General features: G+C 42.2%; 15 protein-coding genes and 3 long non-coding RNA genes across 26 annotated transcripts in view; 11 read left to right on the forward strand and 7 right to left on the reverse strand.

Annotated features, from left to right (window-relative positions):
* Positions 1-1,546: 1,546 nt before the first annotated feature.
* snx12 (sorting nexin 12) lies at positions 1,547-7,146 on the reverse strand. 2 transcript variants are annotated; one of them, XM_052046653.1, is made up of 6 exons: positions 6,771-7,146; positions 5,884-5,979; positions 5,685-5,809; positions 4,884-4,974; positions 4,496-4,506; positions 1,547-2,488 (listed from the first exon to the last, which is right to left on the reverse strand). In XM_052046653.1, the coding sequence occupies exons 1-5, from the start codon at positions 6,933-6,935 to the stop codon at positions 4,501-4,503; spliced, it is 483 nt and encodes a 160-aa protein (XP_051902613.1). In that variant the 5' UTR covers positions 6,936-7,146; the 3' UTR covers positions 1,547-2,488; positions 4,496-4,500. The 2 variants fall into 2 exon arrangements, with proteins under 2 accessions (XP_051902613.1, XP_051902612.1); XM_052046652.1 differs by lacking the exons at positions 1,547-2,488; positions 4,496-4,506 and having other exon boundaries at positions 4,510-4,974; positions 6,771-7,145.
* Positions 7,147-8,108: 962 nt separating this feature from the next.
* On the reverse strand, positions 8,109-16,391 carry LOC127588090 (uncharacterized). Its single transcript, XR_007958968.1, has 3 exons — positions 16,266-16,391; positions 14,775-15,796; positions 8,109-8,297 (listed from the first exon to the last, which is right to left on the reverse strand). It is a non-coding gene; the product is annotated as an uncharacterized LOC127588090 (long non-coding RNA).
* LOC127588070 (sodium/hydrogen exchanger 6-like) lies at positions 11,689-23,411 on the forward strand. Its single transcript, XM_052046616.1, has 16 exons — positions 11,689-12,092; positions 12,684-12,883; positions 13,178-13,255; positions 13,563-13,639; positions 13,720-13,832; positions 14,031-14,136; positions 15,650-15,796; positions 16,266-16,366; positions 16,459-16,547; positions 16,656-16,769; positions 17,445-17,556; positions 18,325-18,478; positions 18,578-18,608; positions 18,691-18,779; positions 19,353-19,458; positions 19,720-23,411. The coding sequence occupies exons 1-16, from the start codon at positions 11,813-11,815 to the stop codon at positions 20,020-20,022; spliced, it is 2,100 nt and encodes a 699-aa protein (XP_051902576.1). The 5' UTR covers positions 11,689-11,812; the 3' UTR covers positions 20,023-23,411.
* A 4,779-nt stretch (positions 23,412-28,190) lies between these two features.
* On the forward strand, positions 28,191-31,021 carry LOC127588080 (four and a half LIM domains protein 1-like). The gene is made up of 5 exons (XM_052046640.1): positions 28,191-28,378; positions 28,444-28,618; positions 28,967-29,136; positions 29,199-29,385; positions 29,985-31,021. Exons 1-5 carry the CDS (start codon positions 28,223-28,225, stop codon positions 30,134-30,136), a joined length of 840 nt encoding a protein of 279 aa, XP_051902600.1. The 5' UTR covers positions 28,191-28,222; the 3' UTR covers positions 30,137-31,021.
* Positions 31,022-31,027: 6 nt separating this feature from the next.
* LOC127588065 (adhesion G-protein coupled receptor G2) lies at positions 31,028-40,617 on the forward strand. Of its 2 annotated transcripts, none has more exons than XM_052046608.1 (27): positions 31,028-31,176; positions 31,295-31,380; positions 31,633-31,754; positions 32,056-32,293; positions 32,511-32,798; positions 32,963-33,060; positions 33,165-33,226; positions 33,310-33,361; positions 34,281-34,312; positions 34,381-34,535; positions 34,605-34,694; positions 34,896-35,019; positions 35,807-35,907; positions 35,986-36,190; positions 36,256-36,421; positions 36,559-36,696; positions 37,012-37,137; positions 37,205-37,250; positions 37,345-37,448; positions 37,686-37,807; positions 37,883-38,151; positions 38,416-38,530; positions 38,599-38,677; positions 38,770-38,971; positions 39,090-39,191; positions 39,266-39,430; positions 39,627-40,617. In XM_052046608.1, exons 2-27 carry the CDS (start codon positions 31,302-31,304, stop codon positions 39,788-39,790), a joined length of 3,444 nt encoding a protein of 1,147 aa, XP_051902568.1. In that variant the 5' UTR covers positions 31,028-31,176; positions 31,295-31,301; the 3' UTR covers positions 39,791-40,617. The 2 variants fall into 2 exon arrangements, with proteins under 2 accessions (XP_051902568.1, XP_051902569.1); XM_052046609.1 differs by having other exon boundaries at positions 37,012-37,107.
* Positions 40,618-40,780: 163 nt separating this feature from the next.
* On the reverse strand, positions 40,781-42,529 carry adad2 (adenosine deaminase domain containing 2). The gene is made up of 7 exons (XM_052047672.1): positions 42,361-42,529; positions 42,088-42,238; positions 41,844-42,014; positions 41,542-41,756; positions 41,233-41,464; positions 40,989-41,121; positions 40,781-40,903 (listed from the first exon to the last, which is right to left on the reverse strand). Exons 1-7 carry the CDS (start codon positions 42,527-42,529, stop codon positions 40,793-40,795), a joined length of 1,182 nt encoding a protein of 393 aa, XP_051903632.1. The 3' UTR covers positions 40,781-40,792.
* Positions 42,530-45,272: 2,743 nt separating this feature from the next.
* LOC127588093 (uncharacterized) lies at positions 45,273-64,580 on the forward strand. Its single transcript, XR_007958970.1, has 3 exons — positions 45,273-46,831; positions 49,509-49,630; positions 62,736-64,580. It is a non-coding gene; the product is annotated as an uncharacterized LOC127588093 (long non-coding RNA).
* Positions 64,581-67,228: 2,648 nt separating this feature from the next.
* On the forward strand, positions 67,229-98,314 carry cpeb4b (cytoplasmic polyadenylation element binding protein 4b). 4 transcript variants are annotated; one of them, XM_052046617.1, is made up of 11 exons: positions 67,230-67,818; positions 68,653-69,883; positions 79,864-79,954; positions 83,806-83,856; positions 86,689-86,712; positions 88,255-88,425; positions 89,394-89,483; positions 89,560-89,678; positions 89,777-89,891; positions 95,686-95,867; positions 96,632-98,314. In XM_052046617.1, the coding sequence occupies exons 2-11, from the start codon at positions 68,702-68,704 to the stop codon at positions 96,857-96,859; spliced, it is 2,253 nt and encodes a 750-aa protein (XP_051902577.1). In that variant the 5' UTR covers positions 67,230-67,818; positions 68,653-68,701; the 3' UTR covers positions 96,860-98,314. The 4 variants fall into 4 exon arrangements, with proteins under 4 accessions (XP_051902579.1, XP_051902577.1, XP_051902580.1 ...); XM_052046619.1 differs by lacking the exon at positions 83,806-83,856 and having other exon boundaries at positions 67,229-67,818; XM_052046618.1 differs by lacking the exon at positions 86,689-86,712 and having other exon boundaries at positions 67,231-67,818.
* A 1,264-nt stretch (positions 98,315-99,578) lies between these two features.
* LOC127588094 (uncharacterized) lies at positions 99,579-107,111 on the reverse strand. Its single transcript, XR_007958971.1, has 2 exons — positions 106,668-107,111; positions 99,579-102,432 (listed from the first exon to the last, which is right to left on the reverse strand). It is a non-coding gene; the product is annotated as an uncharacterized LOC127588094 (long non-coding RNA).
* nsg2 (neuronal vesicle trafficking associated 2) lies at positions 102,219-123,313 on the forward strand. Its single transcript, XM_052046648.1, has 5 exons — positions 102,219-102,370; positions 103,153-103,302; positions 109,927-110,037; positions 119,289-119,399; positions 121,103-123,313. Exons 2-5 carry the CDS (start codon positions 103,174-103,176, stop codon positions 121,304-121,306), a joined length of 555 nt encoding a protein of 184 aa, XP_051902608.1. The 5' UTR covers positions 102,219-102,370; positions 103,153-103,173; the 3' UTR covers positions 121,307-123,313.
* Positions 123,314-150,328: 27,015 nt separating this feature from the next.
* msx2b (muscle segment homeobox 2b) lies at positions 150,329-153,943 on the forward strand. Its single transcript, XM_052046624.1, has 2 exons — positions 150,329-150,756; positions 151,570-153,943. Exons 1-2 carry the CDS (start codon positions 150,423-150,425, stop codon positions 152,013-152,015), a joined length of 780 nt encoding a protein of 259 aa, XP_051902584.1. The 5' UTR covers positions 150,329-150,422; the 3' UTR covers positions 152,016-153,943.
* A 56,315-nt stretch (positions 153,944-210,258) lies between these two features.
* On the reverse strand, positions 210,259-213,381 carry drd1b (dopamine receptor D1b). The gene has a single exon (XM_052046621.1). The coding sequence runs from the start codon at positions 212,277-212,279 to the stop codon at positions 210,885-210,887; it is 1,395 nt and encodes a 464-aa protein (XP_051902581.1). The 5' UTR covers positions 212,280-213,381; the 3' UTR covers positions 210,259-210,884.
* Positions 213,382-216,528: 3,147 nt separating this feature from the next.
* On the forward strand, positions 216,529-227,878 carry rad50 (RAD50 homolog, double strand break repair protein). 2 transcript variants are annotated; one of them, XM_052046606.1, is made up of 31 exons: positions 216,529-216,666; positions 217,662-217,799; positions 217,887-217,970; positions 218,112-218,263; positions 218,369-218,554; positions 218,627-218,831; positions 218,910-219,038; positions 219,132-219,297; positions 219,380-219,438; positions 219,659-219,793; positions 219,865-220,071; positions 220,149-220,331; positions 220,418-220,575; positions 220,758-220,933; positions 221,016-221,253; positions 221,537-221,726; positions 221,804-221,930; positions 222,018-222,211; positions 222,324-222,434; positions 222,535-222,627; positions 222,792-222,905; positions 223,010-223,137; positions 223,237-223,338; positions 223,450-223,572; positions 225,295-225,380; positions 225,585-225,727; positions 225,808-225,941; positions 226,019-227,045; positions 227,142-227,192; positions 227,295-227,390; positions 227,480-227,878. In XM_052046606.1, the coding sequence occupies exons 2-28, from the start codon at positions 217,671-217,673 to the stop codon at positions 226,203-226,205; spliced, it is 3,939 nt and encodes a 1,312-aa protein (XP_051902566.1). In that variant the 5' UTR covers positions 216,529-216,666; positions 217,662-217,670; the 3' UTR covers positions 226,206-227,045; positions 227,142-227,192; positions 227,295-227,390; positions 227,480-227,878. The 2 variants fall into 2 exon arrangements, with proteins under 2 accessions (XP_051902566.1, XP_051902565.1); XM_052046605.1 differs by lacking the exon at positions 216,529-216,666 and adding an exon at positions 216,704-216,864.
* Positions 227,879-234,045: 6,167 nt separating this feature from the next.
* Positions 234,046-236,026, reverse strand: LOC127588077 (POU domain, class 4, transcription factor 3-like). The gene is made up of 2 exons (XM_052046625.1): positions 235,653-236,026; positions 234,046-235,413 (listed from the first exon to the last, which is right to left on the reverse strand). Exons 1-2 carry the CDS (start codon positions 235,731-235,733, stop codon positions 234,463-234,465), a joined length of 1,032 nt encoding a protein of 343 aa, XP_051902585.1. The 5' UTR covers positions 235,734-236,026; the 3' UTR covers positions 234,046-234,462.
* Positions 236,027-237,122: 1,096 nt separating this feature from the next.
* rbm27 (RNA binding motif protein 27) lies at positions 237,123-251,023 on the reverse strand. Of its 2 annotated transcripts, XM_052046611.1 has the most exons (21): positions 250,822-251,023; positions 250,148-250,266; positions 249,483-249,610; positions 249,321-249,400; positions 248,729-248,910; positions 248,219-248,521; positions 246,974-247,207; positions 245,603-245,782; positions 244,726-244,872; positions 244,470-244,623; positions 243,707-243,854; positions 243,361-243,549; positions 243,076-243,189; positions 242,465-242,590; positions 242,256-242,330; positions 241,933-242,103; positions 241,653-241,757; positions 239,798-239,995; positions 239,620-239,703; positions 239,421-239,540; positions 237,123-238,880 (listed from the first exon to the last, which is right to left on the reverse strand). In XM_052046611.1, exons 1-21 carry the CDS (start codon positions 250,878-250,880, stop codon positions 238,782-238,784), a joined length of 3,015 nt encoding a protein of 1,004 aa, XP_051902571.1. In that variant the 5' UTR covers positions 250,881-251,023; the 3' UTR covers positions 237,123-238,781. The 2 variants fall into 2 exon arrangements, with proteins under 2 accessions (XP_051902571.1, XP_051902570.1); XM_052046610.1 differs by lacking the exon at positions 245,603-245,782 and having other exon boundaries at positions 250,822-251,007.
* Positions 251,024-251,227: 204 nt separating this feature from the next.
* Positions 251,228-263,365, forward strand: lars1b (leucyl-tRNA synthetase 1b). Its single transcript, XM_052046607.1, has 32 exons — positions 251,228-251,376; positions 251,672-251,793; positions 251,985-252,072; positions 252,151-252,231; positions 252,312-252,449; positions 252,677-252,838; positions 252,904-253,016; positions 253,077-253,140; positions 253,454-253,542; positions 253,646-253,871; positions 254,085-254,172; positions 254,541-254,617; positions 254,750-254,803; positions 254,885-255,025; positions 255,528-255,605; positions 255,725-255,810; positions 255,893-255,958; positions 256,060-256,142; positions 256,516-256,654; positions 256,739-256,951; positions 257,305-257,362; positions 257,503-257,566; positions 259,321-259,504; positions 259,881-259,971; positions 260,087-260,227; positions 260,870-261,010; positions 261,434-261,544; positions 261,632-261,742; positions 261,982-262,086; positions 262,252-262,347; positions 262,432-262,564; positions 262,867-263,365. The coding sequence occupies exons 1-32, from the start codon at positions 251,371-251,373 to the stop codon at positions 263,067-263,069; spliced, it is 3,552 nt and encodes a 1,183-aa protein (XP_051902567.1). The 5' UTR covers positions 251,228-251,370; the 3' UTR covers positions 263,070-263,365.
* Positions 263,366-264,455: 1,090 nt separating this feature from the next.
* On the forward strand, positions 264,456-267,665 carry plac8l1 (PLAC8 like 1). Of its 2 annotated transcripts, none has more exons than XM_052046650.1 (6): positions 264,456-264,846; positions 264,884-264,994; positions 265,316-265,379; positions 265,776-265,984; positions 266,061-266,197; positions 267,189-267,665. In XM_052046650.1, the coding sequence occupies exons 3-6, from the start codon at positions 265,354-265,356 to the stop codon at positions 267,318-267,320; spliced, it is 504 nt and encodes a 167-aa protein (XP_051902610.1). In that variant the 5' UTR covers positions 264,456-264,846; positions 264,884-264,994; positions 265,316-265,353; the 3' UTR covers positions 267,321-267,665. The 2 variants fall into 2 exon arrangements, with proteins under 2 accessions (XP_051902610.1, XP_051902611.1); XM_052046651.1 differs by having other exon boundaries at positions 264,456-264,786; positions 264,907-264,994.
* The window catches only part of LOC127588082 (glutaredoxin domain-containing cysteine-rich protein 2), a 19,927-nt gene continuing 503 nt past the window's right edge, over positions 267,340-286,763 (forward strand). The window contains exons 1-8 of the mRNA XM_052046641.1: positions 267,340-267,422; positions 272,839-272,900; positions 272,993-273,115; positions 281,434-281,495; positions 282,134-282,320; positions 283,096-283,205; positions 284,601-284,813; positions 286,746-286,763. The exon at positions 286,746-286,763 is cut by the window's right edge and continues 503 nt beyond it. Of these exons, the coding sequence (XP_051902601.1) occupies positions 281,439-281,495; positions 282,134-282,320; positions 283,096-283,205; positions 284,601-284,813; positions 286,746-286,763 (585 nt within the window). The 5' untranslated portion in view covers positions 267,340-267,422; positions 272,839-272,900; positions 272,993-273,115; positions 281,434-281,438. The remainder of the gene's footprint in view (positions 267,423-272,838; positions 272,901-272,992; positions 273,116-281,433; positions 281,496-282,133; positions 282,321-283,095; positions 283,206-284,600; positions 284,814-286,745) is intronic.

Raw genomic sequence — 286,763 nt, forward strand, 5'->3', positions numbered from 1 at the left:
GAGATCCGCTCACGTCGGCTGCACCAACCTTCCCTGAGTCGATTTCTACGTTTAAACTTGTCCGGGTATAACTCTGACACCGGTTAATATATGACGGGTTTTGTAAATAATGCGATAAACAGTTCTACGTGTACATAACTAAAGAATTGGTTAATTATATTTACTGATTATAAATAATCAGAAAAAAGTATGAATGACTAAACACATTTTTTCACCGAAAATATTTTACATACATGTGAACCTCATTTCACGACCTGATCCATCCGTTTATTTTAAAAAGCAAATTTGGCCAACCCATCGCAAAAATTGTCATGGCACTGGAAATAATTCATTCACAACGTCCGATGTTTTGAAATGAGAAACATTTGAAAGTCAACCAGCACCACAGAACAAATTGTGCTCCGCTTCGGAGGTTCCACCATATGTATGCTTGTTATTGCTAGATAAAAATATGTTCTCGTGAATGGAGAGGATACACCGAAATCAAAGACAATACAATGCGCGCGCAGTGTAAACAAATAGAACCAAGTCATAGCGCTTACACGGAACCATGAAAAGCCAGACTTGGCTCTCATGTTTGGAATTGCAATAGGCCATAACACAATTGTGTCCAATTATAGTCATGTCAAGATCGACATCACAAGATCACTATTTCTGGGATGACTTTAATCCACCTGCGGCCAGTCAGAATGCCCCCTTTGCCGCCTAATCCCCTACTGCGAGAGAGCAATAACAGGAAAAAGGGCTTTGGGGATTCGTGTGTAGTGAAACAAAAAGGCCCAGTGTTGCATTTGCACATCAACCAAAGCCCGAGCTTGTACTTATTGTGACACTTCCTGCTTGCTACTTGCGGTTGATTCCTTCGGTTGGCCAAAATATGAAAGTGAGATGCATTGTTTTGAGCGTTTGCTAGTTGATAGCCTTGCGCAAAAAAACAAACCAAAAAAATCACTTTCTATGAAATGTTGCGAAGGGTGGCTAAGGAAGAAATGTAATTTTTGGCACGCCTCTGACTGAAAGTATTGCAAGACGAGCTTATTTGCTCATTTCACCGAGTTAAGAACCTATGAAATATGATGCATATAATTACTGTAAAGACAGCAGGTAGGGGTGTCTTGAAAATCAGTCATCTTTCCCATTGAAAGTAATGGACAGGCCAAGCATATTTTTTATTCTCTGCGGAAAACAACTAATATTACCGCTGCGAGATTGGATGTGACCTTTACTTAAGTCTTATCCAGTAGCCAAGGCGCACCCAACAGAAGGAACAGCACACTATTCATTGAATTAAAACATGAAATTGTGATTTCAAAATTGTTTGACTCTTTTTTTTCTTTTCTTTAATGAACTCGCTGCATGTTTTTATACATGCCCAATATCGATAGGTTTATTTTTGGTCTTGAAAACGAGCCACAATTTGGTGTTCGTCTTTTGCCCATTCATTTCACAAGGGAAAGTTGATTTGAGCGTGACAGGCGTCGTGAACTTGTAAGTTGTGGCACGAGCTGCAGTTAAACTTGGCAGAACTCTTAAAGTGACATTCTGGTTGAGATTTCGAGGGTTAAATCCTGTTTATTTGACATAATCTGTGAATGACTAGCCTCGTTTCTGCCAACAAAGTGTGACAGAAGCCAGGAAGAAACGTGCAATTAACATCGGTACAATCACACGTTGCGCATAGATGTTCCTTTTCAGCGGTTCCCATTGAACAAACTAGGTCATCCGCCGGCGTGGGGCCTCTCATCACGCGGCTCCCTTGACACATTTCCAACTCAAAGTGGAGCTTTGTTGCGTTCTCGTACTTATTTTCCCTCTCCTGACTCCTGTCCCAGCGAGCGGCAGGAAATTTAATAGTCAGACCGAAAAATGAGAGCGAAATTCCTCTGTACTCAAGAGTGGAACTGGAATGATAACATCTACAGTATTAATACACTTCACAATCATCTTTATGGAATTGAGGAAAAAAAGAAAATCATAAGCAGAGACAACTTGAGATCCGGTGATTATTCAAAAAAATGAAAATGTGTTTGTGTTCTCAACCCTCACAGTGATCATATTTGCTTGCTTTAATTCAACATTTGCAATAGCTGCAGATGTGACAACTCAGTCGTAGGTTAGCAAATGTGAGCGGTCCCAAGTAAAAGCATGTACAGAATAAACAGAAGTCAGCGTATTTTTTTATGATGCTACATGTTGCTTCACTTTGGGAGAGGCGGGGGGGGGGGCGTCGTCACACACTAGTGACCAAAAGCAAACACAAAGCAAACATAAATATCATCTGATGGACTTTGAGTTGGAAAATAATCATCATTCTAGAGAGAAAAAAAATATAGATTTATTTTTTTTTCACCGACCACTTAAGACACAAAAGAAATGACAGAGAAAACAAATGATTTACACATTGGACCAATGGTGTTGTTTCCTCCACCGGCTTGGAACTGACGAGATGTGGAAAGAAAAGGAGGAGGTGCAGGCGTTTGTTTTGGCACTGGAGAGAAAAACAAACAAACAATAAACTACAAAGTTATACATGAGAAGTCCTTCAGGGTCTGTTGACACTCCAGGTCAAGCGCCCAAGTCCGATTTAAAGAAGGGGTTTAATGTCTTTATTTTTCTGCTTCTCCACAAAAGAAAAGTATTTGCAACTCTGGAGGGGGGGGAGGGGGGGGGGAGATGGAGACACTTAATTACTTTCAAATACAACATTAAGTTTTTATTGAGAACAGTAGCTATCAGATCATCGAAAGTACTGACCATAGGGTAATATTTTTTACCCACATTTGGAAAAGCCCTGATTACCATTTTAAGATATCTGATTTCATTGTTTTTCCGCTAACATCACCATAACTAATTTCTGAATTGTGTCACTTGAGCCTTGCAGTGTAAATCCAGCCTTTAGTTACGCGACTATGCTATTATAGTACATAAACACTTTTCTGCAGTACAAAATGTGCAAGAGCTCCATTTAAATTTAAACGGCCTTTTGGTAGATACAGTACTCTTTAACCGCATTCATTTTACCATTATTTGGGTTTTAGCTAGCTGTGGTGTCGAACTGTACGGCATTATATTACTAGCTGTTTCTAATCTTATTTGACAACCAGATGACCGTGTCAATCACAAAAAATTGTCATCTTTTGATAGTACAATTCAGGGGCTTTCAAGAGCCTTTTAGCAACTTACAAAGAGAGTGGCCAAATCATAGGGCTTGAGTTACGCAATTCTTGTGAAGGATTGCACAAGAGTCTAAGATAACTATTTCCCAGAAGGTGGTGAAATGATTAATCTAAGTGACCAATCCAGAGCAAATGTTGACCACAAATTGTACCCCCGCCCCAATATGCTGATTGTAGCTCACTTCCAAGTAGCTGATGGAAATGTAAATATTAAAACCGCTGTAATTAAAGTTCAATAACCTGTTCATCACTGGTAACCTTGTGTGTTGAGTCTGATCATAAAAAAAAAAAAAAAGTTCATCCATTTTCAAATCCGCTTATTCTCTCAAGAGTTGAGGGCGTACTGGAGCCTATCCCATATGCCTTTGGGCAGTAGGCGGGATACACCCTGAACTGGTTGCCAGCCAATCACAGGGCACACATAGACGAATAACCATTTGCGCGCACATTGATACCTAGGGAGATTTTAAGAGTCCTCCATTAACCTGCCATGCATGTTTTTGGAATGTGGGAGAAAACCGGAGTGCCCAAGGGAAACCCACGCAGGCACGAGGAGAACATGCACACACTCTGCAGGAAGGCCACAGCCGGAATCGAACCCTGTACCTCTGCACTGTGAGGCCCATGTGCTAACCAGTGATTCACTGTGCCGCGCTATCCAAGAAATGAAGCCATCCAAGCCACAACATGCAGTGTTGCCAATCAAGATAACACTAGTATAACGCGTCAATGATGTTAAGACTTAACCTAAATGACAAAAGCCAGAAAAAGTTGTTTTATTGCTGAACTGTCCAGACAGCGAGAATGAAAGCTTTGCTCATTGTAAATATAAAGATGCAGCATGTGTCAGTATTCAGCAAAAAAAAATAAATTAAAAAAACATGTGAAATCACCAGTCAGTTTGATTACAATGCACATATACTCTAAAAAGAATTTAAATAAAAAAGCATGCAGGTTTGACATGCAGCTGGCTATTAGTGCAGTTAATTGACAAACTTGGTTAGGAGAGATTTCTGTTAATGAGTGCTGTAGGTTACTCCTTTCAATACCTAATAGTTCACATAGGTCCAATCAATAGAATTGCAACAAGTGTTGTAATGCTTGCAGAATGCTCTTACATTTGCATTGTTTTATTTTCTTTCAAACTTGTTATAAATTGCAAAAACCAAAGGCGATGGGTGAATGGGGCATATTTACAAAGTATGATTTTTTGTTTTTTTTTTTTGGTAATAGCGCTTCGTAAACTATCGCCTTTAGTCTTTAAAAAGCTCATGCAACTGATAACCTTTGGGTGAGAATTATAAATAAAGAAAACTTACTTCACTCATACCTAAAGAAAAAAAATAAACAGAAAAGAGAACAAAACAGGATCAGAGAAATTGCATGACACACGTCAACATTCATCTACTTTATTCACGTATATTACAATCATAATATTGTGACACTCACGGGGGAAATAGTACATCTAGCTTATTTTGTAATAAAAGCTAGAATTTCACTGTACAATGAAAACTACGGTCAGCTTGTAGTTATAAAACAAAAGTGCACACATGAGATGAGACAACGGTGCACTGTGGAAGAACATGCACAGAAATTGTATGTTTTGATTTTGACAATGAGAGAGAAGTCCATTCTACATCCCAGAGGAGACTAATTAAAGCCCCACCACCCGCCACCCCCCTTCCTCCTGTAAATCTAGTGTCGTACTTTTCCGGGAATGTAGTTCCGGTCAATCTCTGCCTCCTGCAAGAACATGTGCAGACAGCGCTCATTCTGGGCCAAAGGGTGACCTGCAATTCTAGAGAGGAACACACACAGCATGGTAAAATGTAATTTGGGACACTAGTGGATGAATACAACTATATTATTGTTTTAATATGCAATAAACTATTGCAACCTATTATTTGTATTATTTATTTATTATGTGTAACTTTGATTTTAATTTTTATTATTTGATATGGTTATGTATACAGTGGAAACGGTATTCTGGGACCCTGGTCTGATTTTTTAAATTCCCCATAGACATAGTGCTGTAACAAGTTAGTAAGTTCTGCTTTGCAGTGAACACCTTGCACTTTTTATCTTCTTTCTTAAGTGTGACATGGCCCACAAAACCCTGTTCAGGGTAGGAAAGCGGTATTGAAAATGGATGAATGACCCACGAATTTAGAAATACTGTCTTTCAATGCTCTGTCAAATCTGGATGCCCTCTTGCACTACACTGTCTCTCACAGGTCCATCCTGGTACAACACCAGACATCATTTTGTGTGTGACTCAACCACACTAGACCAATAATCATGACACACGTGCCTGTTTTTTTCCACCTCATGGGGAGGATCACTCACATTTAAAAAATCAGTGCGGGTTCAGGATCACGCAAGATGGAGGATGGAACCACAGGTTTTTGGGTAACCTTTTCAGCCAGGGATGCTCGACTTTTAGGCCTTTTTAATTTGAAGGTACAACTGTAGTAAGCATTTCTTCAGAGATCTGGCACATTTATTGACCTGTTTATGAATAGCTCCAAACCCATTCGCCGCTCCTCAATGAATGACTCCTCAAAAAGCCCTTCGTCGCCGCGGAATGGCAACTGTCTCTTCAAGGCTTTACCAGGGAGAGGTGGAACTACAATCTGATAGAAAATGATTAATGATCATTTTAAAAAATCTGCCACAATCTAGAATAGGGCTTGCTAGCATCACTCACCTTGCTGTCTCTCTCCAGTTCATTCTTTAACCACTCAAAGTCACTGTATCGTCTGTTTACATTGGAATCCTTCAGTTTGAAAATGGGAAGGTTGGTCTGCATGAATATGGAGGAGAAAACGGAACAGTCAGTGAACTGCAAATGGGACATGTGACCGAGTAAATATTCAACAATGCAAGGGCAGCAAAATCTGCTTCCTATCCGTCTAACGACGCCAACTTGGTAGCTGTTGAAACTGCTTGGAGGAGGGCGTATAAAAAGTCAACAGGGGCACCGAGAAACACTTAAATAAAATTGTATATCAAATATGTGAATGAATAACTGCAGCTACACTGTATATGTATGAACCAAGTTTTAGTTATACAAGTGTACTCGGTGAAACTCACTGGCTTCAATTGCTGACAGGTGGAAAAACTAAAATTTTTTTAATCATGCTTTGTAAAACTAACAGCATACATTGAATAACTGATCAACGTACATGCATAGATGACATCAGTTATGTAAACTAGTAGTAAAAGTGGACTGGGCTAAATTCAAATTCATATCTCCGCGTAGCACAAAGTGTTAGCTGTTTACGGTTACATAGCCTAGGAGTGTTAACTACAAGAGACGCATTTTCCTGTGGTTCAAATTATATTCAGGCAAACTAATGCTGCTTAAACATTTCCCTCAGCGCTGTGCAGTTTAAGCGTAATTCGAATACACTTTTCATGCAATAACAAAGTCCTCCATCGCAACGGCACACTAGGCCGCGAGCAATCCCCGACACGAGAGTTCCGCTGTAGCACCGATGAGGTACCAATCCAGGCGTCACAGCCATGTTCCTCCCAGACGGTGACGTTAGCACACCGGCTAAAAGCTCTTCGCTCGCCTTATGAAACACCTACCCGCATTCGAACTCCATAAATTGTGTACCGGTGCCGCCCGACTCCAACGATCTGTGGATTGTGAACGTCTATCTCCAGAAAATTGCTGGGTGGACCGTATGCGTCCGTGAGGTCCTGGGGCTTGGAATTGAGCCGGCGAGTGTCAGCAACCGAAGCCTCTGACATTTTGCTGGGCTGCAATTTTTTTTCTCTCACGCTTGAAAGAATGTCAGATTAAAAAGTGGATGCGCCGAAAATGTGCAAATATCACACGGATACATTAATTAATTGCGGTGGCTGACGGGTTCAGCTACGGAACTAGCCGATGAGCGTCTCCTTTAGCCGGGGACAGCCGCCCTGCGCCCCACCCTTCTTGAAACGGGAACATGTGTCGTCTTACTTCTGTGCTGTGTTGGACACCCACACTGGACTCCCCCAATGGAGACAACTTGACTGGGCCGAGACCTCCCGACCTGAACGTTCACAGCAATAGAGTTAAAACACAACTTTGGAAATGACGTCTTTTGCATGTATGCAAGTTGAAATGCAAGATCAGGGAAATCCATAAAAGATTACAAGGGCCACAGTTTCAGAAAACGTTGTATGTTTTTGACATAAATGTTTTACCTTTTTTGTTGTTTTTAGATTAAAGTCGCAATATTATTAGAATCAAGTTGTACATTCCAAGAATAAAGGAGCATGTTTTTGAAAAAAGTTGTATTTCACGATACAACTTGCATACATGCAAAAGACGTCATTTCCAAAGTTGTGTTTTAACTCTATTGCTGTGAACGTTCGGGTCGGGAAGTCTCGGCCGAGTCCATCTTATATTTTCTAGTCTACACAGTATCAGGTCGGGAAGAGCATTTATTTTAAATGAAATTGCAAAAAAAAAAAATACCTGCAAACTGTTAGCAGTAAATCTTCCAATAACTGAAAGATTCAACCTTGTTGAGGATAAACGTATTAGAAAATGGATGGCTAGAATTGAAAGATTCTAAGTGACAGGTTACATTGCCGCTGTATGAATGGCATATGAACCCCCCCTAGCAATGGAACCCCCTGAATATACTGATAAAAATAATTTATCCTTGTGCCAATGTGCCAATCCTTTTTGTGAGAATTATTGTGTATTTTATTGAGAAACTTAAAAATAGAAGTGATACTGTACATGCAAGTTATCCAGTTGTCGTAGTTACTTCAAATCTGTCAATAGCAAAATAAGAGTGGATAGGAAAATTTACTGACAGGTAGAAAGAAGCAAGTGGTGTCTATACGGTCAGTGATTTGACTTCTGTTTTCTCCTGATCTGAACTTCATAATTTGTTTTATACATGTCTTGCTGATCATACTAATCAGGCACTTCCAATACATCATGGTGAAACCCTAACCCAATAAGATGATTAGAAAGAAAAAATAACAACAAAAAACTAAGCTCCGGAATAAAAAGAAGTAGTGAAGACTGGAGGTGGACAATGAACAGGAAGTTTCTTGCTTGTTACGGGGAGTTGTCCGTTTGGTTTGTGCTGAGGGGTACTGGATGTGAAACTTCAGGAGCCTTTGCTGCCAGACTGGTCATTGGGAGACTTGACGGTACTCTCGAACAGGACAGGCCGGCTCGTGGTAGTTTGGCTTGAAGCCTTCTTTAAAACCTTTGGAGATTTGAAGCCACGGCTTCAAGAAAGGAATATTTAGACAATTAACAAAATATTTCCATTGTGTTTATAGTATTCCAAATAATAATAGGTTTGGAATAAAACTGGGAAACTTCTACCTGGTTGCTCCTTTCCTCAATGGAATTTAAGTATGGTTTCGGTACAACCCGAATGAAGATGATTCTGAACCTGTGTGAGAGAGTGAAGGACAGTTTTGTAAATAATATAGACAGTACTTTTTAAATTTTTTATTATTATTTATTTTTTAGCAATCGGACAGTTTCTATGTCTTTGACCAGTTAGATTTCAAATTCGTCCGCACAGGGCCTGATTGGTGGGTCAGAACTAAACGTGTTAGTCAACTTCAACTAGCAACACATGTCAGCAATAATCTACATCAGGGGTGCCCATTATGTCGATCCTGATCTACTGGTAGAGCTAAGACAGGTCCCAAGTAGATCCGAGGAGTGTCGAGGTAAGTGTCAAGGCGTGCGCCGGTAAGGGTAGATCCCGGGAAGTTAGTTGATCGAAAAGTAGATCTTCGGTCCAAAAAGTTTGGGCACCCCTGATCTACATACATTAATATGACAAGATAGTGGCCATATTAGGAAATGGATGAAGGCCTAAGTACCAATTGACGTCGGCCGTCTCACCTCTCATAACGCAGCAACAGCACGACCATTAGGATGAGTATGACGGGAGCCAAAACATACACAGTTATCCACACAACCATGCCTTGGTCACTTTCTGTGACAAGGAGAAAAGAGATGATTTGACTTTTCCCAAAATTGTTCAAGTAGCATTTTTACCTGGGCCTGTGTTTGATCCCCACATCACAGTCTCACTCCAGTCGCTCCAGCCAGAAGCTCCGCATGCCTCATGCAATCTGCTTCTCACCTGAAGCTCATATCGGGAGCGACTGGAGGGTAAGTTGATGCAGTAATTTAGCTTCCCTCGATTGACTGTGTATGTCTGCGGAGCGCACAAAGTATTTCAAATGGAAGGGTGGTGCAGATGACAAAGAAAATATACCAAGCGTGACTCTGTCAACATCAGGTTACTCACATCCCACTTTTTGTAATTGGTCCTGTACCGAACCTCATTTTGCACACACCATGCAATTGTCTGATTCCAATAGAACCACAGATTCCAGTCTGATCCATTCTGAACAGTCAGGTTGGTTGGCGGATTTAACTTCACTGCAGGTGAAACATGATTACATGTGAGTCCAAAATGATTTAATTGCATCTTTTTATCTACCAGTACCTTTAAGATGAAGATTAAGATATCCTTTATTTGTCCCACACTGGGGAAATTTACAGTCTACAGCAGAAACATTGTGGGTAGAAAGAAGGGAATAAAAGTGTTTGGCATTCACAAAATGAATGTTTCAGTTTCAATGTACACCGTTCAATTAAGTGCAATATAAATTTAGATATAGATAAGGTGGCTGTGCTATTTACAATTATAAGGTGGACCAGAAAAAGATTTCAAGTAAATATGCTATTTATTCAAAACAATGTTCGCACCGGTTTGTCAAGTATAATACGTTCATCCCACTTCTTGGCATTATAGACTTGCCGCAAATATGTGGTCGAATTGGAATATACTTACCTTTGCTTTTAAGGTCAGCAGTCTTCAGAAAAGTGTTGTTGCCATGCACCAGTTGCATGTGAAACGATGTGAACCTGTTGGTTTTGTCACCATACGGCTGAATGCAGCCGGTTTTTATGCTGTTATTTGTCAGGTACATCTCACACGCTCTGGCTTCTTCACCCTCAAACCTGTAGAAGAAAAATCCCCACCGTCATACAAAAAGTAACCCCAGCAGTAACAATTTCCAGTTAAAACAAAGCACATATTTATCAAGCACACACTTGATCCAATGAAAGAGGAATTCTTTGGAATTCAAAACCGTTTTAACTCACCAGCTGTTGAAGGTGTAATTGACTGTTACATTGCCGTATCTGTTCCAGGTACATTGAACAAACTCCAAATGCAACACAACACAGTCGATATCTGTCAAGACAAAATACGATAAAACAAATTCACTAAAACCGGGCTTTCCAAATTTCTACATTCAATGAAAAAAATCAGATGACTGATTACATTTAGTTTCACTCGGGCTCTTCCGCAAAGCTATCAGTTTGTGGTTCCGAAAAATGTTCAATGAAGTTTGTAATTTGAACTTCTATGAAGTTCAAATGTGAATTACATTAAAATGAAAATGTCAAATTGTAAATGAAAATGACAATTTCACGTGTTCATCTCCATTAACCGTGAATCAACTTTGACCTTTTAGGCATTTACAAAGAGTACAATCACACGAAATCAAATCACCCTTAATTGAATAGAACGTTGTATGTTCTTACCTGGAGGTTCTTTGGCAAAACCGGCTCCCCATAGACAGAGAAGTAACAGCAATTTATTCAGCATCATGGAGCAGAAGAACGTGGATGATTTCAGTGTTGGTGCTGCTACATGTGAGGGGAATGTGTCACATTTGGTTTTGTATCTTTTTCCTGCGCTTGACTTTAGTGGGTTCTGCTTCCTGTCAGCGGAAACTGTCGAGTTATTCAGTATTTAAATTTGCACGATGTGAAAGATAACACAACGATCATTACTGGACACATTTATGCTGCTCATCAAAACATGATTTGGATTGTAGGGCAAAACAGGTACTTAGCATTCAAGTATTTGAAAAGCTCAAGCCCACATTTGTATGCAGGTCATATTTTGAGTTTGGTTACCAAAGTTCATTTTTTTCTGAGGAAGTGACTACAGAATGGGCACATCAGTTCTGTATCACTTTCCATCATGTGTACGACTGCACCCTTGGCTTTTGTTTCCTGCCAGAGGAAACAACTTTGAAGATATTAACTAACATACACTCAAATGTGCGTGAAGTGGAACTTTACCTGTGAATGTAAAACCCACACAATCTTACATGTTTTAAAAGAAGGTCAGACAAATGATGATGATGATAATGATTATTTGAAAACGGAGTCAACCCCCGCATCCCCCCCCCCCCCCCAAAAATAAAGCATCTCGAAAAGGTTATTTGCATCTCTGATTATAAAAATGTAAAAAAAGACAAATCAACAGTGTTTACATTTGTGGTTATAAATGATAAGTACTTGATAAGTACATTAGAATCAACACCACCATCCAATGGCTTTCAAAGCATGTTTTATATGTTTTATTTATTTATAATTATTGTTCTATGTTCTATCTTTATTAATTTCTTTAATGTATATCATACGTTCGCTCTTATTTTTAATAACCGGAAATTCTTTTGTTTTGACAGCACCTCGGAAATTGAATCCGTTTGTTGTGGTCTGTCACGGGGACTTTGCGCTTTGCCTGATACTACTACTGTTGCTGGCCAGTACAGACGCTCGCGACACAATGGCGTCTACGCAATTAAGCCCCCTTCTTCACGTTGAATCCCTGACGGCGCTGCGGTACCTGCCGTTCGCCTTGCTGTCCTTCGTCCTCGTCGGAAGAGGCGAGGGCAACGCGATGGACAACGTCGCAACCGAGAGGCTGGCTGAGGAAAGCCACCGTCAAGACAGTGCCAACCTTCTCATATTCATCATGCTCCTAACGCTCACCATTCTCACAATATGGCTCTTCAAGCACAGGCGCTTTAGGTTCTTGCACGAAACGGGACTGGCCATGATCTATGGTAAGAACACCAGCCTCCAGCGAACCACCCATTGACGCCCTGGAGCGACCATGCTAAATAGCTAACTGGATGCTAAATGATGGCGTTAGCGGCACTAAGCTAATTTGACAGCTTACAGTACAGTGGTTCCTGGACTGTGATCACTCCATTGAAATGAATGGAAATGCCATCAACCTGTTCCCCCATAACCCTTCACCCCCATGAAAATGCACTCAACAATACTCCTCCTTATTATGCTTTCTAATATCACACATTACTCATGTTAGAGTGAAAAAACACGTCATAAATATGAAACAATTAAATGAAAAATGACAAGTACGGTGGTAACTGAGTGTGCCTTCTGTATATTTTTGCACCGCTGCTCTACCTTGTACAGTGTCCACCATTTCTAACCTGAAAAATGTAAAGATGCAGTAAATATTTGTATGAAACACATTTCTATGCTGTGAATATATAAGATAACTGTAACTTCTCTTAAAAACTGGAATAATTGCCTTAATATGCAAATAGATGGCGGCCAATAATGACTAATAATGGATTTGCAGACAAACTTTGAAAACCACTTGACTCTCAATCTCTCCTCACTGGAAGGCCTTCTGGTGGGCGTGATCCTGCGGTTTGGCGTCCACGTGCCCCCGAGCATGAGCGATGTGGTGCAGGGCTGCGCGGTCAACGCCAGTCCTGCCACCCTGTTGGTGAATGTCAGTGGGCGATTCTACGAGTACACGCTGAAGGGCGAAGTCAGCCGCGGCAAAGGCCACCAAGTGCAGGATGATGAGATGTTGAGAAAGGTAAGGCGAGACCGTGTCGTCATTGTTAATGTTTTTATTTATGTATTTCTATGTTGTTATTGTTTGTGTAATGTATAGATATCGTTCAACGCATTTCCAAAAACATTTTTTCTATTGTTCATAATTTCAAGTTTTGATTGTGGAATTCAGTTAGAAAAAATAAATATCTTGAAGTCATCAGTTACTCTAAGTCAACTACAGAAAATCTGAAGTCGTTTAACCCTTCGTAAGAACTGCAGAAAGATTGTACAAAAGTGGCTCAAACCTCATTTATTATCTGCTACGTTTCTTCAGGTTACTTTTGACCCAGAAGTCTTTTTCAACATTTTACTGCCGCCTATCATCTTCCATGCCGGCTACAGTCTAAAACGGGTAAGGTGATCTAAAGCACAGTTAGTAAAAGTTAACCGTTTTTGAGACCTTACGTGGACAGAAGTGTTGTTGGGACATAATGTATGCTCATTAAACTGAAAAAAATGTTGGGGTTTTTTCTAACATTGCTTTAATTTGTTTTAAGAATTGATTGTGGGTTCGATCAAGTGCTTTTACCGGCCAATAATTGGCCAGGAGCTGTAGCTTTCTCACCAACAATGTTTTTGTACAATTTGTGACTTCACACTGAGTTCTCATACAGTATGTTCTAAATATTGTAATAAATTTTTGTCCTCATCTATGTCAGAGACATTTTTTCCGCAACATTGGCTCCATCCTGACCTATGCTTTCATGGGAACTGTTATATCCTGTTTTATTATTGGGTAAGTGGTCTGTTCACATTCATATGCTGTAACTACTATGAGCCTCCCAATGTCTGATGGCTTGCTGTCCTGGTCCCCAGGCTCATCATGTACGGATTTGTGTCCTTCATGAAAGTAGTGGGCCAGCTCGGGGGAGATTTTTACTTCACCGACTGCCTCTACTTCGGGGCTATCGTATCGGCGACAGACCCAGGTACAACACTGGCAAAAAAAAGTCAATGCGAGACCTTTTGAAGCATGATCCAGCGTCATGATTTTTTAAAGTGATATTTTCCCAATCCCAACGGCTTAGTACTCGGTATCGGTACATTCTCAAAAGTGAATACTCATACTTGTATCGCTCTGGAAAAAAAAGGGGGGACATCAAACCTTCCTACTCTTTTTATTGCAGTGACGGTGCTTGCCATTTTCAATGAGCTGAAGGTAGACGTGGACCTGTATGCTTTACTTTTTGGGGAGAGCGTGCTCAATGATGCCGTGGCCATCGTCCTCTCATCGTAAGTTTTTTTGACACCCCACTGGAAAAAAATCAAAACAAACTCCCATAATCCCAGCACGTATTGGCAAAATTCTCTCCAAATAATAATTTTACTAACACCAGTTCCTGTCATTTCACCGCCGGCCTTCCATCATTCATCCGTCTGTGTCGTTCATCACCTACCCGTACGTATGCATGCAGTGTTGTTCTCCGCTTGGAGAAGCAGAGTCGGCTTGGGGCTCGAATTGTGCGACCCGAGGGCGAGGAGGAATGGCTGAGGAAGAACCAGACAGTCATTCCTCTGTGGGTGGTTGGGCTTTGTGTTTGGTTGTGGTGGCATATTGGGGGTCGACAAAATGAGTCATCGGGTATCTCCTCAAAAAGTGCCGCCAACTTTTTGTGTCCTAGAAAGTACAAGGCCTTTATTTCTGAAGACAGCCTGTATTTGGTAGGAGACAGAATTCTTGCAGCTGTCACAGAAGTCTACATTTGTGTGCTTTTTATTTTCAGTTCCTATCAATAATTTAGTGCAGTTGTAGGCAGAGCTAATTGTTCCCTGCTTAAGTTTCCAGAAGTCACATATTACGGACATGTATTAATAATGTTGTTACGGGGAGTGGTCCGTTTGGTTTGTGCTGAGGGGTACTGGATGTGAACCTTTAGTAGCCTTTGCTGTCAGACTGGTCATTGGGAGACTTGACGGTACTCTCGAACAGGACAGGCCGGCTCGTGGTAGTTTGGCTTGAAGCCTTCTTTAAAACCTTTGGAAATAGCCGAAGTCACATCTATTCAAATGTTTGGTGAATAATTTTTTTAGTTTGTTTTTGCTTTGGGTAAAACAAAAAACAAACAAACGTTTTTTCCTAAAAGCATCACAAATGTTTGCTTAATATTCTTTTTGATTGTTTTGGCTTTGGTTAAAAAAAAATTCCGAAAGACATAATAAATGTGGAAACACGAATCAAATTATGTGGTAGAATTCAGAATATTAGAATACTGTATACCTACTTACTTACTTACTTACTTAATTGTGGTGAGGACACGGAGAGCCGTATTCAATTTGAAAAAAAAAATCTGTATATGCAACAATCAATCACATATTTATTATAACATGTTATGACCATTTGTGTTTTAAATGTTTTCAGACTTTGGATGACGGTTCCCTAAAATTTCATTTGTTTTTAGAATAGCATGGTTGATCCGTGCATGGTAGTTGGTTCCCACTCTTTGAGGAAATATCTCAAATTCAAAACAATCCGCTCTTCCTTTTGGATCACTGTTGGGTCCAAACTCCACTTCATGCAAGTGGTTTGGGATTTCTTTTTTCACAAAACAGGGCTCCTTGGTTTACCATGCTGCCGTCATCAAATGTAAACCCCATGCATGCTTTAAAATGACTCAAATCTGTTTAAATCACCGGTTATCAGATATTCACGGATTCAGGTTGATTTGATGTCGGTCCATCTCCACATCCTCTCGTGGTTCCTGCCTTCCTTAATTCTTTCTAAGGGTGTGTACGTTTATGCTGTCAGCTCCATTGTGGCCTACCAGCCTACGGGGGACAACAGTCACAGCTTTGAGGCCATGGCCATGCTCAAATCCTTTGGCATCTTCCTGGGCGTCTTCAGCGGATCGTTTGCTCTCGGCGTGGCCACCGGTGTGGTGACGGCGTTCATATCCTTCCTGTTGTCTTATTATTACCGCACATCTTTATATTAAATCATTTAATTGTCTGAAGATAATGTACTGTAATCCAAAGTCATTTGGAACACAAGTGTTGGTTTGAACTACAGTACAATCACGGTGTTCTCGTGCTATTTTGTGAGGAATCATCACTTTAATTAAAAAAAAAAAAAAAAAAAAGAACTTTTTTTTTTTTAAACAGGCATCGCTGAAAAATGGCTCCGATGGAAACATTTTTCAGGGTTCCATGCTGTCATGTCAAACCAAGTTTTAATTGATATTGCACAGTTGACCACAGACAGAAAATCCCATCAGGGACTTTTTTTCAAGTCAGATCAGAAGTTGACTTGCCGCTGAGAGCTACCTAATTACAGACGTCTGCATTTCCTGACTTGTCTTGCTTCGATAAAGTGTTGCAAATTATCTTCTGATTGCTGATTTTTCTTTAACTTTCCATCACGTGACCAAGTTTACCAAGCTGAGGGACTTACCCTTGCTGGAGACGGCACTGTTTTTCCTCATGTCCTGGAGCACCTTCCTGTTGGCCGAGGCTTGCGGCTTTACCGGTACCACATTCATATTACATTAGTACATTAGTTGAATCATTTTCAAATTGTGGTCAACTGTCACGTTCTGTTCTGAATGTACCCAAAACCAGGCGTGGTTGCCGTGCTGTTCTGCGGGATCACTCAGGCTCACTACACCTACAATAATCTGTCTCGTGACTCACAGGACCGAACCAAACAGGTAAGCGCCAACTGGGACACGCCATTCAACCAAGAATGCCAACAGACATTCCAAGACGTCAAAGCCAGTTCTGATCATGTGCTTGTTTGACTGCCTGTTACAACACAGTTGTTTGAGCTGCTCAACTTTCTGGCAGAGAACTTCATCTTCTCCTACATGGGCCTGACGCTCTTCTCCTTTCAGTCGCACATCTTCAACCCTTTGTTCATCGTTGGGGCTTTTGTATCCTTCGCTCAGCTCATTGTCAGAGAGGTTTTCAGGGCTTTTTAATTCCGAATGTGCATTTCCATCATCCTAAAAAAAATCCCAGAAAAAGGATTTAAATTATTGTGACATAAGCCAAGTTAGTGATTTGAGCAATGCAGTTGGTTGAATAACATTAATAAATATAATGCAAATAGCATGTCTAAATGTACATTTCAGCTGACACTTATCCGATATGACTGTGTTTACTTTGGCAGAACATATGAAACAAACTGCATGGGCAGTTGACTTAATTGCACGCAAATATCTCCACAAGCATCAAAAGCAATACAAATATTAATTGCCGAGTGTTGTTTCGTTGGCATGATATGAGCCTGCCATTACTCAACTGCCAATCCCGTAATTGGCATTGGCCCGTATCCGATCCATTTAGAAAAGGCCTGCTCTTGATCAAACTAATTCGGTTGGATTGAATTTTTCTGTCGTTACGTTGCCATGACAAACATCCCACTTGCGTCACCTGTCTCGAGGGAATCTGAATTGTATCACTTGACCCATGCAGTGTAAATGTATCCATTTGCATTTATGACGCTAAATCCGTGACAATTTTGTTCCCCGTCATTAATCCCATTCAGCATACCTCCCTCACTGTTCAACCGTGGCGCTTTGCCCTTAAACAGAATTCTACGATAGGTCGCAGTGTTCTTGGGCAGGGCGGCAAACATTTACCCATTGTCCTTCCTGCTCAACCTGGGCCGCAAGAACAAGATCGGCTCAAATTTCCAACACGTCATGATGTTTGCAGGTAGGTTGTAATTCACTGGTTCCCAGCCACTGACCATTTGGTATCGGTCTGCAGACAAATACAGGGGGGGGGGGGGGTTGGGATGATAGCAATTTTATTTTCCTGTTTTCTGCATGACACTACTGACTCGGTTTAATATTTTTACCAGTGAGGAAAAGACAAATGATCAGCCTCTGCCTCTTTTCTCCAGGAGAGGGAAGTGTTGTGTAAACTTTTGTATGACGTGGTGGTCTGAAACTGCATCTCAAGCATGTACTGTGCTCAACTTCGGACTGCTTTTGAGATTGTTTGTTCATTTACACGTTACACGACTTCATATACTTTGGTGTCATGGACCATGTATCAACCCAGTCGCAAAATGACTTGACCTGAATCAAGATTTAAGATCTCCCAAATGTTTATTTTGATATATACTCAGTATTTGTGAGTTTAGTATTGTGAGCGTTTTTACAACAGTTTTCCTGAGGGTTTTAATTTGTTTCGGCATGGCGGTTTGGATCGAATACTATCACAGCCTGTATGTACCGGTGCAGGTCAGTAAATTTGAATATGGCACTGTATAAAGTTCATATCAAGAAACGCTTAGGAAAATAATTTTAAGGGTAAGGCTAAATTCCTTTCCCCTTAGATCGGGAAATGTTGAATCTGTATTATGAGTTGTATTTTTTAAATTGAGCTGCCAAATTAAATGAAATTCAGCGCGATAGTCAAATTTATTGAGTTGTACCTATCCCCACACCTGATCTTTTTTTACACTTCTTCTTGTAGGACTGCGTGGGGCGATGACTTTCGCCCTCTCCATCCGAGATACGGCCACCTACGCCCGCCAGATGATGTTTTCTACCACCTTGCTGATCGTCTTCTTTACCGTGTGGATCTGCGGAGGCGGCACCATGCCAATGTTGTCCTTCATGAGCATTCCGTAAGGGCCGCAGCTGACCGTTCGTCTCCCTATCTGTTATTTAGTTGTTTATAATTTATTCCAAAGTCACCTTCATGTCTTTTTTTTTTTGCCCCTCAGCGTCGGTGTAGACTCTGATCAAGATCACTCGGTAAGTATCACAGGTTGAAATCGGTTGGTTTTCCCTTGTAAAATAAAATAAAAACATCCAACGGAATTTTCTGCTTGTCAAGAGTTCCGGAGTGCTGGATGGCTCACAAAGGAGGAACACCAAGCATGAGAGCGCCTGGCCGTTCAAGATCTGGTACAACTTTGATCACAAGTATCCTTTGATGTGGATGTGCACTGGAATTTTCAATGTTTTTTTTTCTTCAATTCTGATTTAATACCTGAAGTTCAAATTAAATTTACAGTGCTATTTATAGTATTTGTGAGACCCTGAGAGAGCCACATCACACAGAATTGAGACACATGATTTATCAATCAAACAGACTTTATTTGGAAAGCAATTTTCATACATAAAATGCAACATAAAGTTCTTTGCATGGTTAAAATCAAGCTTTTCCCACCACTCATCCACATAGACACACGGACACCCACAGGTATAGAATTGTGTTGTAACGATATCTCAAGTTGTTGTCTGCATCTGGGTCGTCATGTGTCACAGAGCTTTGTCTAGTCAGACGAAAGGATGTTCGCGTCATACTTCCAGATGACACCACCAAGAGCGAGCAAAAGTTAAATAGCAAGGGCTTGAAATTCATCCCTGATGCACACCAAATGTTATTTCATGGAGTCCCATGCTGTGTGCGTCTTAGCTTATCAGAAACGTTCCGTCTGTGCGGTAGAAAAAACACTTGACCCCTGTTCACGGTCCTTGACGGCTTTCGTGTAGCTACCTGAAACCCCTCTTGACGCATAGCGGCCCCCCTCTCACGGCTACTCTGCCCGCCTGTTGCGGACCACTGGCGCGGTGCCTCACCAGCCCGCAAGCATATGAGGTTTGAACTACATTATTTAACACATCGGAAAAAGTGCGTCCTAGAAGATTCTTCAAATGACTGGGAATTTGAACGTGTTATACAGTTAGGCATTTTGGATGAAAAATGCTTGAAATGTTAACATGGGCCAATTGTATATACCACACGTAAGTACCTGTGCACAATACAGGAAATGATCAGGATGCTTGTGATTGGTAGGAAATACATTGTTCAGCTACATGTCATAAGTGAAAAGAATTGTGCTTGTTTTTCACACACTAGAACGAAGGGCCCCTCCACGACGACGACTCCGACTTCATTCTGAACGACGCCAGCGTCAGCTCCATGTACGCCGACGTCACCGTCAGCACGGACGGTTCGGGCTCCAGCGGCATCAAGCGCCATCGCCCGTCCGCCGCCGATGAAGGCCTGGATCACGAATTGGCGCTGACCGAGCACGAGGTGGCCATCCGGGGCACCCGCCTGGTCCTCCCCATGAATGACCCGGCCGATCCCCCGATCACCGTAACCCTGCCCCCTCCGCCCTCCCCACCCCGCTCGGACCCCCGTAGGCACAGACTCTAAGAAAAGGTTTGCACTGGCGAGATGCGGCTTGTTGTCGCCGTCATTGAAAATGCCACTAAGTTGATTTTGTCTCCCACCTTTAAGGGCACTGGCTGTAGTCACATGACCGTAACGTATGTCCTGCAGGCTATTTATAAGGCAATTAACAACTACAAATTATGACTGTCATATAAGACCTGTTTAGGCTGTGGCTATTTCTATGTGATTGTTCAGTATCTTTTGAACATGTTGCTCATTCTGGCCAGGCTTCTTTTACTCATTGAGCCTTGCTTAGACAGTCACTTTTTATTTGACCATGATTTATTTTTCTTTATATTTCTATGGTTTTCAATTGGACTAACTCAGCACTTTCCCCCTCTTTTTTAACAGCTCTCCTGTTTTGCTAGTGTTATTTGATCTTGCTTATGAGCAGTATTCTTATAGTAATTCACCATCTGGCCGAGAAAAGAACACTCTTCTTCTATCCTGCTAAAACGTTTTCTGCACTTCAGCACCCACATTTTAGGTGTTTTATTTTTCTTGCTTCAGACAGAACAACGGTTTTGCTGCTCTTAAGAGAGCATGACTAATCCACTTAGCAATGCAAATGATTTATGGAGAAAAAAACCAGCCTGCATAAATTGTTATGGTCATGTAATTACAGCCGCTGTCCTAACTTTGAACGAGTGGAATGATCATCTGCTTTCACCGTTTCTCGTCGCTTAAAATATTCACGTAGACAGGTCGGCGTCAGGTATGTGAGGAGCTTTACAAGGAGCTCTCCGTGACGGTAGGCTTGCACGTGAAAGCGCCACACGCAAGGTCAGGTACTGTCAACACGCATGGATGACGAGTCAATGGTTAGCGAAGGCTGAGCTACACGAGAAGTGACTACTTCCACACTTCCTGTAAAGATATTTTACCACTGCCCGTGTGGTTCATATATGTAATTTATTTATTTGTTTGTTCTTTCATGGTATTTCTTTATTAGGATTTGTTAATAGAAGTAGGACAGCTCGGTGGTGAGACACACCGTGACCAAGTCATCCTACGTGAGGTACGCTGTACACATGTAGGGAGGTGAGGATGGGGTGGTACTTTTTTTCCCGAAAGTTTCTTAACTGTGTGTCTGTAAAAAAAAAAAAAGATTGTTTCTGTGATGTAGCAAGATGCTTCTCACAGCGAGAGCTTCCCCTATGAACGTCGTTTACAAGGTTGTGACTGAGAGGCTGGGGAGGTCGGGGGGGCCGGGAGGCGGGCATGTCGGCTAATCTGACTAATGCACCACACGAGCTGTGTTTGGGATGAGGGCAGACTCAACTCTTGTGAATTCAAGTGCCTAAATTGTAAAAATGAACTCCTCAGTGTGGGTTTGTACATTTGATTTGTACAATCAGGTTCTGATTGACACTAAATGCGGCATTTGATGTTGACTACTAAAAGTGCAGGTGATTTATTTCCTTTCTAGATGTAACTGGGATGAACAATATGTCATCAGAACTAATAAAATTGTACATCAGTGTAAGGTTTACGCAATTGTCGAGTATACTGTACTTGTATTTGGAGTTTTTAAACGGTGGAACCTCCAAAGTTAAACGCACCTTAAGTAGGAAAATCAAGTTGAACCAAAATATTTTGGAAGTAATCCCTAAGACCGATTACTATTTGTATTGGGCTGTGGCATTTTACAGCGTTATAGAAAGATCACAAACATTTGGAATAGGTGGGGAGATTCCTGTACTCTTCCTTAAACTTGATTCCTTTAACTTTACTTCAGCATAGGTACACCGCATTTCTTACCGTATGTGCTATTGAGCAATGGTAAACGGGTGCTTAATAAGTAAACGAGTGAATGCTTTTTGAGCCTGAAAAAAAAAGCAAGTACAATTTAGAAGTCAAGAGAGATTATTGCGTTGGACTTCGGAGGTTCCACTGTAGCAATACAAAAGGATTTCACTCATTCGTCTGCTTTTTGCACATAGGCATCTCTGTAGTTGGTGGACTGAAACTCATCCTGTCGTCTTTGTGCCGGACAGGCTGGTCAACACCGTAAGAGTGTCTCTTGTCTTTAATAGACCCGGTAACTATTTAATCCCTCCAAAGTGTTTTTGTCCATTTTTTTCCCAAGCAGTATTTAGAATTCAGCTTTTTTACACAATCATCCACTCAATTTGGATCGCGTGTTAGTTACCTGTACCTGTGTAAATGATTGAAAGATACAGATTTAATTTATTTAGTACTTTTGTTATACCGATTACACATGCAACTAAATATATTCCCCCAAAAAATGTCTGATTCTGCTCTTTGTCGAGTTCAAACACTTGGTGAGCACCAAAGGAATGTGTTTATGTCAACATTTTCTTTAAAAAAAAGTGATCTAGTATTCCGACAAGATTTGACTGACTTATTCTTTCATGCACTCCTATTCTATATTTTTGGTCCTCTGTCTGGCAAGATGTAAAAATACCAGAAATAAATGTCAAGCACTGCACATTTTTTCTTCTCATCCTGGGAGTTTTATTTTGATGGAGTGAGGTAATCCATTAAAACAACATGTTTGCTATGTTTTATCTCTCTCTTGTAGCTGAATAAATTAATCAAATAAAAAATGCACGTATCTGTGTGATGCAGCGCAGTTCACGACTTCCACTTTACAGGTTGATAGGATCAACCATGGGAGTTTCCAATTTGTTGCAATGCACCCTCTCAAAACAGTGAGTACACATGGTTTTGTGCTAAAGATCACCCAAATTGCGTTCTATGCACTTGAATTTGTTCTTACCCTGCTAACAAATTTAAAATCTCATCTTGCATACGCACACATCATGATCAGCTTTCAAAAACATGTTCACATAGCTTTTGCCCAAAATGCACAACATTTGGAAGCTCTACTTGTAAAAAAGTAACGATTACTGAAATCGGGATTTGCTTTTGAGACTAAATGTCCTGAATAATTGTGAAATGGACACTTCTGTGCAGTTCATAATCTACTTGCACTCATGAATCTTCACTTTAGCCTACACAACTAAATATAAACGTACAAGTCAAATACTACTTGTTAATAGTTTTTAAAATATCCATATTAGAATGATTTGTTTTAAGATACTACAAATTGTAAAAGTGTCCTCCATAAAATGAATCTGACTTATTTCCCCCGTGTGTGTGTGTGTGTGTGTACACGTACACACACGGACATTGTGCTGTATATTGAAAGTCCTGTTGTAGGAAATTTTATTTTGAAACTCGACACCACAAATCCGGTCTCAGCTTGGTTGGCTGTGTCCAGCAGACGACGCCAGCAGACGTGTTTACGGAGCGGCCGGAGGTGCGACGTTAACACGAAGTCCCCCCCGCGCTCTTCGACACCCGCCTTACGCTCATCCGAGGCCACGCGACTCGACCTGCACCCGGTAAGATACAGGACCGAGAAAAAAAAACATTCTTGTCTAAACTTGTGACTTAACGCGCGATGTGTTATGTCAGAAAAGTCTGCGCTAATTTGCATAGGCGTCTCACAAAACGTACCCGTGTGTGCTTGATCTTTGATGTGTGACATTAGGAATTTATAAAGAGATAAGAGGAAATTGCCACACGTTCATTATATGGGAATGATCTATTGTGCTCTGATCATGACGATGAAACTCATTGTCACACAACTGCATTTTCTTTTATTTTTTATAAGTTAGTCTTATAAAAATCTCAAAACTTCAAAGGGAATTTAAGCCTCAAAAGTTGCATGGGGCGTTGTCTCTAAATTATTCTGCAAGTGTGCTCGTGTGTGTATGTGTGTGTGAGAGAGAGAGACTTTTGGAAGCCTTGCAGTCTGTTTCCAGTTAGCAAGTTTCCTCTTCTCTTCATTCACAGATCGAAGTGTTGAGGCCAAGGAAATGCTCACAAAGGTCAATTAACATTCCTGTCCAGCACTTTATTTTTGCGTACTGGACAAAAGCTAATTTTTGTTGGTAATTGTCAATATCCATATTAACCATGCAAATACAAAATTAAAAAGTAATACTACAAAGGCATCAGAAGTCACTTGAAAGAGATGAGTGAACGAATGCTCCACCGCCTGCGGTCATCATGTCCCTCTTAATAGCATGAACATGAATGGGTTGCAGTGTGGAGAAGCAAGAGTGATACTGTTCACTTTAAGCCCCAAAGGCTGGTGCCTGGTTGAAAGTTTAAAGGACACTACCGTAAATTACATCACAGTCTTGTAAAGCTTCAGCCTTCTTCTCAGGCTTTATGTCAGAGAATGTGAGTGTGTCTCATTTTATGGGACCTTTATTGGAAAGGGTTCACAATGATGACGATGATGAGATAAGGTCAAGCACATTTTCAGCACTTTTAAAGAGCCATTTTCAAGCTGTCCAGAAGAGCCACATAAAAAAACAAAACAAAAAAAAAAACATGTGGAGTTGATTATAGCGCTGTGATTATAGCCACTGTGATTAAAAAAAAAAACTTTTGGCCACCGCGTTTAGGCTGAAGCTACCATATAAAAAGTTCAAGTGCAGAATCAACTAGTGAAATATCGCCTCTGGAGAGAAAACTAGCAGACCTTTGGCAAAGCTATGTTAAACACGCAACATGTCATTCTTTAATTTATGTCCAGTTTTACAATAAAATTCAACTTGGAATGCCAATAAACAGCTCGAAGCAAGCAAGTGGCCAGATTTTTGATGAATTGTTTGCTCTGCTTCTTGTTGTGAAGTTTGCCACTGTGTATCTCAAGATAAATTGCACTGTTACATTCAGACAGCACTTTCAACCTCTCCAAAAATGAAGCATTCTTCAGGTAAATAAAGCCAAGCTTTATCACAGAAAAAAAATGGTTGCCTGGTTGCCTTGGATCACAAGTTGTTTTGCAGCCCTAACCAACATCCCCTCCAAGACTTTCTCTTGAACATGAGAGCGCATCCAGCTTTCTGTTTTAACGCTTAAATCACCCGCTGCTTAAAGAGGACATTTTGGTTTTGTATTTTTTTTTTGTACGTGCGGCTTTTTGTTTGGCACCGTGTAGCTTTTGGAATTGGACACTGAGATTCATGTCGAATAGTTTGTGCTATTTGAAATCCCTCAAGACCGTAGTTTAAGTCACATTCACTCTTGGTCATGTTGTTGTGATGCCTTTCTTTTCCGTTATGGTGCTGCTGAGGCTCTAAACTTGGGGTGGCTGGCACACCCGCACACAGAATGTCACGGATAGTACTGTGAAAGAAAATTGATAATAGACAGCCGATAATCTTTGCTGCTATGTTGCTATTTTTCCTTTCTGCATTATTCCAATTGCTGAAGAATAATATCACATGTAATATAGTAATATACCGTAGGTTGTAATATTTATGAATTAAGGGTTAGGTTGAGTAAAAGGGGGGATTTTCTTCTGAAACATCATAGCAATAATTTTCACCTCAACTGTAAAATCTGTCTTGCCTGAGCTTTTATAGGTCCAACTTCAATGCAAAAAAAATGAAAAGATCTTAGAAACCTGATGTGCTATGCTAGGAAAAAAGTGAAGACATTTTTAAAAATCAGTCTGAATACATTTAGGGACACATGATGCCATCTCTTATTCAAATTTGCTGTTGACCAGTGTAATTGTAAAAACAAAAAACACGTAAAAAATAAAGCCCCACCACGAATGAATAAATAAACGTCGAAGCCCACTATTTGCTATAGGGCTGTCGTCATTTTTAATAACATTATCAAAATTGCATTTGTCTCTCTATGCGAGCGTACGTTTACCATGCCAACGCTCTTGCGATGGAGACTTCCTGTTTCTGGCGTGTTCCAGCACATTCTTGACCGATAAGCTCATGCCAACACAGATGTCGTGCAGACAAATGTGAAAAATCCGTACGGTGTCAGATGCCTCGGGGTGGGTGTGAATTTCATGTTGTTGTACTATAAGAGGACAACTTTCTCCCAAGTCCAACACGTATCCTGTATCAATGTTTACAACCATTCCAACCCCAAGTAGGAAAATACAGTCAAGCACATCATTTTCTTGCCACTTAACACACTTTACCCTTCCTCATATAAGCCAGGACCACACATCGCTGGCACACTCACTTGGAGGTCTTCATTGGCACTTAGCATCACATGAAAATGATACCTATCTGCTCTTAAAAACAAGGTTTATTATGGCAAGAAGTGGAGGGGAAAAAAAGTTGAAACATGTCAGCTTACGTCACCCTAACATGATTTATTTTTCCCTCCGACCTGCGTGGAATTCCCGGCTGGCTTCCTGTTAGTGAATAGTTCCCATCAGATAGGTGTCTTATTGTTATGCTGGTGGCACTCTTGTTATTATTTTAACCAGCGTGGCTCCTTGTGTGGCTACAGCCAGTAATTGCTGTTGGTCTGCGCAGTTTAGTGGGGAAATAAAACAACAGGTTGGCATTCCTGAAGCATGAAGTTTATTTTGTAACCAAATGGGGAAGTCTTAAGAAGTTGTGTGTTGTGATTTATTTCTCAATTTAAATGAGTTCCTGGGTCCCTTAGTAACAGGTCAAATACATTCTTCAGAGAAGAAACACATATAAAGAATGATAGAACACTTAACATTAGGTTTGCAGCTATTGCTTATACTTCAATTTAACAGACTACTTGGACTAATTTCATGGACTACTTTGTAAAAACAACAGACTGATTTAAACAGGGCGATACAATAGGCTCCTACATGTCGACGCTAGATGCTAACCTCCTTGCTCCATTTCATTTGAAGGCGCACTCTCCCCTGCCAAGATGGCTGCCACATCTGTCTATACATTGTTTTAATGGGAAATTCACCCCTGTAAACATGGCCGCCACATTGATGACGGTTAATTTTTTTGCTTTTGTCTGCTCTAGTCAACTGTAAAGTCTTTTTATCTACGTCTAGCGTGTGTCTGCTTGTGCTCACAGTCCTCTGAAATGTTTAGACAGGCATAATTTTAATCCTTTCGCACTAGATAAAGTACGTTAATGACCTGTAATAAATCAACTTGTAGAGTCACTGTTCGAAAAAATGTTGAAACACATTTGTAGCGTTTTCATCAGATTTTTACGACAAGAGGAACACTTCCATGTGAGTCTCTGCTGGCATGTAGCTGACCCCACGGTTTGTGGGTTTTGTTTTCTCTTGGGTGGCTGGTGTTGTCTCTGTGAGTGCAGTTTTTGTGTGTGTGGGTGTGTGTCTGCGTCTGCAGTCCAGATCTGACCACATGTCCCATAGCAGGAATTCTTTCATGCGTTCACCTCTCTATGTAATCATACACTTTATTTACACATGTCATGCACACTCTCAACTGTACTTTCTGATAATTCTTGATCATCGGCCAATGAGAAGGTGAAGTGGGCGACATGTAAATGAAAAATTTTAACATGTCTTGAATTTCCAGCACAGTGTTAGTGCCCTTGTAATGACCTTTTGGAAGCATGCTACATTCAGTTCCACACCCTCTTTTTATCTGTTCAGTGTTGCCAGCTCACCAGGCTCGCCCAACAGCATTCCATTTAATTCTTGATTTACTTGTCCACGACTCAGTGCTGCTCATTATTATTGTTACAAACGTCTGTGTCGTCCTCTAGTGGTGCTTGGTGGCATTACTCAAAATGCCACGTGTCTTAATTCTTGAAGTACATTATCTGACTTTTGCGATTTAGATTGCTCCAAAATCTTCACCATTGCCATCTCACGTAAATGATGGCACACCAGTGTAATCCTTACGTACAGTATTTCCAATCAAATATTATTCTTAATTTGTTTTTGATGGAAAATTAAGTTTTAAAATACTTTTTAGTTTCCAAAAATTAACTCCAGAAAATTACTGTCGCAGATTAATTTTTAATGCAGAAATTTCACACTAAGTCATTTTTATTTAATTTTTGAATATACCTGAAAAGCACCTTTCAACGAATGCCTGAGGCGTGTGATGTCCATTTTGATTTAAGTTTAAAAATTTGAATTATTGGCTTATAATGAGGGCTACATATGCAAAACTTGAAATGTGTTCGTTACTTATTATTATTATTATTTTCATTATTACTCTTATTTAGTACCACTGCTTTGTGTGTAGCTTACAGTGTAAGCGGGTTAAGTTGCCAAACATGGTTCCTGACCCCCCCTTTTTTTTGACATATTAGTTATTTTTCATTCATGTACTTGTAAAGTCAAATGACTGTAAGCCTGATCTGACTGCAATTTTTAAATAATTCTTTGTTTCAGAGACAAAAAATGTCAGCCAGCGTGCATTGTTTCTACTGTCGTGAGGACCTCGGCGGCAGGAGGTTTGTGCGCAACGAGGGTCGACCTGTTTGCGTGCGCTGCCACACCAAGTTCTGCGCCAACAGCTGCACCGAGTGCCACCGACCCATCTCTGTGGAATCCAAGGTGTTAACACGTGCTCACATATAGTATTATTTGGCACCTGGATGTGTGACACTGACTCTCATCAGGAGCTGAGCCACAAGGGCCGCTACTGGCATGAGGACTGCTTCCGATGCGCAAAGTGCTACAAGTCACTGGCCAAGGAGCCGTTCACCGCCAAGGATGAGCGCATCCTCTGTGGCAAGTGCTGCTCCAGAGAAGAGGCTCCACGCTGCCACGCCTGCTATAAACCCATACTTGCCGGTAAGAATCCATACACAAACAGGTGAACATGTGTCATCTTCCCCCATCGAAATTAATTGCAATGCCATGAATCTATTGCAGAAAAAAAGCAACAAAAAATGTTTTGTCATGTGTTTTTAACAAGAAGAATAGCACTCTAGAATGTTGTACTCCACTGAAAAGACATTGCAGAAATGACACAACTGAAACCAAGTTTTGCCACCGTTCCTTGCCTAAGCATGGCGCAAGGTCAGAGTAACTTTTAGTTTAAAATTGTACAGTGTGTGAAGATGGCACCATAAACAGGGACGAGGGGGCATACGTGCACATTGGTTTGTGAATCTATGACCTGCGTGTCCTCATCTCCAGGGACACAGAGTGTGGAGTATAAAGGCGACTCGTTCCACGACGATTGTTTCACCTGCTGCCACTGCAAGCGACCGATGGGGTCGCAGAGCTTCATCGCCAAAGGAAGCGACGTCTACTGCAGCCCCTGCTATGACGACAAATTTGCAAAGATCTGCGTCTCCTGCAAAAAGGTAATTGTGGAAAAACAGTCAGAAGTGGCATTCAAAACTGACCTACCTTAATTCCTTTTCAGCCAATTATGTCCGGAGGAGTCAACTACCAGGGGCAGCCTTGGCACGGTCACTGTTTCGTGTGTAGCTCCTGCTCCAAGCCTCTGGCCGGGTCCAGCTTCACCACCCACCAGGACCAGGTGTTCTGCGTGGACTGCTACAAGAGCACCGTGGCTAAGAAATGCAGCGGCTGCCAAATGGCCATCACAGGTTTCTTTTTTTTTTGCCTCTGTTCATATTTGAGTGTCTTTATTAATAAATCAGTGTTTCCTCACCTTTGCCGAGCAAAGACACTTAGTTGACATTAGGAAAAATCTCATCATAACATCAGCGTGATGAACATTTTGGCTTTTTCATATTAGTTTTTATTTTGTTTAGAATTTTCATATATATTTCATGAGTTATTTGAAATATATATGAAAATTCTTATGTGAAGGCTTATGTGACCCCATATATATTTCATGAGTTATTTGAAATATATATGGACATATAAAGACATGGATTTTTAGTTTTTTTTTCCCCCAAAATGCTTCCTTTTAGTTGAGTTTCTCTTTGTTTTAGTATTAATTTTAGTTTTCAGTTTTTATTGCCATCCCAAGTTAAAGTACACTAGGAAAATTAAACATAAAGCAAAGAATGACATGTTGTGTATTTAGTCAAACACCAGATAACTTTGTCGGACAAATAACAGCGAAATACCGTTATAACATGTAGATGCGCTATGTCCCTCGAGATACGTTGTCACAAGGTTCAACTGTAGGTTGCAAAAGTCTTTTTTTTTTTTGGTAACAATTATCCTCTCTCATCAGGTTTTGGCAAAGGGGTCAATGTGGTGACCTACGATGGAGGCTCCTGGCATGAATACTGCTTCAACTGTAAGCGGTGCTCCCTCAATCTGTCTAACAAGCCCTTTATAGCGAAAGGAAGGGACATCCTGTGCTCCGACTGCGGCGACGACTAGAAAACAGTTCCAACTGCTCCTTTCGCGAGACTGCACTTACACAAAGGTGTTAAAAGATGTCTTCATTTCATTGACGGGCCCCATTGACATAGTAACAACTTTGCAGGGATCAGCAAGCTGGCCGAGAGCGTTTTCGTTGATAGCAGTAAAATTTGACGAATATACGTGTGGAAGTAAACACACATATGAGAAAATATGATGTGCTGTATTCACAAATGCTCTCTCTCTCTCTCTCTCTCTCTCTTTCTCTCAGCCTATCTATATGTGACAACTGTCTACAGCATCTATCCATTAGTGGGAATATTAAATGATATTAACGAACAGAGAACTACATAAGTGATAAATGGTCTGATTGAAATCCATTCATGTTTACCCTAATGGCGAGGCATGAATTCATATTCAATGCTTTTTTTTACCCATTAGTGTTCGTTGTAAGAAAAGGTTGGCTTTTATTGCTATCGTTATGAAATTCTTATGTTTTTTTTTACTGCAGCTGGAAAGTAAACATTAGTAATGCATTCTTCAGAACATGTTTTTGTTTTTTGGTAAATATATATTTTAGATATGACGCTATCTATCGGCTCGCTAGCTCTGTGTAGGCTTCCTCTCGTGCTACGCGATTGAATGATTAAATATAATGTTAAAGCTGTACATTGTGTTCCAGTGACTTGCTTTTTTTTAATCCCATATGCTCATTTGTATTTAATTTGAAAGTGGCATCTTTCACAACTGTTTTAAAAACGTTTATGTGACATACTTAGTTGTATGTATTAAATTGAATAATTACTTTTCATAACTCAGTCATTGATTTCTATGTCTTTTTTTAAAGGAGTTGTCTCGTAATGTTTGAGTGATGTCCAGTATAAAATTTGCATTCAGAATGTGTATAGGTTCCTCTTTATCTCGCTCTCTGCTTCACTGCTGTCCCACCCTGTCATTCGAGTACACACTCACACACACGGAATGATCCACTGGAGTCCCAGTGTTGAAGCAACATAGCTTGCAGTTGTTTGCGTTTGAAGAAGGATACCCCAACCGGGGTAAGTGCCTATTTTGTTACAAAACAATCTGGATTAAATTGAAAATTGAACGTTATCTGTTTGTACTGAAAAACCAATAAGGGTGAGTGTGTGGGGCGGGGGTGTCACCTCTTTCTAGATTCCTGATGACTTTTCAACCTAAAATATTCAACGCGGTGGTCGCGCTGACCTTCCTGAGCATCGCTTCCTCTTCAATGACGATGGGTAGGACACACACATACACACACACACACTGTGCAATAATGCTATACAGCATTAATTTACCACAAAATCTGATCAAATACATGGAAGGTCATCAAGTTGAAGCTAGGTGTAATATCACATGTGTACATAATACATAAGTATGAATGATAAAAAGCGGTATCATGGAGCGATAAAAGTATTGCACTTCCTCCTCGGGTTATTTTCCTCGGATGATGTTATATTGTTTGTTTGGTGTACTTTGTGGTCGGTCAGCGCCTCTGCTCAGCCTGTGGGGCAATGTGGCCGAATTCACCGCTAATTGTACACACTGGACACTGAAGCCTCATGCCTCGACCTTGGACCAGTTTACCATCTGCCTCCACCTCAAGTTCAAGGTTTTTGTCTTTTTTAAACAACAATAAGAATAATAATAATAATACAATAACAAACTTCCAGAGGAGGTATTCTCCACCAGTGTGAGTGAGAATTCAATGATGGTTAAAAAACAGTCCTCCAATGAAATTGTTCTTTTTATGATTTGCTTATTTTTGTGATCCTATACATAGATGTGACGAGTGCTACGTAGGCGTCCTCTGGTGGTACCCAAAAGTATCAAATGCAAACAAAATTTACAATGCCAGTATTAAAAAGCTTGTTGAATTAATGAGGACATTATTGTTTCTGATTAACATCAAGGTTTCAGCGTGCGGGCCATGGACAGCCTTTATGTACCACCATCCAGAGGTTCAGTGTGGCAGTGTAGGCTTGGAGGGCCGTGGGGGCGCTGTGATGGTCCGGTTGTTTGGCAGTAATTGGACAACGGCTGATATTGGCCTTGCGACAAAAGAGTGGCACTCTCTCTGTCTGACCTGGTCGCACACCGACGACAGGCCCCTGCTGTACGTAAACGGAAGCCTGACTGATCTCGAGGCAGGTAAGTACAGTTTTTCACGTCACGAAACCCTGACATTTAAACAGGGGTGTGCAAACTTTATTTATATCCACTGTACATTTGCAAAATGTTCCACAAAAGTTTTTTTTCATATTGTGGAGTGTTGTATGTCTTATTTGAGGACAAAAATGATGGAATCCATTTCAAAAGAAAGAGGTTACTGTTTTATTAATCTTTCTGAAAATGTTGTGTGCTGCAGTTGAGGATAGCCTTACCTCTTCAGCCATCTCCACCTCCTGCTATGAGCTGGCCCCCAACGGGATGCTCACCCTGGGCGCGGCCTCCCCTATGGTGGACAGCGCCATGCGTAGCCTTCCGTCCACTAACTGTTTGGACAGGTTGTCTCTCTTCCGCCTGTGGGGGCGACAACGCAGCAGCCAGGAAGTGAACACGCTCTCCTGCACTGAGGGAGATCTCGTGCACTGGAGCAAGGAGCAGTGGGACAAAGGCTTATGTGACCCCATACGTGATAACACCCTCACCTGTGGTCAGTACCAAGGGCGCTAGCATGCTATCATAACATAAGAGAAATCTATCTGTCCAGCCATGTAACATGTGTCCATCCATCCTGGCACCTGTTTAATGTCTATTCACCTTCGATCTATTTGCCATCATCCATCTAAATGAAACTGATGTTCTTGTTTCCCATAGAGTGGTCCGATTACAAAGTGAGCTTTAATTTCAGCATCATTCGCTTTGACGGGGATAGCACCGAGCTCTCCTTAGCCAGGGACATCGCAAGCCGCTGGGTATTATTATAGACTGGAATACACCCAATGCATTTAGCACATTGCGTTGGTGCAGGTGATTATGAGACTAATGGTGTGAATAAGCACATTTGTATCGATTTCAGCTCCAGGATGTGCTCCCGTACTACTACCAGGCAAACCAAGTGCTCGTGGATGCGGCAACCAGGTGGGAGAACATTCTGACTTTTGAATTCATCTGACCTGTCAACGTCAAGCATTATTTTCACATGTGACTGTTATTTTAATCAGATCCAGTGCCGAAGATAATTACATGCTGACTACATCGAGTAGAGAAAAGTTGGTGAGCCTGAATTTGTGCCACATAGACTTGTATATGGTGTTGTGTATTCATATTTAGTGTACGGTATGTTAGATACTGTATAAGATATAGTGTCTGAGGTAAGTCTAAGTACCTGTAAATATTTACTAATGCTGTAATATATATGAAACTCAAAAGTAGACCTCTCTCATCTGCGTTATGAGTCCCGGCCAGCATGCCAAAACGCATCGTCTCGTTGCCATGTAGATGACCTTGCGGTTCCTGAACAGTGACGAGAGGCAACATCCAGGAGATATGAATGTAAAATAAGGATTAATTTGGGAACAGGCCGACAATAATTTGTCAGCCTTGAGTCTTTCACTGGATCTGTCAATGGGCATCAATTGGCCGAACTGGAGATCAATTTTTTGAGGTGAGCCGACAATGTCGATAACCGGCTCGGACAATGGACACAGTTTCAGGGATCAGAGTCAAGGGGAGATTTATTGAAGGTTCAGCGGCTGTGGAAACATGGCAAGGGCCGGTCGGGCCTGTGGCGAGAGGCTGGAGTGCGCATACAAGGACGAAACACTTTGGCACAAAGGGGGACAAGGACTTTTTAAACACAAGGTAAGGGCCATCAGGTGGAGACAGTCAGGGCGTGGCCAACAATCAGACTGGCACAAGAGGAAGGTCAAGTGACCTTTGCCGGTGTGACAGTCAAGTCTCCGCGTTGGTATCCACTTTGCGATTGAGTGTTGACCTGATGTCGCAACCCATCAAAAATGATTGGCAGCTTACCCATTTCCAATAAAACTGCCCACGTCTTCTGAACTTCGCAAAAAATATCGTAATGTTTGACTACCTTTTCCTGAGCAGCTTAAACAATCACATCCAAAGACATGCTAAATGGGAATCGGCACCTTTTGGGACCTGTTTGAATGTGTCCTTCATCCCTTAGGTGCGCCATGCGTCTTCCAATGCGAACAACAGGTGAGAAATATGACATTAGCCTCAATAGAATGGAATAAATCCTCAATGCTGATGGCTGTGTTTTGCAGTTTTAACGGCACGGCCTACATGAAAGTCAGCCCCAAATTGGACGTGGCAAATGTGCAGCAGAAGATTCACACGGCACTAAACCCCATCTACAATGACCCCGGTGGTCCGGTGAAGGTGCAGGTTTTCTCAAGCGGCACACAGGTCACGCCCATTGGTAGGATATCACATCGAGGTGTTAATTGTTTCCATGACAACAGATCCTAAGTGTCTTCCTCGTCTTTAGACAGTTTACCCGCTGTGACCACGAAGCGTCCTCCTATCATGTCATCAATCCTTACTTCCTCCTTCACGCAAACATCCACCAGCATATCAGGTCAGTGCATCGTGAAGATGCAATATATAATTTGAAGTCAAGCTTTATATACATTTCTCTAAATTAAAATGATAAAGATTTTATACACAATGTTCCGATGTATAAATAAGCCGCATACGTCAGCGAGCAGGTCAAATAATTGAAGAAGGATGCCGTCGCTTGACTTGTGTCTTTTGTTTGATTGATCTGTGATTGTTTCAGGTACCTGTCCGGCGGAGAGTCAGCAGACAAGAAAAGGCCTCTTCGAGTGGCCCGTCACGCCCGCGGGGAAAAACAGCACTCTGCCGTGCCCCAAAAACACTCGGGACTACGCCACCAGACACTGGTCAGAATCACACACATCAGTGGAAAATTAAGTGAGATGTAATGTTTTTTTACTGACAAATATATATATAAATGTCACTATCTCAGTAGGATTTAGTAGTAGCAAATACATAACTTCTGTTCGCGTGAAAAAAAAATATATATTTTGTTAGGATTTTTACTAAATGTCCTGCAGATGTTTTCACAAGCCTAGATTTTTAAAAAATTATTTATTGTCGTAGAAATTTCTACATAATGCAGAGGATTTATAGTAGTATTTCGTTTACAAACGAGATGTCTTCACAAGACTTCAGTGGAATTATTATTATTGTTTTTAATTTAAGAAAGAGAGACCACACTCCAAAGAAAATGTACTTATGGCCATTGTGAAACTAGAGGGCGGCTCATTAAATATTCTTGTGTCAACACGAACGCTTCGACAAATATGCGCCTGTGAGGTCTGAGTACTTCCTCCTGTACATATTTACATGGCCGCTTCTCCTCCGTGCGCGTTGACTCAGTTGGTGCTGTAAAATCATTAATCAGAAGCTGAGGATGTATCTCACACAATGTTCTCAGTTTTGTTTCTGAACAAGGTGATAAAATAGTAGACGTGTCGAGCCTTTTAACTAACAACTCACCTTTGAGACATGGAGACGTCTTTGGATGATTTCTGGGAGGGGGTGGGGTATTTTGTCCAAAATGTCCCGATACTGTCAATAGTTTACAATTAAAAATCTCAACGTTTGGGGAAGTGCAATTGGGAACCCTCAAAGGCACATTTGATTAATATTGACTCGTTTGTTCAGTAAACTGAGCCTCAGCACCCAATGGATGCCACCAAAGCTGCAAGACTGCCATCAAGTGGTGGAAACCATCCTTGATCTGAACCATGTAAAAGTCACCCCAGGTCTGTCACTCCACTAAACTGAATATTGAGTCCTATCATGAAAGAACTAACATGTAAATATATGTATTTTATTTCCAGAGACCGCCTTGGCTGTGGTGAAGATTATTGAAAGTTTACTGAGCAATCGCTCTGAGCTCAACGATCCGGAGATGGGGATGGTGATGGCCAAACTGAAGGCCGTGGTGGATGTCAGGTCGGTGACCGCCGACCTGGGCCAAGCTCTCATCGATACCATCTCGGACATCCTGGAGTCTCACAGCTACCTCTTGCCTTTCATCGGCATGTAAGGACACGCTAAACATTTCAATAATAGGGAAAAAGAAAACCTAATTAGTGCATCACCTCCAGGATCCTGAACATCACCGAGGCAGTGGGAGACTCCATGGTGGGATTCCATGGTTCGTCCACTCTGGTGGCTCCGGCCCTGGCGGTCTCGATTGTTGACGTGGTTCCGGGGCAGTTTGATGGTTTGACTTTTGGAGTGTCTCCTCATGCGGCTGGTGACAAACCTGAGGTTAGTTGAGTCACAGTCACCAGCAACAAAAGCATGACCAGCGTGTTTCAGCCTCCTGTTTTGTCACTCTGTTTGAAATGGTGAAAAACAATGCATGCCTCCTTTAACGACACCGACCCTGTGTCTCTGTGTTCCAGATTATCCTCAACAAGGTCCCCCTAAAAGGCACAGTGGCTTTCATTTCTTTGCCCTCCATCCTGCAGCACAGCTTCCCGCACACCCAGAGCCCACCGAGGGTCCAGTTTCAGTTCTATGGCATTCCGGACCTCTTCATGGTACTCTTTGTTTTGCAAATAATATCAAGAGTATTAGGATTGGATGAAAAAAAGTCTCAACACCCCTGTTTCGATGCTCATTCAGTCCCAGACATTTTCAGAACCTTTTTTACCCTAACTCTAAAATATATATATATATATTTATTAATGAGTACCTGGAATTGAATGTGTTGTGGGGTCTGAAAAGACATATATATGTGTCTGTGAGTGTATTAGTTTTTTTGTGTGGACAATAGTGTCTATGGCTGACGATACAGTTAGAAGCAGTTTATCATTGAAACAAGACACGAATTGAGATGTTTTGTTCACTTCCAGAACAAATCAAAGGATCAGGTCCTCAACAGCTTTGTGGTGTCCGCCAGCATCAGCAACGTCACTTCCTCCATCCAGGACCTCCGAGAGGATGTCCAGGTCACGCTCCTTCATCTCCAACCCAAACAGGTACGAACGCAATTGTCATTATGGCAAATGGGTGAACAAGGGTTTAATTCTCTTTAATATATTTTAGCCCCATATGGACACGCAGTGTGTGTATTGGAACTTCAATAAGAACGGTAAGCAGTCAGGATGTAAAAATGGATTCGCTCACTTTTTGCTGTGACTTTCAATTCTATGTACAATGCATGTCTGTGTGTGTGTGTGTGTCAGATGGAAATGGAGGCTGGGACCCCCGCGGCTGTAGAAAGTACAACAGCAGTGCTGACTTCACCACTTGCCTCTGTGATCATCTCACACATTTTGGAGTTCTTTTGGTAACTCTCATTTCCGTACAGCATATAGCGACTCGTTGAACAGCCAGTCCCCGGACACCATTTACACCTCAGGCAATGAACCTAACATACTCGTTTTAATATAACAGCCTGCCAGAATCTTTTTGTTTTAGGCAGTTTTTATATGAGAGCATTTTTCCTCTAAAAATCTCATATTTACTCATTACTCTTCTATTTTTTTTTAAGTGTAGTTTTTGCAGTGGGTGTTTTTGTGTCCAGGATGTCTCCAGAGTTCCAGTGGATAATGCGAATGAGCAATTGCTGACAGTCATCACCTATGTTGGATGTGGGGTCTCCTCACTGTTTTTGGGCATCACTGTTCTGACTTACACGGCTTTTGGGTGAGACGCCAACATCTATAAACCACAAGGGTTGATTGTCCCCTCCATAATGCCGCCATTTCACCTTTCTTTCAGGAAGCTGTGTCGTGACTACCCATCGAAAATCCTCGTCAACCTCTCTGTGGCCCTTCTGGGCCTGAACTTAGCATTCCTGCTCAACTCGTGGCTCTCCTCGTGGGGCGCCAACGGCCTGTGTGTGGCTGCCGCCGTGACGCTCCACTACTTCCTCCTGGCTTCCTTCACCTGGATGGGACTTGAGGGTGTCAACATGTACTTCGCACTCATCAAGGTCTTCAACATCTACGTGCCGGCATATATATTCAAGTTTTGTGCAGTAGGATGGGGTGAGTCAAAATCTAGGGAAAAACTCTAAACTACAAGAAACTTTCACCATATATTTATGCATATGTGTGTGTGTGTTTGTGTGTATATGTATATGGGTATAATAAAAATGGATTTTATTTATCCAAACCGATTTGTTACATGTTAAAAGGTATCAACCTTTAATTGTATCGCACCCCATGTGTCAAGATCACTAACCACTTTATTTTGTCAATGAGATAATCATAATTTTCATATTTGATTGACAGTATTCATTGTGCTTGCAGGCATTCCTCTGGTGATTTGTGCGCTGGTGCTGATTGTGAAAAGCGACGCTTACGGTGGTCTTCTCTACAGTGGCGCTCGGAGCAGCCTGAAGCCACTTGACAACACTGACAACTTGTACGGTCAATTTTGAGATATGGCTCAATCCATATTTATACTGACTACACTCCTGCTTACGTCTCTAGCTGCTGGTTGCAGGATGACGTGACGTTCTACGTGTCTGTGGTTGCCTATGCCTCGCTGGTGTATCTTTTTAATATTGCCGTGAGTTCAGATTCTGTGCTCAATTTAATCCATTGAACAAACGTTTCATGTAGTGGAATGACACTGACGCAATTATATCCCCAAATTGTCAGGTTTTTGTGGTGGTTTTGATCCAGATTCACCGCATGCGGGCCAACAGTCCCGCTGGGGCCCGCAGTGGACTGATGCGTGATTTTAAGGGGATCGTCACTCTGACTTTGTTACTCGGACTCACCTGGACCGCCGGATTTTTTACCTGGGGGCCGGCCCGCCTAGTAATGTTCTACATTTTCTCTCTACTCAACACCCTTCAAGGTAGACGCACACATACTGTACAGTATTGAATGAAAGATCACGTTCAATGTTCATGTTCTGATGATCAACCACATGTTCTATTTCAGTATTTATGATCTACTGAGTGTTGTTTTTCCAGGACTTTTCATCTTTCTCTTCCACTGCCTCCTGAAGGAAAATGTCCGAAGACAATGGAGGGTCCACCTCTGCCTTGGCAAATTTCGCCTTGAGGATCACTCTGGTACGTACACTCATCTCTTGACAGAATGTGACGGCAGACTTGCTAAAGACACTCATGTTGGTGTTGTTGTGTAGAGTGGAGCCCTACTGCATCCGTCGCCGCCCTCGCCAAGCCGAGCCCTTGTCAACTAAACGCGGGCATGCCATCGGTGCGCTCTGTGGAGTCCAGCTCCACCGTAAGCACGTCGGCCTCCTCGGAATCCAGCCAAAGGGGCTCGTCCTGCAAGAGGCCTGCCCTGGGTCAGTACAAACTAGCATCGACAACGACACATCTCTCTGTTGCCTCTTAAAACATCCAAGCAGGCGTTATTTTTGCTTTTTCTGTCCATCCCCTCCAGAGAGCCTTCACAGTCTCGTTGCTCATTTACAGACGAAAAATCCTTGATCGAGGCCTGTTCCTTTGCTCTTTTTGAGATGTTTCACAATGATCCTCCAGGGCTTTTTGTGAAATCGCTGGTTTTCCCCCGTGCCCAGTCAACCTCTCTGGGGACTCAGCAGAAGCCGCCCTACGAGGGCAGTGACCTTCCAACCTGGCTGGAGGAGCCCACACCAGACATGCGACACTTAGCCCGGCCTCATCGACACCAGACATGGAAATGAGCTGTTCCTCGTCCTCGGTAATTGTATCATGCTCCGCCATTGTTCTTTGTTTCTACTAAGTGCCACAAAGAAGCCTGCAATTATGAACACATGAGCATCAGGACCAGGGAGGAGTCTGTTGCTAAGCAACTGGTGAGAAGACATTGTGCCTTAGAACCATAGAAACACAGCTGTAATGGAAACCTTCAATTTCACATTGAATTGCATACAATTATTTTCTACTGCATTGTACTATATTGATCACAACCTCTTTCATTTGTGTTCAGTGTACAGTTAGATTTTTTCATTATAGTGGTAACCTTGACTTATGAGCTCAGTTGATTCTGTACCCACGCTTGTAACTAAAATCATCATACCATACCAATACCAAAGTCTTTTTAATTAATGTGTTGCTGCACCGCTTGTGTTAAACATCAGTTTTAAAGCTATCAATCACACTCATTTCCCGTTATGCGCTAGCACTAACATAGCAGCCTTTTGTAAGAACCTTAAGTGGTTTGGTCGAATACATGTGTATTTCTATTCAGTTTCAAAGTAAACTTAAACTGCGAGTGGCAATGAACATCAAGTTGCCTGTACTTTCACACTTTCGTGTAAAGTTTTCTGCGCCATCTAGTGGTGGATGGGGTGCCTTAAGGTCACTTGTCAAATTTTTGCTTGCAGGGCAAAGCGAAGCGAATCGGCAGTGACAACTCGAAAAACTCATAGATTGGGGCAATTGTATGTCATACCATTGTATATATTGTTTTTCAGTTTAGATAATCAGTGCAGCGTTGCTGTTCTTGCAAATGTCTGCAGAATAAAGTGCAACATGATCAATTGTAAAATTTCACAATTTTTTAATCGCTGTTGAGGTATTTCTTTCCAACCAAAACCACACTGCCGAACAATGCTGTGCTTTAGCGATCGTGAACTTTAGAACCAAGACAATCTAAACATTTTTTTCCCAAACAGAACTTGAATGCCTAAATTCAGCTAAACTAAAGGTGCAGGAGAAACCATTCAGATGCTAAAGAAGTCCACCAGCTTTTTGGCATTCCAGGGGCCGCCATGATTGCTGAGGAAGTGCTGCTTGACTAGCTCCTTAACGGTCTGGTAGACACCAGCTTCTACCTGATGCACACACACACACACAAGGTCCAAAACACGTATCCATATGAAGGCCTGTTGAGCTCAGCAGACATGCTTTAAAATGCACCTTGACACTGTGGTAGGTGGGCAGAGCCAGCAAATAGCCATATCCGCCTAGCTGAGCCGCTTGACGGAAGTAACTGTAGAGCGCTCTCTTGCACAGCCTACTGGAGAAGCCGGGTCCGCTCATGGACGGGGAACTTTGAAAGAATAAGAAATGAATCAGATGATGTCATCCAAGTTTCTGGCCGACACCAGTGCCATACAAGCAGAGGTTGGTGCTTCAAAAAGTTGAAAAGCTAACATTCTACCTGTGGTCAATGAAGCCTTTGCTGCTGTCTACCACTTCAATGTCTTTGTCTCCGAGGCACCAGTTGATGCTGAGGACGTCATGGTGCGGTGACACCTCGATGGGCGTGGCCTCTTCGCAGCACAGGAAGCTGGTGTCACATTTCTTGTAGAACGGCGGCAGGATGTCCTCCCAGCCGTCGCCCAGACACTTACTGGTGTCTGACAAGTGGTCAACGTAAAGCTTCTGGCCTCCTGCGTCGACACGACAACTTCAAAACTTCATCCCAACTCGACTTTATCATGACAGATCAGCGTGACGACAGTGTTACCGAGCACCATGCTTGCGATGTAAAGCGGCTGGATGAAGTGGCTGAGCAGAGCGCCCTGCACGCCCACGATGGTCCACAGACCCAGCTTATCGCTGCCCGACATGCAGCACACTTTGGCCGCCCAGTGGTTTGAGTTGAGGTGGGCAGCGGGCACCAGTAAACTCTTGGTGTGGTACTGCAGCTTTAGGGCGGTCCAATTGTTGTAGCCGGAGCACCTGAAGATGGCAACAGATTGGGTTGTCATTTACTTAGCAGTATGTCATACTAGGGAATGCTCCCATTTTCTAAACACACATTCGCACCTCGTGTAGAAGTTCTTGTAGGCTCCTTCGGGACATTGATTGGTATAAAGGTGAAGGCTGATCTTCGGTTTGAGCTGAAGCTGCGGCCCGGCCGCGCTGCTCTCGAATATGCACGCCTCCTTGGCTTGAGGGTCAGTGTCGAAGAAGAGCAGAAGCTGCTTGTAGAGGAATCTGAAGACAAAGACGACAATTGCGGTGTCTCGCGCGTGATGAGTGAAGGTGCCTTTTGATGATGCCAGCGCACCTCTGGAGTGCCCGCCGGGCAATGATCATGGCGTGACAGTCGTGTACCGCTGTCCCATTAAAGCAAAGCCAACTGGTGGAGCTGAAGCGGCCGGTTCCCAACGCCACCACCTGGTAGAACTCGCATGCACGGCCCGATGTGTCTGTCACTTCTATGGAAAGAAGCACACAAAAGTACTGCAAAGTTCACTTTTGGATGTCTCTGCTTCAGTTCACCCCCCAAGTTGTTTTTGTTTTGATGGTCTTAAAGGATACTATGTGAAATGAAATGTACCTCTCACAAGGACAAACGCCGCCATGTGGCTCTTGCAGCCCAGTAAATGCGGACTCATCTTCAAGAGGCTGTTGAATTTGTCACTGCTTATTGCCGTCATGTGCTTTTTGTGGAAATCTGTGTTCCAAATTAAAACACAGGAAGTGTGAACACTCACTGACCACAGCATTAGGCACGTCAACACAATGTAGTTTAGAAATTCTGCCTATAGAGATACAATTAGGCTCAGTTCTGACTGACATTTAACAATGTCTGATAAGTGGTATAGTATTACTGCACTGCATCATACTGAAAGTGCCTGTAGTTAGTACTGCTTTTATTTTGTTACGTTTGGCTTAATCGTGTCCACCCATTCCAACAGGCTTGATAGAAATCAGCGGAGCTTTTCATGAGCAAAGGATTTTGTTTTGGATTTTCAGCAGGTGGCCTCGTGCGTCATGAGTTTGAGTAAAGCAATGAGATACTTACGTTAGCCGCGATGTTACTTGTGAAGAAAAGGTAGGGATTTGCTTGAACGTTTTCCATTTCATCAGTGTTAGACTTCAAAATCATACTTCTTAACGAACACGGAAAATGTTCTCTTGTTAAGCGACGTTTGCTATTATGTCCTGTTTTTGTTCACGCTTGGCTTGGCAAAGTCCTGAGATGGGATTGAGACATTTTTCATGAAAAAGGACTTGGATTTTGATATTTTGTGAGACTCGATTGATCCAACAACAGTTGGGACTCTTAGACCAAATGATTTGAAATGGACTTGCTCTCATCAGGAAATCAAAACGTCTCTTAGTATGATGCAGAACTGCAACTGGCCGAGGCCATGAGACCGTTTTGAATAGGTGCTCAATCTGAATCTGGCACATTTGAAGAAGATGGAGATTCTGTTGCAGTTTCAGTGGAGTCCTTGTCAAGGTCAGCACTATTGGCTTAAAAAAATACAGTGTATGGTTATTGATAAAGTAGGCCTAAACATAACGGTCTCAGTGACACATGACACAGCATGACAACTACGGTAAGTCTGAATGTATGCACCTTCTACAACCCCTGAGTCCAAGGACTGGTCCACAGTGATGTCTTCATTCACAAGCAAATCATCAGCATGGGACATGTGGGAGAGACTCAGGAAAGCTGGGTCATCTGGGTTGTGATCCTCAAAGAAATATGTCATAAAAAATGACAGAGAACTTAAAGAAGTGTACATACATTTTTCAATGTACTTCTCTCTATTTACCTCAACTCCAAAAACTAATTCATCAGAATCAAGCACATTGGCGTTTATGGGAGTGGATGTCATCATCATTGAAAGTGCACCATCTTTTTCAGTCACGTCTTCGTCATCTCTGCAAACAAGTAAAAACCTCACGAGGTAATATGCTAATGTTTCCCCGCCATTGATTGTAAATTTCATAGTAAATTGTTGTCTCATTACACGCACTACGATGGGACTTGTCAGCTGTAACTAGTGTAGCAACTTATGTAGCCACTGAGTGCACGGTTCAAATCACAGTACTAATTGTGGCTAAGGATTATCCCGTAAACTTGAAACGTACCCTGCAGCTTCATCAAAATGCACCTGAAGTCGGTTGCAGTTCCACTGAGCTCCTCGTCCCGGAATGCGTGCTTCTTGACTCATCTTGCTGTTGAGAAGGTAAATAATGATCATTTGTTATTTTCTGTGTATTTTCAGCTCAATACCAGTTGCTAACAAAACTATAGAATGTTTGAGGTTCATTTTAATTGTTGTTTTTGCAACTTTACCGGCAGATGTTAAACAGCAATGGCGATATATATGGTATCGGGTCACCCTGTAAACTAATAAAAACTTTGTTTAATTTACCCGGCAGCTTCTCTAATTTTACATCGTTTAAAAAAAACTAACAACTATTGTATTTCTTTTTTTTCAACGCTGCAATACTTTATGGGGAAAATGCGTTGAATGCATACATATATAAATATAAATTAACTCACCACTGAAGAGTTGTCGTGCTATATTCACAATATATGGCGCCAAATTGCAAATAACAAAGAAAAAGAAGACAGGAAGATAATTGTACACCGGGAGTGAATTTCTCCCGGATTGGCTGAGCGTTACCGTGCGTTCTCCAGGGACCAATCAGGCCGTGGCTTACTCAGTGAATGCTATTTACTTAACAGATTTAAACCCTGGTTATTCTTTTTAGCAATTCTGTCCTGTAGTCGTCAACCAACAATAATACAATTAACCCATATTTTGGTTTATTAAGCATAAGTGAGGTTGTTCTCTTTGCAAATGCGGAATCTGATACATCTCTTTCTGAAATAACTTGTTTCCGGTGTACCTAATATTATGTCCGCACAACTCGAGAACTCTGGCGCCCTCTTCTGTACCTTTAACTGTGTTCTTCACAAACAAAATGGCTACGTTCTTGATAATCGTTTTTGAAAGTAACTTTTTGCTTTTTTTTTTTACAGATTCTAGATGGTCTACGAAATATTTCACCGTAAATATTACACAAAGTGCAATCACGGTAAATAAGCCCTCTGTTTTACTATTCATCGATACTATTTTATTGCCATTTGAACCTGTAACATGTTACTTTACATGCATAATCCATGCATGTTCTGTATCAAAATTATATTTATATACAACACTGGGAGCACTCCTCAAACACTTTCGAGTGTATTCTGCGACTGAAGATGATGCATAGTCATGGGCCTTAGTTGACTTGAAGTATAAATTGTCCTTACAGTTAATAAAGGATATACTGTAAGTCTCATTTTATTTGTCAAGAAACAAATAAAAAATAAGATATCAGTGGGAATTTTAGTTTGAAAGGTCTTTATTGTAAGTCACATTTAGACAACCATTCTAATGTTCAGTGTACTTGATATTTTCTTGAAATGTGGGATGCAGGGAATTGGGGATTCACAAGCTGTGACTCAAAACAAGAAGCTGAGAACTGTGAGGCGGACGTGCACAACATGCTACGTCGTTTGCTTGCGAATAAATATCAAATCTCTATCGGCGTACCAATGAATTAAGATCAAATGAAAAGACGGCGCTTGTCATGTTTTATGTATAGATGCAGTAAATAAGCAAATGGATACAGAATGGTTTGGGGAGTTCTATGAATATCAACTTGTGAAGATGAATCCTTCACACCCGAGGACACATGAACAAACACACTGTACATCCTGCATAAGCGCAAAGCCTTATTTTAACTGGTGATATGTTCCCTTGATTATTGTGAAATTCAATACTATTTCTCTTACGCTCACCTCAAGAGAGCCAAATGCGGCCTTGTAGTGTGTGTGTGTGTGTGTGTGTGTGTGTGTGTGTGTGTGTGTGTGCATGTGTGTGTGAAATGACTCCTGCTGAGGCACAATGGGAAACTTCCCCAGTGTCCTCCTCTCCTTCGCCTGTCTCTCGTTTCTATTTCTTTTCTCCCCCTCCCTCCTTTCTGTCTCATGATTTCACACCGACGCAGACGTTTACAGGCTCGCAGATTTCCCACATTTATTTCTTAAATGAGTGAGGGCGCGGGGGACAGCTCCGTTTGTTGTCACGGCTTTTTGTGTTGGAAGCTGTGACGGTGTTTTTATTCAACATATGTTATAAGTGAGAGGCCGAGTGTTGCACACTTGAAAGAAAAATAAACACCCGGCGCTTGACACACATATCACAGTATTAATTGGTGTTACAGGAAAAACGTGGATTTCTGTCAATCTCTCCGTGGTGTTTGGTGAGTTGATGTGTGGATGCTAATGTTTTCTGTTTTATTGCCAAGCATCAGTTTGGCAGTCTTGTTACCCTTTAAGCAACAGATACCTGAACACAAATGCTGCAACAACACAGACAGGCCATGAAACAATACTCACAGGTATATATTCTTTATCCCCCGCAAAGACCGACCAAGGAATACTGTTGTACTGAGAAATTGTGACAGGAGCTAATCCTTCAGTACACTAATTCTCTGATTTTTCTTATATTGCGCTCAGGTGGCCAAGGCTCACCCACCAGAATTTGCAGTTGAGGAAACTGTGACCAAAACTGTATAATTCATTTCATTTGTCTTTAATTGTGTAATTATTTTATGTTTTTACAAAGTTTAATATAGAGTGCTATTTTCCTTCCTTAAAAACATTTTTTGGGGTGGCTTACTGCCATTTCCATTTATTTCAGTGGGGGAAGGCGTTTTGATGTACAGTATTTTTAACGGAAGGCAGCGCCGCATAATGTCCGCAGTCCTCGACTTTTGACTATTTTCCTCTCTGCTAATCTTTTCAGACAGTCGGATGCAGAACACTATGGCCGGCTACCCTATGGATGCAGCTTCATACATCTTTCAAGATGAGAGGGAGGCTCCAGTTTCTCACGCCTCGTGGGATGACGAAGGAGAGAGAGGACATGCGGACGTGCCTAACCCACATACCGAGTCGTGAAGAAAGAATCACCCTTTGTTCACTACTTTCCCCGCCTCTCCTGCGTCGTGAGGTACTCCCCAAATATCTTGCCACTCTGGTCGAATCTCATCAGTATCATAATTATTCACACGCGAGCATCTGCTTCTCCTTCAGTTGACCTCCCTTCATTCCTCTCCTCCTTGTGACGTGATGCATGAAAAGATGGTGGTCAGAACAAAAAGAATGAATCCATTTTTTTTTCAGGCATATTCCACACAGGAAACACTATTCTTTGCTTTATCTACTTGCAAACAGGAATTTGACTGAAATCCTTAATTTGCTACAGAGGAAAAAAATGAATCCATTATTTTTGTTTATTAAATATTATTACAGCCGGCACCCCTCCCGCACATAACCAACTCACTGCAATGGAAAAACTGCGACCCCCGGTGTTCTTTTTCGGAAGTAATTTGCAGTTAACGCTAACACATATCTAATGCTTACCACAAAGCTCTTTTTTCCTCATTAACATCTTTAACAGCATCTGTTCCGTTCACGCCTGTCCTGCAAAATCACCGTCTTCGCCTCCATGTGCGATGAAGCTCATATACCGTCCTCTGACACATGCCAAGTTATAAATAGCATCTTACGAGACGCATTACATGAATGAATCACATCAGTTCATGCAACGGCTGGCTCTCATTAACCTCAGAATAAGAAATGTTCTTTCAAAAAAAAAAATCATTAATGACTCTAAATTGTTCATAAATCCAAATGTGTGTTCCCTGCAAAAATGTTAATGTTAATGCAATGTATATTTTAATGACTGAAAACATCACTCTATAATATTATACTTCTTAAAAACATAATAATAATGATACATTTCATTTAATAGAGTCATAAAGACTTGGTTGTGCTCCATCAACTGGCACGTCCACAGGTGTACCCGTCCTGGCCAGGTGGGGGCAGTATAAGCAGGTGATAGTTGTACAGTATCGTGCAGGGAGGGCTCAGCTCCGATTAGTTGCTCATTGCAGAGGATAAAAACTGTATGACTGTGAGTATGGTTATATTCTCTGTTTACATGTGTCGCTGCATAGTTTGTGTTTAGATGACCTTTGCTTAATGGGAACAGCACGACATAAATACAATTTTGTGTTAGCATGTCAATGGAGTTTCCCATTATTTTTTAGCTTTCAGCTAACGGACTCAAGGTTGAATTATCAGGTTTTAACTAAACGATGTGAATGCTACCTTTTAAAGGTTTGACTTTGGAGGCTCGATTGCATTCAATCTCGTCTAATGGCAAGAGGGGGGCAATAAAAGTATCGCCGTGCATTACAGAATGGTGGAAATCTCTCACGCGTATGCAGAACAAATTTGCGTTGCATGTGAAAAATGGGGGAGGGGGAGCGCCTCGTCGTCATCACCACCGTGGGAGGTGGGGGGGGGGGGGGGGGGATACACAGCGCGCAAATTTGCACTGACAAAGGACGACTACAATATGGGACAAAAAAATGGACTTTTCAAGGGATTCGGCGGAAATGGTTAATTAAATAAACATGAAAAAATTGCATCTTTCATGATTGATGAAAATGGAAAAAAAAGACTCCCATTTACTGAAATAGGAATGTGTCAATGAAACATACATGAATGCGTTTTAGTTTTGGATACACTGTGTGTGTGTGTGTGTGTGTGTGTTCATGCACATTGGGTCTTTCCCCACAGCGGTGCCGTTCCTCTCTGAGGTGCCACTGGTTACCATGGCAGCAACATCCTCCTTTTTTTTCCTCCTCCTGTTTCTCTCCTGCCAGTGTCCTTTCTCTTTCTCTTTTCCTCGCCATCTTCAGACGACCTCATTTTCTCGCGCCGTAGCATGAAGCAGGCAGCGACCTTTTCTTCTTTCGCTCCTTTTTTCGTTACGTGACACATCAACCAGGGTTTCCCTCCTCCGGTGGGAGGACTCATGGCAAGCGGCTCTGAAAATGTCAAACACAGTGACCGAGTGGATTTGTTACAATAATGAGGCACATTCGTCATCCAGTTGAAAACGTTCACTTGCAAGTTACGTGACATGTTGTGTTCCAAATTAGCATGCGTTTTTGTCAAACATTTTAGTTTGTGTTTTTCTGGGAAAGTTCATGTTTATGTTGTTTCTCCTGTTTTTGCTGATATCCACCTGTTTGATATATATTTTTCAATTTAAAAAACTGTTTGGGAGAAAATTTTAAACAAATAAAATACACGCCTGCACCTTTTGCTTCAGTGACAACATGTATCGTAGTATTTAATAATCATGATAACATATTTAGGTCTGGGCTCTGGTTCCCTGCTAAAGCCTCAGTTTGCTTGTTTACCTCAATTTCATTTAAAATGAGAGCTTGGCCTCAAGTGATCTCAGTGGATATTAGTTAAGGTAAAAAATGAATCGATGAAGAACAGAAAAGTGGTGTGGAGGACGTTTTCAAGGTCGACGCTTGTTTTGATTTGGACGTGGATGCTTTGTGTACGTCTTCACAAAGCCAGCAGTACAAACATGACTGTACCGAACGTGTGTGTGTGTGTGTGTGTGTGTGTGTGTGTGTGTGTGTGTGTGTGCGCGCGGCCCAAGATGGTGGAGCCTAGCGAGTAGGTGATCAATAAGGACTGTAAGTGATGACCATAATGGGACCCTGTCTGTCATGGGAAATCGAAAAAGTGATACAGCCTGCGTGAGGGACATCTAGTGCTATATGATCTCACGTGCGTGTGTTTTGCTTCCATTGCAGGCAAGGGCCGCATGTGGAGGGTGTGGACTGTGAGCAGACTCTCCACTCTCTGTGCTGGGTGTACGATAGCGATAATTCAATTGAACTGGCACGGCCTGGCCTGTGGGATTGACTGCTTGTGGGTAAGTGTGTTTGTGTACGCATGTGAGTGTGTAACCGGATCACCTCAGATCTTAATGAATGAGAGATTGAGGTTTGAACCTTTGTGTGTGTGTGTGTCGCTCTATTCCTGACTAAATACAATCAAATGACACATTTTTTTTTGCACGTAAGAGTCCCAATTGCAATGTGCGCCCTGGCAATGTGAAGATAAAAATGGCTGGGATTGGATATTTTCACTGTCACAGCATTCGTATTCAAATATTCTTTATCTACTGGAATATATTGACGCGATTGAAGCGCAAAAAGTGAAGCATAAAAGAACAATCTCCCCTCTCCTCCTCCTCCTCCTCCACTATGTTTCCATTCACTCGTACTCCCCCACTCGGCGTGGCGGGTTGTTGGCAGTCGGCACTTTCCTCTGGGCCAAGTGCAAACAAATGGCTGCTTCCCTCAGCGTGGTGCTGTGAAGCACACACATACACACACACACACACACAACCAGTTTGCTTCGCCTAGTCGTGCACCGCGCACAGTAATACACGCACTGTACCAACAGGGGGGTACCAATGCTAATTTGAGCAGTCAGCCATGCATGCATATGTATGAAGGATTCATGACCACACGCACAGACGGAAGTACTGTAAAATGCACTCCACTAACTCTGTGGCATTATTAGCCTAAACCTGTTTCCATATGAATCCGGACCCATGCTCTTGCCTGCTCTCCCAGAGGAGATCGCGCCGTGGCCTGCTTTCACTCAAACAGGGTTGAATCAGGCTGCATTCAAGCCAACGAGTCCCAGATTGGGCGCTCGTAGTGACAATGTAATGAGCTGAGCGCAATATGTCGCCTTGCCTCCCTGCCTCCCCGTTTTGCATCCTGGAGCGAAGCCCGACCGTGCTCGCTCATGTGTCTCCCTTAAGTCTACAAAGGCTGCTCATCACAAAACTCGCTCACATCTTCACAGGGTTTGATTAATGATCCCTCGCGGTGCGCTGCCATGGAAATATGACACCCATCTCTCTGCACGAGTTGGAGATGTTTGCATGAAAAGGAGCAGAGAGGTCAAATCAGGAGGGGGGCGGGGGGCGGGGGGTTGGCTCCGTAGAAGGTTGGATGAAGGAGCATGCGATGATGAACTGGGGAGTGTGATCATTTGAATATGCAAATATGGCAAGAACAGTATTTGCGTGCCAGTTTTTGTGGTAATGTGGCATCACATTCCTTCAGCGCATTCTTTTACTCGGTCTGGACTTCCTCTTCTCCCCACACTTCAACTTTACCTTCAGAAGGCCTCCGCCCACTTAAGGCTAACGCAAAATGGAAATCGCCATTGACAGGCTAACACTTATTATCGACTATCGGTTCTATGTCTTTAAGCGATGGATATTTGAAAACAAACTGCGGAGCAACGTAAGCTTGCAGCGTGACAATATGTGTTCATACGTCACAATCAAATAACAGTTCAGTGTTTATACAAAAATGATTTGGTATTGAGAGCCGCACCAAATACTTTGACTGCGTAATTACCAGGCAGCCTCCATGATCACTGCTTGCCTGTAACCCATTTTTGGGCTCGATGTTATCAAGACTAAGATTTTAAATGCGATTAGAAACACACCTCGCGGTCTGATGCAATCCGGTAGCAGGCCAAGTTATTCCGCTTGCCCGCAAAATAACTTTTGATAGAGAAGCTATATGGACCGCAATCACTTCTCTCTCTCTCTCCACACTTTTTCATTCATTTATCTTGTGTGTTTTTCCTTGATCGGAGGAGCCTGATTGCTTTCCGGCTAATTCCAGAGACCTGTCAGGCGTACGTATGAGACGAGATTTAAAGACAGAAATCTACTATGGTCGTAGCGCTGATGAAATATCAGTGTAATATCAGCAGAGATACTTGAGGGAGGAAACACACACACACACACACACCAGAATTGGAATAGATATGTGTTGGAGCATTTCTAATCCAATTTTGTCCTGGTCATCTGTCACGCCGCCTTGTTTTTCTTTCCTGGCTTGCAGCACATGTTGCCAGCATATTAGGTTTGGCTGCAGCAGACAGTCGCAACGTCGGGCTTCCTTGTCCCTCATCCGTGGCGCTTTCTCCGCATCCTCTCCAAGCTATTTATGGCGTATGCGCTCACACTCGCAACAGCGCGGCTGAGACGCAGGCTACGATTGAAGAAGGTTGGGAATGGGGTGTGGGACGGGGGGTGCAAGGATTGCATTCAAAGGAAGATGCTACCATTACTGTTGATCACTGTGGACGGGGGTGAGATTTGATCAAATTGAACGATCGCAGGTGGTGCCGAGCCGACAAGGTGAAGAAACGCACATGACATTTTGTTTCAACATTGAATGCTCAACATTCGAAGGGTAACTATATTGTATATAGATGACCATGAATTATGAGAAATCTAATTTTCTTTCTGGACAATTCGATACAAGTTTGCAGGTTTTTCGCAGGAGTCGAGCCGTCGGCAACGAATTTTTTATGATGGTCACTCTCAGTTGTATTCGGTCATGTCGTTCCATGTGCGGCGGGTCTTCAAGTTGGAAGGGTTGGTTTTAGAACCGGTTGTTTTGCATTTTATCAGCCTACCAAAATAATAGCCTCAATCAGATTTTGACAAAGTACATAATTTTTTTTTGTTGCATGAAATATCTCAGAATGCTGAAATTATTGACATTCTCAGTTAAAAAGATCATTGATTTCTACCCCTGAAATAACAATTACCAAAAATAATGTAATCAAAGTTTTAGGGCGGTGAAGGCATGAAAGACTAAAAACAATTGCAAATATATATATGATTATTTTTATTATTAAATCTAAAACTTTTTTTCCCCTGGATCTGGATTCTTTTGTGACTTTTAGAGCACATTGGCCTTAAAATCTTTCAAGTAGGGCTGAGTAATTGATCAAAAGTTCAAATCGCGATGTAGTAGAATGCAATTTTCGTATCACAGAGGCTACAATTTAAAATGAAAGAATTGCTGTCGTTTTTTTTTTAAATCTAGTGAGGATTTAGCGGTTCGGAAAATGGATGGATGGATGGATGTATATTTAGTTCTTTATTTGTATAGAACCCAGATAAGTCCAGTGCTTTTGAATGCCGTATTTTCATACTGTATTATTGTTTCATGAAGTGATCGGACATTTGTTTCCCATTGTTGTTGAAATGGCACGTATGAGTTATTGACTTCTGTTTACGACACAATTGTGGTGTTGTTCCTTAAAATATGAACGTCCGACTGTTTTATAAGTTAGCAAACTCTAACTGAAGAAGATAAACTGTCTTTTAACATTCATTCATGTTTTATTTGCCTTTATTTTAGCTTGAGTGTAGCCTATGCAATCCAAACATATATAATCAATCTGAAACCGGTTGTTATAATAGAGATGAATTAATTGCTCAAAATTTGTTAAAAAATATACATGGGAAGAGGACCAAGAAAAAAAAAGAATTACAATACTGAGAGAGAGAGAAAAAAATTGCAATTAGATTTTTTTTCTCCCACACCACCAAATTGTTCAGGCCTGTTTCCAAGCTACCCCCTTTGAAGTTCAGAAGCCATGCGGAACAGCGTTGACTGTTCATTTTTGTGTGAAGGACTGCTGTATACATCACTGGTGGGATTGAAATCTACATCTAGTGAGGGTCAGACAACATTCCTCTTCATTACCAGTCGGCATGTCTCGTGGCTAGCATGTCATGTTAGCGTCAGCGGTCCAGCCAGCCATGCGTGTGCCTTGGCCTGCGATGCAATGGGAACAGCACTATCAGCACTTTGTCTCCTCTCACTTGTTTGGAGGTTGATGGTGACAATGTGTGTGTGTGTGTGCGCGTGTGTGTGTTTGACTGTGGGCTCAAATGTTAACAAAACACACCCTCCTCCTCCTCCATCTTGGCTTCTCTGCTGCTCTATTGGTGAGTTTGTGTGCAGCCAGCAGTCCTGAAAAGCTTCATCAGCTAAATTACCGGAAGTTAGCTGTCTCTGTCAATTAAGTCCTCACAAGGCCAAATTTGCGCTGTGGAGTTTACTTCCTTTACATCTCACCCATTTTGTCATCTCTCATTTAGCCGATTGGTCTCGTCTCCCTAGGCACGACATCTGTCCCCTGAATCCACATACATATGTGGCTAATTTCATTATCTATACATCACTCTCCATTCGCTATTCGCAGGGCAAGCCTTTAGTGCGTTTCTCTTTAGTCAGTCAACAGAGGTTGGGAGGATGAGGGTGGGGGGGACAAGGGGACTTCCAGGTTCCGAGACGAGCAATCATGCCTGTTTTTGCTTCTTCAAAAAATAAATCACATTACTCTCATCAGCACCATCAGGCATATACATCCTAGCCTCAGCTTCCTCCCCCTAAGCTGTTTATTGTCACTCCCATCTTAAGTCCGTCGAGCCATTGACGTTCAACGATTAGCATTGATATACAGTACTCAGTTTGCGGATCAATGGATATTTGAACACCAATGGTGGAGCAACACGGAGGCATTTAATTTAACAATACTCACAGATATATATTCTTTATCCTCAGCGAAAAGCAACCATTACATTACTACAGCATCCTGGTGTAGTTGAGGTAATAGTCTTCTTTGTGCTGGGTGTGTGTGTGTGTGTGTGTGTGTGTGTGTGTGTGTGTGTGTGTGTGTACATACACTGTATCTATAAATCGATATAGATATTTGCACAATAAGAAGCATTTCGTCACCTGAAAGCACCTCCATCATGTATTTTTACAGACTGTGAATCACACATGAGCTGCTTTCCGAGGGCACTTACTTTATCAAATCAGGCTTACAGATGGCTTTGTTTCCAAGACAACACCATGCTCATTATCAGTCATCATTATTGAGTTAACCCACTCTGCTGGGCGTTTTTTTTTTTTGTGTTAATAATGCGCTGCAAGATGACACTGGCATCACGCCATCAGTCACACGAGTGTCTTGTTTACAGGACAAGGTCCAATTAGTGTGACTCGTGTATTTTAGGAGGCTCATTTCTCATTTACTGACCATGTTGACGCCTTGCATGTGCCACATTTGTTGTGTGTTACACGCTTATCGCTGCGTCCATGCAGATGTGACCCAGCGAGAGAGTGAGTCACATTGATAAGGTCACATGGGCTGTTGCTGCTAGATGTCTGACACACCGGTTTCACAATGCAATCTTTTCACTTTGTGCAAATCTCTGTGCACTAGAGATGTCCCGATATGCACATCGATTTTTCATCACATTACATTTTCATCCCGGCAGATGAGTGTATGTTGTCATTCATCCATCTTGGATGGGCATTGTTTATATTATTGCATGTGTGTGTGCATGCCTTTGTCACTGCCCTCAGCTGCTCTCGTGCATTCCCGATGGAGCAGCATTAACAACAGGGAATCATAAACAGCAGCTGTGCCTGTTTAGGCCAAACAGTACACCACGCCAGCCTGTAGTCTCCAAGCTAACTTGGGAGAAATTCTTCACCCGCACTGAGATATTTTTTCATTTGCATTGGCTTCCCACTGTAGGACCACATGCCACTATCATGTAATTGCCGTTCGATTTGTGATGGGCATTTGACTGCACCGAAATAGGAGAACCACTGTTGTAATGTTCCGAACTCCTGTTTCACTGTATTGAGCAGAGTAATTGCCTGGAGGAATAGTGCCATCGCCTAAGTCTTAGCGGAGGTCAGTTTTGTCTCCCTTAGGCAGCAAACTGAGAGTTGAAAAATAAGTATCTCCAAATCCTCATGTTGACACTATAGTCCCACTAGAAATTAGAGGAAAGCAAATGGAAAATAGAAAGCTAAGTGTCGTTGATAAGATGGTATTAACTCCTATCCTCTCAAACCATACATGCAGCTTTAATGTGTGTTCCTATGGTAACAGTAACCAGAGACGCCGTGTTGGTGTTCAATCACATAGGGAGGTTAGCCATTGTTCTTAGCAATCAGATCATCTATCACACCCACTCGGTGACCCGACATTCCATACACATCCCGCTGGGTGGCCAAACACCAGATCACCCTTGAGAATGACATTGTTAAACTTTACATCTGCAAGACAAATAATTGTTCGTATTTGATGTCACAGAACATGCATCACTTGCATCACTGATTTTTGTGACACACAAGCCTGTATATTCAGTTGCCTCCAATAACGCAATTGATTATTGTCTCAGACCAAATGGCTTTGACTTGTGGGGTGCCCCATGGGTCAATCCCAGGACTCCTATTGTTCTATTTGGACATGTCTCCATGAGGTAAGCAAATTCGTCGTCGGTTCATCGTATCTCAAGGCATTACTGTATTACCCAGTGTCAAACAGCTCCGTGCATAGATTTATTTGCAGTTTTTATCGTTCATGTCATGTTGTTGTATTCTTATAGTTGGTTCTATTCATGTTGATATTTCGTCACAATGAGTGTCAGGATAAAAGGGAATAAGCAGACAGAAGTAGAAGTAATCAGAATAAAAGTAACACTGCTGGGGATTTTCAGGACAGTGTTTCGCAGTACATCCCCTTCTTGTTGTTGCTAACAAACTGGTACTCTGATCACATCTATCCGTATTGCTGCAACATGGTGAGCTTTCCACCTTGAGGCTATTTTTACTTTGAAGCACTGCATTATTTATTCACAAAAACCCAACCCTAGATTACGACTGACCTATTTGTATTTCTTTTCAGTTACCAAAAGTCTTTGTTATCACCTCAATCAGACAACTTCTTTTTCGATCCGTCATCTCTTTTTCCTCATCTCGCCTGTCCTCTTTTCCCCTCCTTGACATCAAGGCACGGTTGGTTGCTATGGTGAGGGTGTGGGTGCAAAAATGGAGGACAGCGATTGTAAAAGTACCGCAGACAACAGAAGGATGTGGGCTAGGTTAAAAAAAAAAAAAAAGGAAAAAAGGGAGCAGCGAACCAACTGAAGATATTGGAGGTTAGTGTTCTGATGACTTATTACCGGACCTCCAATAATCTTGTACACAAAGTGGGCAAGAGCAGAACGGTAGTGTCAAATGTTCTGGTTCCGTCTCTTGATGATTCAACGATGCCATCAAGTTTGTCTCCATGGAGTGTGACACCTCCGATGTAACCTCCACGTCAGCGCTACCGTTGTCATGGTAATCCCATCATTGAGTTTTGCCTTTACAGAACCAGACCCTTCTTTTTTCAGGGGCCATTTCGGCTTTTATTAAGTCCACAGAGGGCCATACCAAACATTACAAAGAAACATATAACGTGTACACAAATGTGGTTGTTTTTCTCAGTACCCGCCCATAAATCGAGAGAGCAATTAAACCAACAAAAAAAAAAGTTTTTCTGCCATTTCTGAAAATGTGTCGGTGAGCAAGAAGCCGTTATGCGACTCCCTGCCATGATCAGCCAGGCTGGGTGAAGCTCCAAATCCACTTTCATATTGCAGGGCAAATTTTTGAGCACTAATATCAACGATTTACTACTTTAGAACCACAGGCACTTTTCAATGCACTTCATTGACGCCCTCCTTCAAATGATCCTGTCTGATTGTTTCTGGTTCGTCTTGGTGCATGTGTGCGTGCATCAATGTGCGCCTGTTTCTGCTGGCTAAATGGCTGCCTCCGACTTGGCAGAGCAGAGCTTAGACCTAGCTGTGCATCACAATGAGGCCTGCTGCAGTGTGAGTCAAAGCATGTCAATGCCGCGGGAGCGTTCACGCCATGGGCTAAGGAGTATTTAAAACGTATGTTTGGCATATTATTTATCAGCTCCGGGGTCATTCCAGGCTGTCTGTAATGAAAAATAATGCATTTTGATCCCGAGTGGTCTGCATGCCCAATGTCATTATGGGTAATTACCAGGCTGGAAAAAAATGGCCATGGTGACTCAGTGTTTGTGAAATGCGGCAGTGAAAGTGTGTGTGTGAGAAGCTGTGTGTGATAAAAACTAGAATATTCCACAGCACTGCGGTTTTTGTGTCGAAATCACATGTGCGCATAGTTGTCTGGAGTAAGATCCAGCCACGAGGTATGTAAATACTTCCTACCTTTTTAAATTAAGATGCATGAACTCCTCTCAGCTCACGGCACTAATATTAATTGTTCTACGCGGAGGATAAATAATATGCTTTAGTTGTTTCTGTTGTTTAAAGGATGAAATCACAGATGCTGTTTAGCATTACCATGAAGGTGGCAAAATGTGTATGGTGTTCTCAGGGGGTTGGGATTAGGTTTATGTTAAATTGGACAGTAAATTTCAACTACAGTGATAATATATATCCTGAGGCCTCTCTTTTTAAGAACTTGTACCCTTATTGTACCTGGTGCAATGCTGCTTGTTGCTGTTGAATGAATTGAGCTGAGTCACTGCCACCAGCTCTCTTACTTCACAAGTCAAAGCAGAACATCGGCAGTGCTTTTCTCAAGCTGCAACTGTATTTATTTAATAATGATATCTGAATAAAATTATTCAATTTTTAACCCCCTTTCAAGAAAGCACACGTGGTTCCTCGCTATCTATTATTTATTTTGGACGTCAAACGACGGCCATGTAAAACAAAATGGAAGCAGGTGGTCTGCCAAAGCGCAACACTGAGCCGAGTCTCCTCCTCAAAGCCACAAAAGGCACATTAACAGCAAACGCCACGTTACATACACCATACACAGATCCCTGTGCAAATAATATCCAAATGGATGAAGATGAGCACAGGATTCAAATGACTATACAATAGAGGTGAAGATGAGGCGGTTGCTGCGTTGAGGTGGCCGCGGTTGACTTGGCAACCAAATCTCTGGGGCTACTGAGCTCGGAACACACTGATCATGTTTTCAATTTTGTCAGAAACTTGTATTTTGTTGCCATGTTCATGCAATTATGTACGACTGTTTCTCAGTGGAAAGAGCAGTCACATCCATTTTTCGGGCAAATTTTCACTTGAAATGCATTTAAAATTTCTGAACCGGATATTGAGATTTCTTATTGTTTTTGCGTTTAACCTGTAGCTACAATATTATATTCATATCTGACATTACAAAATAGAAAGTCATATCGGAGGTTTTTAGAGACATTTGAACATATTTAAAGATGCAGCTCATTGCATGAGCCAACGGCATCCCTGCAATGTATTCGTTTAATTAGGTGAATGATCGAGTGAGCCCATGAACTCAACAGCAAATTAAATTATGGTGGCCACAAAATTATGAGCAAGAAGTGTAAGTAAAACACACACGACTACTATTACACAAGAGGAGTACACAAGCCAGACATAGCATTAATGATAAAACATAATTAGCTCCAACTAAAGCTATTAGAAGGCTCTAAATTTTAGAGCCTTCCCGGTGTGCCGGGAAAGTCTTTCTACTTCCTGTCGATTTTTCAAGCGCTATTAACATGTTGCATTACTACTATCTACTGGAAACGTGAACCATAGCCATACTGAAGTATTTATGGAAACCTAATGCAAATAAATGTCATGAATTTTAACTAAATGATCTTGTTTATTCCCCAGCCTGCCGTAGTCAAACTATACTCATATCTTAACTGGTTACATTGAATTTGTTTTGAAATTGACACATTTATGCTGTTTTTAAAGGAATCAAAGTGAATAGATTTTTTAAATTATATGATTTACAACAGATAAAATCGGTGAAAATACTGAAAAATGAACTTTGCCATGATTCAGTGATTCTGAGTGATTCCACATGAGTCAGCATATTTGAGCCCAAGTTATTACTCATAACTTGGGCGCAAAGGATGATCTTGTATGAGACCTCCATCTTCCTCCTCTTTCTTTCTCCCCCGCCTGATAATAATTTCTCTCCTTGACACCACCCTCCTCCTCCTCCTCCTTTCCATTCATGATCTTTTGCCTCTTTCGTCTGCATTTTGTTGCACATGCATGAGCCAGGGGACCCCGCGATGCAGCAGAACAAATCTGATGGACTCAATATGCATCCTTGGCTAAAATTTTAGGGAAAACTGTCCAGCCGTTTAGCCCCTTGTGCTATCCACCCGAATGGAGATGGTGTTTGTGAGGAACTGTGCGGCAGAAAATAAAGCCATCACACCAATCAGACATCCAGCACGACTCCATCAAATTCTTCATTCGAACACTGTTAGAGCCTAGCTAGCTTGCAGCTGCAGGTGTGTGCCTTTTTGTGTGCTCGTGTGTACGCACAGGCCTCTCTGATATCAGGGGCTGTGTGTGTGTGTGTGTGTGTGTGTGTGTGTGTGTGTGCTTGTAAATGTTTGATGGGTTTTGATCCAACCATCTGTCCACTACCGCTGCATGGCTGAGAGAAAAGAGAGAGATGCACAGAGGTCTGGTTACATGAAAGCCTGCCATTGACTGAAAAAAAGATATATCACATTAGCATGGTCCCATATGAGCGTCATCTTCAACAGATGACTACATATGATTTCTGTGATGATGGAGGCTTTAGCAAACGCAGTAGTCGTGTCTTTAATTACGTGCGACCCGACTTACAAGTTTTCTGAGAAATAAGCCGTCATCTTGCGAGCGTTTATTCAGCTTGCATCACAATCAGCGGCACTTTGACAAACAGTGAAGAATCATTTTTTTTAAAAAACGGGCTTCAAGCTGTTTAATGCCACACCCAGCTGAAGTCCACTGTCAAACTAAACATAAAACAGAGATAATAAGATGATGACCAGATGCAAAACAGCTTGATATGGATTTTTTGGGACTGTATTGATTCGAGGGCCTGGTGACATTTCAATGCATATAGCGTCCGAGCCTCACGCATGATGAATGTCGAACTCGTCACGGCACATACGTGCCACGTGTGTTTACAGTATGCTGAGTGTGTGCAAGAAATACTTGAGTGGGCATTGGGGGCTGTTCCCCAGAGGTGTGGCCCCTTGACGACCCCGCCAAATCCAGTGCGATTTGAACGCAATGCTCCTCTCAGTGCTGTACTTGAATCGATGGCTCTAAATAGCAAAAAGCACAGAATGTGAACTCTTCAAACTGTGGTCAATAAACTCAATGGACCACGGTGTGGCCCACGCGGTACACGTGGGCGTTGGAGGATCAATCCCTGACAAAGACCGAGCCCTCTCTCACTTTTCCTTCCTCGTCGCACACGAGAAAGGTCATTCTGCTCAACAATAACTCTAATGCAGCTCATGAGCTATCATCACCAGCGGCATCAAATAGGATTAACGAAAGCCTCTAGAGAAGTGATGGCAAGCCACACAGTTTGAAACAGCTAACCATTTCACTTTAGAAACGAGTGAAACTTTAGAGAAATATATGTATGTATTTCAAAAGGAAAGCATTTGGTAATTTTTTTTTCTTTTTTGTAGTACACTCATCTGACATCGGTGCAAGCAGCATTGTGAAACAGAACAATGGCCTGCTAGCTTAATGCTAGCAACTAATCATACCATTCACATGCTAACAGTTAGCATCGATTGGGGCGGTTTCAGAACCCTTTGAGCAACGGATATTTGACCACGAACTCGTTAACATATAATATAACAATCCACTCAGGCATCTATTCTTTATCCTGTATAAAAATATGACTAATATTACAGCATGTTACTGAGTCATCTACAATTGTAGTAGAATTACTCTTCTTCCTTTTTGTCTACGTTACATGACTGTATTATAATACTGCACAATGGGTTGAATTGCAGCTTTGAGTCATGACGAACTGTTGAATTCTTTCATGTTCTTTTGAATTAGATCGCTGGACGTCATTTCGACTGATGCGTGTGCACGCACGCACAAATGCGCACGCGCATCAAAACATCGTGGGAGGCGCAGCTGCGTGGTTTGATAAGCGACACGAGCGGCTCCACCTGAAGGTTAATGTGATCTTTTAACACCATTAGCCAAACCGTCGTCGCACACACATACATAACGCATACATATGCAAGATGTGGAGATAAACACACCAATTTGACACACATTTCTTCAGACACACACAAGTGACACTTTAAGGGGGAATTTCTATTATTGATGAGGCCACATGCTCTGTGCATTTATTGGGGTGGTGGGCAGCGACGGTCCTCTTGACTCAGCATTCTTCTGCCTATTGCTCCTTTTTTTTTTTACCCTATGTCAGCATTTTGCACGTGTTCGTGTAGGTGTGCCTGTGTGTGTTTATCAGGAGACACACACGCACAGTGAAAAGACAACAATGGCAAGACAAACACAGACATAGAGGGTAAAATACACAGATGAAATGGGTAGATAGAGTAAGATTTTTATTCACATATTGCTTTGATTTGGAATGTGAATATATGACAGTGTATTAAGGTATTTGATTATTGAAATATTAAACACGGATTATTTAGATTTGGATGTCGAAATTTATATCCTTCATTGTATCTGATGTTGTTTTACAAGGCGGCATCATGGACTGGAAAAAAAAAACACTTCAGGCTTCTGTTGGAAAGCAAAAAATGAAGTCTGAAAAAGCATACTTGAACATCCGAACTTTATTGGTGGTTCATCTGAAGCACTTGACATTGTGTCAGGTATGTGCTGGCTCCAATTTAGCATATGTTTGAACGTGATTAGCAGTGTGCCGTAAGAGAAAAAAATAACATTTTTGTCAATGTGTCTATGCCAGGGGTCTCCAACGTGGTGCCCGCGAGCACCAGGTAGCCCGTGAGGACCACACCAGTAGCCCGCCAGTGCTAGGATTGTGATTTGCTCGTAGAAATTATGATTTAAAAATGCAAACATGGGCAGTATTATAGATTCTATAGCTACCTATTTAGCTATCTAACTAGCTAGCTACAGTATACGTCTAGCTAGCTAATGTTCTAATATTATTAAATTTAATTTGTACAAATGTTATTTCAGACGCGTATCAATTTGGTAGCCCTTCACACAATCAGGACACATGAAGTAGCTCTCACTCTCAAAAAGTTTGGTGACCCCTGGTCTATGCCAACCACATATGACAATTAGGCAGATCCAACATTATATCAGCTGAGTGTTCCTCCAATTTTTTTGTCAGTTTAATTGCACGGTGGAAAAAAAGTTATGAAATGATTTTGTTTTTTTTTTCCGTCATCACAAAACCTGGCATTTGAACATCGGTGTGTAGGCTTTTTCTATGCACTCCACATAGTCATAGATTTATGTCACTTTCTAAATGCAGAAAGACGCTCATCAAAAAGCCAAATGGGACGCTACCAAATTTGGGAATGTTGACGTGGAGCTGCCCATCCAGCTGCTGTGGCTCCTTCCAGTCTGTCAGCCAGCCAGACTCATCAGCCGTGGACAAGTGCCCAGAAGGTAAATGAAACCACTCCTGTGTCTCAGGCACAATACCTCGATTGATTTCACACAGCGTAGTCTTGAATTATAAACACACACACTTCTACCCACATATGCAAATCAAAAGTCTCATCTTACCCGAAATAGTCGAACCGCTACTACTGTACATAAAGAAACATTAGATATATCATTATTCGACGTAAGTCATCAGAAATAATGACTGAATGAGCTAGTAGACTAAACTGGAATCACCATGGCAACAAGAAATTCTCACCTCGCAGAGTGACGCATCTACAGCATGAGATGCCGCTGGAATGTGGCAAAATGACATAGTTGGAGACAATCCTACTTTTTTTTGCATTCCTTGCATACTTTTGACCCAACTTCCACCATCAGACAAAAAAAAAAAAAAGCACTTTATACAGAGTTTTGGGAAAAAATGAAATGCTGTCGGTGCTGTTTTTGAAGCCCAGTTCATATATTCTTTCAGACCCTATAAGGTGAATTCAGAGATTTGTTTCTCAATACATTACACATGTTTGAAGGTACTTGCTGAAAAAATGTGCAAGGACTGGAAATGATGTAGTGGTAAATTGTGGAGGTATACTATTATACTATTATACAGCGCACATGATGAACAAGCACACATCATTTGATAACAGAGACAACGACTTGATTTGTCATGATTTTGAGGCCTCTTTTTAAATACTTGGTGATTTTTTTTTTCACCTTTCAATTTTCTCAGAATTGTTAGTGGTAGTCTTCTCTGTGGTATCAAATTTACAAAACATTTTCACTTTAGAGGGACTTCAAGCATGGAGAGTATTTCTTTCTCATGACCTTTCTAACACACTATCAGACATGCTAACTGACAAATGTATCTGCCATTTTCTCCCCAGCCCAAATCGAAACATTGTATTTGGAAATACTTGTTTAGCGCACACGCATGTACAGTTTGTGCGCACACACACGCACACACACACAGACAGACCCCCAGCTGCTGTGCTCATGTAATTTATTACCCCTCCTGAACCCAGTGGAGTCATGAAATCACCTCTGTCTTTGTGACACACACACACACACACACTGACATAGACATAGACGAGTCTTTCTCAAACAGTGGTGCCGGCCCGCTACACTCGATTCGAGACCTCTTTGGGTTAATTAGAATGGCATCCCAAGGGAGAGAACACCAGGTCGGAGTTGTGCACTGGAAGGATGAATGCGTGTAAAAGGTCCTCTAGTCTGGTAAGAAAATGGAACACAGAAGAGTGCAGTGCTTTGATAGCAATCTTGACTGAACTCAGTGGTTCAGATGATGCCACTTTCTGGAATCTGTTGTCTTAATTCTGAGAGGAAGAATTATTGCATCACTATTGTTATTAGTATTATATTATTATTGTGAAGGAAGAATTGAAGCAGAAAAAAAAAATATGTAACGACAATGAAACAGTCACATTATTAGAAAAAGAATAGGTAGTAATGAAATGACAATAGTCACACTTTTACCTGAACACATCTATTTAAGGATATGAATATAAGGATAAAAGGGCCAAGTTAACAATTGAAACCACCTATGAGGCAGAGTCATATATTTAGTCCCAATATTTTAGCGTATGTCATCGGTCATGGAATGACTCAAAAGTGCTTGCTCGGAACTAACTGTTAAATAAATAAACATTCAGTTATTGTCAACAGCCGTTGAAAACATCAACACTCACCTTTATTCTCTATTATTATACTATATATAATAATAATATATTGTTATTATAATATATATTATTATATATGTTATATAATATATATAATAACAATATATATATATATATATAATATATATAATAATAATAATAACATATAATATCTATTATAACATATAAGGATATATTATTATTTATTATTATTATTATTATACTATTATCTATCTATTGTGGTAATCCACTTCTTCCTTGACAATCACGCCATGTTTTTATGGTTGAATAGATATATTCTATATGTGGAGCATCAAAACCCTATGTGGGGGTCGCACTTTTTCCGTTGCGGCATCTCTGTCGATATGTGAATGTGAGTCACCAACTCTAATTTTTTTTCGACCTGATCGGGTTCAGCCATGTCGTTTGGTGTGCGGTGTGCCAAAGTCTATTAATGGGATGTCATTCAGCTCTCCAACCATGAGCACTACACAGTATTCACACCCCATCGGTTGCTGTCAGGTCAAGAGGTCCAACATGTCAACTTTCCAATCAGAGACTCTGGGAGAACATCGTAACCTGATAAAATGATTACAATTCAAATGTTGTGGTACTTACAGTATACAAAACACGTGCACATTAGGAAGAACGTTTGTCGTCTCGCACACCGGGAGCAATCGTGCCATAATTATGCCTAAGGTAGAGGTGATTAATTTTTTAATGGATTCAATGTTTTATTCATAGCACCTGTCCGATCTTGGAAATGGCAGAGTGAGCGAGGGGCTGCGGTCAAGAAGAGAACACCTTGCGATGTCTGTCATGCACACAAATGCTTTGATAGCTCCCGCTCACCAGCGCCGAATGGGCAATGTGTGTCAGTGTGTTTGGTTTGAGTGAAAGGAGGGGTTGGGTGTTGTTTCCTGACAAAGACCAGTAAGACCAGTTCTGCTGTCCTAGAAATCCACATCCTGTCACGACGATTAGAGGAACACCCTGCCGAATGTTCTCTCACGTTTTGTTTGTATGTGTCTTGAGTTCCAGCTGGAGCGGTGGGCGTTTCCCCTCCCTCATCGTCGCACCTTTCTCGCACCTTATTACGCCATTGCGAAAGGACTGCCATTTCGACCAACTCGACGTCGGTTAATTCGCCTTGCTCAAGCCATTGTCCCCAGGTAAATGTTCTCAACCTTGCATGATTTTGGTTCGGAATTTTCTTGCCAGATTTTTTCCATCGATTCATGTATGTAGTGATTTGGGTTCTTTTATTTACGGTTGGTAGCATACATGTTTTTGGTCCTCTGTCCTTCTGAGACAAGTTATTCTTTTTTTTCTCCCTGTAAATAAATATTTTTGTCAAAACCTTTATCTGAGTCTACATTTATGAGAGCCCGGACATTCTTTTCGGACATTCTGATATGTTCACCATTAAACCCATTAAGAAATGAATCTCCTCAAATTATGACTGTCATCTTGAGTTTAATGTTTCATCTTTTTTTTTTTTTTAATGGTTCAACATTTAGTCATGGCGGCGTTTCATTTGCATCGTTTTGACTTAATTTTCATAATATTTTGACAATGAGCTTGTGATATTTTGCCTTCGTTCCAATAATATGCCATCTTTTTCTCCTGATGTTATGACTTTTGTTTGTTACGTTGTGGCCTTAATTCATTCCTCCATCCTTTTGCTTTTTCATTGCGCTTGAGTCTGAGACACGTGGAGCCGAATGAGCCACTTTCAATGTCTGGTTGAACGGTGTCACAATCAGGCATGTTCAGTCTGTTTTCTTTTTTAATCTAATTACTTTCATCTGGTCATTGGCTGACCCTGCCAATACGCGCTCATCCTTTCTGTACACATTTATCAATGCGGTACACGATGCTTCGCCTAATTTATCACCCTTTCCCAACTGGACCCGAGGTGACTTGATTTATTAGACAGCCATTTGTGGCCGAGGGTCGCCGAGACTGACAAGAGTCAAAGCTTGGTGATGACCTCCAGGTGATAATGACCACAGTGGGGAATGACACGCAAGGTGGGGGAGAAGGGTTAGATAAAAGGATGTAGGAAAATTGTTATAAATTGTGAAAAACACTCCGTAATGTGAACAGATTATCCCATTTCCATTTTTTTTCCGATAGTGATTTTTTTCCCCCCAAATTCAAAATTAATCTCAGAAATTGTGTTCTGAACTTTCATTTTCAGCTGTATGGCATATAAAAACACAAACTGAATGACCACCGAATGACCAGATGCACTGGCAGTAAAACATGCATTTACAGTAAAGTACAGTGACACCTTGAGACATGAATATGAGACATGAATCAGCAAATTTCCACGTTTTTTTTAAAAACGAGGAGTCAGTCGCCTGATGCTAACATACAATGGAGAAACTGGAGCAGCACAATCACAGGAAATTAAAAAAAAGCTCAAGTCTTTTTAGTTGTATTTAATTGCCTTTTGTTGGAAAGCTGGAATGGATTCATGGCATTCCATTCATTTCAAAGGGAAACGGTGCTTTGTCAAGATACGGGTGATTTGTATTCAATTCAACTCATTCCAAAGCCCCACAGTATATTTCAACATAACTGTCTAGTGCCAATATACATCTATTAGTAGAAAACAGGTCATGTTGGGAAAAAAAAAAGATTTCCATCTGATCATTTGTGTCCTCCTCTGGAGCATGACGGCTGTATTGTTCCTGTGTGTGGTTTAGGAGATTAGTAGGCGGAGTCAGGACACGGGTGCCGGCTATGCGGCCAATCAAACGTCGAGGTGTGGCTCTTGTGGGCGCGGTCTCTGTCAAAGAGGCGGGACTAGAAGCGGAAGTGTGCTTCGGTTGATCTCTCACTGTCATTCGGCCACGGTCGGCTTCAGGAGAAGGGGGCAAGCCAAAGCTCACTCGCTCACATCCACAAGGACTCAGGCTGGATAAAAATCGTGAAACCAAGCTTAAAATGAAACCGACCGAATAAGGCTTGCAACACAACGTAACGGAGAGAATTTGACGCGTTGCCAAGGCTGATCGAATCCCCTTCGGATGACACGGTCCACATTCGAGGCAAAGCGGTGTCATTGAGCAGGCAGGACACGTCAAGAGAAGGGAGGAGAGAGAGAGAGAGAGAAAAAAAGCTGACCGACTGCACTGTACGACTCAAGCTATTAAATCGCCTGCGCCGGCCTTAAGACATCCTTTCAAGGACACCAGCCTGCTGTCATCCCGACGGAAGGTTCCCGACAAAGACGTCGCCGAGGTCGGAGTTGGTGATCACAAGGTGAAGAAAAAAGACGTTTTATATTAGCCAGCTAGCGGTTCGTGCTAACAGTTAAAAGCTAGCTGGCTATTGCTAGTAACCGATATTAGCTACTTGGCTAACTAGTTTTTACCGGTTACCTTTTTCCACTTTGTCACTGGCTTTTTTTTTCTCGTCTTAATCGTGACAAAAAAAGAGCACACAAGACGCGTCTTTATGGTGCTATTTCGTGAAACGATTGCGTATTGCTCCTCGCCGATGAAAGCACAGACACTTGACAGCTGTCAAACAAGGTCGTGCGAGTTTTTTAATGTGTGTGTGTGTGTGTGTTTTGTGGAACATATCCCCCTTCCCACGTCGAATAGTCATTAAAACGTCACGTCACGCTGTTTGTGTGTTCTCTTCTTTTTTGGGCCCCACGCCTCGCACAAATTCATGGCGTGTCAGTCGCTTTTTGTGTCAAGTCAAAACGTCTCCGGAATAGCGATTGTTTCCCCCGGCCCTCGTCATATAACAGCACGTATAGCTTACACTCATTTGAGGGGGTGCTGCCGGCGACTCAGCTGTCCGTGGACAAGTTGGGTAACGTCACGCGGTTATAATTAGACCGGTAGACATGCCCATCGTTAACCGTGTTCTTTGCCCACAGCTTTGACTGACGCTAGATTGTCCACTGCTCGAGAATGCTGTCATTGGGGAAATAATTGATTTTCATACATCTAGGAAGTCACTGAATGGATAAAGCAGACGCTGGAGAAGAAAAGATCTATGCTCTTTACATGCGAGTCCCTAAATCTGTTCATGTGTCGTGATTGTTTACTGTGTGACACACCATCCTGTGTGTTCTCTCAACAGGACCAAACGATCACGGGATATTATTTGTGTGTGAGGGGGGAGCAAACAAATGGGGGATTACGGGTTCGGAGTCCTGGTTCAAAACAACACTGGTAACAAATCTGCGTTCCCGGTCCGAATCCACCCGCATCTGCAGCCCTCACACCACCACCAAAATGTGTCGCAGAGCCCCGCTGCATTCATAAACAGCACCACAGCCGCGGGGAATGGCACCACGACGGGCTCCCCCTGGCTCTTCCCTGCCTCTGCCACCCACAGCAGTGTGCAAGACGAAATCCTGGGCGGGCCCGAGAAGCCCAAAGCGCAGCAGCAACAAGAAATGCAAGAAACGCAAGAAAAGCAGCTGTCCCCTGGAAGTCACCAGGAGGGCGGAGGTGGTGGGGGTGGGATTATTTCAGAACTGGAAAAAGGCCGGTCGGAGGACGGCAAGACGGACAGCGGCTCGCCTGAAGGAAGCACCGGGAAAGAGAAGCAGATCCGCCTGGAGTCTCCGGTTTTGACAGGCTTCGATTACCAGGAGACATCCGGTCTGGGCGGCCCGGTCCAGTCCAGTACCACCTCGTCGTCGCTCACCGGCTTCAACAATTGGTCGGCAGCCATCCCGCCGGCGCCGTCAACCATCATCAACGAGGACGTCAGCTTCTTTAACCCGGCATCGGCCAACAACGGCACACTGCTGTTCCAGAACTTCTCCCATCATGTCAGCCCGGGCTTCGGCAGCAACTTTTCCCCTCAGATAGGACCGGCCGCTGCCCTTTCGCAGCACCACCCGGCTCCCCCGCCCCACCCCCACTTCCAGCACCCCCACAACCAACACCAGCAGCACCGGCGCTCGCCCGCCTCCCCGCATCCTCCTCCACCCTTTCCACACAGGAATCCGCCCTTCAACCAGTTGCCACATTTGTCCAACAGCCTGAGCAAGCCCCCGTCCCCCTGGGGCCCGGCCAGCTACCAGAGCCCCTCTCCCTCCCCGGGCTCCTCCACCTCCTGGAGTGCAGGAGGCGGCTACGGGAGTGGCGGCGGTGGCTGGGGAGGATCTCAGGGCCGAGATTATCGCCGAGGTCTCAATGGTGGCATGACTCCGATCAACTCCATCTCGCCACTGAAGAAGACCTTCCTGAACAACCACGTGGCGTCCCAGAAGTACCCTCGCAACAGTCCCGCTGGCTTCAACCCCAAGTCCTGGATGGATGACGGCGTCGGTCGCAGTGATAACATCTTCCCTTTCCAGGTATGTGTGGGGGTCTTCGGCCCGACACATTTTTTTCGTTAGGAATGTAGCTGCACAAGAGGGAATGCTCAGTCCTGACGTATTTACTATTTTTTATTAGATTGTTTTTAAATTCACTGCCTAAATTTTCCATACAAATGTGACATTTTGAGGTTACAAATGGTGGCCAATGAGCTACTTTACGGAATACATCGTCACACGACACAAGGAAGCACACTCGGTTTCTGCCGTATGTAGTAGTTAATCATTTGATTGTTTTATATTCATGGCCTAGAATGTTTTCGACACCAATATTTGCTGTCATTGGGAGAATTGGTGACACTACGAATGGTGCAATAGTTTTCTTGGCGGCGTAGGAATATGTCATTGGGTGTTGAATTGGAATTCCATAAACGAGACCCCCCCTAAACATACTGTACGTTCCATTCATCCGCTTTTCTGGGTGGCGTCACGGGCTGGAAGCTAATCCTCGCCGGCTTAGGGTCAGTTATGTGAACTTCTACCCTACAAATACGTTTTTGCCTTTTAATTCACATTCACATCCAACGTCTTTGCAAAACATAATGAAACTGCAGCCCACCCTTTCCCGTTCATTACTGTCAATGTGATATCGCTACTATTTTTAGTTGTGGGGGGGCTGGCAGGTGGGTACGGATATATATAATATATATATATATATATATATGTTTTATATATATATATGTTTTTTTTTTCCAATGTGCTTGATTTGCTGCATGTCTGTGATGATGACTAATGTGCTTGTGTCACCGCAACGTTGCAGTGTGCCACATATGCGAACCAAGAGGGGTTGATCGGGGTAGGGCGCTAGTATCAAGGATGGAGAGAAATTTGTAAAATAAGATCAGGCTTTAAATAGTAAAAAAACAAAAATATAGCAGTTGATGATTTGCATTTAAGCAAATGGTGTCACTGTGTGTTGGGGAACTCTGCTTTGCGCCACATCACGAGGTCTCAATATCTTACTCACTGAAATGGAGCCGAGCGATTTTCTTTGATTCTTTGTTTATTAATGACCCAGGATGTGTCTGCTGTTACGCTAGCGACAAAATGGCCTCATGACGCGTTCGATGTGATTTGTAATAGCTGGGATCCGAGCGTACCAATAATTGTGTTACCACATTGAGAGAAAGGCCTGACGGTTTTGTCGGGAAAGGGCTGAAGGGAGCATTAAGATAAATTTGTTGTATTGATCCAGCTGGAGATTGATTGCCAGGTCATCACAATGGGGGCGGGGGGGGGGGGTATGACGTTTGCCATCAGCTCAGCTTGACCTCATGACCTCTCTCAGGACTGTATGCAGCCACAGCCCTTTTTGCATTTGTGTGTTCCTTTCCTCCATACATTCAAATAAACTTGCCAGCCCCGTATTTGGATGGATTCAAATCAATATCATTATAAGATGCTCTAATGTGTGCAGTCACTTCCCTTGTTGACTTAGCTGCCAGCAGCCAACACTAATTGGTCTTAAAGACCACCATCTGGTGAAACTCAAATTGTATTTAAATGTAATTATACTAATCATATAGTACAGTAACCCCCGGCCGATTCATGAGTGAACTCGCCTCGGAAATTTTCTGTCAAATATTCCAAACAACCTTTCGCTGAAAATCGTGTCGATTCGTACATCCTGAGGTTCTGCCCAAACTTCCTCCTTTCATGTGCCATGCTAACGAGGGAGGAGCTAGCATTGGCCACCAGCTGATAGCTCACCGGCTTTTCAGCGAACACTGCAGTGTGATGAAAAATTCCTGTAGGGGATCGAGAGGCACCGTGGTAAAACTCTAAAGATGATACAGAGAAAGGTGTGGCTATCTATTGGTTTTGGTGAAAGTTGACAGCTGATCAGATGCTAATGGCTAGCTGCTAAACTTAAGGCACACTAAATTCACAACTATTTAAAAAAATGAGAATGAGCGTATCTATGCATTAGTCAACTATGTAATGAAATGGCTCACAGGAAAGTAGTAAATGCTATATTTTTTTTAGAGGTCATCAAGTGATGTCCTCACACCTTTGACACATTATTTTCTTTTCGAATCGTTGTTTTTAAGGTGGGATCATCGTTTGGGGTTTATGCACATTTTTTTTTTAGATTCACTTTAGGGATTGGTCCTTAACCACTGCAAATTGAGAGGGTTGGTTCCCTGTATGTACAGTGGAAATTCAAAATTGTAACAACTGACTTTGTCTTTTATGAAACTTTTGTGATACTCCAGTAGAAAGGAATCAGTGAAGGTGAAGAGCAAAAGTGTGATGGGATGAATATGACTGAAAGTGGAAATGACTGTGACATCTCAGTTCTGGCTGCTTAGAACAAAATACCGGTAACTAAAAATGACTAAGTCAACATCAGTAGTAAGGGAAAATGTATGTACGGGCGGGGTCTGCTTTCATTCCTATGGCGGTTACGTAACCAGACACTATACATCACATTTAAGTCCATCCCACAATAACACAGGCGTAATATCTTAATTACGATAAATGATTGTATGAAAACCATGTTTTTAAAAAGGGGAAATCTTAATTTGGAAAACGATTATATTCGACCTTTGAGATTCTGCTAGATTTGTTACACACTCCAGCAATGAGGAGTAATGACTCACAGTGTACCTTGGGCCAAACCGTAAGGACATTGTTTTGACATGTCTCAACATGCCCGTGGCCCGTCTTGTTTTTATTGGTGTTTTTTTTTCACATCCAAATTTGTGTCAACTAAAAAGCTTTGTTTTAAACTAAAAAGATTTGAGGGGAAGGGTTTTGGCTCTGGCACGGCATCCATCTTGACGCCATCAACAATCTCCATCAGTCCCCCCGCAGCTCGAGTTGCGGGCTCAGAGCCGCATTATGACCATCTTCCTGCGGTTGAATCAGATCAAGCTAAGTAGTAGCATTGTCCTCCTGGCTTTGTCGCACAGCAAGAACACATGGAGGGTGGCTGGGCAAATAATGACCTTCCTCTGCTTGTGCGCGTTTGCATAAGAACCAGAAATTATACAAGTACTGTATATAACCCACTTATGAAGAACACACGATGCAGAGGTTGTGTCTAAAGGAGAAACCATTTTACCAAGGCGGATTGAAATATGCATATGCATTATTCTGGGCGTTAATGCTGTGGGTCTTGTGTTCCCCACATAAACGAATTAATGAGTGAATTTGCTGTGGTGTGTTGTATAATGATTGGGACAGTATAATCCAGTCATAAGAGTCACAACCAAGTGACTCAATATGCTACAGTGCTATTGGTCATTTTTCACAGAGGAGAAAGAATCTCTACGTGTGAGTAGTGTCATATTGTCTGTCTACAAGTTTTGTTATCTTCAAATCATTACAACACCACAACAGATCCTATTCATTCAAAGTGATGTGGTTGTTATCAAGACACAATGTGGAAGGTCACCCATGAGTCAATTACTTCCTGGCTCCAACGGTCACCAACATGACATTATAGTCATTGTCAAGGTAGGGTTTTTAACGATTTTCCTATCACTTGAAATAAACTGAACCAAAATTGTGAGAGAACAACATCAAACTGCTCGCCATTTAAGAACGCCTGACAGAAATATTTGTCGCAAAGCATTTTCGTGTCCATGCTTAACCATTATGCTTTCAGATACCTACCTAGGTGAGTATTTGATGGTTGAATTTGATTTTTAATTGAACTAGGAAGCCAGATACTTTGCGTTATCCTGTATGAAATACCATTTCCACTTGTATGGTTATTTTCACAACTTCCCCTCAGCCTTTACGGGTACCCTTCTAGGGTGGAATCGGGAAAAAAAAAAAACGTCTAGCTTAACTCCTCCACTTAAAACTCCTTCAACACAAGTAGTCAACTTAATTTGTACCACATTCGAGGGGTGCAACTTTCGATCATCCACTGTATCGAATTGCTGAGGTTTCTGCACCTAACAAGCCAGTTTATTTTGTTTCTTTAAATGTTGCGTTGCAGAGATGAGGCAGCGTTCACATGACTGATGACATCAAGTTGCACAAGGCAGTCGCCGGTTTGCTAACCGCTTTTACCTTTGTCTGTGTACAGTGAAAATTAAGTCACACGACCTGTTCAAATGCCAGGTTTTTGTCATGTAACAATATGAGACAAAGAAAATAATTTCAAAAGATTTTCCACCTATTATATGGCCTCTAACCTTTACAACCAATCCCCAAAAAAACCTTTGTAGCAGCACCTCTTTGAATAGGAGTCTGATCGTTGTGGCAATATTTGCCTCATTCTTGTTGGCAAAAATGTCCCAAAACGTTCAGATTACTCGAACATCCACTACACACATGCGTCTGTAAATCTCCCCTTAGGTGGTCCATGAATTTCAAGTCCGGACTCTGGCAGGGCCATTCCAAAACCTCAATCTTCTGGTGCAGCCCTTTTCTTTGTTGTTCATCTGAAGAAATGCAGCCCGCTAGTCTTCGGCTGCCAGCACAAAAAAAAGTTATATCCTCTGTATGTCTGTATCAGCTAGACAATAAGAGGAAGTGTCGCCACACTGCTTTTCCACTCTCTTGAGATGCTTCAGTTTATGCACCGACACGGCACATCCACCATTTTGTACAAAGATTTCATATGGGTTTGTTTTTGGATTCATTTTTGTTTTTGTTTGGCGAGTCCATATGCTTCGTGGCTGTTCATCCCAAAGTAACAGGAAGAGCTACGCAGGGCACGCCATGTTCCAGCACTCTCGCACAGGCTGCAGTAAGCGGGGAAGCTGCTGTATTAGAGCGGCTTTAGAATTCGGGCTGGGCTGATGGCCAGCCAGCAGCACTCCTGCTAACAGCTAATGCACAGTTTAGCCGGTGCAGAGCTTCTCCCCCGTTCAAAATGTGATTTTATTTTTTGACAAATTGAATGTCTTTCTTTTCTCTCAGCCCCTCCCTCATTTAATTCTCGAGATCAGAGAGGTGTTCCTGTGTCAGGTGTTGTGTATTTGCCGTAAGTCAAGACAGGATGTTGTTTTAAGAGAACCACCTGGACAACTGTTGGTTATAAAGCGCGTTGTTTGTAAAGCGTTGACGTTGGCTATTGTGTATCTCAAGCTCTCATTCATCCCCTGCTGAACTCCCAATTGTGAGAAGGGACTTCCAATCAATATAAGGTTGTTGAGCAATTAGAAAAGACCAAATTAGACAGACTAGCAGTTTTGTTAGATCAGGGGTCAGGGAATCTTTAACGCCAATGAGGAGCCATTTCAATTTTTATAGTCCTCAAAGAGCCATATTAGATTGGTGCAAAAAAATGCTTAAAAAAATAATTTTTAATATGAAAAGTTCCTCTGGTGCTTTAAAATCACATGGTTGTGCCACGGCTCTGTCAGGCTGTAGACTGCATCCATATAAGGAGACGCTTTGCCATTATCTTGATGGAAATGCATTGTGTGCATATTCCTAGAAAAGACACACCCCCACTCTTGGCCGAATGCACAAAAAGAACAAAAAAAAAATCTTTCCTTTAGTCTGAATTCAAAATAGTGTAAAAGTGATAAACATTGAGACTTTATCCGTTGATCATTTAAAAGCTATATATAACTAACTAATAAATATATTACTAACAAATTATACAGTCAATGTTTTAAGTAATATTTTAAGCATTCATGAACAATCATACGTGTAAAATTAAAGTCGCCACAGCCATGGTAATAAAATGAAAAATAAATCCAATGTTTATGCAATCTTAACAAATGTTGCGTCTCAGCGAGCCAGTCACCAGCTATCAAGCAAGCTCATAGCACTCGCGGCTCATATCAGCAGGTGACTCCCTAGCCTGTTCTTCAAAGATCTTACCAATACAAGGCTCTAAACACTCTTGGGTTTCATGTGATGGGTTTAAAAGTTTGTCAAATGTCGCAGCAAGCAAGCTTGGAGTGCTGGCAGCTAATATTAGCATGCGAATCCTGTGCCTGGAGCTTGATGACACTTACAGAAACGTCCCATCCATACATTTTCTAATCCGCTTCTCCTCACAAGGGTCGCGGACATGCTGGAGCCTATCCCAGCTGTCTTCGTGCAGTATAGGCGGGGTACACCCTGAACCGGTTGCCAGGCAATCTCAGGGCACACACAGACAAACAACCATTCGCCCTCACACTCACACCTTGGGACAATTTAGAGTGTTCCATTTACCTGTCATGCATGTTTTTGGGATGTGGGAGGAAACCGGAGTACCCGCAGAAAAGCCACGCAGTCAGGGGTAGAACTTGAAAACGCCACACAGTAAGGCCGGAGCCGGAATCAAACCCTGTCGACCGCCGTCCTGCCCTACATAAACATTGTCTCACCGTGGAGAAATGTGGAGAACATATGATGTTGGGTGTATGTCCCAGCCTGTCAGTCTGTGGCTAGCCAGGACGTTCCTAGCGTTGGTAACTCAAATTAGCAGATGGCTCTTTTTTGCCTGAAACATGACTGACCATTATTATATAAATTAGCCCTATCATTTTGAAATATCATAAATGATTCCCATCTTCCGTTCGGCACTTACTGTCCCTCACTTGACACAGCTAGGCAGTCGGCAGCTAGCTTGCAAATCGTGGTGAGTGCTAGCAACTCGCAGCCCTTGCCTGCGCTTGGAGCATGGTGACATTGCTATTTTTGTGCAACTATTGAGGCGTACTTTTCCTTGAAAATGTCTCTCGCAGCTCATTTGTTTATAACCAGTTGTCAGCCGGCGCTACCGGCAAATATTAGCAGTCATCTCCCATGCCGAGAGCATAATAACCTTTCAGGTTTTTGAGACATGCACTTCACTTTTCAAGTCCAAATTGTCTGACTTTTTAGGCATGTGGTACACCTCCTGTTACCGCTTGAATGAATTGGATGTGATATTTTAATTGAAACTGCATCCAGGAGAAGTGGGTAGCGTGTGTTTAGAAAAAAAAGGATACTCATTAGAGACAGCTTTTCATTCTTTGAACATAACATGTGCATGCAAATTCTCATGCACGTCTCTACACGCACTAATTCTGACTGAGCCATTAAGCTGCAGAAGCCCGAGGTTTCAGTCATTACCCCTGCTCTTTGTCACGTTGGTGCTAACTGAGAGAAATGTTTTTAAACTAATGAGGGGCCTGAGCTGGGCTGCACACAGCACACACTGTTGCGATCATACGGCTTTGTTGCGCCCTTCGCACACCCTTGACAGATACTCCGAGAACCGTGCGTGCACGTGTTTACTGCTGCATAGGCCCTAATTAGGCCACGGCCCCCGTCTTCTTCATGTGTCCGAATTTAGGAAAAAAAGAAGACAATGCAATAACTATGTGGAAGGGAGGGGGTTGTCTTGTGGTCCATCGAAGGTCACCCACAGTCCATTCCATGACATTGGTCAACATTTAATTGATTTACAAAAGTGATTTCCCATTCACTCATCCATTTTCTATGGTGCTTATCCTCATTAGGGTCGGTGGTGGGGGATCAGTCGGAGCCTGCTCCAAATGACTTTAGGCGAGAGGTGGGGCACATGGTGTACTGGTTTGCAGCCAATCCCAAGGCACATTTCGGCATACAGTGCTTTACATTCACCGATGGACAAATTGGTTTTAAATGGCATGTTTTTGGAATGCAGGAGGAAGCTGGAGCACCTGGAGAAAATCCACACAAGCACGGAGTGAACATGCGAGCTTCAAACTGGCAGGCCAGAGCCTTGTCTAATGGCGAACACAATCTTAAAACACACGCCAATGCCGGACAAAGTACTTGGAGTTAGCGCTGTATTTTGTTCACATCGCCGCATACAATGAAGTCATGTCAGCATAATCCTTCGGTAATCCCCAAGCAATGACAGGGTTGTGTTACTCTTACTCTTATTGCCCCTCCAAGTGCACACATGCACATCAATCCCAACATTCAGCGAACCATCGCTTATAGGTCGTTTCTGACAGTTTGGGTATTTGATGTCGCAGCAGGGCTTTGAAATAGTTTGGCTTGCCGCAGCCATATTCACAAGCATCAAACACTCGGCTCACTTCCCCTTCCTGCCCTCCTGGAAAGGCAGGCAGAGAGAAAAGACCTTTCCTTTGCCTTGTATACCCTTTCCATCTCTCCATCATCCCCTTCTTTCATCTGCCACTGCCTTCTCTGCTTCGGTCTTCCTTTCCCTCTCCTGCTGTCGAGGACGTGATTAGGAACACAATAATAAGAGGTGAAATGGACAACTTCCCGGCAATTTACATTGAGACGTCGAGGTCAAAACAATCTCGAACCTGGGAAAATCCTTCACAAGCGTACAATATTTTGCCCAGATACGCCTTTTTAACCCCTTCTCAGCGGCAGGTAACACGAGGGATTAATGTACCCAATGAAACGGAAATGGAACACACGAACATAGGAAAGGGACTGTTGGTTGGTTTGAATTTTTCTGGGTAGTGGAGCTCATTTTCTAGTTTACAGTGCATTTACATCTTGCTCAGAAATGAAACAAACTTGGTTGAACTTCGCTATTTGGATTCTTACACATTACAAATTAAGCCTCATCCAAATGGGTGCTTGTTTCTGATTTTGCCCGATGCTGTCTGGCATTTGCTGATGTTTGTTTTGTGAGATTGCGCACTGTGCGTGTTTTTTAAAAAAAGTGACATTTTCATTACTGCTGTGAAATGGCCCCCATTTTTTTAAACTAGCTGGCATCTCGAGCCATCTAACCAATTTCTCTTTTGCTGCTTAAAAAACAGTGCTTACTGAATTTGGAGAGTACAAAAACAAAGAACATAAAAAAACAAAAACAAGTCGTCCGCCTGCTGACATGCCCTCGTTCATGAGATGAGGTCTGTTTTTGTGACCCCCTCCAACACGTGACCTCGCATAAGAGTGAGGTCACCGTGAGCTTTCCTTCCCAAGGTGATTTTGCTTTGCTGTCGCATTGTTCCGTGTAGAATGTGGCGCCGCCGATGTGTAGCTGGGGTGTGACCGGCACGAATTGAGAACATGCTAACAATGTGCTGGCATTGCAGATTACTTGCAGGTTGGTCAAGTTTATGAAATGGCATCATTGGTAAGATACTGGTGAGATTGTAGTCATGCTTTAACTTTGACTAGAGTGAAATCTCTCAAGGTCAAATGCAAAAGATTTCAAAACCATGCCATTAATAATGCAGTACAGGTGATTTTTTTTTTCCTTTCATGCAAGTAGGTATCGGTGCATTATCAAATAACCCCATTCCTGATAAGATGTGCTAGGGAACCCCCCTAATTTATGAGTTGTGACCAAACAGTCAAATCATCATGACTGAGCAATTTCTCGTCACATCACAGGAAAATCACATTTGCAATGAGCAGAAGGGCCTGTTGGGAGCGGTTGAGAGGTATTTAGCCACAAATGTACTTGAACATATTTGTGTTAAAGTTTAAATTTATCAATGGTGAAGTGCACAAATTCAAATTTTGGGGGGTATGGAGAAGAAAAGACGTGTTTACCAGTCTGATACGTTTAGGTGGAATCAAAAGTGAAGTCTTAAATTTGACCTCATCCTGTACATGACCTGATAAATAATGCAAAAGATTTTTTTGATGCCAAACCTGACAGAAAATGCATGTCGCAAATGTTTGCCTGTTTGATTGCTGGTCATGAATTCAATATTTTAAATTAGTCTCTCATTGGCAGATCACTAAAATATTGCATAAGTCTGGAAAACTCTTTCTTGGAGTTTCTCCATGCATGTTTTGAATGTGTGTGCATATCTTGTGCGAGCGTGCGTACCCAAAGAACAATTCTCACTGTGGTTGGTATGCGACTGTTTTACTTTCCAAAGCTGTCGCCTAACGACTGTCTCTGCTTCTTTTACTGCCAACCTAACACAATACTTTACAACACCACAGGATATATGAAGTAGCACATTTAACCACATACAAAAGGACCAGACTTGTCCGTCCTGTTCATAGTGTCTTTGACGTTCATGACGCCTCCGTACTTGAGTTGAGCCTTCTTTTAAGATGTTCCTTCTTCTCTTGTGCAGGAGCGCACCAGGTCATTTGACAGTTTCAACATGAACACTCTGGAAAGTTCCCTGATCGACATCATGCGGGCTGAGCAGGACAACCTAAAAGGTAAACACGGGGGCTCCCAGTTATGCAAACTGGCCCGACTATAATCCAGTCTTGCATTCATTGTTTGTCACAAACGCAATCATCGCCGATTGTAGTAAATTATTTGTAATCCTCATACTGTACTTTCCTTGTTCCATTTCTGGTTTTATGGTTGTTATTAGAAGTGCAATTGATCAACAATTTCAGCTTCTCGACAGAAAGCAACGGTCAACATGTTATAGTGACAACGGAATCATAATGAATATATTTCCCATTTTCTGCCTTATCCATTTGAAATGAGGTCGCATTTTTGAAAAAGGCATGGGAAGTGATATTAAAATAATCTTTGGTTACAGGCCTCATTACCTCTTTGCCATCACTAATACCTTTCTGCCGTAGTTTCACAAAAACTCAAAGGAATTGAAAAAAAAAATCCCACTTTTTTTTTAAGCGCCATTTTCCATGACGTCACACAAGATCGTGGTTGAAACTGCATGTTTTGTTTACTTCTGAGGCGTATCTTCCCACCCATTTTTTGGGGAGGTTAAACTCCAAATTGTAACGCTTCACGGGTTCCATTGTAGAGTCGTGTTGATTCAGTGTTGCTTCCACATGCTCTGTCTTTGAAATGAAAGTGAGGGTCAACACCCTGCGCAGCTCATCGAAAATGGGCAAAAATTAAATTCTAACTGACTTATGTTGTTGTATTACTAGAGAACAGCCAATGACAATTATTGACTGAATGTTGTTATGCAACACAGCAGAAATAGGTCACTGGATGTGGCCCTGCATCCAGCGCGCCTTGTTTCATTTTGGAAATGACTTTAATTTTCTAGGACTCGGACACAGCCAGCATTGACTTTGAGCCAGATGCATCATGTAACAAGTTCAGGGTATTGATACTTAGTTCTCAAGGCATTTGGAGTGCAGTTGAAAGGCTTTGTGTGGCGCATGGAGGTTTTATTAATGCTAGATAGGCCATGAAAGTATCCTCAAAAATACTGCACATTCAGGTTTTTTCACCACTCCTTGATCGAATGCCCGTTACTTCTCGAGTAAATTCGTTGGCAGAAATCTCCATCGCGGTCTACAGCATCCCAGGTTATCTGTTCAATAGTAGCAACAACGATGTTCTCCAATAGCCCAATGTCATGTGCAGCCCTAGTTTCACTTTAACAATTCTGAAATGAGCTCCACAAGACATGACACCTTTTATTTATTTGAGCCTCATACCTGTTGTGCTCAGCTAGCTCCAGCTGTGCTCTAATGTTGCGCTGTCAAAGTTAAAGTAAATCTTGCCTAAATGATGTGAGAAGAGCTCACATTCGTCCGCATCGGTCCAAACGCTTTAAAGCTCATAAAGCACTGTACAGAATTTGGACATCCAACCGCCATGATGCCCAACGTCAGTATAATCACAAGAGCTTGTTTAGCTTCTGCTAGCCCACATTTGCATTTTACTTTTCATTAAAAGGTAGTGCTTTATTTGTGTTAATGAGTTGTTTATTTTATACGAAGCCAATAAAGGCTTGGTTGACGACAGTACGACGTTTCAAAGTTACGAATGGCGCACAATCAATTAGTCAACCACAGCAACGTTAGACTATCACATCCTTGGCATAGCTTTTTTCATACTAATACGACTTTTTAAAATCACTTTTTTCCAAACTTGTAGCTGCCTGGTAATGCCGAACGCTGGGTCCTCCCTTTTGCCAGACCCATTTTTCAGTGCAAGAGGGGAGTTTGATATCCTGTAGTCCCTCCGTGGTTGTTTGTATTGTGATGGATATTTATTGGAAATGCAGTCGGACAGAACCAGGTTTGAGAGGAAACGTTGAGAAAAGAGAGAACACCGGAGAAAATAACAGAATAAAAGGATTTATGAGAACTGTAACTTGATATAACATTATCTTTACTACTGATTCAAGATTTAGGATGGCGATTAGTCTTAATTATGGGACAGATTATTTCAAACAATTGCCCCCCATGACAAATTTTAAGTCGCCCAATCCTGAGGCCAACCGGCTTCAAGGTACCACTCTTCAAACCGTGAAAGTACCACTTGGTGTTTTAAATCTGCACGATTAGGAATATAGCAGAAGCTTGTTTACTCTCATTTTTACCGCCTTAGTTATCTTCAGGCATCCTCCCTACATTTCTCTACGACAGTGCCTCTTTTCTTTCTCTGCCGCTTTCACATGATGCATCACGCCAGATCCAGCCTCACGGCCTCGTCCCGCACACAGTGGCTCAGTCTGGTGTGCTTTTTCCGCACTGACATCCAATATTTTATGTCGTGTGTACAGAGTTTAGCACTTACAAAGTCTAATAAAGCGACTGAACGCTTTCTCCAAAGTAGTGACTCCGGTTTGCTGTGTCATGCGCTCTCCCCCCTTGCTCCAGAGACCCCGATGAGCAAACAAAATGCAAAAATGTACGCGTCATGTTTTCGCACACATTCGAACCATAACTGTGTGCAAAGTTTGAGAAATCAAAGCGGACGGCCCGGGGAGAGACAAAATGTCGACTGTCGACGTGGCTTTGAATGGCTTCCAGCATTGTCTTGACTGACAGAAAGGATCCCTCTGTTCTGCCGCCCCACTACGCATTCACGCAGATGTACAGCAAACATGTTTGTGTGTGCTTGTGCATGCATGTCTTATAACGGCACTCGTGGAAGGTTCACGCTGCGGGCGCACCCCACCCCGTCGACGCGAGTGCAGGATTTTTCTCATGAAAGATTAACATGCAATCAGCTGTGCTTTCATGTTGTTGTATAGGACCGCAGTTTTACTACACAGAGTACACCATAGTTCAGCTTGATGAGGTTCAAGCGGAAAAAAAAATAAAATCTTAGTTTCAGCGGCATCCCCTTAAACCGAGGGCGGTCCGTCCTGATTTTGGAAATCTAGGTCTCGTTTGATGCGCAGCATGCCTCCAATGCTGCCGGGTGCCATAACCACACTGTGGGCGAGGGACCTGCGGACTTGCATGTGACAGAGGCGTTGGAATGCACCAATCACAGGGTAGTCGCTTGCCCGTTCAACAATGGTTGTACTATTTCAGCTTTTTCATCTCATTATCGCCCCCCCTCCCCCCACCACTGCAGAAAAGCGGGGCTTGTATAACTTTGAAGCTTGTTTGGCATCACAACATGCGCATTTCGAGTTGTGTTGTTTATGGGCCTGGCAAACGGGGACAGAGTCTGACAGGACGCCCCCGCGGAGCCGAGAGCTTTAGACAGGGCAATGGAGGTCGACGAGAGAGAGGACAGCGATGGGCTGGTGGCTCACAGATGTAAGCTCTAATGAGATTGATGGGGAGGCAACTGTCAGTGCGCTCGTAGACGCCGAATGAACTCTCCGAATACAGCCATGTTCAAGTCGACAACTTCAGAACCAATTGGGCTCTTTTACTGGAAAGATGTCCTCCGTTCTATGCTGAAGTGCAGTGGAACCTCCAAATTGGAACACAATGGTCTTTAATGTCTTAAGTTTTTTTAATACTTTTCCCAATAGGAAATGATGTAAAACAAATCGATTAGTTCCGAAGCTCAAATTGTTGCCCCAACATGACAGGCCATGTTCTAAGTACATTTTCTAGCATTAACTGTAAAAGGTTTAAAGGTACCCGCTGTATTATGAAACTAAATAAACATTGAATGTTAACAGGAAGGTATTTGCACTCAAGTTATTCGGCTGTTTTGATAGGCTTTGTCGCAGTGAATAAGCAGTGTGAGGCATAAATCAAATTCCTGCATCACAAGAATTTGCTTTGCACTCGGCATCATTAATTGGTTTCCTCAATGCCGTATTCAGCGCCAGTAGGGGCTCATGATTTTAAATGTGACCGTTGTGTGTCTCCCTGTGCAGGTCGTCTGGGGTTCCCCCATCCTGGCGGGGACAACCCACTGCCCCTCAATGGTACGTATGTCGATCTACTCAGGTTTTGGCTTTCGTGGGCCTGTCGGCATTTGAAATGAGGGGTTCCGATACTCAAGCGCGATTCCAAACGTCACTCATAGAAGCTCTCACTTTGCAGCACAGCTTGCCACGCAGTTCTAAAAACACCTCAGATAAACTGAGCGAAAGCACCGAACCCTCAAATTCCTCATCACAAGAAACATTGTGGTTCATTTTTTTTTCTTACATATTTTCGTAAATTTCGTATGACCCTCAGAGAATGACATCAAAACTGACATGACCCCTGCCAGGATGATATTCGTCACTTAAGCTGCGTCGAAAAACCCGAAATGCGGCACTTTGCTCATTTTGCGTTGTTGTATAAATAAAGCAAGTCATTATATTTGTCATGCAGCAGTTGAATATTTCCACGCTGTACTTTAAACATCATGCGCATTTTTGCATTCTGGTCTCGGGCCGGGATGTAAACCGGCAATACCAGTCGTGTGCTCACGATCCTCTGCTCACGTGGGTGGATCACATGGTCTGGAGCTGTCATGGAGCCCTGAGACAGATGGTGCCAGCAGATAGGCAGGCCTCTCAAGGCTGCGCACATCCCTCCCCTCACTCTTATTTCCCCCAGCTTTTTTTTTTTTTTTGCTTTGCATCTTTCCAATCAATTTTTCCTCTCTCGCACACGCTCATCTTTTTATAGAACTCTGATTCGCTTCAATATGCCTCCTTCTTTTGCACTCTGTCTGTCTTTCTCTTTCCTCCCGCCTCCCTCCCTCTTTGACCTTCCCCCAGAGTTAATGTCCATCTGGGTTGGAAAGTTCACTGTGGGAGCTTGGAGATTAGTGCTCGTGTGTATTCTGGCCTCTTCATCCTCTCTCGGTTGCGACTAGTTTTCGATGGCTCGGTGCTGCAATCTCTGCGGCGTGTACTGCGTCGCAATACGTTTCAGAGCAGCTTTAGAGGACGCCATTGTGCTTTCAAAACGTGTGTGATAAGCGCCGTTGGGCCATCCAAGCTCTGTGGACGCAAGGGTCACGTATCGAGCATCGACTTGATAACCAACATGTTGCAGCGGAACCCACAACCCATCATTCAGTTTCTCAATCGATGGCATAATATATAGTATGTCGACACTTTTTTTTACTGATAGTGTCCACAAAGTTCAACTAAAATGTTCTCGAAAAGCTTTCATCATCTGTTCCCTGAAAAACCTATTTGTGTGGTTTTGTGCTCTTTCTGTAACCTCTGAAGATGCCACAAGGTGGTGGAAAATTCCTGGCTCACAGGAAACAAGTAATTGGCGTTAATGACATATTGATGAAGTGAAACGGCTCAGGAGCCCAACAACCCTACTGTATACCATTATCAGTTTTGGACCATTACTGTTAAGATGACAGTAGGTGTCCATTTTTTCTCACGTCCTTACCCAAGCACTCCTCCGTGTCTCTTGTCAAGTGTGTATAAATGCACTTAGTATTGGCTATTGATTTTTAAAGTTAAATGTGATACGAAATTGTGTTGGAATCATAGCTTTGGTATAGCCGCATTTAAACTGGCAATTCGAACAATTTTTGGGGCGGTGCTTTACTTTACCTCACAAGTCACATAATGGCTCAAACTGTCATCATACACCAAATCTAGTGAGACTTCAAGCAAAGTAAGTGGGAAATATTTTTTTAGTTTTATTTAAACTTTTGGGGGGGCAGAAATTTAAATCTAACTGGAGAAATGCTACTCAGTTCACAGTATTGTGCTATAAACACCTTTCTGTTTGTCAGGTGTCTTCAAAGGGTGAAGTTTATTTTTGCTTGCCCTACAGTGGTTAGCCTCACTTTTACACTTGCCATTAAGTGATGTGAGACTGTTACTTATAGCATGCTGGAGTAAATATTTGATATACCTGACATATGTTAGTGTAGTTATGTGGAAACGACAAACAAACCGAGCAACCACTTAGCCAACTAGCATATTGGAGTTGATGTGTTCCACTTTGGAGGTTCCACTGTGCAATCATAAATTCATTGTCATAATTCTCAATGAATGATGAACAGAATGTTTATCATAATTGGTACATTTTTAATTTTCTTTTTGTTTTCCATCACCTGGAAGTGGGATCCATCTAGTGTTTGTATCGACACGAATGGTCGGTTCACTTTGCTGCCTTTTTGTGCAGTCAGCGTGGTTTCACTTCTCCCTTAGTGATGGTGCGAGTATGAATTAGTGTCTGTCTGTGTCCCGAACTTAGCTGGGATAAACTCCAGCAACCCATTACCCTGAACATAAGTGATGTAGAAAGAGATGCTTGTCATATCACAGCATAAGACCGGTGGAAATTGCATAGAATGAAGGTTGAGATTTTTACATACATAATCACGCCCAGTGGCAATTTGCATCATTTTTGGAATGTGACCATAAATAAAAAACGCACACAAGCACAGGGAGAAAATGTAAAACCCACAGAGACTCGAATCTCGGACCTCTCGACTGTAAAGCAAGACACGCTAACCATTCATGTTCATATTTCAACAATAGCAAGTAGAATGTAATTCTGTTCTTAGCCGGTTTATGCAGTTGAATGAGATGAGACAACTCCTATTTAATCAAAATCGTCAGTGTATCCATATTCAGTGGTGGCAAAATGATTTCAAATGCCCTTTTATTTGTGTGCGTCGAGCCGCACACACAAACACCGATCGTGCTGCTTTAGTTCCGTAGCTAACGCATAAATGAAAATGGTGGGTAACATCCTTTCTGCTATCACACAACCACCCGGCATGCTTACTGATACAATGTATGTCCGTCCTCTATAATCACCCTTTTCTTTGATTTCACATGCAGCCAGGAGTTATAGCAGGAGACGAGGTAACAACATAATCACGGACCTATCCGCATAAAGTCCACGCTGTCCATCTCACTGTTGCTTTGTGACGTGATGCCATTTTGTTCTGCTTCTATTGGCTTTTGGCTCAGCGCTCATATCAATTTCCAGTGATCCGTCATCTGCATGACTCTCCCAAGTGTTAAACGTGTGTCGTTTACAAGCTTATGTTTGCAATCTTACGTTGGACTGCTGAACACATTTATACGCACGCATGTTATGCAAGAATATTGCCGCTTGTTAGCATTTAGCTGAAATTTAATGAGGCACAGAAAAAAGACTGGAGTCCAGGCACATGGTTCGACACACACGCACACACACACACACAAATACACACTACAATGCAGTGCAGTGCATCCTGCAAGCTGTAGCTGAGCTAACTCCCTGGCATAAATCTTTATAAAGCAGCTCAGGGCAGGTTGTATTGGAGCAGGCATAGGCAAGGGAGGGCTTAACCCCTCCAACACACCACACGCGTACTCACGCAATCCTCTGTCAAGCTATGTCGAGCGTAAGGCAACTTGTGTGCATGCCTGGTCAGTTGTCCCCAACTATGGAGAAAAAAAACGTGTTTTCTTATTTTTCACAACGTTGCAGTAATCCCTCCACCTGTATTGCAGATTTTTCCAGTTATAAATTTGTTGTGATTATATATAGTTTCTATGTCTTTCAAAACATTTCACTGATTACAGCGTAAGAGGATTAGGTTGTTAAAAAAAATTAACTTGTTATTTGTATTGATGGGCTCAACGGTTAACTTTTATCATGACACGATGGCGATTATAGTTAAAAATTTAATCATCACCAATTGCATTTTTGGGTTTTAATAACACCGAATAATCATATTCGGTAGCCAGCGAATACTGAGACAGTGTAACGCGGGCTAATTGAACATTTAATGTTGACCAAAAAATTTATAAAACATCCAACGAGCTTTTCTCTCACTCATTAACCTTCATCCTATAGACATGCACACGTTTGCAAATTCTCTTGCAACAGGTATGCAAATGTAACTGGATGAACACTATTGGGGGCGGGGCCTGTGGAACTCAAGACACCCCTGTAAAGTGAGTGAGCCAGCTTGCATTTGGTGGTGCACAGTGCAAGACAAAAAAAAATATCCATGACTGAAATCGAGGGAACCTAAAAATCTGATCATTTCTATACATTTTTATGCTACATTTTTTTTGTGTTTTCAAATATACTTACAATGTCTTTTAGTGGTGCCCCGATCGATGGGACGACGATTGTGATCGGCCAGTGTGTTTAAAAAATGTACCGGTATTTAAATGTTTACGTGTGTGGGTGGGGCATTTTTTTTTTTTGGTGGTTGCTCTATTTTGTGGATTGTCATTCTTGGGTCTGGAATGCGACTGCCGTCATGAACGTGTAGACTCTAATTTCAAAGCTGCTGGCAGATGGTGGTGTTCATATTAAAGACACAGTTGTAAGGATGCCAGATTAAAAAGCATTGTTGCCGACCTCTTTCCTCAACCAACCTTTCTCTCTCCCCTCTTTTCTTCTAGGCCATTCCTCCCTCTTTCCCATGGAGGATGGCTTCCCTGATGACGAGCGTGGCGATCAGGGTCTGGCAGGCCTGGGCTCTCCACACTGCTTTCCTCACCAGAATGGCGAACGCGTAGAGCGCTACTCACGCAAGGTCTTTGTGGGAGGATTGCCCCCAGATATAGATGAAGGTACACTCGCAGCTGCCGCATTGTATTTCAGGGCCATCCGAGACGTTCGTGAAGTGCCAACGTGGTGATTTTACAAGAAGCAGTGGAAAAAAGTTTCTGTTATGAGCGGAGAACTATGGACATGGGTTTGTTTGTTTGGATTAAAAAAATAAATAATGTTACTACTATTAAATACTAATACATAATAAAATATGAGCAAGAATTAAAAAGTAAATATAAAATAATAGTTTAACTAAAATTGTACAAGTGTGACTTAAGGCATGAATATTTCAACCACTTTGGCTCGATTACATTTTTTTAAAATAAAAAGGACACTATTTTCTTATTATTTTATTGACACCGTGAAATGCGGGCTAATTTATTTCTTGATTTTATCCTTGTAACAAGACTGCTTTTTAAGTAAAAAAAATTGACAAATTATTTTTTGAGTAGTAATAATAAGTGTGCTTTGTACGTAAAACATGAATGTGTTTGTCCAGGTTGCAAAATAACCTTTAAAAAAATATGTGTGTATATATATATATATATATATATATATATATATATATATATATATATATATATATATATATATACTGTATAGTCACACTTTTTTCTTGTCAAATGATTACGTTCTAAAAATGTTGCTTTTTTTCTCTTTCAATAATTTTGGGGTGAAAATTATGATTATATCCATAATTTCATTTTTTTTCTTGTACGCAGCATTTAATTTTGTGAAATCTTCTCATATGGCTTTCTTTCCTGTAAAATACCAATTTAGCTTAGATATTGTGACTTTTTTCTTTCAACAACTAAAATAACTTATTTTCTTATTTTTGTATGTTATGGTGTTGTTGCTATTTGATCTTTTCAATCTGATGCAGTTTTTTTTGTAATATATATATATATTTTTAATAAAGCACATGAATAAACATCCTAATTTTTAAAAATAAAACAAGTCCATTCTCACTTGTCATATTTTCTTCTAGATGAGATAACTGCCAGTTTCCGGCGTTTTGGACACCTGTTTGTCGACTGGCCTCATAAAGCCGAGAGCAAGTCTTACTTCCCTCCTAAAGGTATGATGAAGTAACAGCAGTGGTCGGGCACACCACCGGGACCGGTGTGACTTCATGCGGTTCTTACTTGGCACAGGTTACGCCTTCCTGCTCTTCCAGGATGAGAGCTCTGTGCAGGCTTTGATCGACGCCTGCATCGAGGAGGACGGCAAGCTGTACCTGTGCGTCTCCAGTCCCACCATCAAAGACAAGCCGGTCAGTGGGCATAGCCTGCAAACATCCGCCGGCTTTGCTCATGGTGTTTCAAACTTTGTCAAAAGTTGATGAGACTTTGTTGAATTTGCTGGCGTCAGGTCCAGATCCGCCCGTGGAACTTGAACGACAGTGATTTTGTAATGGACGGATCCCAGCCTTTGGACCCAAGGAAAACAATTTTTGTTGGCGGTGTTCCTCGCCCGCTTCGTGCAGGTAGGCTATTGGTCAGGCAGTTTTCTGTCAGGTAAAACAAACAATGGCACTACAGGTATTGCTTATTTGTCTAATAAAGTGTGAAAGCTAATCAGAACATTGTTTCACCAACTGGCCGATACGTAGCTCTTCTTGCTGTGTCGGGTGGCTTGCCATGTAGGCCTAAGTACATATTACACTACTTTTTTTTTTAACCCCCCCCCCCCCCCCCCAACTGCTCAATTCATAATCACCATCGTGACGTGTCGTAGGTGCATGCAAATAACTCCTCACCTCTTGCCTTCTCGAATGCACCATGAAGACCAAGGTCCGGCCCCCCACCCCGCTGCTAGGCATTGAAGTCGCGTTTGCAGAGGGAAAAATTGTTGCTGTTTTCATCCTGGGTCAAACCGCACTCCCTGCCGATTGCGTTTCTTATCCACCGTTCACGTGTTTCTCTATCCTTCGGAAAGCCGAAGACATTTTTGCCACTCCCTTCAGCATTCGTGCAACCAACTGCAACATGATGAATGGACCATTGTTGAAGTACTGAAGCCCGCGGAGAGCGACTGAACACGGAAGAGCCCACGACTGCATGCCACCGCAGCCACCAAATTATTTTGTCTTCTGTGACGTGAAATTGCAACCACACAATTGTATTTAGTGGTTATTAAGCATTGTAAAGAGGTTCCAGAGGTGTCAAGAAAAACGTTCAAATCTTTGGTCTCTGACCTTTTGAGGGCATTTCCATCCATTTCAATGCAAAGGTTAGGAATCACAGCCATGGTCAAATAACCAGTTAAACTCGTATCTCAAGGAACCACCTTATTCCGTGAAAGTACTCCCCTGGAAAATGTAATCCTATTTATAACATGGCCACATTTGCTGATGGTGAGGTGTAAATTTGATCCGGTTGGCATGAAAAAGGTCCACAACGTTAGATGTCAGATACCCTTTTGAATTGCCAATGTGGAAGCTCAGGAATCAAAGTAGCAGAAGATACCCGTGATTTCAATTTTGAGCACCGCTTCCGATAGTGTTGCAATGCAAACACAAGGCGCGGATGATGTGCAGATGCATCTGCAATCTGTCCTGCTTTCCCGTTTTAGCTCCCAACCAGTTTTCGTCGCGCTGTTCACGTTTAACTCGGCTTTGATCAGTACGATCTCGGCGCTTTATCCCTGCTCATGTGTTCCGACATTTGCTTAATTGCTTCGCTGCCAGTCTTTGAAATGTCAGCTGTAAGCAAATGCTCGCTGGTGTTCTGACACGTGATAGGCTTGTGTTGGGGCGCAGCGCTCACACCCGGTGTGCTACAGTTGCTGAAATCATCAGCTTTCACCTTCACACTTGGCCTGTGCTCTCTGGGTCACCCTTTGGAATATGAACTTGTGGGATTTAATATTTTAATCCTGATTAGGTGTGCAAGTGTGTGTGTTTGTTTGTGTGTGTTAGATTCCAGTGCTGTATTTGCGTTAATGCCAGCGATCAAACGGCTATGGACTGTTGGCATTTCTATTGTAGAGTGTAAAGTCTTTCTTTTGTTTTTCCAAAATCCACTTTTTAATTTCCTTTAAATTATGTGATTAATCCCAAAATCGGATGAACGAAGGTCTCAAAATGTCATGTTCTCCGGTCTTGACAAGAAAAAAAAAGATCAGCATTTCTTTTTGTTGAGCATTTTACTGCACTTTGAAAGCGGCAATGAAAGTATAAATGTTTCATACTGAACAGAATGTTGGTTTATTCGAGGATATCAATTATATGATTTGGATTATCAATCCAAGGAAAGTAGAGGTTTCACTTTTGATAGATATGGCCATAAGAAGGTCTCAAGTTCTGAATTTTGGCTTCCTTAAAGGTCCGGTGTGAAGTCACCTTACCCAACCAGCTTTGGGGGAATATTTAGAGCAGTGGTTCTTAACCTGGGTTCGATGGAACCCTAGGGGTTCGGTGAATTGGTCTCAGAGGTTCGACAGAGCTTCTGCCATGGAGGTTGAGGCACACCGAATTCAACATGTCAATTAGTTATGACACCCCCGCTTGGCCATCACTGGCTGGTTCATTTTGTACACAATTTAAAAAAACGTATACTTAGGTCTTGAAATTTTGTTTACTTTTTTTCTGTTTTTAAAAAATGCATTTTTTATGTCTCAAATTTGTAAAAAAATATATATCGTAATTTTATTTTTCACGAATGAAGGGTTCGGTGATTATGCAGATGAACTGGGTGGAGGTTAAGAACCACTGATCTATAATATGCGTTTTTCACCCCAAAACACAACCATGTATAGTAAGATGTTTTTGGCCGAAAAAAACGACCATGTATCGAAAGGCGTTTTTAACCCCCAAAAAACGACTATGTATATATAGTAAGCTGTTTTTAGCCCGCAAAAAGCGACCATGTATAGTAAGGCGTTTTTAGCCAGAAAAAATGGCCATGGATAGTAAGGCATTTTTAGCCGAAAAAAACAACCATGTATTGGAAGCCGTTTTTTTAGCCGTTTTTTTAGCCGAAAAAAAACGACCATGTATAGTAAGGCGTTTTTAGCAGAAATAAACCACCATGTATAGTAAGGCGTTTTTAGCCGAAAAAAACGACCATATATAGTAAGGCATTTTTAGCCGAAAAAACCCCCGACCATGTATACTAGGGCATTTTTAGCCGAAAAAAAACGACCACGTATAATAATATATATATACATGGTCGTTTTTTCTGTTAAAAACGCCTTACTATACATGGTTGGTTTTTTTGGCTAAAAATGCCTTACTATAGATGGTCGTTTTTTTCGGCTAAAAACGCCCTACTATACATGGTCATTTTTTCTGCTAAAAATGCCTTACTATACATGGTCGCTTTTTTCTGTTAAAAACGCCTTACTATACATGGTCGTTTTTTCGGCTAACAGAAAAAACGACCATGTATATATATATTATTATACGTGGTCGTTTTTTTTCGGCTAAAAATGCCCTAGTATACATGGTCGGGGTTTTTTTCGGCTAAAAATGCCTTACTATATATGGTCGTTTTTTTCGGCTAAAAACGCCTTACTATACATGGTGGTTTATTTCTGCTAAAAACGCCTTACTATACATGGTCGTTTTTTTTCGGCTAAAAATGCCTTATTCTATACATGGTCGTTTTTTTTCAGCAAAAAACGCCTTACTATACATGGTCGTGTTTTCGGCTAAAAACGCCTTACTATACATGGTCGTTTTTTTCCGGCTAAAAATGCCTTACTATACATGATAGTTTTTTTCGGCTAAAAACTTCTTACTATATACATGGTCGTTTTTTTTCGGCTTAAAACGCCTTACTATATACATGGTCGTTTTTTTCGGCTAAAAACGCCTTACTATTTGGTCGTTTTTTTTCGGCTAAAAACGCCTTACTATACATGGTCGTTTTTTTCGGCTAAAAATGCCTTACTATATATGGTCGTTTTTTTCGGATAAAAACGCCTTACTATTTGGTCGTTTTTTTTCGGCTAAAAATGCCTTAGTATACATGGTCGTTTTGTTCGGCTAAAAACTCCTTCCTATATACATGGTCGTTTTTTTCGGCAAAAATTTTCTGCTAAAAATGCCTTACTAAATTACATGGTTGTTTTTTTCAGCAAAAAACGCCTAACTATACTTGGTCGTTTTTTTCGGCTTAAAACGCCTTACTATATATACATGGTCGTTTTTTGTGCTAAAAATGCCTTACTATACATGGTCGTTTTTTTTCAGCAAAAAACGCCTTACTATACATGGTCATGTTTTCGGCTAAAACGCCTTACTATACATGGTCGTTTTTTTCGGCTAAAAATGCCTTACATGGTCGTTTTTTTCGGCTAAAAATGCCTTACTACATGGTAGGTTTTTTTCGGCTAAAAATACCTTACTATATATGGTCGTTTTTTTTCGGCTAAAAACGCCTTACTATTTGGTCATTTTTTTTCGGCTAAAAATGCCTTACTATACATGGTCGTTTTTTTCGGCTAAAAATGCCTTACTATACATGGTCGTTTTTTTCGGCTAAAAATGCCTTACTATATATGGTCGTTAAAACACCTTACTATACATGGTTGTTTTTTTCGGCTAAAAATGCCTTACTACATGGTAGGTTTTTTTCGGCTAAAAATGCCTTACTATATATGGTCGTTTTTTTCGGCTAAAAATGCCTTACTATATATGGTTGGTTTTTTTCGGCTAAAAACGCCTTACTATTTGGTCGGGTTTTTTTCGGCTAAAAATGCCTTACTATACATGGTCGTTTTTTTCGGCTAAAAATGCCTTACTATACATGGTCGTTTTTTTCGGCTAAAAATGCCTTACTATATATGGTCGTTAAAACACCTTACTATACATGGTTGTTTTTTTTCGGCTAAAAATGCCTTACTACATGGTAGGTTTTTTTCGGCTAAAAATGCCTTACTGTACATGGTTGTTTTTTTCGGCTAAAAATGCCTTACTATTTGGTCGTTTTTTTTCGGCTAAAAACTCCTTATTATATACATGGTCGTTTTTTTGGCAAAATTTTTCTGCTAAAAACGCCTTACTATACATGGTCGTTTTTTTCAGCAAAAAAACGCCTTACTACACATGGTCGTTTTTTTCGGCTAAAAATGCCTTACTACATGGTAGGTTTTTTTCGGCTAAAAATGCCTTACTATACATGGTCGTTTTTTTCGGCTATAAATGCCTTACTATACATGGTCGGTTTTTTTCGGCTAAAAACGCCTTACTATACATGGTCGTTTTTACTATACGTGGTCAGTTTTTTTCGGCTAAAAATGCCTTACTATACATGGTTGTTTTTTTCCCAGCAAAAAACGCCTTACTATACATGGTCGTTTTTTTCGGCAAAAATCTTCTGCTAAAAACGCCTTAAAAAACATGGTTGTTTTTTTCAGCAAAAAACACCTTACTATAGATGGTCGTTTTTTTCGGCAAAAAAGGCCTTACTATACATGGTCGTTTTTTCCAGTTAAAATGCATTACTATACATGGTCGGTTTTTTTCTGCTAAAAATGCTTTACTATACGTGGTCGTTTTTTTTCGGCAAAAATCTTCTGCTAAAAACGCCTTAAAAAACATGGTTGTTTTTTTCAGCAAAAAACACCTTACTATAGATGGTCGTTTTTTTCGGCTAAAAACACCTAACTATACATGGTCATTTTTGTCGGCTAAAAATGCCTTACTATAGATGGTTGTTTTTATCGCCTGAAAAATGTGCTGAAATTTAGCCAAATTTGATGACAAAGTGATGACAAAAAAGCCTTACGATACATGTATCGTAAGGCGTTTTTGGCCCAAAAAAACGACCATGTATAGTAAGGCGTTTCTAACCCACAAATGACCCTGTATTGTCAGGTGCTGCAATGATACAACTGCGTTCTCGCCAAGCGAATGAATTATATGCTGATGTCAATGAGCATTCTTTGTAAAATGATGTCACATTTCCGGGTTTGTGGCTCAGAAAGATATCACTTGGGAAAAACTATCGCTTTGTCGATTTTATGAAATACAATTATGTATTTCATGTTTTTTTGTATTACTTGTGACATCCAATGTTTCATTTTGGATTTTCAAATATTACTTCACAGTTTTTAAATGCATTTCACCACTATCCTTTTATCTGATAATATTGTGTACCTATCTTCAGGTTCACATGTAACATACGCATGCAATCATTTTGAAGATTGTCAAAACGTTCATTTGTTTTATTTCCGGTATTACAATTCAAAAACTGAAACTTGTATAACAAACTGAAAAGAACATTCTATCGAGAGACAATGTTGATTTGTTGCGTTGGGTCTTTTGTTCGCAGTGGAACTGGCCATGATCATGGACCGCCTGTACGGCGGCGTCTGCTACGCCGGCATCGACACGGATCCCGAGCTGAAGTACCCGAAAGGAGCTGGGCGGGTCGCCTTCTCTAATCAGCAGAGTTACATTGCTGCTATCAGTGCTCGCTTTGTGCAGCTGCAGCATGGAGAAATCGATAAACGGGTTTGTGGAAAGAAATGTGACCTCGTCTCACATCTTTTCCTAATTTGTTGTGTACCAACTTGAGTCTTACTCGTAAGCGTTATTTAGCGGCAAGTGAAGAAATAGGTGATACAAAATGACTTAGCCAGTGAGAACTCTGGGGCTTTTTAATTCAACGCAAAGCCATGACTTTGTCTGAATGGCAGCAGGTAGTTAGTTACACGGATTAACAGTCTGCCATTTAGTGATATGATTTTCACATTTTTATATAATCGTTACAATGTGTTAGCTCTCCTAAGTACCACCATCATGGCCAGCATTAAAATACAATATGTTCATCAAGAAATGAGACAAAAATTAATTTAATATTGTAAGCCACTGCACCATTATGCACTGTTTGAACATTAATACTACGCTTAGAGGGGGAGAAGGAATCTACTTCAATAAGTCTTTGAAAAAAATAAAACCAGTTGTTTAAGATTACATGCAAATGTAGAAGTTCAAAAGCAGATTGAACTGAACTACACTTAGGCAGTGATTCTTCTTCATACCACAAGGGGGAGCACACATACCATTCGTGGTACTTGTACTACAATTTGAAAACTACTTAACTAGTGGAGGATGTTTTTGTTTGGCCCGTCACCAAGCCATTCACATCCTGCAGAGGATAGTTGAACAAAGATGCATTAGGTTTTGTCAATGAATCTTCTTTTTGTTCTCATTTAATATTTTACTCCCTAGGAGCCGCAGCACATTTTTTAATGCCTTTCCCTCCTCCGCCGCAGGTGGAAGTAAAGCCATACGTGCTGGACGACCAGCTGTGCGACGAGTGCCAGGGGACTCGCTGCGGCGGCAAGTTTGCGCCGTTCTTCTGCGCCAACGTCACTTGCCTGCAGTACTACTGCGAGTACTGCTGGGCGGCCATCCACTCACGCGCCGGCCGTGAGTTCCACAAGCCGCTGGTGAAGGAGGGCGGTGACCGGCCGCGTCACATCTCGTTCCGCTGGAACTGAGCGGTGGCAGGGAGCAGGATGGCAAAGGTAGTGCAAGAGTCGCAAAATCATTTAATGAATAAATGCACTTTTCTGTTGCTGGTTCCTTTTTGCTCAACAACTTTTTTTTAGTTTTTTTTTTTTTTTAGTTCATATTTATATTTTCACGAGAGAAAACAGGATTTATATCAACTATGTCCAGCAAGGAAAAAAGAAGTGTAATGTTGTTTGTTTTATTTTTTTGAAATGAAATGATTGTTCCAAAAAAAAAAGAGAAAAGAAAAAAAGAATATATAGGAAAGTTGAAGTGTGCTCTGGTACTCTGCTCTTCAATCGGCATGCTTTCCTTCATGTATTATTATTTTTTTATTATTATAAGAGCCCCCCCCCAACAAACTCTTTGATTTGACATTTGAGATTATTTTGTAGCAGAGCTCGTTTTAGATTTTTCCAAGACGCCAATGCGAGGCTTATGAGCAAATGTTGAATTGAAGAAAAAAAAAAAGGTGTTGCTGAAGAAGAGTGCACTTATTTCATGTTCTAGAATATACCAGTATACCCTTAGTTGATAACCAAAGCTGTTATAATAGCTAGCGGCACAGGATAGAGAAGCCCTGAAAGCCAAACACAGTCTCTCTCTCTCTCTCTCTCTCTTTCTCTCAGAAAAAAAAAGATCTCGACACATAATTTCGATCTCCATCATGACATGCAAAAACTAATACCTCAAACTCAGCTGCTAATGTGCCGGATGCAGTTTAAAAAAAAAAAAAGAAGAGAACAGCAAGTCATGAACACCTGCCCGTGTTGTTCTGTTTTTCCGGGCGGAGCTACGATGTTACTCGCACACTTTTTGTACTCGCTAGCTTCGTCGTCACCTTTTTATTTTTGTAACGGAAACCTACGCGGTCGTGCGCAGAGTGCATTATGGGAATGTATGGCAATGTGTGGCTCCGGGGCCCCCTCTCCTCATCAGTTTTAGACCCAAAACCTGACAATACCGGTCACATCTGAGGGGAAAAAAAAGCAATCAGCCTTTTTTCCCTGTTTGTATGGGGCTGCCACCAAATTAAGAACAAACAGAAACAAAAAAAAAATCACAGAGCTCTATTTTACATCGGAGCTGTTCAAATATGGCCTCCATATTCCCTCCCCCTATCGAGCAAAGCTAACCCGACTCAGCATCTATGTGTTTTAGAAGCATAACTGAAGACAGTCTACTACAATACTCACACGTGAGGAGCCCCCCCCGGCCCCCTTCCTAAATCCAGCAGGTTGGGGAACCAAAGATGTCCGTGCATTAGCGCGTCGCACTGTAACTCATTTCCTGCGTAGAAGCCCCCGCCCCCGAAGGATTGCAGAGAACCAAAGATTGGCCTTAATGAATATAAAATGAAAATAAAAATGTTAGCAGTGCAGTAAAACTCCCATTGGTATTAACGGCGACCATATATAGACTTCCTTTGAGGCCCCCTTCCCCCCACCCCCCCTCAAAAAAATAAAAACAACATAAATGTGCACATTCACGCAGTGGAAGTGAGTTTTTGACAAAATCCTCCCATTTTAGTAGAGGAGGAGTGCAGAGAAAACTTGATTTTGCTTGTGAGTGAGGATCCTCATATGGCTTTTTGCACCCGGGATATTTTCAAACACTTTGTGAAGAATTTGCTGTTCAAAATGAGATGATGAGAAAATTATTTTATACATGGCCTGCTGATTTTTTGGAACAGTGTTTTCTAGCCTAAATTATTTTGTCATGCACATATAAGCATTTATTATGCACTACTTTTCTAAATATCTTTTTTTTCCCTTCTTTTTATTTCCGGCAGTCATTTTAGGCACATTTTTCACAACTATGGGGAACTCCTTTTTGCAATACCTCAATTTTTTCACATTGTGAAAGGTAGCTTTTGTACTTTTGTTACTGAGAGATCTGCATATATGGAAATGTTCATTTTAAAGAAGAGGAGGAAAAAAAACATGAGCGGAGTGATTTCAAGAAATATATTATTTTCAATTATGCTTTTTATACATTTCAGTGCTGACGACTCTTTCCAACTATACGTGCGACGACGCATTTGCCGAGGAGAGACCAAAGTGTATCCGCTCTTTTGGTCTTCTTAGCTTTTCCTACACTTGATGTTTCCACTCAGTGATTCTAATAGCATGGCGAGAAATCATTTAAAAAGACAAAAAAATAAAAAAAAGTTGTGCTCTTAAAACTCGTTAAAAATTACCTTTCCCCTCCATATTCACCTTATTTCCTCAAATAGTGGCCGCTCCTCTTCCTCTGCTGAGCCCATTTGAACTCTGTTGATAACTAAAACCGCAGGACCTACACTAAGGCATGTAAGCGGTCTCTGATGTGGCTCATAAAAAAACTGTGGGGATGCTAGTGATTAAAAAAAGCCTCCCAGGAAATAGATGCCACCCCAATTTTAAGTTGCGCAATCAAACCCCTCCTCCAAGAAATCTTAATCTAAAAACTGCAGTCAAAGGCCTCTCTTCATTTGAGGCCCCCCACCCCGCTCAAATAAACAAAAAAAAATCCTCCTCATTATTTTGTGCCTCCCAAATGGAATCTCCCACCCAATGAACACTTCTTAAGAAGAGTTGAGTAAATATAAGATCTCTTGGCCACTATTTGAGGAAATCTGGTGAACGAGGAGGAATGCAAAAAGATGAGGTTGGACACTTAATGCTCAATCTCGTATCACAAGAATGGATGTTTGGTGTTTAGATATTTTAATATTTGAAGAAAAAAACAACTATAAATAGATATATATACATAGTATCTATATTCTTGAACTTGCCAACTAGCACCTATCGTAATCCTTAGCATGCATGATGACAAAAAAAAAAGTGCGGAAATGAGGTGAATTAGCTCGAAAATAACTGTTGTGGTGTGCACCAAATGTTTCTGGACGATGATGTAACGGCGAACCCCGACCTCAACCCCTCCCCTGACCATCCCTTCTGTCCTCCCTCTCTCACATATTGGCAGACCTCAGCGGGGATGCGCGTAACTCAAAAGCGAATAAGCGAGCGTGGACGTTTCAGACTCGAGCAACCTAGAACACTGTCGAAAAAAATGCGGATTAAAAAAAAAAAACATGAAGACTTGACCTACGCGGAGGAAGGGGAGCTTAAAGACTTGAATGTGGTGAAAAAGAAAAGAATTTTAAAAAAACAACAACAATGTTGCAAGTTAACTTTCAAGTTGTTATGTGCAATACTTCTTTTGAACCTTTTTCCAGACGAAAGACTCTTTGCAATGTAATTCTTTCAAATGCCATTTTTAATTATTGCAGACATTTAATTAAAGATGTTAATATGTTTTTTCACAGTCATTTTCTACTGTTTAATGTAATCCTTTTCATGCTGGTGTTTGTAAGAAAAAAAAGAGAGAAATGAAATCCAACTATTTGTACTAATATAAATAATTGAAGTTATTTTTAAAACATTAAAAAAAGGTTTTTGTGCTCATTTGCTTATTTTTTTGGTTTATTTTAAGCTACTGTGATTGATTGCATTGTAATTACTAGGTCAACAATGTATTTAGCTGTTTATTGGTATATTTTTAATTGGAATGTATAATTGATTTTTATAATTTTAATCAGATTTTTGTTATATTTTTGAGGTGAAGCTTTTAATATGTTAAAGTGTCTAGTTTTTACTAATTGCTATATTGTGCTCCACAATATATGGTTCACATTTTCTGAAGGAAAATAAATATTTAAATATTTGTCTGTTAATGTTACTTAATGGCAAGATTTCAATAGTTTTTAACTGTGTATGGGAAGGTTTGTTGTATTTATTAATAGCTGTTTTTTTTACTTCAAATATCACCTTAATTTTTATTGTCATTTCACTTGATAAGTTCCTATTTTTGTATTTTCCTTTCTAATGATTAAGTTATGTAATACGGATATGTCCATATTTCTAGGAGTTGGTCTGTAGAAGTGCTAGTGAAACGAAAAAGAAAAATCTGTTATTTAATTGTTTGCGGCCAACTATTTATATAACAGTATGCATAATTTTTCAATATTTGTAATGTGAAATGTTGAATGAAATAAATCTTAACTGTGATGAATAAATCTGTGTGGGAAGGGCATTTTGTTCATTAGCCCCACTATTATGACAGCGACACAATATGCAGAAGGGATCGCACAACGGCACACTTTTAAACATGGCTAAAAACATGTCATTAGTTATTAAAAGTATACATTATCTGTAATATCTCCCCTGTAATTTTTGGGGTCACTGCTTCGAACCATCACTGCCGCCTGGGCAGCCGCCAACAAGGACAACAAATGAGCGTCTTATCACCTTATATCACAAGATTTAAAAAAAGAAATTGAAAGTAATAATTGACCGCAAATAACGTTTTTAAACTGTGGCATTCTATTTAGAAACAAATTTACAGCAGGACGTGTCTCAAAGTTGCATTGTAACATTTTGAACACCAGGTGGAAGAAGAGAACCAAAGATGAACTGCATTTTGGCTTCAAAGGCTACACCTACTCACTTTCGGTCGAGTTTGTGGTTTGGTGACCTCCCAAAGTCACAAAAGTAAAGGTTTCACTTAAATTTATGGAAAGTTCGAAGAATGAACATTTTTTCTCATGTGCAAACTATAAAACATAATAACACTTTTGTCCTGGAGCCCCCCAGAAAGTTTTAATATTTCTTAATTTTAGAATATTACCATCGTACAAATTACAAAACACACTATTGCACAACTAACCATTTGTTGACGCGACATTCAGAAACTATAGTATTGGAAAGATCGAATAATTATTGTCTGCAGGTCATCCAGGAGAAAACGTATCGATGCTTTGCATAAGATGCCTTCAAGGACTCATGGAAAATTAGAACGTCACTTGATTTATTGATTATCACCGATGTACAAAGATGCTAAGCTGAAAGTGTGTAAATTTCACGCTTCACTCGTGAACTTCAGGAACCTCTGGAACGTCGTTTGACTGCAAATGAGTATCACCATGTAAGAACTGTAGAAAATGTATCATACAGTAGTTCTATTTTGCTTGTGGCGCCTTCAGGAACACCTGTAAAGTTGTAACAGTCGTTGACTTCAAATTACACCCCATGTGCGAACGAGAACATCGTATTATCGTATCAACCCTTAGCTTGTGGTCCTGGACGCTGGGATATTTTCTGACCGTAACCCATCAGCCCCCCCGACCCAACACCGTACTAACCGTTTTTTAAAAACCTCTACCAGATACTCACTGAAGTTAAAATTTACTAGAAGTCTATGAATGCATCATTAATTCAGCTCCCAACGGGGGGCCAAAAAATAAAAAAAGAATCACCGTCTGATGCTGCAGAGCAGAGCAGATGAGGATTCGGGATTAGGGGGTTGGGCTGTCTGCTGGTTGGAAGAAGCGCGCCTCCAGAAATCCAGTTGGTGCGTTGCGGTGCAGCATCGTTGCATCTCTCCCGCAGCAGCAGCAGCAGCAGGAGCACCAGCACCACCACCTTCTGTCATCCTCATCCAGACGCCGCAACGGTGTAAGTACATCTTATCTGTCTGCATCAATGATGTGGACATCTCGTCTGCAGGTTTGCTGTTCCTACGCTTTGCAGAGAGACACGCAATCTGTTAGTATGTTTGTTTCGAACACGTTTGCAAAGCGTACAAACATTTGCGCTTCTTTAAAAAAAAAAGTGTCTTCATTTTTTCCATTTGTATCTTCATGTAATACGTGATTTATATTTCGTATTATATTGTATATTTTATTATATACTATATATATATATACAAACATACTGTAAGAGTGTAGGAATTACTGGTGATGGGTTGCAAATTATATTAAAATATATACATAAAAATAAGATATTACATAACATTTTATTGTAATAAAACATTGTTTTATGTATTTATCAGATTTGCTGGACATTTATGATTCATTTTGATTTATTTGTTGTTGATATATTTAACAGTTGTATATTATTATTATTATAATTATAACATGTGATAGATGATTTTTGTTTCCAAGTTTTATACATTCATCTTTTACGTTTTTTTTAATTTAGCATACAAAGTTTATGAGCAATTGTTTCTTTATAAGATTAATAAATGAATACCTTTTATTTCTGTTGTTTATCATTGCTTAACAAATGTGATGGCATCTTGTATGTTTGTAATCGCTTTATTAAATTTCACTTATTATTATTATTATTTGTATTAACTTTCATAACTTGAAAAAAATTGCGATAATTAACCTTAAAAAAAAAAAAAGAAATACAAATGTCCCCAACATAGCTCCAATATGCTTTACTTCTACCTTCAGGGGAACAAGAGGATCTGCAAGATGGTGAAACTCGGGAGTCATCTTCAGGACAAAGGAGCCAAAGCGGCCAGTGTGGAGGACGGCTTCCAAAACGTACCCCTCATCACTCCTCTGGATGTGGGCAGCTTGCAGAGCCAAGCCCCCGACAAGGTGAGTGCCCCTCCCACCCCCACCCCCCAACCCCCTCCACCCTTCCCCCCTCCGTGGCATTTGCTTTACCCCAACAGAATGTGTATCTGTCATTTGTGCTGTGTTTCTTTTCCCATCTATCATTAGGAAGCAGACGAGGTCATTTGTCATCTCCGCATCCCAAAGTAGTCCACACCCTGCTGCTTATTAATCTCGTTACCATGGTGATGATTCACAGTGCCCGTTTGCAACATTCTAGAGTGACCGCACGTCAGAGTCCACTAGTCGTCATTAAAACCGTGTCGAACGGCGGCTTTAATACGCTAATAAATCTCCACAATGTACCCCAATTCATCTGAAAAATTGCTTATGAGTGTAGTCGGCGCTGCTGTTTTGGTTAGCATCCGAGTTCCAGAAAACTAAGTGAAATAATCACACGTATTATCAGAATTTTTTTTTCTTGATGAGAAAATAAAGGCATCCATTTGAAGGAGGCGCACGTCTTCCTTGAGTGGATGGCAGCTAATTAATTTTTGATTCGAATAAGGGCGATTGGAGTCATTGAGAAGTACAGTACAGTACTTTGAAACCGTCACCGTGTATGTGTGTCTTCCTGACGTGTTAATTAAAGCGTCTTTTTGAGGGAGGTGTTTCTTCGGTGCGCGCACCCAGCAAGCAATCAGAATAAAAATAATGAATGATAATAATAATAATAATAACTGAAGAGAGGTTTTCCGTTCCTTCAAGACAGCGGTTTGAAATCTTTGTGTGTGTGTGTGTGTGTGTGTGTGTGTGTGTGTGTGTGTATCTGACGAGCAATATCTGTCAGCAGCCACTTGTTTGTTCTATGTGACATGACATTTAAAGAGATGCCAGTCACTATCCACCGACAAGCTCGCACTGGGTTTGCTGCATTGCACACACAGGCACACGCACACACACACACACACGCGCACACACACACAATCTATTGTGTGTATATCATTGCCAGGCCAAGTAAGGCTGAACCCCAGGGATGTACCGTTGATTACTGTTGGTCTTGTTTGAGGAAGGTGGTAAGAGATAAGAGCAGCGTCTTTCTTCTGCGTCTCCGCTGGCTGGCAGTCACCATAGATTTTGTCATCTGTTCTCTCCCCCGACTGAAAACATGTTTTTTTTTCTTTTTTGGTTGGGCCTGCATAAGCCGCTTAAATTGGCCCGTATGAGGCAGCGTCGTTAATCGCACGCGGCAAAGTCTACTCCGCATCTTTGTGTTTGTTGAGAAGGTCTCAGGAGGAAGGCACATGGGTTCATGCGCAGTTCTGTACGTAATTGGAAATAAGATGTTCATTTGAGTGCAAAAAGCAGCTGTTTACTTATATATAGGTGAGGTCAAAACATGAGGACCTCCATGTCTCACTTTGACAGGACAATGCCAGTCAGAACGCTGCTTTTCCAGTAGGGAAAAAAAAAGAGGTGTTTAATTGAGGTGAAGTGTGGTATCCGAGTCCACCATTTGAGGGCATGCAGTGTTTTTATCTTGACAAATCAATGGAGTTCATTTAATCACAGTATTTTTTTTTTTGCCATCGGGGCAAGGAGAAGGCTTTTAATTGGAGTAAGGTATTTCGGCATCCATTGGAGCTGCCACCGAGTAACTAAAACTTACCTAAAGAAATACAAGCCCAGCCTTGTGTGATGAAAAAAAAAAAACATCAAGGACGAAAGGAGCTGAACTCTCTCACAGTCACAAAGGAAGCAGAGTTCATGAATTGAGGCCCTCCAGTATTTTGGGCCGTCAAGTGCCGTCAGAAGAACACCGTTTTTCCAGAGAAGGAGAAGATGAGCTGGTCAGTTCACATAAGGCATTTTATTTCGGCAAATCTTAGATCAGGTGCCTCAGTTGAAGACCTCCCAGGGTTATCTCTTGCCACTTTGATTCAATGAGTCTAATCAGCATGACATTGTGTTCCCATAGCAAAGGGCAAGGGGGGTGCTTTTAATCAAGGTGAGGCAATTCATTTTAGCATCTCTTAGAGTGGTGGCCGCTATCATTTAAATGCAATGTTTTGTCTTACCGATTCTCTCCTCTTTCATCTGCTTCAAACGACAGAGCGTATGAGAGAAAAGTGGTTCAGATTGCACGACTGTCTGTGTTTTTTTTTAATGTTATGTGTGGTTTATTACTATTATAAAAATGTTTTTATGTGATTCTTTTACTTTATGTTAACTGTTTTGTAAAGCGCTTTGTTACAGCCGCAGCTGTTGTGAAAGCGCTACGTAAATCAGGATGTAATGTATTGACTTGTCAAGGGCCACTGTGACTCAGTGAGGGAAAGAAGGACATTGTGTTATTATGTTTCAAAGAGGACGTGGGGAGGTTTTCCTGGACCAGAGGCCGCAACAAGCTATCCAGTTAGTCAGAAAGTGGAATAGCCCACAATAGTGTCCATACAGCTTATTGCCTGCAGTGCTTTGATCTGATCTTGGGACCTGTTGTGTGTTCCTTTCAAGCTAACGGCAGCTTTAGTTGCTCATGTGAGCTGACCAGTACATTTTATCTGCAGTAGACTAGTGAAAAGCTCTTTCCGGCCCGCATGGAGTCTCCGTGGATACACTGGACTGCGGGGTTTGTGCTTACGCACCCATATACGCGCATGCACACACACACGCACTTTTGTGTAATATGGCTTTGGCCTACATGAGCTGGGGCAGACGAGTATTAGATGGGATTCAGTCCATGCAGAGATGCTGGAATCGGGATTGAATCGGCAGGTCAGTTTATAAAAACAAGTAGGAGGAGGAGGAGGAGGAGGAGAAGGCGGATGGAGAGAGAGTGCAGGCCGATTCCTGCAGCATTTGACAACAAAAAGATGCTTCAAACACTTACGAAACACCTTCAATAAAAAAAAGTGGATTTTCAAAATCATTCTGCCCCACAATCTGTAGTTTCAGGCAATATCTGAGCTCAGGCTGCACATTCTACGTGTGTAGAAATGGGTTTACACCACCGACGTCTATTGAATTCAAATACGTGCTTTGAGTTAAGTGACCTGGCCACGCTCGCCCCAAGAGACAGCGGCCTCATAACGCAATGAGATTCTCTTCTAAAGTTGCTCCGCTCGCACAGATCTGCTGATCTACTCAACTTTTTGCCATTTTTCAGCTTATTGTTTGATTCCAGCACCCGTGACAAGCCTTTTCATTTCCCGGGCAGTCACCGCTTTTGCCTCGAAGCGGTTTCCAGCAAAATATTTCAAGGCAAGAACTAAATAAATTGCAAGTGCACTGAAAATGTCAGCAACATTAAAACAATTGAGGTTCAGTTAAAGTGCGTTTGCTTTAAGGGCTTGTTTCCTATTTCAGAGATAATGTTCAATGTTGTTTTCAGGTAAACATTGACATACCTTTGATTAGTTCCCTGTTTCAGTCAATGTTGCAGCAAAGCACCTGACAACACGATGAATCTTTTTTTCTTCGATCACTACAACATTTTTTAAAAAACGTATGCAAGATGCCTTTCAAACTTTAAGGCTTCCCCCATCATCACCAGTCACTCTTTGAGGAGAGAACATGAAACTCCATCTATAGTGGCAGGGGATGTAAAGAATACATTGTGTTTTTAAAAAAGATTGGCCCGCGTATTTCAAATGATGCCGTCAAAAAGCAACTGGTGTCAGTTACAGTTATGCGAAATGTCAACACGTTACTGGCATAGAAGCCACTAATTGGCTTTCTGGCTGTTTAAATTCTTGCAACACACTCCGCAGAGCTTCTGTATGAAAGCCCCGCTGATGTGGAAGCACTTAATAACTTACGGAAAAGTCACAGTCCACCTTTATGGTGCTAGCAGGTACGTGCTAACAGCTACACAACATACCAACACTAATTCCACCGTCAAGATTATGAACTTGTAATTCTCATTGTTTCCATTCTTAAAACACACAGATTAGTTTTTCCTAAACCCTCCATTTAGGAACCTTGCTGCTAGATCCAAGCAGCTTTTTGCTAACAGCTAACCCAAGTTAGCAAATTAGCAGCTACACACTTGGAACTCTTTGGATACAAGTTGTAAACTGACTACATTGCAGCAAAGTGTCATTTAGGGTTTTTTTGTGCCGTCCCATGAAAATACATAATTAAATATTCACAAAAATGTGATTGATGCACTCTGAAACTATTTTTCATCTTGACCAATTACACCACCACTTTGGGATTTTCCTCAAAATGGACTCTGAAAAACGAGGTCAGTAACTGTTTCCATGAAGCGCTTTTGTCGAGGGCCACGGAACGTGTCGACAACGCATCTGATTGCGCCCCCAAGTCCCCCCCCCCCCCCCCCCCCCCCGCCCGTTGAAGCAGGATGCTAGTCTCAACCTTAAATAATGTCACCATTTTGCTTTGGTGCTCTCATTTCCCACCGCTCGCTCAAGGGCCTAAAGGTTCGCGACACTTTTTGTTGCCTCATTATTCTACTCCCCCAACCCCCCCTCTTCCTCCGTCTCCTCTAATGAAGTGCTCATTAATCAATGTTGCTGCGCCTTTAGCCAGCAGCCCGCTCTCGGAGAACGAAGTGCACCCCTGCTCCCAAAATGGAGCCTAATTTTTCAATGCACGTTTCTTGTGACAGTATAAACAATAAAGGGAAAACCACAAGTTTGGTTAAAACAGATTTTTCTTATGCTCTTCTGCTTAAATACATTTATATTTCATGACTGTAGCGTTTACTCTTGTACAACCTAAAAATACTTGAATCTGCGTTTAACTAGACTACTCGTCACATAACAACCCCTGACTTCAGCTAACACGCTAACCTATGCTAACACGTGGGCCATTTAACTTTTGAAAAGGAAACATTTAGGATCAGAAGTCAAATTAACTTTGCCGTGTAGCAAAGCCATTAGCATGTAGCTTTGCAACAGCACAAAGGGTGGACTCAGGCTCATCCGTCGAGAATCTCGACAGTTTTTTTATTAATAATGGTCACATTCAATTTAATAACATGATCATTCATTATTGTAGGTCCAATAGGTTGCTGTGTAAGATTGACATAAAGCTATGGGAGTCTTTTGATTGTTACTGCTGTGTGCTTGAAAGCCAATCGATATCAGAGAAGAGCAGCAATAAAATATCCGTACTGCCGTTCAATTCGGGGGGAACAAAAAGGCAGCTATGTCCACTTTCCTGCCTCACAACTCCATTATTGGCCAGATCACTAAATTACGCTTTCCCCAATTTCCTGTTTTAACACTTAACTTTTTCATGGGCGCTTCCTTTTCTTCCCATTGAGCCACCGGAATAGAACACTGTGCTTTCCTCTCGGGTCAGCGGTCTTGAAATCTGGCCACATGACCTTATTAGCCTGCAGTGGTGAGTAACTGCTCTCCTCGAGAATGATTCCCACTTTGGAGAATACTGTGAGACAAGGATAGAATTCTTGCGGAGGCCCAACTGTAAGTGTTTCTTTTTTTTTCAATGTTAAAATGTGCAAAATTGTCACCGATTTTGACAAGCGCACTGATCCTGATAAATATTGAAGCATGTTAGGGTTTCAGAACATGATCCACCAAAATTCCCTAGATTATTCCCTAGATAATTCTCTAGAACCCATTCTGGCAGCCATTTTTCTGTGAACCAGACATTTTCTTTTGAATTTCAATGCTTAGACCAGCATCACATCCCTTCGAGACGAAATCTCAATATTGAAAGGACATTTGTCGACGTTTCTATAAGTCGAGTTTGATGCTTGATCAGATTCAGTACGCCACAATGACCTCCGTTTCACCCTTCTCCTTCTATTCTCTATAAACGCATCTTTCATCGCTCCTCACTTTCCATTTTCAAAATGACGCGTGTGTGTGCGCGCGCTTGTGTGTGTGTGTGTGTGTGGGCTACCTCGGAATCTGTCCTTGAATTCTCGATGAGAGTCATTCCGGTTCCTGTGCTTCGTTGAGGCTCAGCTTCACCTGTTTGGGCTGTTCATCAACATTCAACGCATTACACACCTCACTTGATCATGCCACACGCGCACACACACACACCCGCGCGCGATTTACATGAGCTAACGCTAATGTGTTTCTCCCCTACGTAATGCGAGTTTTAGAGCCCGTTATTGAATGCATCTCCAGTAGGGAAATTGGAAGCGCCAATAAGCTTGAATGAATAGACAGACAACGAGCATGATAGAAATAGCAATAAACCCCCGTCCACATCCTTGGAATTTCAACCTCTCCGCAGTAAATAATCCGTATTCTTCCACAGAGGCAGATTTATTACCTTTGTGTTGAATGAAAATAAAACGTTTTGCCAAAGCCATCCTGAACCCAATTTTTCATCTGGGAAGCACAATGCTAACTCATGTAGCTCCTCCACCCTAACTCAGACCCTAAAAAACGATTCCTGAAATCGTACCCACCCTAAACCCGAAGCATAAACTGCAACCCGACGCTAAAAAACAAGCCATTGATTAAACCCCCTCGGCCCAAGCCAGCGGTGAATTCCAATCATCTCCAAATCCTAACACAGATTTTCTTACTTGTGCACATTTGTGTTTTCTGGCATTTTCTCTCTCAAAATGTGACTTCCAATTTTATTTTCCCACCTGCCTATCACACAGATTCCTCACACTCAGTTATAAATAAAGTGTGACTGTGACTCTCGCCGCAGGTTGTGGTGAAAACTCGCACCGAATACCAGACGGAGAAAAAGCGGCTGAAGGTTCCCAAAGTGGAGGAGTTCACCATCAGCTTTACCGACGGCGTGTCTGAAAGACTCAAGGTAAGAGGAGTGTGCAATTGTTTTTAATCGTAGGAATAATGAGGATGATTTCTCTAATTACAAGGATTGATGAGCCTCATGAGATAAAAGACGAGTCGTGAAAATGCTGTGTAAAGAAAACAACAACAACAAAACATTTATGATCTAATGAATATGCGATAAGACAAAGGCATCATCACACACTTGCTCGCACCTTGGTGGCCGAGTCGAGCGAAGAGGAGTGCCGCCGAGGGTGCCGATCATACAATGAAGCGATTCAAAGCGATCGAGTCGCCCGCCCGGCAGCCTGCTCTCGCGTCGTCGTTAGGGGAGACCGAAGAGAAGTGGCGTTGTCAGGGCAGCAAAGAAAAGCTGTCGTCGTGGCAACTCGCCATGAGAGCGGGCGAGAGGAGGCGATTTGAAGTGTGTGTATTGCGCAAAACTTGAAAAAAAAAATCTAATTCCATTTACTGTACTTTAAATTAAATTAAATTAAATAAGATAATAATGCGGGCGGCCCGGTAGTCCAGTGGTTAGCACGTCGGCTTCACAGTGCAGAGGTACCGGGTTCGATTCCAGCTCCGGCCTCCCTGTGTGGAGTTTGCATGTTCTCCCCGGGCCTGCGTGGGTTTTCTCCGGGTGCTCCGGTTTCCTCCCACATTCCAAAAACATGCGTGGCAGGCTGATTGAACACTCTAAATTGTCCCGAGGTGTGAGTGTGAGCGTGAATGGTTGTTCGTCTCTGTGTGCCCTGCGATTGGTTGGCAACCGATTCAGGGTGTCCCCCGCCTACTGCCCGAAGACAGCTGGGATGGGCTCCAGCACCCCCCGCGACCCTAGTGAGGATCAAGCGGCTCGGAAGATGAATGAATGAATGAAAAGATAATAATGCTTTTTGGAAACCCTAACCCTCATTTAAAATCTTACTTTGAAAACATAGATAGCTGTAATTTAAAATTCAAACTTTGAAACCCGAACCTCTAGTTTCCAATCCTAAATTGAAAACCTAACCCTAGTTTAAGATCTTGATGTGAAACCCACACCCTAGTTTGAAACACCAACAGTAGTTTGAAGTATTTCTTCTTTTCGTGTTTTTTTTTTTTAAAGCATATTTCTTTTGACCTCATTCAATCGCAGCTATTTTCACTGGAGCAACCCCCTCCATTCCAGCGTTTTACTGGATTTTGACTGATCTCGCAAGGCCCACAGAATATTTGGTTCTAATACATTATAAACATGGAGCCTACCAAAATAATGTTTGGACTCTCTTCTTTTATCTTTTTTCCATTATTCAGCAATCGGCATTACAAAATGGCTACTTTTCATGAAAATGGCGATTCCTGGGCAAAAAAACGGAGAAAAAGAGCATTTTTGTAAAAGCATGCATTTCAAACACGTGAGGCACCACTGCCACCGACTGGTTGCTTTTTTACATGATTTACAATGCAAACGGCTTATTCTCATTCACGGATTGCATCAAACCCTCCACCTCACTATGACGCAAAAAAAAAAAGACTTGGTAGGCGGGGCCTAATTTTAAAAAGACGTACAAGTACGTCTTGTGGAATGAAAGAGTTATTTAAAATATATACACTGTATATATATATATATTTTCCATTTCTGTTTGTTAATCAGCCAATTTGTGTTACCTATTTAACCTTTGTTGTGATTCACTATTGACGAAATAATTTGGAGAAATTGACAGAGCGACACATGCGCGCTCAAATGTGATCGGACAAACGTCGTCTAACATCCTCACACCCGTACTGGAAGAGACGTAACTAAGAGAAATACTCAGATATGAAATTAGAAAATTCCCTTTTTCTTATATCAAGGTTATTGTTTACCCCGCACGTGACCTCACTGGAGATTGAGACGTTCTGTCTTCATGGGAACAACGCCGGAAAACTGCCATCCGCGTATAAACATAGCCGGCGGCGGTTATCAGACTTTACCAGAAACCTTGCAGTCGGCTTACGAGGACGCGCGCTGCCTTCAGCTTTTGTTAGGCACAAACGCAACCCAGTGGCTCTGATTCTGTGTGATGTCGCTTTGCTTTTGGGGAGGCTCAAGCGAACCGCCGGCTTGGCTTCCGCCGACGAGTCGATTCTGCGCACGGGCGGGGGTGCTTACACATCTCTCCTCTCCTCAAAGCTTTGCGGTTTGTGTTGATGGATGGAGAAGCTCAGAGCTCTCTAATCCGCCCTCGCTCGCCCGTCTCCCGCTTCTTCCCACCTTCCGTCCTCATCTCCCGCTCCTTTTCCCGCCTCCGTTTTTGTCTCCTTCCTACCTCTTGATCTCCGCGCAAGCCACCGTTGGAACACCGCAACCCACGCAACCGTGACGCCGTCCCAAATAAGACCAATGTACGAGAAACACGTACATTGAAACACGTTCAAGAGCAGGAAATACTTTTGGAAAGTGGCCTCAAGGGAAACCAGCCAGTAGGGTTCAAGTGTCATTCCCTCTCAAGTCCCCCACCCACACCCCGCAACGCCATCGCCTGCTTTGAACTCACCCCTGTCCCTCCGGTGTCTTTCCAATTAGCCCGACTCGACAAGATGAGCAACATGGTGCTACAAGGACAACGGCTTCTTCCTTGTATGTTCGGAAAAAAACCCAAAAAATCCAAATTCTAATGAGAGCATGTCTTAGAAGCAGCTTGCCGAAGATTATATGCCTGAAAATCATGTTTAAGTGTGTTTAGTAGCTATCCGAAGAGGATCTTGAATGACTTTGGATTGCGGCCATTGGCATACGGCATCGTCTTAATCGACCGATGAAGCGGTCTTAAAATGATAAGTCGGCACTGAACTCTGGAATGCGTGCAAAGAAGTGACACGTCCTACCGGGCTTCTTCGTTCACATTCATGTGGAAGGAGCTAACGCGAGGTGAGAAGTTCAGCCGACACCTTCGGGTGGGCATATTTGAAAGTTCACCGGAAGTCATCTCAACGAGTGCCGACCTGAATGCGCAATCCACGCGGCAGTTTCAAGGCTCACCGGCGCACACGCTTCTTCTCCTTCCAACATTTTTACCCTCATCCCCCTTTTCTTTCCGTCCTTTCTTGTCCTCTCTGCGGTGTTATGCCGAGCCAGCATTCTGTAGCCAGCTCCGACTGGCACGTCATCACACACGCGCGTCATATTGTTGAAAAACTGGCTGCTGATAAAGTGAAGCGGCCAGATGTGATGGCAAGATACGCCAAGCTTGGCGCGGCGCTCACAAACACGTCCGTGCGCAACTTTCAATCTACAGCGTTTGATATATCAACCGGATTTTGTTTTCACGATAAGCTATTACCGTATTTTCCGGACTATAAGTCGCATTTTTCTTCATAGTTTGGTCGGGGGTGCGACTTATACTCTCGAGCGACTTGTGTGAAATTATTAACACATGATTATGTCATTTCACATGTTATTTTTACATTAAACCACAAGAGGGCGCTCTCGGCCCGTGTTGATAAATCGACGATGAGTCTGACGTAAGCGACGTAGAAGACTCCCGAGTTGGGGAAGTTGTTTAAACGTGACACCGAGTATGAAGATTTCATTGGACTTAGTGACTTGGAGTCAAACTGATAGTTTGGTAAACTTGTGAGCATGTTCTTTTTGCTAGCGTTATTTGAATAACTCTTAATATGATACGTCTTTACTGACATTACCAGGCATGTCAGTCATGTAACGTTAGTATACCATTAATTTTAAATTGCCGTTCAAGATGACATGTATGCTTTTGGTGTTGGATTTTATCAAATAAATTTCCCCCAAAAATGCGACTTATGCTCCAGTGCGACTTATATATGTATTTTCCTTCTTAATTATGCATTTTTTGGCTGGCACGATTTATAATCGGGAGCGACATATAATCCGAAAAATACGGGTATTGACAATATGTATATGTTTTTTTTTTCCGTAGCACCTGACGTTTTCACAGATGTTCGGATCATGCAATGAAATTCTTGATGTCGAGTACATGATCAGTGTTGAAGGGTATAATAAGGCTCTGCGAAATATCCGGCGAACAAAGCGACAATATCTTGATACGTCTCAGCAGGTCTGACGGTCAGGAAATAAGCTAGCTGTGGATGACAATAGCGGTTAGCCTCGCAAGCTCATTATCGTCGACTACAAAAAAATTTTAGTCTTTAAACCCTTTAGTCTTTCAAGTAGATGCGTTTCCCTTCACAGGAAGACATCATTTAGTAAAAGGACTCCAAAGTTAGAGAGTGGTTGCTAAAAAAAACTTTCTCAAGGACTACGCTGATAAAGATTTGAGTTGTTCAGTATCATAAAGGTCAAGGTTACTCTTCCTTAGGAAAGGCCATCGGAAAGTGATTCTGATTGTCGTGGAATGTCAAGTAAATGAGTCAATTCGGGTCATAAACTGTTCAGCAGAGATTTTGAAAATGTAGCGGCTAACTCGTTGCGGCAACAAGTGGCTAAACTTAAATCGTCTCTTTTGTCAGTGACGGATGACAAGTGTTGTCTGGAAGGCGGCAGTGTTGTGGGATTTATTGAAGAACGCTTGATCATTCATTTGAATTGATAGAGGAATCAATGAGCCGAATCGTCAGGCAACCAAATTACTTGGCAATGTTTTTTTTTCTTTTTTAAAGAACCGATTTTTGACTCCCATCCCAGTCAATGAATATAAGTTTTGGGAATTTGGAGTGCTTTGAAAAGAGGACGTTAGCGTGTTGTTCTGACCGTTCAATGCGGTGTGCGGTCAAAGCCAATTCCCCAACGGCCGTCGTAACCAACCAAAGTCACTTGTCACAGCCAAGACATCCCGAGTGTCAACTGCCAACAGGACGAGACGGAGCGATAGCTCCTCAGGGTTGGCCAGACAGATAAATCACGAGCCTGCGGCTGTGTGCTGAGCATAATGTGAGATGATTAATATGCCCAGATGGCTTCCGCCGTGCGCCGCGTCGTTCGCATTAAGCAGCAACGTCAAAGGAGGCGCCAGCTGACGTTCAATATCGGCACATCGCGGCGTAGGCGCTCAATCGGCGCTTGAGCGGAGAAGTACATGAAGGCGTCCTTCAGTCGACATTGACCTTCCTTTGCACGGGGACATAAAACGCTTGGCTCACTTGCCAAAAACAAAGAGTTTCATCTATAGCCAGGAAGCAGAATTATCTCCGTGCAGCCTTTTGGACATTGACACATGCCAGAGGTCGGTAAAGTAGTCAAAAGTTGTACTCAAGTAAGAGTGGTGAAAAAAGCGCAGGTGAAAAAAGGGTGGTTTGCACCGTTGTGGGCGTGAACACAGCCAAGCTCATTCAGCGCCAATCAAAGCGATCCAAGCAACTATTTTTTCAGATTACATCTGCATCCTGCCTCACACACTTTTATATGAGAATGTGGCGCGCATTTTGAAACCCTTAATTTTTGTTGTTGTTGCCAAACATAAAACAATATTACATCATTACATCGCATCACATGTCATTTTTATTCATTGTGCTTATTTTTCCACATTTCTTACCTGATCTTCAATATCATTCGGCGTGCCACCCGACGCCCACCTTCCATGCGATTTGAGTTTCGGCTTAGTCTGCATGGAGCTAATGCAGTCAAGAATCATCCTGGGATGCATTAGCACAATTAGCATCTGTCTGGCGTTAAAGTAAGCACAGGCTGTCCCGGGCGCTGCCAAGCAGCTGGATTATAAAGCCACTCAAGGGGCCACTTTTCAGCCTTTAATGTCACATCGCATCTTTAATGACTCCAAACAAGCGGGACAATCTACACACCCACAAACACACGCACACACACATTAAGGGGACATGTTGACTACCAACCAGTGGTGGTAAATAAGAAAGTGGATTTTTCAGGTGCTTTGCTTGAACAGTTACATTTCCTCCCTACATTTTGGAAACAGTAGATTTTATGGAAATACATCCTCGAAAGCCCCTTTTGTCTCCACAAAGACGCGCAAATTTCTCACGGAAACAGCAACGATTTATATTGCACGATGTAGGAGAAGTCAAATTCACAGATCATGTAATTGTGAAAACAAAGTGTGACTTAAGAGTCAGAAAAATGCGGTTACTTTTGCCAACTCTGCTCGTGACAGCAGACTGGTGCATCTGCTCTTGAAAATATATGAAACAAGTTGCACTTTGAGCGACCTTTACATGTAATGATGGTGTCTGCAGTGAAAGCGCACAAACACACACACACAGCATGAGCAAAAAGGTCACCCAACAACATTTGCCGTAAAGCCCCGAGGCAGCTTGTTTGAAATGCACACACCTTAGGTGACTCGAGATGAGAGGACGAGTCACCTCTCAGCTTACGTTCTCAGCCTATCAGCTCGCGTGGTTTAGTTGCCGCACTACTGTCGCCAAGTCAACCTCGTCCTCAGGGGACCTCACTCATGTAGGCACGCGCGCATCTCATTGTCCACTTCCAAGAGCAAAGCTAAAGTAAATTGCTTCTGGGAAAGTAAAACAACAACAACGCTCGTGATGAGTCCGATTAAAATTGGAGAGGAAAATCAACTAGGGAAAAAAAAAAACCAAAACACTTACAATACAACAGTAATGGCCTTGTATTTTTGCTTCTGGCTAGAAACAGCATGTCAATTTTGGGATGGCAGGGTTGGTTCTCTTCAGCTTGAATCTCAAACTGTACCTCATTAGGTACAACACTGAAAGAGTGCCTTAAATAGTCTACTTTTTCAAAATTGAAAATGCGTAGGGTAATTCCACAATGTATGCGTTACTGTGGTTGTTTGCAGGTGGAGAACGGAGCTGTATCATTCCGACGTAACGATATATAGGGGGCTTCATTAATCGTCTCATAACTTAGAATATTTTACTAACATCACTTGTGTTACGAATTTATTCTTAAAAAAGACAAATCTAGATTTTGCACAATATTTTTAAATAAGATAACATAAGATATCCTTTATTTGTCCCACACTGGGGAAATTTACACAACATTTATGAACAGAATTCCAATATTTTCTCAGTTGACGATATTTTCACGTTACAACTTCATTCCCCTTTATTAGGATGGACTGGAGAGTACCATCTTGTGTCTGCGCGTTGTTTTTATCATTATTTCTCTCCCTTACGCTTTCCCTCCCACTAATATGTGTGCGGGGGGAGTGGTGGGATGGTGGTGGTGATGTGGGCGGGGGGGTATGAGTTAGACCCCCTACGCAGCCTGTCAGTTCCAAGGAGAGAGAGAGCTTCAGCCTGACAGACAGCAGAGCACAGAGGAGGGATGGAAAGCAATTAAAGGGAAGAGGGTTCATATGATTAGGAACACCTACAACACAAAAGCCAATCCAAAGTGATTCATGCTCCATTTTGATCGTCGCACATATATTCGCAAATGCGTTGCATCATAACAGAGCAGCGTTGACTATTTAGGGAACATTTTGCTCCATAAGAAGGGGCAAAATAGGAAATTACCATGTAAAATAAAACAAAATACTCCAGTAAATACCACAAATAAAAGCACACGCGCACGCCCACCCCACAAAAAAAAACTTTTAAAAAAAGAGATGTTTGAGGATCCACTGTTTGTATGCCAAAACAACATTCTTGTGATATATTTGTGCCTGTAGCTGTGTTTTGATATTTCTCCTCTCCATCACATAAAGAATACGAGTGAAGAATGAGCTCCCTTTATAATGTCACGCTTGTTTTTTTTTTAAAGCAGCACATTTCTCCCCATCACCACCCACCCGGCAGGCACATCGAGTGTCACGCACCCGGCGCTCCTTATTGCCGCTGTCGACTGTGGTTAGGGTTCTTGGTCCCATACCCCTTCGTTATCAGGAGCGACAGGAAGATGGCCGCCTCGGGAGCGATAGTGCTGCATGCTGGGAAGCGCTAATGACACAAAAGCAAGGAAACTCATGGAAACGATGGCGGCGGGAGATGCGGTGAAAGGGGATAATGACTCATCACAATTATTATGAACCCATGCGTCTCTATGGGCGACCATGTAAATTCGTTTTTGTGCCATGCGCCGAATGTCATCTATTGATTGCACAGCTAAAGTTTTAAGTGCTATTTTTTTACGCGATTCGATTAACATGGTAAACAAGTGTAAAGATAAGTTCACCACTGCGTGATTAAAAGTTAATACGATAAAGACCGGTGGAATAAATGGAAACAAGGCTTTCAAACCCGTGACCTTTGTACTGTGAGGCAGGTGTGCTAAGCAGTCGCCCAACGTGCCACCATTCAGCACAATTTTTGTTCATTTGTAATACAGTACAGTTTCAACATTTAATGAGCTACTGTTCATATTGGTTGTCACACCTAATAAATGTTCGTGTGTAGTGTGTGTGTGTGTGTGTGTGTGTGTGTGTGTGTGTGTGTATGTGTGTATAGGCGGCACCTGAGCAGAGGCCTTTCAATGCAAACTGAGCTAAAGGCTCCCAAAATTTGCTGACGTTCCATGAATAAATGCTGGAGTTAAACTCTAGCTCGGATTGCGTGCGTACGTCAGGCAGAATAACGCTGATGGACTCCGAGCATCACTCGCGTGCCTAATTGTTTTGACATGTTTGCCGGAGCCGACGGAGCGGATCGGCCAATCGGAACGTCCCAAAAAAACGAAGCGTGGGAGGCAGGAAATTACAATTGAATGGAAGGGCAATTTTTGTTTATTTATTTCCAAGACAGATGTGCGCACACAACACACACACACACGCGCACACACATGCGCACACACACACACCTGTCAGAAGTTGGCAGCCACTGTTTTTTTAAACGTAGATATCCTTGCACACCTCATTTGCATAATTCAAATTAAATGCTATTTCACAGGTGTCCAATCAAGTGTCAAGTTGAAGGCAAATCCTTTTTTATGTTAATCTTCTCTATTAACAGCATGTATAGGCTGCCAGACAAATGAATAATGCACAATGTAAAAAAAAAAAAAAAGATAATAATGCACACTGATGCATTTATTTGCATTAATATGCCGATTTACACTTTTCTATATACTCTATTATTATACCGAACGTCCAGCAGAAAATGGTAAATAACTTCAGCAATACATTCAAATTGGACTGCCATGCACCAGAAATGAGGGGATCGTATTTAGGGGGGGGGGGGGGGGAATCTCTTTTAATATTCCCCCAAAAATACACGCTGAATGTTGTAATAAAGTATTTTTGAAAGCGCAAATATCATCATCATGTAACAATGCAATCAGTTGAAGTAACATAAGTTGAAATAAGACACAAAGACAAAATGAAAGACACTGACTGTTCTGAGTGGTGTTTGCGCCCCTTGCAGGTCACCATCCTGATCATCCTGGCCTTGGCCTTCCTGGCCTGCATCGTGTTCCTGGTGGTTTACAAAGCCTTCACCTATGACCACGCCTGTCCAGATGGATTCCTATATAAGGTAGAACAAATCCTTCTCAAGAAAAAGAGTATCCCTAATTTTTACCCAAACCATTTTACTGCATACAAGTATCAAGTGCAACTTTATTGTTAAATGTGCTGTATACAGCACAGATGATTTCCTCCCTCTTAAACAGACAACAGACATCAAGAGGAGCCGCTGCGGGTGCCCGCGCCGCCATATAATGCATGCATCCCGATAATATAAAGTCTCTGTGTACCCCTGCCCTCTTGTGCTAACCTAGCTAGCTGTGGGAATCTCATGCTAACAGACCTAGCTCGGGTAATTCATATCTGTGCTTTGTAAACAAGCTTAAACTCATGCTAACTACCTTGAATGAGCCTGTGCTAGCATCTCCATCTTGAGTAAATTCATATTCAGTCAACGAGATTGAATCAACTCATAAAAATGTGATAAGTGTCAAAGTCGTGTTGTCTTGGTCATGTCTAACTCAGCAACAGTATGGTTCAACTCAATAGCTAACTTGGATCCATTTACAATTCTGTTCGGAGCTCCTGTTGACATGCGATTATGATGCAATGCTAAATCTGCATCCGGAATGTTTACGGCAACACCACTTGCACAAACTTCGTTTTTCCAACATGACCTCTGCTATTTGCAAGCACTCCCATTTTGATGCTCCAAAACATGATTCATCACGCCGTTCATGGTTCCAACCTTTCCTTAAATAACTTGGCGATAGAAGTTAGAGATTATGCCCCTAAAGAAAATTGCTGAGCATTAGCATTCTCCTCTGCTTCGCACTTGTTATTCCCCAAATTGTGTTGTGCACAGTCTTTGTGTCACCTTGACCGTCAAAGCCTCGGAAAGGTGGAATTTAAAATCTATTTCAAAGCTTCTCCGGAGACTCTCGAGTGCACGTTGCTCTGCTATCATTATCTGAACAAAACAAGTATTCACCCACTCAGAAGATACACAACGCTCAAATGTTTCGCCAACGTAGCTTTGCATAATAATAATAAGCACATTATCGTGAAAAATTTAAATCATGCAACATAAATGACCAACTTCATTCTATATTCAAAAATGCAGATTTTATGACAATATCGCAATCGAATAAAATGTGGCTTTCCCATTCAACATTGTGCATTGTAGTGCGTGATAGTGATGAGATAATGAAACGCTGGATTATTTTATGTATGCAAGCCGTGAAAGTTTTTGCGTCAGTCAATACGTATGTTGTCCACATGCATAAATCATGTCAACTTTTTGTGAGATGTTATTCACAGTTTTGAGGTCAAAGTTGTTTAGTCACGTCGGTATAGTGGATAGAAATGGAGGAAAAACACGACCAGATTAGATGTTGTCGTGACTGATTTAGTTAAATACTAAAAGACAAAGTACTGTACTGTAAAACATTCTGCCCGTCATACATAGCTTTATTTTTGTAATCGTCCGATTAATCGGTTATGGAAAATTTCTTTTTGCCAAATATCGGAATTAGCATCATCCTTACCAAAAAAAATCCATAACAGGGCTCTATTGTATATCCTGTAAAAGAAAGAATGTTTGTGATGAAGTGATTTCACCTTTGACAACAAGACTAATGCATAGTTGAAGAAAACTGCATGCAAACCCGTTCACTGTAGTGACTGATGCCACATTTCCACTGTAATGGGAGTTCCCGATAAACCAAGCACGATATGTTTTGACCCTAAGCAGCCATTTTGTGTTGTTTTCAGCACAAGCGCTGCATCCCGGCCTCGCTGGAGGCCTACTACGCCGCACAGGACGCCAACTCCAGGGGGCGCTTCTACACGGTGATCAGCCACTACAGCATGGCCAAGCAGACCACCTCGCACTCTGTCTCCCCCTGGCTGCCCGGCGGGGCCGGGGGGCAGCCGCACGACACCAAGCCCCCGCATGGCGGCGCCGACGTCCACTGAGCCGGCTGAATCCCGCTTGGCGGACACGCGCCATGTCTACATCCGAGTGTATCACACGCCAGTAGGGCCTTTAGAGTGCATGCGGACATCACGGTTACAAGTCACATTTGGATTTGTCTGTTCACTCTTACTAGAGGCATTTTTTTTATCATTGTTGTGTTATAACACCAACACCATCCCGCTAATTTATTATTTCTTGAGTTTCATTCCATTTATTGTTTACAGTGGTGTGTGGATAGTTTTATGCGGTTTAATCACCTAATTCGCAATCTGCTATCTCCTCTAGTACTGCATACTATTTGTACAATATACAGTATATATATACAGTATACACACACACAAACACACACACACACACACAGTATTGATGGGTCAAAAGTAAAAAGGCTTCAAGCTGTTTAATGCGACTTACAGTTTAAATTTACTGTCACACTAAAATGTAAAACAGACAAGCACACTTTTCTGCCTAGCCTAATGCTAACAAACAATGCAAAACACCATTAACATGCTAACGGTTAGCAGTGAGCGCTGTTGTTTCAGAAGCAGCGCGGATTTGAATACAAACAGTCGAGCAACACTTTAAGGCATAATATAACAATACTGATAGGTATATATTCTTTCTCTTCTACAAAAAATAAGATTACAGCATCTTACTGAGGAGTAGAAGTCGTCTATATTCTTTGTCATATACTGTACATACAAATCAGTACATCAAGGCACCACTATGTGCCCCTTTACTTTCATCATTTTTTCCCCTCATTACATTACATCTACAGTGTTATTCCTGGCAATGTTGCCTACTTATTGTTTCATCCTTCCTTCCTTTGCCGAAACTTCAGCCTTCTTTCCTCTTAGACCCCTTTTTTATTCATTCATCCTTTTTTCACGTCTGCCTTCCTTTCGTCACACTTGTTTTTTTTTTTATTCATGCATCCTTGCTTCTTTCCTTCACCTAAACCAGCCTTCCTTAATAACCTAATTCCTCAGATCCTTGAAATATTTTCCTATCTTCTACTGCTTAAAACCTTTTTTTAACTTCCTTCCATCACTGTCCAATCCTGTGTTTCAATCCACTTTCTTTGTTATTGACACCGATTATTTGCCAGGGCCAAGAAGGTAAAAAAAATAAATTCACAAAGGGTCTAGCTAATTTCTGCCAAGCGTGTATATACATTGATGAGCCATGCCCTTGACTGCCTCTGCTGCGAACCTCAGGCATGAACCCCCGCAAACCCACCCACTTCCCCCAGGCCCCAAAAAGTGTGGACAAAGTGTGCTCTCTGATGTTGTTTAATTTATTCAATCTAAAAGACGACATTGAGGAGTTTTTAATCTTCTCAACATCTTTCATTTCTGCATCGAAATTGAAACGGTCACTATATGGACCCGAAAGTGTACATAAAAATGCATTTGGGTTTTTTGTATTACAATCATCGCCAATGTTTGCAGTAGTTTAAGTCGTGTCATTACTTTGGATATTGCAGTAGCTGCCAGTCAAAAGCCATTCATAGGAAAATAGAGATGTTTATTTGAGCGAGGCATTTAGACAAATTCTGTGTGTTGCTTTTACCGGACAATGAAAAAGGGAGGTGTTTATTTGTCTCAATTAGATACTGGAAACTGGCAGACGGGTGATAGTTAAGGAAAGTGTATGTGGAAATACAGTACACACACGGTGAGCAGTTCATGCAAAAAAATAAAAAGGAAAAAAATAACTAAATAAAAAGAATTTTTAAAAAGGGAATGAGAAAAATGCAGGCTGTGATTATTGCCCAAATTTGTGAATTCCCCATGTGTTCATTTTTAGAGTTACTCTGATGGCAGCTTTTCATTTTTCAGCATCTGCTCTGTCGTGGAGTGCTTTCTATGAGCTGTTGTGATGTTGTTAGTCGATAGCGTACTGTAGCCATACCTGTAATGACATCGTGTGCATCCCTGCCCTCGTCCTCTTCCTCCTCCCTCGGTTCAAAACGATCCCAATAAAACGACGCAGTGACCCGTGACAAACGCGTCTTTGTCATTTCTCTGTCGCAACAGGAGTGGGCTCACCCAATATTTTTGACCATGCCCTAACCTGAAAGGTTAGTCTGTGATTCCCAACCACTATGGCATGAGATGAACTGGTCTCAAGATTTACGACAAGTAATGCGACTTTGTTCATCTGCTTATGACAGTGACGTATAGTGAGCAGAAAGTACATTTAACTCGTGCAATCACCTGTTACCGTTCGGGCAACCTAACAGTGCAATGGGCCTCGAAGTACCACTTAGTTTGTTAGTTGTCATCAACTAAAATTAATTTTATGCAATGTAAAATCATTTTAGATCACTTAAACTAATGCCTTAGCTCACTAAAGGTTGGGAAAATCATGCTAGCTGGATCACCTGCATGCTTTACTGCTGTGTGTGTTTGGCCTAATTTTTCGACCGCCATTTAAGAGTGAAGAACGAGTTGGTTGTGCTCATCAAAAATTCAAAATACGGTTCAATTATTTAAAACAAGCCGTCTGGGTTAAGGGTTGCGGAGTCTGCTCACAGCAAAGAGCGCAACACAATCTTCTGCACTGAATATGAATCAACGTTGAGGATCTTAATCCTTTCGAGGACAGCGGTTACTACAGTGGAAATCTTATGTTCTCAGGTGACAGGTTATCATTATTGGTGCATGAAAGGGTTAAAGTGATTTTTAGGAGAGAACAATTTTTTTTTTCTTTTGCTCATTCAAGCCAGTGAACACACACACACACACGCATGCACACAAGCTTTGTATTAGTTTGGATTGAGCGTTGGCTGGAGAAAGTGGGCCGTGAGGATAATCCCAGCATGGTCAGATGTTGGTCATATTTTAAGGAGAGGATGCCAAGAAAGGTCGTGTATGCGTGCGAGATTAGGAGGGGGGTGGGGGGCGATAGCAGTGAAGGTCAATTTCAAATAAGTGAGAAAAAAAAAACCTACAGAAACGGCATACATCCGCTATCGTGCTGTCCAGGCATTGCAGCCCAGTATCGCATCAGAATAAAGTCTTTCATATGATGAGAATAAAGTGAAACTGAAAAGAAGCAAGAGATAATATCACAAGTGAAAAAGAAGAAATAATGTCATGCGTATAAAGAGACAATTTTACAAAAACAAAATACTTCAAAAAAATGAAGCCAGAATATTAGAAAAAAGGTGCAACTTCGGAATAATTTTTTAAAAGAAAAAAAAATACTCAGTAAAAAATAAAGCTTCAATATTGTAAAAGAAAAATAAATTTCATGAGGAAAATATAGAGCTTGACAAAAAAAGTTTTTTTCACAATAAAAAAAAATCAAAGTACGATATACACAGAATAAAGTCTTCATATTACAAAAAAATAAGGTCAGACTATCAATTTCATTACTAGAGTCTTTCATCTGGCAAGAGGAAAAACGACACTTAAAGTTGAATGAACAATTTTACGGGAATCTACCGGTAGTTGCACGGCATTCCTGTCCCAAACAACAATGCCGCAATCTATCACGATGACAACTTTATGCTTGTAATAATACAACCTTTTGAAGTGTTATGTGATCGCTTGATTCTCTGTCATTTCCTTGCTCAAACCAAAGCTTTTTTTCCTTCCAAATTCCTTCCACGTGTGGACTTGGGTGTAGCCACAGTGTTCCTGATGCATTATCAGTGCACTTGTACCCCCCTACCGCACCCCCACCCCGTGTGCTCCTCGTGTTTAAAGAGGACCGTGAGCTTTTGGGGAAAATGTAATTGCTTTGCTCATAAGAAAATACTTATCTGCCTTCCATGGCCGCGTGAACCAGTGAGAGGAATAGAAGACGAATCGCTTTGGAGGCCCAACTGCATTCACTTTACTTTGCTCGGTTAAAAATGGACACTACATCTATGAACCATTGAGAACTTGGGTGGGCCTCCATTTTTGGGCATTTTGCACACTACTGATTTAAATCTCCATGGCTCCGGTCAAAAATCAGGTCGATTTATATCTGTTTGCTTGCTATGGCCACGATGACTTGTTTTTACGGTCATTGTGGTTTTCCTCTGACATGGGAATTTTGCCAAGTGCAATTTTGAGCCAATTGAAAATGTTTGAAGGAGGACTGGCTGACTGTGTCAAGTGAATTACAATAATCCAGAGAGCGTTAATGGTTTACATTAGCGCAAAATAAATAAATAAAAATATTTGAATGTGTGAGAGGGTTTCATAGTGTGTGAGAGGGTTTCACTAGTGTGGGTGACTCAGTTATGTGTTTGAGCGCATTTCAGTTGGAACAGGGTTTTACAAAAGTAGAAAAAAAAGTTTAGTTCTCGTGAGAGCATTTCGGGAGTGTATGAGAGCACAAGTGTTTCACCCGTACATCAGTTGTGTATAACAGTATTCCAATCGTGCATGAGAGTGGTTTACTAGTTTATGTGAATTAAAAACAATGAGTTGGGGGAAAAAGAACATTTTAGTAGTTAGTATTAAAGTGCTTTGCGTTTTGAGCCTCAACATATTTTGTGTAAAGTATTTCATTTGCATGTATAAGAACCTTTCAGTAGCATGTGTGGGCCTTTCACTAGTGCATGAAAAAGAGAATTTGTGTGTGAGAGCATTCGGTACGGAGTATCTGAGTATGAGAGAAAGTTTCGCTCGTGTGCGTCAGGAAAAAAAAAACATTTGGGTGTACGCGAGCGTTACAGACAGTTTTGCGAGTGAATGTGAGCGGAAAAGAGTCAGCAAAATAGCATGTGTGAGAGCATTTCACTATTGTAAGTGAGGGGGAAAAATATCTATGTATGAGAGCGACTTGCTATACTCTCGGTAAGTGAAAACCAAATCAGTTGTGTATTAGAGAGCGTTTTACGAGTGAATCCAAATGGGAAGAAGACAAAAAAAACTTTTGGCATGAGAGCATTTCAGGAGTATACATGAGAGTTAATCCTGAATGATGCCCCTGACCGCCTCTCATCCAGTTGATCTGCTTGTACCCTATTGGAAGTAATCCAAAGGGAAAGCAGGTTTGACCTTGGGCGGAGCGGCGCACTTGACACATGATAGAAATCGGCAATTGCAGTCGTAGTACGGATGAAACGTGCCTAATTATGGAAATGCACACTGTAATTAGGCTGATGCGATTAGGAGCTACAGGCTTTTACACTCTCTCGAACAGGAGCCCTGTCAGCTCTTACCCAATAATGATCACACTGTTTCCCGGATAACTGTCTGACACAGTCACTCCAAAAGTGAGTGAGCACCGTTATCTCCGGAGAGGCGCAATGTTTGATTGAGTGCTTGCGCTTTAGCTGTACCTAATAAAGTGGCTTGCCAACACCCTGAGAGGACTGATTCATTTGAGACCTTTACACAAATGATAAATCATGTCAAATAATATAGGACCTGTGAGCACAGTAAAAAAAAAAAAAAATCAGTATTTTTGAGAAAAATAACCAAATGCGGTAATATATTTGGCATTAAAGTGGCACAGTATGCTACTGGTTAGCACGTCTGCCTCACAGTGCAGAGGTGCAGAGTTCGTTTCCGCCTCCAGCCTTCCCTTGTGGAGTTTGCATGTTCTGCCCGTGCGTGCGTCGGTTTTCTCCGGGTACTTCGATTTCCTCCCCATTTTCCCAAAACATGCATAGCAGGTGAATAGAACACTCTAAATTGACCTTGGGTGTGAATGTGAGTGCGGATGGTTGTTCGCCTCTGTGTGCCCTGTTATTGGCAACCAGTTCAGGGTGTCCCCTGCCTACTCCCCGAAGACGGCTGGGATAGGCTCCAGCACCCCCCGCGCCTCTTGTGAGGATCAAGCGGTTCGGAAAATGGATGGATGGACGCACACACACAGACAGACACACACACGGTATGTACTGGTCCATCACGTTTAACTATATTCCTGTGAGAGATGATTGCTGTACTCTGCTTTGGTTCATTAGTTGAAGAAATGACCTCTATTTGTACATGGTCACAATCCCCCTTCTGAAGATGACATGCGCTCAAGTGCACGCATGCATGATCCACTTTTGCTGTTGCCGCATGTTCGATACCTCCTGCCATACAAAGTCATTGTGAATCCTCTGACGCTCCAAAATCACAGCGGCTTCCTCTTGTTCAGCAAACTACTTTGATTAAATAATAAGATAATAAGATATCCTTTATTTGTCCCACACTTGGGGAAAAAAAATAACAAAAAATGTTGCAAAACTAAAAGCTATTTTTTGGATTATGCGCATTTGGCTCAATAGTAATATTTGAACACACAAAACCTCATATAGAAGGGGGATGTGCCCCGTTTTGGTTTAAAGTGGTCATTTTGGGCCATTTTGTGAATGAAGTTTTTGGGACAGAACATAAGGCCCCACAAAAGTAATTAATTGGGAAGGTGCTAAGTCATAGTTATTTTATGAGTGCCATTTCAAAAATTGCATTGCCTTCTACTGCACTGCGATGTTAATTTCAATTCAATCGATTGCTTCAGCCCGACACACAAGCCCCGTTTTAAAAGCATACGACGCTTCATTATGTCGGCGTCGAGGAGGATGGGAGATATCGATGTCTCTTGACAGCATCAGTTTGGGGTTATTTGTGCTTTTAGTGTCTTGCATTTTAGCTCGACATTCATGTTTATTATTTGGCTCCGTGAAATTGATATGACAGAGCGGTGAATGATGGGAGGCGAGCGCTGTGACTAATAACTAATGGACGTGAAATTGCTTTTTTCTGTTTCTCGTACTAAATGAGGAATGCTAAATGTAGTTTGAAGAAAGACAAAACAATTTGAGGCCCACTGAGGAAACGGTGGAATGTTGTGGTTATGAAAGTGAGGACAAAAAAAAAAAAAGAAGCGGTGTACGGATTATTAAAGCTCCGGTTTGGAGGTCCAAAGTGAGGATGGATCCATAAAATGCTTATTCCACCTCCAAGTAAGCCTTGTCCAGCGGATTTTATTGGATTTCACAGCCCAGCGGAAGTGTGGAGAAAACATCACATCATGAAATTCGCATCAGCCTTTTGGAGCTGTCTGCTTTCGCGTTTGGCTGATTCCCACATCAAACTATTTCCGATTGCCTGAAGATGAATCGAAAGATTAGTTCTTATATGGGCAGCAACGGTGGGGAGTGGTTAGTATTTGTGCATCACAGTTGCGGAATCTCTGGTTCTAAAAAACTAATTTTACTAAGACATCTGGGAACTGCTCCAAATTGTGGAAAAACAAAACAGACTTTCTTGAATTGTATTCAGATGGCCACTACTGGAGGAAATATAAACAATGATGCCTCACTCAAAACATTTATATCGCAAATGATCTTTTTGCCATAAAGTGAAAGGAAAGGCTATTCATCCATTGTGGCTTTCTATTCCAAAAACAACAAAAAACGTTTGTAATGTTTTTTTTAATGAGGAAAATAGAATGCCATAATCTAAAAAATTGCTAGTATTTGTCAAATAGCATCGACGAAATGGCTATTGTACTACTCTATCTTGGCCGTCTGAGGCCCACTGTAAGACAGCCAAACTGATCTACTGTTCAATGAGATGTAACAACTCCTCACACCTCGTCAGTGCGGCACTAGTCGCTCTTTTCAGCGAATAAAGAATACATGACTGAAATAGCCTCCGCCTCACCAGTGATCCTAATGAAGAATGCTGTAGAAAATGGCTAGCTGGACGAATGACAGCATTGGTCAAACAACAAAGCTAGCAAAGCCCGTGTAGGTGGTGCAGTGCGATAGTCAACAGCGCCAATTAAAAGAGTCCTCACATCCAAATGCGTCGACAGCAACGTGCCCAACTTTGAGAACATGATTGCACTTTACGCTGGCCTTAAAACCTCTCAATCCTCCAATAATGAGAAGAGTGTGTGCACTCGGAGCATGCAGTCGCTGACACAAATCTTCCAAGTGATACATGGCTTATGAGTCTGCGTGACTAATAGAAATAGAAGGATAATCCCTCGCACTGCTTGCGTTTGCAACCCAAAGGGGGAAAAAAAAGAGAGCGAGACGAAGAAAAAGGAAGAAGGCGCGGAACGTGATTGCTGTGAAACTCAATTCCGGGCGGCGGCTTCGTATTGCCATTGCCATGGCAACAAGGAGGCAAATGGCAGTCATTTTCAAACTGATGAGAAATGTTCCTCGCAAAGGAGATGAGGAGCTAATCAGAGAATACTGACAACGCTCCAGGGGGGAGGACCAGAGGAAAACTACTCCATTGTCTCATTAAACTGGAGTCATGCAAACACCCTTATTTGATTTCACTTCAGTCTAAGAGGAGAATAGCACTATTTTCAAGTACAGTACAACCGAATGTGACAGTGTCCTCAAGCAGGGGCTTTCCAGTTGGGCGGGTCCTCCTTGAACAGGAAATGGACCATGTTTGGATGTTCCACATGGACCCTGGATCCCTCACTGTGAGGAAGTTAGTACCATCAATCATTTCTATCAGCGAAACTGACATATTAACACATGCCTTTGCTCAGTGCTAACCATGAAAAACGCCATAGGCAGGCTAACAAACTAGATTTATGTGGTGCTTGTATAAAACTTGAAGCTGTGGATGTTTGAACACAAACTGTGCAGCAGCACATGTAGACAGTGAATATAACAAAACTAATATTTGTTATCTAAAAAAAGGGGGACTGCTTATTGGGCAGATTACTGTGTAATGCATGGTAGCTGTGAAATTCTTCTATGGTTGTGTCTGACCATATCATGTTCTTTTGTGGCCAAGTGCCACACATTGAAAAGAGCCGCAATTATTCATGGTGCACACACCGTTCCATTCAATATATTCCATATACACACACTGTTACTATGTCAGACAACTGTCTATTGTTGTTGTTTATCAGTACAATATCAAAGCGAATTTAGCCAATCATAAGACATTACAAAAAGTCTTTTCAGAAGCTGGAACAGACTAATAATAGTAAAAAAAAAAAAAAGACAGATCATAACAAACTCCTGACATTAAAGCCTCTTCATCAAATAAATCTGTAATTCAAAAATCAAATCAACTTAATGAGGACGAGTGATGTCAAAATGGATGGTTATGAAATTATTTCGTTATGTTGTTCACTGAAACTGAACGAAAATGAGCACATAAGCGGTGTGGAAGCTATTTGAGAGCGGGCGCTCAACGTTTGCACAATGACAACACATCAGCCAGCTACAAATGTCAGCGGGGAAGTGGCACTCAATTAACCGGTCCTGACAAACAAGCCAGGATGACCTGCAAACGACGGCGGTAAACAGGATGCATTAAGTTTACAAACCCAGGTCGAAATGTCAGGTTTTTGTGACGAATATTTGTTAAAAAAAATCAAGATAAACCAAAGAACAGTTCCAAAACGGAATGCTTTGAGTGACACAAGTCAAAGCATGGTCCTCTTAAGACTTTAGCGGAACTACACCACCACCTGGTGGCCAATGTTAGTATATTAGTATTACTCAGAAACAACGCATTGCTCAGTTGAAAAAAAATGTTTTTGGTATGCTGAACATGTGATCATTTTGAAACGTAAACACTTGCAGTCACGTATAGAAATAGACTGTTGAATGTTTCTATTAGTGAGTTTCTTCCTTCGTTAAATCACTGGAGTTGATCAATTACTCACGGGCCTTCACGGAGATATCTGTTGCATTCACCACATCGATAAACTAAAATATCTCTTACTTAATAGATCACCAGAGACGAATACAGCCTTTGTGTTTCAGTTCACCGTTTTAAATTGGCCCAGAATTGTAATATTATGCAAGCTTTTCTAGGAAGTGTGTATGCATAACAGTTCAGCGTGAATAATGTTCCGGGAAATTATTATTTGATTTTGAGGTGCTGATAAGACTGCTGCGGGTCATGTTGCAATGTCATCAAACTGAGAAATGAATGAACACAAAACTTCCTTGAAGCACAAACAAGAGACACTAGACGCCATTGAAAAGAAACGAAACAAAAAAAACTTTTATAACATTAATTGGTCTGGGAGGAATATTCGAAGACACGGTGCAACAACACAGGTAAATAGACTATAGGATAATACAGACATAGATTCTACTTTATTGTGGTTCAAAAGCAACTAAAATGACTGCAAATCACGGAGTCACTCCAAGTAGTTGAGTGAAAGTGTTATTTGACTGTGTTCATCGCTAGATTATACTGCCCCCTGGTGACCAAGTCACGCACACAGCAGAAAGATCCGCAATGAATTCATCACTTCACACAAATACTTCACCCGAGTGAACTCAAAATATTATAATGTTGCTCTTCTAAATATTGGCTCTCTGGCACCGGCATTTTAAACACAGAAATAAAAGATTCCACAACTAATTGCCCCTTGTACTAATTGTACTCCTTGTACCAACTTAAAGAGTGAGTGTGGAAGCTTCAGGTGGATATATTTTTGCGGCTCAATCATGTTATGTGTAGGTGTAAGAACAATGCTCGACAAAGTGGCATCCATTTTTCCACGTTGTAGTCATGATATTTGATTGACATTTGGCAGTTGAGCGGGGCATGTTTTCAGCACCTTCAGCAGACAGACCAACAGCGTTTGAGAGACCGGTTTGATTATTCTTCCTGATTTCGATGCCTCATTTGACATACATGTTTTTTTTTCTTTTCAAACATTCAAATTTGGCAAGGTTAACAACACTACTTTATGACGTGTCAAATTGACAAGACATGTTCATTTTCATTTTCCAGAGACATCATCATAAGTGAGTCTCAAGAGACAAAGACACCAAACAGGCTCCTTGGTGGGCCATCTTTTTTTATGAGTGAATGTGTCATAAGGTTAACAGATCAGGTTACATCCTTTCGTGACAGTTGCCAAAACCCACAATGACTTTTTTTCACTCCACATTATATCCAAAACCAGTTTCAGAGACATCTTATCGGCCGTCATCAACTATCCAGAGCAGTGTGCTCTCTTGCTGTCAGTACAGTCATGTCATTGACACACACGATCTATCCTATCCTGCTGTCTTAATTATTATTTCCGCACTGACACTGCCAGCTAGTCTACATAAAGCCAACAAACAACCCAAGTGTCAAATCAAAAGACTCGTTTTAATTTGCGCTGCGGTCATGAGGGGAATTTTGGAGGCAGAGGCGCCACAAATATCTCACAATGGCCTCTTAATGCGACACATGCATCCCTTTTGTCTCATTTGGGGGATGGAATTACCGTCAGGCTCATGCTTTTTTTTTTTCAATGTCCAAAAGCCTAAATTAAGACTCACTGCAAAAGTCTCAACAATTGTGTATCTTCTATACACCCACATGTCAATTAGTTTCATTACATTTTTCTAACTACTAACTAACAGTACAGTACCACTGTAATACTAAAACCATATGTTTTCAAAAACCAAGACATGATTCTTCTTTGTTATTATTTTTCTTGCTATTTCCAGATCTGCTCAAGGCCTTTAGTGTGTGTATGTGTGTGGAAAGTTTCCCTGCACTTCAAGACCTAAAGTTTTTTTTTTGTCTCTTTTTTTGTGACCAACCTAGTTTGATCGAAACTGCTCAAAAATTGATTGGCACAACATAACCTAAAAGTGTTTTATTGATAGTCCCTCACACACCCAAGAAAACACTGTTTTTCTTTTTTTTTTGCCATCTCAAAAATTAAGCCCTAGCCCAGCAACAGTCAAAGTTGACAAAATTTGGCCGGTGACAATATTTTGATATTTTGCCATGTCATGGCTTTAAGGTTTCTTTTTAAGCATCTTGATAAATATGAACTTTTGCATGGCTGTATTGTTGAAAATACCAAAAATGCCCGTTGTCGTGGCACTCTAGGATCTAAAACTTTTTTTTTTGCAACTTGAATCATGTTAAATGTAGCTAAATTGCGTTTAAAAACTATTTAGGCTTTAAAAAAAAATAATGACAAATCTCTGGACAAATAATTTTTTGACATCTCCATAACCTTGTTTTGTGTGTGCAATATCTGGCAGTCTGGAATCTAAGAGGTTTTTTTTTTTTTTTTAGTAGCTGGGAAAAAAATGCAGATTTGTCATTTGTCTTGATTTGTCGAAAAATACCCCCCTGGAAAACATTTTGTCCTTTCCGGGGCACCCGGTGTATGCAATAAAAGTTTCCCGGCACTCCTTTAACACACACACACACACATATATTTATACTTGTAATTAGCTACCATGCCTTTGGCGTTAACACTTGAGTTTGACATATGACCCCCCTGAAACTGCTGCTATCAATTTGATGTGAAATATGAAGTGTTGCGACAGAAGAAAGCCGCGCCGTAGGCTTTGAAGCGCAATCCTCGCTTCCCCTCTGAGGTTCCTTGCATGAAATGGGATCGCCTTAATAAATTACTCATTTATTGAAGGCAACACCAACACACAGACACACACGAGGTCGAAGCCCATCAGGGGTGAATTGTGACACCTTTGAATAATGTCCTGTGTGTGTGAAAGTGTATCGCGCAAAGAGATTTGTAAAATGAGCCACGTGGCTCCTGGTTTTGTGCCCATACCCACAAATCATCACTAAATGCCTGCAAAGTGAATTGAACTTTAATTGGTGACAACACCTCATTATGCTACTTAATTAGACCTCTCGTGCTACTAAGTTATGTAATTAACGCATGTGGAGAGCTGGGAGTCGCCGGCATTTATCAAAAATACTTCATGACGCCAAATAAAACGGCAGAATGGTGAAAGTCAAGCTGCTTGGATGCCGCGTTTATTGCAGTGGAAGCTTGTGATGCGAGCGGTAAGTGTTTGAAGACCAAATCTCAAAAGCTGTTTATTGCCACTCGCGATTAAAGTTTGTCAAAGTAAACATAAAACAAAGAGAATTCCACATTGCCCATTTAAGACAAGCATACGACTTTGCCTTAAAGTCAGCTAGCTTAACGCTAACATCATCGTGAAACGCCATAGTGGGGGCTAACAAATTTCCGTAAGACAGAACATACACCAGCAACACGCATAATAAAAAACCATTACATGATGCAAGCAACCTTTCATGCCATTTGGCAAGTTCGCCAACGTCCACACACGCACGCACGCGCCCTGTTCTACCGCGGCATTCCTGCTGATGCCAACAAAACACCGCAGCAGCATGAGGTGGTCAGTGTCATTCTTGGATCTCATGCGCAAACAGGACAGTAAGTGTCTTTTCAGCTGCCCCCGTGAGAGCTTGTTAAAGCGAGCAGGGGCGAAGATGAGAGGGTGAGCCAAAGTGAGCTGAAGGCCAGAGGAACATCCCCTTTCCAATTACGCCGCATTAACTCTGACCTTGTTTAAAGGGAAACATTCCCCCGTGTCACCAGAGTGTCTGCAGGAGGTGGAGAGGCCGCCTCGACGCCATTATTGAGTCGGTCTCCTCAATTACAGCCTGTCACGGCCGTCGTCTCCGAGCTTTTGTGCGCGATGACTATTTTCTTTTCTATTGCTGCTGTTAAAAATGCAGTAAGAGTGATCACACAGCCCCAAGCAGGTGAGGCAAAAATAGTACACTTTTATCTGAACTTACTAAGAAGGAATACAAAGTGCGGTCATACTGAAGCATTAAACTATTTATTCTGCAAAATGGAGCTATTAAAAAGAAGAGGGACAAATGAAAATAAAAGAAACATTTTAAAAAGCAGTTGTAGGGCTGGTTAGTCTTGTATGATGGGAAAGTTTAAATGTTTCTTAAAATATTGCCTTTAAAAAGCTTTTATGATTTGCCGCTGGAATGTATCAGATTAATGACACCTCAAAGGGAATAACTTTTTTTTCTTTAAAAGTCAGAATGAATTTCATCCCATTTTGGGTTCCCGTGTACAATATTCGCATGGAGGAAATGGAAAGTTTCTTTCTTGTTGTTGACTAACGACCAGATGAATACTTTTGTTGCTCAATGTATGACTTCCTGGAGGCTGATCTAAAACTTGTCTCGTGTCTCAAAGCGTGTGCCAATTATTATTTATAGCAATGTAATATTTCTAGTACCTCCAAACTGTGAGGCGATCTGGCATATCAGCACATTAAAAAAAAAAGGCCTAGCCCAGGGGAAGTCAACAGACTTGAAGATCTTCTCAAACACTATTTAATTATGCACCATTTAAGGTAATTAGACCTCAAGTGCTGCTCCTGCACATTTGTATGAATAAGCAATTCAATGTGTGTTTATCGCAACGAAAAGTCGGTTTTAAGAGTGATGTCTCATCCCGAGTCAACACAATATTCATTGTTTTAATGTGTTTCCTCTCTAGGGAATCCAAACATCTCCACCTAACAACATCGAACCCCCATTAAACCGCAGGGAATACGTTCGATTTATCTGCAGTAGAAAATGTAAAAATCTTCAACGTACAAATATTTTTATATCATTTTACCCGTCCCACGTGCTTTAAACACATAAGAAACACATGACAGTATTCCTGCGCATACGATCGCTTGCACAATTCTTCAAACAACAAGGCAAGCGCGCTTGCTTCCAGCTGTTTGCCATTTCGAGTTGAAATGTAAACATAAAACAAATTAAACTACACATTGTGTATTTAACCAAAAAAAAAAGAGGAGAAACGAGTCGGCTATCTCGATGGTAACCCGCAATGCAAAAGACCGTAGAAGGGCCAACAAAATTAGCATCAATGCTCATCTTTAAACATTAGATATTCACACATGTAGACGTACGAGAAAAACGCAGACGGGCATATATTCTTTATCCCCTTTAAAAATAACAAATATGTATTACTGCAGCATACCGAGTCACGTTGCTGTATAATTTCTTTGTCATGTTTGGAACACACTGCCCCTTGGTGGCCAAGGTGAGCATACATATGCACACGCGCCCGTGAACATACACTGCGATATAGCAAAAGATCCAGTCCATGAAATGTAATACAGTGTGAAAACCCAGTACAGCGATTGTGTGTTTCGAATCATGACTGGTATGTAATAACCCGAACCACAAAAACACAGTGAGAGTGTAATGTCATAATTTTTTTTTCCTTTTCTTTGCGGGTGCCACGCATAGGTCAGCATATTCCCGAAAACCTTAAATCACCTGAGTGGTGTAATTAGCGCTCTCTGGGACATCTCGCAACCCTCTAATGCCCAGGGGGCTCCACAGAGGCGCCGCTTGTTGCGAAAGAATTCCCAAAGAGGGAGTCAGTTGGTGAGAAGGCCGGGAGGAAACAGAGAGGAGGGCGGAGGCAGGCAGGCAGGCAGTTGGGCTGCCCCGTGGCAATTTGGAGGTTAATCTTCCATGCTGACAAAGCAATACTGCTGAGTGAGCCAGCGTAAAAGACCAGTGGGGAGAGACGCTTCACTGAAGTTGACACACAGTTCAACCTTGGTGCAGACTAAAAAAAATAATTGCAGGGCAGAAATCATAATTTCATGAGGGGGGGGCGAAAAAAAATTGCCTACAGCCTCATAAAATTATTATTATACCCCCCCATCTCATAATACTACAAATGTGACATGATGTACACTGGTGCCTTGAGAATGCTATCATTAAATAGCATCTGTGTTACATTGCTATAACCCTTTAAGCCGGGGATTGAACACTAATAATGCAGTAATACAAGTAGACAGACAAACGTACAGTGCAATTATGTCTGGACTGTATTTTTCGAGAAGCTTACGTTCGTATTCCCACTTTATTCTCATCAAATTGCAACTGGATCGAAACACCACTGCGGATCTTTCTGTTGTAACAATGCAAGTTTATTCTGCGACAAGTGCGGTATTAAAACTATACGACTATTCCCGAGACACTTTTTGAAAACTTTTTCTCACAATTGTAAATACTGAAAAAGTAGACATTCTGTAGATTTCCTGCAATAATAATCATCTCAAACTATCATTTGGCTGTAACAAACCTTTTGAGGGGATTAAAAAATGTGACCAGCCAGCAGCATGATCCTGACAACAACCAAATAATTTATGTCAGGTGGCCTACAGTCAGCATGAAGGCTACATGCGGCAATTATGTTCTCCAACTGATAAAGAGCAAGGGAAGTGGCGCTCTTTTGGTAAGCCAGTAAGGACATTTTAACAAACTCTTGTGATTTATGAGCTGAATATATCATCATGATCATAATGTGCGTGTCTGGGTGAGGATGACGAACACACAAATATGCTCGATGAAAAATAACGTGAAGATTACGCACATTGTACAGACATTTAACTGGAAATGGGAGCAAAATATTAGGAAGAGCACTCAGCGTGATGCAGCGCATGCTCGTTGAAGTGGGCTCTAACACGTTTCACTCTGACCAACCAATCAGCGGACGGAAAATTTGAAATCGGATTGGTGAAAGAAAGTGAAACGGCCAATACTGTTCAAGTTACCGCCACCAGCAGTACTGGGGAAAAATAGTTTTTTAAATTTTTTTTTGTGGGGAGCTTGTCAAATGAACAAGAGCCAATGATAGATAAAGGTGTTCCCCAGGGATTGGTACTAAATCCACCTTCATTTCTACTTTTAAATGCCCTCTTCATAAGTAGTTGAGTTTAGTTTGAGAGGTACCAATTTAGCAATGTAATACGACTAGCAGCATTGCGTTGTTTTATATTCATGACCTAGAATGTGTTTTTCATACAAATATGTACTGGAATTATGACTTTAACCACAATGTTAGCATTGGTTAGTGAGCAATAACGGTGTGTCTAAAAATGATCACCAATCAGACGAATGTAATTCGACATCCACCAAGCTTTCTGAGCAGAGGCGTGATTGCATTGCATGTGTTGCCAATTTGTGTTGCACGTCCCACCATAAATGTGTCATCTTCCACTCGCGGCTTCTTTGAAGAACTTTGGCTACGTCAACTACGAGATTCCAAACAGACTTCGATCCATCCGTCTTGTGCGACTCCAAAGACAGTGAATGCCACCCATGCAAACAAATGATTGACAAAGTTATTTTGCAATTGTTATGCAACAGAAACACAGACACTAACTAATTAGCCCTCAATTTTAAGAGGAGACCACCCAAAAAGTGTCAATATTTACGGTGGTGTTGAGGCAGTGGGAACTTGGATGTGTTTCCTGATGAAATATTTGCTCGGTTATTTTTAGGCGTTTTTTTTCCTGGCATGCAAAAAATTGCTTGAAGCTTATTGGCACAAAATTCAGGCACGTGCGCATTTGTCCTTTTCTTTTTGTCCTCTGCTTTTTCAGTTCCTGCACTTTGTAAGATGACTAACATATGACGAAATTGACACTTTTTCTTGTCGAGTTGTATCCAATTTCTTCCCCAAAAATCAATGCCACATTATAATATTGTTTGTAAATGTGTATTTTTTCCCCTTAATTTCAGATTTGAGTCATAAAATAAGATTATATAAATGAAAGTTTTTTATGGTTTTTTTTTTTTAATGCTGACAACTACAACTGTATTCTTAGCCACTTGATAATGACCCCTCGATCACAAGGGGAGGACAGCCGTAAAAGCTTGAATATTTCGGGTATTGTTTGTGTCAGTGGACATTTTTTCCTGCTTTTATTGTGCATTGTTAATCCATTTTTAAAAAATAAAGACACAGTTTTGTGAAATTGTGACTCAATTACACTGGATCTCATGACAGAAACTTTTTCCTCATGTTTTGTCATCAGAAATTCAGCATTTTATTTTGAAATGTTGCAACAAAAACTTGAGACACACGGAAATTTACTTAACATTTTTTTTTCCATCTTATCTGTCAAGATTTTTTTTTCCTCATACTGACAAAATAGCCACTTGTAACACTGTATTTTGATGCTGACAGTATAGCAAATAAATAGCCCTTGATTTCAAGAGGGCACTGCCCCTCAAAGCGGCCATGTCAATGAGTTTTCCTTGTGGAACTTGAACCCAATTATTTTTAGGAGGGGTTCTGTTTCCCGGCATGCACCGGTGCCGCAAAATTCAGGCGCGGGCGCATTCCTCTATTCATTTTCCTGCCGTCCTAGGCTTTTTCATGGTACGCAACACTACCTCGACTACGATTTGACAGGGCTCCCTGTCGTTTGTGAAGGTAATTACCTGTAGACATGGCACACAACAAAGCAATCAGGGAGGGACTCCGTCTAGACTTGCCGTCTCGCTCCTTCTTTTCTGCATCCCCGCGTTTTATTGTCTGACCTGTTGTTTGACCTGACAAAGAGTCAACTTTTCGCTTGAAAGGCACCAGATGACACCAATTGTCCTCCGGCTTGTGAATTAAGCCCATTGTCGCCCGTTTGACCTTTTTTTTGAAACATCATTCAGAAAGACAAGTCGATTGGGAAGTGATGAAGTACAAATATTTTGTGGCTGGCAAAAAGGAGAGCTTATCGAAGGTGACAACTAGCCAAACTCACAAACACAAACAAGAACTCTCACAAGGAGCTGCTTGCTGTCAGCCACTACTCACACCCAATCCGGACATCACTCACTAGGTCACGCCCCTCAAAGGCACACACAGCACACTACAGGTGATCGAGTTGTACAGCAATAACATTTACATTTAGGACATGCAATAACATTGTTAGTACGGTAAATAAAATAGAACGTGAAAATTGCGTAACAAAAATGAGTCACAGTTAACATTTTAAGAACAAGAAAAAGAAAACTTTTATTTGTCTCACAATGGAGAAATTCCCAATTTACAGCAGCTAAGTTATGAGAGGAAGAAAGTAGAAGAAGAAAAAGTAAAGGAGTTGCTGTAACGGCAGCCACTCTTGCGGCGCCATCTTTAAGTCAAAATAACATAAAATGTATTTTTACACATTTTTCAAGTCAATACGGAATTTGCGAGAAAAATATCTGCTTTTGCACTCATAACATGTATTCTATGTTCACCGTGACCGCACATCATCTTTTCTTTTAGTGTAAGTAGAAGAAGGAGAAGACCTTGTTCATTTCGCTCCGTGATATTGTATCATCACTTAGCGCATATCAGCCAATCTGAAAGGTTTTTAAAAAAAATCCAGTGTCGGAGACGTAGCTCCAAGCGGCGACAAACAAGTGAAGAGACAGCTAGTCTGACCCGCTGTAATGGCCCCGCTTTGAAGTGGTCAAGATCGTGCTTGTAATCAGTTTAATTGATTATAACAAGGCACTGGTGAGAAGGGGGTGGGGAGTGGCGTGTGGGGGGGGGGGGGTTGCTGTAGGGTCCTTTTTAGGGAACCGCTAGTGCTTGAGAAGAGTAGTAATTCAACATAATGTTATAGCCATTACTGCAAAAGACAAATGTCAGTCGTGTTTGAGGTGAGCCGGCAGATGCAGAAACGTCAAGGGAAGTCAACAGTCTTTCAATGGGGGGTGGGGGGGGGGGTCCTGTGAGATATTTTATTGATCAACAAGCACGCACACCGTTTCTTGGCTATATTTATCGTAAGTGGCGATGTTACGGCAAAACATGGCGACAAAGCAGATTTGGGGTCTTCATTTGAAAAAGTTCGGGACACAGTTGTTTGTTTTTTTTTTAGAGATTTAACAAAATAACGTACTTCAGCGAGGTTCAAATGCGACCGTTTATCTTTCTGCCCGAATTAGCGTTCATTGAATGCAGTCGTTTCTTTGCTCCAGATGTCAGGAAGCAAACTAGCTTCTTGGTCCTTTACCCTTGAAGAGTGAAAGTCAATTTACCACAACGAACGAGCGAGTGAAGGACGCCTTTGTTGTGGTTCACATGATGGTGTGACAAGAATTTTTTTTTAATGCAAGTAAATTCGAAACGTACAAGTCTCTCTCACACACACACACACACACCATTTCACCAGTCAAGTCATCATGCGAGCACATACTGTACGTTTCGAGAGGCGTTTACCATTTTGGACTTTGACCGAGCTCTTCTTGGAAGCACGTTTTGCAATACAAACAAAGCGTTTGTCAAAGGAGGCAGGCCACTTCTGGTTGTACGAGGTGAGCTTGCCAATCCTTCACCAATATTTATGAGGACTATTAACCTTCTCTCTCCCTCTTCCTGCACAAATAAATTAAACTGGCATCTCGGTAATTGCCAAACCACCAATCAGTCTGTTACCAGGCCGCTGTTGTTGCACTTCAAAGTGCCCATGCAAAAAGGGTGTGACCTCAACAGAGGAACGGGTCACCGCAAAAAAGACCCTAGCTGGCCCCCTTTTTTTTTTTTTCCCCCCCCAGACAACAAAGATCACCGGGATTGTGTGTTCGCACCAGAGGCGGCTCTCTAACCTGTGACCTGTGTCTTTCCCCTCAATAAAGCCGACCGGAGCCTTGACTCATGTCACCGCTTTTACGCGCCGATATTAACCTTTATGCGGCGTGTGTCTTCGTGGCATCCAATCAGGCAAGTGTGTGCCTTTTCCTTGGATCTCTAAACCGTAATGGCAAGACAAACCTTAATGAGGAAAACACAACATGTGTGGATAAGTTAATCTAGTGGAGGGATTTTTCACAACAATTGTAATCACTCGAAAAGAGTCGATTCTGATATTTTCGGAAAAAAAAAATAACTTTTGACCACAATTAATCCGTATTCTCTAGTGCTTGCTATCAGGGAGCTGGTGCCTAGCCCAGAGGGGAAAAAATGCAGATGCTGGCCAAGAGCTACTCCTGAATATGAGATTTCAGTTTTAGAAATATGGAAATTGGCGTTTTGAATGTTTGTACACAAATAGTTGGGTCTGATGAGTGCCTGCCTACCCTTCAAGCGTCAAACAAACAGTCATTAGTGGCAACTGAGGGATTCAGTAACTTGTTCAAGTGAACTTTGTTATGGTCACTAGGATTCAGGATCAAATTGGATGGATTCTTCATCTGCTTTTGTTTTTGTTTTCCATGAAAAAAAAACACCACCTGGGAACTGTTTTAATATTGTGGAAAAAAAATTGTGGTACCTCTACTTACGAAATGAATTGCTTCTGGAAGAAATTTCTTATCGAGAACATTTTGTAAATTGAGATGCGTTTTCCATGTAAATGCCCTAATCCGTTCCAAACCCCCTCAAAATCCAGACAGGAATGTTTTCCAAAGCATAAAAATGCATCAAAAGAGTTAACAATTTTTTTGTAGGCCCCCCTCCATTCTTATTATATTCGTAATGGTGTGCCATCCAAATGATGCGGGAAATGAAGTATAAATAGCTGGGAAAGTGGTGGATTTTTTCATTAATCAGTCGCTGGAAATCTTCCCAGTGTTCACCCTCGCATCATCACATGCAATCACATGTGAAGCACGCACATTCACACACAAGCTCATAAAAACAATTATAGCGTTTCAAAAGCCCTCATAACGACTCTGTGATTTGCACTGCGGCATTATCATTAATCCGACCTGTCATGACTTATTAACGCATGGTGTTTCAAATGCAACAGGCATGCTTATGAAGCTTCGCACTCGCTTGGGAGTTTGATTTATAAAGCCTATGACTGATTCAGAGATAAAAGCTTGGTGATGCACTGCTGCTTTCAATCCTCTTGTTGTTTGTGTGGAAGATGTTACATTGGATCTCAAAGCCTGTTCAACTCGTCAAAAAAAACCCCAAGTCTTATTCAATCTATTTTTATGGTGTTTTTTTCCCCCACAAGATGACAATTTTATTTGTATAAGCTTCTGAATTCATACTCACAAAATGACTGACTTGAGTTTCCTCAAATTTCACATTTCAGAAATGCAAAACGTTGTCAAGATTAGGATTGAATCAAAGATTAAAACTGCATTCTCGGTACTGTTTTCTTGTCTTCAGTCGAAAAAATATTCTTGGAAGATTAACCCTTTGTTGTTGTTGGATTTTTTGTTTTTTTTTGCCATTCCAAACACTTGGGTAATATTCCACTAGCCACAACTGTAATAGACCACACCGACAGAAACGCGTCATCTGGAACTGCATCAAAACTGCAGCAATGCTCGAATATGATTGACAGGTTACTCCTCTGCCACTGCTGCAACCACACTAACAAATTTATTGTTAGCGCCTCATTTCCGGTGTCAATCAAAGCAAGCAATTGTCAAGCTAGCCGGAGAGAGAACCAGCGCTTTCGAACATTTTTGGTATCTTTGTAAATCAACAACAGTCCACACACACACACACACATTGTCCTCTAATGGAAGTCTCTCTGCTAATGAACGGTCCTGTGAGTGCGTCAGCTCTTGAAAGGATTGCTTGATGACAATGTCATGGTGACAAAAGGTCAAGTTTGTGTGGTTATTGCATTTCTTCGCGGTGAAATATGTCAGCCATAAATGACGAGGAGACCACAATTTTGCATCTTGCTTTTATCGACGGTGACTTAACCACCCCAAAAAAATCAAAATAAAAATAAGCGCAGAGACCCGCCCATAAGCGGCTGACTAGATCTTGTAACGCAGGCCTGGGAGCTGAGCCAAACAGATTGTGTCTCCTCCTCTTGTTATTAGCAAAGTGGGCTTCAATCTTTCACGTTGCAGGAGGCCCCTGAATAGATTTGTCTGTAGTTTTTTTTGAACAGCTAATTGGCCATGGCGCCGTTGTCGCTTCCAAGGTAGTTATTTGTGTGCATTAGGAGAATAAGGCTTGGGTGGGGGGGGGGGGGGGGGGGCGGGCGAAAGTACAATTATAGTGACAGCGCATTCAAGGTCAGTTTGTTGCAAGGGCCACTGTTTGGACGACTTCCATTATCTTCTTTGTTTGATAATGAAAATTGACTGAAAATCACTCACGGAGTTCCTCAGGGGTCAGTGCTTGGTCCAAAACTATTCATCTTATATATAAATGATATACGAGTACCGACCGCATGGTTGAACTTAAAAATTGACTGCACATCCTGTTTTATGATATGTGTTGATATGTCACTTTAACTGAATCACTTTTTTTTTCTTTTTTTTCCTATTTTTATTTCCTGATTACAATTGAGTTGTATGTCTGGTTTAAAACAAAAATTAATTTCCCACCTCTGAGTTACAGTATGGGACCCTGCGATCACATTGCTTGCTGATTACAAGTCTCTTGGGTGGCCATCCGCTGTCCAAGGTTTTTTTTGTTGCTTTTTTTGCACCACCGACCGCCTTCACGTAAGGACATATGCTATACACACAAAAAGTTAAGCATAGTTGACTTTCTGGTGGACTTTACGGAAAATGTAAACAGTTGACGCGATAGTGACATCAAACCATAAAAGTAGGACATTTAATTCGAAGGACGCACTGGTGATTTCCTCATCTGAAACAATTCATTGAAACAAAACTGAACAACAACAATGGTGGGTACACCACCACAACAAAAAACGTCAACATCTCAATAGCTCGTCGTGTGCCCTTGAGCATCAATTACAGCTCGACGACGACGTCTCATGCAGTTCACAAGTCGCCTCATTGTCTGCTGAGGCATGCCATCCCACTCTTCTTGAAGGGCAGCCCTCAGGTCATTGGGGTTCTGTTGTACAGAGTTTCACGCCTCTACACGGCGACTCAACTGATGCGGCAGGTTTTTTTTTTTTTTCCAATAGGATTCAGGGCTGGAGAAAGTCCAGGCCATTCCATTTGAGGTACCTGTACATCTGTTGCGACCTTAATGAGCTGGAGCATTGTCATCCATGAAGATGAAATGAGGACCGTGTCGTACCATCCACAAAGTGTAAGGCAGTTCTGTACTCACTGGATACACCTGCGCACCACCAAAAACTCGTCTGGTGACAACAGTGGCTGATGCATAGCACTCTCCTTGACGTCTGCGACGTCGTTGGTGGCCGTAATTTCTGCTCAACGTGAATCGACTTTCATCAGAGAACAGCACTGAGGCCCACTGGTTGTCCATACAAGACTGACTGTGCCTGGTGGTGTGGTTAGGCAGGTACCCTTGCAGTTCATCTAGCACGCAGACCAGGCTGATGTAAACGGTTTGGAATGGTCTGAGACTTGGGTGCCCGTCGCCTCCCGTAAACGTGCCTAGAGTTGATTCCGGTTTCTCCGGGCAACATAGAAATAGCCATCCTGCGACACGTTCATACACGGTTTCTGGATTCATTCACCGAACATGTATAACCTCCATTTGTCATGTGGTGGCAGTCACATGTCTAATATACAGCAAAAAATGAAAATGAGTTTGTTTTTGCAATAGTCACAACAACAAAGGCTAAAAAAAAAAGTCTGCATCAAATGAAATGAGTTGGGAACAAAATGTGAAAATGTTAGAAATGGGTCGGATGAGCAATTACAACCATTACCATTAAGCGGACCACCATGACTGTCATCAACATCATAATGGGGCAAGCAACCCACAGCTAAAGCATGAGGCACAACAATAATTACAGAAGGCAACCTCTGGATTGCTTTTGCATGCTGAGATGCTGACAACTAAATATTTACCAAGCACAACAAGAAAGGCGGCGCTTAGTAAAGTGCTCTGAGGCCGGCCGGGCCATGAGATCATCGTCACATGAATGTTTTTCTGGCCATAGTTTAGTGTTTTATCTTCTTGCATTTGTCGAGTTGGTACATGGGATTGAAAGTAATAATATGCATCAGGTCACGTTCATAAGCCATGACCGCCACACTGACACGCATTTTAGCCTGTTCTCGTCTTACTGAAAAGTCTGTTTAACGATGACAAGCGAGCGGCGTTGAGTCGGAAACACATCACAGTGATGTTTTACTGCCATTTTTTGAGTGAATTGGACACTATTTTCTGTTGTCCAAACGATGGGTCCTATCTGCAGGCACCACTGTTGTGTTTGACACCAACGAACGTCCTAATGGAAATGTAAATAGTGTGCAAGCGCGGCACAGGCTGCCGATTATCCTGACCGAACATTCCACCACTTCAAAGCTGCCGCTGTAATTACAGTACAAAGCTCCGAGGTGTGCCCGACTCACACAGAAGCTTCCCAGGCATCTCCGTCCCGCTCAAACACACAAACATGTTCAGACAAATTGCTTTTGCTATTATCGCGGCTTAAGTGACATTATGGAGGAAAGGAAGTGGGATGTGCGGGTAATTTTTTTGACATCCTGGACGTTCCCTATCATTTGATCATTTCATGTTCAATCGCTTTATCACTTGTTTTTGCTTGGGTGTCCTTTAACATGGAATTTGTCTAAAACCAAGTCAATAAAAACATTCTCTTGCTATTCTGATGCCGTTAGATTTTGGTGTTAGACTATTAGATAATAAAATTGGCTTCCAAGTGTAAAATTTATTTTGGTATTTCGTACAAAGCGGTGTAATGATTTGTTTGCTCCTGAAGTTAATGATTTGGTTCCTCTTTTGTTTCATACAAAAAAAAAAAAAAAAGATTTCTACGCAAGGACAGAAATCATTTCTGTTCTTTGTAACCTGCTTGTTTTTTGTTTTTTTTTTTTACATTTGCGCAATATAATAGAAGACTATTTAAAATCACCTTATGATGGTTTTGTTCACTACAATACGATTTTTCATAGTTACTGTAAAGTGATCGCATTGATCGAACGCTTTTGGTCAAATCTTTACCTTGGCTGGAAGTTTCCCCGAAAGGTAAGTTTTGATTCATCGAGATAAGTAGAGCACCACCAAAAAAAATAATAATAATTAAAAAAAAAACAACAACATCAAACACATCTTCTCATCTCACTCATTCACTCCCAAAGACGTTTTTCAACGTCTTTTCAGACTTGGTCTAGAATTGGCTGATACTGAATGAGTTTTAATAGCAAATTTCTGCTGCTGTATATTTAGGAAAATGCCTGTGCTCTTGGGGACATACAATATATCTAGTAACACCACTAAAAGACATCCAAGTGCCAATGTTGAAAAAAAAAATGTAATTAGATGAACACAAACCGAGGTGGAGAAACACACCACTGACACTCAGCCAAGAACATGTTACGTGAATCATGAATGACAAGGTGCCTGTGGGGCGTTCAGGCACAAGCAAAGAGAAGCAGAGCAGTTGAAGGACGGGTGGGTGGGGTGGGGTGGGGTGGGGGGAAGGCAACAGTTTCTCCCCTGAGGAGTTGATCTTTTCATCTGGCCGCTCACTGGCGCCTTCACAAACCCGATTGTCTGTGAAATCACCCCACTTTTAAGAACGCAGTCTGCCGCCGCTGCCCAACACGGACGAGTCAATGAAAACAAGGCTACAATTGGAGAATTCTCACACTGATGCTCATCGGAACTCGTGATACAGCTCGGAAGTAAAATGTGGTAAACGTGTTACAATTTGGAGTCTTCTCAAAACCTCAAGTGTGACGCAGTCTCAAAGCTGGGAGGGATGATAACTCAGTCTGCATTTAAAGCGCTTTCATAAGCGTTATTTAGCCAAGCTACATATCGTGAGCATAATAACATGAGTGATTTTTGAATGTTTGCTTAAAACCACAAAAAAAGCCAACAAAAAAAACAAAACAAAACAAAAACAACGAACAGGAGTCCAGTTGGCTTATTTCAGTCTTTGAGGATTACCATTACCAGGTCTGCAAAAATTGAATTGAAGCAATTGGACTCTCTGCGTTTGTTGAATTTGTTGCGGGTTTTTTTACTCAAATTACGCATTTAGATTAGGTGTCACCGACATGGTGCTATCACATGACTAGTCGCAGAGACTGGTCTAAAAATAACTCACGAGTCAAATGCATGCAACTTTTTTTGTGCGTGTTGCGGCCCTTCGCAATCACACTTGCGCCGTTTTCGATTTGGAAAGACAACATTTTATTTTTAAAATATAATAAGCTGAGTATTGAAGCGCATGACCAAACATAGCATTTACCACCAAATAATGTCAGCAAATTTGTTCTTGTGGAAGTGTGTATGCCCAGAGTGAAGTAACATTTATCAGTACCCAAGAAGCCGCTCTCAGTTTTAAAAAGGTTGCTGAGCTTTTAATTAGACAAATAGCATGAAGAAAACAATTTTCAGTAAGATAAGAAACCCTTTATTGGTCTCACAATAGAGAAATTCCCAATTCACAGCAGCAAAGTTCTGAAAGGAAGAAGTAGAAGAATAAAATATAGGAGCTGCTGGAAAGGCAGCCATTCGGACGGGGGCGCGTCAAAGTCTCAAAAACAACCTACTGCTATGCCCTTTGGGGCCAGGGAGTAAAGTCAGGATCTGAAATTGAGGCGGCCAAAAGCAACTCCTTGCAAGTGTTCTCATTTTCTTTGTCTGTGTTTAACTGTGTCCCCTTCAATCAATGGCTGAAAGTCCCATCGGAAACGGCTCTCTTTGTTTTACCCCACTTCACTTGAGTGGCGATGTATTTGAAGTTGCCTTGTGCCTGACATCTTGCATCGTGTCGCAAAACAACAAAATGAGAAAGCTCACAATGTGAACAAAATCAACAAAAACAATCAAGGTAGCACTGCACTTGAAACTTTCAATATATGGTTTGATAAACCTGGATTGAATTAATCCATGCTCCATTTCATAAGTGCAACCGGGACATTTGTTTTAAAGTTGGAAAAAAATGGAAGGTTATTTTGTATTCATTATTATTCTGCAAGAGGACTGATTGTTCCGAACAGAATTGCCCTGTGTGTGAAAAAAAACAAACAAAAAAAACACTATCCTGCAGCACACACAATATTACACAAACAACTATGGCCCGTGGGAATGAAACACAGTTTTAGTAAAACATCCTTTCATGCTAAAAAAAAAAAAAAAAAAAAAAAGTCATTTCCCAAATCATCAAATAAATTAACTGTGGAAATAAGTGTGGAGTTCTCGTTGTCAGGAATTGCTTATCTGACAACCTAAAATTGCCACAATGAGTTTCTTCATAAGAGTCACAAGGAGACGCTTCAAATTTAACAGTTCTGAATCATAGGACATAACGGATGAATGGTCCAGCCACAGAGAGGCATGTGAACGTCTCTTCTGGTTTGTGTCCAGCCGAGCCAGGGCACTAAGTTTGAGCGTGGCACATCCGTGGGTGCAATGCTCCAGAATTAGCTGCGTGAGGCCTGTGTTTACACATGCGGTGTCATGAGGTTAGAGTTTGAGTTAATCCATCACTGGATGAGAACAAGATTGTGATAGATCTAAAATACCCTTTGAACTCATTGTGAACATAAGAGGATACTATGAAGATGCAATACGTTAGAACTGTATTGCTGACACACCAGAAAAAATAATTATGTTCAGTATCACATTACATGTTACATTATAAAACGTTTTCATGTGATAAAGTGCACTTTTTTATGCGACAAGTTGTCATGTCAGGTGATAAGTTATTATATTGCACCGTGATAATTTATAGTTCTGTATTAAAACAAATACAGCTCTTCAGGTTACTGGCAGAGCACAATGTCGGTCCTGTATGCGTCTCCTTTTTTTGTGTCTTAGAAATCAAAGTTGCCAGCTACGTAACTATCATGCTCTAAAAAAAATAAGGCAATGTTTTAAATTTAAATAGATGACATGCCAACATGGGAGGAGGGCTCGATAGCCTGTCCACCACGCAGTGCAGAAGTACCGGGTTCGATTCCGGCTAACACGGGAGGAGGGCTCGATAGCCTGTCCGCCACACAGTGCAGAAGTACCGGGTTCGATTCCGGCTCCAGCCTTCCTGTGTGGACTTCGCATATTATTCCCGGGTTTCCTCCCAGATTCCAAAAACATGCATGGCAGGTTAATGGAACACTCTAAATTGACCCTCGGTGTGGTTGTGAGCGCAAATGGTTATTCGTCTGTTATGTGCCCTACTATTGGCTCGCAACTAGTTCAGGGTGTACCCCGCCTTTCATAGTGCTCCAGATTTGACAATCCGGCCTTGGTCGTGGACTAAATTTGGGAGAGGCCTCCTGCTTTCGTTGTGTAAAATGTGTGCCTTGGTGCCTTAAAGGTAAACACTGCTCTGTCTGCATAATTCACTGCAGAGGTCCTATGATGCTTTCATGCCATCCTCGAGTTTCAAAAGTCATATATATATAATATATATATATATATATATATATATATATATATATGTAATTGATATCTACTCAATTTTAAATGGTGTCGCTACATTTTGCTTGCTGTACTTCCCCTGTTAATGATCAAAACATCGTGATTATAATTCGGTTGTTGAATTTACATCGGCTCATTAAAAAAAAAAAAGTCCGCCTTTGCCGAGCAAACTGCGAAGGCAGCGCCGCTCAACATCCTGGTGAAACGCGATTGGTCAGAGCCAGGCGTGGGCGTGACGTCACGGGTGAACATACAAACGCCTACACGCGACTTGACTTGACAGCATCAACACAACGCGGAGCTCATCGGAGCCAGACCGACTTGTTCAGGGGGACAATGGAGACGACTACCCAGGAGAGCGCGAAGGATTTGGGCTGCAGTTCGTCCGAAGAGGAGACGAAAAGCTCCTCTTCGCCTCCGGGAGCGCCGCGTCATCGCCATCCGTTCAGCGTGGAGGCGATCATGTCCGGGAGGACGACGTGGGCGAGCCGCGTGGGGGAGCCCGGTCGGTGCGAGGTGGAGGCCGGATCACCGCCCGCGGGATTTGGTTCCGTTTACAAGTGCGGGGATGCGGCCGCACAGGCCCGGAAGAGCTCCCCGGCAGCGCCCATGTCGCCGGTCAAGTCCGAAGCATCGGAGGCGGAAGACTGGCTGCTCTCCTCTCAGCCTCGTGAGTTTTACACATTTTTCATTGCTCCACATTTTCCATGACAACATTCCCAAATGAACGCAGACAGCCCAACCGTGACATCAATTTGAAGTTGAATATTGGATCTTGATGTTATATTATTGTGAAATTTCCATCAGACGCCACTCGGATTTTATATATCGACTTCCTCTTTTCATATTTTTGTATTTTGTATATTTAAACTATTTCAAACTAATCATACCCCAGTCAAGAAATCTTGGAGTCCATTTTCGACAATCCCCAAATTTCTACTTTCTCCACAATTCTACATTTCAGTAAAAATAAAAAAAAACATCTTCAAGTCTCTCACTGCATTCTTGTCAATTAATTCTACAGCATTTTAGTTAAGCGTCAGTGCTTCAGAATTCACATGCACATTTTAATGCAAATTATATTGTCTAGTTTGTTATTTTTATATTTCTTATTACATGTTTAGTCATGTCGTGTGACAGTTTGTGGTGGAATGAGTGAGATTTGAGGAAACTTTGACAATGCAAACAGAACTTTGTACCGGAGTAGGCTCAGGCCTAATTAGTCTCAAATGCATATTTCTGATCATTTTTGGTTAAGGTTTGACAGACCATCTGATGTACCAACTTGACCTATTGTCTTTACACGGTCAGGATTTTGGAGCGGATCACCTATCAGTGAGTTAAAACGATCCAATCAGAAGATGGACCAATTTATTCAAACAAGTTATTTGCTGTATAGTCGAGCCCCGTTATTCGCAGGGGATTTTTATTTTTGCAATTTTGATTGTTGAGGCTCAGCTGACCCATCGGTTCCCTCGTCCAGGTCACATCAGTCCCGCCTGCCAGTTGAGGAAGCACAAGACCAACCGCAAGCCGCGCACGCCCTTCACCACGTCTCAGCTTCTGGCTCTGGAGCGAAAGTTCCGGCAGAAGCAGTACCTGTCCATCGCAGAGCGGGCCGAGTTCTCATCCTCCCTCACCCTAACGGAGACCCAGGTGAAGATTTGGTTTCAGAACCGCCGGGCCAAAGCCAAAAGGCTCCAGGAGGCCGAGTTGGAAAAACTCAAGATGGTCACCACGGCCAAATCGACGACGACGGTGGCGGCGGCGGCGCTGGTTCAGCCTGGCCTCCGGTTGCCAATGACGCTGGGCACCATGTCTCTATACGGACAGTCCTTCTCTGCGTATCACCAGAGAGCCATGATGCCCTTTTCGCCATTAGGACTGTATGCCGCTCCCCTGGGCTACAGCATGTACCACTTGTCATAGGAATGGAATCATCACTGACTTTATGGAGGACGCATTGATGATACTGGACTGACTTAACATGTTTATAGCCGCACAAGGAGATCTTTTATTCTCCCCATGGTGAGGATTGTAAAATGGTTTAGATGAGCTGCCTGCTCACATGATGTCCCGATTAACAGCTCATGTTTACTACACGCTTGCACTGGACTCTCAATTGATCGCCAAATGTGCCTTGTGTTCACAAGGGCCTTAAGTCGTACAGAGAACCGCATTTATTGCGGGGGATATGTTACAGACCCACCCGCAATAGGTGAAAATCCATGATATAGATATACAGTATAAAGTCGTAACACTTCTTGGTTTCAAGCACATTCAATTTATGAAAAACACCTTCAAATGTTTTCCTTAGCACTTGTTGCTTGCACAGTTATCTAAAGAGGCAGAGGGCGATTGCTTCAAGCTCCCTCCCAGTTGAAGTTTACAGTAAAATTGCCACAAAATATATGACAGAAAACACTCTGTTCCCATTCAAATGAATGCAAATGCCATTATTCCGTTCCACCCCCAAAGAAACCCAATCAAACCAAAAACAGCACTCTGTATTATACTTTTGAAAACAGTAATGACACTTAAATTACATTTTCTCTTTCAATGCTGCTCACTCTGGTATCTACTCGGGATGTAACGATAACGATGACATTAAAATTACCACAATATCGTCATCAGGTTACAATATTGAAAGCAACACATCCCTGTCCAAAAAAAAATCTTACTTTTCCCCCCCGCTTCAGCCAAACACAGCATTGTAAACTACATAGACCATGATACTATGCACCGCGGAGCCAAAAGGAACACACCACAATAAAATGACGGACGAAAACCATTTCTCTCTCACTGAGATTATTATGTACAAAAGCACAATGGTTTTTTTGTTTTTTTACAACAGAGAGTTTTTAATACAGTATTTTGATATCCCCAAAATATTCCTCACACACCCCTTGTCTCCACATAGATGCTAATCGTTATCTTATATGCCTATAGCATTCCCCATTGTATGTTAGCATTAAGCTAGCTTAGGCTATGTGGTTATTTTGAATACACAACGCGTATAAATTTCTCTATTTTATGTTTTCTTAGGCAGTCATCTTCAGCTGAGAATGGCAATAAACAGCAGGAAAAGAAATTGTCCAATCAACGGCTCGTATTTTGAAAAACCTGCAAGTCGTATCACCACTGTGTATTCAAACACCAAAGTGTTTAACAAAACCACATACATTTTAAATACCAAAAGTCTGCTAGCTTCATGCTAACATAAGGAGAACGGAATAAATGGGTGTATGGAAATGAGCATAGATGATATGAACCTTCAAGCAACAACTACTTTAACACACGCACACACACAGGTACCACACGCATGCAAATAACATTCCCCAAAGGCCAAGATTTAATGTCTCTCTTCTTCTTGCTCTTAAATATGCTGCATCTCTCCCAGTAGACCTCAGTGCTGTGACAAAATGCGCTATGTAGCCTGTGTATCGAAATGATTGCTTAAAATTCTACGATAAAGTGTGGATGCAAACAATGAACGCCACGCGACAAAGCGGGGCAACACTGTAGCGCCCAAAAGATTCAGCTTCAACACCAAATATCGGTAAATGTTAATAGACCCGTTTTAATAATTTTTTTATTTGCCTTTTATTGTGGCTTTAACCGCCTCAGCAATACAAGATGGTGGCCTTAAACCTATTTATTCTCTCTGGAACTGTGGGGATTGTACAGGTGACTTTTTATATATTTATGATTATTAGCGAGAACGTGGTATGAGCGATATATTTGTATGGTTAATGAACGACCCTTTAAAAGGGTCCACATTATACTGTGCGGTTTCGACTGCATGTATTTTGTTGAAATCAAATAAAGCCTTACATTATGTTTGTTTTTAAAAAAAAGTGTTTGTCTTACATGGTCAGACTTGTTCCCGCATTCAAGTTTTATGCGAGTACACATTTGGTTTACGATGGAGTTACGTTTCTATGGCGGCGACGCAAGTGGAATTTGTCTACAAGTCAGAACAGGTTGCAGACGATCGCTAACAGTAGTGAAGTCATAATTACAGTAATTATTTATTGGATGAAAAACGTGTGACTATAACCTCTTGTTGATCGATGCAGTAATTTCACAGAAAGTTCATACTTCTAGTTCAACTTTGTTTTTGGGTAATCGCAAAGCTCAAATGGAATATGTACAGTACTTTTTAATGTCCGTATGCCGATTAGTTAATATTGCATGCTCACCCATCAAGTATAAACTTGAAGGATCAAGTCAGACTTTTGTTGTCCGCCTACAGAATTGTGTTAATATGTGAGGAAGGGGCTATTTAACACACACATCGAGTTTCTTCAGCAATTGGCAGTTTGGCTGGCCAAAGTTCCACGTAAGAGCTGCCATGTTAGCACAAATTAGAGAGTAGTGTCATTAGCGTCTGATTAGCATTAGCATTTTTTTCAGTCTGGTTTGCATACAAATTCAGTTTACATTGCTGCTGCAGGACAGATGTAAACCGGGGGACCCCATGTCAATCAATATGTATAAAACTCATTCTCATATGAGTCACTTGTTTCCCCGTCTCGTTAAAAAATAACCAACGACTGTGGTTATACTGGGACACGAGGATAAAGATGTGCGTCTGTTTTTCGTTTCTTCCGTATGACTTTGATGCAGCAACAAGGAAATGGTTTACGATCAGCAGCAGCAGCACATTTATGAGGTTTCCCGCTGTTAAACTGGGGAAGGCATCATTTTCTGTAGTGGGGTCCAATGTCAAAGGGCAAAGCATTCACCACGAGGTTATCGATTTGTCGGGTCTGTTTGCGCCATTGATGGGTCCTCTGGCAGTAATAAGCACAGCATGTGGCTGTTAAGTGTTTCAACACAACAGTGTGGATGCCTACTACCTCCCTCTTGTGGCCTTAAAAATTACAAGGTCTATCCATCAGAGAACATGAAGGAGATCTTAAAAAGGATCCTATCCAATTAGATCTGGCGATTAGGTTTTAATTAGCCCAAAAACAGATGGTGCCGCTCTTGTGTCACATGCAATTACGCTCATAAGCAGCATGTGTCACTTTATAGCCAAATGCCAACTGAGACAATCAAATCAGAAGTAGTCTGCAGTAAGTTCTGATGAAACTGCAAATACACAGCAAGGCCAAAGACAGGCACACAAACACACAACTAATATGTAAATTGATCACACATGGCAAGGATGTGTTGTGAAACGTTTTTAGTGTGTGGCGTATAAGAAATGACCAACCTGGCTCCACTTCAAACAAGAAGTAGTAATAAACTGAAAAAAAAAATATATAGTACATAGATGAAGCTAGGCTGTTGTTAGCATTCCTCTGTAATAATAATAACAATAAATATAATCATGGGCATCACAGTGGCACATTTGTCCTCTATGTCTGACCCCCAACAACACAAGTCACTTCCTAATTGTCTGTCCTTATGTTTCATGTCCCAAACATGGAGTTCGTTCCTCAGTCGACCTCGGTCTTGATGACGCACCCAAGGATTTCTGATTGCCAGTATTGAACAGCATTTTTAACATTTACTTCCGTCGACAGTCGCCAATAGTAATACAGTAGCAGCAGAATCCTCACTCATAACAAACAACACCACCGAATAAGTGCTCAAGATATTTGTGAGACATCTTATAATTGGGCCTTTGCTGATTATATTAAGTGGAAGGGTGAGAAAATGCTTTAAAAAATGGCCTGACTGTGTGTGCGTTACCCACTTTACTCAAAAGTGGAGCTCGGAAGAAAATGTCAGATTCAGAATAATCTTTATTGGCTATTAAAAAAAAAGGCTGAATGAGGTAGTGATCCAGATGCGACTGGTCAGAGGATTTTGCCTGCGAGCGAGGGAGCAAAAGGACTTTTTTTTTTTTAATGGGAATGTTGAAGCTACAGGTTTCAGCCAGCAGGTGTCACTATAACGACAGAGTTGATCGGCCTGAAAACCCAGGCAACTGGAAATAAGTGCAAAAAACAGGCTTCTTATTTTGCTGATCTTAAAATAGCTCTTAAAAAAGGGGTCAGCCTGACATTTTACTTGCGGGACAGTGGTTGAGTAAAATAAAATTTTGTGTGTGTATGTGCATTATATATACAGTATATATATGACCATATCATTAAAAAAAATGCCTCATCACAAATATGGAGCCGACATGAGAATGCCAAACACACGCACACACGCACACGCGCACACACCCCATTTCATTCTGCCACCTGCCCCTCTGTCCCACTCACAATGTTGATGCACTTAATACAATACAATACATGCTTATTTATATAGCGCTTTCACAACAGCGGCAGCTATAACAAAGCGCTTAACAAAACAGTTTAATGCCAATGAGGCGCTATTTAAAACTCAGCCTTAACGCATGCATCTCCCAAGATGTGAAGATGAGTGGGAGTGGATTTCACCTTCAACAGCCTTCACGCCATCATTAGTTTTTAAAGCAGCCATGTGTCCAAGCCATATGATGTGTGAGAACATAGCTGCAAGGGCTACGAGCTTGAAATAGATTCACATGTTGGATGTCATGTGAATTTTCCTGTAGTTTCATTACGGAGAAAAAAGATGCTAACGGGAGGTACAGGTGTCGTATGTTTGGGCACCTTTTAAGCGGGGCGGGAGAAAAGATTTCATTCTGCCAACACACACAGGAGGAAAAAGTGTGATGATAGCCATAGAACAGGGAATGGAACTTACTCCATAGTAGCAGTAGCATTGTGTCAAAAGCGGTACATTCCGTGGTCTCAGTCTTGCATCTTTTTGAGGGACAACCATGTTGGGAATGCAGCATGAACAAATTGGGTTGCATTGGACCTTGGAGGTTTCACTGGATTTGCTACCATTGGAGGCCATTTGGGCCAATACCCCCAAAACCCTTTGTTTATCTTTTCTCCCTTTCTAAAAAGTCATTTACCCATGCTGTGAGTGTTTTTATGGACGTGTGAGACTAAAAGGGCGAGTATGAAAACACTCTGGCCACAGATAACTCCTTGCCTGGATTTACACTATCTCGCCTGCGGTTCATGTAAGACAAGTGGGGCTTTTTTTTTTTTTTTTTGCTCCTGAGTGGCCCTGCTTGGATACGAGCTAATCATTTAGAAACACATCTCCTCAGATGTGAATCATTTTCCTAATACATTCTGGATACAACCGGATATGAAACAACCAATGTGTCTGCAATGTAAACAAATGGTAAATTAAAAATAAATAAATAAAAACTGCAGTGGACAATCAAAACTGCATTACAGCAAAACCACAGACCATAAATTCAAAATTTGGCACATTAGACCAGCCTTGCAACCAGCCAAGGTGGATGACCTCATCAGACCACCCCCTCTTTAACCCACTGTGTGCTTCACATCTGCAAAAAACTATCGACGCCATTTAAATGCAAAATGTTTAATCCGTTTTGCAATCTTAACAAATAATCAGGCGTGCATTGATTTTATTTTGTCAAAGCAGACAAGCTGACTTGGGTGGCTTGAGTACATTTTGGGTGATTAAAAAAAAAAATCGACATACAGAGTATCGTTATTCGCACATAGATGTAATTATTTTAACATATTTAATTCCTCTAAAATTTCACACACACACCCAGACTTTTTAATTTCACGTTTTTAGAAGCACACTATGCCTCCATTGCCAGCAAGAAAAAGAACAAACACCATCCACCTGAAATGCAAAATGCGGGGCAGGTGTAAATGAAATGCTGTGGATTTGGAAACCACATTCCTGAAAGACTTACGAACTTCTTACTTCACCGGCAATGCATTTTGTATTTTTTTGCTACTCTCTGTACATCACACTTTTCCCCTTCTTTTTTATTTTCATTGTAAAAAAAGCAATGCCGCCCGGCCAAGCTGTGCCTGTGACGATATAATAGCACGATGTGTACCAGTTTTCAAAAGTGAAATCCCATCGGGTGAGCCAGAGCGCGTGTTTAAGCGGAGATGCTACAGGCGGCGCGCAGTTGTTCATTGTCAAACATCACCCGCAGTCCAACAGGCGGCAGCTGGGAATTCCGACCTGCGGGCGATAACGTAGCAATGATTGTGCCAAGTTATCAAAAGCGCCGGTGGGAAGCGCATAAATAAATTCGGCATGTGCGGCTGTGGCATACTCAAATCCAACAAGGCTATACCTTCCTGACTGCAATCTGCATTATATTCCATAAATCGGTGGCATCCGAAAATTCCTACGCTGCTGAGTAAGTCAGCCATCCAGTTTGTTTGTAGACACGAGCCAAGAGGTGGTTTGTGATATTTGCCGGAGAAATTGCTGCAACACAACAAAAACTCATGAAAGACCAAAAAGGTCAAACTAACAATATGAGGCAATTATGAAGAGGTTGAGTCATAGCCAGAAGGTGCAGGCAGACTGTCGGTGAAGAAGTTGTTCAAATGAATAAAAACGACTATGAAGCATAACATGAATAACACGCTTCTAAAAAAATCTCTCCATTGGTTCAGCTTAGAGTAAAAATGCAATCTGAGATCAACTTACATCGGCAAAAAGCCGACATTGAATCAGGTAAGAGTCATTTAAAAAATGGATTCGATATAATAGATGCCATTCAATTATAGAGAGCAACTGTGTAAAATTGCATGGTAAACCTAAAAACAAAAAAAGTTAAAAAATAAATATATTTTCTAGTCTCTTGAGATAAGAGTGGCCATATTTTTGAGATACAAGCCATCATTTGGTCGTTTGTATGTTTTTTCTATTTGTGAGCACAATTTTGACATATTGTGGCAGACTCAACTCACGTCATACTAAGTATGCTTGGGAAGTAGTGACCAATTCATCCAAAAAAAAAAAAAAAGGAGGCTTCAAGCTGTTATGTTCCACTGGCAGTAAATTGCAACTTGCAAACTAAACATAAAACCAATCTAATTGCACGTTTATTGAAAACAGCTTTGTCCCAGAATGGCCCCTGTTGGCTTAATGCTAACATAAAATGGTTGGAACAGATTAAAATGGTGATACCAAACATGCATATGCGAACGCATACTGTATCGCCAATTTGGCAATTTCCATAAACTAAAGATGAGTGATATCAAAATGCCCCTTGCATTCCTTTACTTGTCAGCATACGGCCCTTGGAGAAATAAGTTTGCCACCCCTGTCGTAGATAGACAGCTTCAGCAAATCAACATTTAAAGATACACTGTGATATTTCACATTTTTCATCTTTCAGTGACAAACGGCTGGATGTCTCTGCCCGGTCGCGTTTCATCGCCCGAACAGTAAAGAGCGCTGAGATGAGCTGCATGTTGAAACAGAATGGACAAGTCTAACAAGGCAGAAATATAGCAGCTTTTATGATGTAATCAAATAGTTTGTGCTACACAAGAGTTCAGGCTCATCGTAAAGTCCATCGGCCCATACTTTAAAAAAAAAATGAACAAAACTGAATTAATGGCCACCTTTGTGAGACTTTACAGCACTCCAAATAAATGTCTGGCAGGGCTGGAATGCTGCTATTAAATCACTTCTTGTTGTTGCCGAATCATAGAAGAAAAAGTTGCGGGATTATTGTTAAGCATTTCACCGCATTCAGGTGTTGTCTGCCTGGATGAATGGAGGATGTGCTGGCTCAAGGTTACGTGCATTCATCACGACCGCAAGTGAGGGAAGAACAGATAAGTCGCTATCAGAGATTTGATCATTCAACTACAGAAAATAGCCACAGAGGCTATTAAGGACACAAGACTCTGTTGGATCTCTTTATCCTTTTTCTTGTGGTTTGTCGTTCATAATTAGCATCGCCAAATATCTCCCAAATCAGGATGCTATATCGCACTTAAAGTTTGTCATTCATCCGTCATGGGAGTTTTTTTAACTCATTCACTCCCAAAGACGGTATTAAACGTCTTTTCAGACTTGGTCCAGAATTGGCTGGTACTGAATGAGTTAAGCGAACCAAAATATGAGTAATGTTTCTCAGTGTGATAAAGTACTTTGCAGCTCAAAAAAAACACTTTTTTTTTTAATTCAAAATTATTTTTCAAAAATAATACCCATGTAAATTAAGTCACAATTATGGAAAGAGTCTTATTCACCTGGTAGCATTCTGATAATATTCTTGGAATTTTGCAACATTTTTTGGGGGGGTGGGGGGAACATCTTGTAATATTCAATTAGACTGCCACCTTGAGAAGAGTTTCCTTTGTTCAGTGACCCGGCTCTTAATCTAAACACTTGCATCACATTTTATTTGTTCAATCTAACTTCTTCTGGAATGTGTTTTTCAATGAGGAAAATAGCACTCGATGACATACTTGCAGTAATAACAATTAAATAGAACGGGGCATCATGATTGTGGCTCCTTCTGGTGAGTGTGGAGAAAAAAAAAACATTTCACAACTGCTTTACTGGGTTGCAGTAATCATTCTTTGCAGATGATAAAGAATATGCCTGACTCTCGTTTTATGGTCTGCCTAAATGCATTACTGCGCCGTTTGCCCAAATATCCATCGCTTAAAACGTTACAAGGTGAAAAGATATGACATTTGAGTGCTCATGGAGATACAGGAAGTAGAGCAAAGGGCCACGGCCTGTCAGTCAGTCAGTCACGCTGGACACCGAGAGTCATGCGTCACTTCGAGTCAGCGGAATCTCACGCTACGCAACATGTCCCGAGGGTGGCACCGTCACTCCCGCAAAAGCCCGTCAGGGGGGGGCTTTTTTTTTTCATAAGCACCGCAATGGCAATTTGCAGCGTGTGACCTTTCAAAGAGGCAATGGAACATGACAAGAGATGTTAACATCTGAGAAGGGGCCCACGGGTGTTGCAAGATATACGGCCCAAACACTTGCGCGCGTGTGCGCGCCCCCTGCTCTCTCCTTGACTGCACCGTGAGGCCTGACGTGAAAACACATGATGGCGGTTTGAACTGCCAGTTACGTTTGGGGCATATGCTTAGAGAACACATGGGTTGGATTTTCCAATTGGAGAGATTGAGGGGAATGTGTTGACTTCAGCTGTTTGTAATTGACTGCATATGAAGTTCCTCTCTCATGTTCTGTAAGGGCTCGATGGACAAACCTCTTGACTTCCGAGGCATTCCGTCCTTTAATCCGGCCCGTCGTGCATATTCAATTTCAAGAGTCCTTTGGTATTTGCTGCATGAATTAAATATGTCAGTTCAAAGTATTTACGCGTTTGTATTCGGGCTGCGCGACATATTGAAAAACTATCGTCATCATGACTGCACACGCAATATAGGTATCGCAAAGATCTGACATTTGCGCTTTTATCTGACGTTGACCAATCAGATGCCAGCTGCCCAAAAGGGAGAACAGTGTCTCACGGCATCAATAACACTAAAGACATCTTTTATTTGTTTTTTTAAAGCCTGACTATTTTGCCGCATGATAAAAATTCATTTCTTTCATTTGACAAATGTCATTTCTTTAGCTTCATGTTAAATATCACCGTCACAATAACAGATCTCACAATATTCAACATCCATATCTCATCACATTTTTCCAATATCATTCATCCCTAATGTATGCATTTTATTTTCAATTCATTGTTTTCCTGTCAATCATATTTTTTGGGGGGGGGGGGTTCATTCTCTTATCCAGCCCATTAAGCATATCGAGACGTTGTAATATTTGCTAAAATTAGGAGTACATAATACACTTTAAAAAAAATTACGAATCTACAAATGCAAAAATAAATGAATAAAAAAATGTGACTCTTTTGTTGTTGGTTTTTGTAATGCAACCACAGAGGGTACAAGTGATGACGTACGACTGATTAATTTCTAAATGTCAAACAACAAGTTAATTAAAACATCAGCTGCAAAGTTCAAGTTTATCGACGGGAGATTTCAGTGATTTGTGGACGGGGACTAAAGCATTATGTACTTTATATATTGGACCTCCTTTGGCAAATGTATTGATTGTTGTTGTTTTTCTGTGTTGTCTATTGGTGAGTAGCATTATTGATAGAGCTAATAAAGAACTCATTTAACAGCTATGCAAACTTCCAATTTGACTGTTTAGTTACAGTCTGTCTTGTGTGTGTGAGCGTATGTAACCACGAGCTTAAGTACCAGTCCTCCTCAATTTAGAATGTCAGTAGAGCGGTAAGGTCTCCGGGGAATAACAGTCTTCACGCTTTCGCTCCTTACACAGCGGCCGACACGCTTCTATTCCAGGAAGTTTCCGAAAAACCGAGAGGAGGAACACGGCCGTGACACTCGCTGACACTTTCTGCCTCTTGCACTAGACTGCGGTTTATTTTTTGCAAGGGGGGGGGGGGGGGGTGAGGGGCAGCAGGGTTTGCCCGTGGGTGTGTTGAGTTGCGCAGAGAGGATGTCGGAGGTTGATGGCGAGGGAAGAGACAGGGGCCCAAAATACACCCAATGGACACTTCATTAAGTACATCTCCAATGAAAGACAATTCCGACCTGCTGGAGAAGCGATGATGTCAACCTTTTTCATTCACACTGCACATTTGTCAGCAGTTTAAATTGAATTCTTACTGTCTAGCAAGCGGCATACTGTACGTAGGTCCAACTCATTTACATGGAGGCGTTACAAATGTAATGTCATTTAAACACTTCTGCAAACCAAGTGTGTACCAGCCAAAAACTATAAACGGTCTCCGAGATGAATGAAAGTGTGGAGTTTGACAGCAAGTTGTAAATTTCCCAAATAAAGGCCTTCCGTCAGTAAAACATCTGCAATGCGCTTCAGGGCTTCTTCACAAAATGCTTGCCGGGATCAGATTTTGGCACTGAGGCAGATGCTGATTTTAACTAAAAGAACTTGCATTGAAATGATATTTAAGTCACCTAGACTTTCAAAACAACTCCAGTGGCACACCAAGTGCAAAAACAGAGTGAAAACAAATAACACGATAATGACGCCAAGTCTCATGCTCAGTCAAAAGCCAGAATTGGAGTTTAGCTCCAGTAAGGAGGAACACAGCAGCATTTTGGAACAACTGGAGATGCTTGAAGGAGGACTACACGTCTCCAAAATAAAGTACATTCCAGTCATCCATCTGAGATGGAACAAAGGCATGGATTACTGTTTAGAAATGCCGTTACTTTTGCCAACTGCCTAGGATTAAAAATAAATAAATAAAAAGCTGAATTCAAGCACAGCAACAATTTGCCGCTCCAATGTAAAAATCACTGTCCAATTTAAAAGCCAAATTTGAGACTGTCGGCTTTAGATAAGAGCCCCAAACAACCACTTTCTCTTATTAATGTCTTTTTTTTTCCACTCTGGCTGCAGTGGCCAACTCCTCATTTACGGTACAAAAAGGAACGGATGTGCTGTTTTAGCTTCCGTGTGATTTTGTTCCCTTGGTGATGTGACTTCAAGCCCCCTGAGAGAATTTTTCCGAGCATCTGGTTGACTAGCTTGACCACTTTTTCCATTCGTTTTGTCTTTTTATTGTGATTTACAAAGATTTGCGTTGTTTCTGCTACATCTAACTCTCCTTACTATATCGTTACAAAATCCACAAAGGATTGATTAAGACAGAACTTGATGTTGAACGACGAGTTAAATGAGCATGACGGTGACAAACTTGTCAGTTGAAAAGAAGAATTATCTCATGAATAAGCCCAAGTGTGAACCAGATGCCAACCTCGAAATCATTTGCATATTATACTCTCCCTCTCTCTCACACACAGACATCGACTAAATGCCAAATGCTACACTCCGACTATATAAATCCCATTCTAACTGCCAATTCAAAGTCACTTCTACAAGCTCAAACTACCCTTTCAATTTAAATGTGTGAGACCACAACACGGAGGTTGTCACAGTGCAGCCATTTCCTGCCCCGACAATGGCTTTCTAACAAGGCACTCGAAACACATGCTGCCACCCAACTTGTAACGCGGCCTCTCCCCGCGCTCTCCCTCTGTGGCTTTCAGATTAGACTTCAGCTAATGAAGTAGCGGCGGCGGCGTAGCGGCATTGAATGAGCTTTTTATCTCTGTTCATTGTAGCAGGCTCCATGGCCGAGCTGGTGACACATCTGAGGTCAGCGGCGAGGCTGAGATACCGCTATTCTACCCAGGGCAAACGAGGAATACAAATGAGGAATTCCGGGAGTTGGCCAAGCGGTGCAAATGGGAAGAATGCCTTGCAATAATTAAATAGGGAGACCATTTATTTCAGAGGATTTCACATGCAAGTCAGGTTGTCAATGAATTCTGGGAGATGCACTCACCAGGAAACAAAGTCTTCAACGGTCCAAAAATATATATATTCCCATCGCAAATTCCACAAAGTATGCACAGACATTGCATACACCAAAATAAATTACAAAAAAGCTAATGCTACCGCTAACACTAAAATGAGTCAAAATGATGGCAAATGAGTGATTGGTAAACCGAATAAACTTTAGATTCTACGGACATATGATATAGAAATGAATAAATTTCCTTACATTTTTCCTCTGAAAGCTGAAGGCTAAAATTGCAACATGAGGCAAAAAGATAAACCAAGAGTGATTCGTCAACGCAATCTGATTTAGAAACACTCAACTTGACTGATTTAAGTCATAATGTATCTTTCGACAACAGTTTTTACATAGCTAGCATAGCTAGCGCTAATTCTAAACGAAAGAGGCAGAATACTCAAAGAGTAACTGTGCGATGAAATATGTGATAGAAAGACTGGCTTTTGTAGAAACAGTAAAGTTCAATCGGTAATCGGCCTCATTATGTTTTGTCTTCTACCGTTGATGTAGGTGTAAGACTAACTTTTAAAACATTTAAGACTGGAGTGGCGCAGCTTGAGTGTTGTGCTCACGGCTAACATTACCCAACACAGACTTATTCACAACCACGTCACACGAAACTACGTGAATCCGTACAGACCAAAATACATGACAATATACACATTTTTGGATCATTTTAGTATGTTGCAAAGTTATTACAAGCACTGCAAACCAGCTTCGAAATGAAGATGCTAGTGCTAATAACATCGTAACCTGAGGCAAAAAGCAAGATTGTTGATGGCATTTGTTTTTGCAAACTCTGGATTGAGTGATATGCGAATAACTCTTACAGCTGATGTCGGAACACCATCGGCTCAGTCGCAGCATTTTCGGGTCACTTTATCAAATGTCTACTTCTGCTATGAATATGGATGAAAAAAAAATTGTATTCTACAGGTGTTGCCTTCACAGCGCCAGTTGATATTTTACAGCCAAATGGCTTCTCTCCCAAAAAATTAACTATCCCCATCTTTACAGCATTGTATTTTAATTCGCTCCAAATGCCAGCCCATTCTGTTTGACCTAGCCCAATGCTTGTCATTATGCACTTTCGCCGTCCCCATGCTGGCCGCGTTCCTGCATTCATTTGGCGAAGCACTGCAGCTGCCAGCCGCATTGGGTACTTGATTTAGTCAGGGCAGCCTTTTATGTGAGCCTTTATGGTTATTCCTCTTATTAGTTAGCATAAGTTTAGTTGGGAGTTTACGCTGTAATTTTTTGTTGTCGTTTTGTCAGCAGGATGTAGCCAAAAAGTAGGATTCCCACCAAGTAAGATTGCTTTACATTGTGGTGTAGATTTAGCGGAAATTGTGCAGACTCCTTTATGTATTTTTATTTTATTTTTTCATTTTTGTCAACCTTCAGAGGGCATTTCACATTGTCCTTAAATTTCTTTGTGAATAATGCATGAATAATGCATGAGCCTTAATGAAAACACTCAGGCATATACACGAGGAGGCGAGCTGTGAAAGTGTTCAATCTGCTCCTGATGTCCACTGTAGTTCATCAAGAATACTATTCTAAATGGAGATTCATGTTGAGTGACTGTAGTGATCACTTATGTCATGGAAAATAATGCATGCAGGAATCTGAATTTATTTCCAGTCTTTGTTATTTCTGGGCGCCACTGGATTAGAAAGTCACAATCTGTTCCTGTCTTCTCCCAGAAAACAAAAACACATGTGTAATTTAATGAGGGGAAGAATGGGACTCCATAATATTGTGCTTCATAAAAAAAAATAATAATAATGATTTTTTTAAAAACAACAGTTTTCATCACACTGTATCCATTGAACGGCCATGGCACTGCTTTCTGGTGTGCCTGCTTTGGCCACCTGGGGGCAGCATAAGATAGAGACAGATATGCTGTTCAACGAGACCGCTCAACTCATCAGTACTGCACTAATAGTGTGTCTTCACGGAGGATAAACAATATATAACAGTACCGGTATATTGTGTGTTGCTTCAAGGGTTATACCACAACAATAGCATTAAGCTAGTGGACGCAATGCTGTGGTTTTACATTTTATTTGTTATATATTTCGTTTTGAGCATAAACTGGGAATTACAATAAACATCATGGAGCCTCTTTGTGGAACATTTGCCAAAATGCATCTTATTGTGAGTTGGGTTCAACTACCACCATCTCAAGTCTGTACTCTAAAGTCTAAGCTTAAAAAAGTTCGGCTGTTGAGTCATTTGTATCTCAAGGCACCGCTGTATATTTTCAGAAAAGGCAGGTTTAAGTGGCCAGGGGAAAAGCCCGCCATAATTTTTGGCTCCACAAGTCGTGCATAATTTAGCATATAAGCTTCTTTGTATTCGCGTAGATGTGCTTCCTCAGCTTACTTGCCACCTATGGTCCAATGCCGCATTGCTTCTTGTTGTCAGCTGATATTGCATTCAACAAGCCCTCTTCACGCTGGCAATTTGCTCTAATTGCTCTCCCTCTTCAAACAAACATAAATGTCATCAACTTTCATATCCTGCCGTGACTCCAAATGCGATGAGTCATTTATATCCAAGCAGTCGTGCGGGGATAATAGAAAAATCACAACAATGTGTCAGTCGTTGAGAATAAATGAATCTGCCGGTGATTTAGATGAAGTCACTTTTCGGAAACAGCTTGTGCCCGGGTGTGCTTTCGAACGGGGCACAGAACACGTTGACTGTCATTAATGACATTAATAGAAATGAGATGAACAAACTCAAGTGTCAACAGATGTCAGCGACAAATACTTGAGACGGCCGCCGGCGAGGTTTGGAGACGAACAAGGAGAGCGCAATGCATCAGAAAATGCTGTCAGCAGACGAGCTTTTGATGGCGGCGGTGTTACACTGTGGGCACGTTGTGTCCCGTCGGCACAGAGGTGCCCTACACTTTATGGATGGTACAGTGACAAGCCCAGAGTATCTGAATATCATTATTAATGTAGTGATTGTGGCCATACAGGAACAACATGGGCCTAATTTCATCTTCACCGATGACGCAGTTCCGGCACATCGAGGTCGCCTCTATATACATCTACCTTTATAGCTATTGAGTGGAAATGCGATATATAATGAAAGAATAAGACAGTGTAAGGAAATGAGTGATGTGAACAGCTTCTGAGAGACGATACGCTAAGGAGCCAACCGGAGGAAGGTTTAATGAAATGGCCACTTGGCTCCATTGTGGATGCAGCAATCAGCAAAAAACACCGGTAGAGGTCACAAACAATTTGATCAAAGAGAATCGTGCTGGAGCGTCTCATCTCATTGAAGAGCAAGATGCGACAAAACGATTTACTCCGGGAGTCCTTTGAGGGCCTCGCCAATCTAACATCACGGTTGCACAATCAGAGAGGCTTGTGCAACGTTAAATCGACTTCCAGGATAAAAATTTCACTCAAGGCAAGAGTACCCTCTGGAATTGTTTTCGTTTGTAATGTGGGCAGAGTAATATTGCATTTTTTACAACGCGCAGTCAAAAACATCTCTCTCCAGATTGCAGCTTCGGCATAAGGCAAGGCGGCTTTATTTTATAGCGCATTTCATACACCAGGTAACTCAATGTGCTTCACATAATTAAAAACACAAAATTGAAAAGCATTCAGAAACAAAAGAGCCAAAGGCATTTAAATGTAAAGTAATAAAAGTATCTTTCTAAAATTATATCTTATCCAGTGCAGGGCTACTGGGAGCCGGATTTCATCTCTGCCAACTTCAACTCAAAACCACATTCAAGACCACTGATGCCAACACACTGAAGAAGAAACTCAATTTCTGTCACTTTGTTTTAATGAACCAAGTCTCGACATACGTTAATCCACAACAGCATTGGGCCGACAACTGAAAGGGATACAGAATGTGTGTACACGGAGTCTGATGCCAGCTTGCTAAATTGTCCATGAAACCATGTATTATTCTTTAAACGTATTGCATAGTTTACATCGACAGATGAATTTTACAAGGTTGAGAGAAACAAACAAGTCCTAAGTCATGGAAAGGAACGATTACACAGACGTGGTGGGTGTGATGAGTAAGTCTATTCAAACCTGTCAAAAGGTAACATACAGGGATGGCTCTGGTACAATTGATCTTAAGTTGTACGTAAAATGTAATTCAAAAATAATTAGGCATAATGTCACTGTAAAAAAATGTTTTTAGCGCTCTGAGGGGGGAAAAAAATGTGACATTCAGGGTTTTCAATGCCAATATGCAATTATTTATAGACTGGGACCCTGGAACAGAACCCAAAAGGTACTTAGAGTAACTGGCTGGCACAGAAAGGGAGCACATGGGCTAAATATACAAGGACTGTCAGTGCCGGGTAAGTGGGTACAGTGTTCCAGACCGCTGTTGACACATCACGCAGTTGGTGACAGCCCGATTCCCGATTGAAAAAATCTCCTCATTATCCATTCTGGAAAAAAAAATATGACTTGTTGTTCATAGGAGTGATGATTAAAAAGATGAGATATTCATAAAACCTTCAGAATACACTGCTATTCAGTGACTTCTGAGAAGCAAGACTTTACGCGAATGCAGCATTGCGTCCAAAAACACAAAAACCAAAATAAAAAAAAAAAAGCGCTTTTTCTTGTTATTATTCCACTCTTGTTTTCGAGTGAGCCCAAAAGGATTGACATTTCTCCGCAGACTGCAACACCAAGAACAAAAAGCCAAGCTTACCTCAGGACAGGCAAGTAATAACTTCCCGACTCCCCCATCTGAAAACTTTTCCAGCAAAAAGTTAAAATTGGCAACAAACCAAAAGGCAATAATGCGCCACTGATGCCAAGTCACTGCCTCAGAGCACTTACTGAGGGTCCAATCAAATTACGGATATCATCTTGATCCTGCTCACCGTGGCGCATATTTATTTGCAAGGCATCCTGCAACCACATGTTGTGATACATTAATCAACGTTGGAGCGCAATGTTAATTTCTCCCAACGCCATGAGACGTTTGCGACCATTTTCTCTGCGTTCACAAACACTTGTGAATTTATTTTTAAATGTGTTTTTAGATGCACGTAGTCCCACGACGATTTTGAGATGTCAACATCACCGTAAAAATGCTGTTGTTCAACGACCGTTAAAGAGGAGTTTGCAGTGTTAAAACTGCTAGCAAGATCTGAATGTAGCCTCACATCACAAGTCGACCACGCCACTTGAGTCTCTGACCAAAGTGTGTGACTGGTGCGCCACATTTATAGGGGATGTGAGGACCCATGTTCAAAGGCGGCTCCAATCACTCCCACAGCGGCACAGACGCCCTTCTCTTAGATCCGCCCGCCTCATCTGCAAATTTACCAATACTGGTTCTGAACGGCCTCTGTGCAGTTATGTCACACGCCTGTCAAGGAGAAATTTTGCTAATTTCGCGTCGCCATGTTGTTGGCACTGTCTGTTAGGCCTTCTGTCTCTGATTGGTTGGTTTTGGTCGGATGCAGTGGTTTGTTAAAAAAGCTACAAAAACATTCGAGAGTTGATTTTTTTTCCCTTCACAAATCATGTTACTCATGTCTTCTGTCAGGTCATACTACTGGGATCATGTAAGCTGGGATCTTCTGTAGCTGATGTCTGGTATGACGGCATCTATTGACAGCGGTTCAGGCTCCAGAGTTTGGTGCGAGTTTCGACAACAACAACAACAAAAAAAACGTAGGCAAATTCCAAATTCAATACAATATTCCACATTAGCTTGTTTCGAGTACAGGCCAATGTTATTACGTTTCATTATTTCCTTCAAAGAATACAAAGCACCTACAAGAACCAAATAGCTCATGTTGGCATTCAGCATCCAAAACTGCCCCCCCCCCCTCTGTGTTGTTGTTGAAACAATAACATTGGTTTTCATGGAGACCTCCAGGATTAAGGCAAATAAAAAAAACACGACTCGACATTAACCGCCCTTCCACTCTGTGCACTTGCACTCATAAAGTCGGATGGCAAGATGACAAGCATCAAGCAGCCTTGTCTATGAAACAGAACAGACAAATGCCCTCAGTGGTATTGGCACAGTTTGCTGAACAAACAAACACTTTATCACAGATGTCTCAAATGCTCCATTTTTGTCTGCAGCATGATATTTGTCTTTTCTCTGACTGAGCTTGTTTTCCCTCCACTTTGCATCCATTTAGTTACCGGCAGAGGTGCCACTAACAAATTAACGTCTCGCATTAAAAGTGCTGGTAAGCTTGACCTCAGACAACACTACATGTTCATTTATTTACATTTCCCCCCCATACATAGATTGTGGTATTCATTTATCTGATATGAAAGGAGGAGGGAAAAAAAATGTCCCGTGGAAATAAAACGGGCTGAAGTTTGTGTTCCGTTTTCATTGGGTAAAATGGGACACTCTGTTCCCTTTTCCGAAAGTTTATAATTATGTTTTAAGAAAAAGTGGGGGAAATTAGGTCATGCATGGAAGACGTAGCGCTGCGCTCAAAAGGCATCGGACTCAGCTGAAACTTGCGCGCGGTGTGTTTACTTTGTCTACGTCGGAAGGGTAAACGTTCGATGCGGCGCTAGCCCACGCCGACGAGAAACTTAATCACAGGCATGCAACTCATCAAAGTATGCGCTGATTTGATTAAAAATTGAACATGTAATATTCAAATCATCCTCAAGCTACACCAACACACAGAAGATGCGGGAGAATTCGAAATCACCCGTCGAAAACGAGGATGAACTGCTGAGTCCGACAACATGAACTCTGCTCTGGCGCTCCCTTATGTATGAAGATGAAACCCAGACAGCCGCATCCTCCGAGCGTGAGTGATGCGGGAGCAGCAAAGAGGCTCCGTGTCAGCTTTATTGGGCTAAATACAGTACTTCCACGGCCGGAGGAGAGTGAACAAACGCACACAAGCCGCCTCATTCGTGTTTGGGCCGGCAGATGTTTCCCCTCCCGTGGGAGTTTTCCGCTGCTCATTCATCCTGCTGCACCTTGCAGACAAGAGCGCCGGCTTCCAAATTTAGTCCCAGTGTCTCTGGATAATTGACTGCTTGTTCTTTCACATAAGCAGGGTGGTTCTCCAATGTTGGTCTGCGATTAATACACGATTGCCATCGAGTTGCTCGGCTGGTATTACAGTGCTGAAGAGAAGGGTGATTTAAAAGGGGCCGGCGTTCCTGTGTGAAGTTTGCATGTTCTTCCTCTGCCTGCGTGGGTTTTCTCCGGGTACTCCGGTTTCCTCCCACATTCCAAAAACATGCATGGCAGTTTAATGGTGTACTTTAAAAATGGTCCTTAGGTGTGAGTGTGACGGCAAACGGTTGTTCGTCTATGTGTGTCCTGAGATTGTCTGGTAACCGGTTGAGGGTGTACCCCGCCTATACTGCACCAAGACAGCTGGGATAGGCACCAGCACGCCCCGCGACCCTTGTGAGGATAAAGTGGATTAGAAAATGGATGGATGGATCGTTTCTGAATACTGTTCAACCACTTCGAGCAAGTGGGGATGAGGAGAAATGCAGTCGTAATGTTCTAGGTAGAGAGACTAAATCTTCTCCAATCCTCTCGTTTCCTCGTATACAATGTATGACTTGGTTATGTGACAATTCAACCTTGGCAGAGGCATGCGCTCAACAGACTGTTCATCCTTTAGCGCAGCAACATATAGGGGTCCAATCGTGTCGGGCCGACACAATGCAGCAATTCATTCCACTTGATCACAGAGGTGAGCGTGACTGTTTGACAGCCATTGAGGCAAGGCTGTCTCTCGAGCACGGGGTTTATGGCACGACAATGACAGGCGGTACTCCGGACTGTCAAAGCCCCCTGTGGTCAGGGCACCTGTTATTATAGATATGTTCAGACGTGACGACCCGCCACTCTGAGAGCATCGGATCCAAGCGGGCTTCCTAGTGTTTAATCAATGTATCAAGAGAGTAGGTTGTGTGTGTGTGTGTGTGTGTGTTTTATCCCCTTTTATACTGTGATCTCTTCAAAAGTTAGTTGCATCAAAGTGATTTTTTTACAGTCGTAACTTCAAATGCAGCATTCAATGGTGCGAGGAAGTAGGAAATTTCCCCCATGGAATTTAAAAAAGTCCAAACTCAAAGCATTCCCAGCTGAATGTAAAAAAAAAAGAAAAAAAAAAAACATCACCGGCAACTGTGATAAGCTTGTATTTCATTTGTTTGTTCGGAAACAATTTGACTGTTGACAGTCAGTCCTGTAGTAGACCAAAGGGCTCGGTGCCCGCTGGACCCCGGGAATAGACAACTGCAGGGCACAGATAAAGGCTGTCAAGCCACTCAAGTGAGCTGCAGATGGTCCAGTAAAAGGCAGTTAGCCAGAGCAGAGAGCTCCTTTAGCAAGAAGACAGATTGGTCCAGTCTTGTGGGATTTCATTTCAAGCAGTTATTTATTTATTTATTTATTTGCTTTCGCCGAGTCAAGCTGGGGGGGGGGGGGGGGGGGGGATGTTACCCAGTACCCAACTCATAATCCTCTCAACCACAGTCCAAACACATTGAAACACACGCAGCTAAAAATAACAAGCATTGCGAAACTTGAGGGGGAGGAGCTGGCTGGGTGGCCATTTGCCATTTTTAGACCGGGTAGAAACAAAAAGGGCCACTTTGTAACCTGTCGCTTTATATGAACTCAACTGTCACTTTGACCACCTATGAGGCAGAAAATCAAAAGAATCCCATCGCAAGGCGGCAACGATGAAATAAATGGGACCAGACTGCATTCCGCAAATCCTCCTGGCGACCCTGAAGTAAAATGTTTTCCATAATGCCAAGCGGTGCGATGAGTTGGCACCTTTGGTGATCATTTCTTATCAGAGATGAGGACAGGTAATCAAATGCAGGACAGAACATGCAGTTACGCCACATCAGCTGAAAAACGAGAACTTATCCATCATGTACGGAAGTCAACCGAGTGGTGGGCGCAGGGGCAAAACCGAATTATTTGTAAAGGAGGATTGCCGGCATTTAAGAAGTTGAACTCAAGTTTGAAAAAGGTCGGGACAAAAACCGGCGTAATTTAAACAGGAGCCGAGTGGAAGGAAAAAACATTGAGTGCTATAAATCAATAAATTGCCTCGCATTCATGCAGGAGCAGAAAACGGCAGGCTGTCCTCATAATTTACGTCCGCCGGCACAACAGCGTCACCTTGACAAAAGGTAAAGTTACGATTCATTTAAAGCGGGCTGAAAATATGTCGACAATCGGGGTGACTGAGCATTTCCTGCTCCCTCCGACTAAAATCATCAAAGACCCCCCTGCCCCGCCCCAACCCACCCCCCATTCGCAGATGTCTCAAAAATCCAGAAATAGACCAGCCATGCATGAAAATTTCATCGTGCTTTCGAAGAAAGCGACATCATGTTCAATGTACCGAGATACCGTTCCACTGGCAATGCTTTTAGAAGGCATCGTAGCTGACAATAGCACAATCTTTGGAGTTAAAATTTCCCTGTGGGGAAGAATCCAAGCTTTTCCACACAATTTCAGTTTACTTTCATTTATGCAGGCAGTCATTGCGAATAAACTAAACTAAAGGCCTATCAGATGACAATTCATCCCACCTCTTTTTTTTCCCGTCGTGCATTAATCCCTTGGAGGACCGGATGAAAATGAGGAGGATTGCATTCTCTCTTCTAGCGAAAATAGAAATGACTCTCAGTCCCTCCAAATCCCAAAATCGGGAGTAAATAAATCTGCATGCTGGTCTATCATGCATATGACCCCCCCCCCCCAACCCCCCCACCAAAAGAAATCACTTCTACACAGAGCCACAAAGCAAGCTACACTTGAACAACTGCTTTCAGACCCTTTGTATCTGAAATTCAACCCACGGTTGAGATTCATGGACCCAACCCCTCGCTGCCGTCCCAACGAGGTTTCGCGTTATACGAGCCATTTCTTCCATTATTTTCCCGCGTTTCCAATTTTGACAGTGACAAATGTCTCTCAGTTCCACCTTGGCAGCATTCCCATGTAGAGACACCTCGACACTTTTTTTTTTTTTTTTACAAAACAATAAATTACAAGATGAATCTTTGCTCGCAGTGTTTCAGGCAGCGCTATCAGGATAGGTGGGTGTATCTTGAAAGGGCATAAATTACTCCAGTCTATTACTCACTGAATGTCCTTTGTGCCGCAAGGACCCTTTATGCTAATCAGTGTAAACAAAGTTTCATTTGGTTGGATGCCCCTTCAGTGTTTAATTGCACGAGATAATTGCTTTTCTTTTGGTCATTAATAACAGATCCACTATCACAAAACATTGTGAAGTTGGTTTATTCTACACTGATTAGAGAACACCGATTGACATACTTGCACCCCTGGTAATGGAGATTTGCTTCATTTTGATAGTGTAGCGCACGATGTATTCCTACCGTTGTCTGCAATCTTTTGTGCACCAGTTCCAGAGATGACCAAAATGTATAATTAAGGTCTGTCAGAGCATTTATAAAATATTGTTCTCCAAAATCATCCTCTTGAGCTGTATGTCATGTGTTTTTTTTTAAAGTAAGCTACTTGAAGTCATTTGTTTTGCAAAAGGGTTTTAAAATATATACTTTTCATTTTGTGAAGCACATTGAGTTACCATATGAATGAAATGCACTTGTTAAATAAAGCTGTCTTGCCTTTCTTTGCCTCGCATGGATACAGTGGAACTCCTAAGATTGAACAGAAATCTGTATTTGTGGGCGTGTAGGGTTTTTTTTCTCTCTATTCTGTAATGGAGCATATCCTAATTGTCACTTGAAAGCAAAATATCAGAATTGAGTCACTTGAACCATGTATTTTAACCCAAAAAGAAATGTGAATACTCTAATTGTCCTTGTAGAGACAGCAGAAGCAGCAGGAAGAAGCAGAAGTGTCTGAATGATGCCATCATCCATCCACATGAATAGTTTGGCATGAATGTCAGCAGTATATGACCTTGAGTGCCACTAATATGAAAAAAAATGGAACTGTCAAATTCCTACATTTCCAATCTAGAGTGGATTTTCATGCGATCTCTACCCACCTGTCACAAATATTGTGACTCATGGAACTCAAATGTGCCTGCAAGAGTACGTGCGCTGAATGAATAATGAAGCAAAACATGAAATGCCTGGCAACAATTTACACAAGCAGCTGTGCGGGGCAGCCGCTGATCTTAGCCCATCGGTGTGGAGACTTGCGGCGCGCTGACCTTTTTGTTCAAACAATGAACAAATATGTCGTCAGCTGCGTCTGGTCGCACACTGGCTAGCAGCGTCTATACGTGTGAGCTAATGAAGCAATTCCCGTCAGTGAAAGGTCATCGCAGGTGTTTCTGCCAAGTGTGAGAATCACATGGCATTACGTAGTATCTTGTATGACCTCACCGTTGGACGCAAGACGATGTGCGAAGGAATTAACCCAGTTCATCGTGAAATGTCACGGACAGCAATCACCTCACCACGTTTACATGACAGTGAACCCCGAGACATTGTGGGGGATATATTCAAGATCACACCTGTGATCGTTGAAAATGTTCTAAGAGGAGACGGTACTTCATTTTAAATTACACTGTAAATGCCCCTTAAATAGCTTTTTTTAAATCTCTCATCAAGTACAAACATCATACCACAAATCTGCACATTGGTTCATCGGAGCATGCTGGCTTCAGTGTACTCAGTTTGATGGCTCACATCTAAATGGTGCAAGATTTGTTAGGGAATTCTGCAGGGCTCCATCTTAGGCCCCATACTGTTCTGTATTTAATAAAAATGAAGGTCATAGTGTGGTTGAGGTCAATTGTCATATGGATGCACATCATTTGGTCGTTTATTGAGCTGCACCCTCCAACTCATAAGCTCTAGCTAACTTCACGTTTTTTTTTTTCTGATCAGTTTTCACAGTGTTGACTAAAGAGTGATGCTACAGATTCTTAATATACTGGGTAAGAAATCAGAAAAATATTTGGTATTATTAGAATCTTGGCGTTTGGCTTGCTGATTATTTCTCCATTAAAACCTCATGGCCTTTAAAAAGAAAAGAAAGAAAGAAAACAAATCTGAGACTCCCCCCGCACACCCTCCCATGACCTTTTTTATTTGGGCTTGATTATGATGACCTTTTGTATAAAAAAATGCACCTTCCAAATGTCTTTTTTTTGCACTCTCCATAATACAGCACACTTTGCTGTAGCTCACATAGTGAAACCTTAACTCAGCGGCGTCTATAATAAAGGTTGGCTGGCCGTAACTCGCCATGCGACGTTTGGTATCTTTTCATCTTCAAGGATATCCCTGGTATGTTCCCAGCTTACAACTGATCTTTCATTGTACACAGATCTGTTAGCAATTTTTGTCTCAAATCTCAAGAGGTAATGATTTGAGTTGAAAGACTGAACATGAGGAATGCTCCACTTTCTTGCTATAGCCTTCAAAAAGACAGACCTTTAAGAAGCTTCCCTGCGTTTAAAACCCTCATTAGCTCATTTTTAACGGATTTTCTTGGAACGTGCCCTACAGAGTTATGTTATTTACCAGGTTTGTCATGTCTTTATGTTCCTATGATTTTATGCCTGTCTAAAAAATGTTTCTGCTATCTCAGCCAGGTCTCTTTGCTAAAAAGAGTTATTTGAGGTCAAAGTGCTCAACAAATGTCAAATAAAAATGTAATATATATATATAATTTGAACACCAAAAAAATGTAAGCATAAAATATTGATAAAAATGCTGTACATATCGTCGTCTCTTAATTTACTCCATGACTAAGCTTGTAACTTAGCTTCTTCCCATTTCAAATTAAACTTCTCCATTACAAATATCAATGCCATTACTGCTATCCACGCGCCTAACCAAAATAGCAGCACTTACTGAAGCATGTAAACAATCTGTGAGGGTAAATTAAAGTCTGTGCGCATGTATTTAATGAATTCCCTGCACATGACCTTACATATTTAACAATGATTAGCATTCCAGTCAATTCCAACACAATGCCATGTGCCTCCATTTTTATTGTGTTGTATTGTATTTAATGCATTCACTTCCACCTAATCTGTCTCGCTTCTTCATAGTTTTCCCTTTTATATAGTCAACCCCACTTATCAGTTTGAGATATGAGAATTCACCTTTTTGTAGATGCTTTTGGAAATGCCCATTATTTGTTGAAAACCTTATTTTTCATGGATTTTGTGCTCAGACAAAACAGCCAGCCGGCTCCTAGGCCATTGAGAGAGCTCATCGGAATGTGACGGAGGCCATGAAAATCTGTGGTTACCTTCGGTGGTCTTTTGTGAAAAGGAGATCTACCTCCCCAAAAAAAAGAAAGGAGGATAAGAGGGAAAAGATTGGCACACCACAATCTTGGCATTCCATTAGGTGTTTTTGAGAACGGCAAAAGTATTTTCAACCAAGATAACACTGCGGTCCACTTCAAACCTGTGACAAAGGCTGGTACACCCCGAAGACCAGAAATGCCATACTCAGCCAAGCAATCTGGCCAAAGTTTCCAAATGTGAACTTTTTGTCCTGCTGTGATGCCGACGGCCGATCGGCGTCGAGAATGTGCTTACTATGTCACATGCAGCAGTAGCAGGAGCACAACTCAAACACACACACAGCGTGTTGCAATGAAAACAATGTAGGACAATATCATTGTGGTCTGTAGGACCAAGAAATATACAACACGGCCAGCTTCTGAAACCGAGCCAAAATGGAAAAGGCGTAGAGAATGACAACAGTGGAAGTTGGCATATCTGATGAGTGCATTGACTTGTTTACAGCTGTTGAACCGTCAGCCAAAGCTCATTTATAACCAAAAAGAGGACGTGTGTCGTACAAAATGGATGGATGAAATTGTGCAGCTGTCCAAGACTAGAAGTGCAAAAAAATGCCCAGTTCAAGCTACCATACAAGTGCAAGCCCTTTGATAAGGGTGTGAAAGGGCAATGTACCGTAAGTGTATTGCTGCATGGTGGATAAAATAAAATAATAATACGGTTTTGTGAATGGGATGCTTTTTTTCCCCCACACTTTTTCCTTCCCCCTTCCTGTCGATGTCTCCTCACGTTTCGGAGTGCAACACACGTCTTTGCAGACGGTATGATGCAGAATTTACTTGCAGCACTCTGTGACTCCCCAGAGGCTCTTTCATAATGTACATATTACTTTGAGGTCGCTAGGTTGCTGGGTTGAAGATGATGTGAAGTGATGGTGTTATTTTTAAAGCCCTTTTTTTTTTAAACCTATGACGCATGGTGCAACGATTGGGCGGGGGTGACAAATGCTCAATTGTTTTGCACTTGTTTGGAGATAGTATTTTGGGAGAGAGAAAATATTCATTCATTCATTATTGTTTTTTTTTTAATCTGCGTGTCACAAAGTCAATCTTAAAATCTGTGATGACTATTTTCTCACGGTGTAACTGTCCTTTATTGTTGATGCAATGACCAAAAATTGTATTTTAGGGTTGGAAGAACAAGAAAAATAAGATTAAATGGTGCCTAATATTTTTATGAGAGCATCAATAATTCTAACAATAATTTAGTAGGTCCCACATGTCAAATCTATCAAGGATGTGAGAAGTCTGCCCTTTCTTGTGCTGTCTCAGTGGGAAGGGCATTTGGAAAATAAGATCTTTTATTTGCCCCGCAGCACTGACCCCTCACACGGAAGACGGCTTTATTGGACATCAATAGCAGACGGTTAAACTGTTGAATTCGGCGCTTCAGAAATAGTATCTGTGTGCACATGGCTACCGGTTGATTGGGAAATACCTTTTGATTTTATTTCACCATCGCTGCAGGGCTCAAGATTACCACTAAATAGTAAACAGTTGAGATCATTTTATGAAATCTAATAAAAGGCTTTGACAAAAAGAAGCCTTGTAGGAATAATTAAAGCAAAAAAAAAAAAAAAGGATGCGTTACAAATATATAGAGGCATATCATTAAATCAGAATAGCTAATTTATTTCAGTAGTTATATTAAAAATGACAGATTGAATTTATTTTATTCTTTCAGTATAATTTTAATTATACCCTGGGGGGGAAAAAAGTTGGATTTACTCAATTTTTTCTGATCAAATGGTTGCATGAAAGAAAAATCTTCTGGATCTGATTTTTGTAGACTATCATGTACTGAACATTTTTTTCAGTTTTGCGTTCAACATCTCAAACGATTGGAATATTAATGAACCCAGATGTGTAAATGAGCTGTAACTTTGGAGGTATTTATCAATGTGTATTGTGAATATACATCGGTTTGGCTTGTGAATTGAACAATTGAGATAAATCAACTTTCATTCCATTAAAATTTATTCAGATACACCTGCATATGCCTGTATTTATATTATGTTGCAGTTTTTGGTGTATTTTGCTTCGTCTAGCTAAAAAGTTTTTTTTTCTCCGCCCCCATTATGAATTGCCTTAGTCACCCCTCTAAAGCATGCCGCTTGTGCAATAAATTAAGTTAGACACTGTAATGGAAACAGCTAATCTCGTTTACAGGAGACAAATTATATCAGCAGTAATAATGAGGTTATGTGATATTAGCTATCAACATTACACAGTGAACAAAGTGCTGACTCTAAATCAAGAGATCATTTGCAGAAAGAGGATGACACATCGAGCTCCCATTCATTACGGGGATATGTTTGATGCCCAGCATAAAAGAAACCTCGCCCCCCTCTGCTTTCATGAAAATCATTAAATACTCATCAGCATTTTTTGAATAATTTTTAGGGATTTAAAAATCTATGCATTCCGCCCCTCAATGCAGATCAATGGAAATCAGCGTTCCTGAAAAATAATGGTACATTTTTACACCAAACCAGAGGAAAGCAGCCCAGCAGGAAGAGAAATAGACATGCAACGGCCTCCAGAGATGTTTGATAAAAATATGAGTGCAGTGTCACAACGATGAAGATGGAGAGTGGAATAACGGGATTGCACCAATTCCCCAGATCAATTCCACGTCCACACATCATCGGTCACAGCAATTATGCATTCCATTATGAGAGATGGGATGTTGACAGAGAAGACCTCGGGACCCAGTTCGTTGCAAAAGTGTCCCACTTGTCTCAGAGGGGGCATACGAAATCCTTTTCCAATATTGGTGGGAGAAAGGAAACAGAGAACTATTGAAGGGGAAGGAATGAAATTAACTCGAAAAATGTGAGCTTTTGCAAAAGCCGAGTGCTGTACGTAATAAATGAAAATGGACCCCTTCGAAATTGTATTTTTTTGGGGTCACAGTGGGAATCTTGGTGTGTGTATATGTAAGATTTCCCAACGCTCCCCGATCACAAGTATCCAATATGGCTGGTATCAGCCCATTACTAATACCTGGTATTGGTAACCCTCCATCCCTAATAATAATAGTAATTAAATTTAAAAGCCAATATTTCTGCCACTGTGAGGACAGAAGTCGGGTGTGCTGCACACCCAAACCATGTGACCCAACAATTGCTTTCAAAATTTGGCTGACCGATGTGCTGCAACGGAAAAACTAAGACTGGATCTGACTTTAGAGGGAAATTATGTTTCACACTAACTGGACTGCGTTTTTTGGGAACCACAAACGAGAATGGCCACTGCATACAAATGAAACGAAAAATACAAATGAAAGGAAACGGGCGAGAAAGAGAGAGCGTGGATATTTGATATAGTCGCGCATTTTGGTAACAAATACTCGCTCAAATATATCGCTTTTTAAGCTAAAGGCAAAACTGAAAATATATTGAAGTACCATTGCAAAACACACGACATATGACACAGTGTATCGGTACAGTTTGGTGGTGGATGGCTGATCTCGCTTTGTGCCCAGAAAGGTTATTTTTTGCTATGAAAGATCATGTCTTGAAACATGACAACATCTTCCATCTCCGATTCAAACTTTAAATGGCAATCACCCACAACTCATGAAAATGAGGCTCAGCACACTTACAAAACAGTCCATTCGCACCGGGTCGCGTCTCTCGGTGTGCAGCAGCCTCGAGGCTAACGACTTCCTGTCATTGCAAGTGAGGCAGGGCAAAAGAGCAACCTCTTGATGATGGCGTAAGCGATATGGCCCAGACTGTTAATGGACTAAAACAGATTGCCTCTTTCTCAAACTAAAACTGTCACCGTGCGCTGCGAGGAAAACACTGCGACTGAAAGGCGAATCGAGTTGAGAAAAGCAGGATAAATTAGGTGCCCCACGTAGAGCGAATGTCTTTCGTTCAAATCTACAGTAGCCAATTTTACACACCAGCGATTTTTAGTGGCGGTAGCGAGATGAAACAAACTGGACTTAAAGTTGGGTACGGGCAAAAAGAAAAGTGCCACATTAAAGCTATCAAGAGAGTCCCTGTTTGCAGGAACCACAGTTAGAAAAGTGTCAAAACAAAATGTTCCCCGAGCCATTGTTAAGACTTTAGCTTTGTTTTAAGGGACCCCATCGCCTCATTTGGTCCAATTACAGAAGCCTGGTGGAGGCTACACAGTGTCAGAATATGCCCCTTGGGAGGTCTTGTGAAGACAGTGAATATGAAGCACATTTTTACCTTGTTGATGTATCAAGCGATTGTTATCGGCTCAGTGACCAACATAGAACAACAAAGTCATCGGTGCTGCCCGAAGACACAATTGGAGTCACTTCAGGGTAAATGAGGAAGACCATTGCAGTCAGCCAACTGTGTTCATGCTGCTGTATTTGTCTAACGGGGAGGTCTACTCTATTCTTTGATTTTTACATTATGCACAACTCTCATTTATTGTACAATCATTTAATTGTAACAGATTTTGATGCATCGGGAAACATTTATGTCTGAATTTTGGGCGGGCTTGGAACGGATTAGGGCATTTACATGGAAAACGTGTCTCTACTTACATTTTCTTGTTAAGAAATGTTCCCCCAGAATTAATTTATTTCGTAAGTAGAGGTACCACCGTACAACACCGCTTAAACAGTTTGTCAATTAGTTATGTGATGCTCGCTGCAGCGGTGACTCACGCCATTGCTGTGTAAAAATTAATTAGTTGTTGTATGTAGACGATGCCTCGCCTACGCTTACTGCCTCCCAGTCGGTTTATCACGCATCCCGTCAAAAGAAAAAAAAAAAGTTTCAGAAGTAATCTGTCTCTTCGAATGCGCCTGCTCTGACATTTGACTCTCTTGAATAATTAATGGTGGCGATACCGCGCTCTGGCTAATTCTGTTTGTTTGCCTGATCGCCTAGCATCTTGTGGAACCATATTGTGCTGGGATTATAAAATGGCACTGTGGTGTGTAATATTCTCTCAAGGATGCGCATGTGCAATTGCACACTGCTCTCACCCTCTCGGCACACAGCAAATGTATATAGCGCATTAAAAAAAACTGAGCTGAGTATTGGCATTTTGCATTTCAATATTCGCCTCTTACAAAGAAATTGAAAAGTTTATTGGAAAACTTGATTGATGGGGCGGGAAGAATATTTTTTTAAAGTGTACATTTTAGACTGTCACGTATCAGCGTATGTCTCGAATTACTGAAAATGCCCACGAGGTTAATTTGACCTCAAGTCTTGGGTCTTACATGCTTTCTCGACAGTAATATTAAGGTTGACCGGTGTGATACCGTTTTGGCCTCTGTGTGCGTGGCTGATAGGAGGCACCATGATCCGAGGAATCGCTCAGGGAGTTTGTATCGGTGCTCAGACGCATGGAAAATTAGAGGGAATATTGATGCCGGGTAACTTTCAAACATGATGAATATAAATAGCTCATGAATAACGTTTTGTTGTTTTGTCATCACATGTGGCGCACACATTGAAGAATAAGCCAATACATTCCAGTCTGGCAGTGATAAAAGGGACTGTGTGAAGCTTCAATTTTCAAATGAACTTTAGGAGCGCCAGAAATCCAACCTGCAATGCCTTGCTGGCCCTGACAGTTCACCACTCACCCAAAGCTAGCTGAGAAATACTCAAATACGCAAATGAGCATGACAGAAATTGGATGCATGGCCGGTTGCTTTCTTGCACAGCCTATGGCTGTTTTCTTGCTAAATGATAGCATTTCCTGAAATCGTAATCTATGGCTCTTGTGCATTCCTCAGCTGGAGGAAGATGAAGACATTTCACCCTTTAACTGGAAATTTGACAGACAAGTGAAACATCTGCGGCCTCGTGTTGCAGCCGCATCCGTCCGTGCTACCGCACCATAAATTAGCTCAATTAGCTCACTGATAACATTGCATGAGCCAAAAATGCAGCTAGCAACTAGATGTAAAGCCTGCAAAATATGCATTTCACATTAAGGTGGGGAAGGGAAAGGAGGGGGAGGAGTGGATGGAATTGGGCTGCAGTGTGAACAATAAATGTTGTTTTATATGAAACACCGAACATTGATAACAGTCAATATAAAATACTCTACTGTTCATTTAAATCCCATTACCCTATCCATCCATTGGTTTTTTTTTCAAGAAAGTCAAGGCAAAAATTGCACTTGCACTTTTCCTTTGCTTCCCCCGTTTCTACAGTATGCAAGAGAGCTGTGTAAAACAAACAAATATGTCTTGCTGACTCCATTATTCTTCCCCTGTCATTGATGTAAGATCTGTACAGACAGCAACTCACACAAACACACACGCACTCCCACGCACGTGGCTGTCAGTGAGCTTGTGGCACATAGCGCCGGCGGACACGCATCCTGGCACCAAAGGTCACACTCGCAACATGCTCAGGCAAAAAAAAAAAAAAAAAAAGATATATGCTGCTGATTGACCTACATTTGCGCTCACGACAATGACCGTATAACTGCCAACGGTTGTCAACACGATTATGCTAAATCCCAATGACAAAATGAGTCATAACAGTGCGGCATAATGTTCTTCGGTGGTCTTTCTTACCTGACAGAATGAGACAATCAGAACAGGAACTGTGTCACCCTCCGCCGCGTGCACGGCGGCTCAGCGCCGCGATGTCGCAACCTCTCGGCATGCGTGGCGGTGACCCGTCAGCGGGCTCTGGGATTGAAATGCCATTTGTCATTAAAATAACTTTTCCACAAGCTATTGCTTTCAAACTTTTGGAATATTAATATGATGTTGAAGGAGCAGCACTGTGAACCGGTGGCTAGCGTATCTGTGGAAATTCTGAGGATTGGGGGTCCCATTGTCTCTGGCCTTCCTTTATGAAGTTATATTTACTCCAAACAATGTATCTTTGTTCATCTATCCATCTATGGCAGGCACATATCGGGACTTGCGGAAGAACACTAGGCTCTTCTCAATCTCGGGGCCTGGCCATTTTGCCTCTTGCTGTCAACTGAAAATTACATCACAGATGCTCAGGTAACGACCAGTCATGGCTCAACTTGCAAAAGTCACAAACTCAGAAAACAGGTGAACCTGGCAAAATGTCATCATCTGAGGATTTTGGTGGTGTTGGAGGCAATAGATAGACCCAAAAGGTATTCTCAAACAAAGGATTCGTTTTCAACAAAACAAAAAGGCAATCAAAGCATCTAGATGATTCTGAACACTCAAGCCACGTAAAGTCCATTAAAATAAAGAAACAAGCAAACTCACCACAAATGAAAACAAGACATTACTCCCAGAACATAGCTTGCCAAGAAGCCAGACAAACAAAAAAAAAACAGGAAATGAATGCAAACCATACCTGGACAACACATGACTGGCCGGAGGGAGCTGATTGGTCGACACAGGTGACAGAGTTGATGAGAACAGGTGTGAACAAGAAGGAAGACAGGCTATGGAACACATCAAAACAAGTCATAGCATGAAACACAACTAAATATTATCTTACCTCTAATGTGTGACATGCTTCTCCAGAAAAACAACTACAGAATTTAATCAAAGAATCAAATGAGAGTTTCCATTGCATTATCATGTCAGACAAGAAGGATGACCATCAGATGCATTTAATTGCCTACTTAAAGTTGGGATTTTCAGTACTTTTCAGTTAAGTCGTAAATAATAAGCGTGTGCGTTTGATGTTGAATATGTGTTTTTCGTGACTTCCCCACCCTGTCTCACAGCTTGTTTCAATTTTATCAGTATTAGGAGCCTTGATGAGGTTGATTTGTTTTGACCGAGCATGGCTAACCACTAACAGAACTCATTCTTTCGCTCACACAAACGTGCTCGCACAAACGAACAAATCAACTCTCATGTCACATAGTCGACACCGGTGGCGACCATAATAAAAGCAGATGCGTGTTTCCTAAGCCTCGCTGGCTGGCACGTCACTATGACAACACGATATGTTCAGTGGGACTTGCAACACATGTTGACAGACAAAAACAATTGTCACAGAGGCAGGGCTGGACTGGCACAAACAAATCAGCCCTCACATTTTGAAACACTCATAACACAAACAGGACCAAATGTTGAGCAAGGTTCTGTAGATGTGCGCATTTTATTTCTTGAAACAATGACTGTGGATAGCATGTTAAACGATGACTTCTCCGCCATGTTGCCTGCTCGCCGTAGTGTTTGTGTCTTTGGCTACAATATAGCTCTGCCATTGATTTTGGATTAATGGGCTGCTCCCTCTAAATTGTGAGCTGGAGGTGCCGAAACAAATTAATGGCATTTTATAATTGTAATCATAATTACATCCAGCGTTAATGCATAGTCGGGAATCCATGGCACTGTTCAACTAGAAAGAAAAAAGTCATGTGACAAATAACACAACTGTCAGAGGCGTTCCCCAGAGACTGAGTTTGGAGTCCGCGATGCTCACTTGTGTTTTGCAGGACCCGAGTGACACGTGACACGGAGCACTAACGTGTGCTGACAGCAAATCAATTGTTGATGGTGTTTCTTAGCTTTTAGGGGCGAACTATTTATATCCGACTGCGCCGTCACTCTTCAAAGCAAATCAGATATTTCCATGAGACAAAGCAGCTGTGCTTCCCCCGGCACGCTGTGTGGACGAGACTGTCTGTCATCACACCAACAAATTGGTGCCGGATCGAGAAATCTTTTTCCTTGGATGGATACTTTCAGTCATTGGCTCAAAACTCTACTTTCATAACTCCTGTGCGGTGCATGGCAAATTTCTGTGCTGATTTGCGTTAGGTCCAAGCAGTTTGTAGATAAGCACAGGTTGGCGGATCTGCAAGATGGAGGGCTGCACTGCGGTGGGGGTGTTCACAGCCGACTGAAGTCATAGCCAAGAGTCTATCGCAGATGAATTGAGTGTTTTGAGACCGTCACCCACTACTCCACCCGTTGTGTGTCCACCCCCCTTACAGTTGGGCTGTATACAGTGATTGATGCCTGCTGTTGACATATTTATATCTGACATAAATCTTGTTAGAGCAAATGCTTACCCTGTGCATTTGTTCCACGGTGTGGATGCGCTGTGTAGGGAAATAGAGCCTTCTGCTATCTGATGGAAGAGCATTTTTGTTCTGCCTGTCACTTTAGGTCGCTGCCATAGAAAGTGTTTATAATTTTCCAACCGAGTGCCATTGATGATCAGTCATGACGTCTTGTTTGTGTCGTGGCAACCTTGAAATCCTTGTATTAAAACAAAGTAAGGGAGATCAGTAAGCCATTAGCGAATGGGGGTGGGGGTGGGGGGGGGGGAATCCACGTGTGGAGGACATTTCTGGTCGTGAATGGAGATTATAAAACATTTTCATTGGTTTTAGAAGTGCACGGAAAACACAGTATGAGCACTTTTGAAATTGCTCTAAGAAAAGCGGGGGAAAAAAGTTAACTCCCGCAAAATGAACAAAGGCTTAAAATTTAGTAGAAGTCAGCAATGGGGTATTTTTATATTACGGCACAAATAACATTTCACCTCGCAGTGACTTGCATGAAAATCCAGGTGAGCAGCAAAAGCTGACTTGCCACAATTCTTTAAATTATGTGCATGTTGGTGGATGTGTCAGGCCCGCAGTTTGTCGGGAGCGATATGATAATGTTATTTTGATGCATTTGCTCAGAGCTTCGTCATCCATCGCTCTCACAAACAAACACTTCTCTACTTTTTCCTTTGTGCGAGGTGCTGTCTGGCCTCCATTATTTACATCGCTTTTTTGTTTTGTTTTCCTCCACTCGCTGTTCATGTGGCAGCCGTCACCCGGTGAACAAATGATACTTTGGAATTAGCAGGTGAACACAGAAATAAATCTCGCTTGCTGACAGGGCTGCTTGTGAGGAATGGCGTTTACAAGCTATAAATGGGCAACAAGCAAGCCGCTCAGCAATACAGGTGGATGAATAAATAATGGATGATGTGACATCATCCAAGCAGCTTTTCCACTCCAAGAGATCGACAGCTGCCAAATTCCCGTTGGACTAGAGGAACATTTTGTCACTTAGCCAATAATTATGTACACAAACACCCATTTTGAATATCAGTGTTGATGTATGCTGATTAGCTTTCACATTAGTACACTTGCAGCACCGGTAGTTTTTATTCATCATTCATCAAAATTGGTCAAGGGTACAATGTAAAAGAATACACTGCCAGGCCTGGTCATCACCTTCTTCCCCCCAGGGCTGTGTACTAAGTCCCCTGCTTTTCACCCCCTAAATTCATAACTGCCCCCCGCCTCCTCATCCACCACAACAGCATTATAAAATTTGCAGACGATAGCACTGCGACGGGTCTCATCTCTTGAGAGTGTAGGGGTCGGAGTGAAACAGCATACTTCGATGAGGTGGAGCAACTCTCAGTGAACAAAGCAACTTGAACCCCCCCCCCCCCCCAAAAAATGGGGATTATTGTGGAGTGTATAAAAGACAGACATTCAAGCCACTGCTCTTCTGTGGGGACGCTGTGGAGAGGGTATTTCAAGTTGGCTTCTTGGGTGTACAGACAACCTGACCTGGAGCACAAACACAACAACCGTTGTTGTTGAGGGTCCTCAGGAGTAACAATCTGCTCCAAAAACTGCTGGCTGCCTTTTATCGTTGCTCCATCGAGAGCAACCTGACATGTGTGTTTGGTTTGCAAGCGGTACAATAGCAGACAGGAAGGCTTTCAAAATACAAAAATATATATATACCTGTATATATCATATAGTATACCCCTCCCATCCCGGACTATTTGAACTTCTACCATCAAGCAGACGTTACCGAATTCTGAAATCAAGAAGAAACAGATTCAGAAAAAACTTTCTTGGCAAATAGCATCTCTGTATTAAACTCGGGATACATTAGGTAACTTGTGGGTTTTATGGATACACTGGGTGGTTTATGAATGTATATAGTGAGGGTATTTTATTTTTTGTTTTGGCATTTCCGATGTTATTATGCTGTGAATTTTATTTATTATGCGCTTCAATTTTGTTGTTTTATTACAATGACAATAGAGACAATGATGGATTCATTAATAGATGGCATTATACGAACAAGGAGAAGATCGTGGGGGAGTCATTATTTTTTATAGCATATGTGGCAGTTATGACTAAGCACCCCAAACTCCGCCTAGCAACAAATTGCAATGCAAACATTGCTCAGGAAGAAGAATCACAGCTATAATGTTTTGTATGTGGCTTTGGTATTTCATTTCAAATAGAATTAATCAATGTTTGATCATGCTCATTGTGTTCTTTGATGAATCTGTCTCATTTCCTGCTTATGCTGCCCTTCTGTCAGAGGCATCGTGCAATCATCCTAGTAAGATTGTGATTGAGCCAATAAAGATTGAGCCTATATGATTACCTTCTCTCAAGTAATGATATATCATGATAAAGAGGGAAAAAATCACATTTCAATTGATTTATGTTGCTCTTCCTAATTGTGATCTGAAAAAGAAATCTGTTACCCATGACCTGGGGGGTTATGATTATTATTTTTAAGCACAATTACATGCTGGATTATATTTATAAGGCCTGCAGTGACTCACTGATGTCACCTGTCATTATTTACAAGGAATTTCCAAAGGAATTTCGATTGGTTGAGAGTGTCGCAGGCGCCATTAAATGGGGTCAGTAGTAACGAGACTCTTGATGCTGCTGTGCTGAAGCTGACGCTCTGTGACAAGATCTGTGTTACGTAAGGTCGGGAAAGACACCCAAAAACAACCGAGGCATCTCTGAAAGATTTGTGTGTGGAACATAAATATGTTGCCTTGGTTTAGTCTTATTTTAGGATTTTTTTTGGAGAAAACATTAAGAAATATATTTGATGTATTAAAAAAATGGCACAAGAGATGAATAAAACTGCTGCCTTAACTCCCATGTGTTTTAATGTAATAAGCATATCGGTGGCACATTTTCATCAAATACTGCAACCCCAAGGGCCAATTCTTATAGCACACGTCACACCCCATATTTCGTACCTCACTGAAATGAGCTGTTTGGAGGCACAGCCGTTGACTGCCTCATCATGTATACTGCCAGGGCAATGGCGAGTAAGGCTTTTGTTACCATGAAGACTGATGATGGACAACGAACAAAGCCCAGAGTGAGAGAGACAATAAAAGTAATTTCTCTTACTACACTTTTCAATTCGGCGTACAGAATATGCACATTCTTTTCACAAAACTCCACGTACAAATAGAGATAGTATTGTGGATGTGCACTCTGACACACATCTGTATGTTAAAACGCCAAAAAGATAAGAAACATCAGTATATGCCAATCAATCGGTTTCTCAGCATGTACAGTAATTGCTGTAACCTCGTGTACATTGTGCTTTTGACCTTGCACTATCCTTATGCCAGGATGCGATTCCAAAAATAACTGGTGCCAAACATTGATTACCGCTAGCACACAGCGCGGCACAATGGCGAGCAGAAAGACATATTGGCAGCGCAGTTAACACTTACCTTCCTGTCTCGCGTTCATCGTATCACTCTCTCTGGTCATACGCTTTTCATTATACCCGACCACAGAAGAATATCGGCTGATCAGCTGTTGGATTTTTTTCTCTCCATCATGCCACAAGCAATTAAACCTGTGAATGTGAACAAAAGACATTAGTGGATCCGATGAGTAATTTACCAACAATCGGTTGACTTTTAATCAGGAGTAAGAGAAACATTTGTTCCAGCTTGACCCTTGAACAGATCGTTTCTACTTGTGATAAATTGTTTCTTTAATTCTGGGGGAGTAAATGTGAACCACCATCCTGCTATACAAACCTCAGTGGTCTCACTTGATAATCCTATTAAAAATTGAAGTGAAATATTGTTCCGTTGTGGACTAAAATATTGCATAACATCAATGGGATCAAGATAACAAACACAAAAAACATGTCCAAAAAAACGTTTGACATCCCTGTTGTCGTTCTTGTTACGGGGCTGCTCATAAAGGTACATAAAAATAAACAGCAGGATTTGCGTTTGGTGTTGTAGCATTTTATTTGACAGAGCCCCGGCAACCAAAGCCCATCCCGCCCGACAGTGAATGGTTGCCGGTCTGCAAAAGGTATGTATGGACTTGTATGAACCAGTACATGGCTGAAAAAGGTTTAGGAATCACTGATATAGATCAGAAGTGTTAGCTTGGTTTGGTGTTGAAATAACAAGTCCCGTTTTGTGTCATGTGGCATGATGAGGAGATGACACGTATGTCATCTTTGTTTTTCCTTTTTAACAAATGGCCCTACTGCCAGTTTTAAAAATCAAACGTAAACCTTGAGTACAAAAGTTTGCCCACCCTTGACGTAGTGTGATAAATGAGACCGTACAAATAAATATCATCTGCTTTTAACTTGATTTATTGTTGACTCTTTTTTTTGGACCAAAAAAAAAGAGTGTCTGTTCTCATCCTCAGAATATTTAATCTACTGATGGCAATCATTCCAAGGTCCCCTCCAATGTTCATACTGGCATCCCCTTTAATTTTAGGAAGGCAGGCTAAGGATTTAATGGAAAGTGACTATCTAGCTAGCATTTTTTTTCCCCAGAGGGCACGTCAAAGCGAGGGGTGGCTCATGTCGTGCTAGCCAATCGGTCTGTAAGTCAGGAACGTCACATTTAATTCCACATCTGGGTGAGAGACTTCACAAGCACTGGGATGGGCCAGGCTACTTAAATCGAGGCTCCGCGACTCGCTAGCTGGCGCCGCAGTTAATGCGAAAGGCAACACCCGTAATGTCATGCTAGCACTACCCGCAGAAATGTCTGTGATTCTAATACTTTTAATTATTTTTCCGCCTCGCTAAACTACAAATCCTGATTGTCTGACTTAAATTCCACAAACAAAACAAAACAAACAAACAAACAAAAAACATTCAACAACCGGTAGCTGTTTGCTCAACCAAACGTTAGTGCCGCGAAAGAAAAAGCAAAAGATGGAAATTATTCCATCACAATCTCTCTCGCTCTGCTTCCTCCACCCGACTCCTTCATCCAATCAAAATCTGCACCAGTGTTAGATTGTGAATAGACAGTCAGCGGGATTGGAACAATAAAATGGCATCAAATTTGTGTTTCAACTGTTTTAGCAGGATCCACTAATAGTTTTGACAAATTAGGACTAAACACAGCTAAAAAAAAAAATCTAAAAAAAAAACCAGTAGCATCTGTTACATCACATCAGCGGTAAATCGCTATGCCCATCTATGATTACAAATTCTTGTTGTCACCAAAGACATAAATAAAATAAAATAAATACACACATAACAACATCATCCCAGGCAGATAGATGCTATTTAACACCATGGGAGTCGTTTAACTGTAATGATGCGAATCTCAACAAAGGCAGAATGGAGAGACATTGTTTGGATGGGAAAAGGCTCAGAAGATTTCATGGAAATGGGGAATGGGGGGGACAGATGTGGAACAATTTTCTCTCATTGTTCCCTGTCCTTATGTTCAACATTTTTAAAAAACAATTCCTCCGTGTCTAAATAAATGCTTTTGTCCAAATATCCCAATCATTATACAGTTACCAAACTAATTATTTGTCATTATAATTATAATGCACAGCAGTTGAGAGAGAGAAATTTGGTGTGGAAGGCAGTTATGTAAATTAGCCTCACTCTTGTGTAATAGTCAAGCAGAAGTGGAGACCAGGCTAGCACAAAGACATCTTTTTAGATAAGGAATGTGCAGAAAACAAAATTCTTGGTTGTTTAATTTAAACACTTGATTGGTGGCTAAGCACTGCAGAGACATGACTACTTATACACAAGCCATTAAAAAGTCATTTTTGTGTAAAATGTCTCTTTTAGCCTAAACGTGATGCGCATTTCAGATGCTTTATATTCACTTTCACTTGGCTGCAGGGACCCATTTAAACACTGACTCATATGTTGACAAGAATGGACCCCAAAGCGTTTATTGTAATTACGAAGAGCAAATTTCAAAAATTTGCTTTGCAGACTATTCCGGGCTGTTCTACTTTATCTTTAGTTGGCTCTGAGGATTGTTGTGTGCAGCTAAAAAAAAACTAACAAAAAAAACAGGGATCTGTCTTGTATGTTTTGTCGTTGTGTGCTTTCAAGTAGAATACCGTACTTTGGAATTTTACAAGTTGTTGTGGTAAAAGTAAATAAATGTAAACTTAGGGTAACAAATGGCAAGACACAGGAAGTAATATCACACTGTAACGTCCATCCCTCCATTTTATAATAAGGAGGGGTACACACTCCCTTTTAAAAACTCAATTTGTGCTAAAGATGAACATCAAAGAATATAGGAACGGAAAATGAAAACTTATTTTGAAACAGTCTCCCACTGGGACATACGAGGAGAGGGACAACCTGCATCTTGCAAGTTTCACATCATGTAAGACCAAAGAGTTGAGGTCACTCTGTGACTGTTCAGTGGTGGTTCAGTCACCACTGAACAGCAACATGCTCCCTCTTTTCTCCCTTTCAAAGTCCTTCTGGGGGAGATTTGGAGGAGGGAGACCTGTGGATGAAGAGGAGAGTGAGGCAAATGCAGGCGATCATTACCAGTAGAAATGCTTGAAATGACATTCAGTAAAACTTTGAAAAGGTTGTTAAATAAAGCACAACGGTTGTGTCATTTTAAGCAAGACATTTGTATGAATAGATACACCACCAAACCTCTAATGTTCCATCATGCACTTTATGACCAGAAGATCTCACTAATATATCTGATCAACCCCTGCCTGTACAGTGGCACTGGCGGTGCGCTATTTAATGGCCCTCGTCAAGCCGTCCTCCTTACATCCCCCTGCGCAATCTCCTGCCGTTCCGAGGCATCGGTCTTGGAGACAAGCGAGCGGTTAGCTTCATGCATTATACTAATTGGCCATGTGTTCATGTACCGCCTGTGTCGACTTGTGTACAGAAACAAGCCATGGAGGCTCATTAGAGTGGATAAAGTACCCAAAGGGCCTGCGCAGGCTAATGTATGTATTTTATTTAAAAGCACGTGTACACTGTAGATTAAAATAGTCTCATCCTAACTACAGCACTCTGACTCATTATCCAAGGCGCTCTGTGGTTCTCTTAATCATTCTGAAGATGTTTTCTCGCTTAGCGTATGTTAATTCAGTCACCCGGTGTCAGACTTTACCTCTTTAAGCCAGCAGGATCTGCGTGTATTAAAATAAGAACATACATTAGATCACTGCTCTAAAGAAGCGCAAGTTAAGCTTCTGAGAAAGCTTTTCTCGGGATGGTGCTCCCTATATTTTCGTCATTAACATAACAATGTGGCAATTGTTACTTGGAGCTATCGTTGACAGCCAGAAGAGCGTTCGCACTCGCGCTCACTCCACTGGGTGTCTTATGCACCCAAATTCAAATGCCGTATGCACACCTTGGAAAACAGTCAGCAAAAGTCCATTATTTTGAGATTTTGTTGGAGGGTGAAGTAACGCTACAGTGCATCTACGGGAATGGATGTGGGTCAATGCATTGCCCTCCAAAGGAGGACTATATGGGCATAGGTTTCCTTCTGCGTGTGTCCATGTGAAGCAGAACAAGTGGAGCCCATTCATCATCCCCATACCTTGTTCAGATAATGAATATAACCCTGACTACACCCCTGGGAAATGCTGCAAGGGGGTAGAGGGTGCACCTCTAATATTCGTAAAATTCTCAGAGGCCACACATGGAGCTAGCACAAAGAGTGTCTCAGCCAGTCGCACCAAAGAAGCAATACAGCGGTAATGTTAGTTCAAGAAGAAGTCAAGCCAAAATGTTTCTATACAGCAGTATGCCCGATGCACCTCCACTAGTTTGTGCAATATGAGCAGCAAAATCCACTTGTTTTTAGCCATCTCATGGACGCGGCCATTTTGCCGACATGACAAGAGGTAACGACAAATCCCGTTTTCTGAAGCTGAGCTCGGTACGGGTGTCATGCTCAAGGACACCGTAGCTGTGTAGCCAGAGATCGATGAATCTATGGCCCTCAAACCGATTGACACTTGATTGTCACTTTGGGAACTGTGTAATAATGGTGGACGTCATCATGCATGTCGGGACAACCAACTGATAGACGGAGGTGTTGAATGTATGTTAAAACCACCGCAAGCTGAAAAAGTGCAGTCCCTTAGCTGCCCTGGGATATTGTTTGGGCCAGGAGTCTTGAGTGGGTTAATCCCGTGCAGGGATCGCCTCACATCAGCCGAAATAAATGTGAGGAACATCTCATCTGTCGTAGCAGTGCTTCTATAGCTGTCAGAGGTGAGATAAACATCAAAGAGGTTTTTTTAGTTCAGTGGGTAGTGCTTGTCCCTTGTCGCGGTGCGCACCTCTGGTAGTGAAATTTATGATGCACTTGATGGTCCTCCACGTTCCTCAAGGATCACTGGTGGTGAAATGACAGTTGGTTGTTTGAGCATATGTGTTCACGACGGCTGCAGTAAACTAGCGCCTGGCTCTTCTGAGAACAGCCGCATCGCTTCACATGGATCCGGCATCCCTTGGTTTCTGAAGAGATTTTACTCCTGGATCCAGTTAGGGGTTCTGATTGGGGTGGGCGACAGTCTTGATGTTGGTGACACCCGATGTACACTCGGAGGAAACCTGAAGAAAGATGATCCATATTCTTTCAGGTTCCCCTCTCCCTCTTTCAGACGCAGCTTTGGATAAACAGTGAGCTTGAGTAGTATCCAATCTCGTGCCATTCTAGCCCCTGACACTTCCAAAGTCTACTACACCGCCTTTCAGCGACATTCAAGTGGACCAACGTTGACATGACGCTCACAAATGAGCAAAATAATCCGTGAAGCTGCATTCACCGACAGTCGGAATTTCTAAATGAAAAGGGTTAGCAATCAAACGACTTTTTGGCTTTGCATGATTTTTTCTCATCCAAAGGCGCACAAGGAATATAATGAGACGGGCAGAGCAAAATCACTTCTAGTGTATCTTATCTAACCCACACAATGTTGTTTCAGTTGACTTTCCCAACGGCTGAGGATGAACAGCTTTCTGTGTGGGCAAAATTTCACACGGCATCGGGGCAAAGCCGCGCACAATGAAAATGAAATGAGTGATCCCTTTTTTGTGTTTTTCACAAACACGGTCTCTTGCCTCTCATCTGACAATTGGGTAGTGCCACGTGGCCTTATCTTGGGAGTCAGAATGCTGCGCAGTTAGTTGAACCGCGAATGAAGGAATCACAAATCCAACCCAACCTTGGTGTTCCTATTCTTTCCATGACCCAATTCTTCCTCTGAGCTCCAACTCCCAGTAAGTACATCCACGGCATAATGAGGGAGGGTCCCATCCATACCGTTTTGTTGAAAGTGAAACATGACAAATTGATACCATGCAAGGCCTGCTATAAATACCCTTTGATGAAAATGCAACCCCCCTCCCACCCCCAAACCACTTCGGATTCATTCCGCTTGGCCTCATTGGAAAGCCCCAAGTTACTCCCATCTGCTGTCTGTGCCACAGACCAGTAGCAGGCCAGCTAAAAAGCTGTCCAGTTTCATGCATACTGAATAGGTCTGGGAAATATGTTGACAGTGGAGGAATCTCACAATGGACGTTTGGAAAATGGATACATTGGCGTCGCAGACGTCCATCATTTTCCACACAGAACACGGGTTGCTTTTTCGTGCTTCTGGTTGAAAAGCCACATATGAATTGCATATCTGACATAAATATTTCAATTGAAACAAACAGATGGGAAGATGCGTTCATGACATTGTAAAAATATGACGATAGATGATCTATACACCAAAATGAATACAACCAACCCCCCATCCCCCACCCATCTAAATCAGAACTATCAGTAAAATTCTAGAATATTAAATATTGTTGAACGATGAAACGTTACAATTAAGGAGATACGTTCCAAATGAAATAACGACTCACGATCTAGCAAGGGAACACTGTGGAAGCATTGAGGGCATGATCGCATGTGTGTTGCTGTTTTATTCATCAATTGGACAAATTCACTCAAAGACCCAAAGCTACCTTCCCTTCAACGCAATTCAAAAAAGGCAAAAACATCCGATGGGCCGCTTAGTGAGATTGTCATCCCATTAGCTGATGTTGCACGTCAACAGTAACCACAGCACCTTCAAGATGTCAGCGCTGATCATTTTGAATATTATCATAGCTCAAAAGTGCGGTAAAGCACATTCGCCTGCCAAAAGCAATTTCCCTGGATGTGTTTCTCTTTCGCTCAGTCCCTGTTCCCCCTGCCCCCGCCTCCCATTTATCTTTCTTCTCACAGATAGGTGGAAGCTCAGTCAATCTTGACGAATGTATGTCTTACATTCAGGCCCCTTGAATGATTCTCTCCAAACTTAAAAGTTCATCACAACGGTTCCTCCAATGCCCTTTAATTTCATTGAGTGGTATGTAGGGCCTAGAGTTTCTCCTCCAGCATGCTATTTTTTGTTGTTGTCTATTTTCACTCCATTCTTAAAGTGGTGATAAGCTTATTTTCAATTTGCCCCCTTATGTCACTGCAGTGCACACTTGAAATAAATTAGCATCCATGCGAATCCATAACTCTTAAGATCTTTAATGCTGTTGATCGCAATCGAGTGGTATTCCTCAAATAAACAAGTTGGTCACAAAACAGAATACAAACCATGCTCGCGGTACAACCAAAATGATAAATGATGTATGTTTTTTGGAAAAAATCACAAATGTTGCTATGTCGCATAGTGAGAGGGAGGCCTTGTGAAGGTGACGCTGGCCATGCCCGCCTTCCTACTGGCATTTGTATGACCGCCAGTTGAAATTTACCATGAAACTAAACAGAAAACAAGGAGAATTACGTCTTGTCTGTTAAAAATAACCATATAGCTTAGCCTTCCAGTCGCTAACTTAATGCTAAATAGCATCTATGTCGGGGTTCTGTGACCTTTTATCACAGTCGTATATATTTTGTCCTCTGACCAGAATGACAAATAGTAGTGCCGTACCGAGGAGCTTAAAAGAGTGAGACTAATCAATGAACATCTGGCACAAGTGAGCAGCTGAACGGCCATTCACTTGATGCAGTGTAACAAATTTTATATTCTACTTCACTGACATTACTGTATGCTTTTTATGAATGAAATGCATAAAAAAAATAATACTCGTTCATAGCATACTGACCTTAACATCTAACTGTGGTATGTCAGGACCGTTGTAAAAACATGCACCCTCTCTGAACAAGAGATCTCAGTAAATGTATTTCTTTGCAGTGGATTTCTCCAGGGCCACCTTAATTAATTGCGACTGTGTAGCCGATATGTTTGCTCAAATAGTCCCGAATGGTCATGCGGTTTAATGCATCACAAAGTCCTAATAATGTCATTTTAAACACCATTGCCAAAGTCACTCTTTTAATATTATCATGAAGTATTTGAGTATGTATTCCGGTAATGGATTAGTAGGTCATGTTAGACAGACTCAATGAAAATAAAACAAACTTCCAGACTTGCAGGGTCACATTGGAACTGAAGGAGGGCTGAAAGACAGTAGTGCAGACGATAGGACACATTCCATTACAACAGGAAGATTGAGGGAGTCTGAGAACATGTCTTAGCGGCAGTGGGATTTCCCACTGGGCCACCGAAGGGATCTTGCAGTTCCCACAACAGTCTGATCTGATGGGAACTCACAATGACCTAAGGACACCAAATGATTACAAAAAAATAATAAGAATAATAAATAAAGTCGATGTTCACAGACAGGTCAATTAAAGACAAATACCCAAGGTCCAAGGAAACATAACCAGATGTGTGACCAATCAGAACCATGTCCATGTTGTGACTGAGTAAATCCTTTTGAGAAAAAAAAAAAACAATTAAAAATCCAATTTTAATTTCAGGCTGGATTTTGAACACTAATCAGCCGGCAAATTCATTTTGCCAGAAAATTAAAGTGGTGGGAATTTCAAAGGTCTTTTCTTTCTTTGCCAGTGCCACTAAGAAAAGGATAGAGATTAATCATGGGAATGTTCAGCGTATTAAGTCGCTTGAATGCCCCTCATATTTTGGCTACAAGTTTACCCGAAGTAACTAAGCCAGTACTACCAACGTTAGGTGTACCTAATATTTTCGGTGGGTCTCATATTCTGGCTGTTCTGACTTTTCTGGCAAATGTTACACACTATTTAATACTGGGGGTGTGCCTAATATTTTGGACCTTGGTTTATAGTGAATATAAAAAGTCTACACACCCTTGTTTGAAAGACAGGTTTTTGTGAGATGAAAATTTAATATGGTGTACAGACTGTACAATTTTTGGGGGGGGGAGATGAAGTCAAAATCAACAAGTGAGGTTGCATAAGTGTGCACACCCCATAACTGGAGATGTGGCTGCGTTCAGAATTAACCAATCGCATGAAAGATTATGATAGTCAAAAGGCAACTTCCAAACCCCTCAGATTAATACATGTAAGATGTTCTAGTAGGCTTTTGCTGACATAATTTGGTGAGTGAGAAAGGAGGGTGCTTTTTAGTAGAGGCCTTAAGGTTTTGTGCTAACAAAGACTGGGAGAGCAGACTAGACACCGGACTGCGAGTCAGTCACAGGCCACGTACCAGACAAACGTTGAAAGAGACTGGATTGTCCTTCAGTGTGTGCATGATTGATTATTTGTCTATATGAGGCTTATGATTGGCCAGTGACCAGTCCGGGGTGTGTCCTAAGGTCGGCTCAGATACGTCCCAGCCTCCCGCACTGCCCTAAAAAGGCCAAATGCAAAATACATGGATGGAGGCTATGATATCTGTTTTCGCCCATTCAAATCATCAACGGTTTGACTTCGGAACCCGCAATTAAATTGATTGATGTCCCCAGAGGTAGACGCGCATATAAATGAACAGGCACAAAATAGATCTGTTCCCTTACTGCAATCCATCTTCATTTTTTTATGGCCGCTCAGCAGGATTAATGGAGGACTCGCGGCCACGCACCACTCTTGTCTTTATTTAAGGAAGCGTCTCATTGGATTGCTAACATCCTAATTGAGTTGGAGAAAAGCAAAAGCGTGTGTAGCAGCATCATTTTTTCTCTCTGTGTGTCAAACTCCGATCGTGAGGGTGACACAAAAATAAATTCTTAGGGAACGTACGACTTTGCTTGTTAGCGGACACAATGTCACCTGAGTAAGACGTGTCTCGGGATTCACCTTCAACAAATTTTAGTCAACAACTCAAGTAAAGGAAGATTTCATCATTTCGAGCCTCACTCGGCAATATTGAAAATATGTCAAAACAAAAAATATGGTTGACAACAAGCGTGTCCGAAAACGAATGTAACAATGGACAATTGAAGAATAACCACTGTGCCACAATCTGTGTTTGAAAAAGGCATTTCATGATCAAAATATCCCGATATGGTAAACTGAGCTGGGCATTGACAATGGTATATCGCCGCCATCATATTTGTTCCCAACAGGAAATGACTATCACTGAGGGACGTCTCATTCCCAAACTCTTTTTATCCCTCTTTGAACGTGAAATAGCTCATGTCTGTGAGAAATGATCAACGTTGTATTGCAATACCAAGCTGAATTCTTTCTTCTTTTTTTTCCATTTTCAATCATGTAAATTGGCCCAACATGTAAACTCTTTGCTTTTAATTCATATATTAATGGAACATCACAGCAATATACGAAATGACAGCAAAATATCAAACATCATAATATAGTCAGAGATAACACTACAAATAAACAAATTCTAATAATGATCACTTTTGATTGCGACGTATTAATTTAACAAGATGGTTGTTGTTGTTTTAGGACCGTGATTGGCAGTGATTGCCCGGCGAGAGTTTTTAAATGAAAATTTGCAACAGCAGTCACTGTGCAGATGAGAAACGCAGTCGACAATTCATCACAAGCAAAGCCATTTGTTTAATTTGCTCGTTTTGCGCGTCCAGGCTTACCCGTTTACAAGAGAAAGAGCGAGAGAGAAGGAGGGCTGTGCAGTGCGTATGTGAATAACAGACTATTTTGCATGGGTTGGCGCAAGGGATGGCTTAGCAAATTAGTTGTTGGCAGAAATTTGCAATTGTCAAACATTTATTAAGCGGCAGTGCACAGTACCTGTGGTCCGTGATGCTGAATCTGGAGCTGGGCCTTGCAGGAGAGCTTCAATCAACTCTGCCAGGGCCACAAATGCAATCCAAAGAAGCTTGGCATCCGCGTTTCATCCATAGAAAACCTTGAGAGGCCATGAGAAAATAGTTAAAATAACATTGTTTTATTTTATTCATTTTTTTCCTGGCCAACTTGAAATATGCAGTTCATTCCTGTTTCTTTTCAAACTTGAAAAAAATATTTGGACTGCCAGTTTTTTTTTTTTTTTTTTTAAATGGTCCCTGCTGGATAATCTTCTGTCACAGTTCATAAACAGTGGAAATTAAATTATGTTGACTGGACTACACACACACACATACGCTTTCATCTTTCATCACTTCAGGCTTATCACTCTAATAGTTAAAATGACGACAACCTGTTTGCTCTACATAACTCCACGGGGGCTAAATCCCTTGCTTTATCTCTGTGCGCTGCCATTGATCGGGCTCGTCAAAGAAATCCATTCGATGAGTGACAGTGGATAAGGAATCTGCTGAAGCAAAAAGCGGGACCATGAATATTTTATCTGATGGTGTACCTTCAGAAAATAGAAAGTCAATTGGTGAATTAAATGAAATGTAAACAAGGGCAATATCGAACTCTCGTTACACTCCAGCGGCTTTTATCGACATGACCTGCAGGTTTATTGTTTAATTCCAGTTCAATCCATTTTTTTTTTTTGTTCGCCAAGTTATAAAACCGCCCTTTAATTTAATTTCGCAAATAAACTAAATTACCTCAGATACACACAGAATGTCTTTTTAAATACAGTCAACGGCTCTCGCATTAGATTTCATTAGATTACATGTGCAGGTGTCACTAATGAGATTCCTTTTAATTAAATGGGGGCATTTTTGTACGCGATGCTTAAAACTTCTTCACAGCGGCTTCCAAGTAGGGATCGGTTTTGGTGACTTCGCCGTGAGTGGTCGCATTTCATTAACATTCCCAGTTCCCTCGTCGCCGCATCGCTGCCAGGCTCTTCCGGTGTGCGCGCATGTGTGTCAGACCCGCTCTGCAATCAAGATGAATGAGCACAAAGAGGAGAGTAAATGCTCCATGAGGGTGTGGGAACGGAGGCGAGACGGGTGATCGACGGGTATGGAAAAGTGACGGATGTCAGGGTGGACAGATGAAATGGGCGGGTTGCCAGAGTTCTCCAATAAGGCACACAGGCTCATAAGGAATCCTGACAGATGTAGCGGAGGATGGGAAAGATCAAGAGACATACGTCGGCCATTCTCATATGGTCTCTGTACCGTCCACTGCTCCATTTATTTATTACCCTACACATATACTAATGTTTTTTTTCATAACGTCTGAACAGATTTTGAAGATGTGAAAGGGACTATGACAAGGAAAACAACATGTTCTACTTCAGCACGCTGCTGTCAACATGGTCATTTTTTCAGGAATAAATAACTTGGGTTGTCTTTAACACCTTTTAATCTCTTTTACCCATGTTTGCTTTTTTGTTCATCTAAATGTGTTTTTGTAAATCATGTATGCTTGTCTTTAAGTGCACATTTTTATCCTGTGTTTTCAGCTCTTTTAAAGTGTTTGAGAAAAAGCGCTTTCAAAAAAATGTATTATTATTATTATTATTTAAGCATGCGGTATTAAAATTGGATTCCTTGTTTCCGGTCATTTCGGGCTAATCGATCAGCTTCCAGAATGTTTGCTCTACAAGAATGTAGCATTAGCAAACATTTCCCAGTTAATGTGATAAGCACACCAAGCAGTCCAAAGCTAATAAACTACTTTCCCACTAGTAAAAAGTCTTTGGGAAGATACTCGGGGGGGTAAAAAGTATACATAGCTAGGCCATAGCCTTTGCAAAGAATATAAATAGCATGTTGCTTGGAGACAATTAATCATGAAGCAAAAGAAAAACTAAAATTGTGCTGGAGCAGCAAGGTGAAGAACACGCTTGTGTGCACTTACTGCTTACACAAGCAAGGCTTGACTAACAGTATTGTTTAGTGCCACTTTTGTGTCAGTGACAGTTGTTAGCAACAGACGCTGGATTCCAAAAACGGGCTGTGTTGTGACACCTCGAAGGGAGTGCTTCTCAAACTGGGGTATGAAAAGTGCTTCACTACAAAATTGGTGAATTTAGTCAACTTCCGACTCCCGTTGCGAGATGACGGCAGCGCACTTCACAGCATACATCCGCCATCAATTCATATTGGTTTCCTTGCAGAGGAAGGGTAGTTAGAGTGATGGTAGTTTGGTAAAGGGGGAAGATCATAAATGTAAATTATGCAATCAGCTGGTAATGTGCACAAATGTCAGCTGGCCAGCTTGACCTCGCAGACGAACAATTATTGTGGGCAAATCAATACGTGATACATGATCAACCAGATAATGCAGTTGAGTGTGCCCGATTAAGATGGCGCGTCCTGATTATTATTGATGAACTAGGACACATAATTCCATTTGTGGTTGCTATCGTTGTTTTTTTTTTTACTCCTCCCGCGCTCTTTAAACACATTTAAACGTATTAAAAGACAAGGCAATATTTTTGAACCCAAAGTATCGAATTTTATTTATTTATTTATTTATTTTTGCTGAAGGATTGTTTTTAATAAGGTGCTTATTGCTACTCATGCCCTCAGTGCGTGCTGTAGAAGACGACCACTCACGCCCTTTAACCATGGATGCGGCTTGATCGCCATTTTGTCTTTTTAATGTCGGATGAAAGAGCAATCTAAAATAATCTATTTATGATAATAATATAGTGTGTCGTCTGCTCGGGACTCCGGAATAAAGTCTGTTTGAACTGAGCCAAAGAGCTGAGTGGGTGCTGGTGTGGTTACATAAGCACATTACAGCATGCACGCAGACACACACAAGAACAAGCATAACGTTTTGTGTTTCTGTGTGCGTGTATGTGTGTGTGCGTGTGTGTTCTTCTGCCTGCAGTCTATCATTAACCTTGACTGTATTTCCAATCTGACCTCCCTGTCCAGTATTGCCTAAATATCCATGTATGGGATTTGGCAGTCTGTCCGTACAGCTGCAACCAGAAGTTGAAATAGAATCATCATCGGCAACAATGTCATCAATTTGGGGCTTTTATTTTATTTCATTTTTTAACTGTTTGCGGAGCGGAATGATATGAATCTGTTTTGTTAATGCCTTTTCTGATTGATTATAATTGCACACAAAATCTGATTTGACACTTGGTCACTTCTTTTCCCTATTCACTGTCAAGATAAACTGGTTTTAAAACGACTGCCCGGTTATACCCTAACCCTTGAAGGGCAGTTACCGTCTTCATTAGTTCTATTCTCAAGATCCTGTCAACTCACCGGATTGCAACCGATATCGGAGAACGCTCTTCTTTATTTATTCAACCATTGTTTATCCAGACAGGGCAATTGAGAGCCAGTTCTTATTTGCACTGCTGACCAAGCCAAGAGGCAGCAGACAACAATGTAACTTGTAATCTGTGGTCCTGATCATTGTATCACATTTTTAATGCTGTACAAACAGTCCAACAATGTGGTACCGGCACATGGAAAGGATTAATGACAAAGTACAACGTCGCCAGAGCCGCAAAATGCATCGCAATGCATTTCTTCCTTCCCTCTGTAGATCACTTATCCACAGAACAGGGAACGCGAGCCTGTGCCACATTTAAAGTAACAAATGAGGGTGGACTTAGTGGAGTGGTGGAGCGGTGTGGCGGTACGAGGATGCGTCTCCTGTCAAGTGGCTGTCAGGTAATGTACATGCAGAGGCAAGGCAGCCAGGATTACACGCTCAGGGAATTGGAACTCGGGGGGCGGGTGGGAGGAAAAAATATGTCACAGTCCCAAATCAATCCACATCGATCCACCACAGAGACGTGATCTTCCGATAGCGACACAGTGTCAAAGGTGCAACGCAGACTAGGACACACACACACACACATTCTATAGCTCCTGTCCTCATTATGATCACAGGACATTTGGAGCCTATCGCATGCCATCTTTGAAGAGAATATCCAACTTGAAATACGGAAGAAAAAAAAACAGAAAACAAACAAAAACAAAAAAATCACGACTAAAATGAAATCAAAATGATCTGCATGTATTTACATTTGCAATTTAATGTCTTCAATGAACCTAGCATGGAGTTTTTTCGACTATGTGAAGAAACAACACACAAACTCCACACAGGAAGGCTGGAACCGAGATTCGAACTCAGCTCAGAACTGCGAGGCAGACATGCTCACCACTGCTGCACACACGGCACAAAATAACACAATTCACAGAGCATGGATGCAAGAAAAAAAAAAGCCATACATATTTATTGTTTTACACATAGGGTACATCGTCTACATAGATATCTTTGTACAAAGCGTAAACTAAATACAGAAATAAATCTGAGGAGTATAATCTTTGACATCACTTTCATGAAAGAACACCAGAAACGGGTAAATAAATATATAAATAGTCAGCGGCCAACCTGCATCTTGCGTACAAACAACGGAGAAGAAGACAAACAGCATGTTTGCTACACACACACACAAAGCTTTTCTTTTAAGATTCGATAGCACTTGTGTTTGTCACCCAAAAAAAAAGTATTTTTTTCCTTTATTAACATCATGGTATAATACATCATAATCCTCATATCCCTCATGTGTAAATACTGCCATTGAAGCTTTTAGTGTGTGTGTGTGTGGTTTTTTTAATGACCTGACAACGAAATTCTACCGGTTCACCTTTTAGCCCCTGAATCACAGGAGTGAGTACTGTATAAGGTTCAGAAGGAAAGCTTAAGAGGGGCGGTCGGCCGTTTTGCTTAAGTCGTCAAATGTCAACTCTGATTGGGAGACATTGTTCTGTCACTGACTCCTAAGTGGCGGACATGAGGGCTGATGAAAAAGAACATGTTACTCGAGGGGGGCCGCGGCCCGACGTCAGCCGTCTTCTGAATCAAAGCGGTGACGTGAGCGCCGATGACTCACTCTGTTAGCAAGGTGAGGCCTCGAGGGGGCATTAACACGGAGCCAAAATACATCAGAGATGGCCTCGGCAGCTCCAGATGCATTTATGGAAATGCATACATAAAAAAAAAATAAAAATAAAAAATTGAAAGCGTGCAGCGTTACCCAAAACAGGAATGTTGGAAATGCCTGATGAAACGTGAGACATAATGCCACTCAAAGTCATGGTTCGTATTTATAATCTTAGGGCAAATTGATGCACTCTGACTTCATTGAAAAAAAATGATTTGCTGCAGTCAAGACAATTGGGACGTCAAATGGGGGGAAAAAGTGCAATAAAATGCAACTTCTGTTCCGACTTATCCTGACTTCATCTAATGCCATGCAACAATTTAACACAGATGTCCCAAAAGATGTAATGTGTTCCAGAAAACTGGGAAATGAGAAATTCCTAAAACTGGCAAGTACCGGTAGTAACTTTAAGTCAGAGATCCTCTGTGTGAGGTATAGAAAATGCATTTCACAGAGTTCAAGTGGTCTGCCATTCTGCAACAGCGGGACAATTACATACCAAAAAAAAAAACATTGTGGAACAACTGGGGAGTCTGACATTTGTGACTTTTAGAATACTGCAGGACATGGGGAACAAAATGCCACTTCAATTCAAAGATTCTCTTTGTGAAGTATTTGAATAGACCTGACTTACAGTACTCAGCCATTGACCAACAATGACAAGGGTCTAGTGTGTGACCTTTGACCACTACATTGCAGGTTTGCATTTTGAAATCTATGACTTAGTTTGTTTGCAACCTCCCGCAACACTGATGAAAGGGAGGTAAAAGACTTAAGCTGCAAAACTGAGAAGGGAAAGTCCAATACAATGCCATTAAGGTTACAAAAAAAAAAAGATCCAATGCTCAACTCGTTGACAGGTTCAATTTCGACTTTGTGTTCCGATACGCCCAGATTTCTGAAAGGTAATATCAAGATGCCCGCCAACGTCTTCACATTAGGCTGCAGTGATTTAGAGCATCAAGAGTTCCACCCGAAACATGCGCGAGGCTTGATTCAGTGCGGTGACTCCGAGTACATCAGGGAAACAGTAGGCCCTGTCTGTTTAATATTAAATTCAATCGTGTTAACATCTGGAATGCTCATCGGGGCGACAGAGGCAGCCATGAGAAAAGCGAGCGAGTGAGTGCGAATTGGAAGGAGGAGGAGGGAATGTTCTCCGAGGCACTATTCCTCATGGATCCTCGTCCATCTTGACACACTAACTGCACGCGTCTCTAGTTACTGGTCTGCTATGGGGGGGATGCATCAAATCGCCCCTTCCAAAAAACCCACCAAGATACATGAAGTAGTGGCACTTGAAAGATAATTAGGGCTGTTTGAAATTGAAATGAGCTGACAGCAAATGCCCGCTAATCCATGTTTCAGCAAACAGAGCAGCGTGAGAGGAGGACAAGGCAGCGAGGACAATGAGCTGCTTGTGTGCCACATATTGAGCTACAAGTTCCCCACGTTGCCTGTACGGACAGCATTGGATTTTCCAGCACGGGAAAATCAAACGCCGCATTCAAGAACAATTGCTTTCTATCGGATCGTCTTTCTCTTCCCCTGATGTGAGCAACAGTTTCAATGAACGGTGTCAGACTATCATTCGCTCCAACAGTCTATCTTTACCAACTCCAGCCCAGCATATGATTTTGAGCAGAGTATGCATTTGTATTTGCACTTGACTGCAAACTCACAGAATGTCATTTGATCAAACCTAACTTTGGTTTGGCTTTAATGCACAGCTTTCACCTTGTTTTTCTACATTTGTTTACATGCCCCTCAATTCACCTTTAACGGTCAAAGATGTGATTTTGGTAAGAAGCCGGTGCCATCTATTAGTACCACATTCTTCCCCTAGAGGTGCTAGTGAGTCACAAACTAATCAGCATCCATTTCAACCATGTTTGTGTCAAAGTAAAAAAAAAAGTCAATTAGTAAAAGCAATTAAAAAGAAAATAATAATAAGGCTGTGCAGTGCTAGCCAAAGCAACAGGTGGCGCTTTAAACGCAAACCAGCAAGAAATTTCAACCAATCAGAGCCACTGCAATACATAACACCGACATACGTAGGGGGAAAGCTTAGAAAAGAAATAATGCTTTTGTGTATGGTTAGTTTTGCTGCATTAAAAAAAAATAATAACATCAATTTACAGACTGTCTATCCAAGACAAATTGACAGGTGGCTTCATACAAAGTAATATTACCGTAATCACAAATCAGTTATTCCAGAATATGACATTTGAATGTGATTTAAACAAAGCAGAAAAACAATCATTACAATTCTACTGTAAAGTTTTTTTTGGAGGGGTGGGGATATCGATTTTCATAAAAAATTCTGACTTGGCTAGTTCCTGTCCAAGATGTACATACATGAGGCTGCCTTGGTTTACGGTGGAACCAACCTATGGTGTGTTGAGGCTACGTACGGCATGCAACGGCGTAAGAATCTCTGTATTGTATCAGTTGTTTTAGCCATTTTCACTTGGTAATCAAAATCCCCCAAATCTGCAAGTTAAATATAAATTTGAGAGGGTTTTTTTTTTTTGTTTTTTTTTTAAACAAAAAACATAAAAACAAAACAAAAGCAGGCTTGATTTTTCTGTTTCATTTTAGGCTGAATAAAAACATACGACACGCAAAAACAGGTCACATACCTGAATTTGATTTTTGAAGTTTGGTCCGAACCATTAGTCAAGCTATGTTAGCTTATTAGCTAATACAGTGAGACCAAACCACAACCACTATCCATCAATTGGTCAATGAGCCATAGGTTATGAAGGACAAATGTGTTTAAGCATGACAGTATTCAGCTCTGTGCATTACTGTATGTCCCACGCCAAAGGCTAACAAGCTAGTGTACTGTATCTTCACGAATGCTAGTTACCAAACTTTCAGTTTAGGTCATGTAAACCCGACAGAGTATTACAAATCTATAATTCAGTCTATTCTGTTTTTGATTTGAGCCTAAAATTAGAGCAAAATTACATCGGTGATAAACTATTGCACATTTACGACTTAGGTACAAATTCAGGTTACGTCGATGCCGTAGGAGCAGCTTTCTTTCAAAAACTAAAAACCTGCAGTACAATACAGAGAATGTGGTTCAGGGTTCACAAATTTACCGATTCACAAAACTTTAGGGAAACCTACCCTTTATGACTGATTTATGCTCAGGCTAAAATAAAAAAAAAAATCTGGTGACATTTTGGTGCAGACACTGAGGCGCTTAGTTCAGTTCAGTTTTTTTTTTTTTTTTTTTTACTGCCATCTTCTGCTATCTGTGGCCCATTACGGTACAATATAAACCTTTTTAGAGGGTGTCAATTGCAGATTTTGGCTATTTGCGGCAGGGTTCAGTGTCTATCCGTTGTGAATCATGGGGTTTCACCGTCTTCTTAAAATTCTGTTGCATTCGGCATGAGCACTTCATAGAACCTAATAAGTCATTATTTATCCAGGACAACCACATCAGGTCACACAGTACTACAAAAGACAGATTACAGTGTGCTCACAAAAGAAGAGCTGTTATTTTGCCCCTGTTGTATTGAATTAAGAAGCCAAAGTCAATTATCGATTGAACATTGCATGAGAAGTAATGACAAATGACCCGCACTGACTGGTCAGTCACCACGCTGTGCTTCCAGGATGGCTGCCGGAACCCAGCATGCCACCCGGCGCAAGTAATTAAAGAAATCGGTTATTTACACCTTTTGTGAAAGTCAGTCAACTTCCCTTCCAATGAGGTTGAGTGCACTTTAACTTCCTCCTCCTCCATCCAAGTGCAGGTTTATGGTTCTTTTTTTGTTTGTTTGAATCTACAGATTTACATTCGAGGACTGGTGGGGATTTTTTTTTTTGGCTAAAAATAGAACAACTTTAAATGCCAGAAGGGGAGGTAATAAAACAGAAAGCCTTCATGGTAGCCATTCTGCTTGGTGGCTATTGAAAAGCACATCGGACGACCCCACTCAGAGATACGAAGAAATCCCAACCCAAAGCGGGGTAAACACATGCCGATCGATAATGTCTAATTTGAGCATTTTGACTCCATTCCGATCTAAATCAGCAAAGACTGGATTGTCTTAATTGATTATCCTGAGCAGTTATCCTTTAACGTGGGGTGAGTTTGCGATAATTTTCAATCCCTCATAATCCGTGTCATCAATTCGAAATGGGAAAACCAATGCTTTCACCTTTGTGTGGTCAACATTAAATTGGGCTGAGTTGCCGTCTCAATGATTGTGATTGGACGGAAATGAATGTCACCAAAGTCACTCACCACAAAAATGAGATGTTTGAGACTGAACTATAGACACCAGGTAAACTAAACAGTTAGCCTAGCTTCTTTTACAACTGCCGTTTCTTCTTATATATTTTCTAGCTGTCTGGATGCCACAGAAAAAAGTCGATATGTGTGTACCCCGTTTTAGATAACTACTTATTGGTGTACAGTGAACCCCTGTTGGTCCCAGTGGAAATGGATTTAATCCCCCCCAAAACTGCCCTAAAAAAACCTTGGCAATTGCAGAGAGATGACCACAATGCACTACTTGAAACGCTTCAACATAGGTCCTTGACACTAAAACGCCACAAGATGGTGCCCAAGTTATATTAAAAAAAATAAATAAAAACACAAATAAGCGAGTTTCCCAAGAACTGCAGACAGGATAGGTTCGACAAAAAAATAATAATAACAATAATAATAAAATGTGTACAGGGGGTGGGGGGGGTTCACTGTAAATGTTTTTTGAGAGACTTTAGAATGGCTTGGAAAAAAACTAAAACTAAAACAAAAAAAAAAACATTCTGCTGTCCATTTTGAACTCCTGCATCAGGGTAAACGCACCCTAATCTTTTGGGTGCCTGCAAAGGTTGACTCTCAAGAAAACTGCCATGTTTATACTGCAATTAAAATTATAATCCGATATCAACTGCATTAAACAAACCGTTTTGCTAACGGTTTCTACATCTTCCACGCTATACTGTTAAAAGTCAGTCTGTACTGTACAGGGTGCACATGTATGCACCCGAAGTATGCGATGACATGCCAGAATTTTGCAGTGTGTTTAACCAGGATAAAGTGCCTTTGAACATTCAAAACGTTTAGTTTTTCCCTTGTTGGATCAGTGTCGACAGGCCGACGGTCCCGCAGGATGTAACACACTCACTAGGTCGCTGTCAGGCAAGATGTCCGTACAGAGTGTTCAGCAGGACATGGCGTTGTGCTGTCCGTTCTGCGTTATGGGGTTGATCTTTTCCAGCGTGATCTCCGTGTCGCTGTCTAAATTCCCCGAGATGGCCGGGCACAGTTTGTCCAAGGCATTGTTCACGACACCTACCTCCATCTCGTCCATGACACCTCCATCCAGCTTGTGCAACTCCTCCTCCTGACACAGGATGCTGTGGGGCATCACGCAGCCCACCGAGTGGTTGCCTTCCTTTGGAATGTGGCTTTTGGGTTGGTACTGGCAACTGGCATTGGGAAGGGGTGCTCCGGCGTTGTTGTTGATGCTGAGGATCTCGATGGTGTTGCTTCCAGGGCAGAGGCGGTGGCAGCCCAGCAGAATGGAGAAGGCCTTGCGGAAGTCAGCGTTGAAGGCGTAGATGATGGGGTTGAGCGAGGAGTTGGCCCAGCCGAACCACACAAACACGTCAAAGGTGGTCGGGCTGATGCAGTGGAAGTCGTTGGCGTCCTCGGGCAGGTTGGCCTCACAGAAGGGGACCATGCAGTTGAGGATGAAGAAGGGCAACCAGCAGCACACAAACACTCCCATGATGACCGAGAGCGTCTTTAACACTTTGGTTTCTCGCTTGAACGACATCTTGAACGAACTCTCGCTCTCCGGGTTGGACGTGTTCCCCATGCTGCTGTGGCGGTTTTTGGCACTCTCAGCGGCCCTCTCCAGTGCGGATATTCTCCGGATCTGTTTTTGGGCGATGCGATAGATGCGGGTGTAGGTGACAATCATGATTGCCACGGGGATGTAGAAACTGATGAGCGACGAGGAGATGGCGTAAGACCGGTTAAGGCTGGAGTCACAGTTGTCGGCAGGCAGCTCGCCCGGGTAGGTTACGTTGAGCTCGGAGTAGCCGCTCGTCTGAGCTTTGTGCCAGTTCAGCTGAACGGGGATGAAAGAGATGAGAACGGACAGCGTCCATGCCACGCTGATCATCAGGCATGCCACTCTGGGGGTCATTTTGCGTTCGTAGCGGAATGGACTCGAGATGGCCCAGTAGCGGTCCACGCTGATCACGCAAAGATTCAAGATGGAGGCGGTGGAGCACATGATGTCGAACGCCACCCATACATTGCAGAACGCTCCGAAGGGCCAGAAACCTACGATCTCCGTCGCGGCCTTCCAAGGCATCACCAGGATGGCCACCAGGAGGTCGGAGATGGCCAGGGAGATGACGAAGAAGTTCGTGACCTTGGAGCGTAGGTGGCGGAATTTGGTGACGGCCACGCACACCAGCGTGTTGCCCAGCAATGTGGTGAAGATAAGGAGGGATAGGAAGCATCCCGTCAGAACCCGTTTGGACGAGTCGCGTTCAGGCAGCGGCTGTCTGCCGTCTCGAACCATCGAGAAATTGTGATCCATTGTTTACGCAAGATCGTATCTGGGGTGGGTGGGATTTTAGGGATCGGGGTAGTGGGGCGGGGGCGTAAACCGTCACCCCATCACATCCCCCAACCGCTGCAGCTGTACCGCTCCACGGAAGGGTCTCAGGACTGAAAGGTCGGCCATCTCCGCGCCGCTTCTCCAGTCACCTGGGTCACCCGTAGGCACCTGGTCAGAACCGCCATCCTTGGCTTTCGGAGGTCAGAATCTCGCCAACTATCCCACATCAGCAGTCGCCAAATATTCTGTGCATATTATTCGATTCGATTTCTGCTCTGCTCATCTGGTGCATTCAAGGACCACAGAAAAAAGACTGATGTTACTCTACCGTCGACCTCCTGGGAAAGTTTCCCGACCACGTTTGCTGCCGAGCTGCGTTGAGTGCTGGCTGTCAGGTCCAGTCATTCGCTTTATATAGCACCTCGTCAATAACGGCTATCGACGGCTTTCGCTGTGCGTTTATCTGATTTGTTTAATGGGTACTCCAGGCGTTTCCACTTGACTATATCAGCTACCTGGATCGAAACCCACCGCTGCTGTCGGTTATATTTCTTCAATGTCTTTCAATGCAGATTGGTAAAAGCCTATCGTGCTTCCATGAGGTGGGCTGGTTAAAAAAAAAAGTTATGTACTCAAATAAATAAAAATAGGTCGAAAGTATCATTCTCAAAGTGTCAGGATCACATAATCCACCGTCAAGGTCACTTCCCAATATGGCAGATTTGCCTTTTAAATTTTCCTCGCTGTGCAATCCGTGGGTGGTTGGAAAATCCGTTTTTAAAAAAGTCCATCAAATTTAAAAAATAGTTGAGAACACCCGCTGCATCCTGGCTTGCATTCTTGAGCGTGCGTCTCGTACCCACGCGTGCCAACGCCTCCGTGAGAAGTCACTCCTTGCGACGCTACTCTTGATTCCTACTTACTAATTTGTTTTTGTTGTTTTGTATTTGGAGGGAAATTATCCTCATGCCGCCTTGACCCTCGCGTGGAGCAGAAAGAGTGTAATCAAACAGTGGGGGCTCGCCGAGAGGCGCGCGCATCTCGCTCTCTCCCTCTTTCTCCCTCTCTCTCTGCACATGCCGCACAATTCAACCATCCAGGAGGGTGAGGAGAAGGAAGGGGGCGTTAAGGGGGGGAAAAAAAGCACTACAACTACACGACATTAAATTCAATACAGAGCTTAGCCACCTCAAGTTTACTCATATGAAACTTGCGTGGGAAAAAAAAGACTGTCTATTCACTCTTATTAATGGCTTAAAGATACTTTTATGAAATAAAACAAACTCATATGGGGTGAATGACCTTTAAGAGTCCGCATAACAAAAATGCAATTTTATTGCTAAATAGGTAATAAAGGGAGTGGAGATGCTGCAAAAGAAGCCATCCCCGTGGCCTGACATGAACTTGGAAAAGAAGTGGCTCAATGGCGCCACCGAGTGGTCATAAGAAATAAGGAGGTCGAGAAATATTGGCCATCTTTTGAGTCCTAGTCTACGGCCTGCACCTTTAAAGGGGACATATTATGCATTTTGATCATTTAAAATCACTATTTTTATAATACCCTAAGGATGAACCATTGTAGTATAGTCAGATTAACAAAGAAGCAAGTAAATCATGCTTTTTGGACCAATTATGTGAAGTTGGGCAATCACTGGTGGCGCAATTCCCCAATACTGCCCTATACTGTGTGTATGTGGTGACTGAACACAACGCCAAGCTAACACACCACACATCCTCTGCATCTCCACAAGGCCACCGAACACTTAAGCGCCACATTTTGAAAAGCAACATTGTCAACGATCACTTGAGCAGCTCCGTTTCCCTTACACAAAGCTGCCACTGGCTACTTGAAACAACTCCCCTATATTTCACATTTACCGTGTGCGTACATATGAGAGACACAGAGAGAGAGAGAGAGAGAGAGAGTGAACATCAATGTGTATAGTATTTTAAAAACCCAAAGTCTCCCTTTCCAGGCCTTTGCATGTATGCGTCAATGACGTGTCATGACTAGGCACGTGTCGTGAGAAGCGTGCGTGTGTGCGTTTGTGTGTGTGTGTGCGTGCATGTGTGTTGTGAGAGAGCATAATGCATGTAGACAAGCCAAGTGTAAGAGGCCTGGCAGACACAACGCCCACATTTCCCTGCAGCTCTGAGCCAGGCTATGCGTGCAGCCGCCCAAGTTCAAACCAAGACCATGTTAGACACAAACACGCGCACACACACACGCACAGTCGCACACAAGCCGACACACACACAAGCAGCCATGCAGGCTAATTTATGTCTGCTCCAAAAAGCAAACAAAATAGAATAGGAATAGAAGAGAATAGAGATTTGTCTCGGATATGTCTTTTTTGTTATTTCATTCACTCCATGTTGACCTTTTAACAACGAATTTGATGCGACAATTAACTTCTGGCACTAATCAATCAAATCTGTTTGTGAAATTGCGGCTTTTCATATTGACCCTTGAAGCACATTCTCGGGGTACAAATTTATATTGATGGTAGGGATGCTTCCTTTCATTTCGGAAGACTTTTTTTTAAGGTGCCCTTCCATGTCGTCTAATTTATTTCCACTTATTATGCAGAACATACTGTACGTCACAATGAGTTTGTGAATTGTTTGTTTGACATGTATGCCATTTGTGGATTGGATGTAATGGCTTCTCGGATTTGAATTTGGTGCCATTTTGATGGAGTATTGTGCCTCATTAGTGAAATACGTGTGGATATTTGGGGGGCTTTTAGAGGATATCGGTTCCTCTTTAGATGTATTTGTTTTAGAATTGCATGGCAGGTCGGATCAAATGTTCTTTTTACTTTTAATTAAATATTTGTTAGGCACATTTGGAACAAAAAGTCAAGAGGGATACTTTTTACGCCAAGGAATCATTGGTACTTTTTGGTTGCTTCATTTCTTTTCCATTTGGTCTTGTGAAGACTGTAGTTCAGACTCTTCATTCTGCAGCTGCCAAGAAATTGAGCTGTTAAAGTGGCAGCTGAGATAATACAACACACAAAGAGGTTCCCAAAAATGGAACTGAAAGCATTCACCAAAACCTCTTAAGTGGTATTTTTTGCACTGGACTGCTATGGGAACGGAGTGCCTCTAATCACCTAGAGCCCTGACGGGCAAAAAAGAAGGCCTTGGTACTTATTTTTTAAATATACCCTACACCGTATCGGTTTTGTTATCAATGGGTCTTTGTGCTTATGAAAATCACATGGGATCACACGAGAGGGTAAAACAATAGATTATCGGAGCCAAGCACAGTGTGACCGGTTTTCTATCTTTGTGTGTCTCGTCTGTCCCAGATGAAAAATCTTTTCAGATTTGAAAAATCAGTCCGGGTGTGTACCAGGTTTGAACTCATACACAATTATGACCCGTCTCTCTCAGGGTTTAGGTCACTAGACCAGCATTCTCCAGTCGTGACGAAGGCATGGATTACTGTTTCACAGTGCCTTTGAGAAAGGAGAGGCATTAGATAGTCAGTATAAGTACGGCAACACACACCGTACACCTCTACGGGAACAAGATGCCATGACATTTTCAAGTCAGGACATGATGAAACTAGAAAGCGGGCCATGAGCTGGGCAGATTTTGGCTCAATGAGTCAGTGGTATGATCACACAGACAGACTGAGTCAGTGGACTGTGATTGTGTCTGTGTGTGTTTATGTTGCATACAGTAATGTTGAACACAACAAGGGGGTGGGGGGGCACAGTGGTGACGCTGCCAGGTTTGTAGGAGGAGTAACACCTGTAGGTGGTCAATACGAGGACCCCGGCATAGAGGAAAAGAGTAATAGAGAAAAAAAATAACAGTGAATATATATTTGTAGCTGACCTTATGGATAATTTTGGATCAATTATGCCACTTGACTTTTTTAATCATAATTTTTGCAGTGTTCTTATAAAAACAAAATACAGAAAAATATTGTGTGCAATTTGGCCTCCCTTAGCTCAACAAATTAAAAACACACTTTCACATCGCGACCCTTGAGAGGATAAAGCGGATCAGATAATAGATGGATAGATTTCTACTCGCAAAAAAGGAAATAAAGGGATAAATGGTTTTGTTTTGGCTCTCATATACCCCACTTAAGTTGTTTGCCTTCTACGCCATCTAGTGGTAATTATTAGTAGGACCACCAATCAAATGTGCATTCACCAACATGCACTCAGGCAGACAACTTTATGAGCTCTGCGCAGCCAGTATGAAATGACGAGGATGCCAAAGTATACTGTAGTTCACGACTGATTAAACGAAGGAAAAAGAACACGCACAGCCCCAAATGAGACGTGTTTCCGCGTTCACATGACAAAACGTCACTGACACGGCTTCACTTTGCCCATCACAAGTGAGTAGTGTATGTGTGTAAAATAACTATACAGTATAGCATTGTTTCTTCATGATACCAGCAGTGAGGTACTGCACTCTCCGTTGTACGTTTCATACCCGGAAGACGAATGAATGTTACGTGATGACGTCATAATACAGTGTAGCGCGAACGCTTGGAGTATGAACTGTTCAACCCGAAGGCTAGTTCCAAAATAAGGTGTTTTACGTTTTCGTGGAACAATGCGACTTTAGACAAATAGTGACCATTTTCATTATTTCGTATCATGCATTGACGGTTGTTGTTGATTGTTATTGTACGTACGTTAATATTGTTAGTAACAGTAGCTTACCGTGTCGTTTCGCTTCGTGAGTGAAGTTAGCCCGACATAAAAGTAGTTCATACTCAAATAAACAAGTATTGGGTCCCCAAAACATCTACGAAGCCATCCGAAATACTTGTTTTCTGTTGTTACCTAGCTTTACCTCCAACTAAAAATTACGGTTCGTTGTAATGTTTTAAACCCAGCTGCCCTTCGTGCAGCCCAAAATCATGTGATCTTTTCCTCAATATGACCCCAAAGACAATAAAATGGTGAAAACGATGTGTATTATACAATTCTTTAGAGTTGCTATGTGTTTATAGCATCCTCAAAAAAAGATCAGGGCTTTCGGGTGAAATTTCTGGACGAACCTACCTAAAATTCACAATAAACGTTACAGATAAACTTAATTTGACCTTTAATCCATGAATCTGTGTCCCGGCATTATCCCAATGTGGAGAAATCAATGACATTTATGTAGAATCGAATCTAACTAATCAGATCCTGCCTGCGTGTATTACTGTGAGATTGAATCTTTTTTACACTGTTGTCACCATATTTGTTAGGTTCCCCATTTTATGTCCTAAATCACTGTTGCTCAGGAAAGTTAGACAAATGTAAAACTTTAAAAGAAATATGTGCCCTCCAAGACGCTCAAAACAAGACTATTTTGACTTTTTTTCGTCTCTTCCAGAAAGCAATCATGTCCAAAATAGACAAGATGAGCATCCTGGGGGTGCGAAGCTTTGGAATTGAGGACAAAGACAAGCAAATAATCTCGTTCTTCACTCCCCTTACTGTTCTGGTTGGTCCCAATGGAGCAGGCAAAACGGTACAAGGACTCCCATCGAACCCGTGATAAACCAGGAAGACGCACTGAAGTCAAAATGGATTGAATATTTTTTGTTCTGTTTTTCAGACCATTATTGAGTGCCTCAAGTATGCTACAGCAGGGGAACTCCCCCCAGGTTCTAAAGGAGGTGCTTTTGTCCATGATCCAAAGGTGAATCATTGTACCTTTAGATTGTTGTAAAGTGTGTTGGTGTATACCTGGGTCATTGGAAGATGAATGCTGTTGCATGCGGCAGGTTCCCCACTCCCACACCAAATTCTCATAAGAGCTTTCATCAACGTGTGATTCTAGGATGCCCATGAGACAGACGTGCGAGCACAGATTCGACTTCTGTTCTCTGATGTCAATGGAGACAAAGTCACCATCCAACGTTCCATGTCCTGCACCCAGAAGGCAAAGAATTATTCCTTTAAAAGCCTAGAGCAGGTTATTAGTCGGATAAAGTAAGTCAGCCTTTTTAAAGCTCCTGGCTTTTTTTTATAGTACTTTGAAGGGTGGCCGAAACAAAACACAATCGATGCTCATATTGTCTTCATCTGTTCATCCAGGGACGGTGAAAGCGTGAGCTTGTCATCCAAATGCGGCGAGCTGGATCGCGAGATGATTTCCGCACTCGGCGTATCCAAGCCCGTGTTGAATCACGTCATATTCTGCCATCAAGAGGATTCCAACTGGCCACTCAGTGAGGGCAAGGCCCTCAAAGAAAAGTTTGATTCCATCTTCGCTGCAACCAAGTAAAAGTCCATTCATTTCATTACTCTTCTCACTGCCAGTAGATGTGATCTGACATTCTTATCACATTCAAGGTATATCAAAGCTCTGGATACGATGCGTCAGTTGCGTCTCAAGCAGAGCAACACTGTGAGAGAGTGCCAGGTGGAGTTACGCTTTTTGAAGCAGAACAAGGAGAAGGCCCAGCAGATTAGAGACATTGTCGCTAGCAAGGAGGCTCAGCTGATAGCCTCCAAGGACAGCATCCAGCTGCTTGAAAGCCAAATTGAGCCACTGGAAGTATGTACTGTTTCACAGTTTGAAATCAAAGACATAGAATGACATATAAATAAGTGATGTTTTTGTTTTTTGTGTCAGAATCGGCTGGCAGACATCGACTTGAAATTGGGCAAGGTGATGAAGCTAGACAACGATATTAAGGCTTTGGACAGCCGGAGGAAACAGATGGAGGAGGACAACAAAGAGCTCGAGGAAACAATGGAACAGGTGGAAGATACAGATGGTTCACATAATCATAAAATATACACTTACCTGACACTTCATTGAGCAATTGAGCCTCTCGTCTTTGTTTGCTTGCAGGTGTTCCAGGGTTCAACTGAGCAGCTGCAAGAGGTTTACCAGAACCACCAGAGAACAGTGAAGGAGAAGAACCGCAGGCTGACAGACTGCCAAAAAGAGCTGGAGCGAGCCGACAGGGAGTGTCAGAGACTCAACAGGGAAAAGTCAGATCTCCTGGTGGAACAAGGTACATATCCGCTTCAATACATGACCATATTAATTTGAATGCACCAAAGAACAAAAAAATCAATGTCCTCTGGTCTTCCCAGGACGTGTCCAGCTAGAGGCTGACGGCCACACACAAAACATCAAGACCCGTGACACTCAGGTGAGAGCGAAACAATCCTGCCTACCGTGACCACGCTCAGTCGAACACATCGAACCAATTTGAAAGGAAAAGCATATTTAGTTGTTTCACCAAAGTACCACTTAAAATGGCTGGTTGGGTTTGGGACATTGGCAAGGCTGCCTGATCTCTAAATCGAACTATTGAAAATACCCGGTCCTTGAGAGAGTCGAGAGGTTTGACTTACAATTCGCTGTTGCAGGTTCGGTTATTGTCGTCCCAACTGGAGGTGGAAGGCTACGACCGGCCGCCCTTTACAGGGGTTCAACTCGAGAGCTTTCATCGTCATGTCGCTCAGAGACTTGAGCAAGAAAGAGAGACAGTCGCTCAGGTTATGGTAAGAAACGAGTCACATCACTCAGGCCAGTTGATCGAGTATCACACGCCACCTCTTTTTGCCTAAACCAGGCGGACCTGCAGGAAAGGGAACATCAGAAACAACAGTCAATTGATGAGATCAGGGATAAGAAGACAGGTCTGGAGAGAACAGTGGAGCTCAAAGAAGACCTGCTGGGAACGAAGCAGATTGAGCTCCGGAATGTCCGCACTGAGCTGCAGAGGCTGGAAGGTTCGTCCGGCAGAATGCAAGAGCTGGAAAACGAGCTGGCAACAGCGGTGAGTTTGTCGATGTTTCCACGGTTGGCATTTAAAAAAAATAAAAAATCTGTAACCAACATTCATGCTGATTTCAGGAGCGTGAGCTTCAGAGCACCCTCCAGACGTCCAACGTGGAAGAGCTAAAAGTGGAGGTTGTGCAGCTCCAGAGAGAAAAGGCAGAGCTTGACCGCACACAGAGGCAACTGGACCAAGAGATGGGAGTGCTGAACTTGCACACGACTGCGCGCACACAGATGGACATGTTGACGAAGGACAAGGTGGCATTTGTCATCCATGTGTGGGCTCTTCCTCGTCCATGTCTGTTGTTTCCCTTCATAGCAATTCCTTTGTTTCGGTCTTGCAGAAAGAGAAAGAGGAGCAGGTACGCAAGATCAAGTCGCGTCACGGTGATGATCTGGTGTCACTGCTGGGCCACTTCCCCAACAAAAGAGAGCTGGAGGACTGGCTTTACTCTAAGTCAAAGGAAATAAACGGCACAAGGGACAAACTGGCCAAGCTCAAGTATGTTCTAATGATAGGATTATTTATATTGTACATGAAAACATTGTTTAAAATTTTGAAAAGCTTGAATGTCTACCAGCATTGCAGTTCCACTTTGCATGTTCCACTAAGATATACATTTTTGCCTTGTTACTGAACCTTACTTTGTCATGACGAGGCTGTCGTAATTTCACAACTCGCAGCAAAGACCTGGCTTCCAGCGAGCAGAATAAGAGCCACATTGCTGCCGAGCTACGTAAAAAGGAGCAGCAGTTGACAAATGATGAAGAGAAATTTTTCAACGTGTGCGGCAGTCAAGATCTGGAGCAGGACCTGAACAAAGTGCAGGAGGACCTGGAAAAAATGTCCAAACAAAGAGGTTGACATGTGCGCCAATAGTCTCATTCATGCAGAGAAATCACAGAGTTAGATGAGTTGTATAATTTGTTGCTCTCTTCTAGCCATGCTCGCTGGAGCCACTGCCGTCTACACTCAGTTCATCAGCCAACTGACTGAGGAGAGAGAGCCCTGCTGCCCCGTCTGCCAGCGGACGTTCCCGTCGGAGCCCGACCTACAGGAGGTCATCAGCGACATGCAGTCCAAACTGCGTTTGGTTCCAGATAAGCTGAAAAACACCGAGCAGGACTTGAAAAAGAAGGAGAGGAGGAGAGATGAGATGATGACCCTAAGACCAGTCAGGTAGAAGATCTCAACTCTGATACAGGGCGTCCTCAGTTTCTGGTGGGGTTCAGTTCTTCTGCTGGTGACATAACATTACACCACATATTTGTATGGAAAAAAATGTCAGAAATAAATATGAAACAACTTCACGAGAAATAGTAAGTGTGGAGGTAACCGGGCAGGTCTGCTGCATGGCGACCAATTTTTATGCCATGTTGCACATGTAAAGTTTTTTAAGAAGATAAATTGACATGCTGTAGGTTTGGCAAAATCATGTACAAATGTGTACCCGTCCCCACAGGGAGTCCATCGTGCAGTTACAGGAGAAGGAGTTGCCTGAGCTGAGGAATCGACTGCAGAGTGTGAACAGGGATATCGAAAGGCTGAAAAGTGATGCGGAGGAGCAGGAGACTGTGCTTGCCATGTTGATGTCAGAGGAGGAAACTGCCAAGGCCTGTCAGCAGGACATCGCTCTTATGGACCGATTCCTGGTACTACTCTCCTGTTTGCCTCTCGGATCACGTCAAGAGACTTCGTGGTGTCAATTGGTAATTGTTTTTCTTTGTAGATGGATCTCAAGGAAGTGGAGAGGAAAATAGCTCAGAATGCAGCCAAACTCCAGGGAGTAGACTTGACCAGAAGCGTCCAGCAAGTCAGTCAGGAGAAGCAGGAGACTCAGCTCAAGTTAGACACCAGTAAGATGTCACATGGTTAGCAAGATGGAATCACGGAAAGTGTCATTAAATACTTGCGCCGTGCTTCTCGACATTTTCCCCGCGCAGCATCCAGCAAGATGGAGCTGAAACGGAAGCTGATCCAAGACCAGCAGGATCAGATTCAGATGCTGAAGAGTTGTGTGAACGAGACCAAAGCGGAGAAACTCCAGCTGAGCAGCGACATGCAGAAGCAGCAGCAGCTGGAGGAGCAGTGTGTCGATTTCACCACTGAGATTCAAACCTTAACCAGGGACATCCAGGTACTTTGATTGTCATCTTGCCGCAATTGTCCTGTCTTTTCGTTTTGTGACCGAATGCCAGGCTTTGCAGAAAAAAACAAGCAAATAAATGCTGCCTTCTTGCCACAACCAGGAAGCAAAGGAGCAGCTGTCTCCGTTGCAGTCCACCTTGAATAAGATGCAGCAAGAGAAACAGGAGTTGACGGAACGTAAAAGGCAGAAGCAGGAGCAAGGACAGGAGAAGGTGGACACGTGTTAACTCACAAGTCAAACCCGGCCGGGTGTTATTCTGTCTTTGTCCAGTAATGTTAACCTACCGGTACTTCACGCTTTCTCAACGGCAGATTAATGTGATCAAAGAGAAAGTAAAGACCATCTCCATCTTGGAGAAAGACATCAACCAGTATCTTGAAGAGGGCAAACATAAATACAAGGAGGTAAGTTGTTTATTGTTGCCACACCGACCCTCAAATACTTCGTTGAGTGATCCATCAGTTAAATCTAGCATCCGGCAGCAAAGTGCCAGTTGGCCCATAAAACTTTTAAGATTCTCAAACATCTTTCTATTAAGAGTAAGCAAACCTCCTAAGTCTTGTTGCAGCAAAAAGAGGCTGCGCTTCAAGCAGCTAGCACCTTGCTCCATGAGGCTGAACGACACAAGGAGAAGATCAGCAAAGAGATAGGAAACATCCGTCAGGATATTGACACGCAAAAGGTAAAGTCATTGTCCCTTCTGCCATCGAGTGGAAGCCCGTTTAATTGTTCTGCTTCTACGTTGCTTGGACTGTTAGGTGATTCGATTATTTTCTCATGCGGCAGGTTCAGGAGCGCTGGTTACAGGACAACCTGACTCTAAGAAAGCGTGTTGAGGAGCTTAAAGAGGTTGTGGCTAAGCGGGAGGCCCTTTGCAAAGACATAGGCAACATGCAAGTGATGCAGCTACGCCAGTAAGGCCCCTCGTCTGTGCTTCGCCAAGTATTTCCGTGAATAAGTTGCCGTCAGTTCATTTCGCGGTTCTCACTCCACCTCATTTTGCGCTCGTGCAGAGAACGGCGTGAAGCCGAGCGCAAGGTGGAGGACCTAAAGAAGAACCGCAGCATTGCGCTGGGTCGCCAGAAAGGCTTCGAGGAGGAGTTGCTGCATCACAAGTGAGCTACGTTAGGGTACCGAGCTAGCTGGTCTCTTGTCAACGCCTGGACTGTCAGTCCCTCGCGTTTGCTTCACAAAAACCTTGATATCTCTGGATGGCTCATTTTTAGAAAAGAGCTGCGAGAAGACCAATACAACAAAGCAGACGAACTCTACAAAAACAAGATGATCGTAATGCGCACGACAGAGCTGGTCATCAAAGACTTGGATCTCTACTACAAAGCCCTCGATCAGTGAGTGTGCCGCTTGATATCCAATTCCTCCTATGCAAACGGTTTGTCAAACTACAACACTTCCACTCACTTCCACAGAGTTCCTTGGCATAAAGATGCAGCAAAATGGCGACAAAGCACGCCTTTTGCCAAAATAAAGCTCCCTAATTCACTTCTTGGCACCCATATGGCACAAACGTAAATTTTGTTGTTTTGATCTGAGCACAAAAACCAGGAAATATGTGAATGGTTGCCAAGATTGCTTGTAATTGTACTTCTGGCAATGTCTTCTAGCATCTGACTGAGCTTTTAAACAATAAAATTCAGCACCTATCTGTAGCGTGAACCAAAATAATCATGCTGGGCACAGGCGGCCAATAAATCTGTAAAAAAAAAAAACTAGAAGAAAGTAGATTATGGAAGCGTCAGATGGAATTTATGGGGCATTGTGTCACTGTCGGGCAGTCATAATGGCACAATGTGGGAGTGTTATTTCCCTCACGTCTGCACCGGTTGAGTCAGCTCTCTCATCAGCACTATCAAGATCAAAAGCGGGTCGGCCATGGCCACATTCCAAAGGATGGGGGATGTATGGCCCAGTTATTGTCACAGTGGCCAAAAAAATGGACTCGGCCTTCAACAGCGAATCATGGCAAAAGTACGTTCTATCGACCGCGATGTGGCATACAGGCTTTGGTTTAGACATTAAAAAAAAAAACACCTGAAATCCTGACTCCACCGCACTTTTTTTTTCTCGATTGGAGTTACGCGCAACTAGTTCTCAAAAATATCCAGCCAATTTTTGGACACATTGTCCTCATGAATTATTTTCTTTATATGTGTTCAGAAGCTTCAAAAATAACTGGCAATAATTTGCTGTGCAGAATCAAAAACCCTTGTCAGCAAATCAGACGGATTGATAAGACCGACTTTTCCGATTTCGTCATGATGCGCCTCTTTGATTGCCATACATGGGCGTCGGAAGACGGCGGTCGATTTCCGCTTGGTATTTTGACATGACAGTCGTTCATCAGTTGTCGATGTCATTGACCAAACGTTTCCCGTAACACAGGAAGAAAACATCCAGTCAGCTTCAGTTTTATCGCCTTTATCAACCTACTTGTTTACCGTTTATCATCAATCAGTAAGACACAGATTAAAAATATGTTGTGACCCACAATCCAAACTGGAAAAAAAAACCGCGATATCACGTTTTGTGGTTGGGCTGCCTCCCACAAGATTATTTTACGTGTAATAGACAACTGTTGAGCAAATAAAGCGCCGTTTGGCCATGCTATTAACTTAAGGCTTAACTGTATGTTTTTATGAACTGCTAAAAGTATCCAAATGTCAGGCTTCAACATTTAAATCGCCTTGAGTTAATTCTAGTGATAATAATAATAATAAATTTTATTTATAAACGCCTTTCAAGACACCCAAGGACACTTTACAATAACAAAAAACACAAAACAATACGGTAAACTAGTGCTATCTACGAACTGTGGACTGGCATTTGGTTTCTATTTAGTTGACAATATTTTGAAAGTACAGGTATTAGAAAGTAGTTTTGTGTGCATGTGCAGCACAAACCAATAAAACAAAATACAGCATTAATTCAATATAAATCTCTTTTTTTCTGAGGTAGTTAGAAATTAAAAAGTATTTCATGATTGATTTGATTTTTTTATCTCCCCCCCCCCCCCCCCCCCCCACAATAAGCACATCTGTCTTTGTTCCTTTCAGAACCATCATGAAGTTCCACAGTATGAAGATGGATGAAATCAACAAAATCATCAGAGACCTTTGGCGCAGCACCTACCGAGGACAAGGTTACACTTGCGCCTCTTTCACACAAAGATTTCCACATCGTCGCTTTACCAAAAAAAGAAAAAGAAAAACAAGTGCGAAGCCGGATTGGGTTCAGTCATTGACTGTAGTTTTTAAATAGTTGTCAATTCAGGGGCCCGACCAACTGGTGTGAAAGATTCACTCTGAGCCATCAACATCATCTCATCCTCATTTCCTCTTTCCAGACATCGAGTACGTGGAAATCCGCTCAGACGTGGATGAGAACTCGTCTGCCGGAGTGAGACGTAGGATTTACAACTATCGAGTCGTTATGGTAAAAGGAGACACCGTTTTGGATATGAGGGGACGCTGCAGTGCTGGCCAGAAGGTACCTACTTGACTTTTTTTTTCTCACTAATTTTGTGCATGTTGTGTGTTGTAAGTTTGAACCTGTGTGTGTACGCACAGGTGTTGGCCTCTCTTATTATCCGTCTTGCCTTGGCGGAGACCTTCTGTCTGAATTGCGGGATCCTGGCACTGGATGAGCCCACCACCAACCTGGACAGAGAAAACATTGAATCACTGGCACACGCCCTTGTTGAGTGAGTGCACACACACACACACACAAACCTGCAAGACAGCAACTCACATCTCGTTTCCTCGTCTCTGATTGGGACAGGATCATTAAGAGTCGTTCCCGCCAGCGCAACTTCCAACTGCTGATCATCACGCACGACGAGGACTTTGTGGAGCTGCTGGGCCGCTCCAGTTACATCGAACACTTCTATCGCATCCGCAAGAACCAGGACCAGAACTCTGAAATCACCAAGTGCAGCATCAGCTCCCTCTCCTCCTATCTGCACTGATTATGCCGTCACAGTCGTACAGTAACTCCCTTTTGGTTTCATCAATACCTGTTGGATATTCCATTCATGTTTGTTCACCACAGAAGAAATCCCCTGAATCTACACAAAAAAACGTTCTTTGAATAAAAATTTAATTTTTCTGTGCTTTTGGTTTGGTTCATTTTTTGGGGTGTCTGAATTAACCAAAACAGAGACATAAGACTTAAGAATGTGTCTGGAGATCGTTGAAAACTGCATTTTGATTTTGCCAAATGAATGATATAATTTTATGGTAAACTATTCAAATGGCTTTAAAAAGCTGCGTTGTTGTCAAAACCAGCTCACAAAAAAATGACGAGTGCTATACAAAAACGTCATTCCCCTTCAACTTTAAATGTTGCTAGAACTAATTGATTGCAAATCTAATAGTGGGACGAGATGTAAAAATGGCCACTAATATTTTGACCTAATATGGCACTCAAATTCAAAGAAACGCATCTCATTTTGTTGGAAACATAATCAAGCAAATCTTATTTCCTGTGTACTGCAAGAGTCACTTTTTTTAAGGAGGGGGGTTGGGGGGGGGGACACACCATCAAAGGGGTGGGGTAAGATGAGTATAAGTCCCGTGCTCGCGATTGAGGTGTCAGAATGAGCTCGTAGCTGCCAATTGAAGCGATTTCTCGATTCAAGCTCATTCCTACAACAAAAATGATGATGATGATGACAGTGGCGCTCCTGATGATGTCCTCCGCAGCCTTGCTGGGCCATCCAGCTCCAACCAAGCCCACCCGTGAAAGAGTTGAGGATAAACTCAAACCTATCATCGACCTGTTTGATCGCAACATATCATTACCCATGGTAAGTGAAACGGTTTCAGTCCTCAATAACTTAAAAAAAACATACACATATAGTGCAAATACATTAAAATTCTACTTTTTTTCCCCGCCCCCAAAGGGAGACTTTCAGAATTTGAGACATCTGGCACAAGGAAACAAAAAATGTGAGGTGAGGATGAGATCATTTTCGTCAATATTTTTGGATGTGAAGGCACACAGATACACATATTTTTTTTTCATGCACATTGATCATTTTGATTTGTCCCAACAGGCCAAGTTCTTCTGCAAAGTTCACGAGCTGATGGACAAGTCTCAAGCGACCAAGGAGATTGCCAGACATTTGAAGGTGTACAATAATCTGAAAGAAGTAAGGAGAACCTTTCGTCTGTTGTTTTTTTTTTTTTTTTTAGGGGTGGGGGGCGCGAGCATCACTCTGACCATTATCTTGTGTTGCAGTTCAAATGCAAAGAAGTGCGCCAGCATGTGCAAGCGACGGGCAACAAATACCCAATGTCTTTTCTCATGGAAGATCTAATCGGATGCATCCGATACAAAATCACAAAAGGCCCAGCGAGCATCACCGCACCCCCCACCAATGCAACCCAGCCATCTGAATAGATGCAAAGGTCACCTTGAAAATGTTTACATGAATGATGTTTTCCTCAGGTTTAAATGTGTTCCCCTTGGTTTATAAAACAGCTACTGTACTTCATCAACTTGAACAGCGTTGAATCGCTGCAACCCCCAATCTCTTGGATCTCATCTATTTATTTTATACTGTGTATTTAAAGGGCACATTTAATGTATTCCTATCAAATAAAAGAGAAAATTAAATCTTATTGCCCAGTCATGAAATGTGTTTGTATTTTTTTTTTGGGGGGGGGGAGTTTGGGTTTTTTTCCACCTACACAGACAATTGTGACAAGGATATCATTAATGAGAGAACAACAAAAGGGACACAGATTGGGTTCTTTGCTACATTTTCTTGTCTTAATTTGGTGAGTCACCGCCAGGATATCCCACTTCCTGTAGGGAAGGTAGCAAGTAGCAGCCGTAGATGGCCGCCAGGGGGAGTACAATGTCTTTGTCGCGTGGGTAATTCCTTTCTGCACTGTGGTCTATGCAGTCACATTAGTCCGTGTGGAATAAAAAATGCTCCGACTTCTTTTATATTGTTGTAATTGGGCTATTCAAGTGGTTTAAGTAATAATTTCAACCATACACAGCCGTTAATATCTAAATCACCGACAAGAGGCAACAAAAGTGAATAAACACCGAAGTGAAAATGTACCCATTGGACCGATGTTGGCCATTTTCCTTACTTAATGTCATATGATTATTTGGTGTTTCAATGTCTCAGGTGTGAATGGGGAGCAGATGTCGGGGTTTTTTTAAAGTGAGGTTTGGACTCACTCTCAACGCCAAAGCACCCTAAAATGTTACTAATCACAGGGTGTAACTGTAATTTGGTTTTGAATATTAGATATCAGCAGGTTTTCTTCTTTTGTCTTCTTTAATCGTGTCTAATAATCTCAACTGGAAATCTCCACTCTACCATCATATCAAGCACCAAACTCTCCAACAGTTTCAATTCTACCTATCATTCCTTTTTTATATAGACTAGCTAATTTGTTTATTAGCTACTTTGAATCCGAAGCTGTAATCAAATATGAATCAACTCCAGTTAAGTATTCAGCCCACAAAGAAGTCTTAAAGAAACTGTTGTCTTGGGCTGGTGCACTCAAGCACTCGGGCCAGTCCCAGAAATACACGAGGGTAGATGCACAGTTCTCTGGGACGAACACGTTTCAGCACTCTTCTCCCTGCTGCAGCCGTCACTGGGTGATGTGATGCAATGTGAGCGCTATATGGGCAGGAGGAGGGGTGCACAGGACGCTTCTTGTTGCTGGTCACATACATGTGCCAAATTCAGGGTGTGCGCGTGCACACTATTGAATCGTGATGCTCATTATTGCTGTAGTTAAAAAGAAATTCCCTCCTTTGATTTTTTTTTTTAAATTGAAATGATGAAAGAATCGCCAAACTTTTCAAATCAATCAACTACTCACGTTAATGTTCTTGGGTCTTTTCCTGGAAATGACTTATTTCTACCAATTGATTGGTTATGATGATCTTGGCATTTGGGGATCTAGCGCCACCTGTTGCTGTGGCATGCATTTGACGGCTTGCTCATATGTTTTAGTCGGATTTACCTCTTTTTTTTTAAAGCACATTTGTTGGTGACAATAGATATCTTTGTGTTGGATGGTATCAGACAAATATATATCATATATATATATATTAGACAAAAGTGCCTTCAGTCAGCGCTTGTTTCAACCTCTCAGTGCCATAACTGTGTCAACACGCACATTGGGCGTTAAGACATTTTTATGTTTCTTGATGTTTTGTTTTTAACCTTCTTTCTCTCTTTTTGTGTGCAGTCAGCTGCTTTTGGTCCAGTAGCCTCAGGCCTGACTTGAGGGCCCGGGCCGCAGGGATCAGACGGCGAGGTTGGCAGGGGGGTGGTGGTGGTGCCGCAACCGCCACGGGCCGTCCTCTAGGGCCCTCAGCTCTGCGTTTCATGTGAGTCTTCAAAGAAAGGGAGGAGGGGAGGCGATTTGTGCCATTGTTGTGTTCTCCGCCATCTTGTAACACTTCTGACTTCCTTGTTTCCATGCTTTTCTCTTTGAGACTCAACCACGTCTTCGAACGAATATCCTTCAAGAAGCATGATTACTACGAATACGGAAGGCATTACTATCATCATCCATCGAAGATTTTTGTAAATTTAGTTTTTCTGGACTTTGTTTGGAACATGACTGGAAGTTTTTTTTTTTTTTTAACTTTAATAAAACTTTGTTTCCTTCTCATAGATTAAATGTCATCGTTGAAAAAGCAGACAGCCTTTTAATTGCTATTGATTATCATTATTGTCATGTTATTATTTATTGGAACCTGATTGTTCTGTTAAAACAATTTTCGGACATTGGTTGCATCCTCGGTTAAACAGATCATTCAATCACAATGGGGTTCAGTTTTTGGTGATTTCTGAAAAAAATGACTGTCATTAAAAAAAAATGCTATCATAAAACACACACACACACACACACACACACACCTCAGATTCTGCTGCAATTGATTCCCTAATGATAAGCACGAAAGAAAATGGATGGCTGGACTGCATCCCAAATTTTTTCCTAAATTAAGTTTGAAGGAGATGTCAACAAATGTTCCACTGGTGGATCTTCCAAGTGTTTTTGATTATGTCAGCCTCCATCCCCGTTTGCACGCAACACACGGGGGCCTCCTTGTCTTGTGGTTGAGGGTCCCACGGGGACTCCCCGTTGTCACACTGGTTCAGCATCATCTTTGTTTTAGACTGCCGGGACGTGCACGTACCTTGACGCCATTATAAGTTTGGACAAGAGATGACGGAATGTCGAACTTGTCCTGCTTGGATTTCGGCTGTATACTTAATTTCCTTTTCCTCCTCTTTACTTTCCACATGCTTTTTTTAAGATTAAATAACTGCGCTCACTTACTGTTCAGTCCATCACCTGATTTAATGTATTAAAAAAAGAGAAAGAAATCACACCAATGTGAATTATTTCTGGCTGGCTAAATGTATTCCTCAAGGCACTTTGATAATGGAGAGCACTTTAAATTATGAATGGAGTGGATCGTAGTGTTCTGCAGGCCTGCAGGATGAATTAAGCAAGAGCGCCTCTAATATCGCCTTTCCTCCCCTCGTCCTTTGTATGCGGGATTCCACAATCTTCCAAGATTTGCATTGTGGGAATTCCTTGCACATTGTGTTTATGTAACATAATAGCATTGACAACACAACATTTCATTGGATTTTTTTAAGATGACTGAGCTAGATTTTTTTTCTCTCAGATGGAAAAAAAATGAATGTCAACATATTTAGCGATTAGCCTCCAATAAATCAATAATATTGTTCCAATTAAAACCACATGCGGGGATTCCTTGATATCCGAGAGGCCCCTTTTAAGTTTTTCAAGGTATGGGCTGTCGTTCAGATGTTTTTAGAATTTATTTTTACTTTTTTTGACCAGATCAAAATCCAGACAAACAAGGGCTGTCTGGTGTCATTGAATTCAACTGACTTGACATCAAGCCGTTTGTTTGGCAGCTTGTGGGGAAAAAACGTTTTTTTAAAAAAGTTGTTTATTGACACTCTCAGTTGAAGTATGCCATCAAACTAAACATAAAACATGTGCATGTGTATTTAAAGAACCCACTTAGTTGTGCTTTCACTATCTTAACGCAAACACAATGGGAAAGCCATAGTCTGGCTACCAAAAAGCATCTATGTCACAGTTTTGTATTCCCTTTATGCAATAGATAATTGAACACAATTGAACACGTGCAGACAGATAATATAGCAATACTCAAAGGTATCTATTCTTTATCCTCTTTGAAGAATGTGTCATATTACACTGGTAACATGATGTCCCCGCCCTTAAAAAATAATCAGGAACAATGAAAAAAAGCTAACGTATGGAAATAGATGTGAGATAAATATAGAATTTATCAAACCGCTTGTTCGTGCTTGAATTTCAGTTAATTTTCAGGGTTTCTTTTGTCGTTGTTTTTTTTTTTTTGCATTTTAATTATTCCACTTATTTATTTATTATTAATCACGTGGCGCAATTTTTTTGTCAACGTAAAAAAAAAAAATGTCAGCGTGAAAAATTACAATTTTATTCTCTCACTGGCCGCAGCGTAAAACACACTGGCGCCGAAGAATAGCATCGAGGCCGAATATTAGAAACACCCGTCAGTGTGCTGCAAGTTCGGACGATGGAGCCAATCAAATGCTTCGTTTTATTTCTCGATGCTGTCGATCCGTTAGGCTCTCGCTATAGAAAAGCACAAAAGTCGCAGACAGATGGACATCATCTCCATTTAGAAGACATCCATCATCCAATCCTCAAGTTCCCTGCGAGTGTGTGTTGACAGCGAGTTGTCATGATGGTGATAGGAGATGACTAATAGAGTAGCGAGGTAGCCGTCTTCCTCATTCTCATTTGGTGCTACTGGCTATGAATGAATTATTGATTTTGGGACACCCCCCCCCCCCCCACACACACACACACACCTCATCCATACACGCCACTCTCCCCTCTTGCATTCCCTTACCCTTCGCCGCCCCTAAATCGTCAGCCATTTTGTGTGCAGTAATTTGAATAAGCTTATCGTAAAGTCATCCAACGGCCTTTGAACACTACGTAAGTAAATTGGGTGAATGAATGAATCTTTATTATTGTGCGTAAAGATAATTTTGGGTCATTTTGCCCACCCAACTGACCAATAGCAACTTTCTTCCCGATTCGGTCAACATGCCCCTCCCTCTGCGATATTTGCTTGAAGTTGCAGCCCCCCCAAAAAAGCAAAACAAAAACATTTCAACGCAAGCTTGTTGCATGACAACGTGCCGTGTAAATAATTTAAGTACCCCTCCGTCGCCACATGACACACGCACACGCGTTCCAAGTCTTCAGCTCTACTTACCAGGACGGTCGCTTCTCGTATCAAGCAGCCCATCCATTATTCACACGACGCAGACCCTGTTTAACCTCCTGTTGATGTGCCCCCCACTAAATATATAAATCTATAAATGGATGGGTTTTGAACACACCCGATTCGCATTTGATTAGGGATAGTTGCAAAAGGAATGAATTCATAATCTTTTTTCGTGCTCACACGACTGCAAATACGCTTCATCCATTGTTTGAAAGTACACGAATCAAATGTTTCATCCTTGTGGATACATTAAAAAAAAACGGAAAATTATACCTTTAAGTTAGACGAGTATGCATATTAAATTCTTCGAGGGAGAGTAATGAAACAATTTGTGTGCCTTCCCTAAATCGGCAATCACACAGCTGTTCAGGTTTTTTTTTAAATTACAACCAATAGTCCCTGTTTGAAATAAGTCACACAATTACCGACTTTTAGAAAATAACCAGTCATTTATTCCATTTAAAAAGTGAAAGTTGAAGGTGCAGCAATTCTTTTAATAACGTGCTGTCTTGTGTGTGCGTGTGTGTGTACGTGTGTGTGAGCGTGTCTGTGTGTGTGTCTGTATGTGTGTCTGTGTGTAAGTGTGTGTGTGTGTGCGTGCGCATATGCTCGCCAGCCACAATTTTAGGCGCACATTCCAAATCCACCGACGATATTATAATCAACCTACGCCCCCCCCCACACACCCCGCCCACAAAGGAAAGAAAAATCAATTGAAGTATAATATGAATAAAATGGAGCATTGTTTTTGCATTGCGCAGGTGCAACCTAATAGATTGACTGACGAGCGTTCTGGAGCTCTGCTGGCTTTTAGAAATGCATTAACTCTTATTGCAATGCTCCAAAAACGATCCTAAAATATAGAATGTTCATAATTCAGCACAGATAATCCACACAGAAATCATTCCTTTGGGTTGTGGAGGTGGCGGGATCACTTTCAGGAACATTTTTGCACATTTGATGCTTTGAAATGATGTCAAACAGCACACACTCAGTACTCAACATTGAAACAATCCATTTTGTAACATTTCTAAAGTGACGTAAATATCCCTGATTGTGACTTAAAGTGTCCGGTGTATTTATCTTATACAGTACAGTTTGTGTGTTCACCAAGTTCACTTATAATGCTTCAAAAACAGGGGATCCGCGAGCCTTGGTTTGGGGGGGTCTGGAAAATAATTTGCAATAAGTTGTTATGAAGCCGTGGAATTTTTTTTAAGGGCATGCCTGTGCTCGTGAGGATTGGGCGGTGAGTAATGATAAATAATTTAAAAGCTCCGTAATGATTTTTAAGATATAATACGCCCGGTTCTTCGGGTGATAGGAACTGGCCAAACCACAAGTGTCCAACTTAAGGCCACCTTCCTTTTTGTGGCCTGCTTAATGCAAAGAAAGTGGGCCTACTCAACGTTTCTTGCAAAATATGTTACATCCAGCTTGCAATTTTCCTGTTTTTTTTTTTACAGCTATTACACGTCTCATTTTAATTCAACACAAAGATAATACGTTGATTTTTAGGTAGGCTAATGGAAATCAGACAAAGAACATTTTAAATTCAACAAGGTCTCAAAACGATTAATCAATGATCAATTGATTAATTTGAGAATTGACTCATTGTTGATTAATATATTGATTGTTGCACCTATAGTTAAAAAGTCTAAAAAATATATCATTTCAATAGCACACATGTAAATGACATACAATTATGAGGTGTTGGATTTCCCTTGGACCCTAAAACTTTAAGGACCCCCCCAGAAAAAGTGCAATAAAATGAAGAAAAATGGAGGAGATAATCCCAAATATCAGAAGTGACGAGCCGCCGTGTTGAATTAATCCAATGATGTTTTCATTATGAACCAATGGAAAAAAAGCAGCTGACGACGCCTTTGAAGTCAGTGCACGGCAGAGTACTTCATGCGCTTCTGCTTCTGCCTCTGGTTGCAGAACCATACGCGCACCACGTTCTTTTTCAGGTCCAACTTCTCGGCGATGGCGGCGATCTTCTCCGACGACGGCCTGGGCTGGATGGCGAAGTAGGCCTCAAGGGAGCGCTTCTCCGGGGCGGCGATGGACGTTCGCCTCCGCCGCCTGGCGTCCTCCGCACCGCCGCCACCCCCTCCCGCCAGCAACTCCGGCGCAGCGGCGCTCCTGTCCCGGTGCGCCGCCTCCGCCTCCTCCAGCCAGGCGTGCAGCACGGGCTTGAGAGCGATCATGTTGTTGTGCGACAAGGTGAGCGACTCGAACCTGCAGATGGTGCTCTGGCTCAGGGAGCCAACGCCGGGGATCTTGAGGTCGGCCAGGGCCGAGCCCACGTCCGCTTGAGTCACGCCGAGTTTGATGCGCCTCTGCTTGAAACGCTCGGCGAAGGCTTCCAGTTCGCGCGGGTCCGACTCCACGTCGCTGTGCGCCGGGACGGCCGGGTGCGCGTGGCCCATGGCCGCCATGGCCTGGTGGAGCTGCCCCATGGTCTGGAGGTGGTGGTGGTGGTGGTGATGGTGGTGATGAGGGTGCTGGTGGTGGTGCGTCACACCCTGCTCGGGAGCGCCCATCCCGGTCACCCCCAGGCTACTGGAGAGGTGCTCCAGTAGGTCCCCGGCCTCCAGGCTCGGTCCCAGCTGGTGGCTCTGGAAGTTGTGGTGATGGTGCGAGGCGATGATGGACGAGACAGTGGAGGAAGAGGATGAGGAGGAGGCGGCGGTGCAGGAGGGCACACCGCTCATGGTATGGAAGCTGGCGTCTCTCCTTGCCTGGGAGATGAGGATGCTGTCAGCCGCCGCCTGCAGAGTCTCCGCCCGAGCCAGCAGGCTCTCCTCCATGCCGCCCCCCAATATATTGGCCTGGAGCTGCGAGCAGGAGCGCGCATGGTGGGGGAGTCAGTGGGGAATTGTGTCAGAGAGGAGGGTCATAAAAATTAATATGGAAGCGAGGAGGAGGGAGGAGAGTGTATCGGATGGAACAAAGTCATGTCAAATCACATTTACACATTTCTCCCTTTGTGATTACTCCTTCCCATCCCGTCTTCCTGCTTTCATTGCCCCCCCCCCCCCCGACCTCCATACCCCTTCCCCAGGTGTCAACCTACCTGAGACCCCTCTGCGCGCACACTGCGCATGCCCTCGTGAAGGCCGAAGTGCTGCTTACCGTCCACGGTCATCATCAACATCTTTTTTGTCTTCTTTCTGCCCTCGTCCTCCTTGCTCTCCGCAGGTTGTCCCACTCTGGACTGAGCGCGTCTGTATTGCCCGCCGCGACACCTCCCTCTCACCCCCCCCCCCCCCCCCGTCGTCTTCTTTCACCTCCCTCCTTTTGCACTTTTCTCAGCTACAGTTCCAACAGGTGAGCCTCTGCGCATGCGCGAGATAATTCAACATTGCTCTGTAGCCGCACACTGGATGATGGTTAAGAAAGTAGCGTTGGCAAAAACAGCAGACCAGTATGGAGGGTGTCAAAAGTCTACACACCCCTCATCAAGTGGCAGGATTTTATGATGTAAAAAAAAAAAAGCGATGAAGAGAAAAAATAAAAATCCGTCATTAACAAAAAAAAGTATAATGGGTCTGCGCACTCTTTCATAACAATCACATTCAAACTCTTGCTTTGTCATAGTTAGCAGACATCATTTAAAGTGCCTCTGATCAACCTTGATAAATGCAGTGCAGTAAATATTTAAGTACAATTCAGTCGTATTTAACTAAAGTACAAGCCACTGTAAGTATGCTTCAGGAGGTATTTGGTCGGAAAATGTTGAGAATCGCTGAACGGGATTATACAAGTTCCAAACGAGCCGCAAAGGATGATGCCTCCGTGCTTCCATCTGATCCTGCTGCTCACGTCTGATTCTTTCAACTTGTCAATAATGCAATAAGCAGCATGGCGGGCAGGCCGGCATCCATTACCTCGCTAGGGTTAATATTCATTACACCGGTGTCGACAAGAGGCGGGCACCCGCATTTAATAGGGGTTCCGGATAGTATAACTGCCCTGGTTTTGTGATTGTGAAAATTGGTGCATAAAATGGCTGGATAGATAACGTGTGTATCTAATGAATGCAAGACTACAATCTAGTAGTGCTTATCCTCGAGTACTCTACCGAGACTGCATGTCACCACACACACATAAGCTGTCAACTTGCATTTTTCTTTGAATAAAGCATGAAATCCCTTTTCTCACCCTCACTATCTAACCCATATATAGTCACCGGGGGTCATTTATTATTGACTGGTTATTGTTTGGGAGCTGTCATTGTGTGTGGGCCGCTGATGTTGAAGATGGCGTGTTGTGTCGGTAAGATGACGCGGTCTGTTTTTTTTTAGGTTGACATCTTTTACTGTCTGAGCCTCACTTCTGATCAAATTTATCCATTTCAGTTATTTCTATCCTGCGACACTTTTCAGGTCTGGGACAAACAAACTTTTACCCATTGATAGACTACGGTGCAGTCTGGACTCCTGTATGACTGTGGGTGACCTCACCGTATATGCCCTTCACTTTCAGAAAAATAAAAATCCACCCAAAAAAATCTGAGGTGCAAAATGACAAGACAACACAGCAGTTTTAAGATGAAATTTCCTGGAATGCTTTTGCTCCCCTTCTCCCCTCAAACTTGCCAATATATATATATTTTTTCATCTTTAAGTTTTTTTTCTGTTTTGTTCTTTTTTTTTTTGCCCAAGATCAAATTGTATTTTTTCTTTTCTCCTTTAATTTTCTTTTGTTTTTTTTCCCCCGCAAGCAGCCCATTCCTTTGTCTTTATTGGCAAAAGCAAACATGCTCGTGAATTAGAAATTCATCTTTTTACAAACAAAATTACATGAAGAAAATACATCATTATCATCATCCACATTCTCCAAATATAAACAGTAACAAATCCAAAACTATTATCCGATAAACACTTTTTTTTTTACACTACGGTGTATGAGACACGAGTACAAAAAAAAAAGTGGAATAGAGAGCAAATTCTCTGAATATACAATAACCAAGTTACTTTGTCCTCATTAAAATCAATAGGGAACCTATTCGGGATGTGTGAGAAAGAGAAAGGTAATCAAGGTGCGAGGATGACTCCAAAGGACACAGTGAGTGTATTTACATGCAGGAAGTTCAATAAATATCATTTTGGTTTTAGTATTTCATGACTGAAAAATAGAAATGCAATCAATACCCCACATGAGAGTGCGTGTAATCGATGTGAATTACAATTGAATTTTGAGACAAAAAGGAGAAAACTTGAAATAATCCTCCAAGCCGACAGATGTAATGAAATGGGACTCCATTGGTGTTTTTCCTGATTTAAAATATCAGAAAAATGACCCCCCGCCCCCACAAAAAAAGGGGAAAAAAATTCAACATTTTACTTTTTTTTAAGCAAATGTACAAAATTTACACCCCCCCCAAAAAACGATTCACAAATATTGTAAAATAAAAAAGAATCCGCCGAGTGGCCGACGGGTGTAAGGCAAAGAAAGAAATTCTCTCTTACTCACTTTCTTGTTCTCTGCTAAAATCAAGGGTTTCATTTTTTTACATTCAAAAATCTGTCTATGGATATTTATGAATGATAAAGTTTTCTGTTTGAGAAGCAGAGGTTGGAAATAAAATAATTCTTTAAGGTAAACGATTACACGGCGATCCTATTACCGGTAGTTTTCAGGGACGTACTAAATTTATAAAATGGAGATCTACTTTATGAGCATTTGTGGCTTACATTTTCCTTTTTTAAATTTCCAAATCAAATTTTTGCTGCGCTGTCGGGGCAATGTGTGGAAGGGTTTGGGGGAAGCTGTGACAGACTTGAGCCATCAAAATGAAGAAGCAGGGAAGAGTCGGAGGAATAAATTAAATGTGGTCTTTGAACTGAGACCAACTTGTCCCCCACACCCCCCAAAACAAACAAAAACAAAACCTTAAATACAGCTGTGTATAAAAATAGCTTTTCACAGTAGACGCAAATGTTGTGCATTAACGACAGTTAAAGTACGCACACTTAAACTCTCTCTAAGAACCGAACCTTCGGCTTTCTCAGCAAAAGTGAGATTGTTTTTGTTGAATGGAGGGAACCCTCCAAAAAAAAAGCAAACATTATACTTCCGTTAGTCTTAAAATGACTTGAAAATACTGGGGGTGGGGGGGGGGGGTGGGGAAGAGAAGAAGAGTCCTTAGGGGTTAACCGCGCTGGCCATTTCTGCCGCGGTCATTTGGAGTTGGAGGCCTTCATCGTCTCCAAGATCTGCTTTCGTACTTATCGTCTTCGTCGTCGTCCTCTTCCTCTTCTTCCTCCTCGCCAGGCCGATAAGAGCGACCGTCTTTCTGCTAATAAAAGCATACCAAAGCATATTAGTACTTTCTTTGAGATGTGTATGTTTTTTTCCCATATTAGTAACACTGGGAATCTATTTTTGCCAATCAATATAAATTCTTTCAGATGAAACAACTTGAAAGTCAACCGGCATCCCAGCACAAATTGTGTTCATCTCGGCGTGAAGTGACATTCCTTGAAGGAATGTCATGTGACACAATGGAGTGCACCCTAAGGTCACAAGAGCGAACGCGAGTGTGGCCTCAAAAGCTCTGTGCAGCAGCGTCCGCGGAGGATTCCTCCCGACAGCCGGGTCGCTTCCCTCAAGAAGTCAAGGACGCTTTTTAGCTGCGAGGGGAGACTCGGACTCAATTTCCACTGAGAGCTTCGTTGAGTTTAAAAATTAAGGAGCGCTGCAGAGAGCCAAACCTGCCTTGTACAACTGAAACGTCCCAAAGTTGCACGTCTGTAAATGTCGCGTCAAACTTGTTTAACAGAACAGCGTGTTCGGATGACTAAAGCCTGATTAAAAGAAAGTTGGAGTCAGGTGGTACCGCGTTGTCGTCGTCTTTGGACTCCTCCTCCTCAGGTTCTGTGGTGATGGAGGGCGTCTTGGGCTTGTACCAGGAAATCTGCAACACACGACCTTTGAACTTGGCTCCCTGGTTGGCTGCCTAGACAACGCGAGTAGAAAAAAAAAGTTTTAGTTCAAGGGTTCAAAAAACCATAGCTAGAGAGACGAACGCCACTTACATTCTCGGCTTCACTCCGAGTCTTAAAGGTCATGATGACACTTGTGGCATCCTGGTCACGGAGATCTTCCAGGTCACCGAATTTCTGATAATGCGCAAAAAAAAAAAAAAAAAAAAAAAAACAGCTTTCCACATGCAACCATCAGCATTAAAATACAACGCTTGCATTGCGTTCTCACCACAAAGTGTGACGTGAGCTCCTCCTTCTCCTCCTGGGTGACCCCCACAATAGTCAGAGCCCTGGGCCGGTGGTCCACCACCATACGGTTTACGGAACCGCTGCGGCCCCTTGCGCGTATAGCGCCTGCTTCCAGCAGCATCTTCCCCCGGCCGCGGCCTCGGCACGTCGGGGATCGCAGGATGCCCAGTTGTGTTGCCTGGAAGGAGAGCGCGACAAAAGACTTAAGAGGATTCAGGTGCGATGACGCTGCGATCATGTCAAAGCCAAGAGGGAAGCAGAACCGTGTGATTTTTGTTGAATACAGATTAGTGTTAACGTTTCTGATTAACGGAATATAAATCTTTTTTTTTGAAGGACTCCTGGATTTTTCTAAAATGGGTGCTTCAAAACAAAATGGCAGACAACATGGCTTTGAAAGACCAAAATTCATGTCATGAAGTTGAAACAGCCTTCCAAGGACAGATTATTTATTTTTATTTTTTTCAGTTCTCACAAGCCATGTTTGGCCTTGTGGTTATTACAGTGGTCCCACTACATACGAAATTAATTGGTTCTGGAATAAATGTATTTACTAGAAAAGTTTGTAAAGTGAGACATTTTCCATGTAAATGCACTAATCCGTTCCAGGAAATTCGGAGCTGTGAGTCGCAGCCCATACTGTATTTTTACCTTTCGTATCTTGAAATTCATTTCGTAACAAGAGGCAATATTTTTTCTGTTTGTCGGTGGTGGTACCACTGTACTTTTGTTAAATTACAGGTTACATGCTACAAAGCTGATGCGTTACCAATGCTTGTTATAAATGTGTTCAATTGTATTGTATTTTTTTCTTTTAACTTTTGCCCTTGTTAAACCCCGGACTTAAATAGCACTTATGACTTGGGTTCTCGAGATTTTCTCCTCACTTTTCAATTACCGGTAGACGTTCCATCTCACATCTCTTAAGTTTACTTACTCACCTCTCAAAAACCTTTCCTTCCATTTGGTCCTCCACTCATTCGCCACTCTGACTGCTCGCGCCCGTGATTTTTGTACCCGCCGGCTTAAACTTTAATGAGACGGCCTCCATCGGTGCGAGAGAGCGTTGAGTGTCAGATTGGGCTTCGTTAGCATTTAGCTCTTCCTCTGGGGTTGCTAAAGTGGCTGCGCTTTTAATGTGTACAGGGAGGATAGGCTAGGCTTGGTCGGTGGTGGTGGTGTTGTTGGGGGGGGGGGTTATGCATTTTTTAACCACTAGCTAATTTGGAACCCTCAGGGAAGGAAGGTTGGGGTGGGGGGTTTGGGGGGGGGGGGGATACATGCTTGGCAGGTTGCTACTCTCAAAAACTGTACCTATTCTGCGAATGTTGTGACACAGTAGGCCTTGTCTTGCGTTGCGTTTCAGTGGGAGGGCACATGTGGAGCTCGTGCTTATGGCCCTTTCAAACGACACCTATTTTTATTTTACGCTTGCGCCGTCAAGCTCCCAGAAAAATTCTGTGTCTTGTACCGGGTGAGATGTCACACTACAAGTGCATCAGCGACCCCACCCCGCCCAATCGTCGCAGACTTCCGTCAAGATTCAGTGTATCGTCGCAGTTGTTAAATCATGTCGATGAAAGAATTAGGTGCATGTGCTTGCGTTTTGTTCTCCACTCAGAAAAATACTTAAAATAAGCTACAAGACACTACGTTTATCTGCGGTATGTCTGTCGGCTTTAAAGTCCTTTTCCCAACCAGGGACTCTTATTGCAAAACCTCCCACCATAGATCTTGTACTCATCCTTGTTTAGGGACTGTTATAATATATATTGGTACCGCAGATCCCTTCCTTAAAAGATCCTGGTACTGACCAAAGTGCTATAATGTTTTACCTCTTTCTGGAGCTGGCCCAGTTTTCTCTTGAGGTCTGTCGTGTCTTCTCCAGAGCTCATCTTCTTGTGGAAGTCCAACTCGGCATCCAGCAGCTCCTTCTGGGCCTGCAAAGTGAGAAATGAACCAAAATACACAGTGATGAAAAAGTGGCTTGAACTTGAAGCTCTGCTGTGTTAGCATATATCTGGTTCCTACGTCAAGGACTTTTTTGGAGTGCTTAAACAACACAGGATTCCAACTGAGAACATTTTAACACTTCGCGGGGTCCCCCAAACTCACGTCGGTCTTGGTCTTGGGCTGGTTGTGATTGGCTTTCGAAACCTGGGAGGAAGGATTCATTTCATTCTGGAGCTGGCCAATCTTTTCAGTCAGTTCCTTCAGTGTTTTCATAATGTTGGCTCGTTCCTCCGGTTTCGTCCCCCGGTTCTTCTCCAGACGGCTAATCAGCGCCTGATAAGAAACGGAAGTGCCGTGTGGTGAGAGACTGACACGGTCAGCGGCGCCCATCAATGTAATCTCCTAATTAGTCGAGTTATTGTGGAACTTTGGCAAAGTAAACAGACAAAGCATCTTCTGTGTAGGCTTGCGCATGTCATTTTCACCTTCTGACATTCAATCTGCGTCTTTAACATTTCCTGCTTCTTCTTCCGCAAGTCATGTTGTAGTTTTAACGCCTCCTGAGTGGAAGCAAACAGCACAATGCAAGGCGTTAAACTGGGAGGTACAGCAGATTCCAGCATTTTACACAGACGCGGATACAAACGCCGTCACGTCACCCTCGTGATGCGTACTAAAAAATTGAACAACGTGCCTGTTTCTTCTTCAGGGCTTCCTGTGCTTCCAGTGCTTTCGCCGTTTTCCCAAGGCACTTGGAAGACAACTTGAGCGGGGTGGAAGCATAGGGACCCTTCCGGGTGTTTGTCAGCACCGGCGCCACCTAAGTGGCGCGCACAGCGAAAGGGGAAAGCAACACATTTCGGTCATCACATGGAGCCGGGAGACGTGACGCAAACAAGACTTTTACTTTTCAGCACTGCTTGCATCAAGCTTTCCTGAATACACACTAATGATTATTATTCAGTTACACGTTTTCTAATCGACCCTAACCCTCAAGAACATCTCGTGCTGAACCTTATTTCTAAGTACTTCAACTTCACTAAGCTTATGGAGGAAGGGTGGAGAACATTTTTGCTATCCGGAGCTTTTTCAGTCCTCCAAGGGCCATACAGTACTGTTAACTCATTCACTCCCAAAGACGTTTTTAAACGTCTTTTCAGGCTTGGTCCAGAATTGGCTGGTACTGAATGAGTTAAAGGGATTTTTAAGAAGTTCTGTGTAAAAACGCGGTCATTTTAGCTGCATTCTACGGGAATGAAACACAAGCAGGCGTCAAAGCACACATGCACAGAGATGAAGACTCACATGGGCAGCTTCTGCGTTGGGGTTCAGGTTGTCAGGTGTGCTCGTGGTGCCGACTCCTACTGGCGAACGATGCTTGTTCAGCACGTAAGCAGCGGGATTGTGCTGCTTGATCCCCTGCAAAACATACAAGTCGTGTGTTTGTCAAGAGGACCATGAAAAAATAAATAAATACAATACTAGCCACAAATTAAATCGCAATATTGAGGGAGGTAAAAGATGGAATGAGGTGATTTTTAAAACGCATTCAGACCGGACTCTGTATTTAATTCCATCACAAGGCCTTACCTGCGGGCCGACCTGGCTGCCTGTGCCCTGTTCCAGCTGGTGACTCCCTAGCATGCTGGACTTGCGATGCCAGCGCATGTTGATGAAGCGGTTATTGAGAACCGCCTCGGCGCAGTACATGGCCCGACAGGCTTCTTCGTTGGATGTGAACTGGATCAACGCCACCTCTGGGTCGCCACCAAACACGACCTGGATGGATAGAATATTTTGAGTGTTATTTTTTGGGGGGGGGGGTGGGGGGGGGGCTTGGGCGAGGTCTGCTCTCCATTTCAGGTGTTTCCATGATTTTATTTTAAATGCATTTCCAAAATCTCATGACTGTTATTCCTCCCGATTACGATGTTACCTGGATGTTCACGATGGTCCCGAACTTGCTGAAGTGTTCATTGAGCTTGGTGATGGTGTTGAGCTCGGGTGGGATATTGCGCACCTCCAGTTTGGTGTTCACGTGGAAGTTCCTCTTTGGGAAATTGCCTTTGTTGTTGAAGTTTGGCCTGAAAACAAGAGCGGTACAAGATGATGCAACAGATATTGCCGAGTTCTTAGTTAAATGTGTGCATTGTGGATAGGGAGATATTTATCTTTTGGGTAGAAGTCAGTTTTCCCCCCCCCAAATAGTTTTTCAATACAGCAATCAATGTGAGATTGATGTTTAGACTTTTAGCTTTAATTTATTTCACAAACATATGGCAGTTACCATGAAGTATTAGCAATGGTTATGTGTAGTATCTCTATTTTTAGTGGCTCAAAGGGGTGTGGCCAAAGAGACAATTTTCAATAAAATCTTATGACCAAGTCTTGAAACTAATTCTTTAAGCAAGAACACAAAAAAACTGATGAATTCGAAATGGTAGAGCATGCTTTTCAGTGATTGAGGAAAAAAGTGACGGCAGCAGGATGTGCAAACAAGCAGCAAATGAAGACCTGACAAAGGCGAGTGGATGTTGTGAATTTACACTGTGTAATATCTGTACTGTACAAAGGCAAAAATAATTACAACTCTACTCCTTGTCAACTTGGACACAAATGGATTTTGCAACATTACAACTAAGCTGAAATTTAAAGAAGAATGAAAGATGGACGTTTGCGCGAAACCCTTCAACTCTTACTTTTGCATCCATGGTTTTTTAGCTGTGGGTCCATCAGCTAACATACAGCCCATGGGTCTCTTCCTGTTGTGCTGCTCCGAGTTGAAACAGGACATGTTACTCCCTGGTGCGCTGGCGGGAGTGGCGGGCTCCGTTTGGATCACTATATTGGCAGCTGAGGTAGCAAAAATAAAAAAAATCAAAATTTTCTCAATCTGGCACTTCTTATCGTAAAGGATGAATGACGGTGAGAACTGAGAATGTTACTACTCGGTACCTCTGGAGCCTTGTCCCTCATTAGATGTGAGTCCGATGAGATTGGGGCGCTGCGTCTGTATTCGGGGAATGAATTGGCGATACTGGTTGCGACCGGCTCCAGTCAGCCCTGGCGATTCCGGGTTGTAGCCCTCCGGATCGAAGTTATCTGAGAGCACAAAAAAAGATGCTTTGAAATACCTAAGAGAGAATCGGGTGCAAGTAAACAGTTATCCAGCCATCCAGAACTCCATACATGGAGGTCGTTGCAGAGATTCAAACCTAGAACGACGATGCAAATGTGATCATACATTTATGTGATGATTATCCTAGAAATGAAACTCGACAAAATGAAGATGACGCTGACAACCAAATATGTCATCACCGTCCAATGAAAAGATTGCAGAATTTTGCAATTTAAAAAAAATATATATATATATAAATATTACATATGAAAAAAAACCCTCTTGCAGACACTCGCTTTTCATTGGACAGGAACAACGTGCATGCAGGATGAAAAATAGAAGACAAACAGTTCATTCAAATGAGTTTTGCATTAGCTTTGTTTTTTTTGGCAGTCAAATTGTATTTGGTTTTGAAGATTAAAAATGAACTTAATGTCATGTTACAAGCAAGGCATTGCATTAAATCCGTTTTACTTATTTATGAAAAAGAGGCAGGAGGGACAACATAATTTACTGAACCCCAAAACTATTTACAAAAATTATGTTGCACTGCCACTTTCAGGTCAACAGGCGACACTGCAGCCTAATGACAACAACAACAAAAACAAAAATCCTAATCCAAAATTGCAAGTGAACATCAACGGCTAGTTAAATGGAGTGGGCAAAATGAGCGATGAATGGTGAATTCCCATGACAAGCCTCCAATCTGCTTACATTCAGACTGGACATATCGGGGACGGAGCGACACCGATGAAGAGGAGGGAGGAGGCGGAAAAGGCAGAGGAAGAGGAGGCGGCAGCCTCACGCTGGGCGGCCCGACAGGAGGCGACGACGTGATCGTCGACTGGTGATTGGGGGTTTCCATTCCACTGGTTGGGATCAGTGGAGGGGGTCCTGATGGAGACACAAGCCCAAGCTGATGTCTCGTAACAGCGAGTCCTTCACTCATCAGGGGTCAGCCTTTAATTCATCTACCGATTGCTCACTTTTCATTGACATACAGCACAACACGGCAATACAGGAAAAAGCTCATTGTTCTGCTATTGTTGTGCACAATGAATGCATTTACTGAGTGCTATGTCCTATTCATTACAGAACACTTTTGAAAAAATATGTACTGTGTTGTAGAAATGACTACTAAACAAAGTGCTACGAAGCCAAATATACCGTGCGCGTATATACACATTTTTGTCATTGACATTTAAGTTGTAATTGCACCGTATACCACGCGCATTATAATTGGATGGTTTGCTTAATAGAAATACCGTATTTCCATTTGTGGCAAATTTAAACAAATGCAAATGTACAATTATTAAAAAACAGTGGTGTCCAACTCAGGTCCTGGAGGCCCGATGTCCTGCATATTTTCCAAGTCTCCCTGTTGCAACACACCTGATTCAAATGATCATCAGCAAGCTCTGCGCAAGCCTGACATTGAACCTGTTCATTTGAATGAGGTGTGTTGCAACAGGGAGACTTGGAAAATATGCAGGACAGCGGCCGTCAAGGACCTGAGTTTGACACGTATGAAAAAAATAAAAATAAATAAAAACAACAACATGAAGAGAGAGCCGTTTCCTTGTCTCAAATGGGTGACGTACCTGGGGACGAGTGGGGCAGGGCACTTGCTATTAGGATGACCAGAATTAGAAGAAATATCGTAAGAAGCATCAACATCAAGGGTGACCAACATGGTGGCCCCCGAAACCAAGTAGCCCCCCAGGACTACTTGGGTAGCCTATAGGCCTTTTCGAAAAGTAGCTCACCAGTGACGTGACATTGTGATCTCCAAGGAATGTTGAAGTGATCTTTTATTTATTTTTTTTAAGTGTCGCAAAATGATATTTATCAGTTTCCTAATCATTGTAATAAATCATTACTACGATCGGTTCTTGCCAAAAGTAAATAGCATTATGTGTTATTAATAGCAATAATAATTAAGGCCACAGGTATTGGATGCTTTTGTCGCTGAAGTTGGTCGCCCTTCGCATTGATCAGGACACAGAAAGCAGCTCTTGGCTTAAAAAATAAAAATAAAAAAGCAGTGCACCATCCTCAAGATACATCAGATAGATTGATACTCACCAGTCAACGAGAAGACGCCATGTGGCGGCTGGCCGTAGGGCGGCATCGGCGGCGGTGGTATCCTGAGTGAAGGGGGCGGCTCGTTGATTGGCGGCGGCATTGGCAGGCCGCCGGGGGGTATCACGGGAGGCGGCGGGAAAGGGATGATGTTTGGAAGATTGACGTCATCCACGATGAGAGGGTCGTTGCCATGGTCAAACGGGCACAGGTCGCCGCGGACGCAAAATCCTTTTTCTGCATGGGGGAGAGAAGATAATGTCAGACAGAAAATTCTTGGTTGACATCAATCTACAATAATCTGAGTGAACTTTGCAAAAGTGAACTTTTGCATATTGATGCTGTCAAGGAACTATGTGAGTTGAAGAGTTCCATTTAGACAAAAAATGCACTTTGCTCCCATATAGGGTTAAGGAACTAAGTTGAGGTTAGTTGAGGAGTTTCAATTGCAGAGAAATCGTGCTTTGACAACATCTTGTGGCACCCAGACAAAACTAAACAGTTTTTTTTTGTGGTGGTGTCAATGACTTTGTGTTATTCATGGCAAGGCTCAGTCCATACCCAGACCACGCCGCAAAAAGCAGAGGTTCACTGTGCTTCTGTACTAATTTCTAAACAAGATTTGCCTTCGTGGTGGTTGAGTTGAGAAACGTCAAAGATTTATGGTTCTGGGAGGCTAACCCAGACAGTATTTACTGTACAGTTTCACTGAGGGATCTGATCCCTTGTGGTTGAATACTTGGACAGTAATGGCAGGAGCGGCCTTCAGGGGCACTGGATATTTTAACACTGCTTACCTCTGGAGAGGTGTGTTTGAGCCTTCCCCCGCTGGGGACGATAGCCTGAGTGATCAACATTAGCGGTCATTAGCCATGAAAACAGGATCATGAATAATCCCTTTGGGCAAACTACAATTGTGTTATTTATACAAATGCATTTATCGAATGACAAAGAGTAGTACGGTACAAATATCTTTATCATTTGTTTCATTACAATATAATATTAGAACAAATATCTGCTCTGCAATCAGTCGTGTTACTATTTTATTAAATATAATAAGATGATTTTTTTATTTTGGGGGGGGGGGCGATATTAGATGTCACAACACACACCACTTGTAAAGCAGACATGGCATCCGTAGAGCAAACAACAAATGAGGACAGATTTATTTGCACACATAATAGCTTTCAGTTTCAAGGCATTGCTAATATTAACTCAAAACTACGAGAGGAGTAATTGTGTAGTTACCATCGTAATCCCGGCACCGCTGCTTGCGTGACGGGTTCTTATTGCTGAACGGCTTGCCAACGCCATCTTGCCTCGCTTTGCCATAGTAGCCGGACCAGCTGTCTGTGGTGCCGTCGGGGATGTGCGCATGCGTTGCCACGGGAATACCGCCGTGTCCCGGGCCGCCGGCAGTGGACGAGAAAGGGTGCAGGGGAGTGGGCAAGAGTGGCGATGTGAGCTGGGGAGCCTGCTGGGGCCTGCCCGGGGCAGACGAGTTGTAGCCGTCCGCGTCCTTCCTCTCCACCTCAAACTTTGACTTGAAGTCTGTCAGAAAGACAAAAAAAGTAACACAACAGAACACAGACAATCTTCCTGCCACATCTAACAAACCAACCTTGACGATAGTCGGCTACATTTGGGGCTGTGTGGCTAAATCCCGTGTGAGGTACATGCAAAGCGGTCCACATTTTATCCCACCGATTCATAAACAGCCTCTTCCTCTGCTGAGCTGTGCTTGTTGTCGTTTCTCACCTCGTCCTCTGCTCTTCCCCCGGCTGCCACTCCTGCTCCGGCTGCGGCTGTTGCTCCTCCCGCGGGAGCTCCCCCGGCGCCGCTCATGCCGCTCCCGCTCACGGTGCGAATCGCCACTGCCTTTGCCGTGACGATCAAAGTCCCGCCTCTTGCGCTCTTCCCGCCTCCTGTCATCGCGACTCCTGTGTGGTCGGAAATGGAGATACGCCTTTAAATTCAGCCGTCTTACAAGTGCAGCTTGTAAGATCGAGCTGATTGTAAGTCAGCTCGATCTGACTTACAATCATGCATGCAAATATAGTTTCGACATACAGGGTCATCTCAAGCTATAAACTGTAAATCATCAAAATTATTCAACATAAATCACTAAATATTTCAGTGCGCAGTGAATATACAGCATGTAAGTTTCACTGATAGAATTTAATTTGTGACATAAAATTAGGTTTTCCATGATACTGAGATGAACAATTTGGGTCACATAACAACAAAATAAAGGCAGTTCAATCAGCATTTGGATTGCCAAGGTTAGAGTAGCACAACTATTGTTGTTTATGTAGTTTAGTTACGCAGAGAACTGAAGGCAAATTCAAACCTGGATTCGTTGAAGTCGGAGCGGTTCCTCAGGGGACTTCTCCTGCGCCGGTTTTCTCTCTCCTCCTCTGGAGTCTCAATCTTACGATAACAAAAAAAAAAAAGCAATTATCTCTCTCTGTATGTTCAGAAAATGGAAACGAAGCAACTGATTCCTTCTTACCTCCACTGCATCCGATTTCGCTGGAGGAAGGTTCACCACTTCTTTTGGAGCTTCCTTGGCAACAGAGTTCCCCTGGTAATTCTTGCTTGTCAGAGATTCAAAAAGTTTATCCACAAAGCCTACAGTCTCTGGAATAACACAATAAATAAAAGATTAGGTTAAGTCATCATTATTTGTCATAGGGCATCTTATGAGCATGCCCATTCTCAATTAACAAAGTTATTGTCAGTGGAAATTCAACCTATCCAAAACACTATAAACAGCTATTAAAACTCAAGTTTAAAACATTCGGCATGATTCACAAGCTGGTGGTTATTGTGCGAAACAACAGTTGGTTAAAAGTGAATATTTCCCCATGAGTAATAGATAAACGAATAATTTCCAAATAGTTCAGCCGTGACACAACCGCAACCTTTGATATGGGAGGATACTCAATGTCTCGTAACCATTTTAACAATGGGCTCCTTCAGAGGACTAAATCATTCCAAATGTGGCCACGTATGAATTGAGTTTTTCCAGGAGGATTCCAGGCACGTTCAATAGTGGCTTGAACGTGCGTCTCACAGTTGTGGCGTTTGAGATTGTGTTTCTGACTTAATGTGACAAGCACACATTTTGTTGATAAAAGAAGTGAGTGTGGCTCCAGCAGTTTTAGAAAGTAATACCTTTTTGTAGGAAGACGTCAAGCTGATCGGCACACAGCGCTTTGAGCTCCTTCTCCGGTTTATCCTTCTTCACCAGTGCCACAACGTAATTGGCTAACGCAGAGGGGTCAGCATCACATCTGCAATTCATGAAATAGATCAACTTTCAAGCCTTAGTTTAAATTGCTTCAATGCACTTGGATACTTATAATGAAACAAGTTTTTAAAATTCCCTGTCGGATTGAGTTAGTTTGTCAGAAAGCTGTTCAAATTATGTAATCAATTAGCTACAGAGTACAATACTTTAAACAATCCATTTCACGATGGTAACTATGGTAACACACTTGACAAGCGTCCACTCTTAGACATGTTTACACATTGCATCTATATGAATGCAAGTGAGCTTCTACAATTGCAAACAGAAAGGTGCATGTTGTGCTGCAGTTTGGAGTTGTGTTACAGAGTAAAGTTATTTTCTAAGGAGACAATTAAGTTATAGAATGTAATTGTCCAACCATTACGAGGAACGCAGTGAACATGTTATTTCACAGGAAACTGAAAGTCAATCAGTTACTGAATAGCAAGCGATCGGCCACGGTGGTGAGGTTCCAACAATTCCCCCCCTCATTGATGCTAACACAGTAGCTGGCTACGTAGCGTGCGAGCGAAATGACAATTTCAATTCAATCACTCACATTGGCTCCAGAAGTTTTGCCAGCCACGACTTGAGAGCGTCCACATTCTCTATAATCATCGTGAGGAAGACGATAACACGGTCTAAAAAATGAAACGGAGCCCCGGAACGCCTGCTTTCATCGCCTATAAATTTGTAAGCTTCGGGGCCTTCGCTCTCCACTGGCAGGTCGCACCGCAGCGGTTTACGGCACGTAAACTCTCTTGAAGTGTCGTAAAGACTAATCCGTACACTGCACGCTGACGTTATTTTTATCTAAATCGTGTCTTTGCCTAACCATATATATCTAAAATATAATCACAAGCATAGAATTTGCGCATGAAAAAACACAGTTTTTTGTAGATAAAGTTGACCAAAATATCAACGTTGTCGGATAGCAAGCGGAATGTATGTGACATCTCCGTGGACTTCGTCTCCCATAGGTCCTTGCGAGTGGCTTGGTGTCATCAGCCGGGTCGAGGTGGCGTGGGTTTCCTTTGCCTTTCCTTCTTGTGTATCACTTGAGTTAATTTTTTATGAAGCAACGGAGTAACGTATTGGTTGTGCCAAAATGACGGTAAGTGTATTCTTTTCTGAGTAGTTTTCCCCCAAATTATTGGCATTATACAGCCATCGTGGGCATTTTGCACTGCAACTGCTTTGACATGCTGTAGCTTGTAGCAACAGCAAGACAGCTAGCAAACGGCTCGACAGTAAAAGTACTGTAACTACAGAAACCTAAACTAAAAATAGTTCTAAAGCTTGATTTCCCTGTGAAGAGTTGTAGTCCCACCGTTGACGTTTTGAGACACGCATTTGAAGTTCTAGCTGTCACTGCTTTTATGTACGTCTTGGTTCCCATGTCTTTCCAGGAGCGTAAGGGAACTGCAAAGTTGGACTTTTTGAGAAAGATTGAGCTCGAAATCCAGGCTAAATGGGAGAACGACAAAACCTTTGAGAGTGATGCAGCGACAACAATTGGGGAAAGTGCACAGTAAGAGACGCACATGGTTACATAACGTTGTTTGCGTTTGGCTTTAGGGGATTTTTCCCCTCGCATTCGATATGGGCAATTGACAAATTGACAGATGATGCGCACTGTCACTTGGGAATATTGATGCACTGATGCGATGCTATGACTCCCACTTTTACTTGCATATTTTAATCAGTCACTCTGTTTCACAGCAAAAACAAGTATTTTGTCACCTTTCCCTACCCTTACATGAATGGGAGGTTGCATCTTGGTCACACATTCAGCTTGTCAAAGTGTGAGGTAAATGCACTTTATTTAGGAAGGGAAAGAAGACCAGAACATGGAAATGCATCCCGTGTTTTATGGTGTGTTTTGTAGTTTGCAGTTGGCTACCAGTCCTTGAAAGGGAAGAAATGCCTTTTCCCATTTGGTCTCCACTGCACAGGCATGCCGATCAAAGTGAGTTCCTGAAGATTGCCTCATGCATGCAGTGTGTAAATAACACTGCAAAAAAAATTAAACTCTTCTTTTTCACAAAGGCCTGTGCAGACAAGCTCAAGCGGGAGATGGAACTGTTCGGAAATCCGCCACAGTTTCCGGATGAGGAGGAAAAGGAGAAAGAAAAGCCAAATACTTCTGATGAAATCATCATCAAGGACAAAGCCAAGGGAAAGAAGGTCTGAATTTGAGATGCCTTTAAATTTGTATTTTTATGGCTTCCAATAGTCCCAATAAATAAGCCTTTGGGTGAAGGCGTCATCCATTTAAAGACAATTAAACGCCTGCCTCAAATAGATGTCTCCTTTTCTGGTGGCAGTTTCACAATAAACATATTTGTTTTATCATAAAGGCTGAATTTGTGATATTCTGTGGTTTCAGTTTTGTCATTGTGTTTCCCTTTTAGAGTAAAGCAGTGGCCAAATCCGGGTCCGCCACCTTCCAGTGGAACATCATGAGGTCTCTTGGCCTAACAGACCACGACATTACCAAGTTTGCCAATGCCGAACACTGGCTGGAATATTTCCCACCTTTGGCAGTGAAAGATCTCAAAATGATGGGCGTCAAGGTACAAATGATTTTTTTTCCCCACACAAATTGAATGGTTATTTAATATGCCCTTTGGTCTCCCAGGTGGACTGGCGACGCTCGTTCATCACTACAGACGTGAACCCTTTTTACGACTCTTTTGTCCGCTGGCAGTTTATCACCCTGAAGGAGAGAAAAAAGATTAATTTTGGGAAAAGGTGAGCTGTAAAGAATCAACGTTTGTTGAATGTCAGTTCATATTATGATTGTTTTTGCAGGTATACCATCTACTCCCCCAAGGATGGACAACCATGTATGGACCATGACAGGCAGACAGGAGAGGTACGCTCACCTGCTGCTATGAAAAACAAGATATGATCGTATTTAATCACTACTACAGGTATCCAGGATTATCAAAAGGTGCCTGACATTCTAGATTATATGATTGTAACATGTTTTCATGAAGTATGTTTAATAATAAAATGAGCGAGCTTAGCATTTTCTTAGGTTCTAGTAAGGTATGAAATTTTGCCTGAAAGGTTCTCGGGTGTATGACCCGAGCCTGTTTATTAAACGAGACTGTTATTAATACCGGTAATCTGTTGTACTCTATTGCTCCTACATTTTTTTAAATTTCTGTTCACCTCACTTGTAGGGAGTAGGACCTCAGGAGTACACACTCATCAAGATGAAAGTTGTGGAGCCGTACACGGCCAAATTCAAGTCCAAGGTTTTTTACAGCAGGTAACTAACTTCACTGCTATGAATTTGTATAAGTCATGTGAATCTGAGGGAAAGGAAGTGCTTTTAAAAATGAAGTACAGCATTGATGCCGTCCTACCTGCAGCGCCATAAAAGGCAAGAACATCTACCTGGTGGCTGCAACCCTGAGGCCGGAGACCATGTTCGGTCAAACCAACTGCTGGGTGAGACCCGATATGAACTACGTGGCCTTTGAGACCACCAGTGGGGACATCTTCATCTGTACCAGGAGGTCTGCCAGGAACATGTCCTTCCAGGGCTTCACCAAGGAGAATGGTGTAGTACCTGTCGTCATGGAAATGCTGGGACAGGTGGGCATATTTTTAATTGGAGGTGTGTTTCAAGGCTTGGTCAACATTATCACCTGGTGACCACCGTTTTGTCTGACAAAATGGTGACAAAATGTCAGTCTTCTTACCAAAGTAGCTGGCAATACTAAACAAAGCAATAGCGGTGCCCTTTAAAACCATTGCCTTTCTCCTGCACTTCATACAACCGTGATCACTAAACATTTGTGCTCACAGGATATCCTCGGCTGCGCCCTGAGCGCTCCCCTGACTTCCTACAAGATCATCTACGCTCTGCCCATGCTCACCATCAAAGAGGACAAAGGTACAAGAAAGTTAATTCAAAACAATTAAGCATTCACAGTCACACACTGGTGTTTATCATTTTGCAAAAAGTTAAATGTCAGAATCAAACTTCTAATCAGCCTCAGGTCCACCTGGTTTTAAAGGTTAGAGAATGCACTGAGGTGTGCTAAGCACGGAGAGGTTTCGTGCGCTGACATTTCAGGGCTTCCCAAGCAGCTTTATTTACCTTTTCCTTTTTGGAAATGTGCATCTCCGTGCTCATCACGCGCAGTTAGACAGCGTCTCATCTTCAGTGTACTTGAACGGCAAATAGCAAATTACCAGTAGTGCAGCTTTAAACGTTGATCTAAATGTAACAACTTTTCCCTCTTGTTTGGGTTCCATCAGGCACTGGGGTAGTTACCAGCGTGCCTTCCGACGCCCCCGATGACATCACTGCTCTCAGGGACATCAAGAAAAAACAAGTGAGTTGTGGATCTTTGTACCGGTACACAGCTTCAACGCAGTACCCTAAATGCTTCAAGGTCACCCGACCAGATGCCACATTTATTGTGACTAAGCTTGGTTGGCTAAAACGGAATATGGATATTCGATAGGCCCTGAGGGAGAAGTACGGAATTGAGGACAAGATGGTGCTGCCTTTCGAGCCGGTAAGCTCATCTCCTCAGACGTGTCATCCTAAACCCATCATTTGTAGTTATTAGGCTTTTGGGTGTATGTCTATATTTCAGATTCCCATTATAGACATTCCGGAATATGGGAACCTGTCTGCTCCACTGGTCTGTGATGAGCTGAAGATCCAAAGCCAGAATGACAAGGAGAAGCTGGCCGAGGCTAAGGAGAAAGTCTACCTGAAGGGATTCTATGAAGGGGTTGGTCCACCTTGACTGACTGTACTGTGTCTAATGATAGAATACACATTCACTATGTCTCTCACAAGGCACATATGCAAAGGGAATTTTTCATCCGGCACACACAATATACATAGAAAATCCATTCACCCATTTTGGATCCTGAGTACATGCTGGACTGGTTGCGACTCCATTGCAGGTCAGATGAAAATGACCAGCCATTCCCGCTCGCATTCACTCCCATGGGCAATTTAGAGGCTTAAATCAACTTATGTTCTTTAAAGAACCCTGTTTTGGGGATGTGTGAGGAAGCCTACTTGGCATTACATGCAAATTTAGAAAAGAAGGCCAGCGCCGAGATTCAAATCTCAAACCTCAGCGGTGAGAGGCAGACGTGCTAAGCACTAATTTGCAGCACGTTCTGATGGGAACGTTATGCCTATTTTTGTTGAGTATTATCCAATTTCAACTTAGGATCACATCTATTGTGACTTCTGCTATACTGATGAAAGGATCTCTTCAGATCATGTTGGTTGACGGCTACAAGGGGCAGAAGGTCCAGGACGTGAAGAAGCCTATCCAGAAGATGATGGTAGAAAAGGTAGGACCGGGTCGGCTCTGTCTGGGGTCTCTTTGTAATGTATATGATATAAATAAAGTCCCCGTGATTGATTTATTGCTCTCCAAAAATGTTGACGCCTCGGCATCTCTGGTTTTTAGGGTGAGGCCTGCCTCTACATGGAGCCAGAAAAACAGGTCATGTCGCGTTCGGCTGACGAGTGCGTGGTGGCGCTCTGTGATCAGTGGTGAGCGACACAAATCGAGCGCGACTATGGAACGACTATGGAAGTCATGTGTTGTATTAAAATGAGAACATTTGTATCTCAGGTATTTGGACTATGGTGATGCTGAATGGAAGCAGCAGGCCAATGAAGTCCTCAAGTCTTTGGAGACGTAAGAGGACCACTTGTGAAGTGCTCAAATTATTTCACAGCATACATTTTAGACTTTTTGCTGGCAATTTTTTTATAAATCATGTATTCCGTTCTGCCCAGATTTTGTGATGAGACCAGAAGAAACTTTGAGGCTAGTTTGGCATGGCTACAGGAACATGCCTGTTCTCGTACTTACGGGCTTGGTAAGTGTTGACCTCAAGTGTACTTCGCCTAATTTGCCATTGTTCTTAATAGGGGTTGGCTTGCTCGACTGTCATGTATTCTTCAAATTGTGATTGTTCATTAAAAATAAACAAATAAAACTAATAAATAATAATAAAAAATAATCCACCAGTGAAAGGAAAACAGAAATTTTTGGTTTGACTTTGTTGTAAATATCTGACAAAATTATACTTTGTACATGAGAGCGTCTTTGACAGTCCAGTTGATGAACATGCATCACATTACGAATTCCCCTTGCCTTCACAAAAGCCTGCTGTCCTTTTAATGCCGTTGTTATTGTACACGCGATAATCTTATCACTGTGTCATGCGTGTTTGTGCTTGGTTGCCATAGGAACACGGCTGCCTTGGGACGAGCAGTGGCTGATTGAGTCCCTGTCGGACTCCACCATCTACATGGCCTACTACACCGTGGCCCACCTCCTCCAGGGAGGCGTGCTCAATGGACAGGGGACCTCGCCGCTGGGCATCAAGTAAGGACACAAATCACGTCAGGGAACCAAACCGCCACATCATACGCACGGAATTCATCCTGCCACCGTTTGGTTTTGTCTCAGACCACATCAGATGACCAAGGAGGTGTGGGACTTTATATTTTTCAAAACATCCCCTTTCCCAAAGACTGACATCCCAAAAGAGCACCTTCAGAGGCTCAGGAGGGAATTTGAGTATTGGTACCCGGTGGACGTTCGCGTGTCTGGCAAAGACCTGGTGCCCAATCATTTATCTTACTACCTCTACAACCACGTGGCCATGTGGCCCAACGACAGGTAAGCTCGTGTCCATTACACGCATCTATGCGACTCGGTGTAATGCCCTTGTATGTGGGAAAGGAGAGCCAGAGCTGTTGATGAACTCAGCTGTTTATTGAACACCAGGAGATTTATAAAACTCACAAACACAATTAGAACACTTGTGCTTGTGTGAATTAAAAAAAAAATATGTTTCTTCTTTTAAGTTACGTTTGTGGGAGAAGTAAAACTATAGGGGGTGGCGGGGTTGGTCCAGAATTAAACCTTGCTAATGTCAGGGGGGTTAAGTGTTGTGGAAAAAGCAACAACTCCTTCCTAAAGTGGCGTAGAAAACGTTCTGAATCCTCTTTGTTGCTTTCTATTGTCCACAGTGGGAAGTGGCCACAGGCTGTGCGAGCCAACGGGCATCTGCTCCTCAATTCTGAGAAGGTGCGTCCAATTTTAACGATGTGATTTGTCATATTTAATCAAACAAACGAGTCACGCTTAAGCGATGTTGCACTTTTGATGGAATTCTCTGTGGGAATCTGTGGGGTGTGGTGTTACCATCTGCTTTTCTTGTCGACCAGATGTCCAAATCAACCGGAAACTTCCTCACTCTCAGCCAAGCCATCAAAAAGTTCTCAGCAGACGGTACTCTGATTCCTTCTTGCAATGTCGATTCATCTCCGTGACAGTTTTTTTTAAACTCTCCTAAATTAGACATTTGACGAATTGGATTCAAGGGTGATAATGAAGGAAATTAAAATATTTAAAATTTAGCGGTTTTAAGTTATTTGTTTTTGATCTATGCTTTACTTGTTGTCTTTATTTAACTTCAGCCAAGTGAACTTTTTCTAACCTCAGTTTTCATTCAAACATCTGCCAGCCGCGTGAGTCATTACACGTTATACAATAAATATGTAGTTAAAAAATAAACACCATCATTTATATTCCGAATGAGATGCTGCTCTCTGCCAGATATAATTTACTGCCCTATTCGAAATAACTTCCTGTATAATCATTTAATTTGTTTTAATCACAATTTAGTTATTAAATAGTCTCTGATTGATCATGGAAGAAAAACAAGATGGACAAGAGTTAATTGTCTGTTTTAATGTTTCCATCAGTTTTACGCTTTCTCTCCATTCATGCTTTTATTTTTGTGCTTGGAAGAAAGCTTTGCCTTTTTTAAAAATCTCCTTCTGACACCCTGTTTTTCTCCCGCTTCCTTTTGGTTTGAGCAAGTTGAATAATAGATGGATGAACGTGTCGCTTTGTGTGTCTGAAAGCGTGAAGAAGCTCATGTTCTGACAGCAGGCAGACGTATTCGGTTCACGGCTCGTCGGGCGTCGACAGGCGGCTTCCGCCTGTAGATGGAGACAGAGGGCTGTTCTTTGTTTGCGGTTCACCGGTTTGACAGCTGTGGGTTCAACAGTGTGTGTGTGAGCAAGAAGGCAGAGGGGTGGGCAAGAAGGGTAGAAGGGATATCCTGGTGACATCGCTTTTATCGGAGTGATGTTTGATTAGGGCATCTCTTGATGTGTCCTAGCTGGGAGTGGCTTCTGCCGGGGATTTGTAGCAAAGTCTCAAGTTGACAGTCATTTTGCTGATTAAGAGATGAACTCATTTGTCCTCATGTTTTTGCCTATGCATGAATTAGCACCTTTCTTCAAATCGTGACACCCCCCGCCCCCCCACTCGGATGGACGCGGTGCCTCGTCTCGATGCTGACAACGTCGTACCCTTGAACAAGGAGCCGCTTTGCCACAAATAAATGGCTCCTCTTGCCCCTCTCAGGAAAACAAAAACAGATGAAATGACATTTGCTGTTTGCTGGTCTGATACCACCAAAGTATGTTGAAAGTGATGCATCTCCACTAAGAGACAAGCTTTGTGATAACATATCTTTTATTCGTCCCACACTGGGGAAATTTACAGCCTCCAGCAGCAAGAATGTATGTAGAAAGAAGAAGAAAGAGAAAAAAACAACAACAAACATCTTTCAATTAAATGCAATATGAACACAAAATGGATAAATCGCAGTACTATTTACATGTGGTACGCACTTTGGGCGCCGTTTATCTAAATCAAGTCATCTGTAAGCCATGTATTTTTAAAGATAATGATATAAAATGAGGATAAATTCATATTAAACTGTTGGGGGTCATAATTTGTGGTTTACAGTTCATTTTAACTATTAATATTGGGGGGAAAAAATGGCGCTTTTCACTATGGGGCTTGGTCTCCATCTCCCATGAATAGTGAAGGATTACTGTGCATTGTTTGTTTATTGTGTGTGAAAGTTGTACTCTGCTACTCCTTTACGTTGTAGCAACTGAAGTCCCCGGCCGCTATTTGAGGAACTTGGATCAACGGTAGTGTTCTCCACCTTTCTTCCATCTTAGGCATGCGTCTGGCTTTGGCCGACGCAGGAGACACAGTGGAGGATGCGAACTTTGTGGAGACCATGGCAGACGCCGGCATCCTGCGCCTTTACACCTGGCTGGAGTGGGTGAAGGAGATGATAGCCAACAAGAACAACCTGAGGACCGGACCTGCCGACACCTTCAACGACCGTGTTTTTGCCAGGTAGGCACAGCCACATATGTAAGACCACATCCAGGGGCAATAGGTGGACAAAAGTGACGGACTGTGTTGGATTTCTGTAAAGCAAAGCAAGCCCTAAGTATACTACCTTGATGTATTCCCAATGTTTTTGTCTCCGAAGTACAGTAACTTTTAATTTTTAAGGAATTTTGAAATCGGTGTACACTCACCAACCTTGCTAGTAGGCACACATGCATATTTACAAGTAATTTTTATGCAAAAACTGGTGCAAAATAAGTTGTGAGACACTCTCGCTGGTAGCGAGCCAGTCTGGAAGCATTTCAGAGGCCGCATTAAAAACGGCTCCTTTTGAAGAACCCCCGAGCCGAAACTTTAAAGGATTTTGTGTCTTGGCCAGCGAGATGAATTCTGGAATTTTGAAGACGGAGCAGCACTATGAGAGAATGATGTTCAAAGAGGCTTTGAAGTGCGGCTTCTTTGAGTTCCAGGTAAATAAAATTCAGTCCTCTTCCTAAGCAATTCACAATTGTTTATTCCCCCCCCAAAAAAGAGAGTCCCAAATTCATCCAGAACCAGTATTAATATGATGAATGCTTCCTCCAGGCTGCCAAAGATAAGTACAGGGAATTGGCTATTGAAGGCATGCACAGAGAGCTGGTCTTCCAGTTCATCGAGAGACAAACGCTGCTGCTGGCGCCCATCTGTCCACACCTGTGCGAGTACACCTGGGGTCTGCTGGGCAAGGTAAGAAATGTGCACATTTTGCTAACCTCCATTTTGCTATTCACATTCAAAATACTGGCCGGTACTTCAAACGTGACTTTTGTTCTTTCCTACCCGCCTCTTGTGTTCAACTCCTTTTGTACACTTGAAAGGATGATGGGGCAGCAAAGCAACGTTTTAAAAGACCAGCGCTAATATTTATTCATGAGTACACCCACCATCAGCCCGTCTTATTTAATTCACTTCTAACACTCTTCCTCGCTGTGACCACCAGGAGCTTTTCTTCACACGCACACGCACAAACACGCACGCACACACACGCGCGCTTCCTCTTGTTGCTGCTTTTAAATCGAGGTGCGCACTTGCTGTCCATGTTCCTAACAACACAGAGCACCCGAGAATATTTTCCACACGCTAATGTCAGAGTGAAAAAGCAGGCTGCTGTGCTGGAGATGTCTATTTTTTTTCATCACCACCTCACAATAACCGAAGCGTGACAAGTTAAATTTTCTGCACAGGCTAAAAAGAGATAATCACCATGAACATTTTCACTCCGTTATGTTTTATTATGATAATGATGGTGGTTATCTTGAGTCCAATTAAAACTGTCTTCCCTTCTCCAACGCTCTCTCTCTCTCATTCTGTCATTCTGTCCCCTGACAGCCTACTTCTGTGACAAAGGCATCATGGCCCATCGCCGGTCCAGTGGATGAAATTCTCATCCGCTCCTCTCAGTACCTAATGGAGACAGCACACGACCTCCGACTGAGACTCAAAGCATACATGCTTCCCCCAAAGAATAAGGTACAATGCAGGCATGCGGCTGAGTTCAGTTTACCTGGTGGCAACCCACATTTGTAAGGGCCTGAGAGGTTCACTAATCTATGTTAGTTTAAAGAAGGCTGTATTTATTATTCTAAAGTATTTTCAATAGTTTATCCTAGTCGGCAGCTATTCTGGAAAACTGACTTTGGCCATCTGAAAAGTAACAGGCAGGAATTTACGTTTTCAACTGTTTAGAAACAAAGATTGTCTGTCCAAAAGTCTACCGGTAACTGTTGGGTGTGAATAATGAAATAAGTGAACTTTAATCTGACATTTCTAATTTATTGAGAGGAACCTGCACAGACATCATCAGATACTCCTACATTATGTACAGTAAATAGTTCTTTTCAGGAGCTTGTGTGCATGTAATTATCAATATTAAATCACTTTTTCCTTGAGCAGAAATGTGACTCGAAGCCCCCCACCAAACCCTCACACTGCACCATTTACGTGGCTAAGAGCTACCCGACATGGCAACACAGCGCCTTATCCCTGCTGGGCAAGCATTACAAGGTCGGCGACATGCACACACATGCTATACATGTTGTGCTCGATGGATGCATTACCTACATTGCACCGTTGTTTGTCTTCTTCGCGCAGAACAACGACGGCGTACTTCCAGACAACAAGGTGATAGCGGGCGAGCTCGGAGCGCTACCCGAGCTGAAGAAGTACATGAAGAGAGTCATGCCATTTGTGGCCATGGTCAAGGTACACGGGCAACACTGTGGCGTGTCATTTGCTTCGAATCATAATGTGTCGAGCAAAAAGTGGGGGGAGTGGCCTGCTCTGTTCTTCACCAAGACCCGCAGAGCATTTACATTTAGAAGACGATTCATCATTTGATTAATCCCCAATGGAGACATATATTGAGTCCAATTCTCTTCCCCATAAACTTGAGTGCCAAATTCCCAACGAGTTAAATTATCATCGCATGCGGCTTTCCATAGGAGAAGCTCGAAAAAAACGGGCCCAGGGTTTTGGACCTCGAGCTGGAGTTTGACGAGCGGGCAGTTCTGATGGAGAACCTGGTCTACTTAACCAATTCCCTTGAGGTATGCTAACACCTCACAAGTCTGATTTGAGGTATGCTAACACCTCACAAGTCTGATTGGACTCTCAAAGATGCCTGACATATTGCAGCTCGGCAATCAACTAGCATGAAAGAGACATTTCAGTGTGTTCCTTCATTTAAAAAAAATTTTTTATGCCTAATGCAGTTGGAGCGGATCGACATCTTGTTTGCCTCCGAGGCCGACGACAAAGTGAAGGAAGACTGTTGCCCAGGGCAACCGTTCTGCGTGTTCAGATCCGAGGTGGTGACCACACGTGTGAAAGGACGGCTTTGTGGTTCCATGTGGTCAGCAAAAATTTGAATTGGACAATTTGTCTGTCGACAGCCAGCAGTCTGCGTAACCCTGGTTAACCCTCAGCCGTGCAACGGCCTATTCACGACCAAGCTCGACATCAGACAGGGGGACAGCAGGGACCACGTCGTTCGTAGACTCGCCAAGGTCAACCGACTCATCAAAGGTTGGTTATCCGCCATGGTCCATGTTGATTTGGGGCCACTTTAACCAAAAACAATTTTATTTTTTGGGGGGGGCTAAAAAATAATTTAAAGATTGCCAGGATAGAATGCCAGCTATTCTTATCATTCTTTGTTGCTCGCAGCATGTTAAGATGATGTATCAGGGTTGCTTATTAACCGGTGTTACAATCTAAAATTCATCTTTTCCATCTCGGCACCCTGAAGTTGCTATCCTTAGCCACATAAATGTTGCACAAATCAAAATAACCTTGACCTTTTGTTGTCCAACACTTCCTCCCACCAGATCTCTCCAAAGTGAAGCTGATGAGGTACGAGGACCCCCTGCTGGGGCCCCGTCGGGTGCCCGTGCTGGGACAGGAGGAGCTGGGCAAAGTCATCATCTCGTCTCAGTCCGTGTTCAGCATCAATTTGGATGAGAAGAAAGTCACTGTGGCTGACAACGGGCTCACTGTGGACATCGGTGACACTCTGGCCTACCTGGTTTAATTTAAAACACGCGCTCTAACACAGTCATCATGATTTGATATCTGGAAAGTTCTTTTTATTTACACACAAAAAAAAAAAAACAAAGAAGAAGCATCCCCCCCCCAGTGTGAAACAACTTTTATCATCAAAATCTAAGACGGATCCTGTTGTTTTCATACTGATGGAATCATGTCTCCCGGCCTGTTTTGTTCATCTAAAATGAACCGTCCCTCCTTTTGTGTTTCAATAGATGCTGTTTGTCCAACATGTTATTTTTTTCCCCACCCCAGAGAAATAATAAAACCTGTGTAATGAAATCTTTAGCATTCTCATATATTCCCCCCTACTCTCCAACCTCTTCTTAACATCGGTTTCATTCTGAGGGCAGCCCTCATCCTGTCCTGCATACTGTTGGGCCAAGGGCGAGTGTACATTTTGTTACTGTGACAATTAGGGGCAGAACGAAAGGGTTGGCTGCACTTTGAACTTCAAAAAGTGACTGCGAACTGAAAGAAGTGACAAGAGCCCCTATAAGACTGCATGGACGATGACAAGTGCATTCCAATCAAAAGGTACCGGTAATCGCATGATTATTATTCTCTGAGGTATCACCAAATTTAACTTTCTCAAATATTTGGCACGCACCCTCATAGATACCCACCACATCAACAGCTTCACATGAGCAAAAATTCACATTTGTCATAAATTCATGTCAGCTTTATGAATAATACAGCAATGCATGCAATATGTGAGCATGTCGTTGTTGAGATGGAAATGCCAAAGTGACATTGATGCTCGATTCCTTCAAGGTATGAGAACCACAGCGGTTGGCTGCATGAAAGGCAACATGATTAATACTTTAGCCTGAGGGATGGCTATTATTCAAATGTCTTCCTCTTTGATGCTCGCTTTCGGTGATACAAACCAAACATGTTGTGTCAAATCTTTAATGCTCTTCACTTTTGATGTTTTCACTTGATGGGTCGGGGTTGACCAAGAAAGTGTCGCATCATATCACAGCCGACATAACAAATCAATTCCCTTTTGCAGGTGAACTGTTGGTATTCTCTCCCTGAATCAATTTTCCCCTTGCCTGCACCTCATTTGTCGGAGTCAGTTTTTATTTTCCTGCCCAAGGGTGAGTGTAACATTTACTTGCTTTGCGTTTATAAGGAACATTCACATCAGGAATGTGTCACAATGTGGGCCTCCTTCATAATTATGAAAAATGTCTTACCCTTGCATACTATTACATTTTCCATGCACACACATTCCCGGTCACGTTTGATTGTCTATGTCAAATAATGGAAGATAGATCTTTTCAAACTGTTTGCTACATTGCAAGTACTTAGTCTTTATTGTTTTAAGATTTGTCACAGTTGCAATCGTCAGTCAAAAAAAAATCACACGAAACTGCAAAATTGTTCAGTTAAAAAGGACAATTGATGATGCCGTTATTGATTACAACGGTAAAGTAGTCCATGGGCGTCAGCCGTTTGCGTCGCGCTTTGTGCTCACGCGTTACATAAAAAGTCTCTAATACTTCACTAAAGAAAATGACTGTGTGACACCATCTTCCCAAACTCTTCTTCAAAGGTCTTTCAGCCATGAGTGACAGTCTCTAAGCCTAAACTTGTCAAAGTTGCCATCAGAGACTCCATTAAGGATCTGAGGCCTTAGTCAACCGAGGGGTACATTTGTCACTGTGGCCAAAGATGAACTACAATATGTCGGCCGGGTCTCTCAGGTTGTTGGAGAAGAGAGTCAGGTGACCTCCATGCGGCAGTGAAGTAAAAAAGTCAAGTCAAGTCAAGTCAACATCAAACATCAAAAAGAGATTTTCTTTTTGTACTTGCAGAACGTTAGCAAGCAACCTCAAAATAGTTTTTGAGTAGCCCAGGCTGGGCAAAGAGCGAAAGCACCTGGGCTCAGAAAAATCCCGCCAGGTAACTGTTCCTGTTAACTCATTGTTTAACTGTTAAATTGTTGATCCAAAAAAATTGTTTTTAAAGAAATGCTTTTGTTCTTTAAAGCTAAATGAAATTTTACGATTGTAAAACCTGAGGCATGGGGTATTCAAGGCTATATACATTTTCCCCAATGTGTATCTTTAGCAGTGTTTCATGCAGAGGACAGCTAGGAGGCTTATCTCTGCCGCACGGGTTTTTTTTTTCCTTGCCAAGTCTTGCGTCGAGCTGCTTTATCTGGCCCTGACATTCTCCCTCACACAGGGTGAGTGTCGCTTCTTTCTCCTAGTCATCTCTCAGGCCTCATTCCTCTCTCTGGATGGTAGCGGCTTGTAGTCATGGAGCAGACCGTTGTCACACACCAGTAAGTGTTAGTCTTTTCGGCCGCTTGTCTTCAACACTCAGCGTTACAGCAGAGAGTATTTGGCTTAACTGCTGTGTGCCGTCTTTCTTGGTGTTACGTTCAGAGGCCGCAACATTAGGCACACACTGTACAAATAAGCTAATCATTGGATTCTAATGAGGTCCAATATTAGAGTTGTATCAATAGTTCTGCCTTTGAAGACATAACAATGCTCACGTGACAGAGGACTCAATGGTATTGTGGCTAAAAAAAAGTTTCAAAATGCAAGAGAATGCATGTTTTTTTTACAAGTGTGTTTTAAGTATGTATTGTATTGTATTACATGCAATTTATTTAATTATTTGCCTTTGTTAAAAGAATGACGAAAGTGTTGCACTAAATATCTCCTGCATGTAGACCCTCGCTGTCAGGGTCCATGTTGGAGGAGAAAGGGGATGGAGGTTTCTCTGCAGTAAGTGTCAAGAATTGGAGGTCCAACAACGCGAGCACAGTGGCATTGACTCAGCCCGGCTTGGGCATCGCCACAACGACAGCCACCACCATCACGCAGACGGGCGGCGACTGGAGCAGCGGCCTGTTTGACATCTGCGGAGACAAGTGCACATGTAACCAATGTTTTGCACATGTTGTTGTCCTCCTTTGATTACAAAGCTTGAGGTGGGTTATGTTCTTCCCACTCAGGTGTCGTCGGTGCTGTGGCGCCGTGCTGTTTGGACCTAAGTCTCGCGAATCTGTTTGGCGAGTGCCTCTGTTTTCCTCTGCTGCCAGGGTCCACCTTCGCTATGAGGGTCGCGCTCAGGGAGCGGTACAAGATACGGGTGAGTTGAATATACGGGGGGGGTCGGACAAACAACAAACAAAGTTGTTAGTTGAGGGTGTTCGTTGTTTTTTGAATGGATGGCTCTATTTTACAAAACGGCAAAAGGGGAGGTGGCTTCTGATAACACACCATCGGTAACTAAATCACTTCCTGCTTTCCCTGACTTTAGCAGCCAATCAGAAGCTATCAACATAAAAACACGTCTATACAATTATTAAACATTCATTCATTCATTCATCCATTCATCCATTCATCTTCCGTACCGCTTGATCCTCACTAGGGTCGCGGGGGGTGCTGGAGCCCATCCCAGCCGTCTCCGGGCAGTAGGCGGGGGACACCCTGAATCGGTTGCCAGCCAATCGCAGGGCACACAGAGACGAACAACCATCCACGCTCACACTCACACCTAGGGACAATTTAGAGTGTTCAATCAGCCTGCCATGCATATTTTTGGAATGTGGGAGGAAACCGGAGCACCCGGAGAAAACCCACGCAGGCCCGGGGAGAACATGCAAACTCCACACAGGGAGGCCGGAGCTGGAATCGAACCCGGTACCTCTGCACTGTGAAGCCGACGCGCTAACCACTGGACTACCGGGCCGCCCCAATTATTAAACAACAGAATGTAATTTAGGGAATCTTAACATGAAAGAATATGATGCTCAAACATAAAATTATAATAATTTATAATTTTACAGTCTATTAACATGCTGTAAATCAGTGGTCGGTCGCCAACCTCTGGTCCACGGCCTGTTACTGTTCCATGGGCCATTTGGTACGGAGCCACAGCGATACGTATAAAAAATATGTACTTCCTTTTTTTTTCATATACAGCCAGGACAAAGAAATATGAGGTGTGAAACATATAGTGTATGTCCCAATGGGAATGTCCGTCATAGGACATACAGTTTTGAAAATTGCCCAGCATAGTTTCGTCGAACGAGGGGAGTGGATGGATGAACTACAAAACCAGTTGCTGTGTTCCACAGGGGAACATGTGCAACGACTGGAGCGCCGTGTGTTGCTGTTACTCCCTGGCCGTGTGTCAGATGGTACGAGAGATGAAGCGGCGGACACTGGCTCGGACGTACCACGTATCCACCACGCTGGAGTGCACTTGACTTGGGACCACCAGTTGCCAGAGCTGACCCTGAACATCTTGCGCACTTCTCAGCAGTGTCGATTCTGAGGGTCCCAGAAGGAAGCCTGCATTGCTTCACTAGGTACATTTGCACAGTCCAGTTTAATGCAGTCGCAAATGTATTGCCTCATCTACGTCTTTATTAAGGATACTAGTGCACGCGTATTAACTCTGTCAGTGTCAATGATAACTAAGAATGATTATTAATTTTGTTGAACTTTCTAATCATTCCTTTTGGTTCACTTATTGACAACATATCAAGGACAAACCATTGGGTAAAGTTAAATGAATGTAGCCAGTTTCATTAAAACTGCATTGTTATTTATATCAGTGCATGGTGTCTTTGAGACTTGCGCAGCCTCCAAAAATGTCCACTTCATTTTATTAAGTGGATGAAATGTTGTTGCAATAAATTTGCCATAAATGAGGACAAAGTGCATATAAATAACAACATATATTATGTGAGCTTCCTGACTGGGAGGACAATGACATAATGGACTTGTTCGCATTTTTATTTTTATGAGCACCTGCTGGACCTTGCCATAGTAACATGTTTCAGTTAACAAGTGAACTTTAGACTGTTTAACAAATGCATTTCAAATTTCTGAAAGACAAGTGCTATAGATGAGTGGACACAATGAAGCTGCAACATAATCAGCTTTGTCTGTTTTTCATCAAAATGCGTTGAAGCTAAGAAAAAAAAGGTTTTCTGTGTATTATTTTACTGCACGCCCAGAGATATGAGCCTCATAATATTTTGCAGCTGCCGTGCTGTGATACTTTATGGATTTTGCAGGTCTGAGCTTTTTGATTTTTGTCTTGTACGCCAAAGGTCATCTGACGCATTAAATGTAATCCTTCTCTCTGGTACATGACGGTGAGATAAAGTGTGGAAGCAATGAAGGCTCAAAGTTGGGTAGAGCCAATATAGTGGATATAAAAATTCTACACAGCTCTTTTCAAATTCCAGGATTGGTGTTGAGACCAAAACAAATCCCTTCAAAACCTTTCCCACCATTTATTCACAGACATCCTGTAGAAAGTATTGGAAATATAGTCCCTCTTTGCAAAGGTGTGGGGGTAATGCTGTTGCACAAGTGTGCACACCCTTTCTTAATGGAATGCGACTTCATTCAGAATTAAACAGTTACATTCAAACTTATACACAACTACCACCACTATGTAGTGTGTGACCCTTCATTGAAAAATGTGGGTAATCTCTGCTTTGGAGATTTATAGAGTTCCTAATAGAGTCGTCAGTGGACCCCCAAGCCCCCCGCCCAAAAAAGGCACTGGGGATCCTCTCACGAGTCACACCATCACAACAACAACTGCAGTTGAAAGCCACTGTGTGTTGATATGTTGAATTTTTATACTCGCTGTTGTGCCTTAACACATCCCCGCCCGTGTTCACACCCTGCGGGCATTCAATTAGGTTATTAATCCTGATTGCCGCGCTTCCCTGAATTTGAAATGCAGACTGGGAAACATTCACCGCGAGGGTGTGAAAACATCATTATACACAAAGCAGATGGGCGCTCAAAGGGCAAACATGGCATTTATTCCCATCTTGTGGAGGTAGCTGCCAGCCTGGCAGCTAATTCCGGGAAAGTCACATTCCTGATGTTAAGGAGGAGTAAGTGTTGTATACGGTTGACTCAAAACCCGCCATATTGTGGTTCACTTTCTGCCGTCAAGGTGGAGCGCAGATTTTGATAAGTGAAGTGTATTGTGGGAATTGGCTGTGATCATCTTTCTATATGGACTTACGTTACTGCCCACTCATGGCAATAACTATGAGCCAGGAGGAAAGATCAGAATGTTGTAGGTGTGGGATCATAACACAGAGAAGATAGAGTGCAACAGAATTGCATTAAAAATTGTTAGCTAATTTAATGCACCCACATCCATTCAAAGTCACAGATAATACATTTTAGAACGTGAGAATGGCAACCCTGAGTCGAAAAAAAGAATACATTCACCCAACCTGCATATTTTGTATTGGTGCACAACACTTTAAATTCACAGACTTTCATCTCTCAACGAAGGTTCTGGAACGTAGTAACCCTGTTCAATAAAGGAAGGGGCTATTTTCTTGTGGCACCTGTCCTCTAGCTGTTTTATTTGTGCCCATTCTGGAACTCCCTAAAATGCCACAAGCTGGCTCAGTAGTAACAGTGCAATTGTGTCTGATAACACAATGTTCGAGCTCCAAAAAAAAACAAAAAAAAAAAAAACAACTGTCCAAAAGTGATGGCACGGGGGGACCCGAACATTTCCTGCAATGTTTGGGTCCAGATTTGAAAGACTCCCCCCGACTGCAAAGGGAAACGTGTGGGGCTGTTTGGAAACATGATTTTGCGCGGTAAAAAAAAAAAAAATCATATTTCATGTGCCAGGTTGGAATTTGGCGGGTTTGCCCAATCCCTCTTTGACTGCAAAAGTGATCCATTACCAAAATTGTGACATGGAAAGATTGCCCAAAACAAACCCATGCATACAAAACGTAGAATATTTGGTCATTTTTGGGTCTGCCTGTATCCCCTTCAGTGAATTTAGAAATTGATCCTATGACAGTTACGGCTCTAAAGCAAACAATGAGACATTGGGGAACGTGGGAATTTTCAACCGACTTTTGGGTACTGCCAGCTGCCACACTGTGGCTTGGGAATTTTTCCCAGCTCCAGTGACTGTAAAAGGGGATCTGGCTGTGCCGTGTGTGTGTGTTTGTGTGTGCGTGTGTTTGTGTGTGTGCTTGTGTGTGTGTGTGCGTGTGTGTGCGCGCGCGCGCGCGCATGTATGTGCATGTGCTGTGTGCATGCGTGTGTGTGGCTACTTAGCCACCAGGGGGCAGTCTTGCTACAGATGTGAGTTGACGGTTTTCTAATAATAATCATAAGGAGTGAAGCTGCCCAGAGGGTGAAGTCATCGGTCCAATGTGCTGATCTGAGGTCAGATTCGATTCCCCCAGCGGGAGAAGAGGTCAAGATTTGAAGCAGTCCTGGCGCATCTGAAGTCAGCAGGCGGGCCATAAAACGTGTGCGCACATATTGCTTCCTGCGCTTTCAGCATCAGAACGCACAGATGCATGGGTTGTGGAGTAAACGCGCTTATAGAAAACAGCCCTTTGGGGAAATGTGTGTATGAGTAATTTAGACTAACTCTGTGATGCAATTGCACTCTTTTGCAGCTTGCAAACAGATGAAATCAAAACAGCTCAAGGGGGAACGCATCCGAGCCTCAAGTTGCACACCCACCACCATTGTAAAGATGATGAGGCGACAAAGAAGTGTGCGCAATGCCAACTGCCACTCTCCTTCTTTCCTTCCTAATCTTCCCATTTATTCACCTTTCCCTGCTGTTTCTTGTCATTTTAAAAATTGTAATTATTTTATCCATCTACTTGCTTTAGGGCTTATCCTCATTAGGGTCACAGCTCAGCTGGCGACTAACCTCATTGACTTCTGGCAATTGGGAAAAAAATCTTGTTTGCTTGTAAAGGTTCCCTAGAAAATGACGGAAGCTGTTCATGTGCCGTAATATTGAAGACCCTGTAAAATGAAATCAGAGATTTGTTTCTGAATACATGATACATGTTTGAACATATATACCCACAACTACCGTAGCATGGAATTGTGGCAGTGAAGCATGAAACAGTTTTTCACCATTTCAGTTTTCATCATTTAGCCACTTGAGCTAATTTTAAAAAATGTTTCCCATTTTGGGGGCTTACCGGTATTATATAATTAAACGAAATGTGGAGTCATGTGCTAACATTGTAGATGTTTTTAGCTAATCGTAGTGCATCCCTCACTGGATGCCACAATTTCCAGAACACCAGATAAGCCCGTTGCCCGTCTTGTCGGCGGAGAGGAGTCACGGAAGCCCAATAGCTTGCTACCTAGCTGATGGCTAGTACCTCTTGTCGCTGTGTAGAAAGCCCCATGACACCCTGGTGCAATATATTCCTACCACCGGAGCCTTTGAAACGGGTATAATTTCGCAACGCAAACATATCAGGATGTGAAGGCATTAGAGAAAAAGCTCAACAAAGCAGCAAACATTTTCAGAGGATGAGCTTTTATGCATTTAACAGACACATGCACAACATTGGAGAGCAGAGACAGTGGCTTGATTCACAATTTTGAAATCTCATGATATATACTTGCTCATTTGCTATTTTAATCATTAAAAATGGCAGGATTCTTATCAAAACTCTTCTACATTTTGTGTCAAACTTGCAATCCATTTATTTTCTATTTACCGGGTCTTTAGGGAGCACCTCGATTTGTCTTTGAGGAGCAGGCATTGAGAATGTTCGATGGAGGAGCGATGATCGAGGAACTACTCACGTTTCCTTTCTGCAAGTCTTTTAGCTCCTCCACAGCTACATATTAAATATCTCGTGATTACTAAAGTTGAAATTTACGTATGTAATTTGTTGTGTCACTTGTCGATCCATTTTTGAGGACTTTCATCCAGATGCAGGCAATGTTAACTTATAACATTTTAACAGCCTAAAAAGGTCGATTACATTTAAGGTTTTTTTTCCCCTCCCAGATAATGGTCTTTTATGGTGAAGAGAAAAACTCTCACCTGGCTGGTAGTTTCGGCTGTCAATTTCTACCGTATGTAGTTCCATGAGGTGTGTAACATGGAGAATGTTAAAATATATTTTCCATTGTCAGCCAACACTGTGAAAGTAGACCAGGAGAAAGATGAAAAAGGGAAAAGTGGGGTGAAATCTGCAAAGCTGGAACAGTTGCTCCCCTGGTGATACAACATGCACCACCTGGGCTTTATACATGCACACACACACTCGCCCAAGTTAGCTTCACACATACATACATACTGATGGATGGAGAAACCATTTGCATTCAGAATTTAGGAGCGATATGTTGTCTTGGTTAAAAAAAATAATCATATATTGTGAGGCTGAACATATCAAGTCACCATTTTTTCATTGTATTGGATGTGCCATTTTGGTATTTTCCCCCATTCACCGTTGTTTCAGAATAAAGTAGCAATAAATGGAGTCGGACAGCACCGAAATCATGAAGGCAGGTTGCACATTTATCACTTTGATCACTGGGGTGACCCGCTATTCAGTGGAGTACCGTATACGCACTACGCACGCTCATATACAGAACTTTATTACTTGTGCAGTACAAATGATACTTTCAGACACTGAAATGAAACTGAGGGGCCAGCAGAGGAGGAGGAGGAGTTCAAAAAGATGTAATTAGCATCAAGTACCACTTCATGGGTTTATCGATAGGCTACACACGGCACAGCTACAATACGTTTTATTTAGGGGATAGGGCAGAAACGGGGGCAGGAGCTTGTAGTACTTAAGATGAGTAGACTGACTAGAATGTAAACCAAGGCAGACAGACCTACGTCAAGTTAACGAGTGACAGACAGGTTTTGCAGAGCGTGCGTTGTTGTATTTGATTTGAATAAATTGAGTTGGCCGCTAACGTCTCTTCTGTCCGCAGGCTAGCTGGAGCCATCTTGGCATATGAAGAAAATCTTCGGGGGGCGAAAGTCTCCTTTGAAGGTGCCATTTCGACTCCTTTCATGTGATAGCTTCAAAGTAAATGTTTAGGCTCATTCCACGAGGACTGTTTGTTATTCTGCTGCATGGGGAAGTCTTGCGGTGGCTGCGGGGACCCCCTGATGCGGTTGGGGTCCTTGTGCTTCGGGATGGATCTCGGAGGCCTTCCTTCCTAACCGCTTCCATAGATTTGAGGAGCGGGAACGTTACATAGTTGGGTGAGTCACCTTTATACGATCAACGCAACTGCACAACTATACCTCATTATATATATAGACCGTATTTTCCACACTAAAAGGCGGACTGGATTATGAGGCGCACATTCAATGAATTGACAATTTTGTAATTTTTTTCACACATTGAATGGAAACACTCACAGAACGATCAGATGTGAGTAAAACTTATATAATAAAGCAGCGACACAGTTCACCTAACCAACAGCAATTTATAACATTGACTCGTTAACGTTGAACTCTTTTGCCGCAGCTCTATTTCCATGTTCAACTGCGTAACTGATCGCCTTAAGTTTGAAGCATGTCTCGAGCAAGTAGCCATTTGGGGGTCGAAATATTACCTTAATGACCATCCACAAGGCACATCGGATTTTACGGCGCATTGTGAGCTTTTAAGAAAATAGAAGGCTTTTAGGTGCGCCTTTTAGTGCGGACATTACGGTAGTGCATATCAAAGTGAGCACATATGAATACAGCAAGCACAGTTTTAATCACAACGGCATCAAGAGCAAATTATAATTAGAGGTGGCTTTTTGTGTATTTTTGACATTGGTTTAAAAAAAAGTCTACTTTTTTTTCTCATACATCATTTTTTTCTAATTTTGTGTTTGTTTGAGCTCTACAAGCTTGCGTAATATGGATACACAGAGTTAAATGTCATCAAACTACGATTGCTAACACGTTCAAGTTGGTTACATAATATACCCACAAAAGCCAGTAGCAAAGTTGTAGGCAGTGCAAGCAGTGTTCCACTTTCAGCTCAGTGATGCGGTGTGTCTCTTATGACCTACACAGGTCTAAATTGAAATGGAAAGTTTTTTTCTTTTTTTTTTCTGAGCAAACAAAGTTTTTTCCACCAGTGACCCTTAAGGACAGATAGGTGAAGTTAAAAAAAAAAAAAAGAGAGCGAGAGAACAATCCCACAAGCTCAAATGGAAAACATGGTTTGAAGTCAGTGACACAGGGCCTCCAGGCAAAAGCAAACACAACCTATTTTACATGTTAAAAATTTCTCTCCCGTCATTTTGCAAGGCAAAGAGCACTTCCTTTTTTGTCTTCTGGTGGCTTCTGCCAAAATGAACTCTGAATTCACAGCCAGTTGATGGAACATTAGCTTAAATATGAAACGGGATCACTTCTATTTTATTGCTGTGAAAAAGTTCCTAATCTTACGAGAATAAATTAGCTTTTTTTTCTTAAAGTCTTACTTTAAAACTCATTCACTCCCATAGACGTTTTTAAACGTCTTTTCAGACTTAGTCCAGAATTGGCTGGTACTGAATGAGTTATGAGCACGTTTGAAATAACCAGGTATTCTGGAAAATTACAGCTTTTATTTTGGAAAAGACACCTTTATCCTTCACTTTTATTCCCTCGTAGTTTTTACTTCAATTGCCACTTTTCCTATTTCCGTATCTTAATTGAATACATTCCTGTCGCATGATTGCACCGGCGCTGTCATCTTGTCATCATTGTTTAGTGTGAAAAACCGCCTGCGGGCCATTTGCAATATGTCGCACCACATAAAATGTCCTTGTCACCGGTACCATGACCCGCATGTATATCTTGCCTCGTATATAGGATGTTGGTAAGTGTTGCATAATGCTTTTTTTGTCCATTACGCACACACTCATGCACTCTCCTGCCATTGATGAATGTGTTCTTTCATCGAAGTGTCTTTCTGGGGGCACCCGTCCGTATTTGTGCACACATTATTCCGATACTGCATGTCAAGGGCGATACCGCATGTCAAGGGCTTCAACGCTTTGCTAAAAGTGTAAAATGTGTAGGTGGCGCATGGAGTGATGACAAAAGAGTGCAAGTTGTAATGATGAAAAGTCTTAGGGATTTTTTTCCCATCCCCTGCGTCGGCTCCCCTCTAGCTGTCCATTTTTTCCTATTTGGTCCTTCGTGGTGGACTAGTTTGAGGTGGTGGAACTGTGATGAATAACCCGTATGCGCTAATTGCTAAAAACATGGCTGAAGCTGTTTGGCTGACAGAAGTAGAGCAAGGGGTTTTGTGAGACACATTCCATCGACGCTACTTGCACATGAGGGCAACCCAACAGGGGAAATATGGCTACATCGTACTTAATGAGGCGTCGCTAGACATGACGAAAGGGAAGGTAAGAAGCTGATTGGTGGAGACACAAGGGACACGGCTGAAGCAATATTTCGGTTCATCTGTCTTTCCATATGTCCTCCGCTCAATCCATCTGTCCACCAAGCTGTCCGTTTGTCATTTTATCCACCTGTCTAATAATCCGTCTGTCTGTCTGTCCATCAACATGTCTGATGTACTATTTGTCACCCGACAGTCCGTCTATCTCTAGATCCGTCCATAAATCTGTTTGACTCTTGATCTGTTTGTCCATCCATGGGGTTCTCACTCTGTCTGTCTAATGTAACCAGATAGACTAACAAACATCAATTTTCGAGTCACTTTTGTTAACATTTCAGCCTTAGGGGACTTATAACCCTTGTTGTAAGCATTTAAACAAATCGTGGCGATTGTGTCTAACCGCCAAGGTCGTATCTCTTCAAACAAAGGATGGGGAATGTGAACAAGTCTCCGAAATCTAAAAATAAACAAGAACCACGCGGCCTTGTCTTCCATCAAAGACTAACACAGGCTGCGATCATGCAAGCGTGTCCAATCTAGCGAGCGAGCGAGCTTCTTCAGAGGATGACACGTCACTCAAAGGCAGACACAAACAATGGAGCGCGATGAAGCGTTGAGCGAGCTGACCGGTGGAGGTGTCATTCGGCGCATAGGCCGATATGCACGACGCGGAAATTTGTGCGACACGATACACCTACACAAGCGGCCTACATCGCCGCCTGCACGGAAAAGGTCAATACACTCAAACGTTTTCATAAAGATGAAGAACACTTGACTTATGCGCACCCTGCCGAACAACGAGACAAAGAGCCAAGGCAGCAAAACACTCTCCAAAAAAGAGATTGACAGTTTGTTGTGTTCACCATTTGTGAAGAAATGAAGTCTCGTCCGTGTTGCCAGCAAACATCGTGATGTCAGAAGCACAAGTGTGATGGGAGCGGTGCCGGGTTGACTTTGTATGAATAGAGTATGATGGGAATGATCTAGCCTGTCTGTCTGTCGGTCTTCCTATTGACATGTTTATCAACGCGTCTATGTTTATCCATTTGCTCAAACTATCCATAAGCTCATCCATCTCTGTCTCATGATCAAGTCGTTCGTCCATCCAGACATCCATGCTTGTTGATTTATCTGTCTCTCCGTGTGTCCGTCATCCAGCCCATCCATCGAACCGCCAATCAGTCAATCTATCTCTCAATTCGCCTGTCCATCCATACTTCTGCAAAGCACATTGCCTTTTTCGACACCAACCCAATTCACCAAATATGACTCCTTGTCCAATAAAAAGGTGAACACACATAAATGGCCCTGTGATCCATGGCCGATCTGAGAATTTATAGTGCGCAACATCTCAGACGGGGTCCTATTTTATTAGAGGCCGCCGGTGGGGGAAAAAAAAGCGAGGCAACGGGAAGCGGGCGTCAGAGAAAATCCCTGGGAAAAATAAAATCTTAAGACGGAAGCACGTCGAGACGAAGGCAAATATCTATGAAAGAGACAAACGACAGAGCACAAAGACGGGATACAGCCCCAAAATAAACAAACGGTCACAAGCGTGCGGCGGAGCAAGGTGTTAAAAGTAAGAAGCCAGCCACTTGGGTTCAAGCAGAGCGACGGAGTGAGGAATACGACTCGCGGTGAATCAAATGGACTGAAAAACAAATGAGATCCGAGGACTCCGCCGCAGCTCAGATCCCACATGAGACGCGTAGGCGTGTGAGGGCAGCTATTTAAGCCTCTGACATGATCTCATTGTTGCCAACAACAACAACAACAATGCAGAGCTCAGTGTTAACCACTACAAAGAAAACAATCGTCCGTAGCTATAACCAAAGACGCCCTTGTGTTCAGTTTGCCCCATACGGCATTTCCAGGTGGCAAACGACGTTTAGCAAAATCACCGCTTTGCTCACCGCACTCCATTTGGTTGTTTTATGGTTACGGCTGTGTTTTTAACCCTTGTGCGCCGGAATAAACAATAAAAAATATCTATCTATCCATATCTGTGTATGTTTTCCATGTGGCCCTTCTTCATTTTATGGCTTGCTCGTTAGGTTCTTTTTTCCCACCCGTGCGTCAACCAATCAGCTCCCTCCAGTCACCTGTGCGTTGTCCAGGTGTACCTCGTTGTCTCGTCAGTTTGCTTGTATTTCGTTCTCCGGCTTCTGTCAATTCGTTGTTGTTGCAGCTGCTGCTGCAAGTCTTGTTCCCCTCGTCATGTCAGGATTCTTGTAGTTGTGAACGTTTCGTTTCCTGGTGTATCTTTATTTGTTTGGATGTGGCTTGTTTTGGGGTGTTCCCTAACCTAGTGGCTTGTTTGCTTTTTTAAAGCAAAAATGTTATTTTTTTCTGTCAATTATACGCATATTTTGACAACTTAGCATGTGTCACTCAATGCAGCTGTGACGCCTGCAAAAAGCCAATTTTAACAATGAACTGAAATCCATTACTTAAAACCCCTGGAAGCTGTTTTTCTTGTGTACAAAAAAAAAAGGAATGAAGTTGGAGCTTATAGATGTATTGGTCTGCAGAAATGAGAAATCTCCCTGAAGATTTAGAAATGAATTGGTTGTGTGTGTTTGTGAGATTATTGTCTGCTCTACTTGCGCAGAGAGATGTGCCAAAGTTCAAATTTCCCACAGTGGTTGTTTCAACCCTGACTGAACAATCATTGAAAAAATAAAGCATGCTAGAGGCAGAAAATAATCAAAAATTTGGGCAATATCTTCAGAGTAGGCTAGGCCATAAAGATGACGTATTGCACCTCGTGCAGGAGGGTTTTCTGGATCGCGGCATAATTCATCACTTTTGTTCTCACTGGCCGTTATTTTGACCACTGCAGTCATTTTATGCAGTTTGAAAAATTGCTGATATTTGTTCAAATAGTCCAACCGCCAAAGAGAAAGAATCTATCTGGTGATGTTGGTTGACTTCCAAGTTGTTCTCATTTCAAATGGATGTTTCCAGTAAGAAATAACGTAGAGTAGATTGAAATTTCAGGAATTCATCCTGTCGCTCTCTCTCTCTCTCTTACACACATAAATTTTTTGTTGTTGTGCTTTTTAATGGGTGTGGCCTAGTTAGTGGCGTCAAGAAGTCCGATTGGCCATTTTCCGTGTCTCCCCCACTTCACTGCCGCTAAGGCAACGTGTCTTAAGCTACTTTGGGGTACACATATTAGGCAGCCACACACGTTCCAAAGTTGTAAGATCAATTTCTGCTTGTATTGATTTCATGACACTTTCCATCCTTTAGCAAATCGTTGAGACAGAATGCGAGGAAGAGTCAATTTAATTTTTTTTTCCCCCAGGCAGAAATTACTGTATATTTTAAAAAATGATTATCTATACTGCTTTGTGAGAAAACTGTTCAAACCAAGAAGCAATTATATGCATATCTGATCAACTACACCCTTAAGTCCCGGGGCCACTCTATACTGTAAAAATTGATTTGAAGCTAATGTTGTTGAAAAGGAAAAAAAAACCCCTGATATTCATAAGTGATCTGGAGTTGCCATGGCAATGACACAGGCACTCATTACAATTAGACCGCTCTTTTTTGGGGGGGGGTCCTGAGATTAAATAAAATTGGAGTGGAGACTCAGCACTTTTTATTTGCATCCATTGAAAGACGCAAGCCCCACCCTTTGGCTAATTGGCTGTCAGTCCACCACGAGCAAAATCTTCGCTTGCTATCTTTGCATTCGCTTTTTATTGACACACGAATTAAGATTGATGACGTTTAAATGTTCCTGTTAAAACGTTGCTGCCGTGGAGCAGATTTCCTTTCAATGGCCCTTCTGCATTATCATGACCCATCATGATACGGTATGAGGTTGGACTACACGTATATTGTTAGTGTTAGCGAGAAATAGCGAGGAATCCAAGATTCCGATTTTTCAGCATGATTGTTGCACAGGTGTGCCTTTGGCCGGCCACAATAAAAAGCCTCAATCGAATGCGTAATCTGAAAATGTGTGGTGCTTTCACGGTATTTTCTCATTGAGTTCATAGCATGACATCGACCCTGCCTTCTGTTTTTCTTTGCGTGTCCTTCAGCCGGATTGTTGTTGACATGATTTGCTCTTTCACGTCAATCTGCGCCTCATCACTCCTCCCCTGCCTCTCATCGGTTGTCCTCAGTGCCATCCGTCTCTTTTCCTGGTTTCTAACTCCTCCTTCTCACTCACTCCTATTCCTCCTTGCTGTCACCGAGTCGCCTGAAGGCAGAGCCAGCGTTGGAAAGCGCGAGTCTGGCGCAAGGGAGGGGGCCACTTCATTAGTTTACGCCTGCAATACTAATCTATTTAAAAGCAACATTGGATGCATTATTGCCCCCAATTTAGTATCTTTCTCAGGTGTCTGTTTTGTCAAAATAGCCCGAGGATGTACCAAATATTCAGGTAAAAGAATGATCTGATTGTTTAATTCCACACTTGGTAGGGGAGCAGGCACTCGGAGTCCATTTTCTGTAACAATTCCCCTCTCAAATGATGCTCAATATGCAGCGATATTGTCAGAGAGTTACTCGTTTCAGTTTCTTCGTAGTACAATGGAACTGCGGTGTCGCCCGTACCCTTGAGAATTTACCTAAAATAGCGCAGCAGGGGCCTTTTTTTTCTTTGCCTTTTCATATGCTTTACACAATGGAGGTGTAAAGCGCATGATGCGAGATGGGAGACGCATATGCTATGCGGCAACTCGGCATGCGTGCACTTGCTGAACTGCTGACGGGTGCAACGTGACGAATGTATGAATGGATGAAGCTCATGTTGATCCGGGGGATAGAACAGACAACAGAGCGTGATGTGTCCGTGTGGACATTGTCACCATTTTTTTTTTGTTTTGTTTCTTGCATCAGTGACTTGCTTGTCCCACGCCAATAACAAAGCCTTTGTTTTGAAGAAACAACTCCCAAAAAGTTCAGGATGTTGGGCTTTGCTTAAAATGCACCGTGCCATTTACATGTACCGTATTGGCCCTGATATAAGACGGTGTTTTTTTAGTTGAAATAGTGAGGGTCGTCTTATATTCGGGGTCTAGACATTATACCCATTCACGACGCTAGATGGCGCCAGATATCATTCAAGCAAATGCTGAACGTGACTCCCCAGGCCAAAGCGATCCCCTGTCACAAGAATAAAAATAAATATAGCGGTAGCACGAAGAAGAAAAATAAAAAACAGTGGTAAGAAAGAAAAGCGAAGAAAATAATAGAAGAGATAACAGAAAATGGCGAAACATAGCGATAATCTGGAGAAGAGTGGGTCGAAGCTCGGCCAGGTTAACCAGCAGCTGAGAAGTTATGGTGTGAACTTCAAGATGCTTTTTCTCTCAAATATATTGTTATAATCATTTGTTTCAGACTGTACTACTTACTTACTTGTAATTACTTACTGTCATTATTTTCTCTATAAAAATTAATTTGGTGTTCAAAAAGTCCTTTTTCAAACTTGAGTCTTGAAAAAGTGTGTCGCCTTATAATCAGGGCCGTCTCATATTCGGGCCAATACGGTAATTTTAAAGTGTTTGATGTTCTATGTTGTAGTGCTTTCACCCTTTAATGGAAGTGTAATTATTCTTTCGCCAATGTGTAGAATGACTAATATTAGTGCCGTACTGATGAGCGTGGGGAAAAAAGATGAGCTGTCTAAATATGATACCGTGCTATTTGTCTCATTTAAAAAAATGCATTATATTGCTTAAGTATGCCTAATATTAAACCCGCCGGCATACCAGTGCAACGCTAACACCCCCACTCCTTTGACAGGCTGTACTCTGTTGTGTAACAACTCCCACACACACAAACACACTCACGCACGTGCACACAGGCTTTTATTCTAGCGCTCATAACTATTTGATGACAGAGCTTCTGGTTCCTTCACCTCCCTTTGCTACACACGATCCAGATGTGAATAATTTAACGTGCTTACCAATAAAGGTGGGCCAATGGTGGCTCATTGTTAAGCTCAGGAGGCCCATCACACACACTCACACACACACACGAGAAACGTCAAGGCTCCATCCACCCACCTGAGTACTCACAGCAGCTCTTGAGAAGGACTCTCATCCCGGCTGTGTTCTGTCTATTGCCGTCCTTCACAGAAGGCAGAAGCGGTGACTGCTTAATGCTGACGTTCTCACCCGATGGACTGACCCGCCTGCTCTCTGCATCCCTTCAGGCGTCATGGAGGAACCCCAGAGAAAAAAGAGTCAGCGACATGAAGGCACCAAGCCCAGGAAGGTGAGTTATCTCGGGAGAGCTCACCAAATGCTGCTTGACGGGCTGTCAAAAAGTGAAAAAAAAAATATGTTGGCATCACTTGCACTTTGTGAATTGGACCAAGAACCGGCTGACCCACAGGGATTTTCATTATAGTTAGTTTTAATTAATTTTTAGTTGTTTAGTTTGCTTTTGTTTTTCTTTTTTTTTTTTAAAAAACGTTTTGCTCAGTTGTTAATTAGTTTGTTTTTTTAAACATATGGAGTATTTCTGTATGTAAAGGCAGTGTTAATGTTCAAACTATGCCTCATGTTTCAGTGTTTTGCAAATTCCAATGATGTTAAACTACTTTTTAGGCCTACAACGCACTGTTTTTTATGATGGTGGTACATGGAGAGCTCAGTATTTTGTAACAGCGCACTTGACAATTCCCGTATTTTTATTCACTCTGACTTGCAAGAGGAGATGACATGAAAGCCTGCCTCGATGTCGACGCGCTCTGATTATCCTTATGCATCCTCTCCCATAATAGATCAAACCGTTCCGTTTTTACTGATCATCTTCTCGGCAACCAAGCAACAGCGTAAACGCATCACTGTGTATCCCGACAGCTCGTATCGTACCGACTGTAAAAGCCCGCTCCGCTTCCAAACCACCAGGTCAGGTTCAAACTGGCGTCGTCCTACAGCGGCCGGGTCCTGAAGCACGTGTACGAGGACGGGCAGGAGCTGGACAGCCCCGAAGAGAAGTACCCGCACAGCTTCCTCCCGCACGGCAAGATAGCGCCCAGCCACCTGGAGATGGAGCAGCTCTGCGGCTTTGAGGAGACTCCGTCGGACCGGCAGCGTGGGTTGATATCGTGATGGCGGCAAAGTGTTCCGCTGGCTTATGTCAAATGGATGGCTGCACTTTTGGTTTGCTTGGGAGGGCCTCTGTCAAGGAAGCTGGAAACGTCGGAGATCAGAACAGTACGGTTTTATGTGTGCTCCTTGCGGCATACCTGCTGGAGGTTTGCGTGGCTCAGACCGTGAATATCGCCTTCATAGTAATGCAAATGTGCATGTAGTGATGATGATGATATTTGTAGTGCTGCTACTTTATTCGTATCACAATCCAAGGAGATCCAATACTCCACACAAAAAGTATCAGAAAATACTTAAGTGAGTTTCTCATGTGTTACTTCCCAGATAGAAAAAAAAAACGGTGTCCTATTATCCAGGACTGGTATTAGAAGTATTATGAAATCAATGCTTTGCAATTTTTCAGCATATTTTATTTCCAGCATTCATTAGTTTATGTTTAAAAACGTTTACATTTTATCAAGTTTTTATAATAAGAGTTTCCTAACCAATTGCAATTTTACCAACATCCACTTCATTCTAATGAATTCCCGTGAATTTTGCAACAAGACTCGAAACATTCATCAAAACAAGTCAAACCCCTTGGAAGTACTTTTCTAATGCTGTTGAATGATGTGTCCAGACTGTTCCTTGTGTGACTTAAGGAAGCTTATTCCAAAAAATAAAAAAAACATATTCACTGGGTTGATTGCTAATTGAAAACTTTAGTGGCATATGTAGGGCATGACAACCATGACAACATGTTGTTCTTATGCGCTCAGGTGTCGAGCCTCCAACAGGGCTCATTGCCCAGAGAATCAACGTGTACAGAGGAATAGGAAGCTGCAAGGCTGCTGCGGGCCAGACCAACCAAACAGATGGAGACACTAAAGTACGTAAGCAGTGGGCTCAAGATAGTGACTCGAAATGTATTCATAGTTTCAACTGCTCACAACATCGTGAGGGGCGCTCATCATTGTTAATGCTTCGAATAAATGCTGAGTGGGGAACTCATTTAGTTGATTGATGCGTTAAAACTCCGCAGTTTTTATTACAGAACCTGAAAACCACATCTTTTAATTCCTGTCACCGTGTTATTTCAAAAGTATTTGACTTAATTCCAGTGTATGGTCTCATTGGACTTATTGTATGTAAATAAGAAAGAAATAAGAACGGAATTATAATAGGTTTGCAGCACTGCTAATATTTACTGTATATTTTCCCGTCCCGCATAGTTACTTAAAACAGAAACCCAACAACAATAAACAGCTGCCATATTTCATAAAGAAGCTTAGAGAACAGGAAAAAAAACCAGAAAATGGGACAAATCCCTGTGCAATTAAAGTAACTTTTAGATATAAGGAGGTGGGGGGTGGGGGGGGCAAAACAATTAACATCCAAACACGAAGATGACACTTGGGCCACAATATCAGGCAAGCCTGCTGGCTTAGTGTCAGCTTCATCCGCTGTACAAAAAGCCACCCACCACAATTTTATCACATTTATCAGCCGAGGACACCAATGTGGATTTTATACAGGGGCGGCTAGTTCTTTCGGGGGCATTTAGGGTTCACAGACAGGACTGCTCCCCTCTATGCAACACACGCACGCACACACACTCAATTTTTTTCCCCCCCCAAAAGACTCCACTGGAGCACAATGCTCCTTATCTGATAGTTATTTCACCATGTTTGATAAACGCAAATGGCTGCAGATATCTGCACCCTAAGGGATGTAAAAAGGAAGGAAGTGTGAGGAATAAGTCATACGAAATAATATACGACAGCTTTCAGCATTGTTTTTAAACCCTCGTTGATGGATGATAATACCGCAGATGTGCAGATGCTAGCCATGTAAATATTCTGATAACAATGTAAAGGATGCCATTCAATAAAATGAGAGAGAATTATACTTAACAGCTTACATAATTATTCCCCCCCCAAAAAAATATATCAATTGTATCATTATATAACATTACAATTGTATCACTATTATTGCCCTGCAGCCGGTTGCTAGGCAGAGTTCACAGGGCTCAAAAGAGAAAAAATATCAATTGAAAAATATCTATCTCCAAAATGTTGATGTTTTTGTTGTTGCCTTCTTATCCAACAGACAACTAAGCATTGTTTACCTTAGTGTTATACTAAAAAACAAAAAGTGGATCTACTGATCAAATGTTGGACGTCTTTATTACATATGCGTAACATCGATATCCTAAAGCAACCAACAAAAAAATCAATCACTCAATCAAATCACTGATTCTCCATATTTTGTTGTTTGCTCTCAGTCGTCGGTGCTAGACTTCGGAAAGCTCATCATCTATACTAGCAACCTGCGTATCGTACGAGCGCCCGCAAGGAAGGCCGACGCGTTACGCCACGGTTCAGCGCCCCCTGCCTCCTTGGAGGGATACCTGCAAGCCCGCGAATGTGGCAGCAGGAGGCGAGCAAAGGCTGTCGGAACGCAGGAGGGCGAACGCAAACCGACCACTCACACGCAGGTAATGATCCTTGACCAAAATATTCTGGCAAGAAGTATTTATTACCTCCGTTTGTGTTTCCCGCTATTCTCATTTCTCCATATTCCCCACTCTGTCTCGCTGTGCTCCATGCACTCTCTAAAGAGATTACATACTGTGCGCTGCTACATTACTGTCATTCTCAACTCTCTGTCCCTCTGATGTTTCTTTGCACTGCTAAAACATGGTGCACACACTGATAATCAGGCCTACTGTAAATTGAGCCTTTTTCCCTCCATTGGCGATCAAAGTCAGCAATGGCCTGAATAGTGGAGGTCTCTGCAAGGTTATCCTGAGTGATTATCCAGTCAGGTGGGGTGTGCTAGGAATGAGTTTTCCTTCCCGATCTGGTTGATAATAAATGTTCAACTTCTATTTACGATTGCACTTAAATTGGAGATCATTCTGTCCGTAATGATTTCAGGTCATTATTATTGAACAGGTTTCATCAATCAATCAATCAAACTTTATTTGTGGAGTGATTTGCATACATGGTATTGGAACTCAAAGTGCTTCACAATCATTAATCATTGGTTAATCATCGACTAGGGCGGCCCGGTAGTCCAGTGGTTAGCACGTCGGCTTCACAGTGCAGAGGTACCGGGTTCGATTCCTGCTCCGGCCTCCCTGTGTGGAGTTTGCATGTTCTCCCCGGGCCTGCGTGGGTTTTCTCCGGGTGCTCCGGTTTCCTCCCACATTCCAAAAACATGCGTGGCAGGCTGATTGAACACTCTAAATTGTCCCTAGGTGTGAGTGTGAGTGTGAATGGTTGTTCGTCTCTGTGTGCCCTGCGATTGGCTGGCAACCGATTCAGGGTGTCCCCCTCTTACTGCCCGAAGACAGCTGGGATAGGCTCCAGCACCCCCCGCGACCCTAATGAGGATCAAGCGGGTCGGAAGATGAATGAATGAATAATCATCGACTATTCTTGGCCTTGACGTCTTTCTGAGCAGATCAGAGGGGAAGAATCACTCCTAACACAACCTACGCCACAGGTAGTCACCCGTGATAATCACTTAGAGCCTTTTCCGACTTTGATTGGAAGGGATGGTGCTCAAATTATCCCCGATTGTTGGGTTTGTTGTGCCCCACTTCACCTCCTTCCTTCTCATCTCCTTGAAGGATTGCTCTTCTCTTTGGCCTCATCCTTCCCCCCCCCCCCTCATCTTGTTACTTTCCCATTTTTCTCTGAAAAGAAGTTTGCTTTTTTTATTTTCCCTCAAGTTGCCAATTTCCTCTTCTTCTCGGCTGCGGCAAGTCCAGGAGTTAATCTTCTTTTGCGATTCTCCATCCCTCACGCAGAGTTTCAGTGGGGTCGCAGACATTTTGCATTTGTTAATCCACTCTGGAGTCACATTTCTCTACAGTCGCTACATCGGATCGTTATCGTGATGTGCGTGTGTGTGTGGGAGTGTGTGCGTGTGGTACACACAAGTGTAAGGTACTGCTAGGCTTGCAAAATTTTGGTAGCTGCTGAGAATAAAACTTTGAACAGACAGTGACATGGGCATAGAAGTGATACAGTACACGACGATACTTGTTGGGTTACAATGCAATCTCTAAGTTTCTTTCTCCAAGTTCATCCCATTAGTTTGACGAAAGATTGGGAATGACAATGAACATGAGTTTGTATTTGTTTTGGCTGAAAACCTGCCCTCACTGAGTGTCTTCCAGGTAACATTTGTTGAGGCTCAAGATAACCAATAGCTAGCTAGCCAAATAGACGGATAGCCAGCTCTCTAGCTATCTCTATATAAAGCTATAGATTAGTTTCAATTGAGGCAGACGGGCCAGCCAATAGGCTACGGTGCTACGTCTCATCTTGCTATTTTATACCTGTGCCACCACATCTCTTATCACCGCACGTGTCCCCCCCCCCCCCCCCCGCCCCCCCTCTACCTCCACGCTCTCCAGAAGCCGGGCGGCTGCCAG

The sequence above is a fragment of the Hippocampus zosterae genome, chromosome 16 (assembly GCF_025434085.1).
Source record: "Hippocampus zosterae strain Florida chromosome 16, ASM2543408v3, whole genome shotgun sequence".
Classification (NCBI taxonomy): Eukaryota; Metazoa; Chordata; class Actinopteri; order Syngnathiformes; family Syngnathidae; genus Hippocampus; species Hippocampus zosterae.

Bases quoted from the DNA above. Each gene is read 5' to 3' on its own strand.
- drd1b (XM_052046621.1), bottom strand. From the start codon at position 212,279: ATGGATCACAATTTCTCGATGGTTCGAGACGGCAGACAGCCGCTGCCT.
- cpeb4b (XM_052046617.1), top strand. From the start codon at position 68,702: ATGGGGGATTACGGGTTCGGAGTCCTGGTTCAAAACAACACTGGTAAC. The intron at 89,484-89,559 runs GTATGATGAAGT...TACTTGGCACAG, and splicing joins GTCTTACTTCCCTCCTAAAG to GTTACGCCTTCCTGCTCTTC. The intron at 89,892-95,685 runs GTAGGCTATTGG...TTTTGTTCGCAG, and splicing joins TCCTCGCCCGCTTCGTGCAG to TGGAACTGGCCATGATCATG.
- nsg2 (XM_052046648.1), top strand. From the start codon at position 103,174: ATGGTGAAACTCGGGAGTCATCTTCAGGACAAAGGAGCCAAAGCGGCC. The intron at 103,303-109,926 runs GTGAGTGCCCCT...CTCTCGCCGCAG, and splicing joins AGAGCCAAGCCCCCGACAAG to GTTGTGGTGAAAACTCGCAC. The intron at 119,400-121,102 runs GTAGAACAAATC...TGTTGTTTTCAG, and splicing joins CAGATGGATTCCTATATAAG to CACAAGCGCTGCATCCCGGC.
- LOC127588077 (XM_052046625.1), bottom strand. From the start codon at position 235,733: ATGTTGATGATGACCGTGGACGGTAAGCAGCACTTCGGCCTTCACGAG. The intron at 235,414-235,652 runs GTAGGTTGACAC...TCCTGCTCGCAG, and splicing joins TGCGCGCAGAGGGGTCTCAG to CTCCAGGCCAATATATTGGG.
- adad2 (XM_052047672.1), bottom strand. From the start codon at position 42,529: ATGCTGTGGTCAGTGAGTGTTCACACTTCCTGTGTTTTAATTTGGAAC. The intron at 42,015-42,087 runs GTGCGCTGGCAT...CTTTGTCTTCAG, and splicing joins GCCCGGCGGGCACTCCAGAG to ATTCCTCTACAAGCAGCTTC. The intron at 41,122-41,232 runs GTAGAATGTTAG...ATTCTTTCAAAG, and splicing joins AAAGGCTTCATTGACCACAG to TTCCCCGTCCATGAGCGGAC.
- snx12 (XM_052046652.1), bottom strand. From the start codon at position 6,935: ATGTCAGAGGCTTCGGTTGCTGACACTCGCCGGCTCAATTCCAAGCCC. The intron at 5,810-5,883 runs GTGAGTGATGCT...ATTTTCTATCAG, and splicing joins AACTGGAGAGAGACAGCAAG to ATTGTAGTTCCACCTCTCCC. The intron at 4,975-5,684 runs GTCAATAAATGT...GTTCCTCTCTAG, and splicing joins TTGGAGCTATTCATAAACAG to AATTGCAGGTCACCCTTTGG.
- rbm27 (XM_052046611.1), bottom strand. From the start codon at position 250,880: ATGATTATAGAGAATGTGGACGCTCTCAAGTCGTGGCTGGCAAAACTT. The intron at 250,267-250,821 runs GTGAGTGATTGA...CATGAATTGCAG, and splicing joins GCAAAACTTCTGGAGCCAAT to ATGTGATGCTGACCCCTCTG. The intron at 238,881-239,420 runs GTACCACCTGAC...TGCTTTTATTAG, and splicing joins CCAAAGACGACGACAACGCG to CAGAAAGACGGTCGCTCTTA.
- lars1b (XM_052046607.1), top strand. The intron at 252,232-252,311 runs GTGAGTTCCTGA...TTTTTCACAAAG, and splicing joins GCACAGGCATGCCGATCAAA to GCCTGTGCAGACAAGCTCAA. The intron at 261,743-261,981 runs GTACACGGGCAA...GGCTTTCCATAG, and splicing joins CATTTGTGGCCATGGTCAAG to GAGAAGCTCGAAAAAAACGG.
- LOC127588065 (XM_052046608.1), top strand. From the start codon at position 31,302: ATGACTTTTCAACCTAAAATATTCAACGCGGTGGTCGCGCTGACCTTC. The intron at 32,294-32,510 runs GTAAGTACAGTT...TGTGTGCTGCAG, and splicing joins CCTGACTGATCTCGAGGCAG to TTGAGGATAGCCTTACCTCT. The intron at 37,138-37,204 runs GTACGAACGCAA...AATATATTTTAG, and splicing joins TTCATCTCCAACCCAAACAG to CCCCATATGGACACGCAGTG.
- LOC127588070 (XM_052046616.1), top strand. From the start codon at position 11,813: ATGGCGTCTACGCAATTAAGCCCCCTTCTTCACGTTGAATCCCTGACG. The intron at 13,256-13,562 runs GTAAGGTGATCT...CATCTATGTCAG, and splicing joins CCGGCTACAGTCTAAAACGG to AGACATTTTTTCCGCAACAT. The intron at 13,833-14,030 runs GTACAACACTGG...TTTTTATTGCAG, and splicing joins CGTATCGGCGACAGACCCAG to TGACGGTGCTTGCCATTTTC.
- msx2b (XM_052046624.1), top strand. From the start codon at position 150,423: ATGGAGACGACTACCCAGGAGAGCGCGAAGGATTTGGGCTGCAGTTCG. The intron at 150,757-151,569 runs GTGAGTTTTACA...TCCCTCGTCCAG, and splicing joins GCTGCTCTCCTCTCAGCCTC to GTCACATCAGTCCCGCCTGC.
- rad50 (XM_052046606.1), top strand. From the start codon at position 217,671: ATGTCCAAAATAGACAAGATGAGCATCCTGGGGGTGCGAAGCTTTGGA. The intron at 217,800-217,886 runs GTACAAGGACTC...TCTGTTTTTCAG, and splicing joins CCAATGGAGCAGGCAAAACG to ACCATTATTGAGTGCCTCAA. The intron at 219,298-219,379 runs GTACATATCCGC...TGGTCTTCCCAG, and splicing joins AGATCTCCTGGTGGAACAAG to GACGTGTCCAGCTAGAGGCT.
- plac8l1 (XM_052046650.1), top strand. From the start codon at position 265,354: ATGGAGCAGACCGTTGTCACACACCA. The intron at 265,380-265,775 runs GTAAGTGTTAGT...TCCTGCATGTAG, and splicing joins CAGACCGTTGTCACACACCA to ACCCTCGCTGTCAGGGTCCA. The intron at 265,985-266,060 runs GTAACCAATGTT...CTTCCCACTCAG, and splicing joins CTGCGGAGACAAGTGCACAT to GTGTCGTCGGTGCTGTGGCG.
- LOC127588080 (XM_052046640.1), top strand. From the start codon at position 28,223: ATGTCAGCCAGCGTGCATTGTTTCTACTGTCGTGAGGACCTCGGCGGC. The intron at 28,379-28,443 runs GTGTTAACACGT...GACTCTCATCAG, and splicing joins CCATCTCTGTGGAATCCAAG to GAGCTGAGCCACAAGGGCCG. The intron at 29,137-29,198 runs GTAATTGTGGAA...ATTCCTTTTCAG, and splicing joins TCTGCGTCTCCTGCAAAAAG to CCAATTATGTCCGGAGGAGT.